The sequence below is a fragment of the Hypanus sabinus genome, chromosome 7, assembly GCF_030144855.1.
Source record: "Hypanus sabinus isolate sHypSab1 chromosome 7, sHypSab1.hap1, whole genome shotgun sequence".
Taxonomy (NCBI): Eukaryota; Metazoa; Chordata; class Chondrichthyes; order Myliobatiformes; family Dasyatidae; genus Hypanus; species Hypanus sabinus.
In genome coordinates this window covers 156,306,547-156,538,985 of record NC_082712.1, presented here as the reverse complement: position 1 = coordinate 156,538,985, position 232,439 = coordinate 156,306,547, and the positions used below count along the sequence as shown (strand labels likewise).

The 232,439-nt window shown below is 40.5% G+C and overlaps 2 protein-coding genes across 3 annotated transcripts; both read right to left on the bottom strand.

Annotated features, from left to right (window-relative positions):
- Positions 1–31,013: 31,013 nt before the first annotated feature.
- On the bottom strand, positions 31,014–185,937 carry bbox1 (butyrobetaine (gamma), 2-oxoglutarate dioxygenase (gamma-butyrobetaine hydroxylase) 1). 2 transcript variants are annotated; one of them, XM_059975987.1, is made up of 9 exons: positions 185,835–185,937; positions 184,699–184,834; positions 178,934–179,406; positions 173,737–173,851; positions 111,557–111,755; positions 80,109–80,214; positions 54,095–54,291; positions 33,901–34,067; positions 31,014–31,770 (listed from the first exon to the last, which is right to left on the bottom strand). In XM_059975987.1, the coding sequence occupies exons 3-9, from the start codon at positions 179,309–179,311 to the stop codon at positions 31,610–31,612; spliced, it is 1,323 nt and encodes a 440-aa protein (XP_059831970.1). In that variant the 5' UTR covers positions 179,312–179,406; positions 184,699–184,834; positions 185,835–185,937; the 3' UTR covers positions 31,014–31,609. The 2 variants fall into 2 exon arrangements, with proteins under 2 accessions (XP_059831970.1, XP_059831969.1); XM_059975986.1 differs by lacking the exon at positions 185,835–185,937 and adding an exon at positions 185,654–185,808.
- Positions 185,938–208,793: 22,856 nt separating this feature from the next.
- Positions 208,794–211,108, bottom strand: fibinb (fin bud initiation factor b). The gene has a single exon (XM_059975985.1). The coding sequence runs from the start codon at positions 209,864–209,866 to the stop codon at positions 209,183–209,185; it is 684 nt and encodes a 227-aa protein (XP_059831968.1). The 5' UTR covers positions 209,867–211,108; the 3' UTR covers positions 208,794–209,182.
- Between the last annotated feature and the right edge of the window lie 21,331 nt (positions 211,109–232,439).

Here is a 232,439-nt window from a genome sequence, read left to right as displayed (position 1 = left end):
AGCGAGGCATGCGCGTATCACATGGTAGTGTGATGATGTATGCAATTCACTTATTTATACACATAACCCATAATGTATTATTTAAACAAACAAGGTGTAGTGGCATCAGCACTGGACTTCAAGGTGGATGGTTCTGAGTTCTAATCCGGCTGGGATCCAATCTGGGCAGCAGCAGTATCTGCTCTGAAGAAAGGCCTGGCAATCTACTTCCATATCGTGCCACAAAAACTCGATGGACAACTACACCACCCATAGGGTCACCAGGAGTTGACAGCGACTTGGCGGCACTCAACAACAACAACAACATATATACACTGAAGATTACTCAAATATAGCTGAAACATTAAATACACACAGGATATTCCGCAGTGCAATGGAGATCCCAACGATCATGATGAAGCACTATCTGATGTATAAGCGCCTCAGAAGAAAGTATTGCAGGAAAAGCCAAGCTCCTGGTCGGAGAGAATGTGGCAAGATGTCATTCAGCATCATCACAGCTGGCATGGGCCTCTGCCTGGCTGGAAGCTATTGTTGTGGATCGGTTTGGAAATGTTACACGCTGCAGATTGAATTGAAGTACTGTGTCTATTCTACCTCTAAGCTTAATGAGACAAATTATGCTACAACCTTCACTACATGACTGTGCAAAATCATAATTTGCCTTGAAAAAGTTAACTACTGGAGATCTAGTAAACAGGTCCTTAGAAGACTATCTAAAACTATTGTTCCACACCAACTAGCACACACCAATCTCCCTCCAGTGTGAATGGGCTACTGACTTGTCGTTCCTCGCAATGATTGGAAGCAAGAACATTCTCAGGCCAATTACCTCTACCATCAATCAGTAACCCTTAATCCTATCTTCAGAATACATATGATAGACATGTTTGCATTAATGATATATCATAATATACTGTGCTTAAATGAAACCTTATGGCTGCTGTATTTGATTGGAGATCCCTGAAATTACCACATGACCTCCTGTGCCACCTTGCTGCCCTCCGATCAGTTGGGGATAAACTGACTGTTTACTCATTCAGAGAATATTTGAACAGGACCTCTGTGTGGGTAATGATTAACTCAGCATTCTCTGGCCTGGAGCAGCGAGTTGTGTCAACTCTGTGCCATGCAAGTAAGCAAAAACAATTCATCCTCACAGTGACTTCTGTGTGCGATAATGAACTACAGAAACAAGCTGCCAATGGTACATTTCAAATGGATCTATAAATGGCCAAATTAGTTTGGCAAAATGAACAAAATATGGGCCCGAAGGAATGGTTAAATCAGGATAGATGTGACAGCAATTCATGCAAAGCCAATTGGAAAGATTTGTTAAGTCCTGCAGTTTTATTGGAGCTGGGGTTTTGCTATGACTTTTGCTATTTATTTTGGACACATGAATGAAATTGATAGTACTTACAAATCTCATTTGACTGTTTGCAAGTTTATTGGAGCACTTAATCCATTGGAAATTTCTCCTTTATCTTGATTTTGCACGCCAGTAGTTTTAAATGAAAACTACATTCCTTAAATGCAGTTTGTATTGCTTCGACTTACAATGAGATTAGAGATTGGATTGATTTGCTTCAAATAATAAATTAAACTATGCAACTGTTTTGTGTTCTTTCTGTTTGGGTAAATAGTTACATGTTGGTGACTGTGGCCCTTGTAAATTCAAAGCACTAAACCACAGGAGGTAAGTCAATGCAATCTCTGCTTTGTTATGTAATGAACTATATTTCAATAAAATGATTGGTCAGAGGAGTGGTTAAATCAAACTGTACTTTATTTAAAGTGTTGTGCAATATTTGTGATTCTGGAGCTGAAATGAGTAGCACATTTCGTCCAAACTAAACTGAACTTCAGTTAAATTTTACTGGTATGGGTATAAACGACCATGGTTAGATTAGCTGCTCTGCTTTATGCCTCTATTAATGTAGGCCCACATTTAGCACAACTTTAATACACAAGCAGCAAGTTTATAGAGAAAAAAAACTATCATTTGGTTTCCTGGACAATTGCTAAAATTTATTTTAACATTTTATATTTAATTAAAAAACTCCTGAACACAACGATGGGCCAGTTCAATCCTGAGGAGGGTGGGCTAACGTCACAGTAGCTTTGGCCTGCAGGATGACAATCTGTTGGAGGCTTGGTGCTGGGAAGGGGAGCCGAGATTTCAAAGGAAATTGTGGTGTGAAAGAACTTGGGGAAGTAACATGAGGAGATGAGTTTTGTAAGATGTCGGGGTATTAGGGAAATAATTTGTTCTTGGGACTACTGACGGATGTCAGGCTCTCAGAGGAAAACAAGGGAGCTGGGAGTTGGAAAATTAGTTTCTAATTTTGGAAGATTGGTAGGAGTATTTAACTTGGCAAGCATGAAACCATGAATTGAGAAAGATAGCATCAAGATGAAAGTGTTGGTGTAGGGTTTAGATTTCCAGGTGTGATATTTGGATGCGGGATGTAGGTTTACCTGTGGGGAGGGAACATTCAGTGATTAGATGCATTGCTTCACTTCCAGCTTTTTGAATACTTTTAGAGTACAATTTCTGGACAGCTGATTTATTAGTATTCCTCAGGAAAGGCAATTTTGTTTTATCCCAAGTAAGTAGGACTACGTGTGACTCCAGACCCAACAATATGATTCATTTTTAACTGGGATTGAGAAATACTTAACGACATTTGGAATTGTCAACATTCTGCAGAAGAAAGCATTGAAAAAACCCAACCTGTAGGTGATTTACAGTAGATAATAAAAAGCCAGATCTCAGTAATTTGATTATAATATACGATGGCAACCTAGGTGCATAGGGTGGTGAAGAAGGCATTTGGTATGCTTCCCTTCAACAGCCAGGGCACTCAATATGAAGTTTTGGAATTCATTTTGCAGCTGTATAAAAGTTTGGTTAGACCATATATGGAGTACAGTGGATACCAGTTAATAGGGTCATCGGTTAATTGGGGTAGGCTTGGGACAACACTTAAAGATCAAAAGCTAATTGAGAAAATTGGGCCATTTATTTGGGACATTATGGTCCTTAATTGGGACAAGAGACTGTTGCTGAACAGTTTCTAACTAGCATCAGCTGTGTGCACTTATGTGGCGTTAGACACTACACCATGCTTTGAGAGAATGGTTTTTAAATAGTGTCATTTGCCTGTGTTTGTGTTCAAAAAGCAGTGATTTTTGTTCACTGATAGTTGGCAAGAAATAAGCAGTAAGAAAATTCTGAACTGTTTTGCTCACTGTAGTTTCAAGGGTTCAGACTTGGAGATGGCAGAAACAGCCGGGAGTGAAAATGAAACGATTTCTCTACTTTAACAAGTTCGAAACTACAAAGAATTCGAAGTTATTGACAATCATCTCGAATGTTAAAAAATGAAAATAAAGATTTGGAGGATGCAATCATCGAAAGAAATGCATGAAGGCAGTTCTTTATCAGAATTAGGTACCTGCACTGATTTTGTTCAGTTAGTCAGTCGAAAGAATACACAGTGTTCGATAACTATTAGGAATGAATACACAGTTTTATAGCACTGTTATAATATTGGCAGTATACTCATCTGTTCTGTAATACATAATTTACTCAGTTAAACAGTAGTTCATCATTTTAATAACTTTTTAACTATTTCCATGAAACTTCAGCTAATTGGGGCAACTGCTTAATTGAGCTAAGATGTACTGGTCCCACTGAGTCCCAATTAACCAGAATCCACTGTATTTTGTGCAGTCTGGTCACCACACTGTAGGAACAATGTGGAGGCTTTGAAGACAGTTCAGAACATATTCACCAGGATGTTACCTGGATTGGAATATATTATCTATAAGGAGAGATGGACAAATGTGGATTGTTTTCTCAGAGCTTTGGAGACTAAAGGTGCAAACTGAAAAAAGTTAACAAAATTAAGTGAGGCATAGATAGGGTGGATAGAGTCTTATTCTCCAGGCTAGAAATGTCAATTTCTTGATGGCATAAGTGTGAGGTAAGAGGAAGAAGGTTTTTGAGGAGATTTGTGCAGCTTCTTTTTTTAACACCAGTGCCAGGACCATGCTGTCAGGCGAAGCAGATGCAATAGCACATTTAAGAGGCAATTAGTTAGTCACCTGATCAGTGATGGAATATAGAGGCCTACTGAGCATGTATGGGTAGCTGGAAGTCAGTGTGGACCTAATGGACCCATTTGTCTATGTTTCGGCAGGAAGAAATTAGTAAGGAGGAATTTCTTCATAATATGTCTCTAATAGCATGTCTCAGGACGAGTCAACTCATTAGGCATTTTTTAATGATTGGAATTTTATTATTTTAACTTCAGCATGCAATTTTGCTGGAGTCTAAAATTCTGGCTCAATTACACAGTATATTCTAAACCAGTTAAGAATCCTCACATAATTAAAGATTCCTGACACCTGGTGGTCATTCTGTGCTACTGCAGGTAATGTTACATTTCACCCCTTTGTCCTCGTGGTTGTCATCCTTCAAAGTTCTCTGGGCTCCTTGATGATTTGCTTCCTCTCCTGTTCCATGCATTCTGAAGTAGCTGATGAGGCAAAATGGTGACCTGCACCTTCTACTACTGGTAAGGAGGGAGATGCTTAAATGCAGCTGGGTGGGTGAATACTTGCTGTTGTTTACACAGGGTGTCTACACTCATGACTGCTTTGTTATCTGCACCTTCACACCTGCATGTTAATGCAAGTATCTAATCAGCCAATCTTGTTGTAGCAACTTAATGCATAAAAGCATGCAGACATGGTCAAGAAGTTCAGTTGTTTAAAGCAAACATCAGAATGGGGAAGAGATCTGATCTAAGTGACTTAGACTGGGGAATGATTGTTACTACCAGATGAGAGATCTCAGAAACTGCTGATGCCCTGAGATTTTCATGCACAACAGTCTCTAGAGTTTTCAGAGAATGGTGCAAAAAAACCCAAAGAACATCCAGTGAGCATAGATTCTGTGGGCAAAAATACCTTGTTAAAGCGACAGGTCAGAGGAGGATGGTTCCAGTTGGCAGTGTGAAAGTAACTCAAATAACCGCCTGTTGCAACAGTAGTGTACAGAAGGGCATCTCTGAATGCATGACCTTGAAGTGGACTGGCTACAGCAGCAGAAGATCACAAACGTACAATCAGTGGCCTCTTTATTAGGTACAGGAAGTACCTAATACAGTGGCCACCAAGTGTATGGGCTCTCATCAAGTAGACTGTATGTTCTTGGGTTCTCGGAGCCTGGGTGCTCGTTCGCTTAGAAAGGTTGTGGGTCATGGACTCTGACAAGTCACTTGGAATGCTACGTTTTCAAAGAGCCTTTGGGAACATTGATTTTATTCACCCAGTAACCTTTTGCTATGACTGGACTGAAATCGGATGCCCTATTCTGTGTCTTGGATTGCAAGTGGTCTGCCACCTACTAGAGATGATTGGATGCCACTAGACCCCAATGATGGGGCAGTCAGTCTGGGAAAGATGCTGATCTTGCTTCACTTCCCATCCACTGGCTTTAGAAGATTTTGTGGAGATGGTTTTGGTGGTATCCATACACACCCCTTCCGGAAGGTTCTTCTCTCTGACATGGGAGATATGGTTGTAAATTTGTTATTGAAATGCCTATCTGTTGATGCTAAAATTTCAATTACTTTGCCCTGTTTTTCAACTGACTTCATTTTACAACTTTTAAACTTATTGTTGGGTAGTGGATAGTTTACTGTAGGATGGAGTCACAGGTAGTTAAAAGATTCCTGGATACATACATGGAGCTTAGAAAAATAGAAGGCTATGAGTAACCCTAGGTAATTTCTAAAGGAAATACATGTTTGGCACAGCATTGTGGGCTGAAGGACCTGTATTGTGCTGTTGGTTTTCTATGTTTCTATGTACTCCTGTCAAGGTCAGATTCTGGCTTGAGAAGTTTTTGCAGGTTGCTCCTTCCAACAGGTACTAACTGCTTTTCTGTTCTTTAAGTTTGGAAGTCAGTTTCGTGGGCCATTTAGGTGACTGGGTTGTAGACAGCCCCCAAGCCCACCATGGTTACCAGTAGATACAAGAGGCCTCTGTTCTGTTCACCGTATTACACACTCAGAGGCCACATTATTAGGTACCTCTGCTTGTTAATGTAAGTATTAAATCAGCTAATCATGTGGCAGTAACTCAATGCATAAAAGCATGCAAACATGGGAAATGGTTCAATTGTTGTTCAGGCCAAACACCAGAGTGTTGAAGAGGCAGAAGAAAGGAAATTATAGGCCAGTTAGTCTGACCTCAGTGGTTGGGAAGAAGTTGAATTTGATTGCTAAGGATGTGGTATTGGAGTACTTGGAGGCACATGATAAAATAGGCCAAAGTAAACATGGTTTCCTCAAGAGAAAATCTTGCCCGACAAATCTAGTGGAATTTTTTGAAGAAATAACAAGCAGAATACGCAAAATGAGAATCATTGGATGCTGTTTACTTGGATTTTTAGAAAGCCTTTGACAGGTGCCACACATGAGGCTGCTGAACCAGTTAAGGGTCCCTGGTATTACAGGAAAGATACTAACATGGATAGAGCATTGGCTAATTGGCAGGAGGGAAAGAGTGGGAATAAAGGAGACTTTTGTGGTTGGCTGTTGGTAACAAGTGGTTTTCCATAGGGGTCTATGTTGGGACTAATTCTTTTTACGTTTCATGTCAATAATTTGGATGATGGAAATGATTGCTTTGTGGCCAAGTTTGCAGGTGCTACAAGAATAGGTGGAGGGGCAGGTAGTGTTGAGAAAGCAGAGAGGCTGAAGAATGGGCAAAGAAGTGGCAGATGGAATACAGTGTTGGGAAGTGTATGGTCATGCACTTTGGTAGAAGAAACAAAATCATAGACTATTTTCTGAATGAAGAAAAAATTCAAAATGCTGAGATGTGAAGTGACCTGGGAGTCCTTGTGCAGGGTTTCCTAAAGGTTAATTTGCAGGTTGAGTCTGTGATGAGGAAGGTAAATGCAATGTTGGCATTCATTTCAAGAGGTCTAGAATATAAAAGCAAGAATGCAATATTGAGGCTTTATAAGGCAGTGGTGAGATCTTAGTTGGATTCGATTCAAGAAGATCATGACTGATCTGTCTGTAAACTTGGCTCCATCTACATGCCTTTTCCCTACAACCCTTAATTTCCCTACTATGTAAAAATCTATCTAACTGTATCTTAAATATATTTAGTGAAGAAGCTTCAACTGCTTCCCTGGGCAGAGAATTCCGCGGATTCACCACTCTCCGGAAAAAACAGTTTCTCATCTTTGTCCTAAATCTTCTCCCCTGAATCTTGAGGCAATGTCCCCTAGTTCTAGTCTCAAATTTTAAGCCCCTTAACTAAGAAGGCATGTGCTGACATTGCAGAGACTTCAAAGGAAGCTCATAAAATGATTCCAGAACTGAATGCATTGTCTTATGAGGAGTGTTTGATGACTCTGGGCCTGTACTCACTGGAATTCGGAAGAATGGGATAGTGGTCACTTTGAAACCTATCGAATGTTGAAAGCCCTCAAGAGTGGATGTGGAGAGGATTCCAGCATGGGTGAGTCTAGGACCAGAGGGCAGCCTCGGGATAGAGGGATGTCCATTTGGAACAGAGACGAAGAGGAATTTTTTTAACCAGAGAGTGAAGAATCTGGGGAATTCATTGTCCAGATGGCTGTGGAGACCAAGCCTTTGGATATATTTAAAGCAGAGGTTGATAGACTCTTGATTCATCTGGGCATGAAAGGTTACACGGAGAAGTTCGGAGATTGGGGCTGAGAGGGAGATGGATCAGCTATGATGACGTGGAGGAGCTAACTTGATGAGCCAAATAGCCTAATTCTGCTCCTATATCTTATGGTCCTATATGTAAAGGAGGAATGATGGGCGCACTCATCTGGGCAGACTCCTGGAAATTTCTGGAAGAAATCTCTCTGAACTCCAAAGCAGCATACCTTTAAGACAGTATTAAGGGATGACCCACAAGGGCTACAGAAACAGCCCCCCAAAAATTGACAGAACACATACTTAAAAACCATTTATTAAGCAGCAAGATAGCCAGACTGGCCATCTCCTTGATCTGATCCTGTGGGTGTTATGTTGTCTATTTAACATGCATATTTATTTGCACTTTCCCCTGAGTAATTAAGCGCAGCAAACCCCAGGATGTCCCATACTCTACAATGACACTGAAACAGTTTGAAGAATGGTTTTATTTGTATTATGGGTTGCGACCGCCCCATTAACTCCTGATTTATGTTGCTTCCCCCCACCCCACACAACAGTGTTTTCCTCCAGTTCCTTGTGTTTCTTCCCACATTTTCTTTGTAATGGCACTTTCGTGCTGGACCCAGGACAAATCCTCTGAAATGATAACGCCGAGCAATTTAACGTTGCTGACCCTCTCCACCTCTAATTATAAGTATGTGTTCTGTCAGTATTTTTTGGGGGTGGTGGGCTGTTTCTGTAGTCCTTGTGAGTCATTACAAAGAAAACAAGGTATATCTTGCGACTAAGATGATGAGAGGCATTGATCATGTGGATAGCCAGAGGCTTTTCCCCAGGGCTGAAATGGCTAACACGAGAGGGCATAGTTTTAAGGTGCTTGGAAGTAGGTACAGAGGAGAAGTCAGGGATAAGTTTTTTACACAGAGAGTGGTAAGTGCGTGGAATGGGCTGCTGGCAATGGTGGTGGAGGCGGATAAGAGACTCTTGGATAGGTACATTACCATCATGGATGACCCAATCAGGATTTAAGCATCACACTTGAGATTTCAGGAACTCAAAATCCTCTCCATGACAACAAGGTGATGATCCTCATAGAAGGATCCGGAACACCTGTGGGGCTAAACCATTGTATGTAATCCTAACAAATACACAAGGAAAATGAGGGTCATAGCAGTTTAATTTTTAAAAGGCAAAGTATTTTGATGTACTAAATTCAGCCTGACTTGTACATTTATACTTCGTTGTGGTTGCATTAACACAGCGGTGTCTAACATTTTTGAATGAAACCCAATGATATAGACATGGTTTCCCATATCCAACCTCATTTGCAAGCTACTCATTTTTGAGAAACTGGGGCGGACCGGTGGACTGCTAATAGGCAATGATCTCTTCCTTAAAAAAAATGAACTCTCCTTTTGATGTTGGGATTAATTACGTAGGGACCCAGATTATTGCTTCTGGTTGGGACTGATCACATAAAATGAAAATACTTATTAAATAATCTGCCCAGGCTGCAAATCTGAAATAGAAACAGAGAATGCTGAGAAACTTAGCAAGTCAGACCACATCTATAGAAAGGGAACTGGTTAATGTTTCAAGTCCAGTACCTTTGTCAGGCCTGGGAATGAGAAAATAAATCAGATGGGAAGAAAGGGTTAGATTGACCTTACAATACGTTAAAAGTTTGGCACAACACCATATACTCTGCTGTAGTGTTCTAAGTCTTGTTCTCAGTGGGGTAGTTGGTGGAGGAGGGAGGGTGAAATGGACAGAACAAGATGAATAACTTTGTTAGGAAAAATTCTTTGCTGTTCTGGCTACTTCTGTCTGACATCCTTTTGACTCAATTTGTCTTATTCTAGTCTGCTAGGCACATCCCACAGTCTTGCTGTTACCCAGTCAGAATCATCACGTGCTTTGCCACAGCAAACATTCACATTATCATAGATGATTCCTTTGTTTTATTCACTTCCCCACCCTTCCTACTGAAACTTGTTTTTGTTTTATCTTTATACTGTAAGGTCGGACTAGACTTGAAGCTGAAATGGATGTTGTAACCTTGAATAACTGGAGCAGATTCAGAGGTGGATTAATATAAGTCAAACTGATTCTGACTGAGGCATGATCATTCATTCTGAAAGTGCCCACAGGCACCAAATCTAATGTGCATATATAAATGGTTAATTCGCTAATGTGTCTGAGGGTGGAGCTACTTAATATCTTTAAAATGATTTTAATGTAACGTGGCATCAAAGGATTTATGGTGCTGGATCTTTTCCACTGGAGATTTGTGATTTTCCACCAGAGATTGGTGCATTTTGCATGTTTTTAAAAGCTCTGTTAAAGCTGCCAATACAGTTTAACTGTTAAAGGGGCTGAATGGGTGTTAACTCTCAGATGATATTTTAATATTTGGGCATACAGTAGAGTGCACACCAAGCTGAGAGCAATGTGCTCTCCTTCCCCTGCCCTTTATCTCTTTTACCTAACAACTTTCCATCTCTTTACTTCACCCCTTCCCCCCTCCCAGTTTCACCTATCACCTTGTACTTTTTCCTCCCTTCCCCCCGCCTTATTGCCCTGGCTTCTTTTTTCCAGTCCTATTGGAGGGTCTCGGCCGGAAATTCGACTGCATAATTCTTTTCCATAGATATTGCCTGGCCTGCTGAGTTCCTCCAGCATTTTTGCTTGGATTTCCAGTATCTGCAGAATTTCTCATGTGAGAGCAATGTGCTTTCTTGCTTGTGCTGACAAGCAAGCTGTTTTTCTCTCTAGAAGGCCCCTGAGGGAAATAACTCCTCCTCTTCAATTATAAAGCACCTTTGAGCATCACAGGAGAAGAGAGAGCAGCAGGGCAAGTCTGTAACAGGGTATGGAAGCATGTGTCAAGACTCCTTAAACTGTGGCTTTGTAATCAGACAAAACAGGGTGGCACTGAGGAGGTCAACCTTGTTGTTTATTCAAATCTGCACAAATATCCTCCTCCACCCATGTTATTCAGTGGCTAACCCTGGACTCAGCAAGCTAGATTGGCTGCTGTCCAAACATTGCGGCAGTTTGAAGTTCTCATTTACTAGTTTATAAATCAAACTCTTCATTATCTTGCTTCTCTTTTGTTTGTCACCTCTGTCCAAGTGCTGGCATTCCTCCAATAGACTTTCCAATGCCATCTCCTCCAACCCTAGATAACTCTCAGCTTATCTACAACATGCCTCCTTTGAACATGTCTGCCCATTCTCCTTTTATACGATTCCAATTAAAAGATACCTGACTGGGCAAGTAACAGTATACAAGTGCTGGTGGCAACAAGGCATGTACCAATATTTTAATGGAACTTAGATAGGAAAAGACAATGTTACAGAAACACAAGAGATTCTGCAGATGCTAGAAATCCAGAATAAGGAACTCAGCTGATCAGGAAGCCTCTATGAAAAGGAACAAAGAGTCAATATTTTGGCCGAGACCCTTCATCAGGACTGGGAAGAAAAGGGGAAGAAGCCAGGATGAGATGGTGGGAGGGGAAGAGAAGGTGTACAGACTAGAAGAAGATAGGTGAAGCCATGTGAGGAGAAAGGTAGGTGGGTGGGGGAGGGAATGAAGTGAGAAGCTGAGAGGTGATAGGAGGAAATGGTAAAGGACTGAAGAAGAAGGAATCTGATAGGAGAGGAGAGTGGATCACGGCAGAAAGAGAAGGAGGGACACCAGAGGAAGGTGGTAGGCAGATAAGAAGAGAAGAGGTGAGAGGAGAACCAGAAGGAGGAATGTAAGGGGGGGGGGAAGAAATTACTGGAAGTTAGAGAAATCCATGTTCATGCCATCAGGTTAGAGGCTACTCCTCCAATGTTGCTCCTCCATTCTTAGAGTGGCCTCAGAGGAGGAAGTCCTTGGGAACCTGTAAAAAATTGATTCTGGGTCAAAGGTAGACATCCTGATTTAGCATGAGGTGGTAACCTAAGAAAGCTGATAAAGTTAATGGGTTCAGGCACGGATTGAAGATGAGCACTTCTTTATTCCAAAGTTTAAATTATGAAGACTTTATTTCTTCTGAGACAGCATGATCCATTGTTCAGATAGAACTAGGTATCAAAGATGGTTTTGGATGTGGTTGCTGTGGATCTGAGCCTGTATCAATCCTTTGGATGTCTCCCATTTACAACCGAGTGGGAAATAAAGACCATGCAACGTACCAATTACAATCTGATGCACTGGTGGAGGCAGAATTGAATTGACTTTATTACTTACATCCTCCATATACATGAGGGGTAAAAATTTTTATGTTACATCTCTGCCTAAATGTGCCATGTGCAATTATAGTAATGTATAATAAATATTATGTATTATATACAACAGGATAGTCAGTATAACATAGAAATACAGTTGTGTCAGCATGAGTTAAGCAGTCTGATGGCCTGGTGGAAGAAGCTGTCCCGGAGCCTGTTGGTCCTGGCTTTTATGCTGTGGTACCGTTTCCCAGATGGCAGCAGCTGGAACAGTTTGTGGTTGGGATGACTTGGGCCCTTTTAACACACCTGTCTTTACACACCTGCAATTGAGGGAAGTACAGTTCCCGTACCAGACAGTGATGTCGCCAGTCGAGATGCTCTCAATTGTGCCCCTTTAGAAAGTTCTTAAAATTGCTGGGAGGGGGGGCATGCCAAGCTTCTTCAATCATCAGAGGTGAAAGAGGCGCTGTTGTGCCTTTTTCACCACACAGACCTTGTGAGATCCTCAGTGATGTTTATGCTGAGGAATTTAAAACCGTTCACCCTCTCAACCCCAGATCCATTGATGTCAATAGGGGTTAGCCTGTCTCCATTCCTCCTGTAGTCCACAAGCAGCTCTTTTGTTTTTGTGACATTGAGGGAGAGGTTGTTTTCTTGACACCACTGTGTCAGGGTGATGACTTCCTCTCTGTAGGCAGCCTCGTTATTATTTGAGATTAGACATATCAGTGTAGTGTCATCAGCAAATTTAATTAGCAGATTGGAGCTGTGGGCGGTGACACAGTCATGGGTATACAGAGAGTAAAGGAGGGGGCTTAGAACACAGCCCTGAGGGGCACCTGTGTTGAGGGTCAGAGGGGCAGGGATGAGGGATCCCACTCTTACCTGCTGGTGATCTGACAGGAAGTTTAGGATCCAGTTACACAGGCAGGGTGCATTGGAGTGAAATAATAGTAATCGAACATTTAATTCTTTAAAGCTACATTGTGGAACAGTCCTGTCCAGCCAACAGGTTGCATCGCCCCCTAGCTCACTGACTTAACTCGACTAATCAGTGGACAGTTTGCAATGGCCAATTAACCTACCAATTAACTGGTATGTCTTTGGACTGTGAGAGGAAATCCAGGCGGTCATGGGAGTACGTACAAACTCCGGTGGCACCAGAACTGTGGCATTCAAGTCTGGCGACACAGCTCTGTACAAGAAAACCAGGTACGACTTGCAGAGGGCTATTTCAGGAACTAAGGATCTATTCCAAGCAAGATTGGAGGCAACATCAGATGCACGTCAACTCTGGCAGGGTTTGCTTCCTACAGAGCGAAACCCAACATTATGAATAGCTGACGAGCTCAATGCCTTTTATGCTCACTTTGAAAGGGATAATAAAACTATATCTATGAGGATCTCTGCAGCACCTGGTGACTCTGTGATAACTGTTTAGGAGGCTGGCGTCAGCCTGTCTTTCAAGAGGGTGAACCCTCGCAAGGCGACAGGGCCCGATGGTCTACCTGGTAAGGCTCTGAAAACCTGTGCCAACTAAATGGTGGGAGTGTTCAAAGACATTTTCAATATCTCCTGCTTCAAAAGGGCAACAATTATACCAGTGCCCAAGAAGAACATGGTGAGCTGCCTTTAACGACAATGCCCAGCAGCACTCACATCAACTTGCTTTGAGAATCAACTCCTGTCTCGGCAAGAACTGGACCCACTACAATTATCCTACCACCACAATAGATCTATGCCAATGTCATTTGTTCTCTTGTACAAATATAAATACCTACTGTACATCAGGATGCTGTTTATTGACTACAGCTCAGCGCTAACATGATCATTCCTACAGTTTTGATCAAAAATCTCCAGAACCTGGACCACTTTACCTCCCTCTGCAATGGATCCTTGACTTCCTAACCAGAAGACCACAATCTGTCTGGATTGGAATTAATATATCTCCACCTTGCTGTCAACCAACACAGGCGCACCTCAGGGATGTGTGTTTAGCCCACTGCTCTACTCTCTCTACACCTATATCTGTGTACAGCTCAAATGCCATCTATAAATTTGCTGATGATACAACCATTATTTGCACTATCTCAGATGGAGATGAGAGGGTGTACAGGAGTGAGATATACCAACTAGTTGAGTGCTATCGCAGCAACAAACTTGCAATGTCAGTAGGACCAAAAAACTGATTGTGGACTTCAGAAAGGGTAAGAAAAGGGTGCACACAACAATTCTGTTAGAGGAATCAGAAGTAGAAAGAGTGAGAATTTTCAAGTTCCTAATGGTAAATATCTTTGATCCAACATATCGATGCAGTTACAACAGCAGCTATACCATTAGGAGTTTGAGGAGATTTGGTTTGTCACCAAAAGCTCCCGAGAACTTCAACAGATATACTGTGGAGAGCATTCTGACTGGCTGCATCACCGTCTGGTAATGTGGGGGTGGGGGAGGGGCCTACTGCACAGGATCGAAGTAAACTACAGAGAGTTATAAACTTAGTCAGCTCCATCATGGGCACTAGGTTCTGTGGTATCCAGGACATCTTCAAGGAGCAATACATCAATACCTCAAAAAGGTGGCCCCCAGGTCCCCCCAACACCTACGATGAGCTCTCTTCTCACTGCTACCATCAGGAAGCAGGTACAGAGGGTTGAAGGCACACACTCAATAATTCAGGAACAGCTTTTTCCCCTCTACCATCCAACTTCTGAATGGACATTGAACCCATAAACACTACCTCACTACTTTTTTTGTTTTTATTTTTTGCACTACTTATTTAATTTAACCATTTAATATATATATATATATATATTTACTGTAATTCAGTTTTTTTCTTCTATTATTAGGTATTGCATTAGGGAACTGCTGCCTCTAAGTTAATAAATTTCACGACACATCCCAGTGATATTAAACCTGTTTCTGATTCTGATTTGGACTCCAAACTCGACTCTGTAATAACGTTGTGCTAACCATTACGCTACGACGGCAACCTCACAGTGGGTCACATTTTCTTCCAGGACCAAAGCTTGTAACTTAAGTCTCTTAATGACTAGTCAGGAGCCCTAAACGTCTGGGTTTAAATCCTACTCCAGAAACGTACACACAAAATTCAGGCTGATGCTCCAGTCAAATACTTGGTGATCCTGCCTTTCAAAGGAAACATTCTGCAGCAAGTTGTCATCTGTTCTCTCCATTAGATGTCAGCATTTCAAAGAAAAACTGAAGTGCTTATCCCTAGCTGATATTTATCCCTCAGTTACGAAAACAAAAGGGCAGGCTGCCTGCTGACGATCAGCTTCAAGATTCAAGATTGATTATCGTCTTTCTTCAGTACATGAATGTGAAGGAGAACGAAGTGATTGTTACTCAAGGTCTGATGCAGCATAAAAAACACAATTAGCACAAAAACATCAAAAACACATTAAGTATGAATATAAAGGCTAACCTATAAAACAAAGTGTATAAGTAACTGATATATAGATAGACTGATTGTATGTACATAAAGTAGTACTAGCTGATGTGTACTGTATGTGGTGGTTGGGAGGTTTATGGGTGGAGGTGTTGATCAGCCTGATAGTTTGGGGTAAGTAACTGTTCTAGAGTTTAGTATTCCTGGAGTGAATGCTGTGTAGCCTCTTCCCTAATGGGAGCGGGACAAACAGCCCAGAAGCAGGTTAGATAGGATCCATCATGAAACCGCTGGCCTTTTCCCAGCACCTTTCTGTATATATGCTATTTATTACTGTTGGTTATCATTATTATCAATTTTATATGTATTACAATTATTTGTTATGTTTGTAGCATGCTGTTTGTTGTAAATTGGAAGTTTTATTTGGAATGGAACAATATTAGAGACTGATAATGGCTGTACGAGGGGTGATTGATAAGTTTGTGGCCTAAGATAGAAGGAGATGAGTTATACAGCTCTCGTTACATGCACATGCAGTTCAATGCTTTGAGTGATTGTGCAGAAAGTTTGAAGTTAATAACTCATCTCCTTCTACCTTAGGCCACAAACTTATCAATCACCCCTGATGAATCATTAACTTAAAACTTTCTGTATAATCACTCAAAGAGTTGAACTTAAAACAATCACCCCTCGTAAAATGCACTGAGATGTCTGATGGTTGTGAAAATCACTTATGAATTTTCTTTCAGTTGGCAAACGGAGCAGTTTGAAGGATAGCATAGTCAGACAAGTTGTTGAACTTGGATAGTGTGAATGGTCACACTTGCAGTTCAATTATAGATAAGTTATGGTGATTATTGATTTAAATGATCATCAGCATGGATCAAGTGAGTGGTAAACTATACATATGTGAGAAACGTACTGCAGATTGAAGATATGCCCTAAGATCTGAAAGTGATGGAGAAATGGCGCGGTGATTGTGGCACTGTAAAGGAATGATAAGCAGGTTTCCAGGATTCAGATCAATGCAGGAGAAGGAGCACTCTAAAGGTGATGCAGGGTATATTATTAGAGTATAATAAGTGATAAGGAAAACAAAACATACGGATATAGAAACATTCAGTCTAAAACAATGTGTAAAATAATTGATAAAAGAACAAGCCCTACGTCCATCTACTAAGTGATGCAAAGGATTAACAAAACAACAAGTCTAAAACAGATTACAGAATGATTAATACAGTAGCAAGACTCTTGCCTTTCTGCCACCGAAGACTCTGATTTACGATGACTGGCCTGGAGGCTCTGAGATGTCCTCAGCACCGATCACAAATCCGGTCTGAGGACAGAAATCTTGCTCACTGCTCACACTTACATAATCATGAAAACTCACACTCCTTCTCTAACCTATGCATACCAGTCAGCTACAATTCTAAAATTAATTATTTCTTAATGATGGATGTATAGGAAGGATTTGATGTTTTTACTGAACTAGTCTCGCTTGTTTCCAAAAGTCTTATCAGTTAAACTTTACTTTGCCTACTGACATGGTCTTGCTTATCTTTGAAAAGGAAAACAAGTTATCACATTCCCTTAATGGCATACATTTGTATGGTTTATGAATCATGACTTTATGCTTTACTTATCTTTCTAACAACCAGGCTTGCTCATTATGAGTACTGTGACTGGACAACTCCAGTCCAAGTAAAATGATCTGTTTTTACCCCTCTCATTACAGGTATTCAACCCAAACTGCAACACAGAAAAATGGTAAACATAGAACATAGAACAGTACAGCACAGGGACAGGCCATTTAGCCCACAATATTGTACTGAACCGGCTAAAAAGCAAATCAAAAACACCCAAACACTAATCCTTTCTACAAAACACAACATCCATGTCCCTCCATCTTCTTTACATCCATGTGCCTATCCAAATGCCTCTTAATAGCCTTGAATATATTTGCTTCTATCACCATACCAGGCAGCACATTCCAGGCATCCACAAAACTTACCCCTCACACCCCCTTTCACCTTCAATGCATGCCCTCTGGCATTAGATATCTCAACCCTGAGAAACAGATACTCTCTGTCCACTCTATCTAGCCTCTCATAATTGTATAAATCTCTATCAGATCTCCCCTCATCCTCTGGCACTCCAGAGAAAACAACCCAAGTTTAACCAGCCTCTCGTGATAACACATGTCCTCTAAACCAGGCAGCATCTTGGTAATCATCATCTGCATCCTTTCCAAAACCTTCCTATAGTGGGGCAGCCAGAACTATATGCAATAATCCAGATGTGACCTAATTAGAGTTTTATAAAGTTGCAACACAACCTCTTGAGTTTGGAACTCAATGCCTTGACTAATAAAAACAAGGATTCTATGAGCCTTCTCAACCACCTTATTGACCTGTGTAGTTGTTTTCAAGGAACTATAAACTTAGATCCCAAGATCTCTCTGCTGAGCAACACTGTTAAGGAACTTGTCCCTAAGAGTGCACTGTCTCCCTGCAGTTGCCTCACCAAGGTACAATACCTCACATTTATCTGGGTTAAACTCCATCTGCCATTTCTCTGCCCATATCTGCAACTGATCTATATTATGCTGTATTCTTTGCCAGTCTTCTACACTCTCCACAACTCCACCAATCTGGTATCACCTGCATACTTAATAGTGCACCCATCTACATTTTCATCCAGGTCATTTATGCACATCACAAACATCAGAGGTCCCAGCACAGATCCCAGTGGAACGCCACTAATCCCAGACCTCCAGCCAGAGCAAGTCCCTTCTACAACCGATCTCTGTTTTCTATGCACAGGCCAGTTCTGAATCCAAACAGGCAAATTGCCCATGTATCTTTATCTTCTGGGTTAGCTTCCCATTGTGGACTTTGTCAAATCCATGAAGCCAACATCCACTGCCCTATCCTCATCAATCTTGAAGTTCCTTAAAACTTGCAAGTATGTCTAAAAAGTAGAATTGTAATGGTTTTTCATTTTAGTCTGGTTCCAATAGAGCCATATTCTCCACAACAGAGCTAATGTCCAGCATTTCCTGAATGGTTACTCCATGGTGACAAATGACTTTTGCTAAATTATCTGTTAATGGCAAAATACTGCAAACTATGATGAAGTCATTTTGAACATATTTAATGCAGGAAAATATGAGGGAGAAACAAGTCTCTACATAAATTTATCTACTTTTCTAGCTTCTAAGTTATTACATGGTGGTGTATTTGCATAGTGTTCAATTTACAGCAAACATTTAAAGAGTGACAGTATGAAAATTGGCACTTCAAGCCATCAAGTCCACACCAGCCATCAAACCACTCATTTTAAACTAATGCTATATTAATCCTAATTTTAAATTCTCCAGACATTCTCTTCCGGTTTCAAATTCGACTAGTCACCAACACCAGAGACAGCGTAAGAGTGGTAAATCAACCTACCAACTTTCATATTTTGGAAACCTACATGTTCATGGGCAGAAATATGCAGACTCTGCAGAGAGAGCTCCTGAGGTCAGGATTGAAACCAGGAATCTGTTGTTGACAAGCAGCAGTTCCACTAATTGTGCAATTGTGCTGCCCTTGATTTGTTTGTCTCAAACAAGCTAATGTTTAAATATTGTCAAACTAAAGACATGAAAAGCAGACCTAGGGTAAATTGGTCAGCATGTTTCCTTCAGGAGCTTAAATAGAACTAGAATTAAAATCTCCATTCTCTCCATTATTATCAAGTTTCATTTATCACAGCTCACATTAGGTACATCTTGGAGAAAGAACACATCTTAAAATGGTGAGTACCTATTCCTAAAAGTAATTTCCGTATTTTAAAATTTAGGGATGGGTATAAATTCATATTTGATCTGTTTAACTCTTTTAGGGATTTTCATAACCAAATACAAGTGCTCATCGAAGGATCTTGTGGGAAGAGGAGGTGATATAATGACCATCAAAGAATGTTCCTAATACAAATCCAAATACAAAGAGAAGTTTTCAACGTGCAAACATCATGTGCAAATAATATAAACTCAAAATGCCCTTAGTGCTTATTTTGTGTTACTTAGGCAACGTTGCTAAGTTCACAAAAAGAATACCAGATGGCTGTTTTTGCAAAATATCCTAAACTTTATATACACTAGTTCAAGGCAGACCTTGCTGTGAAGGGGACCCAGGCTGAGTTGTACTTGAGTATATTAATTGTACAGACTGTCCGAATTAATGGACATCTATACATACCAATAAGATCCCACTGAATTCAAAAGCCTGCCTATGTTTGTATCTATAGAATTAGTTTCCTTCACACACTGGGTGATTGAGAAGACTTGATGGCAACACAACTCAAGCCTCCCACACAAACTCCAATCACCTTCAGAGTGCCACATTGGACCGTGGTGCTTGTGATGCTTTACAAACACTGTATCATTCCCAAGAGTATTTTGCCATCACTGTGCCTCAGGAAAGCAAAAGAAAAATGCATGTGATGGTAGTACATCTCAGGAAAGGAAAACAATTACAATGAGATTTAAAATGGATATAATTAAGCTCTGAATAGGAAGGTAATGCCATCAAAAACTGGCAGTGTGAGATTTTAGTCAGTCAATCGTTTGCACCATCATACATTTTTGAGCATGCTAATCAATAAGCTCCAATACAGGCTACTACCATTACGAAGCAGGAAATTTGACCACTGAGATGAAAAAAAATGTTGGTAATTTAGCTTCAAGTTGAAAGTTAATGCTACATACCTTTTAGCCTGATGATGGTAACCTCGTTGAAACCTATCAAATGGGGGAGTGCAGCGTAGGTTCATGAGGTTGATTCCCAGGATGCGGGACTGTCATATGTTGAAAGATTGGAGTGACTAGGCTTGTACACACTGGAATTTAGAAGGATGAGAGGGGATCTGATTGAGACATAAGATTATTAAGGGATTGGACACATTAGAGGCAGGAAACATGTTCCCAGTGTTGGGGGAGTCCAGAACCAGAGGCCACAGTTTAAGAATAAGGGGTTAGGTCATTTAGAGGAGAGTTGAGGAAAAACTTTTTCACTCAGAGTTGTGGATCATATGAATGGCACTACGAAGGTAGTAATGGGGGAGAAAGAAATGGAGGACAAACTTGGTAAGTATTTTGTGTCAGTTTTCACTGTGGAATACACCAGCACTATGCCAGGAACTTGAGAGAGTTAGGAGGTAGAATTGAGTGTAGTTATTATTACTAAGGAGATGGTGCTTGGGAAGCTGAAAGGTTTGAAAGTAGATATGTCACCTGGGCCAGATGGAGAGGTAGCTTAAGTGACTGTTCTGAAGAGGTAGCTGAAGAGATTGTTGGGGCATTAGTATTGATCTTCAGAGAATCACTATACTCTGGAATGGTTCCAGAGGACTGTAAAATTGCAAATGCCCACTCTTTAAGAAGTGTTGGAGGTAAAAAGGCAGGAAATGATAGGTCATTTGACCTGACTTTGATGGTTGGCAAGCTGCTAGAGTCCATTATTAAGGGTAGAGTTTTAGGGTACTTGGAAGCACAATAAAATAGGCTGAAGTCAGCATAATTTCCTTAAGGGAAAATCTTGCCTGATAGATCTGTTGGATTTCTTTGAGGAAATAACAGGTAGGCTAGACAACAGTGGCGAAATGGATTTTACTTGGATTTGCAGAAGGTCTGTAACAAACTCCCACATATGATACTGCTAAATAAGATAAGAGCCCATGGTATTATGTGATGGCACTGGGTTTGCTGACTGTAAAGGTTCTAAACTCAAACAAGTATCTAAACCTTATCAGATATAAACAGCCATGAATACTCTCACTAAAGGGAGATCTTCAAAGACTTGTTTTCTTCCCTGTTTATTCTCTGCGGTGAGTTTAGCTGCCAATACCCACTGTTTGAATGGTGGGTCCCCTCTCCCCCACCAAGGAGAAGATACTTTCATCTAAAAAGTAGTTTTAAACACAGTTCATTTATTTACAGTGGAACTCAATTGAATCCAAACATTCTTAAAACACATTTAAAGCAGCTCACAGAGGATTTATATCTTAAACATTTATTTCCCAATTACAAACAGTTTATAAATCACAATGCATTTTTAACCTCAAAGGATTTCCAAAAACACAGGTCCAATTCCTATAAACTAAAAAAAAACATGATGTGGATGAGCAAATTGTCCATAAAAAGCATTTTGGACACATAATTCTTCAGCTATCTACCACTAATGCTGTAAAGTTGTGAAGCTAAATTCCTTGAGCATATAAAACCTTTCAACTGTAAACAAATCATATTTATTGACATGCTAAATAATATTATCCATCTGTTCTGCAAGCTTCCTTCAACCAAGTAACTTAAGAGTCAGCTTGTCTGTTTGAAACATTCCAAATTAAACAACTGCATCTTAAGCAGTAATAAAGCAGGTGTAGTGAGTTAAACCTTATAAATCCAAGAGAGGACATCTACTATCCACAAAGCTTGTTTGCAAAGCTTGTTTTTAGTCATTACTTGTTTTAACTTCAAGGTGATTAGTGCCTGCCATTTACATTTCAAGAACTGAAGACTGACATCATTTTACAACCAGAAGTCCACCAACCATTGTTGGAAGTTTACTTACTTCTGTTTGTGATTTTACAAGCAACACGAGCTGTGTTTAGAAAGCAAGATTAGCAAACAACCAAGAAAAAGAAATGGCTCACTGGCCAAGAAGTGAATATCCATCACAATTACAGGAAAGGTACTAGCATGGAAAAAAGATTGGCTGACTGGAAGGAGGCAAAGAATAAAAGGAGGCCTTTTTTGGTGGCTGCAAGTGACTACTGATGTTTTGCAGATGTCAGTGTTGGGGCTGCTTCTTTCCACGTTAAATGTCAGTGATTTGGATGATGGAATTGATGGCTTTGTGGCCATATTTTCAGAGAATGCAAAGATAGACTGAGGGGTAAGGAGTGTTGAGGAAGCAGCGAGTCTTCAGAAGGACTACAGAATAAAAGAATGGGAAAAGAAGTGGCAGATGGAATATAGTGTAGGGAAGTGTATCATTGTACACTTTGGTAGAGGGAATAAAGGCTTTGACTATTTCATAAATGAAGAGAAAATTCAGAAATCAGAGGTGCAAAGGGACTTCAAAGCCCTTGTGCAGGATCCCCTAAGGGTTAACTTACAAGTTGAGTCAGTGGTAAGGAAGGCAAATGCAATGTTGACATCCATTGCGAGGGGACTAGAATATAAAAGCAAGGATGTAATGCTGAGGCTTTATAAAGCGATGGCCAGTCCACATTTGAGGTACTGTGAGCAGCTTTTACTACTTCATCTAAGAAAAGTTGTGCTGGCATTGCAGAGAGTCCTGAGGAGGTTCACAGAAAATGATAACAGGAATGAGTACATTTGATGGATCTGGGCCTGTACCCACTGAAGTATTGAAGAATGAGAATGGATCTCATTGAAACCTGCTGAAAACTGAATGGCCTAGATACAGTGGATATGCAGAGGATGTTTCTAATAGTGAGGGAGTCTAGGTAAGAGAGGGAACAGCCTCTCAGAATACAATGGCATCCTTTTAGAACAGAGATAAGGACTTTCTTTAGCTAGAGGGTGGTAAATCTGTGGAATTCATTGCCACAGATGGCTGTGAAGGACAAGTCATTAAGTATATTTAAAGTGGAGTATGTAAGGTTCTTGATTAATAACAGCATCAAAGGTTATGGAAGGAAGCCAGGAGAATAGGGTTCAGAGGGATAATATATTGGCCAAGATTGAATGGTGGAACTGACTCAATGGGCTGAGCAGCCTAATTCTGGTCCACTGTCTTATACTCCTCAGCCTTTTCTTGCTTATCTATTTCAGAGACCTTGGGCTCTGAAGGAAGTTCAGAAGGCATCTATTCCAGTCATCTGGAGGTTAAAAAAAATGTTTGAGTGAGATTGGTCCATTTTGAAGACTGGCTTATAATCCATTATGTCTCTGAGGTGGAGAGCTACTTCCAAGAATTTGTCATTCAAATTTTTATTAATTCTAGATAATGTCCCTGCAACCTGCATTTTTGAAGGGATTTTCACTGTATACTTGCCACCAAACACAACAGTATTCTCCATCAATAGGTATTGATAGGTATATGGACAGGAAAGGATTGGAGGGTTATGGGCTGAGTGCGGGTAGGTGGGACTAGGTGAGATTAAGAGTTCGGCACGGACTAGGAGGGCCGAGATGGCTTGTTTCCGTGCTGTGATTGTTATATGGTTATATATGGTTATCAAACGGGTCAGGATGTAAGTGCCTCTTTTAAAGAATACTACCTCTGAAAGACACTTCCTCAAACTATTAAAGTAACTGATGTTGCAGAAAGAGACAAAGAGAATTTTGGAAGTCATACAACATCTATAATGCAGTGAAGAATATTACAGATGGTTGGACTGAGGTAAAACAAATAAATATGAATGGTGTATGGAAGAAACTTGGCCCTAACTTTGTTCATGACTTCCAGGGTTTTTTTCAAAACAATAGAAGATATGAGGGAATAAGTGGTGGCTCCTGGTAATCAACTTCAGATTAAGATTAATGAGGATGATGTCACTGACTTGCTTGACTCCACAGAAAAGCCATGCAGATAACTTATGGAACTAGAAAACAGCTGTTAGAAGAGGAAAAATAACAAAGGTGAAAGCCCAAAGCCAGAAAATAGATTAATACAGAAGGATCAGTGGCAATTTTTGAAGTTTTAAGGCTTGCCAGTGGTAGTAGAGCCAGGACTCTATCTGGCCAAAGTACACAGAGGGCTGTACGGGTGTCAACAGAAGTATTTGTGCTATAAAGAGATTTTGGTACAAAGGAAAAATGCAACAGTTCAATCTTCATTTGGTATGCTTTTTTAAAACTCTGAAAGGAAATTGGAACCACTTTGGCAGTACCTCTAGAACCAGCCACATCTATCTCAATACGGTGGAAATTCAACGTGTGTGTGTGGTGGTGGGGGGTGGGGGGTGGGGGGGGGGGGCTTCCGTCGGTCATGGTCGACCATGGGTACTGCGCCTCTGGTAGTCACTGGTTTGTCAAACAGTGTCGACTGTGGCTACTGAGGCCGATCCTGGAATGGCAGGCTCTGCCACAGTTGCTGCATGTGTAGGGTGTCGGCGAATTGTTGTCCGCTGTGCTCTCTGATCAGCTCTCCACTCCTCAAGCTGACTCAGGATCACTCTTTCGCCTTGCTCTAGTGTTGCTGAAGAGTACCTCGCCATTTGTTGCCATCATCTGCTGTATCCTCCCAGCAGTCTGTTTGATTTTTAAGGCTTTCATGTCACGCTTGCAGAGGTCCTTGAAGCGAAGCTGGGGTCAACCTATTGCCTGTTGCTAGTTCACCATAGAGGATGTCCTTTGGCAGTCTATCATCCTTCATACGACAGAGGGGTCCAGCCAGCGCAGTCTGCGTTCTCTTAAAAGCGTGAATGTTGTGGGAAGTCCAGCATGGGAGAGGACCTCAGAGTTTGGGACCTTGTCTCTCCAGGTGATGCCGAGGATGCAGCAAAGGCTGTGCAGGTGAGAACTATTGAGTTTCCTCTCCTACTTGGAGTAGGTGGTCCAAGTCTCGCTACCATACAGGAAGGTGCAGATTTGATCTTTGTAGCGAGTTTCGGATTCTCCCAGACCCACGAGGAGAGTCGAGCAAGGATCGATGTTGCTTTGCCAATACGCCTATTGATTTCAGCATCGAGGGTGAGAGCGTCACTAATGGCCGACTTCAAGTATGTGAACTCGTGGACCGTTTCTAGATCGTAATTGTTGATGGTAATGACTGGTGTCTCCACTACATTCTGGGTAAGGACATTCGTTTTCTTTAGGCTGATGGTCAGCCCGAAGTCCTTGCATGCCTTAGAGAAGCGGTCCATGAGAGTTTGTAGTTGCTGTTTGGTGTGCGAGGTTATAGCAGTGTCATTGGCAAAGAGCATATTAAGATATGCTTAATCACATATTAAGATCTTTCGCACCTTTTTTCCTGCTCTCAGGTGTGCAGGGTTGAACAGCCGCCCATCAGTCCTGGTGTGCATGTAGATGCCTTCTGTCGACGTCCCAAACGCGTGCTTCAATAGCAGAGAGAAGAAGATGCCGAATAATGTTGGGGCCAACATGCATCTTTGTTTGACTCCACTATGAATAGCGAAGGGTTCTGATGAGCTGCCATCGTACTGAACAGTAGCCCTCATGTCATCATGGAGTGACTTGATGATACTTTGGAGTTTCGGGGGACAGCTGATCTTGAGGAGAATCTGAAAGAGCCCATCCCTGCTGACATGGTCGAATGCCTTGGTCAAGTCAATGAAAGCAACATAGAGGGGTTTCTGTTGTTCCCTGCACTTCTCCTGGAGTTGACAGAGTAAGAAAATTATGTCAACAGTTGACCTCCTTGTGTGAAAACCACATTGGGACTCAGGGTGGACTTGTTCTGCCAGAGTTACACGAGCAAAGACTTTGCCGACAATACTCAGCAGGGAGATACCCCTGTAGTTGGTGCAGTCGCTCCTATCACCCTTGTTCTTGTACAAAGTGACGATTTGGGAGTCACACGTATCCTATGGTATGGCTCCTTCCTTCCAGCACTGATGGAGGACCTCATGTAAAGATTGGAGGAGTGCGCTCTTGCAGAGTTTGATCAGGTCTGGAGGAATCCCATCATTGCCAGGAGCTTTCCCTGGGGCCAGACTGTCAATTGCCTTCTGAGGTCCTCAGTGGTTGGTTCGGAGTCGAGTTCATCCATGACTGGTAGACAATCGATGGCATCAATGGCTGAGCTAACAACAACATTTTCCCTCAAGTAGAGCTCAGAGTAGTGTTCTACCCAGTGTTCCATTTGCTTGCTTTTATCAGTGATTATTTCACTGCTGGATGACTTCAGGGTTGCTGTCTTGCCCTGCAATGGGCCAAAGGCCTTCTTGATACCATCATACATCAATCTGATGTTGCCTGTCACAGCTGCTGTCTGAATGTCCTCACTGAGCTGGAGCCAGTACTTATTTCTGCACTGCCTTGCAGTCTGGTGCACTTTGCTTCTAGCAGCTCGAAGAGCCTGGAGTGTTTGGTCAGATGGTGAGCGCTTGTACTCTGTGAGAGCCGCACGCTTGGCTTCGATGACAGGAGTCAGGATGTTGGACTTTGCCTCAAACCAGTCACTGCTCTTTGTGGACTTTCTTCCAAAGATCGAGAGTGCTGATTCGTGGATGACGTCACAAAGGTATGACCATTGTTCTGTTGCAGTGTCTCCTTATGAGGAGGTAGTCATAGCACCCTGTACTGACTTGGCAAACTGATCAACCTTTTCTGACTGTTTCATCTCTGTTCTGTTCATGTGAGGTTTTCCAGTTTGTTTGGAGTTGTGGATTTTCTTCAAATCTCGCAGCATCCTAAAACATGATCCATATCACCGTCTGCACTGTGGTATGACTGGGTGATTAGTACAGAGTTGATGAAAGAGCACCTGGTGATGATCATGTCTAGTTGGTGCCAGTACTTAGACTGTGGATGTCACCATGAGACCTTGTACTGTGACTTTGTCTGAAAGTAGGAGTTAGTTACACACAGGCTGTGATAGGAGCAGAACTCCAGGAGACGTTGTCCATTGTCATTTATTTTGCCAATTCCAAAGTGGCCAAGACAAGACTGCCAGGAATCGTTATTGGTTCCCAATCTGGCATTGAAGTCACCAGGGAGAATGAGGTGATCATCACTGGGAATATTCCTGACCACAGCTTCTAATTTGTCATAGAACATGTCTTTTGCCTCAGCGGTGGGGTTCAAGGTAGCGGCATACACACTGATGAGAGATACTGGGCCGTGACTGGTGTGTGGGTGGAGAGTTATAAGTCGTTCTGATCCATTTTCTGGTGGCTCCATCATTTGCGACAAGGAGTTCCTAATGGCAAAACCCGCTCCATGCTCACGGGGCTCACCTTGGTTCTTACCCTGCCTTAAAAAAGTGTAGTCCCTTTCCTTTAGTGTACCTGAATCCGCCAAATGTGTTTCTTGTAGGGTAGCTATATCTACCGTGAGCTTAGTAGCCCATTGTTAATGACCGCTGTTTTTCGTGCATCTTCAATATCCTTGAGGTTTTGGTCAAGTCCAGTTTAGGATTGTGCGGACATTCCAACATCCCAGCTTGAGGGGTGTTGTCTTATTTGATTTGTTTTCTTTCTTGTCTGGTGCAGTAGTTGCAGTCAGCTCTTCATGGAATAACCCATTATCCCCATGCACCCAATGAGGCAGGCTGGCTCCAAGGGTACTCATAGCCGAAGGGTGGTAGTGGGGACGAGCTGCCACTGCTAAACAAATGCTCTTCATGGCGTGCATCTCAAACAGCCTCTGACAACCCAGTCCAACTCCTGGCCTTCACGTGTGGCATAGTTCTAATGCCCGGGGTAGCTGTTCTCACTGACAGGAGAAGGGGCAAAGGTGTGCCACTGGCACCTTAAAACCAGTTGCTTTGGGCAGATAGGGCTTGTTAACCACGGATGGTAGCTCATCTAGGAGAGGAAAAACTCCGATTTCAAACATCTGGTGCCTTGCGGCTATACCCGCTCATGGGAAAGGCTTTGGGAGTAAACCCTGAGGAAAAATTTGGATTTGGAGTCCTGAAGACAGCTGACCGCCGTACCCAGCAGCGGCACGGCAACTCCTGCGGTGCTGCTGGCACCGAACTGTACCGACGGGGGTCCCACTGCACGGGCAACAGACGGATCTCCATATCAACTCTGCCCTGGCTTACACCCAGGAGAGGCCACTCCAGCTTTGCTTTAAGCATTAGACAAACACAGGAAGCAGCATTTATGGGTTATACGTCACAATGCTTGACTGGTGTAGAGCGTGGCGCCAGGTGCTGCTTCCAATAGTGGGAGAGACCATCGTGTTTCACTGTATAGCTACCGCCCGCCTCAAGCTGGGCAGCCCCCAGCCAATAAGGTGATGCCCACCACAGTCAAGGAGATACAGTAATATCAATCAAATGTATTTGTTTATACACTGCATGAACTTATTTTCAAAGTTATGGATATCTGTAAAAGCAGAATTTGCTTGTAACCAGGGATCAGTGTGTATTGGGAGAAGACTAATTTGAATCTCTAATTTGGTCAAATGATGCCACTGAAAGTACTTAGATTACTGATCATACAGTCAGGGAAAAGAGATCCCAGGATTAAAAAAAATCCCAGAGCCATGAGAAGGGCTAGAAGTTTCTGAAGTGGAAACTGCCATTACTGAAAGTACTGTAGAAAGTCCAATCACTGTCCCAGAGTGTGGTAATATTTATGAGTTTTAAAAAGTTGGTGGCTGGTAAAAACAAGCACAAAATCCCACTCAGCAATAAACAGTTCAGTGCTGTTGCTAATAAAGCACTATTTTCTACCTTTCCATCCGGATTTGCTGAGAACATTGTGTAGTGACAGTCTTTTCATAGCAACTATCATTACTAGAACACGTCATTCCTGATCATTTGATCATTGCTGCTACTTGGACTGAACAAGAACAGTACTGATCTGATAGGTGGAAGATTTACTGCTCCAAGATTACTTCCCTTTAAGCATTAGCTGTCTTGTCCCAGAGTGCTACCGGTTTATGTATTCCACTTTGTTCTGACTCAACAGAAATGTGCTATCACTGAAAGCAAAAGTCTAAATGTGATCGTAAAACAAGATACTGGAAATCCAGAGTAACACACACAAAATACTGAAGGAACTTAGCAGGTCAGGCAGCATCAATGGAAAGGAATAAAGAGTTGATGATTTGAGCTGCGACCTGATGAAGGGTCTTGGCTCAAAACGTCAACAGCTACTGTCTGACCTGCTGAGCTCCTGTAGTTTGTGTGTGTTACTCTGTGACGGTGTACCTTTTACAGCAAGGTGAAAGAGTTGGCAGCTGTCAGCAGTACTGTAGTCATTTTCATATTTGTACATAGGCCCCAACATAAACGTGAGTTGTGGCCTTGAACACTTGCAGTCCGTTTCCTTCAGCCACCCCCCCCCCCCCACCCTTTGGTCTCAGCATGAAACTGCATTATGTTTCTAAATCAGGATATAAGCAACTTTCTCAATCTTTTTACGCCATGGACAAATACTGTACCATTAGGCAAGGGGTGTGTGGACCCCAGGTTGGGAACTGCATGAGTGTGGTGTTTCATTATGCCTGTTGTCTCTGTCTGTGCTGGCAGAAAGCAGGGGCTTGAGAACTGCTGATCTGGTAGTTTTGGCAAGGAATGCATGTGCATTTTGCGGATGATCCAGATTACAGCTGCATAGTGCTAGGGAAGGAAATGAACATTTAAGGCAATGTGCGAGGTACTAATCAAGCTGAATGCTTTCCCTTGTATGGTGTGGTTGAAATGACAATGATCCAAGCATCTGCAGATGATTCGCATGATTGAGCCTTGCAGATTGTAGTAAGGCTTCGGCAGATTACGAAGTGTGACACTCAATGGAGGATAAGCAAACCATTATTTGCTCTTGTAGTCACAGTATTTGTTTAGCTACCTGGCTAAGAATTGGGTTAAAACAGGGGTTCCCAACTTAGTTTATGATATGGACTACGACCATTAACCAAGGGGACCATGGACCCCAGGTTGGAAACCACTGGATTAAAAACACTTAAAGTCTCTTGCAATTATGATTATAATGCCACTGTATATAATGGGAGGTAGTTAGTCTCTGTTGGAAATGGTAATAATTGGACCAAATATACTGAAATTGTTGCTAAGATATGCAACAAAGTCAGTCTAAACTATATAAAGTATAAACCCATTATTCCAAATTCAGAAATACATTGCAGCTTTTAATTTCAAGGGCACAAATGTACTAAAGGATGTACTGTATATCTGTAAAACCCAGGTTAATTTTGGTCTTAACTGCTGATTGCCATAAACTGAATTCAGTCAGTGGTATTAAAACAAATACTTGCTGGTTAAATTAGATAGAATTATTTTGTTTTCATGTGATCCTTTACTTAATTTCATTGAATGGCTGAAGTGTGTTATTTGATTTACAATGACAGTTTCTGGGATTAATCAATTTATTACCAGTTATCCAGAATTTTCATTTGATTGAATTGGCAACTAGGTTTCTCAAACTATAAATTTGACTTCTGCGGTGGGTTTGGAATAGAGCTGTTTTTCAGTTGGATTGTACTGCATATTATCATTTGCTATAAGTGATTTTCTTTGCTAGTTTTAATCAACACAGTGCCTTGACATTTCTTCAGACTGAATTGCTGAATTTTTGTTATGATCTTTTTTACCTTTATAGAGTATTACCACTATGCAAACAATATTTTCAAAGCTAATAGAAATACTTTAATTTATATTGTTCTTTAGTTACATAATGTCCTAAATCACTTCCCCAATGAAACCCCCTGAAAGGGCCTATATTTGAACAAAGTACTACAATGCATAGTGAGGGGGGAATTAAGGATTATGGGGAAAAGGCAGGAAGGTAGAGGTGAGTCCATGGTCAGATCAGCCATGATCTTATTGAATGACGGAGCAGGCTCGACGGGTCAGATGGCCTACTCCTGCTCCTATTTCTTAAGTTCTTATGTTAACGCTCTTATTTCTAGAAGCAAGTTATTGTGAAGTACTTTGAACATACTCTTTGGTAGTATCAAATTTTAAAGAAATCAGTAATGTACAAAAATAATAACAACAACTTTATTAATATAGCACCTTTCAAACGTTAGGATGCAGGCTCAAAGAATTTTACATAGATTGTAAAGACAAATCAATATAGTCATAAAAATAAGAGACAAAATGAAAAATCACAAGACAAACATTAAATAGAATAAAATGTAATCAAATCTACCAAATTATATAAATGTAATCAACATCAATAGGTATTAAGTAATCCAGTAAGTAAAGCAAATTAAAAACTAGGCTCTTAGAGGTGTTTTGAAATATTCCACAGTACAAGCCTGGCATATCTCGGTTGGTAGAGTATACAAGATTTTTGTCGCATAAGAACAAAAGGCCACATTACCAGTTCTTATATGTATGGCTCTAGAAACCTGAAGCAAACCAGTATTTGTGGATCTAAAATTATGATTAGGGATATAGGGGAAAGACACTCCAAAATATATGGAAGAGCTAGATTATTCACAGCCTTACATACAATTAAGAGCATTTAAAAATTGATCCTAAAGGACAGAGGCAGCCAGTGTAATAATGTATGAATTGATCATATTAAGATCAATATGTATTAAAATCAGACATATTAAAATCTTCATTTTTAAGTATTTATATGTCACCATACAGTGCCTGCTTCAGGCAGCGGAGCCGTGATAGAACTTCGTCCCAATCCAGGTATGCTCCTTCTAGACGTCGATGATGAACATCAGAAGAGTGATAACTTCGTCGGCCGTGCAGTATTCTCCAGTTATCAAAGGTTAGAACATCCCCTGGAATTAAATAAAACCAAGTATTTCTTAATGTATTTTCATTAAGTACAATTCCATATATCAGATTCCGCCCGTCATCTATTCAAGTTGTGTAAATGAACATTCCTTTCACGTCCATGCACGGTATCTTGATCGTTCTTTGCAGAAGTGCTTGACAAAAACAAAAAGAAATAAACATTGTGGGAGAGAATAAAGCTAATAGGAAACTATTTTGTTAATGCTTTAGGATTAAATAGATTTAGACCTAGGGGAGGTAACTGGACTATTGTATTAAAAAAACTATGATGAAAGGGCAACGGAAACGGTTGTGCTATTATGTTAAGGTACAAAGTAGGAATTGTAAAAAGTAAATGATGGTATAGTATCCAAGGTAAGTGAAGTGAAGTAACATGAGAAGCAGCATGATGTTAATAATATGAGAGTATCAACAACATGGATATAAAATGCAAATGCAATCTTAGCATTCATTCTGAGAGGACTAGAATATAAAATCAAGGATGTAACACTGAGGCTTTATTGGTCAGACTGCACTTAGGGTTTTGTGAGCAATTTTGGGCCTCTTGTCTAAGAAAGGATGTGCTGGCATTGGAGAGGGCCTACAGAAGGTTCAGAAGAATGATCCTGGGAATGGAAGGGTTAATGTATGACAAGCATTTGATGGCTCTGAGCCTGTACTCGCTGGAGTTTAGAAGAATTGGGGGGGGGGTGTTTATTGAAACCTATTGAATACTGAAAAGCCAAGAAAGAGTGGATGTGGAGAGGCAGTTTCCTATAATAGGGGAGTCTAGGACCAGAGGGCACAGCATCAGAATAGGAGGACGTCCCTTTAGAACAGAGATGAGAAGGAATTTCTTTAGCCAGAGGGTGGGTAAATTTGTAGAATTCAATGCCACAGATGGCTGCGGTGGGCACAACATTGTGTGTATTTAGTGGAGGTTGATAGGTTCTTGATTAGTAAGGTTGTTAAAGGTTCCAGGGAGTAGACAGGAGAATGGGGTTGAGAGCGATAATAAATGATAGAATGGCGGAGCAGAGTTAATAGGTTGATTAGCCTAATTTTCCTCCTATGTCTTATGGTCTTGGAATGTATGGGGTGTCCCGGGGTGGGTGTGCCACCACTGGTGAAGGGGCTAGTCATGTCCATTCCAGGGCAGCTCACTCACCTTTGGTCCCCACCAGACACTCATCTGTGGCTTTAAGTAGCTGTTTGTATGTGACAGCAGCCACACCCCCACACTCTGCTTTGACAGGCAGGCTAAACCAGTTGAGGGTAAGCCAATGGCCTCATACCACCGAGATCGGGACATGCCTGTCCTGGCATGCAAAGTCAGCTCCGGCAAACTGGGCGGGTGAGATCTACAATGAGATCCAATGGCCAGGAAGGTGATATTACAACTCTCAGTGGAGAGCAATGGGCATGGCGAGGCACAGAAGGTGTCATGATCATTCACTACAACCACGGAAGACCCCAGTTTGTGTCGCTTGTTTGTATCACTGAACCACTGCGAAGTTGAGAGTGTTTAAATGTCCCAATGCAATGGCTTTTCCACTTCCAGCACAGATTTCCTGTCATCAGCAGACAAGATGGGCAACCATGACTTATGGAAGTGGAAGAGGTTCAAACACACAGAATTTTGAAAGAGTGAAATATATATTTTCTAAAACTTGCACCAACACCTGCACCAAAGACAGCTTATGCCATCCAGGACTGGATAATTACAGTATGTCTAAGGAGAGAGTGACCTAGGTGTTTTTTAAGAAATCATTCTGAATAATGTTCATATTAATAAAATAAAGAGAAGGGACCTATTTCTCTAGCAGATAAGCCAGTAAGTGAAGAGGAACTGATTCAAGTTTAGTTGTTGAAGGAGTGCCCTGTTTTATAAAAGTACTCATCTGAGTTTTTGGACGGCCATAGCTACCTGAACCCTGGACAAAGCAGTGTAAGCACACTGTAGGTTTCACAAATCAATGACATTTATTTCTTTTTTGTCAGGTTTCCAAGCAAATGGGGAGACCCTGTGATTTGAAGACTTGCTGCAAGATTTAAAAAAGTGGATCGCTAAAGATAAATGCATTTTGGTATTTACAGTAAAAGGCTTTTCTGATACCATCAGTAGTGTTACTTACCTGGCTCCATTTTGAAGGTGACCAAGTTTTCTGGCTTGTACATGAGAAGTACGTAGTTCTTGAGAGCAGCAAGGAATGGCTGTACTTGCTCTGCAGGCAAATTGAGGACTGAGTCCCGTGTAGCATTGTTAAAATTAATCTGAGCAACATTTCCATCATGGTCCAAGCTGCACAGAAGAAAAAGGACTTCTTAAGAATTGTATTGGAAAGTCTTTAAATAGAATAATTTTTGCATTAGCTGCGTCAAAAAAAAATTAAACCTCCAAAAGGATCACAGCCTTGTTGTGTTATGGAGACTTGCACGCCTCAATGACCCAGACAGCTATGCTGGCTGGAGTCAGGGCTTTTTGCTTTGACTCTTGGTAGGGTCACCCATGTCAAACAGGTCAAAGGGTAGAGACCAGACTAAGAGTGGTCCACAGCGCTCTTCCAGGTTTGGGGGTTCAGCTCAGGGCTAACAACCCTGACTAATCAAATGATACTGTTACAGAACAACAATGAGGAATATTTCTACATCTGTGTGCAACGGTAGAGATGGCCAAGTTCAGACACAGATGGAGGACGTAGGCCAGCAGGCATAATGGGCAGTGAGCAAGTTTGTAAAATAAAACCTTGGAGTCTATTGGAATTATTAGTAGCAAAGCCTGGTATTATTTGTCCAGTTGTACATCTTTATGATCAAGTATGATAATTTGGAAATAAAACTATATTTGTCATGACAAATTTAAACAACAGTGTTTACTGATGATTGCATGATGATACATGAAACCTCAGACTGAATGTTTAAAAGATGCTTTAAGTTTGTTGAGGCAGCAAATATATTTCTCAACAAATAGCTTTCAAATATTTTGCAGGGTCACTAAATTCTATCCTTCTGTCTCTGGAATGAAATTCTACTGTCAATCTCCTTTCATCTGCTTTTCCCCTGTTTTAATCTCTAAGGCCACATCTGCCTTCACTAGGCTTTTACTATTTTTAAGACTCTCTCTGTTCTTGTAATGTTCGCCACCTTTGTTGCTGCACAAAACACCTTTCACTTGTTATTGCTTCCTCAAGTCAGGGTAAGGAGGTGGGCAGGAGGAGGAAGAAACACAAGGTAGTAGTTGATAGGTGAAACTGGGAAGGGGGGAGGGGTGAAGTAAAGAGCAGGGAAGTCGATTGGTGGAAGGGCTGGAGAAGAGGGAATCTTATAGGAGTGGTCAGAGGCCTTGGAAGAAAGACTGGGGGGGGGGGACACTAAAGGGAGGTGATAGGCACTGCAGGAGATAAAGTGAGAAATAGAAATGGGAATGAGGAATGGCAGTGGTGGTGGGGGAGGGGTACTGGAAGTTCTCTCCTATCAGATTCCCTCTTCTCCAGCCCTTTATCTCTTTCACCAATCAACTTCGCAGCTCTTTAATTCACTCCTTCCCCTCTCCCAGTTTCACCTATTACCTACTACCTTGTATTTCTTCCTCACCTCCCCCACCTTCTTCCTGTGCCTTCTCATCCTTTTTCTCCAGTCCTGATTAAGGGTCTCGGCTCAAAATCTTGACTGTTTACTCTTTTCCATAGATGCTGCCTGGCCTGAGTTTCTCCAGCATTTTATGTGTGTTGCTTGGATTTCGAGCATCTGCAGACTTTCTTTTATTTGTGACTGAAAAATAACATCCCTATTATTATTGATAACTCTGGGCCCATACTCGTTGGAGTTTGGAATAATAGAGGGGAAACTCATTTAAGTCCAGAGAATATTGAAAGGCCTGGATTAAGTAGACATGGAGATGTTTTCGATATTGGGGTGTCTAGAACCAGAGGGCATATTCTCAGAATACAAGGACATCCATTTAGAGTAGAGATGAGGAGGGATTTGTTTAAACAGAGGGTGGTGAATCAGTGGAATTCATTGCTACAGAGAGCTACGAGGTCAGCTCATTGGATATATTTAAAATAGAGCTTGATTGCATCTTGGTTAGTAAGGACATCTTACTACAAGAAGGAGGCGGCTGAATGGGGTTGAGAGGGATAAAAAAAATCAGCTATGACGGAGTGTTGGAGCAGAATGCATGGGCCAAATGGCCTGACTGTTCCAATGTCTTATGGTCTTACTATCCTTCAAGTTAATTACAATAGTCTTGTTTCATGGCGTACTTCTCAAAATAACACACATAAATGTTGGAGGAACTCAGCGGGTCAGGCAGCATCTCAGATTTAGATTCAGTTTATTGTCATTTAGAAACCACAAATGCAATGCAGTTAAAAAATGAGACAATGTTCCTCCAGAATGATATCACAAAAGCATATGACAAAACAGACTACACCAGAAAATTCACATAACGTTTGGCAATCCCCAATCCAGAGTCCGGAGAGGCTGCTGCGTATTAATATCGTGCTACCGTCTTAGCGTGTTCCCCAGAAAGGAGCTCCAAATCCACCAAACAAGACCAAAAACTAAAGCTACAAGACCTGCACAAAACCACATAGTCACAACATATATATACAACAGTGCAAACAATAGCATAATTGATAAAAAAAAAAAGACCATGGGCACATTAAAAATAGTCCAAAGATGTTAAAAGACTATAAGTTCAAAAGAAATCACCACACAGTTTCCACAAGTCCCCAGGGCCCCGACAGACTTTCCATCCCACGCTGGCGGCAGAAGTTCCTGCTAGGAACTTCCACGGCGCCGCCCGACTCAGCCTCGCAGATGCAGCAGACAATGAAAGCTCCGTCCAAACCAGCCTCGCAGACGCAGCACACACCGAAAGCGACCTGACCGCAGCGGACTCCGAGTCCGTCGAACCTCTGAGCCGACGACCATCCCTTCCGGCACAGCTTCTCCGAGCACCATCCTCTGCCGAGCGTATTAAGACGGTCCCACCAACGGCCATCGGCAACGCGACCCTGAGGACTGGGGGCCTGTTCTTCCCAGCAGAGTCCCGGACCTCACAGCAGCAGCAGCAATGAAGGAGGTCTTCCTGGAGATTTCCAGATGTTCCTCCGTGCTCCGACGTCTGTTTTCAATCGATTATGATTGTGCACGGCACCCCACTTCACAAATAACAGATAATCAGCTCCGGAGTGGCCGCTGCAAGCTGCGTCGTGCCGCCATCTTGGATCAAATCTATGGAAAGGAATAAAGTGTCGTAATTTCAGGCCAAGACCCTTCATCAGGTCTCAGCCCAAAATGCTGATCCTTTATCTTTTTTCTAGAGATGCTGCCTGACCGGAGAGGTCCTCGGTCATTTTGTATGAGTTGCTCAAGGTTGTCAGCATTTGCAGAATCTCTTGTATCTCTGATACGAGGTGTGTCAGAACTCCCAGTAGGTTATGGGGCCAAAATGGACATTGAACCTGTAGCTCACCAAATGTGTTCAATGACAATAAGCTCAACTTGGTTTGATGTGTGGGAGTTTGGGTTGGACTGACCAGTACCTTCCCTGCTTTTGTGTTACTGGTATGGATGTCTGGGTTCCTGAAAAGCTCTCATTCTTCAGTTAGGTCCAGTCCAATGATTTAAAAACCAGGTACCATTTTCAGATAGCAAAAAGCAAACAGCTTGAAAGTCGGTCAGCAGGGGGAAAAATACACCTGAGACATGTTGTGGGTAATCATTAAGATGTGGAGCCTGTTATGAATATTGTATGTGTTCACCTGGATAGTCACTTAACAGCGAATCAGTGCAGATGTTCTGCGAAAATCCTGGATCTTTACAAAATGTTATTTGTAAACAAAAATTAGGGCAGCAATGTGCAGATCATTCAGGGGAAAAAAGAAAACTTGATCCAGGGATGTGACTATTGACTTGGCAACAGCATTAACAAATCCGTGTCTAACAAAAATAGTGTTGCTATGGTAACAGGAACACAAAATGCATTTTGAAGGCAGCAAAAGCTTTTCACTTAATGGGATGTGCACCTGAGTTTGACAGCCCCCGTGCACATTGACAGCTGGGAGAGACAATTCAACTGTTTAACAGTCCAATGTAAATTACATATTAATACAAAATTACAAAGAGCACCAAACAGTGTCTGAGTACTTCTACTTCTTGTTGGGATATCACGTGGCATGACCCCAGATCGAGAGGTGTTGCACTTAAAACTCACGTGCCTTTGTCCACAGTGTACTCAGAGGGAACGCACGCTTTGGTGAATGATTTGATGATGTGTTGCAATTCTGAGCATTCATAAATGTATGTGTTGCTTGCATAATTGCAAAGGTTTTGGTGACTCTGTTTCAAGAGTGTAGGCGATGGAATGTTGAACAGTTTCCCATCATTTCTGAAGATTGGCTCCAGTCCCTGTAGAAAATGTGTTGGAAAAATGCAGCAAGGAAATTTGGGAATTACTGGGACAAAGATGCAGCCTTGTTTAACACTAGTCTTCATTGAGGTTGGTACTGTTGGAGACCTGCTCTGGCTTGCATTAGTAGTGGAAGTTAAGTCTTCTCTGGTCAACTCAATTTTAGATGTTCTACTGTCACTACCAGGTGATTGAGTCAAAGTGTAGCTTTCCTTTTGTAAATATTGCACAGTGAAGATCATATTCACTGTTTCTCTTTGTGGATGGAATGGACACTGAGACAGAGGGAAGCTACTCTTTGGCTGAGTGCTTAGATTGTTGAGGAAGACCCTGGCAGTGGATCCCTATGTAGAAGGTAGTGAACCTTCTCAGCAGCTACTATTGACGTATTCATTAGTGTTACAGCATCTCTAAGCACCAAATGTGGACAACGAAACTGTGGATTTCTGACTTGTCACTACTGAGTTTTGAAATTCAGGGCATTACCATCTGCTTCTTTGTTATTTTTCAGTTTAGGTAGGGCATTCTTGACAACTTGTTGATCAAGATGGTGGTGGGACTGGCTTAAGTATTTGGTGTGGATGCAATCCAGAGCAACAGTTGAGAAGGCCTTTTGAAGTATTCTTTCCAGTGGCTATTGACTGCCCCTGATGAGTTCTTATCTTTTGTCTCCTTTTGGAAATGTATTTTCCAAGATAGGAGCACAAGTCTTCCTTGGTCTCATCTGAAATTTCATGGTTGCAGCTATGTACTCATGACCTTATAGTGTGAGGTGCAGAGTTACTAAGTCCTCTGTTAATTCATTAGGGGCAGTTGATAAGTTGCTGGATAAGTTCATTTATCTTTGCCACTTCTTAATTTCCTTTCAATATTCCTGTTGAACTTGACCATGTCCCTTATTCTTTGTGACCCTATGTACACAACCTCAGACTTGATACTTTGAGGCATTTTTGGCTCCTTGGTAATAAGGTCACACAACATTACTGTGAAAGGACATAGGCTTTAACTTCAAGTACAAGGCACAATAAAATGACAGCAACCAGGCCAGAGATAAAATTAACTTTTTGAAGCACTACTATGTAATCAATATAATTTATCCTAGCATTCCCTCCAAGAAGTGGCAATGAGATTGGTGATATTTGTAATAATACAGTCTATCAGTAGATGGCAGCAACTTTGAATCCTTGAAGTTCCACAATAGTTGATGATGGATATTGCTACTAAGCAACTATGGAGAAGTTGTTTAATACAGAATGTTATGTAAGGAATACACAATAAATAACCAGCAGAGCTCACTCATCAAGCCAATGAGATGTTTCCCAATAGACTGGCACTAAACTTTCAGCATGGCAGTTCAGGCTGGGTAGACAGGTGTGTCTACTGTTCTAATTGTGGAGAATTTAGTTCTGCTGTGATATTTTGGCTGGTTAAACTTCAGTAGCAGCCACAGACACTTTCGATGGCAATGTCTCTGTCAATTTGTAGACAAACCTGTTAGACTGCACAAAGAACATCAGGCTGCAATAAAAGATAACAACAGAAGCACTCAGAAAGGCAAGTAGATTTTGAGGAAAGATAGAAAATAATGAACATTTCAGTTTGATAAGAGGGTCCTTACCAGCAGTGTTAACTCTGCTTTTCTTTCCAATGGTGCTGTTAGATTTGTTTTTCAGCATTTTTGTTAAGTTTATCACTCTCAGAGCTATTTTCTTTACTGCTACAATATTCTAAATGAGCTTTGGGGAGGGGGGAGATGTGGAGAGGGGAGATTCTGGAATTCTCTGCCTTAAAGTGGATGTTTGATAGTACACTCCTACATTACATTTAAAACATGTGGATGTGTACTTGAAGAGTTATGTTCTGCAGGGCTGTGGTTATATGTAAGAAACAAAAGAAAAACTAGGCATTTTGGCCTCTTGTACCTGCATTCCCATTCATTAAGATCATGGTTATTTTGAAAGGCAATGCTCCTTTCCTGTAATACCCTCAAATCACTTAATGTCTAAAATCTAACAATCTCTTGAATACACTCTATGGCTTAGCTTTCAAATCTCACTTGAGTAGGGAATTCTAAAATTGGAATTCAGTCGGGGAAAGTGTGAAGTGATTCACTTAGGAAGGTCAAATTTGAAGGCAGAGTATAGGGTAATGACAGGATTCTTAGCAGTGTGGAGGGTCCTTGTCCATGGATCCTTCAACATTGCTGCGCAAACTGATATGGTTGTTAAGAAGGCGTATGGTGTGTTGGCCATCACTAGATGGGGAATTAAGATGTCATGTTGCATCTTTATGAAACTCTGGTTATACCACACTTGGAATATTGTGTTCAGTTCTGGTTGCCTCATTAAAAGAAGGATGTGGAGGCTTGAGAGAGTGTGCAGAGGACATCTACAAGGGTGCTGCCTGGATTAAAGAGCATGCCTTTTGAGGAAAGGTTGAGTGAATTAGGGCTTTTCACTTTGGAGTGAAAGAGGATGAGAGGTGACTTGAACGCATTGCCAGGGTTGGAGGCAGAGGTAGTCACAATAGGGGTATATGGGAACATGGATAATTGAAAAATAGAGGGCAATGTTGGAGGGAAGCATTAAAAAGTCAGTACAACATTGTGGCCGAATGCCTGTAATGTGCTGTTATGTTCTAATGTGTTTTGAATCATTAATCCCTTATTTTGAAACTGACCATTAGTTAGCATTATAGAGAAATGCAGTGTAGGCCTTGAGCCCACTGTGTTCACACAAACCATCGGGCATCTGGTTATAGTAATCCAATTTCCCATCTTATTCTCCCTACCTTCCCATCAAATTCCCTGAGACCTACCAGTCACCAACAAGTAGGGGAGAAATCAACCATTCTGTTCACTTTTCAGAGGAAACCTAGTATGTGAGGAAGCCCTGGATTGGGCCAGAGTCACCATAGTGGAGAGGTAGCAACCTTACTATCTGCCACTATACCATTTTCTTTGAATTTCTGGCATCTGCCCAGTATTTTGGATTGTAGAATTACCTGTCATCACCACAGCTTTCAGTGTAGTCTACCTGTAAACAAATACTGTAAGTGCAGATTTTTGTCAGCATCCTGTCTTACAAACTCCTTAAGATGACAATGATCTCATTATGATCCAATTAGTGGAATATAAAGCACCAATTGATAATCCACATTTTAAATACAGATTTTTTAATGTCTGATAGCAATTTGAATATAAACCAAATAGTTCATAAACATTCACAATTGTACCTTATGAAATTAAGGTTATCAGTATTTGGTTACAAGGTAGTAAAATCAAACTACATCCCACAAGTGTGATACGCAGAAACAATTCAGTGTCCCCACAGAAATGTCAAGCATCACTGGCAAGTTGCTTTGCTTGAGTTCTGATTATATTGGGAAAATCAAGTAATGTTGAACCCAAGGCTCATTAACATACTCAATTGTTCTGCAGAGGAAATCACAATTTGATTTGATAATTTTGCATGGGCACATCACTACTTTTTGCCACTCAATGGCCATTGAAATGTTGGCTGTTTCAAAACTGGATCACTTGGGGTTGCAGGCACAATTCTTTATTAGGTACACTTCCTCGATAATGCAAATATCTAATCAGCCAATCCTGTGACAGCAACTCAATGCATAAAAGCAAGCAAGACATCATCGAGAGGTTCATTTGTTGTTTGGGCTAAACACCAGAATGGGGAAGAAATGTGATCTAAGTGACGTTGACTGTTGGTGCCAGATGGGGTAGTTTGAATATTTCAGAAATTGCTGATCTCCTGAGATTTTCACATACAGCAGACTCAAAAAAAAAAAAATCCAGTAAACGGTGGTTCTGTGGATGAAAATGCCTTGTTAATGAGAGGAGCCAGAGGAGAATGGCCAGAATGGTTCAAGCTGACAGGAAGGTCACAGTAACTCAAATAATCATGTTACAAAAATGGTATATGGAAGAGCATTTCCGAATGCACAACATGTCGAACATTGAAGTGGATGGGCTATGAACATACTACTCATGGTCGTTTTATTAGTTACAGAAAGTACTCAATAAACCTGGCGACTGAGTGTACTTGCTAGATTCTTAAATGTGTGTCATTTTCATACAAAATGAGACTATTGTGTTAATTGATGTATCTTTACTTCAATAGCATACAAAATTCAAGCATTTCCATTTTAATGAATGTATTGTTTGAAGTGAGTAAATCTTGGGTTTAATAGAGTCAGCTTTCACAGAGTGGTTGCATTGTTCCAAATACAGTGGATTTTGGTTAAATTGGCCATCAGTTAATCGGAGAAGCTGCAGGACGCCTCTTAAAGAAGAAAAAGAAATCAAGATAATTTCCTGGATTCTCTTTGTTCATTTGGGACACTATGCCACTAAATTGGGGTAGGAGACTGTTAGTCAACAATTACTTACAAAAAATGCATGCACTTCTGAGGATGTTAGATACTACACCAAGCTTAGAGTGGAGTTTTTAAAAATCATCAATTTTGTGTGCTTATGTTCAAAAAGCAGTGATTTTTGTCACTGATAACTGATAAGAAATATGTAGCAGTACAACTCAGAACAGCTTTGCTCACTGCAGTTTCAAGCATTCAGGCTTGGAGATGTCAGAAATGTCCAGCAGTGAAAACAAAACGATTTCACTACTTCAACAAGGTAGGACCTTCAAAGACTTTGAAAGTATTGATACTCATCTTCAATGTTACAATGAAAATGAAGATTTAGGGGTGCAATCGTCGAAAATTGTATGACAGGAGTCCATTATGTACACTAGGTTGTCTGTTCTGATTTTGTTAACTTATAGCCAATCAGAACACACAGCACGTACACTGGATGAATTCCTCCATCTATAACTATTAGGAACTATTACACAACTTTATAATGCTGTAGTAGTATTGATAATATTCTAATTTGTTCTGAATTTCATTTAACTACTCAATTTTTTACCCAGTTAAAGGGTAGCTTTTTTTTATATACCTTTTTAGCAATGTCCATGAAACTTCTGCTAATTCAGGTAGCTGGTTAATTGGGCCAAAATTTACTGGTTCTGATGTGTCCTGATTAACCAGAAACCACCGTATTATATTAAGAGGTTTTTTATATAGTTGCCTGTTTTCAATCCTTATTATGGTAACAATTACATGGCAATTAATTTTGAAATACTCTGCCACAAGGCAATTTTTCAAACTTGTGTCCGTGAATGGGAAGTTCAATTGCCATCAACATGTAGCTTCCCAGAATTTTGCAGCAACTCCTAAATTTTTCATACCAGTCGACTTTGGAAAAAGATGTTCTGTTGCTTATTCATATGTATTCATTGTTTTCATATTAATAAAATATAACAGAGACAGAATGGAAATAAATGTAACATTTTAGAAAACATGTTCAAAAATTATTGATATTAATCTTTTAAAAAGACCATTGAAAAGGAACTATTTCTCAATAGCATTGTTATTGTACCTTATAACATGAGAAATGTGAATGTGAAATTATAAATTTTGTATATTCATAAAAATTCAGGGGAAGGAAAATAAATAATTTGAAACTTTTGCTGCTACACTAACAATGATAAATCTTTTACAGCTGGCTTATATTTGATTGTACCGACAGCTATGATTCAAGCTATATAGGACCCTGGTCAGACCCCACTTGGAGTACTGTGCTCACAACAGGAAGGATGTGAAAGCCATAGAAAGGGTGCAGAGGAGATTTACAAGGATGTTGCCTGGATTGGGGAGCATGCCTTATGAGAATAGGTTGAGTGAAATCGGCCTTTTCTCCTTGGAGCGACAGAGGATGACAGGTGACCTCAAGAGGTTTATAAGATGATGAGAGGCATTGATTGTGTGGATAGTCAGAGGCTTTTTCTCGGGGCTGAAACAGTTGCCACAAGAGGGCACATGTTTAAGGTGCTGGGGAGTAGGTACAGAGGAGATGTCAGGGGTAAGTTTTTTACTCAGAGAGTGGTGAGTGCGTGGAGTGGGCTACCGGCAATGGCGGTGGAGGCGGATACTGTAGGGTCTTTTAAGAGACTTTTGGATAGGTACATGGAGCTTAGAAAAATATAAGTCTATAGGTAAACTTAGTAATTTCTAAGGTAGGGGCATATTCGACACAACTTTGTGGGCCGAAGGGCCTGTATTGTGCTGTAGGTTTTCCATGTTTCTCGGTTTAAGTCTACTCAGACTTGACCAAGTTCGTCATTGAAAAAAATGACTCACATAAATAGTCATGGTGACTGCAATACATTCAGTATTGGCTGTTTATAAGAGTGAATATTCAGTGCTCACTCACAAACAAGCTAAGTAAAACATACAGTACTGTGCAAAAGTCTTAGGCACATCTGTACAGCTAAGATGCCCAAGACTTTTGCACAGTACTGTATTTGTCAACATGGAGTGGACAGCGAGTTTGGAAATCTGTTAGGGAACAAAGGATGTTGGGTATGATGAGGGTGAAGTGCCACAGGAGGGTGTGAGATGGGTGGCAGAGAAGGACTGCCAGGGCAGGGTTGGTGCGGGTACAGACACACCAAACCCTGAGATACCAGGCAAGGTCATTTGATTCTAAACAATTGGTTTATTGATCACTACAGAAAGTCTATCTGGTGCTTCCTGCTCCCTGCGCTCTCCCTTCCCCTTTTCCCAACCATGATTCCCCTCTCCCTGCCCCCTTCCCACTCTCAGTCCACAAGAGAGACCCATATAAGAATTAGGTTTATCATCACTCCCATATGTCATGACATTTTGTGTGGTAGAAGTAGAGTGTAATACATAAAATTACTACAGTACTGCGCAAAAGTCTTAGGTACCAGAGCTATATATATACCTGTATATGCCTAAGACTTTGGCACAGTACTGTATATGCAGAAAAAAGACATTGCCAACTGGCCCAATCATTATTACACCAATAATGAAGGGCATACCATGTCTGTGAGGATTTCAAAACTTATTACTTAATTGCATATGTTCTCATAATAGTCTAGCTGGCACCAAAGCTGGGAAAGCATCTCACTACTTTTGGGTTGTAAAAAAATATGCTCTGCTTCATTTGGCAGTAAAGATAATCATTATGCATCTTTTATTATTGATGGTGATTTGAAGAATTGAAGGGCGGCACTGCATGTCACACGCCAACAAAATTTTTGTCTGTGCCATAGGTTTGCCATGCCTGCCTTAGATTAAATGCTCAACCTTTTGTCCTTGGTATTGGAAATGCAAATTTTTATGGACATTCAAAGTTAAGTCTGTGAACAGCTAAAACAAACACCCTCCTTCACAAAGCAGTTTCCCCTTGCTAACTTTGTAAGCCCTGCCATTGCGATTGGCTTCTCAATGTGTGGGTATAACTTATCAGAGTGAATTTGCTAAATTAGTAAAAGGAGGGCTAAACAACACAAAGTACAGCAACACAACCCATCTGGTCAATGATCTTCAATATAGACACAAACTTCACTTCTTTGAGATATCCTCACTTCACAGCTTCCAACCTTGTCATGCTTCAGGCCTACACGGCCTGCTGCTGTCATCTACCCCAGATCTACAAGCACCTGTATAGGCAAACCCATTGTTCTCAGCCGCTCGTGTTCCAATGAACAGATTTCTTCCGACCTCAATTCCATCATTCTCCCCGGCCAAGTTTCTTCCCACTTTAATTTGAGTCAATTTGGAGGCCTTCAGCAGTTTCCAATTTCCTGGTCCCAACTGGTTCATTTTCACCAAAGACATACAATCCCAGTACATCTCCATAGCACAATGGGTGAGTTTGGAAGAACTCTGTTTCTTCCAGTCAGATGCCTAACGGATTGCCCTCCACCAGCACACTTCTTTTCCTGGCTGAACTTGTCCTCCAACTCCACTCACTTTTTCCTGATCAAAGGTGCAGTTTTGGTACTCATATGGGGCCCTGCCTACATCTTTAGCCTTCTGAGCTCAACATTTTCACCAACTTTGGATAATTTACTCTTTATTACAGCATCTTGTCAAAGGCCTTCTGAAATTTCAAGTAAACAACACTCACTGACGCTCCTTTCTCCACTCTGCTTGTTTTGTATTTCCTCAAAGAATTCCAACAGTTTTGTCAGGCAAACTTCCCCCTTAAGCAAACCATGCTGACTTCAGCCTACTTTATCATGTGTCTCCAGGGTAAATACAAGCAGGCTTTTTCCACTGAGGTTGTGTGACACTACAAATAGAGGTCATGGGTTAAGGGTGATAGGAGAAATGATTAAGGGGAACACAGAGGAAAATTCTTCACTCAGGGTGGTGAGAGTGTGAATGAGGAACTTGGAAAGGTACATAGATAGGAGGCGTATGCAGGGCTATGGTCAGGTGCAGGTTGATGGGACTAGGCAGATTAATGATTTGGCATGGACTGTTTCTGTGCAGTAGAGTTCTATGACTTCATGACTCTATAACCACTGGAGCCAGGCTAACTGGCCTATAATTTCCTTTTATCTAGGTCCCTCTTTTCTTAAAGAGTGGAGTGACATTTGTAGTTGTCTAGTTCGCTAGAGCCATTGCAGAATCTAGTGATTCTTGTAAGATCATTATTAATGCCTGCATAATCACCTCAGCTACCTCTTTCAGATCGGTCAAGGTGACTTATCTATGTACTTTAAGACCTTTCAGCTTCCCAAGCACCTTCTCCTTTGTAATAACAACTACACTCGCGTCTGCCCTGACACTCGAATTTCTGGCATACAGCTTGTGTTTTCATACAGTGGAGAATGAAGCAAAATACATATTAAGTTCATTTGTCATTAATTTGGCCACCATCACTACCTTTCCAGCAGGCCAATATCTACTCTTGCTTCTCTTTTACTCTTTATATATCTGAAAAAAACTTTTAGATATCGTCTTTTATATTATTGGCTCTTTTACCTTCATATTTGATCTTTTCTTTCATTATGGCTTTTTTAGTTGACTTCAGCTGGTTTTAAAAGCTTCCCAATCCTCTACCTTCCCACTAATTTTTGCTATGTTATATGCCCCATTCTTTGCTTTCATGTTGTCTCTGACTTATCTTGTCAGCCTTAGTTGCCTTACCTCCCTCTTTAATACTTCATTATCTTTGGTATGTATCTATTCTGTGCCTTCTGAATTGCTCCCAGAAATCCAGCCATTGCTCTTCTACCATCATCTTCTACTGTCCCAAACAGCTCCAACCAGCTCCTGTCTCATGACTCTGTAAACCCCTGTTCTCCACTATTAATACTGATACATCTGACTTTAGCTTCTCCCTCTCAAACAGCAGGGTGAATTCAATCATATTATGATCCCTACATCCTAATGGTTCCTTTACCTTAAGCTCCCTAATCAAATCTGGTTCATTAAGTGACACCCAATTCAGAAATGCCTTTCCCCTAGTGGGCTCAACCTCAAGTTGCTTTAAAAAAGCATCTCATTGGCAAGTCCCCTCTCTTAAAAGAAAGCGCCAATCTAATTTTCCCAATCTTCCTGCATATTCAAATTCCCATGATTAATTTTTTTACATGCCTTTCCTGTCCCCTGTTGTAATTTTGTACCCCACATCCTGACTACTGTTTGGAGGTCTGTATATAATTCCCTTCAGGGTCTTTTTAGCCTTACAATTTCTTAAGTCTGCCCACATGGATCCTACAACTTCTGATCCTATGTCACCTCAGCTTATCATTTCATTTTTACCAACAGAGCAACCCCACCCTCTCTGCTGACTTGCTTGTTCTTATGACACAATGTGTATCCTTGGATGTTAAATTTCCAACTATGCTCTTCTTTCAGCCATGATTCAGTAATGCCCACAAGGTTGACCTGTCAATCTCTAACTGCTCCACAAGATCATTTACCTTATTCTATATACTGCATGTATTCAAATTTAAAACCTTCAGTGCTGTATTCATCATCCTTTTTGCTTTAGTCCCCATGTTACATTTTATCTCATCCCACTGACTGCAATTTTGCCCTATTATCTGCCTGTCCTTCCTTCACAGTCTCACTACTGTTACATACCCCGTGGGTATCTTTTGACTGTCTTATGACCATGATGTAATTGAGTATCTAGTGAGCATGATGTAATGGTCTTGTGATGGTGGGGTAATGTAATTTCCCTCCAGTGTGAGGTCACATGATGTAATTTTCCCACCAGTCATGTGATGGAATGTTCCAACAGGTATAAAACGAGAAAGCCTTGCTGTGACGCAGGTTAGTTAATTGTTTAATTCGTCAGTTACTCCGTTATGCTGCACATTTGTCTCATGATGCAGTTTTGTTTTAAAGTGGAGTTTTACTTTCTACTGTAAGTTGTGCTGGCAGTTTTTCAAATCACTACTAGTTATGTTTGATGTATCTTTGATTTAATTTTAAAGTCTTATTGAAGAGTGAAGATTTACCGAAGTACGGGAACCAGAAGGATCGAGTAAAGCTGGTGTCGTCAGCAGTAATACGGGATCAACCTTATTGTATCTTCGTTCAAAGACATAGTAACCTGCATCGGCAATAATCCCTGCTGTAAGAGCAGAAAGAGTTGGGCGCAGTGTTACTCGCCAAGGAAAAGGTCAGTTCCTTTAAGCCGTTTTTATTTCCTTCATCGTAAATCCTTCGGGCAAGGCATGTTTTGGTTGGGATCAGCAATAATGTCACGTCATCGAGGAATTTGTTACTTCAAGGAAGTCTCTCCTAATTAACTGTATAAATCATTTGGACTTTTGCAATTGCCACTTTAAGAACTGTTTTCACATTTATCGCTTTAAGAACTGTGATATCACAAATCAATATGTTGTGAAAAAAGATCACTCCCTCTTGTCACTCCCTACTTGAACATAGTTCTTTCCTTTTGCTTGTTTTTTCTTTCCACTCTTTTCTATAAGTGTATACCTCAGATAAATACTTTGTGGAGATTTGTGATATATATGATTATATGATATATATGTACAATGTCTGAAATACATCTTATGGAGATGTTTGTTTAATGATGAACTTCAATAAAAAAAAGTAAATTACAAAAAAAACTGTGTTCGCATTTATCGCTTTAAGAACTGTTCAAGTTGCCGTATAGCAGTTAACTTCCGGTTAAGTTAGTCGTTTGTTTACTTTTCATTTTTCTTGAGCAGTGTTTACTAAATGTTTATTTGTTTATAAAACTGGATTCAATTCTATATTCATTGTTGCCATATTGTAACACTAACACTGCATCTACTTGTCTATGAACTGTCCCATTCCCATCCCTATGCCAAATTAGCTTAAACCCTCCCCAACAGCTCTAGGAAACCTGCCTACAAGGATATTGGTCCCTCTTGGGTTTTAGGTGTAACCCACCCTTTTCGTGCAGGTGACACCTTCCCCAAAAGAGATCTCAATGATCCAGAAATCTGAAATCTTGCCCCCTGCACTAACTGCTCAGCCGCACATGCATCGGCCAAATCATCCTATTGCTATCCTCACTGGCTTGTGACACAGGCAGTCTCAATACACAATGCATCTACTTGTATATAAGCTGCCCCATCTTCACTCTGGTTCCCATCCCCATTCTTCCGGACTTAATAAATGCCTGTATAGAGTCCTGATGAGGGGTTTCAGCCTTAAACGTCAACTGTTTATTCCTTTGCATAGATGCTGCCTGACCTGCTGTGTTTCTCCAGCATTTTGTATGTGTTACATGTATTGAGTTGCTGAGAATAGAAGAAACACAGATCACATATGCCAGGCAAAGTGAAACAGAGAAGTGGGGTGAGATCTATGGAACCTGTGAGGAAAAGATATTTCCTGAAATGATTAAGCTCTCTACTTTGGCTTGAGGCCTGCAACAGAACAAAGCACAACATGAAGAGCAATAGCTGTATCTTTGGAACCCAAAGATAGAAGGCAAAGAAAGAGTGAGATGGAGAATTAAAGCAACAGCTAACTAGAGGCAGTGGGTTGACCTTGTGGACTATATGACAATTTCTCCAAGGAAGAAGAGAGCATGCCGAAAGCACTGGATGCCACAGACTAGAAGAAATGTAAGTTAATTGCTGCTTCTGTTTATTTCAACATCCAGCGGAAAAAAATCTACTTCTGTTCTACTTATTTATCCAGTCTCTTGAGATTGAGGACTTGCCTCCATTCCTGGTCTGTTGGTTCTGAGGCTGATAACGAGGCCATCCTTGAACTATGATTGTGGGTCCTGACTCTTCAGCCAAAAAAACGTGTGGGTGGAAATGGTATGTTTTTTTTGTATTATGGGATAGCTGATAACTACCAACTATAATGTGGGCTTCACAGAGGAAAGTTATGAAGGAAGTACATGAGAGACAAAGTGGAATAGAAGCAGACAATTTAAAAAAAACATTTAATTGGGGTGGGGGAAATGTGATGCTATTAGGCAGAAACTTGGGAGCATAAATTGGGATCAGATGTTCTCAGGGAAATGCATGGCAGAAATGTGGCAAATGTTTAGGGAATATTTGCATGGTGTTCTGCATAGGTACGTTTCATTGAGGCAGGGAAAGGATGGTAGAGTAAAAGAACCATGGCTTACAAAGGATGTAGTAAATCTAGTTAAGAAGAAAAGCTCATGACCGGTTCAAGAAACTGGGTACTGTTAGAGCTGTAGAAAATGATAAGGTTGCTAGGATGGAGCTGAAGAATGAAATTATCAGAGCAGAAGGGGCCATGAGAAGGCCTTGGTGAGCAGGATTAAGGAATTCCCCAAGGCATTCTACAAGTATGTGAAATGCAAGAGGATGAGCCATGTGAGAATAGAACCAATCAGGTGTGATAGTGGAAAAGTGTGCAGAGTCGGAGGAAATTAGGGAGGTACTTATTGAATACTTTGCTTCATTATTCACTAGAGACAAGGGCATTGGCAATTGTGGGAATGACTTACAGCAGACTGTAATGCTTGAGCATATAGACATTAAGAAAGAGGATGTACTGGAACTTTAAGAGATAATTTGCCTGGTCAGCATCAGAATCAGGTTTATTATCACTGGCATGTGATGTGAAATTTGTTAACTTAGCAGCGGCAGTTCAATGCAATACACAATCTAGCAGAGAGAGAAAAAAAAATAAAACATAATAAATAAACAAGTAAATCAATTATATATATTGAGTAGATTATTAAAAAATGCACAAAAATAGAAATACTGTATATTAAAAAAGTGAAGTAGTGTCCAAGGGTTCAATGTCCATTTAGGAATCGGACAGCAGAGGGGAAGAAGCTGTTCCTGAATCACTAAGTGTGTGCCTGCAGGCTTCTGTACCTCCTACCTGATGGTAACAGTGAGAAAAGGGCATGCCCTGGGTGCTGGAGGTCTTTAATAATGGACGCTGCCTTTCTGAGACACCGCTTCCTAAAGGTGTCCTGGGCACTTTGTAGGTTAGTGCCCAAGATGGACCTGACTAGATTTACAACCTTCTGTAGTTTCTTTTGGTCCTGTGCAGTAGCCCCTCCATACCAGACAGTGATGCAGCCTGTCAGAATGCTCTCCATGGTGCAACTATAGAAGTTTTTGAGCGTATTTGTTGACATGCCAAATCGCTTCAAACTCCTAATATAGTATAGCAGCTGTCTTGCCTTCTTTATGACTACATCGATATGTTGGGACCAGGTTAAATCCTCAGAGATCTTGACACCCAGGAACCTGAAGCTGCTCACTCTCTCCACTTCTGATCCCTCTATGAGGATTGGTATGTGTTCCTTTGTCTTACTCTTCCTGAAGTCCACAATCAGCTCTTTTGTCTTACTGACGTTGAGTGCCAGGTTGTTACTGCAGCACCATTCCACTAATTGGCGTATCTCACTCCTGTATGCCCTCTCGTCACCACCTGAGATTCTACCAACAATGGTTGGGTTGTATCATCAGCAAATTTATAGATGGTGTTTGAGCTATGCCTAGCCACACAGTCATGTGTAAACAGAGAGTAGAGCAATGGGCTAAGCACACACCCGAGGTGTGCCAGTGTTGTCAGCGAACAGGATGAAGTCAAGGATCCAATTACCGAGGGAGGTACAGAGGCCCAGGTTCTGCAACTTCTCAATCAGGATTGTGGGAAAGATTATATTAAATACTGAGCTATAATCGATGAACAGCATCCTGACGTAGGTGATTGTGTTGTCCAGGTGGTCTAAGGCTGTGTGAAGAGCCATGGAGATTGTGTCTGCCGTTGACCTATTGTGATGATGGGCAAATTGTAATGGGATATACCGCAGGCTACTGTGGGAGGCGAGGGAAGAGATTGCTGAGCATCTGCATCATCAATAGGGAGAAGTACCAGAGGACTGGAGGGTTGCAAATGTTGTTCTTTTGTTCAAGGAAGGGAGCAGAGATAATCCAGGAAATTATACACCAGTGAATCTGGAGAGACATAATCTGATTAGGGATAGTCAGCATGGCTTTGTCAAGAGCAGGTCATGCCTTACGAGCCTGATTGAATTCTTTGAGGATGAAACAAAACATGCTGATGAAGGTAGAGCAGTGGATGTAATGTATATGGATTTCAGCAAGGCATTTGATAAGGTTCCCCATGCAAGTCTCATTCAGAAAGTAAGGAGGCATAGGATCCAAGGAGACCTTGCTTAGTGGATCCAGAATTGGCTTGCCCATAGAATGCAAAGGGTGGCTATAGATGGTTCATATTCTGCGCAGAGGTTGGTGACCAGTGGTGTTCTGCAGGGATTTGTTCTGTGACCACTCATATTTGTGATTTTTATAAATGACCTGGATGATGAAATAGAAGGGTGGGTTAGGAAGTTTGCTGATGACACAAAAGTTGGAGAGTTGTGGATAGTCTGGAAGGTTGTCAGAGGTTACAGTGGGACATCGATAGGATGCAGAACTAGGCTGAGAAGTGGCAGATGGAGTTCAACCCAGATAAGTGTGAAGTGGTTCATTTTGTTAGGTCAAATTTAAAGACAATATAGTATTACTGGTAAGAGTCTTGGCAGTGTGGAGGATCAGAGAGATCTTAGGACACTCAAAGCTGCTGCACAGGTTCACAGTGTTGTTAAGAAGGCATATGGTGTGTTGGCTTTCATCAACCATTGAATTGAGTTCAAGAGCTGTGAGATAATGTTACAGCTATATAAGTCAGACCCGACTATATAGTCAGACCCGACTTGGAGTATGTGTTCATTTCTGGTCACCTCACTACAGGAAAAGATGTGGATACTACAGAGAGAGTGCAGAGGAGATTTATAAGGATGGTGACTGGATTGGACAGCGTGCCTTACTTTTCTGCTTGAAGCAACGGGGGATGAGAGGTGACCTGATAGAGGTGTATGAGATGATGAGAGGCATTGATCATGTGGATAGCCAGAGGCTTTTTCCCATGGCTGAAATAGAGGGGGCACAGCTTTAAGGTGCTTGGAAGTAGGTACAGGGAGGATGTCAGTGATAAGTTTTTAACACAGAGTGTGGTGGGTGTGTGGAATACACTGGCCCGCAATGGTGGTAGAGGCAGATACAACTGGGTATTTTAAGAGACTCTTAGGATAGGTACACAGAGCTTAGAAAAACAGAGGGCTATACAGTAGGGAAACTCTAGGCAGACTCTAGAGTAGGTTACATGGTCGGCACAAAATTGTGGGCCAAAGGGCCTGTAATATACTGTAGATTTTTATATTCTATAAAGAGTGCAACTGTGAAATACTTCAGTACTCGAGGAACCATTCACCAGCCTGCCTGTGCTGTGGGGGACAGATTAATTAAATGCATTTCATTTGGTAAATAGGCCTTAAACTAAATGAAAGGAGGGAGATGCAGGAAATGTTCTTCCATCTATTAAAATGACAGGTCACAATTGTACAATCAGCAACATAAGAAACTGATGCCAATTTGGCAGTGAACTGGCAGAGAGGTGAAAGCCAAGTAATTTTCTAGGACATAACATTTGCTTTAAAAAACCACTGGTTCACAAGAGATTTTGATTAAATTATCTCACCCACTTGTTTCTGTACTTACTCAATAATTTTGTGCTTAGACTGAAGAGAGAAATCACAGTAATCTACTCCAATGTCTGTAAAGTCAACAAAAACAGAGGTAAGGATTTCGAAAGCCTCAGGATTCAGCCGTCTAAGTTGATTGGCAACATGGAATCCATCTACAATCACTGTTTCACCTCCAGCAACTGCCTTTTTTATGCAATGAAGGAACTGGACCTGGGCCAAAACAGAAGGGCATGATAACAGTCACAGAATATTTAAGGCACATCTTACTAATGTTACACTTTATGCAGGTGCTTGTAATTTTATCGCACGTTATTTCTACAAGTTCTCTGTAGTCAATGGACAAATTACTTCCAAAATGTACAATTAAGATTATTATAATAATTTATATGTAAATTTCTATGAAACAACAGATTACCAAATATCTGGAAAAACAAACTGATGTCTTTGCCAAAGATACAAGAGAGTGCAGATTCTGGAATCTGGAGTAACACAAGGACAGCGGGCCAAGCAGCAGCTTGAGAGGAAAAGGAATTGCTGATGTTTCCGGTTGAAACCATGCGTGAGGACTGAGAGGAGAGAAAGGAGCCAGTGGAGGGGTGAAGATGGAGGGGCAGGTTTAACTAGAACAGGGTACAATTGGGAGATGGAGTGGAGACAAACTAGGAGATGCAGATGGATCAAGCCGGGGAGAGGAGAGTGAAGGTGGATACAGCCTCTGGAATGTGATTAGCAGGAACACCATGTTACCAGTGATGCAAAAATAAAACATCCTAAATGTCATTACTCAAAATCATGGTGCACATTTTTGAATAGGTGCCATAGATTTCTTCCATCTTAGCTCCAAGAATATCAGTGACTTTCTGAAAAAACACTGCACTCCTAGTCACATAACTCACAACTACCATAGTGTCTTTTTTAGCTTCACAGCCGGCTACAGTTTCAAAGGCACAAATACAAATTCTTCAAAGTTGAAAATAAATGTATTATCAAAGTACATATATGTCACCATATACTACCCTGAGATTCATTTTCATGCAGCCATTCACAGTAAATACAAAGAAACACAATAGAATCAATGTAAAAACACACACAGCAAAGATGGGCAACCAGTGTGCAAGTACAATAAATATCAATAACATGAGTTATAGGGTCCTTGAAAATGAGTCAATAGGTTGTTTAATCAGTTCAGTGTTGGGATGGGTGAAGACGTTCCCCTCTGGTTCAAGAGCCTGATGGTTGAAGGGAAATAACTGTTTCTAAACCTGGTGATGTGAATGCTGAGGCTCCTGTAGCTCCTTGCTGATGGCAGCAGTGAGAACAGAGCATGGCCCGGGCGGTGGGGGTCCTTGATGATGGATGATACTTTCCTGAGACAATGCTCCTTGTGCTAGGTGGTGGGTGGGGCTTTACCCGAAATGGACCGGGGCTGTGTCCATTACTTTTTGTAGTTTTTTTTCATTTGGGGAATTGGTGTTTCCATACCAGGCCATGATGTAACCAGTTGATATATTCTCCACCGTGCATCTATAGAAGTTTGTCAAAGTTTTAAATGACATGCCAAATCTTCACAAACTTCTAAGAATATAGAAACAGTGCTGCAGATTCTTTGTCAGATTCAGAACCAAGTTTAATATCACTGGCATGTGTGATGAAATTTGTTGTTCTATGGCAGCAGTACTTTTTCATACATAACTGTAAATTACAGTAAATATATAAATAAAGTTAAATTAATTAAGTAGTACAAAAAAAGAAAAGAATTGTGAGGTAGTGTTCATGGCTTCAATGTCCATTCAGAAATCTGGTGGCAGGGGAGAGGAAGCTATTCCTGAATTGTTGTGTGTGCCTTCAGGCTCCTGGGTTTCCTCCCCAATGGTACCACTGAGAAGAAGGTGTGCCCTGGTCCTAAATGATGGATGCCGCCTTTTCGAGGCATCGCTCCCTGAAAATGTCTTGGATGCTGGAGAGGCTAGCGCCCATGAGGAGCTGACTGAATTCACAACTTTCTGCAGTTTCTTCGAATCCTGTGCAGTACTGATCCCAAAACAGACAGAGATGCTTTGTAATGGCAGTTGTGCACTGACTCAGGACAGACCACCTGAAGTAATAATGCAATGGAATTGGAAATTGCTGACTCTCTCCACTTCTGCTCCCCTGATGAGGACTGGCTCATGGACCTCTGATTTCCTCCTCCTGTAGTCAATGATCAGCTTTTTGGTTTTGCTGACATTGAGTGAGAGGTTCTTGTGGCATCATTCAGCCAGATTGTCAATCTCTCTGCTAACACGCTGATTCATCGCTCCTTTGATTCAACCAACAACAGCGAGGCCAACAACAAACTTAAGTATTACAGTGAAGCTGTACTTGGCCTCAGTGCCATATGTATAAAGCGAGTAGAGCAGGGGCTAAGAACACAGCCTTATTCTGTATGAAACCTGACTGCTTTTCTGATATGCACTGAATCACCAGTGTGACTTTCAAACTTATGCCCAGAAAAGGAGAAGGAATACAAACATAATACAGTCATTGACAAATGGAATCCAGCAAGGGTCAGGGCAAGCACTAATGGTTTGCAATGTACTACAGTGGTTCATTCAAGCTCGTTCAGAAGCCTTCCAATTTCCGGTCCTATTCTCAAAGCTCAAGCCGAGAAGTTTGACAAGCAGATCAACAGAGAAACCTCACAGTTCAAAGCTAGCAATGGATGGTTAGACCGGTTTAAATGCCGTCACAGGATTTCTCAAGTGTTAGTGTCAACTATAACTATAGCACCGGCGGAGGCAAGTGTACTGGTTCTCGAGCCACAAGAAGATGATACAGTAATGAAGAGCCTCCACCCCCACCACCACCCCTAAAAGTGTCTGAAGCCATTGAACACCTCGAGGCAGCCTCCATTGTCTGGAGACCCAGGAGGTGGACCACATAAAAACCCTCCAACTCAGAAGCATTCTAGATTTCGCTTGCAGCCAGCGACATGCTACATTCAAGCAAGGAACACTCGATCACTTTTTTAAGAAATAAACTGTAAGTTGTTTACAATATATATTAATGATTTAGACGAGGGAATTAAAGGCAGCATCTCCAAGTTTGCGGATGACACGAAGCTGGGCGGTGGTGTTAGCTGTGAGGAGGATGCTAAGAGGATGCAGGGTGACTTGGATAGGTTTCGTGAGTGGGCAAATTCATGGCAGATGCAATTTAATGTGGATAAATGTGAGGTTATCCACTTTGGTTGCAAGAACAGGAAAACAGATTATTATCTGAACGGTGGCCGATTAGGAAAAGGGGAGGTGCAACGAGACCTGGGTGACATTGTACACCAGTCACTGAAGGTGGGCATGCAGGTACAGCAGGCGGTGAAAAAGGCAAATGGTATGTTGGCATTCATAGCAAAAGGATTTGAGTACAGGAGCAGGGAGGTTCTACTGCAGTTGTACAAGGCCTTGGTGAGACTGCACCTAGAGTATTGTGTGCAGTTTTGGTCCCCTAATCTGAGGAAAGACATTCTTGCCATAGAGGGAGTACAGAGAAGTTTCACCAGATTGATTCCTGGGATGGCAGGACTTTCATATGAAGAAAGACTGGATCAACTAGGCTTATTCTCGTTGGAATTTAGAAGATTGAGGGGAGGATCTTATTGTAACGTCTAAAATTCTAAAGGGATTAGACAGGCTAGATGCAGGAAGATTGTTTCTGATGTTGGGGAAGTCCAGAACGAGGGGTCACAGTTAAAGGATAAAGGGGAAGCCTTTTAGGACCGAGATGAGGAAAAACTTCTTCACAAAGGGAGTGGTGAATCTGTGGAATTCTCTGCCACAGGAAACAGTTGAGGCCGGTTCATTGGCTATATTTAAGAGGAAGTTGGATATGGCCCTTGTGGTTAAAGGGATCAGGGGGTATGGAGGGAAAGCAGGTACAGGGTTCTGAGTTGGATGATCAGCCATGATCATACTGAATGGTGGTGCAGGCTTGAAGGGCTGAATGGCCTACTCCTGCACCTATTTTCTATGTTTCTATGATGATTGCTAAGATTCTTGAATGGTTTTATTTATTGTTTTGTGTATTAAAAAGCTTTACTAAAAATTAATTTGTGTTCTAATTTCTACAGTAACGACAATGATTTATTTGCGGAATTCTTTAATTCAAAGGTAATCTACTTGCCAGAAGGTAAATGTGCAAAAAAAAAACAGGTCAAATAGGGCGAAAATAGGGGTGTTTTAGGATGTTACGTCAACATTGGGTCAATTTGAATGCTGATTTTCTTGTATCCTGATTTAGTGCGACCCCGCTTTTATTGCGATGGCATTTTATGGACTGAAACGATCACATTATAATGGGGTTTCACTGTATATTACAGTACTATGCAGAAGTCTTAGGCACATATATATAGCTAGAGTGCCTAAGATCTTTACACAGTACTGTAGTAAATTTATGTATTGCATTGTATTGCTGCCACAAAAATAAAATCATGGCATGTATGAGTGATGATAAACTGATTCTGATATGGGTCTCTATTGTGGACTAAGAGTGGGAAACGTACAGGGAGAGGGGAATCATGATTGGGAAATAGGGAAGGGAGAGAGGGAATGAATGGGAAGTATCTGAAAGATATTCTGTGACTATCAATAATCCAATTGTTTGGAATCAAATGATCTTGTCTGATGTCTCAGGCTTGGGTGTGTCTGTACCGGTGCCACACCGGCTCTGGCATTCCTTCTTTGCCACCTGTCCCACACCCTCCATGTGGGGCTCTATTTTTTGCTTTACCAGATTTACAAACGCATTCTCCACTCCATCCATCACATTTTGTACATATTCTATGTAGATGGCACATTAATGCTAATAATGTTACCATGGTAGCCCGAGGGATTAGCACGACAGAATTGCAGTTGTTACTTATTGACAGACTGTCTCCACAAATATCAACTACAGCTGAGTGTCAATAAATCATGATCATCATATTTTCATCCATAAAAAAGGCCAAAATGAACAGAGATACGAGATTCTGTAGATACTGGAAATCGTGTGTGAGTCACAAAAAATGCTGAAGGAACTCAACAGGTCAGGCAGCAACTATGGAGGGAAATGAACAGTTGACCTATTGGACTGAGATTCCTCACCAGGAAAGGATGAATCCTGATGAGGTGGCTCAGTCCAAAATATCGACTGTTCATTTCCCTCCACAGATGCTGCTTGACCTGCTGAATTACTTCAGCAATTTGTGTTTGGTGCCACCATGGACTTAGGAATGGGGCATCATTTTCTTCTCTGAGAATTATAATAGATTGCTTGCTAACAAATGCACTTTACATTCAGAAAGGCACTAACAAATTTGGATTTGCTTGAAGGTACCTCACTAGCATCAGAGGCTTTGAATTCAATGTACGAGAAGGAACACTTGCCAATGGATGTGCCTTGCAGAATACTGTGCTCCCATCTCGGCCAGACATTGTTACTCTAATCAACGTGGCTTGTACAAAACAGGATGTTGACATTCAACAAATTATACAACTTACCCATGTCCTAATGTACTTGGGCATTAAACTAAGAAGCATGTAAGATTTCAGTGCAGCTACTAGCAACAAAATAAAGCAAATGAGTCAAAACATCAATTGATAAGAGAGGTTCCATCCAAGATGTCTCAGGCATTTGTAAGTCAAACAAGATACACTCAGCTCTACAAAGTTCACTAAAATCATCGTATTCACCATTAATAATTAACAACACAGAGGCTGAGTGCTATTTAAAGAACAATCTGTGCATCATCTTTCCCCAAATGAGGACATTTATACATAAGACATCGGAGCAGAATTCAGCCATATATTCGTCCATTGAGTCTGCTTCGCCATTTGATCACGGCTGATTTATTTACCCAACCCCATTATCCTGTTTTCTTCCCGTAACCTTTGACACCCTTACTAATCAAAAACATATCAACCTCCACTTTAAATGTCATGACTTCCACAGCTGTCTGTGGCAATAAATTCCAGATTCACCACCCTTAGGCTAAAGAAATTGCCCCATCCTCCTGCCACCCCACTAGGGGCCCTTTGGCCTCACCTACCACCCACCAGCCTCTGAGTCCAACATATAATTCTCCATAACTTCTGCCACCTCCAACAGGATCCAACCACCAAGCACATCTTTCCCTCCCCCGCTTTCTGCTTTCCGCAGGGACTGCTCCCTACGTGACTCCCTTGTCAATTTGTCACCCCATCCCTTCTCACCAAACTCCCTCCCGGCACTTACCCTTGTAAGTGGAACAAGTGCTACACCTGCCCTTACACTTACTCCCTCACCACCATTCAGGGCCCCAGACAATCCTTCCAGGTGAGGCGACACTTCACCTGTGAGTCGGCTGGTGTGGTATACTGTGTCCAGTGCTCCCGGTGTGGCCTCTTATATATTGGTGAGACCTGACGCAGACTGGGAGACCGTTTCGCTGAACACCTACGCTCTGTCCGCCAGAGAAAGCAGGATCTCCCAGTGGTCACACATTTTAATTCCACGTCCCATTCCCATTCTGATATGTCTATCCACGGCCTCATCTACTGTCAAGATGAAGCCACACTCAGGTTGGAGGAACAACACCTTATATACCGGCTGGGTAGCCTCCAATCTGATGGCATGAACATAGATTTCTCTAACTTCCAATAATGCCCCTCCTCCCCTTCTTACCCCATCCCTTATTTATTTATTTGTTTATTTATTATTTTTTCCCTTTTTTTCCTCTTCTCTGTCCCTCTCACAATCACACCTTGCCTGCTCTCCATCTTCCTCTGGTGCTCCCCTCCCTCTTTCTTTCTCCATAGGCCTCCGGTCCCATGATCCTCTCCCTTCTCCAGCTCTATCCCTTTTGCCAATCAACCTTCTAGCTTTTAGCTTCATCCCTCCCCCTCCTCTCCCACTTTCAAATCTCTTACTATTTCTTCTTTTAGTTAATCCCGACGATGGGTCTCCGCCTGAAACGTCGACAGTGCTTCTTCCTTAGATGCTGCCTGGCCTGCTGTGTTCCACCAGCATTTTGTGTGTGTTGCCCTTCACTATTCAGCAGGTTTCAATGAGATCCCCTTCATTCTTCTAAGCTCCAGTGAGTACAGGCCCAGTGACGTCAAAAACTCCTCTGTCGTTAACCCTTTCATCCCCAGGATAATTTCTGTAAACCTCCTCTGGACCCTCTTCAATACCAGAACGTCCTTTCTTAGAAAAGAGACACTAAACTGCTTACAGTACTCCAAATGTGGTTGGACCAATGCCTTATAAAGCCTCAGCATTATGCCTCTGCTTTTATATAATAGCTCTCTTGAAATGAAAGCTAACATTGCATTTGCCTTCCTTACTACAAATGGATCCATCTGTAGTAAAGAAAGCATGGTCTATCTGCAAATGCAGAAGCATACCCCTTAAATTCAAATATTAATAAGGTATCAAGCACGTAACAAATTTCACAAGAGACTTCTCCTGTCTTTATATTCTGTCAAAATTTTGAGCTTCACCAGAAATGAAAGTGTTCATATCAAGGTCTTGAACAACATCCAACCATGGGTTTCTTAGTTACAGAATGGGCTGAGGAGTTGAAACTATTTGCCATTGAGAAATGAAGAGGAAATGACTGAGTAGTTTCATAATTTCCAGCTGGTCAAGTTAGTCTTCAGATTACTTAATTTCCTCAAGAGATTTGAGAATATTTTTCTTAAAATTTAATCACAAATTCTTTATCCTATAGAGATCCACAGTTTACAAATGCCAGTGGATTTTGTCACAATGGTAATCATGAATAATGCTGGCTTAAAAAAATCCTCATGTAAAACAAAGATTTTGGTTACTGGTATTGTTTTGATAATTGTAAGAAGAAAATTACTTTCAGTTATGCAAAAGGTGGGCATTTAGTTGTTCGCACAGAGGGAACTTCGAGCACAGGGGAAATAGGATATGTTTATGAAAATGAATTGAAATTTGAATCTTTTACACATTCAAAGTGTATTATTGAGCACTCCTCCTAAGCCATATATCTGTCTGGTAAGTGGAATTAAATTATTCTCTCTTACAAATCAATGGCTTTTTTTGCACTTGATACCGATCCAGTTACAGTTTATATATTTCTTCCATCTGAAGAAAAACTGATTTTTAAGCTCACTATAGAATGATTTCAAGCCCATTAAAATCTGATTTATCAATTATTTAAAATATTTCAACCTGTAGTGCACAAATATTGGCTTGTTAGGCATAGTTATTTCAATGGTCATCCTTGGGTGGCAATGAGCTAAGTAAATGAACTTAAGTTATTTCAATACAAAGGTTATATATGAAAAGGTGACATCTGTTACAATAGATTGATGTTTTTTTCCATTATTCAGATTTCTCTTTTGTACTCCTAACAAGCTTAAAACTTCATTCACAAAGTTGGAGAAACTTAGCAAGTCAGGCAGCATCTATGGAGGGGAATAAGCAGTCAACGTTTTGGGCCAAGACCTTTCATGAGGACTGAAAAGAAACGGGATAGAAGCCAGAAATAGAAAGTGAGGGAGCGGGAGGAGTACAAACTAGTAGGTGATAGGTGAGACCAGGTGAGGGGGGAAATGGGTGGATGGAATTTCATAAGTAGCTTGGAGGGTATAGGTGGAAGAAGTAAGGGGCTGAAGATGGAATCTAAAAGAAGACAACAGTGGACCATGTAAGAAAGGAAAAGAGGAGGTAGCTATGAGCAACCCCATACAGATTGAGGAACTACTTTGTTGAGCACCTTCGTTCCATCTGCTGCAAACGGCTGGATTTCTGGTGGCCACCCTTTTCAATTTGATTTTTCATTTCCCTTCTGACGTGTCCGTCCACGGCCTCCTCTACTGCCACAATGAAGCTATATTCAGGTTGGAGGAGCAACACCTCATATTCCGTTCAATCTGTCAACATGAACATCGATGTTTCTAACTTCTGGTAATTACTTCCCCCCTCCCCTTCTCTCTTTAGCTACTCCCCCATTCTGGTTACCCTCCCAATCCTTCTCTTCTCCTCACCTGCCCATCACTTCCCTCTGAGTCCCCTCTTCCCTCCCTTTATAGTACGACCTATTGTCCTCTCATTTTCAATCCCTTTGCCTTAAGCCCTTTTCTTCTTCCACCTATCCCCTCCCAAGTTCTCACTTCATCCCTATCCCGCACCCAAACTTCTACCCCCTACACCTGGTCTCACCGATCACCTGCCAGACTATGCTGCTTTCTTACCCCCCCCCCACCAAATTCGATAACTGACTTCAGTCCTGTTCCTTTCCAGTCCCGATGAAGAGTCTCAGCCAAAACATTGACTGTTTATTCCTCTCTATAAATGCTTCCTGACCTCCTGAGTTCCTCCAGCATCTTGTGTGTTGCTCTTAATTTAGCATGCATTGCTTTGTCGCATTGGTGCAACTACACAAATGGAAGTATTTTAATATAGCTGGTTAGTTTTCAAGTTTTAATGCCAACAGATCAAATGAGTTGGATGAGGAAGTGGAGGGATGGGTTTGTAAATTTGCTGATGACACAAAGGTTGGGTGTGTTGTGGATAGTGTGGAGGGCTGTCAGAGGTTACAGTGGGACATCGATAGGATGCAGAACTAGGCTGAGAAGTGGCAGATGGAGTTCAACCAAGATAAGTGTGAGGTGGTTCTTTTTCGTAGGTCAAATATGATGGCAGAATATAGTATTAACGGTAAGACTCTTGGCAGTGTGGAGGATCAGAGAGATCTTAGGGTCTGAGCCCAAAGGACACTCAAAGTGTGGTTAATAAGGCAGACAGTGCATTGGCCTTCATCAACCATGGGATTGAGTTTCAGAGCCGAGAGGTAATGTTGCAGCTATAGAGGACCCTGGTCAGACCCCACTTGGGAGTACTGTGCTCAGTACTGGTCACCTAACTACAGGAAGGATGTGGGAACTATAGAAAGAGTGCAGAGGAGATTTACAGGGATGTTGCCTGGATTGGGAAGCATGCCTTATGAGAATAGGTTAAGGGAACTCGGCCTTTATCTCCTTGGAGTGGTGGAGGATGAGAGGTGACCTAATAGAGGTGTATAAGATGATGAGAGGCATTGATCATGTGGATAGTCAGAGGCTTTTTCCCAGGGTTGAAAGGGCTAACATGAGAAGGCACAGTTTTAAGGTGCATGGAAGCAGGTACAGAGGAGATGTCAGGGGTAAGTTTTTTACACAGAGAGTGGTGAGTGCGTGGAGTGGGCTGCTGGTGGTGATGGTGACGGCGGAAGCGAAAGAGTCTTTTAAGAGACTCCTGGATAGGTACATGGAGCTTAGAAAAATAGAGGGCTATGGGTAACCCTAGGTAATTCCTAAATTAAGTACATGTTCGGAACAGCATTGTGGGCTGAAGGGCCTGTACTGTGCTGTAGGTTTTCTATGTTTCTATCATTTGTAGCACTACATCTTTGCTTAATTCCGTAACTCTTTATGGTGCCACAATCCATTAAAAATAATCAGATTCATCTGAACAATGTATAGTTAAATAAAAGTTTGTGCTAATCAAAAACTTAAATTGTAGTAATTTACTTTTTACTACTAACTTTGAGGCTACATTTTTTTTAATCTTCCAGATGATCTGGCTTATGTCATGAAACATAGAATAATACCGCACAGCTATGTTGTTTTAATTTTCCGATTCCAGCCTGAAACCTGGATTTCTTCACATACAACTGCAGAATTAAGGGAATTCAGGACTGTCACACAAGTTGAAGTGCCGTTTTTGGGTAGCAGGGTGTGGCTGTCACCCTAACGTCATTTTGCTTTGAGAGGCGATGTGCATCACCTCCCAATGAGATCACCGCGCAGCAAGTGGTGCCCTGTTTACCATGGAGTCGGCCTGCTTTCAGCTGGCTCGAAGCTGATTGCCAAGAGGCATACTTTGCAGCTGTAACTGGTCCATGAATGATGGGTGGATGTCTCCAGCCCTTTCATGAAATCTGAATCCTCAGGAGCCCAAAAGCAGCTGAGGCATTACAAGTAGGAGTATAAGTTTCCCTTCTATTCTTAACACAGAGCGTAGACTCCAGATGTGATGGTATTGGGTTTGCTGCCCAAGAAGTTCGGAATTCAAAAGAAAATCTTAAGCCCTATTTGATATACATAACTGCAGGTACCTTCACTAAACAAAGGTTATACTGTAGTCACCTACAAAAGCTGTACACTCTTTAAAGGCTAGATCACGTCTCTGAAGATTATACAATCCTACAAAGCTGAATCAGTTCCCTATTTATAGTGCACGGCGAGTTTAGCTGCCAATACCCACTATTCAAGCGGTGTGTCTCCCCCCCCCCCCCCCCCACCTACTGAGGAGGAGGTACTTCATAGAAACCCTACAGCACAATATAGGCCCTTTGGTCCACAATGGTGTGCCGAACGTGTCGTTACCTTAGAAATTACCTAGGGTTACCCATAACCCTCTATTTTTCTAAGCTCCACGTACCTATCCAGGAGTCTCTTAAAAGACCCTATTGTATCCGCCTCCACCACCATCGCCGGCAGCCCATTCCACACACTCATCGCACTCTGGGAGGGCAAAAGCCTCTGACTATCTACACGATCAATGCCTCTCCTCATCTTGTACACCTCTATCAGGTTACCTCTCATCCTGCATCGCTCCAAGGAGAAAAGGCCAAGTTCACTCAACCTATTCCCATAAGGCATGCTCCCCATCCAAGCAACATCCTTGTAAATCTCCTCTGCACCCTTCTGATGGTTTCCACATCCTTCCTGTAGTGAGGCAACCAGAACTGAGCACAGTACTCCAAGTGGGGTCTGACCAGGGTCCTATATAGCTGCAACATTACCTCTCGGCTCTTAAACTCAATCCCACGATTGATGAAGGCCAATGCACTGTCTGCCTTCTTAACCACAGAGTCAACCTACGCAGCAGCTTTGAGTATCCTATGGACTCGGACCCCAAGATCCCTCTGATCCTCCACACTGCCAAGAGTCTTATCATTAATACTATATTCTGCTGTCATATTTGACCTACCAAAATGAACTACCTCACACTTATCTGGGTTAAACTCCATCTGCCACTTCTCAGACTAGTTTTGCATCCTATCAATATCCCACTGTAACCTCTGACAACCCTCCGCACTATCCACAACACCTCCAACCTTTGTGTTCCAGCTAACAAAGTAGTTTAAACACAGTTTATTTATTTTTAGTGATACACATTTAAATTTAGATAAAATTCTTGAAACACATTTAAATCTCTTATAAAAGATTACAAATTATTTCTAAAACTCTAACATATAGGATGTGTTTTGCAACCTTTTTTTATGCCATGGACCCCCAACTATTGATAGATTGGCTATTTGATGTGTTAAGTGATAGAATCAGTCTGGTCTGCAAACTTCCTTGAACTAAATAACTTAGCCAGTGTTGTCTAGTTTGATGCAATAAATAACATAACCCATTGTCTTACACTGCATTTCTTGAGTAGTCAGTATCATGCTGTGGCTGGTTGGCCGTGCTCTATAGAAAGTGCTGTTTGTTTGCAAAGCCGTTCTTTTAACTTCTGACTGACTATTGCTTGCAATTTATATTAACTAGTGCAGACTAGTTCTTGTTTATGACAGGAAGCTGAACCCAAAATATTCGTTAGGAGTTTAACTTACTCAAAAACAATTAATTGATCCCTGTAAACATCAACTGCTGCGTTAGAAAGCTGAGTTTGGCAAAAAGCACGCCCCCCCCCCCCCACCCCCCAGCCCTGGGTAGTGAATAGTAGTGAATATCCATCACACAGCATCATCACTGATCTTTTAAAGACTTGCATTTATCAAACTCCTTTTACAACTCTGGGATATCACAAAGCACTTCATGGTCATTAAAGTATTTCAGAGAGGCAGCCACTGTATTGTAAGAAACAAACACTTCTGTACCTACCCACAAACAGCAACTACAAACGTTTGTAGTTACCTTTCACCAAATGCAAAAATAAATAGAAAATTTGTCGGAGTTTGGTAACTACTTTGGAAGCCTTCAGTATTGAAGTACTGCATCGTTAATTACAAACGTTTGTATCTAACAAGTCAATGATACCAGGTATCTCTCATTTTTCATAATTATTACAGCCTTCTGAGAGCTTTATGTATGTTCATTTTCTTGAATTACTTCGATGTCACAGGTAAGAAGGCTCACTGATGTCTCTCCATCCTTGGAAGGTTGAAGAAATTCAGCATGTCATCGTTGACTCTTGCCAATTTTTATTGATGCACCATAGAAAGTATTTTGTCTGGATGTATAATGGCTTGGTATAGCAATTGCTCTGCATGTCACAAGAGCATTTTGGAGACAGCTCAGCACCCCTCTTGCACTTCTCACTGCCTCAGTAAAGCAGCCAGCATAATCGAAGACCCTCCCCCCCACCAGGGCATTCTCACTTCTCCTCTCTCCCATCAGAGAGAGTAGAAGATACAAATGCCTGAAAGCACATGCCTCTAGGCTCAAGGACAGCTTCCATCCCATTATCAGATTCATTAAAGGACCTCTTGTACAGTAAGATAGACTCTTGGCCTCACAATCTACTTCACTAAGATCTTGCACTTCATCGTTTATCTGCTCTGCACTTTTTCTGTAGCTTTACACTTTATTCTGCATTGTTATTATTTTACCTAATTCCAGCTCAATCCATTCACATGGGTTCTCAACCCTTTTTATGCCAAGAAACAATGCCATTAAGCCCATGGACCCTGGGCTGGGAACCCAATGACTTGAACTTGTATAAACAGTATGCAAGGCAAGGTTTTCACTGCATCTTGGTACATGTGACAATAATAAACAAATCTAATTATGCCTAATATATTTTTTCTGTGAATCAGAAACAACAATCTTCATTTGGAGATTTTTGATAACACTGTTATTAGATACAAAGTTGGTGATCTAATAATAAAAAATGCAACCAAAGATCTGGGAATAAATTAATCAGCCATTTTCCTTTAGCCTTTAAAATACTCGTAATTGATCATAGACAATCTTGTTACATAATAATTTTTAAATAGTTAGATGAAAAGACAAAAAACCCTGAATAAAGATGAATTCTAACCATGAAATTTGATCTTCATCCTGGGTACCACATTACAGGAAAGACGAAATTGCAGTGGAGTAAGTACATGGGAGATTCATAAAGATGCTGATGACGTCTGGAAAATGGGAGTGGGAAATGAAGCCATTGAGCAGTCAGAAAAAACTGGATAAGCAATGGTCATTGTTTTTGGAATCGAGGAAGGTAAATGGAGACTTCATTGTGGTATATGCAACAGGAAGTATCTGATTCTAATAGAAGAGGGATCAAAAGCCACACAGGACAGATTGAAAACTGTTGGTAAGAGAGATTAAGATCTTACTTTTCACTCAGACTGAGAGACGTCTGGGGCTTACTGCCTGTGAGGATGATAGATTATTAGTACACTCAGAAAATATTTGGGTTCGTACTTAAACAGCCACGCCTTTGGGTTACAAGTACTGGAAATGGAATGTGGAGATTAATTCTTCTTTAACCAACACAGACATGATGGACTAAATGGTCCCTTTCTATCTTGTACATTTTCTATGATTCCTATCAATAGCTTAAAACTGATCAAGGGTTCTGTGCAATGCCTCTCTTCTATGTGTACCCAGTGAACCCAAAATGAAGTTATAGCATTGTATTAAGCAAAACTACTTGGAAATATAGGATTGCAAATTGGCAAACCTTGCTTGACAGAAACTTTAGCAGCAATAAGTGCATAGAGGAAAGCAGTAACTCTGACCTTAACGATGCTGGAGTTTACTTAATTTGCTTATCCACCAGTGCATAATCTGTGTTGGCATATGCTCACATTTAAAATAGAGTAATAGAGCACTCCAGCATAGAACCAGGTCCTTCAGCACACCCATCTAGTTCAAGCTGCTTGTCCCCAGACTATAGCCCTCCATACCTCTCTCACAAATCCACATCCAAACTTCTCTTAAATTTACAACAGAACTGGCAGCTTGTTCCACACTTGCACTGCCCTCTGAGTGAAAAAGTTTCCCCTCAGATTACTCTTAAATATTAAACACCACAGATTCTGCCGATGCTGGAAATTGAGAGTAACACACAGACAAAAAAAAAAATCTGGAGGAACACAGCTGATCAGGAAGCAACTATGGAGAGGAATATACTGTCCTGAAGAAGAGTCTTGGCCCAAAATGGCCACTTTATTCCTCTCCATAGATGCTGCCTGACTTCCTGAGTTCCTTTAGCATTTTTTATGTGTGCTTCCCTCAAATATTTCACCTTTCACCCTAAACCTATAACCTCTAATTCTAGTCTCACCCACCCTGGGGGGGGGGGGGGGGGGGGGAAACGCCTGCAACTTTATGCCCCTCATAATTTTATGTACCTTCATAAGATCTCCTCCCCTCACTGTAGCTAGGTGACCAGAACTGCACATAAAATTCCAAACTCAGCCTCACCAATATCTTATACAATGCAACAAATTGGAACCACCTCAAGCACATAGTTCCAACTCATACTATGATTTTTCAAAATTTCTAATAAATTGCCTATAATGGAGCTTGAAATCAGTGGATAAATTTAAAACAAGCTGATATGGTGATGAGAGAAATACTTCAAAAACTTACTTTGTAGATCCAACCAATTACATAGTATCATGGTAGCTGAAACAGCAAAACTAAGTAGCAATTGTTGAGAGAATTAAGACATTTTTATAATGATCTGACAAATTATTGTAATAGTAATATATGTGCTAATTCCTACACAACACATAATATATAATTTTAAGACATCAAATATCCAGAACAGTCTTAAACATGTTTTTTCACAAGATGACATTAGCAATACACGGTGGGCTGTTCACAAAACTTCTAGATATACCTCTTCTGAACTACTACTACTACTACAATCTTCAGCCTGTGACTTCCCATTAGTAACGTACTTTTAAACAGACTTAACTAACTAGAGATTTCAAGGTACCCTGAAGGATTTTGCAGACTCAACTCTCAGGAATGTAGGTACGGCACCCTTAGCGAACGAAGGTATATTGCCGTGGCCAGAGCAGAGGAAGGAGGGGAGGATTCTAGACTGAAATGGCAGGGTGCAGAACTTCCTCTACCCAGTATCATGTTAGCAAATGTGCAGTCACTGGAGAACAAAATAGAGGACCGAAGGACAAGATTGCTATGTTGAGGGAAATGAGGGATGGCTGAGTTCTCTGTTTCATGGCTCAACTCGGATAGGCTGGAATTGGCAAACAGACCTAAGGAGTTCTCCATCCACTGGATGGACCGGACTGCAAATTTGAAGAGGACAGAAGGCGGGGGTCTCTGCTTCATGATAAGCTCTTTACGGTGCTCAGACGTATTGGTCTGGATGTACTCTTGTTCACCCAACTTGAAACATCTAATGATTAAGTGCTGTCCATTCTACTTACAGACAGAGTTCTCCTCCAGGATCCCGACCACAGTTCAAATCACTGAAGGGGACTTCAATCAAGCTTGCCTGAAGAAATCTTCGCCCATTTATCATCGATGTAAACACATACAGCACCAGGGTCCCAACATACTCACCCACCTCGACACCACCAGAAGGAATGACTACTGTTCCATGCATAGACTGTGTTTTGAGAAATCTGATCATCTGGCTGTTCACCCCCAACCTGCATACAGGCAGAGGCTACAGAGCAAGACTCCATGAGTAAGGATAATGAAGAGGTCACCAAGGCAATGGAGCAGCTACAGGATTGCTTTGAGTCGGTGAACTGTGTCATATTCAAGGACCCATCAGAGGATCTAAATGAATACCCCATGATTGCCGTGGACTTTATAAAGTCAGTCATGGATGAGTGAGTTCCCACAAAGTCATTTCGATCTTCCAGAGCCTTGGATGAACCAAGAGATCAAGGATCTGCTGAGGGCCAGATCAGTGACATTCAGGTCTGGCAACCAAATAAAATACGAGAGGTCCAGCTATGACCTTTGGAAGGCCATCTCATGTGCAAAGTGGCAATTCTGGACCAAACTGGAAACACAGAAAGATACACAACAGTTGTGGCACAACTTGAACACTATCACCTTCTACAAAATAAAACCAAGCAACATATGTGACAGCAAATGCTGGGAGTCTGTGGATAGTCAGGAGGGTTGTCAGAGTTTACAGCGTGGCACTACTGGGCTGAGAAGTGGCAGATGGAGATCAACCCAAATAAGTGTGAAGTGGTTCATTGAGGTCAAATTTAAAGACAGAATATAGTATTACTGTTAAAATTTTGGCAGTGTGGAGGATCAGAGAGATCTTGGGCTCCATGCCCTTAGGACACTCAAAGCTGTTGCGCAGGTTAACAGTGTTGTTAAGAAGGCGTATGGTGTGTTGGCCTTCATCAACCGTGAGATTGAGTTCAAGAGGTTTACTGTGAATGCCCACAAGAAAATAAATCTCAGAGTAGTATATGTTGACACACGTCAAAAATTAGACAGTAAATTTACATTCAACTTGAACTGATTTTTGCTTAATAAGATTGACTTTTGTTGAACAGCCATGAAAATGTACTTTATCAGAAATTATATCATAATTTGTCTTAAAATGATTTAATTAAGCTTTAATTATGCTCTTCTGGTATTCTGACAGAAGTTCCTGTGTTGATGATTTTGTTTGAAGCTTTAAAAAAATCTAAAAGCAACACTGTGATGCATCCTTTTGTGTAGTTTTATTTTGTGTAGTTTTACTTGAAATATTACAGATTTTTAAATTTTAAATATCCTCTTCTTTTTTGACATTCCTCCAATGTAATGCTGGATGTTGTGCTTTGTACAGTGCTCACAGCAAAATAAAAACATGTTATCCACTTCTCAGTATGACAACTGTGTTCAGAATGGATGTTTTCATTAGATGGAAGACTGGAGTTCAATAAAGAACAAGGAATGTATTAGAAATGTATATGGAGATTGAATTTCAATGGTATTTTTGTAATCTTAGGAACACTTGTATAGATACACAAGGATAGTACACACTGGCAGAAAAGGTCTTTCAGGAAATAAGGTTTTATATACTTCTACAAATGTAAAGGGTTGGTTTTTAATTTATTTTTAACACTTTTTAATGACCTGTCATATTATTTTTAATTGCCAGTTTGCCGCCAGGCTTCCTCCCCTTTAAACTGGGAGCATGAGGCTGTCTAAACCACAAGGTTTTCAGACTCCTTTCCCTGCGGTCCTGCAGTGCAACGGTTTACTTTAGGTGCCAGGCAAGTAGGGACAAACAGAGATACAGATTAATTTATTTACCTCACGTACATACAGTGAAGTGCTTCGTTTACGTTAACAACCAACACATCCGAAGCATGGGATTGGGCCAGCCCGCGGGAGTCGCCACACATTACGAGACCAACACAACATGCCCGCAATGTTCGGCAGAACAACTCAAAACGTAACAGGCAACAAGGCAACAGCAAAACAAGCCCATTTCCTCCATCCCACCCTCCTACACAAACAGACGGTCTTCCAATTCAAGATCAGGTGTCCAACCATTAGGCTTTGACTTTATGCTTTCCGAATGACCTTCAGTATCGAATCCCGGATGAGCAGATAGGGCCCCAAACCCCAGACCTCAAACTCTGGGCTTGCTGTTTGGGCTTTGTGGCTTCTGCTCACACAGACATTCGACCCTGAGACCCATGGATGTCCTAGACTCCATTTGTCCATATCGCTGGCCTTTGATCACAGAGGGTAGGCTGTCCTTTGTTATCCATCCATGTCGCTGGCCTTCAAACGCTGAGCGGAGGCATGGACTCCAGAGGTTCTTTGGCACACATCCACACTGTTGGCCTTCGAGCACGGGGCAGAGACTAGCCTCCTTTATCACACGTCCATATCATTGGCCGTCATAAGCAGAGCTGAGGCCGTCCAGCCAGACAACTAACTCTCCCTCATCTCTGTCCCTAATCTCCAACTTGATCCCTAACCCCCCTCTCTGTCCTCAAAACCATCCCTATGAAGTTGAAAAATAACTCAATCTGATCCATGATCTCCATGGAGACTGTAGGTCAGTGCCATCTTGCCTAGAAGACTTACCACATTTAAAACTTTAAATCAAATTACGTAGAAATCCACAAGTAGATTTCTGCTTTTCTAATAGAAGTGGCCAACTAACCAGAGCAGTAACTGAGAACCTAAAATAAATCAGATTCTGAAAACCTGAAATAAACCAGAAACTGCTAGAAACACTTAAAGGGGTCAGTGAGCATCAGTTTTCACTTTTCACGTCTGAGATCCATTCATTAGTACTCAGAAAGTGAAAACAAGGTAGTTTTCAGTTAGAGAAAAGTCAAGGAGGCATGGATGACAAAGGAATATCTCTGATAGGGTGAGACCAAATGTTACACATATTTGTTTGCTAAGTACCCCTTATCCGAAAATCCAAAATAGGCAAACCGTCTCCTGCTATTCCACTGAAAATTGACTTATTTTCTCCCTTTCCCAGTTCTGTTGAAGGACCTTGAACCTAAACGTTAACTCTGTGTCTCATCCCACTGATGCTCTCTGACCTACTGAGTATTGTCAGTCTTATTTCTAATCATAACAGTTCAGACGACTAAAAAATATGCATTGAACCAAGGTTCTCTATCACTTTACATTAACTACTTATTAATGTTATCCCCTTATGCAATTGGAGCCTGGATTTGCTCATTTATAGACCACAGTCAGTTCAAATTGGCAAAAACATCCCCTCCACAATCTCCATCAGCACAGGAATACCACCAGGTTGTGTACTTAACCCCCTGCTCTACCTACTTTATGGCTATGACTGTGTGGCTAAGTACACCTCCAAAACCATTTACAAGTTTGCTGAAGGCTGTTGTAGGCTGCATCAATCAGCATGCAGGAGGGAGACTGAAAACTTGGCTGAATGATGTAATAACAACAACTTCTCACTCAATGTTAATAAAGACCAAGGAGCTGAGGGAAACGAGAGGTCCATGAGCCAGTAATCATCAGAGGATCAGAGGTAAAGAAGATCAGTAACTTTAAATTCCTGAGGGTCACTATTTCAGAGGGGCCTGTTCTGGATCTGTCATATAAATAATATTGCAAGAAAAGCACAACAGGGCTTCTACTTGCTCAGGAATCTGTGGAGGTTTGGCATGTCATTGGCAAACTTCCATAGATGTGTGGTGGAAAGTGCACTGACTGGCTGCATTACGACCTGGTATGGGACCACCAATGCCTTTACTGAGTGGAAAATCCTACAAAAGGTAGTAGATTCAGCCCAGTACATCACGGATAAAACCCTCCCAACCATTGAGCATGCCTACATGAAACGTTGGCGAAGAAAAGAAGCATCAAAGATCCTCACCACCCAGGCCATGCTCTTTTCTCAGTGCTGCCATCAGGGAGAAGGTACATGTGCCTGAGGACTCACACCATCAGGTTCAAGAACAGTTACTATCCCTCAACCATCAGGCGCTTGAACAAAAGGGGATAGCTACACTCATTTAAGGACTCTGTTATATTGCTATTTCATGCTTGTAACTTATTGCTATTTATTTATATCTGTATTTGCAGTTTGTTCACAGTTAACAGTTCCTGATGTTTACAGTTTACAGTTACTGCTCTATAGATTTGCTAAGTATGCTCACAGAAAAAGAATCTCAGAGTTGTATGTGGTGACATGTTTGTACTCTGGTAATAAATTTTACTTTGAACTTCGAACTTCAAAAAAGAACCTTGATGGCTTATTTGGTTGTATATAATGCGATCAGCCAGAACTTCTAGTTTTACAGAATTATCTCTCCGTACCTCTGAAATCTTTTGTTATACCAGCAATTTAACAGCTTCTTTTTCCAAGAAAAATCTCATACATTACTCACATCAAAATGACTGTCTATATTGAAGTTAATGTGCCAAATACACGTCCATTGTCAGAATCAGAATCTGACTCACTATTGACTTCGATGACATGAAATTTGTTCTCATGTTTATAAAATTTGCAGTTTTACATTGAGTCTGAACTAAATATGTTTTTGTTCAAGTTCAGGACAGGTATGTGTGCATGGAATTTTGCAAATCAGCACAATTTGATGTTGCTCATTCCCATGTAAACCTCGAGGATTAGTTCCAATACTCAATTACAGCTGGAAAGACTTATGGAAAGCTTACCATTTGATTTCTGACAACTGAATGACAAGTATAGAGAGATTCAGAAGCCTAGATGTCATTATGAAACACAAACCACTGACGGGTACATTCAACTGCTTTGAAGTGGCTCTGCTCATTTTTAGTGGAAAATGGCACTTGCTTTGGAATTTGTTTCAGACTTTCTGAGCTTTCAGCACAGCCTTGTGAATAATCAACTGGCTATAGAGACGGGCAGCTCTGAATCAGCCTCCATGTTGGTCTGAAATTCCAAAGTCAATGAGTTCCTTATGGATAGATACAGACCATTTCACTGGGCTGAAACACAGCAGCTACTTGGAGAAGTCCTGATCCTTTCACCTGTCAGCTTGTATGCCCTCCCCCACCTCTTTATTCTGGCTTCTTCCCCTTTCCTTTCCGGTCCTGAAGAAGGGTCTCGACCAGAAGTGTTGGATTTTCACTCCTTTCCACAGACCTGCTGAGTTCCTCCAGCATTTTGTATACGTTACTTAGAAAAGAGGTACAGGCGGATGCCATGCCTGCACAAGCTTCAGCAATCTGCTCTGATGAAGAACTTACAAAATATTCATCAAAGTGCCAAGAGAAAAAGCTACGGAAGAGGGTAGGACTGCACTTTGAAGTGATGAAAAGGCTTGCTGCTTTATGTGATCAAGGACTCTGTGGGCAGGAGAATAGCTCACAGTCAAATCACTAAAGTTACAGTATAATTCCAGATAAATTAAATAGTAGCTTAGTAACCCAGAAGGCAGAATAAAACTAATTGATTTGCCATGTAAAAATATTCATATAACTTAATGAGAGAAAAGCTGTTGCAGTCTTGAAAATGTAAATAGTTAATTGTGAAAACATAATCTGGTTGATACTCTCAGGCCTTGCGTCTGTTGGTCTAGAGATAGACATTGCATACGGAAAAGTCCACTGCTGAATATGGTATGTTAAGAGTGCAGATTCACAGACACAAACTCTCTTAAAGTGCAGAGTTTTAAAAAACATACTCCATTTAGTGTTCACTGTTATAGATGCACCATAGAAAGCATCCTATTTGGATTCCTCACAACATCAAACACAAAATGCAGGAGGAAATCAGCAGGCCAGGCAGCATCTATGGAAAAGAGTACAGTCGACATTTCAGACTGAGACCTTTCATCAGGTCCAGCTGAAGGATCTCAGCCCGAAATGTCGACTGTACTCCTTTCCCTAGATGCTGCCTGGCCTGCCGAGTTCCTCCAGCGTTCTGTGTATGCTGCTTAGACTTCCAGCATCTGCAGATTTTCTCCCGTTTGTGATCGGATGCATCACAGCTCAGTAAGGCAACTAAATGGTCTCAAACCACAAGAATCTGCAGAAAGTTATGGACGCAGCTCAGCACATCATTGAAACCTGCCCTCCCTCCATGGACTCTGTCTACACCTCTCACTGCTTCAGTAAAGCAGCCAACATCATCAACGATCCCATCCACCGTACACACGTTCTCTTTGGCCTGTCTCCCATTTGACAGAAGATTCAAAAGTCTGAAAGCACATACCACCAGGTTCAAGGCCAGCTTCTATCTCACTGTTATAATACTATTGAACAGTACCATATGAGGGACTTTTGACCTTACAACCTACCTCATCATAGACTTGTACCTCATTGTTTGTCTGCACTATACTCCCTCTATAACTGTAATATAGTTGTCGGTAGTTGTCATCTGCCTGTCTCGAAGGACAAAGGGTGGCGATGATCATCACCAACCTTGGCGGAAGGTTTGCAGATTCTGAGATGCCCAGTTGTCAAGATCCTCTTCGTTGTTTCACCAGTGTAGTCCAAAGGAAAGCTTATGAAGCAATATATTTGGCACCAGCTTGGCTACAGGAGAGGCCGGAAGGATGTTAAATGACGTCCAGCCACGTTAGGGGCCCCACTCTAGATTTGCTAACTGGGTTTACTTCCGTAGCTTTTGTTTCTCCCAAGGCTGCCCACAAAGCAGTGGGGCTATTTTACCCATAGCTGGGGATAAGCAACAGGGCATGTCCACACACCGGTGGGCCTGCATGCTACATGTGCAGGGGCCAGACCTCCTCTCTGTCCTCTATACTATAATCAACTCTGGTTAATTGGTCCATCAGTGAATCGGAGCAGCCATTTATTTGGAATGCTCTTAAAGGACAAAAACAAACAGAGAAAATAGCCAAGGTTCCCTTCATCTATTTAGGACACTATGCCGTTTAATTGCAGAAAGACACTGTTGTTGAACAGTTCCTAATTAGTGTCAGATGCATGCACTTGTATGGACGTTAGACACTACACTGTGCTTAGAGTGTGCAATTTTTAAAAGCATCATTTGCACGAGCAAATGCATGTTCAAAAAACTAATTTTTATCACTGGTAGTTGGTGAGAAATAAGTAGTGAGATAATTCAGGACTATCTTGTTCACTGCAGTTTCAAGCATTCAGGTTTGGAGATACTGGGATGGCCGGGAGTGAAAATGTAACAACTGCACTACCTCAACCAGTGAGAAGCTATGCAGAATCTGAATGTATCAACAATAATCCTGAATGGTACAACGAGGATGCAATTATCGATAGTATTGTTTGAAGGTAGTCCATTATCTACACTAGGTTTCTGTGTTGATCTTGTTCATTTACAGTCAATCAAAAGCAGGCAGCTGTGTACACTGAATGCCTCTGTTGATAGCTATTCAGAACTAATACGCAGTTTTATAGCATTGTAGTAGTATAGAGAGTGTTCAAATTTGAGCTGTATTTCATATGTACATAATTTGTTACTTATTTAAACGGTAGTTTGTCTTTTTTTATACTTTTTTAATTGGGCCAAAATGTATTTGTCCCGAGGTGCCCCAATTAACTGGAATCCACTGCATTTCATTCTGAATGTTATTGTTTTCCCTGCTACTATCTCAATGAGAGGAAACAATATGCTATAAGAACCACTGACTGTGGATTCAGCAAAAGAACGATAAGCAGTTGCTTAGTTAGGAGAGCTGCTAGAGGGAAATAGAAAGCAAATTTGTACAGAAACTTATGAAAAGTGAAAATACATTGTGGCTTTAATAGTCGGAAATTTCAATTACTCCAATATTAACTGTATTGAATTTATGAATTGTATGCAGGAGAGCTTTATCAGTATGTAACAAACTGAACAAGAAGAGATGCAGAATAGGTTAGGACTGGCAACAGGGTTCTGGATTAAGTTTCAGAGACTGAAGTTGGGCAGATGGAAGGAATATCAGTGAGGGAGTATTCTCGGGAAATGATCAGAAATCAACCAGATTAGTGTAGTTTTGGAAAAGAACAAAGATAGAACAGGAATAAAGATTTCAAACTGCGATAAAGCCCATTAGATTAGCCTGAAAAGCGACTTGCAAAAGTTGACTGTTAAGTAAATGAATTTCAAAGCAATTGGAAACATTCAAGGAGGACAGTATAAATCTATATTTAGAAAAGCATAGATTATTTGCTTATGGGTCCAGCATGTAAATGCAATTATAAAGAAGACATGGCAGTGCCTCTACTTCCTTAGGAGTTGGTGAAGATTTAGCATGTCATCTGAAACTTTACCAAACTTTTATAGATGTGTTGTGGAGGGTATCTTGACTGGCTGCATTAGAGCCTGGTATAATAACACCAATGACCTTGAATGAAAAATCCTTCAAAAAGTAGTGGATATGGCCAAGTCCATCACAAGTAAAGCCCTCCCCACCATTGAGCACCATTGAGCCTTGTCACAGGAAAGTAGCATTCATCATCAGTGACCCCCATCACCCAGATCATACTCTTTTCTCACTGCTACCATCAGGTAGAAGATACAGGAGCCTCAGGACTCTGGAACAGTTGTTACCCCTCACACAACAGGCTCGTGAAGTAAAGGGGATAACTTCAATCAACTTCACTTGCCCCAGTCACTGAAAGGTCCTACAACCTATGGACTCAGTTTCAATATTTCTTCAGGTTTCCATCTGTAATCCTTCTGATTTCCTGGAGATCAACAATTTCCTGAGCATTTCTGTTTGATGTTTCAGAAAGGATATACTCGAATAAAATGCTCTTTTGATAAAATGACAAGGTTTCATTACTTTCACTAAATATTATGATCATTATTGAGAATAAAAATAGAAACGCTGCAAATGTGAAATAAAGGTGAAGTTAACTGAAATGCTCACTCTGTTCCTCTTTTCACATATGCTGCCTGGCCTGGTAATTATTTCCAGCATTTACTATTTTTATACCTGTTTTAATATAAAGCCTTCTGTTGCTTGTAACCAAAAGTACACAAATATACCAGTGTCTCTGTATACCTGCAAAAAAAATTATCTTTTCCCTACAAATTTTAAAGTCGATAAAGCTATACTCACAATACTTTGCTATTAGAACCAAATCATATGCCTTTCAATTACTTCTTTTCTTTAAAATAATGCTCCTTGAGACAAAGATCTGTGCTCTCTGCAAAACAGTTGCATATTGATGTGCTGCAGAAGCAATGCCAGACAGGTAAACACTACACAAAGTGCTAGAGGAACTAAACAGGTCACGTAGTGTCTATGGAGGAGAATAAACTGTATGTTTTGGGCTGAGATCCTTGATCGGGACTGCACTGACGAAGGGTTTTGTTCCAAAACGTCAAATATTTATTCCTCTCCATAGATGCCACCTGGCCTGCTGAGTTCCTCCGGAATTTTTTGTGCGTCACTATGGATTTCCAGCATCTGCAGAATTTCTTGTGTTTGTAATACTTGACACGCATTTTCACTCAATTAAAGAGCAGGCATGGATTCAAACCACTATGTAATTTTCACTGTTGCACATTTTTTTTTGTAATTAATATTCTTTATCAAAAGCAGATGAAAGGAGTTTGGCCAATATTCCAAGCAGTCTTACCCCAGGAGGATGGTGCAGTGCTGGATAATCAGTGTGCAGACTCAATTCTCCAGATGTATATGCTACGTTGTTAGCATTAGCTTTATCCTCCACTTGCCAGAAATCCCTTAAAAAAAAACAAGGATATATGAAGAAGGACAAACAGTAATATGTAGTCCAAAACATGGTTACTTAATATAACCAAAAGAAATCTAATTTCTTGTTTTTAATATTCTACTTGATTAAGGGTAGAAACATATCAGCATTGTGTAAACCATTGAATAAAAGGATCAGGAGTGTATTGTGAAGTCCTTTAAGTCTGTTCACTCTTCAATGAGATCTTAGCTTTTCGTGCTACCTCTCTTTACATGACTTCTTTTCTTAATCTGAACCATAGAACCACAGAACATTACAGCTCAGAAACAGGCCCTTCAGCCTATCTTGGCTGTGCTGAATCATTTTTCTGCCTAGTCCCACTAACCTGTACCTGGACCATATCCCTCCATACCCGTCTCATCCATGTACCCATCCAAGTTTTTCTTAAATGTTAAAAGTGAGCCCGCAATTTCCTCTTCATTTGGCAGCTCATTCCACACTCCCACCACTCTCCGTGTGAAGAAGCTCCCCCCCCCCAATGTTCCCTTTAAACTTTTCCCCCTTCACCCCTAACCAACGTATACTTGGATAACAAAAATTGATTTGTCTTAGATTTATAATTACCATTCCTGAAGAAGAGTTTCAAACTTCCATCACTCTTTTCATATAGATTTTTTTCCTAACATCCCTCGTAGATGACCTGACTCTAGTCAATGCCCTTCGCCCTGGAGTCTTCAAGTGGCAGATGTACTTCTTTGCTTTTCTCCAACTTATTAGTCTCCCTCAAATGGGGCATATTTGGAAACTGTCTACTGTCTCCTAGTAATTGAAGTGTAAAGGTGGGATATGAACTAAGTTATTCCCTGCACCTATGCTGGGAGAGTTTGCCTGTTCAACCTGCACCAAATTAGATATGGCAAACCATCAGCAAATATATTCACCACAAAGGCGATGAGAGACAATTAATTGTTTAACAAAATGCTTGTTTTTAAAGTCTTATGTCTTCAGTATGAATTATTTTTCTTTCAAAATGTTTAATTAAAAAAATTAAATAGATTTTAATTGTCTTCCAATGTCAGAGGCATTCATAATTGATGGATTTCACGCCTGTCTTGGTTTGTGTGACTTCTCCTTATAATTTATACTTTAATTTGGGAAATCTAGAGTAATCTCCAAAACTAGTTATCTTCCTTATGAGTAGTGGTCACAATTTTCCTGATGTCATCTAACCAAAGTTTCATGTAGCTTTCTCATAACTCCTCTCAATGCATCAGTCAGCAGCTTTTTATATTCTATACTTATTCACAACCCGAGAAATTGAGAGCCAGAGAAATTTCATTTGATTGGAGGCACACTGGTAAAGATTAGGTCACACTGAATTAATTGACTTATTTTTTGAGCAGGTAACTTAAGTAATTGTGGAACATCTGTGGATATTCAGAGGCATCCACTAAAATTTCACATTAAACACCAACAACCAACATGAAGATTCACTGAACTGAAGACAAACTGATAATTTGATGGAGCAGTAGTAAACAGATAGTAGGGTTAACGTACTCTAAAAGGAGCAAGTGACAAGGAATCCTTTACGGATTTGTGCTGGGATCTCAAATATTTACTCTTTTTATGTTATCTGAAAACGTAATAGAGGCATTTGTTCTCACATACTAAGGGCACAAAGGGACGCAATTTGGCAAACTGGGCTATACTCACCGATATTTAGAAGAATGAGGTGACGGATTGATATGTGGAGGACCAAAGGCTTTGTCCTCTGACTGTAAAGTCTCAGGATAAGGGAATGGCCATTTAGCAATGAGATAAAGAGAAATTTCTTTATGCAGAGGACTGTGTCTTTGAAAGTCTCTCTACAGAGAGCTGTAGATGCTCAGTCATTAAGTTTATTGACCATGGGGTATTTTACCTACTCCTTCTGTTTCTAATGTTTTTCATAAGTTGAAGTACCTTTAATGGTGAAAAGAAGGGAACAACAAAGGCAGCATAGGATTCTAATAATCAAATATAAACAATTACCAACAATATCAAACAAAATTTTCAATTTAATGCAAAACAGTGTTGTTCAGTTTCTAATTGTGCAAAAATTATGTACTGTTCTAAGAATGTTAACTATATGCAAAGAATGGCATAGACTAAATATACAAGAGGAATTATAGTTCTTTCACAGCATCAGCAAATCTTTAAAACTGAAACACTTTCATTCAATCTCTTTTGGGAGACTCCACTTACAAATCATGACCTTTTAAGTGTTGTTGGAAAGAGCATTTGCCACTGCTCAATAGTACAATTCACTTCTGAGACGGAAGGCCACCGGTTTAGCCCCATTCCAAAACTGAGAGCATAATCTGAGTTGACAGGGCCCTATTACTGAGGAGCAATTGTGAAGTCAGAAAAACCAAAATTCATGATTCCATGATAACATCAAAGGAGTCCAGATACAGTATATTCATCCAATGTCCAAGGAAACAATTATGATTCAACTACCATGTTAGGACAAGATAACTGGATCATTTCTCCCATTGCAGCTGTGAGCAAATTGAATGCTATTTAGAGCAGAAACCACAATTCAAAAGTACTTGAAGGCTCAGAAGTGCTTTCCAAGTGCTATGAAAATTCTGTTCATTTCATTCTCCACAACAAAACTGTATCTATATCAGGAATTCAGAGGGAGATTACCTCTTGTACGATCTATGGTGATTCATGGCTTCAAATAACCAGACTGTTTTATCCTTTCTGCAGTTATCAAGACAACACATAATTCTAAATTATATCAAAGTATCAGCATGTTTCCTGAACTTTAGTACTATGGTAAAGAATATTAGATTTTACCCCCCCCCCCAATTATCATCACCCTTAGCATACCTGCTGTATTGCATATGTAGGCATTGTTGTTAAGAGTGCAAAAGGCCCTATTTTTATGTCCTAATCTGGAAAGGATGCATTCTTGTGGCAATCCCTTTTCACTTCCTTGTACAAGGATTTTTTTGTTGTCATCCAATCAATTAACATTTTATCTAAAATGCAGCAGTAATCACAATTCTCAAATTCTTTTCTTGCATAAAATTATGAGGTCAACAGTCCAATGGTGGTCCGTGACATTTTCGATGTAGAGCCTGGAACATATTATTCACCATTCACACAATTTTATTTAACCAAAGAAATTACATGGGTGGAAGAGGAGGAAAACTAACAAAAAATTTAACCCATTGAAAAGCTTCATTTTTTCATGTAAAATCATGTTGTTAATATTTAAAGCTCTCAAGAAAGGATATTGTTTATAAAGAGCAGGTTATAATCCAGACAACTAAGAGGAACATTGGCACTCCTTTAGAAATAAAAATGATTAATGCTTTTCATCTATTTATGACATGAGATTCAATGTTTAAAATGAATTGTACTGAACAAATTGTTTAAATAACTAGAGGGTCATAGTCATAATGGTATGAATGAATAAAATTAACATGGTGAAAACAATACTGATGAGTCCTGATGAAAGGTCTTAACCTAATCAACTGCTATTCCTCTGCATTGATGCAGCGTGACCTACTGAGTTCCTCCAGCATTTTGTCTGTGTTAATACTAATATTGTGTCAGGTTCTGCACTTACAATGGCATTACAGCTTCTTTCACCCCCGTTTACAATGGAAACAGTCCAACATCTCAGCATTGGCATGGAAGTGTTTGGACCATTTTTATGTCTCCTAATCCTCATCACAATTTCTACATTCCTCCTTTAACTCCATCCACATCATTTTGCTCACGATGATCCCCATTTCCCTCCCACTGTTCCTCCTAGTCATCCTCCCAATCTTCTTTCCTCTCCCTCCTCCAAGCTCATTTTTCCAGTTGAGGCCACATCACTGGTTTCAATACCAATCTTCTCCCACCTTACTTCTGTATCATCAGTAGTTCCAATGCTTTTGTCCAACCCCATCTTCGTAAATTTCATTTCAATCAATTCAACTTCTTCCAAAATGTCAAACTCTGATGCTTTGTCTCCTCTATTTCTGGGCACACCATAGACGCATTAAGGCCTATTGCTGCCAACTCCCCTATAATCAACAGAGGTATCAAAAAGCAACTCACAGTCTGTTCTGCTGAAGATCCAAATGAAGTTTTAGGGAAGAGTCAATGATTTAAGCAGCTGTTTGAGCTCATCTCCATGCTCGACTGGTAGATCTTTTAGGTAAATAAGCTTAAGTGGATTGCAGAAAAGGTTCTCAATGTTATATCTGATGCAGACTAATTTGCATAGGTTGGTCAGTATAACTTCAAAATGGAAGCCAAGCCTTGTGAATTCAACAACTACTTTTAAATTCCTTGGGGTAAATATATGTCAGATAATTTGTCCTGAATCAGCGTGTGTCATTACAAAGATGGCAGTAAATGCCTCTACTTTTTTTGAAGGTTCTATTGACTTTGCAAATCACCAAAGCCTTTGACAAGCTTCCATAAATACACAGTGGAGAGTCTAATTATCCATTCATGACCTAGTATGAAAGACCAATGCCCAGGAACAGAAAGGGCTACAGGAAATGGTGGATACAGTCCAGTCCATCGCAGAAAAAGCCCTCCCCACCATTGAGTACACTTACATGGAACACAGGCACAAGACAGCAGCATCTATCATCAAGGACCCCACCATCTAAACTATGCCCTCTTCTATACCATTGGGCAGAAGGTACACAAGCCTTAGGTCCCACACTACCAGGTTTGAGAACAGGTATTACCCTATAACCACCAGTCTCCTAATCCAGCATGGACAACTTCCTTCACCATGACTCTGAATTGATTCTACAAACTCGGACTCACTTTTGAGGACTCTTTACAAACTCAAGTTCTCAGTACCATTTTTATTTGCAGAGTCTGTCTCCTATCACACAATGGTGTTTGCCATTCTTTGTCTGTTTATGCATAGTTTTTCATAAAATTCTATCATATTTCTTTTTTTCTGTTAATGCCTGCAAGAAAATGAATGTCAGGGTAGTATATGGTAACATACTTTTGGTATGTGCTGCGTCTGCGAGGCTGGGTTCGACGGTGCTCTCATTGTGTGCTGCGTCTGCGAGGCTGAGTCGGGAGGCACCGTTGAAGTCCCTAGCGGGGGTATTCCCTTCTGCCGCCAGCGTGGGATGGAAAGTCTGTCGGGACCCTGGGGACTTGTGGAAACTGTGTGGTGATTTCTTTTGAACTTATGGTCCTTTAACATCTTTGGACTATTTTTACTGTGCCCATGGTCTGTTTTTTTTAAATCAATTATGTTATTGTTTGCACTGTTGTAACTATATGTTGTAACTCTGTGGTTTTGTGAAGGTCTTGTAGCTTTAGTTTTTGGTCTTCTTTTGTCTGGTGGATTTGGAGCTCCTTTCTGGGGAACACGCTAAGACGGTAGCGCGATATTAATACACAGCAGCCTCTCCGGACTCTGGACTGGAGATTGCCAAACGTTATGTGGATTTTCTGGTGTAGTCTGTTTTGCCATATACTTTTGTGATATCATTCTGGAGGAATGTTGTCTCATTTTTTAACTGCATTGCATTTGTGGTTTCTAAATGACAATAAACTGAATCTGAATCTGAAATAAATTTACTTTGCACTTTGATACAGCACATCAGATCATTCACTGCTGTATGTTTGGTAGTCTTATATAGGACAGAGAGCTTGCCTGCAGGATAAATTAATAAATGGATTTAGCAGGAAAAAAAGGAAATCTGAAGAGTGATGAAGAATTAAAGCAGTGTAAGCGATTAATAGTTAAAGGAATTAAAGTTTGGAAATATGAGATTGTGGTATATGTCACAGCAAAGGTGAATAATTACATTGCTGCTGCTACATACCCAGTAGTGTAAGAACGTTGTGAGTAATTTCTACACCAGAGTAGTAGGAATCCATAGAGATTTTAGAACCATGATTTGGATCTGTGGCTGCAGCAGAAAAAGATGTAATGTTGGGTGTGAATAGTCCACGGGAAAAGGCAAGTAAATAATGAATGTGCTCCTGGTGTGGCCTCCTGTATATCAGTGAGAGCTGGTGTAGCGAGGGAGACCGCTTCGCCAAGCATCTACACTCCGTCCACCAGAACAATTGGGATCTCCCAGTGGCCGCCCATTTTAATTCCACTTCCCATTCCCATTCCAATATGTCCATCCATGGCCTCCTCCTCTGTCGGGATAAGGCCACACTTGGGTTGGAGGAATAACACCTTATATTCAATTTGGATGGCATGAACATCAATTTCTGAAACTTCCAGTAATGCCTCCACACACTCCACCCCCCTTCACCATTTCCCATCCCCTTGTCCCTCTCTCATGTTATCCCCTTGCCCGCCCATCACTTCCCTCTGATGTTCCTCCCCACCTTTTTCTTCTTTCTTCCATGGCCTTCTGTCTCTTTCACCAACCAACTTCCTAGCTCTTTGCTTCATCCCTCCCCCTCCAAGTTTCTCTCTCCCTTCCCCCCACCTTTCAAATCTAATCCTCAGCTTTTTTCTCCAGTCCTGCCCAAGGGTTTTGGGCTGAAACGTCGACTGTACTTTTTTCCATAGATGCTGCTTGGCCTGCTGAGTTCCTCCAGCATTTTGTGTGTCTTGCTTAAATAATGAATGTTTCCATTTTGTCCCTTCTTAAGAATCACAGACAGCCTGCCTGGATACTGTTATGTCCGCAGCCCCCTCCTTTGTGAGAATCGCAAGAGCACTAGTTGGGGGGGGGGGGGGTCAGTAGACCCAGGAAATGAGAGAGAGAGAGAGAGACGTGCCGAATACCTCGTTCCGCCGCGATGCAAAATAAGGTGACATTGACCATTGTCTCGTGGAGACCACGTGAAAAGCCCTCGGGCAAAGTGGGCCGGTTGAGAGAGAGATTGCATCATCCCAACCTGATTGACATCTGAGACCCCGTGAGGAAGTATAAAGGAAGGTCTGGGGGGGAACACCCTCTTCAGATGCACCAGAAGACACGCTAACGATCCTATAGTAGCGGTAAGCCATTTGAAGGAAGCCACGTGCGTTGGATTCCGGGCCTGGAGTCTGTGGCTGGAATCACGGAAAACCGCTTTTAGCTAACAACGGGGAAGCCCGCTCCCCTGATTCAACGGATTTGCTTCATAAAGACCCGGGCAAGTTTTCTTTTCTCACCAATCTCTCTCTCTCTCTCCAACAAGTGAAAACCCAGCGGTCCCCCCCCCCCCCCCCCGAAAGCCAGCGGCCTGCAGGAATTTGAGTGACTTTTATATTTTCATCGGACAATATATTATCCCCTAGACAAACGATCGAGCTGTTTTTTATTGATGGTTATTATTAGACCCACACTTTAGATTGAGTAGTGACTACGTATATTATCTGAATGTTTGTATTAATCTTATTTTTGTGCCCCTTTCATAAATAAAGACTTTTAAAAAATAGTACCATCAGACTTTAACGGACCTCTCTATCTTTGCTGGTAAGTGATCCAGTTACAGGATTTCGTAACAATACAGAGTACCTATGTTTACTTCTTTTCAAGATTTATCAGTCTCACTGGTACTCCAGTGATTTTAGTCGTTAGTGGGCATTACATCTATAGGCGTATTTATTGTATTAAATGCAACAAGACACATTACCAACTTCAATCACTTGTGACCTGATGAGATGCACATGCAATTTCTTCCAAAACAGATTAAGACTTAGGACATGACATGTATCATTTACAGGATAAACTCGTATTTATCTAATGTTTTTCAATAACCCATGGTAGATTGTGGTATTACCTGTTCCTTTATTTTCCCACAAGCAGAATCAATTGCAGTCTAGGTCACATATATACAGCTAGGGTGTCTAAGACTTTTGCACGGTAATTATTTGTCAATGTGGAGTGGAGAGCGAGTTTGTCAACCTGGTGGGAACAAAGGATGTTGGGAATTGAAGGCAAGGGCAGAGCACCGTGGGGGGGGGGGGGGGGGGGTTCTGGGAGCAGTTGACAGAGAGGAAGTGCTAGGGGCGGGTGGGGGAAGGGAGTGCAGACACACCCAGCCTTAAGATATCAGGCAATTCCAAACAATTGGTTTATTGATTACAGAAAGTCTCTCTGGTGCTTCCCGCTTCCTCCCTTGCCCCCTCCCCTTTTCCCAAACATAATTCCCCTCTCCCCGCCCCCCATTCCCACTCCCAGTCCATAATAGACACCCATATGAGAATCAGGTTTATCATCACTCACACATGCCATGAAATTTGTTTCTTGCAGAAATTTGTTTCTTTTGCAGTAGCACAAGTACAGTGCAGTACATAAAATCACTGTAATACTGCAAAAGTCTCTGGCTCCCCAGCCATATATACATGCCTAAGAATTTTGCACAATACTGTATTTTCATTACTAAGTCTTATAAGAGATGTTGCTACTCAAAAACATCAGTTTTTATTTATTATTCGCTCATGTGATTTTACTAGATAAAATATTGCTGCATTTCCTGTACCCGTTTATAATTTCTGTCAGCTTTTCAGCTAAAATCATTTTAACTGAACAAACTATTATTTTCCACTGCAGTATTAATATATCTTCTCATCAGTAATAATAGTAATAAAGTTCACTCTTTTATTAAAGTGTAAATCCGAGTGTAACTTTCAGAGACTATACATACATATATCACACACACACACACACACACACACACACACACACACACACACACACACACGTGGATGTTGTACTACCTCAACATAAAGGATTATCCGTGTCTACAGAAATGCATTTTAAACAGTGGGATGTCTTAATTATTGTCAATCACATTTGACAATAAAAATTTAATTCAACAAGCAGAAAAGTCTTCAAATTCTAACCTTTGGACACAAGGTGAATATTTTCAAGTAGTTTGCTCAGCTCCCTATGTCATAGTGTAAACTTTCTATACCTTTCTTTTTCAGTTTCCGTACCTAATTTGACATGGAAATTTAACATATTCTGGTAGTTCTTAAACCACATGTTTTTCAGTTTTAAAACAATTCATCCATCTGACTGGTTAAGGAGACACAGATGCCTGCCCTGCTCGCACAATACACCAGCTGCTGTATCTTGAGAACAGCTGGCTGACTGGTACTTTGAATGAAAAATTGCCCCAAGTGAGCTCATGGATGAGAGCAAGTGATGAAAGGCTGCTGCTGTCTGACAAACGGCTAAAGCTCTGCATTTGTCCTTTCCTCCAAAATTGGACTTAAAGTTTCCATATTTATAACCAAGATACAGTTTCACCTAAGTTGCTCAGAAAATACCAATGTCTGGACACGGTTCAGCAATTCCTGCCCAATTATCAGAAAATATTTCAAAATTATATTGTGTAAGACAAGTTAATTTGGTGAGTGGCATGATGGAACGAGTTAGTGCTACCGTTGTATAGCTCCAGAGTTCCATGTTTGGTACCGATCTCAGGAGCTGTCACATGTTCTCTCTGAATAATACTTCTTCCCAAAGGTTCCAAAGATGACCTGATCTGTTAATTATTTACCATAAAATACCAAATGTATATGAATAAAAAGAAACAGACTTATTTAGAGTCAATGGAATCCGTGAGGGAAAATAAGTTCTTAAGGAAAATAGAGGAAGAGTTTTGATTTATTATTGCCACATATAGCAAGACACAGTGAAAAGCTTCACGTGCATACTGTTTATACAGATCACAGCATTACACAGTGCATTCAGCTAGAATAAGGGAAAGCATTAACAATGTAGAATAAAATTTAAAAGCTACCAAAAAAGTGCAGTTTTGGTAAAATTAAAGTGCAAGATCATAACGAGGTAGATTGTGAAGCTAAGGGTCTATTTTACTATACAAGAAGTCCTTCCAAGTGTCATCACAGTGGGATAGAAACTGTTCTCGGGCCTGGTGGTACGTGCCTTTAGGCTTTTGTTCACTCAGCCCGATGGGAGAGGGGAGAAGAGGGAAAGTTTGTGATGGGCGGGGTCTTTGATAGACAGAGTCCATGAGGGGAGGTCAGTTTCTGTGATATGATGAGCTGTATCCACAACTCACTGCAGTTTCTTGTGGTCAGGGGGAATGCGGTTGCTCTTCTGGGAGTTTGCATGAACCCACCAAGAGAAAATGTCTTTCTATGTCATTATAAATATCAGGATAGAAATTCCACAAGTGGTACTTCTTTTTAAAGGAATATTTGCAGAACAAAATCCTAAACCTATGGATTCTCTTTCAATGACAACTCACGTTCTCAATATTATTTATTAATTATTATTTTTTTATATTTGCATGTTTTGTTGTCTTTTGCACATTAGTTGTTTATCCATCTTTGTGTGCAGTTCTTCATTGCTTCTATTGTGTATCTTTGTATTTACTGTGAATGCCTGCAAGAAAATAAATCTCAGGGCAGTAAATGATGACTTATTTGTACTTTGATAATAAATTTACTTTGAAGTCTTTGAAGTTAATTTCAATCAGCTTTTCCCACAAACAAAAATCTCCAGGTCAGTGCTTCAATTAAAACAGAAATATAAAATTATAGAAACTTGGTTAAGATACCAGTGTCATGCATAACATAGATATGAATATTAATTACTGTATTGTAAAATATATATATCTGCCACATGACAGCAAATTTTTCATGCAATTACTTTGACTTCTCCAACCTCCTTGTGAGATGCTATTTTTTTTGTATGAGGTATAAAGATATAGTTCCATTATGTGGTCTGAACAAAGTAAGAGTTGATTGCATTGGGGGTAGGTGTATAATCTTGATACAGAATTGGCTGAACTAGCAGAAAGTAGACAATGGGATTAAGTTCAAAGTGTGGGCAGAAGTTTAGCAATTCAAGAGATTCAGGGTAAATGTCTTCCCACAAACTGGAGAAAAGACTGCTAAATCTCAACCTCCCCTATAATGACAAGCTTTATAAAGACAGGATAAGATAAGCACCCATTAGAGTGTTTTATAGTTAACTCTCCTTCTCCTAAACTCGCAACTGTTTAATCTTACCTCACAGGACAAGCCCTCCGAACCAGGGACCACCCTACTGAAGCTTCTCTGAACTCCATCCAATGAAATAGTATTTTTCCTTAAGAATCACATTGTTCAAAGTACTCTAAATATGGTCTTACCAGTGCCATGAAGTTACAGTAGGACTCCTCCACTCTTGAACTGCAGCCTCCTTAAAATAAGGGCCAACATTCCATAGCCTCCCCAATTACTAGTTGCATTTGAGTGGCAGCTCTTTGTCTATCATGTACAAGGCCCCCCAAAATCCCTTCGTACTGCAGTGTCCTACAATTGCTCTTCATTTAAACAGTATATTTTTCTACTTATCTTTTATTCCATCTAATGTTTCCCTCATCATCTTTGCTTGGCAAAATAACTGTTTACTTTTACCTGAGTTCTTCACATTTCCATCATATCCATGAAATCACTTCTTGTAAAATAATGTTTTGTGAAATCCAAATAAAATATACTGACTTGTTTCTTTCACCTTCAAGGAGTGATGCTTCAAAAAGGCAGCATCCATCATCAAGGACCCCCATTATGCAGGACATGCCACTACTCATTGCTACGATCAGGGAGGATGTACTGGAGCTTGAAGGCACACAATCACTGATTCAGAAATACCTTCTTCCCATCTGCCATCAGATTTCTGAATGGGCATTGAACCCAAGAATGCTACCTCACAACTTTTCCCCACTTTAGCACTATATAATTTTTTTTACTGTAATTTACAGTTGTTTATTATGTAATGCAATGTATTGATGCCACATAACAACAAATGTCATAACAAATGCTGGTGATAGTAAAGCTGATTCTGATCTACTCTGGTCCAGCGAGTACAGTGTCAGAGCCAACAAATGCTCCTAATACGTTAACCTATTCATTCTTGGGATCATCCTCATGACATTTTCTGGACCCTCTCCAATGCCACCACATCCTTTCTTAGGTAAGGGCCCAAAAATGCATACAACACTCCAAGTGCTGTCTGAGCCATGCCTTATAAAACTTCAGCATTACATCCTTGCTTTTATATTCTAGTCCTCTAGAAATGAATGCCAACATTGCATTTGCCTTCCTTACTACTGGCTCAACCTGCAAGTTAACCTCTGAGAATCCTTCAGTAAAGCTCACAAGTCCCTTTTCACTACTGATATTTTAATTTTCTCCCCAATTAGAAAATGGTCTGCGCCTTTTCCTTCAACCAAGGTGCATCACCATACACTTCCCGACACAATATTCCATCTACCACTTCTTTGCCCATTCTACTAATCTATCTAAGTCCTTCTCAGGCTCCATGCTTCCTCAACACTACCTGCCCCTCCAATATTCATTGTATCATCCTCAAACTTTGCAACAAAGCCATCAGTGCTGTCATTCAAGTCATTGACAAATAGAGTACAAATATGTGGTCCCAATACAGACTCCCGTGGAACACCTCTAGTCACCAGCAGCCAGTCAGAAAAGGCTCCCATTATTCCCACTCTTTGCCACCTGCCAATCAGCCACTGCTTTATCCATGCTACAATCTTTCCTGTACTGCCATGAGCACATAGCTTGTTAAGCAGCCTCATGTTTGGCACCTTTTCAGGGAGCTTCTGAAAATCCAAGTACACAACATCAACTAATTCTCCTTTGTCTATCCTGCTTAGTATTTCTTCAAAGAATTCCAACAGATTTGTCAAGCAAGATTTTCCCTTCAGGAACCTATGCTGACTATGTCCTATTTTATCATGTGCCTCCAAGTACCCTGAAGCCACATCTTTTAACAATCAATTCCAGAACCTTCCCAACCACTGAGGTCAGGCTAACTAGCCTATAATTTCCTTTATTCTGCCTCTCATGCTTCATGAACAGTGGAGTGATATTTGCAATTATCCGGTCTTTTGGAACCATTCCAAAATCTAGTAGTTCTCAAAAGATCAATACTAATTCCTCCATGTTCTCTTCAGCCACACCTCCTTCAGAACCCTGGGGTGTCCACCATCTTACCTACCTTCAGACCTTTCAATTTCCCAAGAAACTTCTCTCTGACCCAACACTCTGGAACTTCCACCATACTGCTAGTGTCTTCCACAGTGAAGACTGATGCAAAGTACATATTCAGTTCATTCTCCATTTCCTTGTTCGCATTACCACCTCTCCAGCAATGTTTACATTTTATATATCTGAATAAACTTCCCGTATCCTCTTTAACATTTTATTCTCTAGATTACTTTTGTATTCCATCTTTTCCTTCTTAATGACTTTCTTGTTGCATTCTGTTGGTTTTTAAAAACTTCCCAATCCTCTAATTTCCCACTAATTTATGCTCTATTATGTGTCTATTTTATGCTTTGGCCAGCTCCTCTCTCACGCCTCTGTAATTCCCTTTACTCCACTACAACGCTGATAGATCTGACATTAGCTTCTGCTTCTCAAATCTCAGGCCAAAGGGTTGTTTTATCTTCAGCTCTCTAATCAATTCTGATTCATTGCACAACACCCAGTCGAGAATAGTTGATCCCCTAGAGGGCTTAACCACAAGCGGCTCTATGAAGCCATCCCATAGGCAGTCTAGAAAACCCCCTCCTGGAGTCCAGCACCAATCTGATTTTTCCAATCTTTCTGCACCCATTGAAGTCCTGCATGATTATTGTAACACTGCCCATTCGGCATGCATTTTCTACCTCGCACTGCAATTTGTAGACCACATCCTTACTACTGTTTGGAGGTCTGGTGTACAACCCCCATCAGGGTTGTTTTAACTTTGCAGTTCCTTAGCTCTATCCACAATGATTCTATATCTTCCAACCCTACGAGGGGTGATTGATAAGTTCGTGGCCTAAGCTAGACTGAGATGAGCTATACAGATCTCGTTACATGCACATGCAGGTCAACTATTTGAGTGATTATGCAGAAAGTTTAAAGTTAATAACTCATCAGAGGTGATTGATAGGTTCAAACTTTCTGCATAATCACTCAAAGAGTTGAACTGCATTTGCGTGTAATGAGAGCTGTATAACTCATCTCCTTCTACCTTAGGCCACGAACTTATCAATCACTGATCTGTGGACACTTCCTGGAGGTCCAAGATCCGTATGCTCCACGACTGCTGGACTAAGTATGTAAATACAGGAGGGGACTATTTTGAAAAATAAATGTGGTAGGTTTTCCAAAGTTGACTCCTTCTACCTTAGGCCTCGAACTTAACAATCACCCCTCATATATCACCCCTTCTTAATGATTTGATTTCATTTTTTGCTAACAGAGCCACACCAGTTCCTCTGCCTACCTGCCTGTCCTTTCGATACAACTTGTCCTTGGACATTAAGCTCCTAGCTATAATCTTCTTTAAGCCATGATTCACTGTGCCTACAACATCATATATGCAAATCTGTAATCGTGCCACTAGTTCATGTCTTATTTTGTACACTGCACGCATTCAATTATAACACCTTCAGGCCTGTATTCACCCTTCTCGATTTTGCTTGCCTTTTACATTGCAACTCATCCTATTGGCTGTAATTTTGCTCTATCATCAGCCCCTCCTTGCTAGGAGTCTCACTACACAATGCCTTTGTTTGTAAACCAACTACCTCATTCTCAGCACTATCACTCCAGTTCGCATCCCCCTGCAAAATTTGTTTAAAGCCTCCTGAAGATCTCTAGCAAACACCTGCCTGCAAGGATATTGGACCCCCTTCGGGTTCAGGTGTTACCCGTCCCTTTTGTACAGCGTGTACAGAAGAGATTCCAATGTTCCACAGGTCTGAAATTCTACCCCCTGTGCAAGGTCCTCAGCCATGAATTCACCTGCCCAATCATCCTATTCTTATTATCACTGTAAGAATAGTGGCACAGGCAGCAATCCAGAGATAACTACCTTGGTGGTCCTGATTTTCTACCTAGCTCCCTAAAATCTCTCCTCAGGACCTCCTCACCTTGTGCACCTATGTCACTGGTGCCAATATGCACAAAGGCTTCTGGTTGCTCACCCTTGCCCTTGAGAATGCCATGGACCTAATCAGAGACATCCTTGATGCTGGCCCCAGGGAGGCAACATACCATCCCAATGTCTCGATTACGCCCACAGAATCCCATCTATCTTAACAACGGCAGTGTTCTGAAAATTCTTTATTTGTTCAGTACTGCTTTTTCATTTGATAGTTCAGGGAGAGAACATCTAATGCTTTGAAGGATAAATGATCATATTACGAACACTAGACTGGACAGAGAAAACTGCTACATGATAAAAATTGACTTTCTCCATCATTGGAAAATTGTGGTCAAACCGTGAAGCTTCAAGAACATTACCAAGATGCTCCTTGACTAGATTAAAGGGGTCCCTATTCATGCCAGCTATATATATTAAATTGTGCATCATTGCAAAACATCTACACAAAGCCAGTGGCATGTTCACACAGTCTTGAAATTTGCTTAAGACAGCATTATTATTTTGAACTTTGCCCATCGTTTACAGAGTTCTATGTACATTTAGCCAGCATTCACTGAATTAGGGTAGCTATATCATCAAAAAGACATGAAAAGGCCTGACTGCTGCAAATTTAATAAGAATTCCCAAGTATTGCTAGCAACTATGTAAATCAATTTCATTAGAGATCTGGCATGACACAGATGTATCCTTAATGTGTAGTTGATTGCATTTTGTTCAGTTAAATGTATTGCTTTTGTGTGTGTTTCTAAATATTTTAATTTTCTTAGGAATTCATTAAATATTTGTTTTTTAATAGTTCTGAGAGGTTTTTAAATTCTACTTTTAGTTACAGTGTGATAGGTGAGGAGTCAGGGGCAAACCCTTAGCCTTTCAAACTTACTCAAAGCTTGTCAGTCACACTGCGAGAAGTCCTGCAAGGCAGGCATCTGCTGGAAGATGACATTCAGGCCCGTATGGAAAGAAACAACAAGCTCTAAGCGCAAACAGCTGTTGATCTGAGAATCAGCAGATTTGCTCAGTGAGTCACAATTTTCTGACAAAATAACCAGAAGGCTAAGAGAACTCCATTCTTTAGAATTCATACTTTGGTCATACAACTAAAAGATATAGGAGCAGAATTAGGTCATTTGGCCCATTGAGTCTGCTCTGCCATTTCATCATGGCTGATCCAATTTTCCTCTCGGCCCCAATCTCCTGTCTTCTCCCTGTATCCCGTCATGCCCTGACCAACCAAGAATCAATCAAACTCTGCCTTAAATATACACAAAGACTTGGCCTCCACAGCTGCCCATGGCAAACAATTCCACAGATTCACCGCTCTCTGGCTAAAGAAATTCCACCTCATCTCCATTCTAAAAGGATGCCCCTCTGTTCTGAAGCTGTGTCCTCTGGCCTAGATTCTACCACCAGAGGGAACATCCTCTCTATATTCTATCAGGGCTTTCACCATTTGATAGGTTTCAATGAGGTCACCCCTCATTCTTCTGAATTCCAGGGTGTCAATAAAAAAATACACTTGTAGTAATCAACTGGGTTGCAAAGAGTTTTGGATTTTTTTTTTGCAAGGGTTGTGAAACATTTATGGAAAGTTTCAATAGTAACACACTAGATATAAACTCTCTAGCTAATATAAGACCAGTGAGTGGACCTCTTGCATGATAAGATGGCCTCTTGACTCACAATCTACCTCTCAAGTCTCTGCACCTATTGTCTGTTTGCACTGCACTTCCTCTGTAACTGCTAGACTTGGTCTGCATTCTTACTGTTTCACACTGTTCTGCCACAGGGCTTTGTTTGATGACTTTACCTGTATGAAGAGCGTGCAGGACAACCATTTCACTGTTCCTCAGCACACATGACAATAATAAACCAATTTCTGTTACAGAGAATGTGCAGGTTAAAATATACGAGGTCATAATGAGATAGATCGAGAGGTCAGGAGTCCATCTTATCGTATTAGAGAACAATTTAATCATAGAAGCTGTCTTTGACCTTGCTGATTCATGCTTTCAGGCTTTTTAGCTTCTGCCCAATGGAAGAGGGAAGAGAGAATGCCTGGTTTCAGCAGGATCTTTTGTGCTGGCTACTTTACTAAGCCAGTGGGAAGTACAGACCGCGACTATAAGGGGAGACTGGTTTTTGTGATGTGCTGACTATGTCCATAACTCTCTGTCAACAGTAATCTTGTGCAAAGCAATTCCCATACCAAGCTAAGATGAATCTAGATCCTATGGTTTCTATGGTGCATTGATAAAATTTGTTGAAGGTTGACAGGGATAAGGCCAATTTTTTTAGTCTCCTGAGGAAATACACGCACCATTGAGCTTTCTTGGCCATGGCTGGGTCAGGATAAGCTATTCACTGCTAGGAACTTGAAACTCTCAACCTCAACACTGATGTACACAGGATCATGTGCACCACTCTCTTCCTGAAGTTCAATGACCAGCTCTTTTATTTTGCTGACATTGAGGGACAGGTTGTTGTCATGAAACCAACGTTACTGAATTTTCTATCTCGTTCATGTACTCCAACTCATCATTATTTGAGATACAGCCCACTATGGTGATATCATCCGCAAACTTGTAGATGAGTCTGGCCCTGCAGTCCAGAGAGTACAGGAACTAGAGGAGGGGGCTGAGAACATATCCTTGTGAGCACCAGTTTTTTTGGAATAATCACAGCAGAGGTGCTGCTGTCTGTCGTAACTGACTGCAGTCTGTTGGTCAGGAAGATAAGGATCATTAAAACACAACACTTATTTCTGCAGTTTTTCAGTTTTTCCCTTGCACCTCCCAAAATGCATGGTAATAATAAGCTAATTATTCTCTATTTCAAAAATGTGATGTTAATTGTCAGCTTCAAAGACACTGACAATTAAATATTCCAAGTGTGCAGTTATGTTCCCTCATATTTTAATTATTTTAGATTTAAAGCCAGAAAGCTGTCCTTGATTACTGGTGGTATAAGACAGAAATTGCGTATTGAACTCCAGTATTAATTCCATTGACTTCATTGAGTGAGTTTCTGCACTGTAAAGTTTAAGCTTGTCTCTTTAAATTTATTCCTTTGCCTTCTTTCTACTTAACTCATCATTCATTCTGCTTTCTGTACTTCATAAATTCACTCACTGCCACTTTGTGCTGGGGAAGTGGAGAGCCTGGGAGGCTGGGGTTCACATAACAACAAGATGCCAGCCATAAAGCAGAGGATATGCCCTTAAATCTCCTGACTGGATGTCACAGCTGGCAAAGATGGGGACAAATCTTTGTTGGCATTGGTACCTGTAAGGAAATTTAAACATTTGAAACATCCAAAGACATTTCAAAATTATTATTTATTTTAGGTAAAAAAAACATAGTTTAAAAAGGCAGCTAATGGAAACACAGCAAACATAATTAAAAGTTTTAAGTCAATAATTAAAAACAAAACTTTCCTTTGAATCTCAGTCTGCAGAACTAGAATATTTTAGTCATTGAGGTCTTGGATGCAGGTCTCACCCATTGCGGTTTCAGAGTGGAAATTTCCCAACAGTATTGCTGACAGGGTTCCAGCAAGTCTTCTTTCCATTGCCATGGAATCCAGCAAAGAAATGCAGTGACAGGAGAGACACCATCTGTCATTCAGTTAGTCCTGTGCTTGAAAGCATATGTAGGACTTTGTACAAATGTCTGAGTGCTGCTGGTTTTCAAAGTTCAAAGTAAATTTATTATCAAAGTACATATATGTCACCAAATACAGTGCTGAGATTCATTTTCTTGTGGGCGTACTCAATAAATCCATTACAGAATAATAACCGTAATGGAATCAATGAAAGACCAACCAACTTGGGTGTTCAACCAATGTGGAAAAAAAACAACAAACTGTGCAAGTACAGTTTTAATATGATTTTAAATATAGCTTTAAATATGGTTTTGACAGTAATTGTGGACAGAACCGCAATGCATACCTTAAAGCAATGACTTCAATTTAAGAAGGCAACATCTATCATTAAGATCCCTACCATTCAGACCATGGGATTTTCTCACAGCTATAATCGGGCAGGAGATAAAGAAGCTTGAATTCCCACATCAGGAGTTTCAAGAAAAGCTTCTTGAACGAATCTGAATAACATAGTCACTGCTTCAGTACAGCAACACCAAGACCACTTTGATCACTCTGCACTACAGTTGATCTTGTTTCTTTCTGTTCCAATTCTGTTCAGGTCTTGTACAGGTTGTGTCTCGTTTATGTTTAATTTACACATTTTACTCCTGTGAATGCAGTCCATCTGATTCTATGGTGCAGTTCTATTTCATTGTACGTATGCTTATTACAATAAGCTCAGCTTTCTAAAGTATTTCATTATGTGCAGGAACATTTTAAGGAGGAAGTGAAATTTAAATGCTAATGTTTTTCTTTTCCTTTAATTTACTGTTCGTGCTCAGTACATGCCTTAATAATTAAGTAATCCTTCCTCCAAGTTCATAAACATCTCAAGTATATTGCTTTCTTCACTGCAATATTTCTGATTCAATAGTTTCAACAAGTTGACCTTCAAAATTAAAAAAAATTAAATACACAATAACAGCAAACGTGATTCCATGTCTTGCCTTTGCGAGCCATGGTCTATCACTGCCAACAGAACTCTGCCCTGGGAAGAGCCTCTAGACGTGATTTATACAGTGTTCATCTGTAAAATAGACAGTGTAATAAAGAAACAAAGTTTCATATTGCAGGTGATATCCCTTTGGAAAGACACAAAGCAACAATTTCCTTCCAGAGTTCTGTAAAAATCGTCTTGAAATTGTTTGAGAGATGATGAAGTGTGAAATGAAATCATTTTTAATAATTATTCCCTCTAGATTTCTATAGTGGACATGGATTGTGTTAACCATGTCATCTGTTCTCTACATAATTATGTGCTTATGTTGGAATACCTATTAACCTACTGCAGAATTTTTTTCTAATATTTGGTCAAAAAGGGTGGTTATGATTTATTGTTAAACTCTTTTGAACTGTTTTATGTTATGCACTGCATCTAAAGGCTATGTAGGAAGTCCAATGAAGTTGAAAGTGGTAAGTTACACCCGTATACAAACGTACTGCCATGATGCATTTTTAGACCCAAACTTTCTTTTTGCTTCACCTCCAAAATGTAGAACAGTTAATAATCTGGTCAAGGAATAAGCCACTTCACACCATTACCTGGAATTTCCAGATGTTTAAAACTGATGAATCAATGTGCAGTATTTAGGGTAACACACACATAAAATGCAGGAGGGGTTCAGCAGATCAGGCAGCATCTACGGAGAGGAATAAAGAGTTGGCATTTCCAGCCGAGCCCCTTCATCAGGACTAGAATGAAAGGGGGAAGGAACCAGAATAAGGTGGGGGAAGGGGAAGGAGTACAAGCTATAAGTGATAGGTGAGGAGAGGTAGGTGGGGAAGAGGGGGTTGAAGTAAGAAGCTGGGAGGTGATAGACGGAAAAGGCAAAGGGTTGAAGAAGGAGGAATGTGATAGGACAGGAAAGTGGAAAATGGGAGAAAGGGCACCTGAGGGGGGTGATAGGCAAGTATGCAGAAGAAAAGAAGCAAGAGTAGGGAAAGGAAGAAAGAAAGGGAGAGGGGAGAAATCGATGGTAAAATATTAACAAATTTCAAACAGATTCCATCCAATTCAACTGTGCTTCTGTGCTAGTATTAACAACTAGCTTGTCCTGAATGGAAAATCAGCAACTACCCACCCTCCATCAAATTAACTGCCATGCAAGTTTCTGCTGCCCAATTCCGTACGTGGAAAATTAGCTTAATTTTAAGGAGGCTCTTGCAATTTAGCTGATTTTAAACATAAGAGCTCAAATAGCTGTTTTCTAAATACCTAAATGTAATAATTTTTAAAATGTAAATTTATTGGGAAATGGAGATGCAGATTGCGGTAGGAAAAGCCCATGTGGAGAGCTTCTACTCTCCGGGCTTGAAGTTTCGAGGTAAATTTTCCAGATTCAGTTGCGAATCTTTGGAATTTTCTACTTCTGAATGATGTGTAGGCAAAAAAAAACATTTAAACCCAAGACTTGAAGGATGTCAAAGTCTAGCTTTTGTGGAATAGACAATTTCACAAGTGCAGTTGAGGTCAAGCTCCCATCCCCTGTGATCTTATTGACTGGCAGAGCAGATTCAGGGAACTGTGGAGTCTTTATTTTATCTTCTAATGCAAAGCAGGATAAGCTACCTCTCAATAAAAGCTCTGTGGCAATCTTGGTCAGCTGTATGGCAGTCATTGCAGAATCCTAGGGCAATAGTTTTCAAGATCAAGCTACTGAAAAATGCACCAAGGTTTTCTGCTTGCTGACTTTGAACTCTTTATGTTTTGTTTTAAATGCGCTGTCAAACATTACCTTCCCTAATCCAACACGCAAACTTCTGGGAGACCAGGACAAATGATTTTAAAGGTCCCCTAAGTCAGAAGTTCCCAAACTTTCTTATGCCATGATTCCTACCATTAACCAAAGGGTCCATGGACCCCAGCTTGGGAACTCCTGCTCAAAGTGTGTACTAGAATGCTGATAGAGTTTTTGCATATTATCATTTGCCATTCTAAACCACCAGCCATATGTTCTGGCACTACAGAGCCCTGTAAACTTCTCATTGCAGCATCATAAGCTTGAGCAAGACCCCGGTAAATTAGTAATAGTATCTGACAAATGATATGGCCCATGTAACAGATAACTCAATCAGTAACAAAAGTCGAATTCAGTGGCATTTTATCACCTATGAGCTATCTCAAACCTTTGTCTAAGGAGTACAATGTAGGACTGCTATGTCCTTCACTTCTGACAGGGTGATTATATCTTCAGCTTCTTAAATGGGATTTGCTTCCTTCAGTTCTAGAAAAAAATTGAAATTCTCTCACTATTACTCCCCATAATCTCAACACTTCTTTCCTTGATAGCTGGGGGCTCTTGTAACATCTGGAATAACGTTTTTCTTTAAATAATGCCTTTCCATTCAATATTTATATGATTTTATATTCAAGTGAAATATTTTTCTCTGAGGTATGAACATCTCTTTCCTTTTCCAGAGAATGTTTGCGCCTTTGAAAATCTTTATGGCAAATTAGAGATACAGTTGATTCCAGTTAATTGGGACATATTGGGACCAGTACATTTTGGCCCAATTAGCTCAAGTTTTATGGAAATAATTGAAAAGGTATAAAAAAGGCAGACTACGTAATCAATGATGTATTCAAATGAAATACAGAACAAGTTAGAACACTACTGATGCTACTACAGAACTGTAAGATCATAACAGGGTAAGCTGCCAAGCACTGGGTGGCAAGGGAGGGGTAGCCTCTCTGGTGAAGGGCTTGTTCTATCTATTCTGGGACAGTTCACTCACCTTTGACCTCACTGGACAGTCAGCTCTCACCTGTGGCTCCAAGTAGCTGCTTGCACATGAGTGACAGGAACCACACCCAGGGTAAATTGTTTCAACAAGCGAGCTAAAGCAGGTGAGGGTAGAGGGTGGGCTTCATAACCCAGTGAAACAGGGACATACCTGTCCTAGCATGTGATGTCAGCTCCAGCAGATTGGGCAGATTAAATCAACTATGAAATCCAATGGTCAAGGAGACCTTGTGGAGAGCAAAGGGCATGATAAGGCATAGAAGAAGTCATGGTTATCCACTATAACCAAGGAAGACCCCAGCTTGTGATGTCCATTCATACTACTAGACCCAAACTTCAGAGGTCAAGAGAGTGGTACTGCCCCAGAGCAAAGGCTTTTCCACTGTAAAGACTCACTCACAGAGGTTTCGCTGTCATCATCTGATACGATGGATAACCAACACGCTGTTGTGTTCTTTTGATTGAACATAAATAAAATTTAGCAGGCACCTAGTGCAGATAATGGACTGCTTTCAATGATTGCATCCTCCAAATCTTCATTTTTATTAGAACATTCAACACGATTGTCAATACCTTTCAATTCATCATAGTTCCTAACTTTCTGAAGTGCAGAAATTGTTTCCTTTACACCCCAAGCCATTTCTGGCAGCTCTAAGTCTGAATGCTTGAAACTGCAATGAGCAAAACATTTCTGCTCATTTTTCGCCAACTACAAGTGACAAAAATCACTGCTTTTTGAAGACAAATTGATACAACTATTTAAAAACTGTTTGCTCTAAGCCCAGTGTAGTGTCTAACGGCCATAGAAGTTCAGGTGACCAATGTTAGTTAGAAACTGTTTAGCAACGGTTCTCTATCCCAATTAAGCGGCATGGCGTCCCAAATAAAACAAAGGGAATCTGGGATATTTTCTTGATATGTTTTTCTTCCTTAAGAATTACCCCAAATAAGTGGCTGCTCCAATTATTCGACAGACCTATTATCTGTAATCCACTGTATTCCCTATTAGCAAAGGAAAGAGATAACTGCAAATAGATAGGAGCACAGATCAGATGTCAGATCATTCATGATAATATCAAATGGAGATGAACGTTCAGAGGGTCAAGTAGCCTTTTCCTGATCTTAATTTGTATCTTCTCTACAACTTCTTTTGGCACTACAACCAACCCAGCAAACACAGATCTAAGCTTCAGCACCCTATAATTCAAACTGACTACATCACACTTACTTGCTGCACCCTATCCCTCACTATTACAGCCTAATGCTCAAGGATTACTGGAAAATTCAGTGTTTTCTTCTGTATCAAACAGTCCTGCTGATCTGTCAAACAAATGCCATTTTGAAGTATTGCAATTTATCATTTCCTCAGCTGTCAAACCAGGTGATTTATTATAAGAGGGCAATGGCTACTTTGACTAAATTGCATTTTACCCATCAAGTATAGGAGAATGAGGGGAGATTTGATGGTGGTATACAAAATTATGAGGAGTAGAGATAGGGAAAATGCAAGCAGGCTGTCTCCACCGAGGTTGGGTGAAACTTGAACTAGAAGTTGTGGGTTAAGGGCGAAAGGTGAAATATTTAAAGGGAACTGGGGGGGGGGGGGGGGGAAATCTCTTCTTCACTCGGAGGATGGTGAAAGAGTGGACTGAGCCGCCAGTGGAAGTGGTTGATGTGTGTTCAACTTCAAAATTTAAGCCTTACATACTGTTCATATTCTATACTTTCACAGTATGGTCCAGGTTAATTTTGACCTGGCCCCTGAATCCCCTCATAAATACCAAGTTTTGAACTACAGATCTATTTAGAATGTATAAATAGCATAACTGACATTAATAAATGGGTGATTAATCCTTAATTAATGTTTCAGAGATCTAAAATCTATTTCAATAGATATAGGTCAAATTGGACCCGGAGCAGTCTTGATGCACAAAATTTTGTAGCACCTGTACAAAAGTACAAAATATTAAAATATTTTCATTTTTGCGCATTTTGGGTCACTTTAGGAAGAAGTCATCAAATTTTGGCTATAAAAAAAGGTGTTTAGGGTGTTTTTACTGCAGTCAAACGTCAAAATGGGTCAAAGTTGACCCGAACAGTATGTAAGGGTTAAAAGAAATTTGGATGGGACGGGTATGGATGGCTGCAGTCTAGGTACAAGTCAATGGGACTAGGCAGATTAATAGTTTGGCATGGACTAGATGGCCCAAAGGGCTTGTTTCTGTGCTGTAGTCTTCTCTGATTCTAAGATTGGAAGGAAAGATCACTTCGTTCTTGCTTCAGTCTAGAATGGACATCCAGGTCACTCCAGCAAGAGTGCCTGAAGCAATCTGGCAAAGGTACTTACAGCACCTTTTGGTTTTGGTTCAGATTTAATAAGCTAATAAGGAGAATTTACTTCTTTTTATGTATAATATCTCAATATCCTCATAGACATAGGAAAACTCTGTCAAAAATTATGCTAAAGCCAAAGAAAGAGCCAAACGTTGATCAAGATGAGGAGAGAGGTGTGGAAAGGATCAGGGAAGAAGCAGTTCATGAACTGTGGATGGAGTGAGTGGGAGGGAGGAGGTCCAAAGAGCCCAGCATTTGGTGAATTCACAGTTCTTAGAAGGCTGGACAGGAAATAGCCAGAGTCGGGGAAGATCAAGGCCTTGTCCTGAAGAGAAATAAAAATTTATGCACTGGTGGACAAGGACACAATGCAAGTCAGCAAAAGCAGATCTGATGGGTAAAGGGAAAGTGGCAAGGATCAGTATGTGAACAGTAAATCTGCAGGTAGAGCTATGTTTACGGAAAGTAGAAGATGAGGACACTGTATAGACGAACAGGTCTTGAGACACCAAAAGCTTGGATGAGGGTCTGTAACAGGGTAGAGATTTGTGATGCCATGGTGGCAGAAGTGGTTTATCTTTGTAATCATGATCGAGAGCATGAGTTAAAGACATAAGAAGCTGTTTTTGTCATGCATTTATGTGGTCTTTAGAGCTATGCTAACATTTATCATTTCTGACCCTTCAGGACTCCGGATTGAGCTAAACTTGTGTTGTTGTTTGTACACACTGATAACCCAGCTGTAACAACATCTTTTTATTTGGGCAGAATGAGTTCAAAGCCATTATAAACTATTTACATCTTGTCAAAAAAACAATATTCTGAAGGAAAACTAGAATCCTCTGCAGGATTCAGGCACTGATTATATTGGATAAGGCAATGCTAAGTGGTACAAAGACAAATTATATTTTATTATCTACTTTGCTCAAAATGCTTAGCTGAGAAAAAAAGATCAGCAATTAACCACCTTTCATAACAGCTTCAGAACTCTGGAGTTTAGAGAGTCCTCTTTTGGATGGGCATTTATTTTACGAGCACTTATCTTTTCTCAAGCCTCAAACAGCGATTACTGCAACTGAATTTTGCCTTATTTCAATAAAGTAGCTGATCTAACTTTATGTCTCCTAAAATAAGACTTGGGAAAATTATGGGCCTACAGGTTTGCTCCATCAATCGATATGCTGCTCTATCTTCAGCCTTATTCATTTTCTTGACTGCTTCCAAAAGCACCTGCATTCCTCAGAATCCAAAAATCAATCAAACTCAGTGATAATATCCTCAATAAGTTAACTTTCATAGATTTTTGCAGTAAAGAATTACACAATTTCACAATCCCCCAAATGAAGAAGTTGCTCCACATTTTACTCTTTAGTTGATCCCTTATCCTGAAACTAAGCTTTCTAATTCTGGATTCTCCAGCCAAAAGAAACACCTCAGAATCGTATTTGTCAAACCCCAACAAACTATTGAACAGTTCATTGAGATTACTTTTCATTCCCACTTTTATTTTTTTCTCATTTCAATTCCATTTTCATGTGGCCATTAGAACTAAACCACTTAAGTGTTATGTTTGTAGAACTTCGTAAAAAAGTACTTTTAAACATTAACACATTCAGAAGTTTTCATCGCCAATTAATAACTGAGCAAGCTATGCACAAAGGAGCCAGTAAAGACTGGTGCTAAATGCAAATAACTTGGAACAAAAGTGCTTGCTCTTTAAAAGGTATAGCCTGTGAGAGAGCACAAGAGGGGAAGAGAGGGGGACGGGAGAGAGAGGGAGAATGAATGAGATGGTCTTAAATCAGCTGTATGTATTCCTAATATTGCTTGTTTCAATTAATTCTGTAAAATGGCTCCATCAATCACTAATATATCAGTCATTGCTGCTCTACCCAACGACTGTCAGTATTATTGTAAGCAAATTAGTTATTTACCATCCCATACAGTCATCAATTGGTAGAAAAGCTTTATGATACTTTGCCTTAAGGGGCAACTTTCTCCATTATTCTTTCTAAATCATTTGAGAATGAGAACGACTCGGTATTTAATTTCTCTTATAACCAACCATCCAGACTTTGTCTTATTCTCTCTCCGTCCAACTCTCATCCTCATTTTTTTTAATGTACTAGTCTATAAATCTTTTTGTTTCAAAATCAAGACCACATGTATACTTTCTGATATCTGTACAGAGTAATTAAGGCCATAAGATACTGGACCAAAATTAGGCCATGTAGCCCACTGAATCCGTTCCATCATTCAATCATGGCTGTTCTGTTTCTAACCCTATTCACCCGCATTCTCCCCATAACTCTTAATCCCCCGAATAATCAATGGAGGGCTATCCAATAACTTTTCCTCCACATTCTCTCTGGTAACAAATTCAACATATTCACAATCCTCCAAAGAAATTCTTCATCTCAGTTTTACAGGCCTTTATTCTGAGACTGTGCCCTTGGAACCTAATGGCAGGACCCCAAGGATCACTGATGGTAAGAGGGATTCTATGGTGCAAGTTCATAGCTCTCTGAAAGTGGCAACGTGTGGACAGCACGATAAAAATGAAATATGTCATACACTGAGAATAAAAATCAACAAGTCATGCTGCAACTGTGTATAACTTTTGTTTGACCATATTTGACAAATGATGTGCAATTCTGCCACTGCATTACAGGGAAGATGTAGAGACTTTTGAGAGAGTGCAGATGTTGTTCATCAGGATGTCGTTGGATTGGAGGCTATTAGCTAGAAAGTGAGAGTGGACAAACTTGGATTATTTCCTTTGAAGTACCGAGGCTGAGAGGTGTCCTAATAGAAGTGCATACAATTATGAGAGCCACAGATAGGTTAGTTAATCATTCTTTCTCCCAGGATGGAAATGTCAAATACTGGAGGGCAAGAACTGGAAACAGGAAGAACAGTAGAATAGAAGAAACTGAATCGTATAGATGAACTCACAGAAGAGGTGAAATCTAAAAGTGGGAAAATGATAAAGGAACTGCTAAAATTATGGTACATATTTAGAAAAGTGATGAAATACAATATAAAACTGTGCAGCTCAGGAAAAGGCCTTTCAGCCCATCACTTATCAAACCCACTTCTATCACTTCCTCTGGCAGTGCCTTCCAGGCATCCTCTACATTTTGTACTCACATATCTCCTCTAAACTTCCCCTACATGGTTTAAGTGCATTCCCCCTCATGCTCGGCATTTCTTTCCTTGGTAACAGATACTTACTGTCAAAGACTCTTATAATTTTATAAACTTCTGGCATCCACCAACACTTCAGAGAAAACAACACAACCTTTCCTTATAGTTCATACTCTCCAATCCAAGTAGCATTTTACTAAACTTTTTCTGCACCTTTTAAAAAGCCCGCACATTCTTCTTGTAATGGGGGATGACCAGAAATGCACACAATACTCCAAGTGTGACTGAACCAACGCTTTATATATTTTCAACATGACTTCCTAACTCATATTTAATGCTCCAACAAATGAAGGCGAGTAAACCATACGCCTTCATTACCACCCTCTCTACTTACAAGTTCCAAGTAAATTTATTATCGAAGTACAAATCCTGAGATTTGTTTTCTTGTAGGCATCAACAATGAATCCAAAAGCATAATAGAATCAATGAAAGATCGCTCCTAACTTGGCAGACTCTCAAGGCGCTGAGGACTTGGACTCCACTGACCCCCACCCTGCCAAGATCCCTCCATACATCAATGCTCTTAAGGATCCTACCATTAACTATGTACTTTCCTGTTACCTTTGACCTCTCTTTGACGTGCATCTGATTTACATTTGATTAATCTTGAAATGCTACTCTTTGCACATTTCAACTTAAAATATGATCCCAATACATCCTCTGAAAACGCCATCTTTACCTTATTTTCTTTATACATTGGTCACTTTAATTACCTCCAGCTGTTGACTGTAGAAAACATATTTTACTTCCATGTCCTGATTAGTTTGCTTGCCCAAAAGGCTGTTCCCTGTGGGTCATAACTTGTCTGAAGATGCCTTGTGTAGGTTCAAGAACAAGTGTAGGTTGTGTAGGTTGAACAAGTTAGGTCTCTATTCATTGGAGCGTAGAAGGTTGAGGGGGGATTTGATCGAGGTATTTAAAATTTTGAGAGGGATAGATAGAGTTGACGTGAACAGGCTGTTTCCATTGAGAGTAGGGGAGATTCAAACTAGAGGACATGATTTGAGAGTTAGGGGGCAGAAGTTTAAGGGAAACACGAGTGGGTATTTCTTTACTCAAAAAGTGATAGCTGTGTGGAATGAGCTTCCTGTAGAAGTAGTAGAGGCCAGTTCAGTTGTGTCATTTAAGGTAAAATTGGATAGGTATATGGACAGGAAGGGAGTGGAGGGTTATGGGCTGAGTGCGGGTAGGTGGGACTAGGTGAGATTAAGGGTTCGGCACGGACTAGGAGGGCCAAGATGGCCTGTTTCCGTGTTGTGATTGTTATATGTTATATAAGAAGTCCTGCTAATCTGTTTATGCTTATTAACTAACTGATTTCAATCCAAAATTTGTGTTCTTTGTTTAAAATCTATCTATAGATTTGTGATGCTTCACCTCTACAATGCCCTCCAATTAATCCATCATGATTTGCATACCCCTACCCATCTAATTTGTGGAAGTCTTTTCTCATTTGTTCACTTTCTATGCTTTAACTAGCTGTCTTTTTCATAAAGCCTTTGAGTGCACTCGCAAATTACTTCCATGGAGTCAATATTTGTTTTCATAATGTATTTTTAGAAATTTCATTACTGGGCAAAAGTCTTCGGCACCATAGATTTCTTTATACAAATTTTGTTTTAGGTGCTTATTTTTTTCTTCTACATTAGTATGTCAGTAGAAAGGAGCAAATTTTAGATTTCCCAGCATTCACTTTCCAAAAAATTAAATGCTACAGGGAAATGTTTGTATTTCATTAAAGAAAGTAACATATTAAAAGTAAATAGTCCAGTGCATGATTAAACAAAGATAACAAACAGGATGATCAAAGACATGAAGAGCTGAATGAACTAAACTGGACGACTGAAACAGAAATGGATATAGAAGCAATCAAATGGGGTGAACGACAATCAAACTAAAAGGTGAAGGGCAGCAGCTGTAACAGCTTAGCCTTCAATTCTTACACCATGGCAAAAATGAGCACAGCAACTAGACAAGCTAGTCACCCTGCAACAGCAAGGTCTCTCCCAAACAGAAACTTCATGGCAGACAGGAGTTTCAAGATGTGCCATCCAAGCTCTCCTGAAGAACCACAAAGAAAAAATTGCAAAGCTGCGGACCAGAAATGCAATGGTCGGCCATGGAAACTGGGTGTAGCGGTTGAGAGGTACTGTAAATCAAACTGATGTCCCTTCTAAACAGGAAGAAGTATAGCACTCCATCAGTTCTGAACTCAGAGAAACCACTGGAACCCAAGTATACCCCTCTTTAGACCAGAGAAGTCTTGTCTGAAGTGGTCATCGTGGAAGAGTTGCTGACAAAAAGCCAAGTGGAAAGAAAGCCATGAGACCTACCTATGAACATGAACATAAGGACTAGCGTGCTGAACAACTGATCAAGTGAAAATTAGGAATTTTTGACTCAAGCAGGAGGCAGTTGTAGTAGATCTGGACAGTACTACATGGATGAGTGTCTAGCCAACAGTGAAGCATGTAGAAATTCCCAGAATGTTTCAGGCTGCAATTCTGCAAATCAAGTTGGTGATTTGGTCAGAATTAATGGGATCTTCAATGCTGAGAAGTACATCTCATCCATCATGCAATACCTTTAGGGAAGTGTCTGATTGGTCCCATCTTCATTCTGCAGCAAGACAGTGACCCCAAACACACAAACAAGGTCATAAAGGACAACCTCCAGTGAAAAGAAGAACAAGGAGTTCTACAACAGATGGTGTGACCTCCACAGAGCCCTGATTTCAACATCATCGAGGCTGTCTGGGATTACCTGGAGAGACAGAAGCAAGCAAGACAGCCAAAGTCTGCATAACTGTGACAAGTTCTCCAGGATGCTTGGAACAATCTAGCAGCCGATTGTCATATAAAACTGCATGAAAGAATTGATGCAGGTTTAAAGGCAAAATGTGGTTACATCAGATATTGATTTAGTTTTTTTAAGACTGCTTACTGCTCTTTATAGTAATTTTTTGATACTTAGAAACTTCTCATTTCATTATTTTTGAAAACATCTTTGCTTTACAGATTTTTTTACATGTGCCTTAGATTTTTGCAAAGTACTGTACTTTCAGTGATCTTTACTTCAAATAAAATTTTTGCATGAACATAATCTTCTGATTCAATTTAATCTCTGTTATACAGTCCTGATGAAGGGTGTCGGCCCGAAACATTGACAGTGCTTCTCCCTGTCGATGCTGCCTGGCCTGCTGTGTTCTACCAGCATTTTGTGTGTGTTGTTGTTTGAATTTCCAGCATCTGCAGATTTCCTCGTGTTTGCTGTTATACAGTACAGTGCACAAATCGTAGGTACTTTTAAGACTGTTTATTTATGGAGATAAATACACAATCTGCTAACACAGTCCATGGTTTCCAATTTTAAAACAAATAGATGATTTAGAAAATCTTTTCTGTGAACATTAAAATAGATAAACTGTGTATTGGTTGAGGTAAGGTATCTCATGGGGAGGTGTTACAGCCATGGTAGATGATCAGCAGATAACTGTATTTTGTTGTAGCATATTATCAGCTTTAGAATTATATTTCTCACCTACCCATAAAAGGTCAGTCTTACGTAGCCAATCCTTTTTCCCAGTCTGGCCAGTTGCCCTTCTTCCACAGGAGCGTTCTTCAGTTGCACAAGTCCAATCCTACGCAGATTGCACAGCCATTCATAGGCAACTTCATCGTTAGTCAACACTTCATCAAAGCTGGCGGTGGGAATCTTGAGCTCTGAACCCCAATGCTGTCGATCTGATTTAAAGCAAATTATAATTCTTGTTCAGAGCTGCCTCCAATTCATGATTTCCAACAGTTGTATTGAAAGGAGACAATGGGCATTCAAATAACATTGGAAAGGTTGCAATAATATCACACTTCATGAGTACGTTCCAAAGCACTTCAATTACAATGCAATTTTTTTTGTTAGATGTACTACTATAAAAGTTACTGTTACCATTGCAATCAAACATAACAATCAATTTGCATGCAGCATGGTCAAGAACAGTGGGTAAAACAAATCAGAAGTTAATTTTTTCATGCGGTATGTTGATGGAGGAACATCACTGAGGAAATCAAACTGATATTGAAGTGCCCTGCTGATCAGAATAGAAGCTGATAGTTGACAGTTGATTCTGCCACAAGCAGTTTGAACCTACTAGTGTACCACAGGGACTGCTGCTACTTTGTGATCTAGATGAGTTACAGGAAATATTAAATAGTAAGTTCACAGATGATTTGAAAATTGACAGTTTTACTGTTGCAGACGGTAGTCTTTGGTTACTGAATGATGTTGATGAGTTCATAGGTTAAGCAGGAAAACTAGGTGGAACTTAATTCCGAAAAAGCTACAAGGTAACGCAATTTGGAAAAGCCAAGAAGGCTAGGAATGCATATTGAATGGTTACACTCTAGGACACATGAGAAGAACTAACTATCAGGCTCTTGAACCAAAGGGGATATCCTCACTCACCTTCACTTGCCCATCATTGAAATGTTCCCACAACCAATGGACTCACTTTCAAGGACTCTTCATCTCACGTTCTTGATATTCATTACTTATATATTTATTGCTATTATTTCATTCTTTATGTATTGGTACAGTTTGTTGACTTTTGTACACTGGTTTTGCACAAGTTGGGTGGTCTTTCATTGATTCTGTTATGGTTATTATTCTATGGTTCCTTAAGGTTGTTAGAGACAGGGAATGGTAATGGGAACGAGCTCCCACCACCCATTAAATACTCCCAATGGCAGGCGCCTCAAATAGCCTCTGACAACAAAGTCCAACGCCTGACTTCACGTGTGGTTTAAGATAATAAGCCCGACGAAACTGTTTCTACTCGCAGGAGAAGGGCTAAGGTGGGCTACTGCTGCTTTAAAACCAGTCACTTCAGGCGGATGGGGGTCATCAGAGGTAGTTGGCAGCTCATCCAAGATAAGGAAAACTCTAATCTCAAACCTCCGCTGCCTTGTGGCTATACCCATTTATGGGGAAGGCTTCAAGTGTAAAACACCATGGGAAAAATCCAGAGCTGGAGTCCCTATGGCAGTCTTAAGCTGAGTTTAATGCTGATTGGCAACTCCTGTGACGCTAATCGTGCCAAACAGTATCGGCCTCTGCTATTTCTTTGGGTTCATCAGGTGCATGGAGAGAGGGAGCTTCCTACGTTGGCAACAGCTTGCTAGTCCTTTTGTAGTACCCAGACTTGCTTATCTAGACAGCTAGGACACAACATCCATGGTCAACTCTGACCGACAAAGGCCTCAGACTATTACTCTATAGATTTATTGAGTATGCCTGCAAGAAAATTAATCTCAGGGCTGTAGATGATGACATATATGTAGTTTGATAGTAAACTTACTTTGAACTTTTGAATAAGGAACTACATGTATGTGACCTAGGATCCCTGAAGGCAGTAGTGCAGGTCGATAAGGTGGTTCAGTCAGCATAGGAAATACTCACCTTTATTCACTCGATATGGAATTCAAGAGCAGGGGGTTTTGTGGTACAACTATGTAAAATATTGGGTTTGGCATAGCTGGAGTATTTAATTAATTCTACTCACCACACTAAAACAAAAACGTCATCGCACTGGAACATGGTGCAGAGGTGATTCACCAAGAGTTTCCTTTGACTGGTGTGTTTGGCTATGAGCAGAAACTGGACTTGTTTTCCTTGGAGTACAAAAAACTGAGGAAGATATCTGACTAAAATTAAAATTACGAGAGGCACAGCTGGGGTAGAGAATAAGCTTACTCTCTAAACCAACTTTCCTCATTAGCGTAAGAGTACACTTTCAGAGAGTTTGATTTAAGTTAAGGAGTTGGTGATTTTGAAGGCACTTGAGGAAGAAGTCTCCCCCCACCCCTCCACCCCAGACATACAAACACACCACGGAAATGGCTGGCAACTGGAAAATCTTCGCTGAAAAATACACACAAAATGCTGGAGGAACCCAGCAGACGACGTTTCAGGCTGAGACCCTTCTCAGTCCTGATGAAGGGTGTTGACCCAAAATGTTAACTGTTTGTTCTTTTCCATAGTTCCTCCAGCATTTCATGTGTGCTGCTTGGATTTCCAGCATATGCATATTTTCGTGTGTTTGTCAGAACCTTCTCTGAGAAGTTGGAGGAGTTGGATACTTGCACAATATTTGAGAAGACTTCTTCCCCCTTCCTTTTCAGTCCTGAAGAGTCTCAGCCCACAACATTAACTGTTTACTCCTCTCCATGGATGCTGCCCTAGCTGCTGAGTTCCTCCACCATATTGTATGTTGATTTGAGCTTTTAAATGAGGACTTGGAATAAACAAGGAATGGATGGTTGCTGATCGAGTGTGAGAAACTGAGGGTAATTTAGTTAAGTACTTGATGGTTGGCAAAGACATGGTAAGTTGGAAAGCCCGATTCTGTGTTGTGTAACCGTGATTAACTTCAATCATGTGCCAAAATGCTGAATGGAATTTGAAGTTTTCAGATTCAGAAGTTAAATTGCACGTAAATGATTAAACTCTTCCAAAACAAAGAAAAAGTATTCCACATATTACCACTGTACTGAGATTCTTTAAAAATTAAACTATGATTAATAAAAGAGCAATTCAGCAGAGAGGATGGATCGCAGTTTGAGTCACCACATCACACTGCACTGGAGTGAGTGTAGATGAAAATATGACAATGCTGGTAAAATGTAGATAGGAGCAAAGACTGGCTCTTCGATTCATGGGAGGCTAAGGACAGATTTAATTGACAGGTATAAAAGGGCTTGGAATAAACAGTAATGATCCATTTGCCTTACTATAATGATGTTCTAATTGAGTGATATTTCTTTTCCATCCAGGGAGTGAATGTGTTCTGGAATTCACAGCTTGAGAGGGTGGTGGACGTAGAAATGAACATCGTTTTAAAATACATTTGAATTTGTACCTGCAGGGTAATGATACAGAGGAAACTAAAGGAAGAGTATGCATTTTGATCCATTTTGCCAGCACTGCCATTCAGTAAGATCTTGGCTGTTGTGTGTGTGTGGGTGGGGGGGGGGGGGGGAGTGAGCAGTTGACATCTTCTTTAAATGTCTTCAAAATCTCCTACTCCTTAATATACTCTTATGCTCAGGAGAAACGTTAGTTTAGAAAGTAAGTTTCTTATTCTCCACCCCATCTATGCCTCTCATAATTTTATGACCTTAGTCAGATATCCTCCTCAGTCTTCTGTACTCCAGGAAAACAAATCCAGTCTCTGCTCATAGCAAACCACTCCATCCACAGGAAACTTCTGGTGAATCACCTCTGCACCATTTTCCAGTGCAATGATGTTCTTGTTATAATGTGGTGCCCAGAGCTACATACTATACTCTAGCTGTGCCAAACTTAATGTTTTACATAGTTGTACCACAAAACCCCCTGCTCTTATATTCCATATCGAGTGAATGAAGGAGAGTATTTCCTATGCTGCCTGAACCACCTTATCTACCTCGACTACTACCTTCAGGGATCCTAGGTCATATACATCTAGTTCCTTGTCCTCCCCATACTTCCAAGGTCCAGCCATTCAATGTTTATGCCCTAGCCTTATTGGCTTTTCCAAAATGCATCGCCTTATTTTCTTTCCAGTATTAAATTCTATCTAGTTTTCTGTACAACCTATCAACTCATGAACATCATTCTGTAGCGGAAGGCTGCTGTCTACAACAGTATATCTGTCAATATTCAATACCACTTTCCTGTTCTTTCTTGAATATACTCTGGTACATAGCCTCTAAATTCATCTGTGATAGAAAATCCCAAAAATCTGCCATCCTCTGAGTATACACGTTTCTCGTCTCTGACTTGAACAGCCGATTACTAACATTGACATAGTAGCCTTTGGTTCAAATCGGAGAAATCCATCACTGAGTCCGGCTCTTTGACTCACTGAGTCTACACTGAAAATCAGCCACTCAATTATGATAATCCCGTAAGTTCTACATAGTTGGGTCAATTTACGGTGGCAGAGACTAAATGCAATTTCCATAGATTGAGTGCAGACATCACAAACAAGGAAATATTAACACTGCACTCAACCATCCAGCCTCAGACCAGTACAGACACAATGGGTCAAACAGCCTCCCTTTAATTACAGATCTATGATGAAATTAAACTTAAAGTTCATTCACATGGAGTTATTGAATCTGTGCTTCAATTATGAGAATGTTTTGATCACAAGGGATCTGTTTACAGAAAGAAGGTAGTCCACAAACGAAACATCTGGTGTCTCCAAGCTTGAAGCCTGGGAACAGCGGGAACCAAACATAAAAGGTTAATTTTTGAAAGTGCTTTGTTTTAACAAATTCATTATTAGAAGCCTCTAGAGCGCGCTGATGTTTTTCATTCTATGAAAGCTCACAATATCCAAATTGAAAGCCTCGAAAATTTGGAAGACGCAGTAAACTCCTATTCTTTACTCTGCTCAGTACTTCTTAAAGCAAGGTAAAATGTAAACTTTATGAGATTCTGTCAAGACCAGACAGTTCCCACTTCCCTTGTGAATCACAGAGCCAAAATGAACATTTGGTCTGTAACCTAATCTAAATATTATAAATAGAATTCAGCTGTTGTCTTAGATTGGCTTCTGCATAAAAGTTGCAGTTTGTTTTTCCTCATGCAACTGGCCATAAATGTGTTCTGAAACAGGGTCCCGTCCAGATCCACAGCAAACCTGGGCTGAAAATCCTTCCTCTGCAGCATTTTTTCTCACCATTGAACCACTGCCCCGCTCACCATCAAAAGTTGTTTAATAGTTTGCTTCTTAAATATTTATCAGAAAATTACAAATAATAGTCAGCAACATCTTGTCATTCACACTCTATTAACACAGCACAAATGGAGGTCTGCTACTCGGTTCTAACAATTACTGGCAATGATTGAAAAAGTTCAAAGATTCATCTATTATCGAAGTATAAGTATTATTATACAGTATACAACTCTGAGATTCAACTTCTCCAGATAGCCACAAAAAAATTACTTCCATGGCAAAGAAAACCATGTAAGTCATTCAAAGTAAAACATCAACCCCACTCTGTGCAAAAAAAAACAAATCTTGCAAACCTCAAACCCCCCCCCCTTGCACAAAAAGCCACTAACAGATCACACCAAATGAATTCAATTGAATTGACTTTATTTCTTACATCCTTAACATACATGAGGAGTAAAATTCTTTACGTTATATCTCCTTCTAAATTTGCAATGTGCAATTTATAGTAATTTGTATTAAATAGTATGTACAACAGGACAGTCAATATAGCATAGAAATACAAATGTATCAGCGTGAATTAATCAGTCTGATGGCCTGGTGGAAGAAGCTGTCCCAGAGCCTGTTGGTCCTGGCTTTAATACTGTGGTACCGTTTCCCAGATGGTAGCAGCTAGAACAGTTTGAGGTTGGGCTGACTTGATAATCCTTCAAGCCCTTTTTACATAACTGTGTAAATTTTTGAATAGTGTGAGTTCATATCTACAGTTGTGCTGGGCTGTCCACACCACCCTCTGCAGAGTCCTGCGATTGAAGTACAGTTCCCATACCAGGCAGTGAAGCAGCCAGTCAAGATGCTCTCAATTGTGCCCCTGTAGAAAGTCCTCATGATTTGGACTCATGCCAGACTTCTTCAACCACCTGGGGTGAAAGAGGCACTGTTGTGCTTTTTTCAACACACAGCCAGTATGTCCAGACCACGTGAGATCCTCGGTGATGTTAATGGCAAGGAACTTAAAGCTGTTCACCCTCTTGACCCCCAATTCATTGATGTCTATAGTGGTTAGTCTGTCTCCATTCCTTCTGTAGGCCACAACCAGCTCCTTTGTTTTTGCAACGTTGAGGGACAGGTTGTTTTCTTGACACCACTGTATCAGGGTGATGACCTCTTCTCTGTAGGCTGCCTCATTATTATTTGAGATTAGGCTAATTAAAGTAGTATCATCAGCAAATTTAATTAGCAGATTGGAGCTGTGGGTGGCGACATAGTCATGGGTATACAGAGAGTAAAGGGGCTTAGTACACAACCCTGAGGGGCTCCTGTGTTGAGGGTCAGAGGGGTAGAGGTGGGGGATCCACTCTTATCCACTCTTCCTGCCAGCAATCTGACAGGAAGTTCAGGATCCAGCTGCACAAGGTAGGGTCAAGGCCAAGGTCTCTGAGCTTCTTGTCGAGCCTGGAGGGAATTATGTTGTTGAATGTTGAGCTGTAGTCCAAGAACAGCATTCTCATATAAGTATCCTTCTTCTCCAGACGTGTAAAATTGATGCACAGAGCTGTGGCTATTGCGTCATCTGTTGGTTGGTTGTGTTGGTAGGCAAATTGTAGGGGGTCCAGTGTGGGTGATAGCATGCTGCAGATGTAGTCCTTGACCAGCCTCTCAAAGCATTTGCTTATTATTGAGGTGACTGACAGGACGTCAGTTGTTCAGGCATGTTACCTTGGTCTTTTTAGGTACGGCAACAATGGTGGCTGTTTTGAAGCAGAAGGCACTCTACGTTAGGAGAGGGAGAGATTAAAAACATCTATAAACACACCTGCCAGTTGTGCCATGCACATTCTGAGTTCCTGCCCTGGGATGCCGTCCGGTTCCGCAGCCTTGCGAATGTCCACTCGTTGGAAACACCTACGTACTTCGGCCTCAGGGATGACCAAGGTGCAGGTCACTTTGGTGGCTGCCCTCAGGGGCTCAGTGTTGGTGATATCGAAAACCCTCAATAGAAAGAGTAGCTACAAGACAATACATCAGCCCAGAAAAATACATCCTCCAAATATTGTGTACTAGATTTGTCTGTTCATAAGCTGCCAGATTCATCCAGCTAACAAGAACTAAAGCATGAAGTAATTTAAATTACTTGAGCTGTTTTAAGGTAAAAGGTGCTGCACAAATATACTGAGCCAGAGGAAATAGACAAACTAGTAAACAAATACTTTGCATCAGGATTCACCAAGAAGGACACATAAGATAGGGGTATGCAGATATTCTTGGACAGGGGTTCCCAACCTGGAGTCCATGGGCCTGTTGGTTAATGGTAAGGGCCATGCCGTTGCATATAAACGGTTGGGAACCCCTGGTCTGGAGCAACCTGATATCAAGAAGGTGATAGTGTTGGGTTCTTTTTAAAAACATTAGGCTGAATAAGCCCTCAGGGTCTGACTGGATCCATACCACGTTAATGAGAGAGGCCAGAAAGGAGATTGCTGGGGCCTTGACAGAGATCTTTGTCGCCACAGGCAAGATCCCAGAGGATTAAAAAGTAGCCCTCTGTTTAAGCTGGGCGATCAAGACAAACCAGGAAATTATAGACCTTGCACTAGTGGCAAGGAAACTATTGGAGAAGATCTACTTACATCCAGGCAAGTTTAGACTTTATTCAGCACGGTTTTGTGCAAGGGGTGTCATGTCTTACAAACCTGATTTGATTTTTTGGGGTGATGGTGGAGTAGAGTCGATGGGCCAAATGGTCTAGTTCTGTTCTTATGTTTTGTGGCCTCACGAAGGTAATCGATGAGAGGCAGCCAGTGAATGTTTCATTTGGGGCCTTTAGTAAAGCTAACAATTCATGGTTGCCATTGTAAGAAACTTGCTTAAACAAAAAATTGCTCATTGCTTGTTTGCTACCAAGCACTTGGGACGGACTAGTAAGATATTCTAATAAAGCAATGTGAAAAAGTTAAAGTGAAAATTATATAGTGATGGCGGCTCTCTCACAACCTTGCAGTTTGTTCAGCACACTTCAAATTAGTCATCTGGGAATAGTATGAACTTTAACACTGATATAAAAAGCAGCTTCCTTAATGTTCCACTAATGCGTGCCATAGGTGCTTTCTTTTTAAACTGCAATTGGACAAAGTCCATTTCTTCTTGGGTACTTGGAGTCCAGCAACGGAATCTTTTGAATGGTTGCTTCATTGAAGGGGCTTTCCCAAGATCTGTAACTCTAACTAGTTGCAACATCTGTCCAGAATGGGTTGTGCCCTGTCAATTGCTCCACTGGAGTGTGGTTACCCTGGAATTTAGATGAAAATCAGCTGTTGGTAAAGCTGTTACTATGCATTTGATACATCATGGAGTCATCTTCAAGCAAGCTGACAGCCAAGGCAGAGGTTTTTCACATTCTAGAAGCTATTCAACTGGCAATAATGACATCCTTAATAATGCATATATTGTTGTCGAGTACAGAACAACTATCTGAGCAATTGAAGCAAAATGCCTTGAGTTAACCTGTGCTTTTGTCAGTGAATAATTGCTTACTGGAAATAAGTAGCAATTTTGAAAGTAGTAGCAGCATCATAAGAGAACAGTGTAACACAGGAACCAGCCCTTCAGCCAACTATGTCTGTGTGACCATGGTAGCATTTAACCAATCCCATTTGCCTGCCAATAGTTCATATCCTGCATCTTTCTGTCTGCTCACATATCTGTCCAAATGCTGTTTAAATATCACTATCATACTTGCTTCTACACGTGGCAGTGCACCCACCACTCCGTGTGTAAAAAAAACTTTTCTCACACATGTCCTTTAAACTTTCCACCTGTCTACTGAAACTTATGCCATCCAGTTTTTGATTCTCCTTCCCTGCAGAAAATGACTGTCAGCATTCACCTGTCTATGCGTCTCATAATTTTATACATCTCTTCAATCTCCTACTCTCCAAGGAATAAAGTCCAAGCTGGCCTATAATGTAGGCCTTTGAGTCCTTGTAACGTTCTCATAAATTTATTTTCAAACTGGGAATAAAACTCTGACTGTCAAATGCAAATGAGTCTTTGATATGAGATTATAAGATAATAAGACCATAAGATACAAGAGCAGAAATAGGCCATTCAGCCCATTGAGTATGCTCCGCCATTCAATCATGGGCTGATCCAATTCTTCCAGTTGTCCCCACTCCCCTGCTTTCACCCCATACCCTTTGATGCCCTGGCTAATCAGGAACCTATCTATCTCTGCCTTAAATACATCCAATGACTTGGCTTCCACAGCCACTCATGGCAACACATTCCACAGATTTACCACCTTCTGACTACAGTAATTTCTCCAGTTCTCAGTTCTAAAAGAACGTCCTCCAATCCTGAAGTTGTGCCCTCTTGTCCTAGATTCTCCTACCATGGGAAGTGACTTTGCCATATCTAATTTGTTCAGGCCTCTCAACATTTGGAATGTTTCTATGAGATCCCCCTCATTCTCCTGAACTCCAGGGAATACAGCACAGGAGTGGCCAGGTGTTCCTCATACGGTTACCCTTTCATTCCTGGAGTCATTCTCGTGATACAATATTATATATTGTACTTCTTGCAAGATAGTCATCAACCTCCTAAGCTCCAGAGAACACAATCCAAGTTTGTCCAAATTCTCGATATATATCTAATACAATACAATCCAAAACATTCTAGTGAACATGTTCTGTATCCTCTCCAAAGCCTCCATGCCCCTCCTATACTGTGGCAACCAAAAATGCTACAACCACAGTAGCACAGCAGTTAGCGCGACAGTGTTACACCTCAGGGCATCAGAGTTTGGAGTTCAATTCAGGCCTCGGCTGAACGGAGTTTGTACGTACACCCCATGACCGCATGGAATTCCTCCAGGTGCTCCAGTTTCCTCCCACAGTCCAAAGGTGTACCAGTTAGTAGATTAATTAGTCAGTATAAATTGTCCTGTGATTAGGTTGGTGTTAAATAGGTGGGTTACTGAGTGGCATGGGTGGGCAGGGCCTGGTCCATGCTGTATCTCTAAATAAATAAATACATCCGATAGATTGACAAATAAGTAAGTGTCCTGACCAATGCATTAAGTTGACTTGCCAACTTTTATTTTTGATGCTCCAACTAATGAAGACAAACATACCATATGCCTTCTTTACAATCCTACATGTTGGTGTTACTTTCAATGAGCTAGGGACATACAATCTAAGATCCTGTGTATATCAATGCTACCAAAGGCCCTGTCATTTATGGTATACTTTCCTTTTGCATCTGAATCCCCAAAACTAAAAATCTCAGGATTAAACTCTATGCTCACAATCCCAATGGTCAATATTCTGTCACTACCTTCCTCACTACGCACACCTCAGTCAACATTCATGGCATATGCACATTTACTAATCAGACTACTCGCATTTTAATCCACATCATTTAAATACATATCAAATAACTGAAGTCCCAGTATGGATCGTTGTGGAACGCTTTTGGTAACAGACATCCAATTAGTAAAATTCCCTCCACCACTACCCACAGTCTTTTCTGACCATACCAGATTTTTTTACTCGATTTATCATCTAACCATCAAGTATAAAGAACATATTTCAGCTTTTGTGCTTTTTTTTGATAAAGATGCTTTCAATCAAAAACTACATACTGTGCACAATACAAATCGGCTGTTTTTTTTAACATATCATATTTTATTAGAACTGTAATTGTTCCGTAAAACTTCTTTAAAATTTACTGATGCCAGGAAATCAAAACGAGACTCGAGCTAGGGTATGCAAAATAACAGGGGCTCCAGACAAAATTTACAGTCATGGTGACTCAGTGGCCCTGAAGCGCCTTTCCACAGTTAGCCCTATGTTGACTTCACTGTCCTTCTGGATGGCTTTGGTTTACAAATAAAGAGCATGATATCATTCACCTTAGGGCTTATTGAACGGTTTCAACTTTGAACATGAGGAGCTTGGCTCCAGGGAAGTATTCACTGTTTTGGTGCCAATAAAGCCATGATTTGTTTAGCCCTTGGAGCCAAAGAAAATGTTAGCTGGAACCAAGGTTGACTCGACAACTCCAGCTTGTTCACCCAGAACATATGCTCGCCACATTCAGCACATTAGGTAAAAATGGATTCTATTAATTGCAAAAAAAAAAAAATGCAATGTGACTGGCAGTAGAATAAACAAGGATTATTTATTGCCTTGTTCAGTTGAGCAGAAAATCCAAGATGTGAGTTTCTTATTTGTGCTGCACTTACATTCCCCAGACATTATTTTGAGCCAAAATACATAATCTCAGTCGAAAGTTGCATATGTAAGAAAAGAAACAGGAGGCGACCAATTCACTTCCTTGATTCGATTCTATCCATTCAATTAGCTAATGAGTGATCTGTACCTCAACCTCACTTACTTGCGGAGAAGTTGGTTTCTTTGCTTAAGAAAATTCATTACTTTCTTCAAAGCTTCATTGGAAAACTTCCAGATTCCTAGAGTGACACACACACAAAAAAAACTGGAAGATGCATAGGGGTAGAACAGCTGACATTTCAGGCCAAAACCCTTCATCAGGTCTCTGCCTGAAACGTCAACGCTTCATTCCTTTTCATAGATGCTGCCAGACATGATGAGCTCCCCCAGCTTTACTTATGTGTTACTCTGGATTTCAGGTATCTGTAGAATTACTTGTGTTCCAATTTTCTACTTTCCTAGAAATGACAGGAACATATGCGGACATGTCTAAGTTCTAAATTTAAATTGATACAAAGTCTACGTACAGCGCAGAAGAAGGCACTTCAGTCCACCACATCTGTGCTGATGGCAAGAATCCACTTTCACAGATCCTACGTTAGTACTATTTTTTCAACTTCCTGTCAACTCCCCCTAGATTCCATCACCTACACAGAAAAAGGGCAACTCACAGCAGGCAATCAAACTACCAACCTGCACGTCTCTGGGGCGTTGGAGGAAACTGAAGCGCCCTGCAGAAATCCACCTGGCGACAGAGAGAACATGGGAACTTCATACCACTGCGCATGAGGCCAGGACGGAACCCCGGTTTCCAGCACCGCAAGGAAGCACTTCTACCAGCTGTGCCACTGTTCTGCCCCTATGCATCTTCATCAGATACCATGTGCTGCCCATATGCATGTCCATCAGATACGCTGTTTTCTTACTTAATTACTTTGAACATCCTGATAAGAAAACAATTCAATCTGATGGACTTGAGGGAATCCAGACTGTTTTGCAAATTCTTACTCATTTAAATACTTGAAACCACAACTAATAGAGTGACTTGATATAGCAACCCTTCCAAAGCCAATATATTCTTTCTGACTGCATTGCCAAAAACAGATTCCAGCTCTCCAGATGGGGTCAGAGCAAAGCTCTGTAAAACTGAAGTATTAACTTCCCTTGCAATTGATCCTTTGCACTAGACTCTCTGGAGGTAAAGGCTGACATTCCATTAGATTTTTTTAAAATTTCCATTTGCAATGGTACTCTAGTTTTTAGTATTTTTAAAAATTTGGATATACAATTTCTCTCTGCTCCCTCACTGTTCCTAAAATTATAAGCTGTTTTTCCCCCCAGAAAGGATGAATTGTTTTAACTATGTGTATGCTACACACGCCCTTATCGTTCAATCTTTACAGGGGAACATTTGTACAACACAAAAATGCTGACATAAAGTACAACGTCATACAACATAAAACCCAGTTGCACAGTTGTGTATTGCGACCAATGGGTAGGACTTCTTTCACCATGTTTGTGGCACAATAGCGTTGAATGCCGAACTTAAATCTAAAAACAGCATTTTACCACGTGTCCTTATTTTCGAGGGTGTGTCAGAGCCAGCTGCATGACAGATGCTATGGTATCTGACGTAGAGCAGTTTGGTCGATAAGCATATTGGTGCGTGTCCAAGATGGCAGGAATGGTTTTTTTAAATATATGCCATTACCAGCCAAAAGCACTTCATGATGATGGTGTCACTATCACCGGACAGAGGTCATTTAGTTCTGAATGTGTAGAGTTCTTTGGTATATGGATGATGGTGGCTGATTTGAACCATATGGGTACGGCAACCTGGATGAGTGAAGTGTTGAAGACATCCATGAAGACTTCAATGAGCAGGTGTGTACACTCCGAGTACTTGGCCTGGGATGTTGTCAGGCTCGGCTGCTTTCTGGGGGCTTGACTCTCTGTAGAGTCCTTCTCATGTCTGCTCACCTGGAGGGGTTTAGCTTTTGAGGCCAGTGTTGTGTTGCATGCCTGCATAAAGCTGTTAATAGTGTCAGGGAAGGAGGCATCACTTTTACAGTCTGTGCCGCTTTGCCTTGCAAAGTCTGTAATGCCATTGATGCTCAGCCACGTAGGCTGGGGTTGGGAACCGGACAAGCATTCCTAAATTTGTGTGCATAGGCAGTCTTTGCCCTCTTTGTGCCGAAGATCAAGTGTCTCCTGGCTGCTCTGTCACCAGACTTGAATGCAGCATTCCTTTTGGTAGGGAGCACGCCTCTGTGTTCAGCCAGGGATTCTGGTTGGGCTGTGAGATGAGGTGCCAACATATTTTAAAATCAACGTATATTGACCTTCAATCACACTTAAGAGGTTTGTTCTTTCCAGCAAGTAATGGTAAAGCATTTTCTTCTTTTGCTTTTCAGATCACTAATTTTCTTAAAATACTGCTGGCAATGTGGAGCCTTAGAAATTGCCACTGCCATTGACCGTTCTTTCCATATTGCATAAGGCACAGTGATTTCTGGCTTCTCATTCAAAAAGAAAAACACTGGTGCATTTCAATTTGGAGAAGCATCAAAACACTTCTGATGATATTTACTGATGCAGTATTCAGTTTCTTCTTCATTGTCTCCATCAACATTTTATTAAATTACACTTCCATTGAACATTGTCATGAACTGTCCCTAGCCCAGCTGCAAAAGGAGGAGGGCTGGATATGGGGCTAGCAACCCCAACCTGCAAAAACCCAGTGCTACAGAAACACCAGCAGATGCTTCAAAGACCTCATCCCCAGGAGAGAGGAAGGATCTGCAAAAAAATGGACTATATCTGGGGTTAACTTGAAAGACTGGCCTACGCCCCCGTGGGGGTGATGAGTTTAAGAAGATTACACTTCCATTAAGATCATCTTGGTTTTAAAAGGTATAGTTTTACCCATCTTTTATGTTCTGACCTCTCTTTCACCAATTTAAAAAGCTGCTTTTAGCTTCTTGTTGATAAAACTCCAACATTATGGTCAATAGCGGACACTTGGATGTCTAAGGGACCAGTTTCTGCATTATTTCTACCATGCAACTACACCACTAACAGTTTAGTACATAGTACTTAGCATTTATAATTGAAGTTCTCTAAGATACTTCTAAAATATTTTCTTATTTTCATACTGTACAAACTGGACAACATAGTTTAGAACAAAGATCTATATAGTCTACTTTGAGGCAAATATAGGTAGCTTCAATACAATCTGTGTTGTGCAAGGTGAGGTTACTTCACTAAAGCTATGAGACTGCATTACAGGTTTATTATTTATGCAAAGTAAACGTTGGTACTGTTCCTGGGTAGTCAAGACAAATATTGGATACCTGAGAATCAGAAGTCTGCAGACCCTGAGATTGTGAAGAAAGAGTAGAAAATGTTGAAAACAACTCATTCGGTTAATAGAAAGAGAAATAGAGTTAATGTTTCATTTGAAGACCCTTCATCAGAAAGAGAAAAAAAAACAAATTCTAGTTTTAAGTTGAAAAGAAAGTGGGAAAAGGATTAAGGGCAAGGCGAGGGTTGTGATGGGGAAGCGAGATGACAACCACCATGAGGGGCTTGGATAAGACGGACAACAATTGTCTTTTCCCCAGGGATTCAGGAATCTGACACTGGTGGGCACAAATACAAGCGATTTAAAAGAAACCTGAGAAGTAAATTCTTTGCACAAGTGGTCGAGGCGGGTACAATTGCAGCATTACAGAGGAATCTGGATAGGTACATGGAAGGGAGGAGCTCGGAAGCTTATGGACCAAATGTGGGCAACTGTGACTAGCAGGGAAGCTGTGGCTGGCGTGGACCCAGCTGGGCTGAAGGGCTGTAACTCTGCAGTAATAACATGGCTCTGTGTTGTAGAGGTTACCTGCTGATGGGAGAAGTCAGAGTGAGAAAATAATGGAACAAAAATAAGAGTGTGAGACAGAGACAAAACAAACTGAAAAGCTGCAAACGGCTGGGTTATAGGAGGTGCTCCATAAATTAGACTGTGCCAAAGCTGAACACTTTGTTACTTCACTTGGAAGGACCTTTGGGTTCCTGGCCCTTGGGGAGTAATTAAGTTGAAGGACAGGTGGCCATTTCCTGTGGTTGAGTGAGCAGTTTCCAGAAAAAGGGCGGGGACTTCTCAGGTATAGAAGAGCAGACCTATCATGAAGGGAATGGTTTCCTTCAAAATCCTGAAAGGGGAGGGGAGGGCAGGAGAAGATGTATTTGCTAATGGAATATTTTTATGCTGTCAACTTGGAAAAGGCATGGATGGAATTCCACTAGCCCTCACTTTCCAACCCACCAGCCTTCACATCCACCAAATCCTTTTGTTTGCAATCACTGCTGGTTTCAACCAAATTCCACTACAAAGCACATCTCCTCCCTGCAATCAGTGTTCACTATGTGGCCTCTTCTATGATGAAGAATCCAAATGCAGATTGCATGACTGCTTTGCAGATAAATTCTGTTCAGTCTGCCAGGGCAACTCATAGCGCCCAGCTGCCTGCTACTTCAAATTTCCATCCCATTCCCACAGGGACCTGCCTGTGGTGTCCTGTTGTAAGAAAGATCAATTTAAACTTGAGGAAAAACCTCCCTCTGGGCATACTGCAGCTTTTTGGTGTCAATATTGACTGTCACAGCTTTACCCATGTTGATTTATTGATCATAACATTCTGCTGCACATCTTCTGTCCAATCTGGCTGATGTCATTATAAATATGTTCGGCAAGCACAGTCTCAATATTTCCACAATGACATCAACCATGTTGATGTATAAATCTGCAGATTTCATAAAAGCCCTTCTCTTTGAATTTAGACACTAGGGAATATTATAAGAGCAGTATGCTTTACTGACATCCACATAACCCTGACAATACCTTTTCAGAGTAAATACACACTGTGAAATGATAGAAAATGGGCACGGACAGCACGGTAGAGCAGCATTTAGCACAATTGCTTTGCAGTGCTGGCAATCAACATTCCGGGTTCAATTCCGGCCGCTGTCTGTAAGGAGTTGGTACATTTCTCTCTGTGGCCATGTGAAATTCCTGTGGGTGCACCAGTTTCCTCCTATATTGGAAAGGTGTGTGAGCTACGGTTAGTAAGTTGTGGGCATGCTACACTTGGGTATTCCCCAGCACAATCAACGCTGATTTGATTTGACACAAACAATGCATTTCAATGTATGGTCTGAAATGCATGTGACAAATAAAGCTAATCTTTTTTAAAAATCAAAATAGAAGAACAAATCCTTACATAAGTAAGAAAAAAATCTGCAGATACTGCAAATCCAAGCAACACACACAATATGCTAGAGGAAACCAGCAGGCTAGGCAGCATCTCTGAAGAAGGGTAAACGGTCGGCATTTCGGGTCGAGACCCTTCATCAGGAAAATTGCTTATGCTTTTACCAGAATCAGAATCAAAATCAGGTTTAATATCACTGGGCTTTGTTGTGAAATTTATCGTTTTGCAGCACAGTACATTGCAATACATAAGAATAAAAAATATAAATTACAGTAAGTATATGTATAAAATTAAATAAGTAGTGTTAAAAAAAGAGGAAAAAGAAATAATGAGATAGTGCACATGGGTTCATTGTCCATTCCAAGATCTGATGGCAGAACGGAAGAAGTTGTTCCTGAAACATTGAGTGTGAGTCTTCAGGGTCCTGCACCTCCTCCTGGATGGTAACAGTTAGAAGTGGGCATGTTCTAGGTCAGGGGTCGGCAAAGTTTACCACTAAAAGAGCCAATATGGACCCATTTCCCACAGAAAAGAAAACACGGGGAGCCACAAAATGAAATAACACTGCATACAACGGGTTTTTTTTTGCCTTTATGCTATGTATAAACAAACTATAATGTGTTGCATTTTTGAAATTGATGAACTCCTGCAGAGAAAACGAAATTACATTTCTGCATGCAACAAAAACATTTTGAACTCCGAAAAAAAGACGTTGGGTTGAAGGTTACTACATAGTTAGCCTACCTTGGATCGAAGAATTAAAAGAATGCGCGCACTGGCGGGTGTCAGGCATTGGCAGTTGTGATGTATATTAATAGCGATAAAAAACACGTTGTAGCGGTGTAGCGCTACACGCAGCGCTAAAATAAAGACTGCAGTCAAAGGTAACTTTATTCGAACTAAACAGCCTTGCTTTAAAGCCTCGCTCAACCCGTCCCCGTGGGCGCGGATGCTCCAAAAGACACGTACTCACAAACCCCCGTAGGCTATCTCCCTTAGTCGGAACGGTGGCTAATTGTGAGCCGGATCGGATGTGCCAGGAAACGGTGTCTCCGCAAAGTTTTCATATTGTACAAGATCACCATAATCTTCAAATTTCGAATTACATTTCAAAAGCTAACAAACCACGGGAAGCCGCATCAAAGAGATCAAAGAGCCACATGTGGCTCTGGAGCTGCAGGTTGCCGACCTCTGTTCTAGGTGATGGATCCTTAAAGATGGAGGCCACCTTCTTGAGGCATCGCTTTCTGAAGGTGTTCTGGACGCTGGGGAGGCGAGTGCCCACGATGGAGCTGGCTGAGTTCACAACTTCCTGCAGCTTTTTCTGATCCTGTGCAGTGATCCCTCCAAAGCAGATGGTGATGCAACCAGTTAAAATGCTCTTCACAGTATGTCTGTAGAAATTTGCATGTGTCTTTGATGACATACCAATTCTCCTCAAACTCCTAATGAAGGTACAGCCACTGTCATGTCCTCTTAGTAATTGCATCAATACGTTGGACCCAGGACACAGTAGATCTTCAGGGACTTTGACATCCAGGAACTTGAAACTGCTCACCCTTTCCAATTCAGATCTCTCAATGAAGACCACTGGGTGTTTGGGCTGAAACAAGGTGGCAGGGACCAGGCCTTTGAATGGGGAATAAGCCAATATTTGGCCATTACTGGAACAGACTTGGACGTGATTCAATGCAGCAGAACTGAGGTGAGCCAGAGTTGAGGTGGCAGGGCAATTCATGGTTGTCAGTAACTTACTAAATCTCCTGCCTCTATGCATCTACCCACTAGCCTTTAGCTTGCAAGTTTTCATATGGACCTTTACTTTCGAGTGCTGTAGAGCTGTTTCCTTTTAACCCTTGGCAAACGGAGAAACTGACAAGCCAGGACTGCCATATGTTTGCTGTGATTCCATTCCTCTAACTCTTTCTCATTCCTATCAAATCAATCCTGGTTTTCAGAAGAGGAAGCAAGATCTTCTTTGCATCTGCCAATTATGGCAGATATGAATGTAGCCCAAAAAGTGTGCACTCAAGTCTGCCATCACTGGCACATTCCTGTAACAAGTAGGCACCTTTGTGGAATCCTTGAGAACTTCAACAATGATGCTGATATTTTATGGTCAGAGGAAGACTGTTGGCATGGACAAGTAGATAACAGATTGTTATTTCCTATGGCAAGTATTTTTCTCATCACACTTCTAATTGTTTTTTGTCAAAGCCACTCCTCCAGCATGGCTTGATGCAAGTGTGGCCCAGGAGGTGCAGACGTGAGTCTGTCCATTTGGGAAGCAGGGTTGAATCTACCTTCATCTGGCATCTCATCACAGCTGTTTCAACATGGGTGGCCCTTATCATCTGATGGAGTCCTTGAAGCACGCGAGCCTCCACACAATGTCAACGTGTTGAACCAGGTCCTTATTAATCTGCTTTCTGTATCCTCTACATTCTTGAGCTGTCGATCTTCAACTACTTCGTCAGAAGGCTGAAGGCTGTGCTGGTGTACCACTAGATGTTGAACTTCATCACCTATGGAATGAGCTAGCAGATACGGTTGAGGCAGGTACAACTGCATAATTTATGTAACAATTGGATGATATGGGGCATAATGGGTCAGATGATGGAAATTGGGACCAACTTGCTGGGTATTGTGGTCAGCATGAACTTGATGGGCCAATCGTATCTGTGCTGTATTGCACTATGTTTTCATGTCTATATCCATTCAGAGGTGGCTTGAGATATGGAGAGTGATCTTTTGCTTCTCAGAGCCTTGTATGGTCCTTTATTGTTAGAAGTGAGTGGTGCATAGTGGTAGACTGGTATCAGAGTTAAAATGTGCAAAACTATGATCCAAAACCAATTTTTCACACACCTCACTTAAAATGTTGGCAATGACTGAAATAATGTCTTTAACTGGCCAAAATGCATACTATGATTTAGGCTCCAACGCTCTAGTAGTGATGATCTGTGTTACAACTGTAACACTTACCCCAACAGGCTGGTATATGTCTAGGGGAAAAGGAGATCCAGCCACTCACCAACCCCACCTCCCGTACACGCAGGTGCTATGAGAATCAAGTTTATGCCACGCGTACCACACAATATCAAACTCACACCAGATGCCGTTACAGAATACACTTTAAACATTTTACTAAAACTAGAAGAGTACTATGCAATACAATATATATGAAGGAAAAGAAAATGAAGCAAAAGGCGCCAACTGATCAAAGTTCAGTCAGTTTAGTGCACATCGTTGGAGCTCAACCATCGAACTATTCGACCCCTTGTCGCTTGCCTCTGACCTCCACGTCCTCACACCTGGGACCACCCCGGTGGTCGACCCAGCAGTGCAGCACACGTCCACCTTCCTTGGCGTCTCCTTCCCGCCTCTTCTGAAAAGACCGCGAAACCCCCCAAGCTCCCAGCCCCACAAGACAAAATAACATTCCCCATTGGTTAACAAATGAATAAAATCCCCATATCAGCAAGTCCAAAGCTAAACAACTGCGAGAAAAAAAACACTTATCAGACATAAAAGCATTCCTACTCTAGCAAACCAAAGAAGCCATTTTGATTACATACACAGTACATTGCACACAACAATGAGCAAGAAGATCTCAGAGATGCACGACCTCCTTTTCTTGATTTGGGAGATGAGTTAAGGCAAGGAAGCAGGCCCATTGCCTCAACTGCTCCATGCTGACCGTGACTATCATCCAAGTAGTACCATTTGCTCTCATTTGGGCCATACAGTCTGATTGTACAATGTCATTCCTAGACTTTCCTTTGCCTTTTAATAATTAGTTAAGCCAATGAATGAACTCAGTTTGATCCATCTTCATGACACAATTCTTTTCTCATGGTCTCAACCATTCATTGGTGTTCATTAAATTTTGAATGTACAAAAAGTAGATAAAATCAGTAACACATTATGTTATTTTTGTGCACAGACAACAGGTTAATTATATAACATCCCCGGTAACCCAGAATGTTGTCAAAGTGGATCCTATAGATGGCACCAAGACAAATAAGACTGGGTACTGGCTGACCTCTGCTAAACTGGGATAGAGGCAACCCCTACATCATTGCAATTCTGATAATGGAAATACCCACTTAGAGAATTCACAAATATCTGAGATATGGAATAACAATTTACAACAAGCTAATAAAGAAATACATTCTTTAAAATTCACATTTCTTGGCTCATGCAGTTGTAAACCACCTTTTGGGAATGCGATCCTCAGCCCCACACATAACATAGGGTCACCTGTACTTTTATCCCAATCTCCAAAACAGGCACAGTGCATACCAAGCTCCATCTCTATTTACTTAAATAATTTAATCAAACAGCAAAACTGTCAACTTCAGCTGAAACTTTTAACAAAATGTTAATGAGTGTTCTGCACTTGGAATCTGTGCCCTTCAGTTCATCTTCTCAAATAAATTTATAAAATTGATGAAGTCTGTTTTTCCAAGTCAGGATTTAATCAAGACATCAAAATGCTTTCTTCAACTGGTCAAGTTCACATCTCCATAAATGCCAACTTAAGTCACCCTGAAGTTCCATCGCTGATTTATGCTGTTCGTCTCACTAAATCGGGAAATGCCAGCGTGGTGACAAGTATTGTGATAGACTGAATGGCACTCATTGTACAGCGTGCCTAAACAGGGCTATATTTTGTGCTTCGTGACCTTGGTTATGTAAATTAAGCATACCATGCTCCATAAAGAGAACAGAATTGAGTAAAGTACAACAGAGAAATGGTTATAAAATATCTGAAAATCTTAAGGGGGTATAAATGCTCAAGGTTGTAATATTCTACTGAGTACTTAATTGCTGAGAATGTGTTCCAGATGTTCTTGCTCTTCTGTTTGGAGCAGTCCTGCCTCTGGAAATGCCAAGATTCCTCTGAATAATTGGCTTTTGCTTGCATTGCTGTTTGGACCTGTGCCCTTTGAACACATCCAAATGTTGCTACTGAAGGAAGTGGCTGCCCCCTTTTCTGACCATGGGTAGACTGAATCTACCCACAATAGTCAATGTAGGACGAGCTAATTGGTTTCATCATCACCTGGATTTCTTTCAACCTCTGAAATCCAGCTGGAGCTGATCTCAGACCATCTCCTTCAGTCAACTGAGAATCAGCGTATTGTGTAAAATGACTACTGTTTTATTCTAACAATTCAATTAAACACATTTGTTATATATTTCTGATATTCTACACATTGTCAAACAGTCCATTGCTGCACCAATAATACAATTAAGGCAATTGTTTTCTAAAAATCTTTCCAGGTATAAACCTAGATTTTCTGAGTGTTTATATATTTGTGAACTGCTAGTATTTCATTTTACAAAATGTATAATAATATTTTCTGTATACTCTGACTCATATTTCCATACAAAATAAGGTGAGGCCATTCACCCCAGTGATCTTGGGCTAAAAATCAGAGCATTTTCATCAGTCGTATTCCCTCAGTTATTTCTTGTAACCTGTTCTCTTCCATATGCCCATTAACTGCCTTCAATTATTTTATAACCATTAACAGGAGGATTAATTCATAGTACCAATTAACCTAACAATCAGAATGTCTTGGCGACATGGAAAGAAACCTTAACACATGGAGAAAACTCACACCAAAGTAGTCAGCATAGGAAGTCAGGATCACACACAAGCCACTAGCACTGGGAAGTAGTAACATTGCACAGATCCAAATCAAGATGCTTGTTATGCAAATAACATTAAGTAATAGTATTTCATATTGAACTATCTTCGGATAAAGCATGAGTTATGAAAACCAAAAGTTCATTTTGAAAACCAACTTTAAAAAATAACAGAATTTCTAAGCTCAAGATTACCTAAAAAAGCTGCGAAAAGCCATTAGATATTATCGCTACATGCCAGATCTGATACTGTGACAAAGTTAATATAAACAAGCCAAAGTCCCTACGAGGCTTGCCAAGTTTACATGCTCAAGTAATTCAGCCAAAGGCAAAAGTTCTTATAACCACAAAATGACTGGTTCATTCATCCCCTCACTTGGCTAAAGAACAACAGCAATGGAAACTAATCTTGATTTGCAATTGTCAACATTAAAAAAATTTAATGAAGATACTTTTGAAAAAAGTGGCCCCGGACATTAAAATTGTGACAGATGTTCAAATATCCAAGGGAATGTTCATTGTTTAAGAATAAAAACTGCTTAATATTTATGTCTCGTATCTCTTTCCAATGTTAAAAGAAAGTATTGATATAACAGGTAACCAACAAAGGGCAATGGTTAGAGGATATGGGGCTGTGAGGAGATAAAAAAACAGACAATAAATTTGTAAGAGAAAGAAACTAGCAAGACAAAAGGGACGAATGAAGACAAAAATAAAGGATTTTTGGACTGTTTTCACAGCATCAAACAAGAGCAAGCCCATAGTGTACCTGACAACTCCATGCAAAAAGCTCCAGTTAAGCAAATTCTATTTTTTTTGTAATCGTGATGCATTTTCCTTTCAAAAGCTTATATCAAATTCCCATTTGAAAGTTATTTCTGCATCTGTCCATTGTCTGTCTATTCAGGAACTCCTTCCAAATAGTTATCACATACAAGCTAAAATATCTTCATTTTCCTTTGTACTATATGTTCTTTGCCAGTATGGCCCATTGTCAATGGTAACAGTATTTTCCCCCTATCAAGATCCTTCAAAAATTTTGAATGGTGTGTTACATGTATCCTTAATGTTATTTAATCTAAGAATAATAATCTTAGTTTCTACTTACTTTTTATTTTATTTATAGATTAGGTGCAGAACAGGCCAAATAAGCTACTATTGTAGCGGTATGCTACACGCAGTGCTGAAATAACAACATGGAGTCTGTGAACTGCAGTTGCAAAAAGAGATTTATTCAAACTTCTCAGCCTCGCTTTAAAGCTTTCCTGATCCCGCCCTCCCCGGGCAGAAACGCTGGAGGGGGCGCGTATTCAGTCCCGTCCCACGCACGGGCTTTTCCCCTTGCTGGTGAAGCAGACTTGGCGCCCTCTTTGGGACCGGCCTCAATGCCGGCGCGCGCCGCTTTGTGAGCCGGTTCGAGTGCGCTGGGAAGTGGGTCGCCACACTATCTGGGAGTTGGACTGGTAGGAGGAAGCTGGAGCAGCTGGAGGAAACCCACACTGAACAAACTCTGACAAGAAGCAGCAGAGTTGAATTCTGAACTTCAGAACACCCCCAGATGTTATAGTGTTGTGTTAACCTCCACACTACTGTGGCGTGACTAGCTTCTCTAGTCTCGCTACATAACTAAACTATCTGGTGCCATTCTGGTAAATCCTCTTTGAACCTTTTTAATGCTTTGAGATCCATTCCCATGAGTAATTCTATTATGATTTACTGAAAGTATATGTATCATTAGCCAACATTTATTGGCCATCCCTAAATATCCTTGAAAAAATATTGTCATTTTCTTCCATTATTGCAACTAGCCATCTTTTTGGCAGGGTGCTCTCAAACTTTCTAAATCAGGAGGGTATGTGATGTGAATGTGAACGTGCAATTGATGACATTTCTATCTACCTAGTTTCTTAGTGCCTCTTGGCAATGTACAGAAGTTTCAAGATTGGGAGGTACTGTGCAAGTCCAAGACATCTACCATGAATGACAGAGCCAAATCTTTAGAAACAAATAGACTTTGGTGCACAAGATTTCCAAAGCTGGCAGCACTGTGGACAGAGTGCAGAATACTACAAATGAGATGCTGTCTTCATCAGGCCAGACTAAGGGTATAAGTTCACAAAGACCTTGATACCAATTTATAAAAGATTACTTAGACCACATTCCCATGCACCATCAATCTTCAACCCATGACCCTTAGAGACTTGAGCTTATATTATTTGTGACTCTGCATGCTTTCGTAACTATATGTGCTGTGTGTGACTTTTGTACCTTGGCCCCAGAGAAAAGATGCTTCATTTAGCTGTATACATTTATGGTTAAATGACAGTTAAAATTGAGCTGAAACTTCCAGTTTAAGATGACGCTGGAGAATCTCTGCGACTTCTGACTGGTAACATACTCAAAATGATGGCGGAGATCAGCAGGCCAAGCAGCCTCGACAGAAAAGAGTAAACAGTCGATGTTTCGGGCCCAGACCCTTCATTACGACTCTTCTTCAGGATCAGAGCTTTTCCTTCCTGAGTGCTGATGAAGGTGTTGCCCAAAACATTGACTGTTCACTCTTTTGCATAGAAGCTGCCTGGCCTGCTGAGTTCCTCCAGTACTTTGTGCGTGCTGCTTTGGATTTCCAGCATCTGCCTATTTTCTTGTGCTTGTGACTTCTGGCTGGTGGCAAAGGAAACAAGGAAAACAACTAAATACTTTGTGAATCACTCCTTTTCTGGTAAACGATCATCGTAAGCAATATTCTGCAACTTCCCTTTGGACTTGGAGGGAATTTGATGTAACAGAGCTGAGGCAAGGTAGTAGGCTCGTTGCCGAGAGCAAGGAAGTGCCAGGTTGAATGGGAAAGGTTGGGTCCAGGCCCCGAAGTATATGAAGCAACTGAACCCGATATTTGGACGAAGGCTTAAGGGCCGAATAGGAAAGATCAAATTGAGGCGGCTACGTCCAGGCCCCACAGCATATCATTGCAACTGAACCTGTCTGGATGATGAGTTAGATGCTAGGTCAGATTGAAAAGGTCAGGCTGTCAGGGCCCGAGGTGAAGGTCGGGCCAGTTCAATTTGCTGCTCGACTCTGCACTAAGGAGTCTAGGAGTCTAAGGGTCTACAGACAAACTCTCTTTCTGGATTTCAGTTCAGAACGTTATTTGCTGGCCTTTGTTGTTTGCATGATTTGTGTTTTTTTCCCCTCTGCACTTTGGGTGCACGACGGTCTTCTCTAAATTTGTTTTGGGTTTCTTTGTTTCACAGCTGCCTGTTAGGGGACAAATCTCAGGGTTACAAAATGCATACATACTTTGATAATAAATGTATTTTGAACTTTGGTGGGAGATGACTTCAAAGGAGAGGATGAGGAGGAGATTCACCAGAATTTGCCCTGTATAGAAGTTTTTTAGTTATGAGGTTGGACTGAATAGGCTGGGTTTGCTTTCCTTGGACTAATGGAGGCTGAGGATAGGCTTACTAGAGATGGACAAAATTCTGAGAGGCATAGGAAGGAAACGGCAAGAAGCCTTTTCACATACACTGTTACTTGATAGTCAGCTTGGACGTTCTGAGCCAAATGCCCTATTTCTGTGCTGTATGGCTGTAACTTTGTAAACTACAATTCCATTTCATTTGTAAATGACGTCCAACTTAAATAACAAAATTAAATCAAGTCGTGCAAGAGGGAAAAAGGAGGATCACACCACAAAGAATCAGAATCAGGTTTATTATCACCAGCATGTGACTTGGAAAAAGTGCCATTTTGGAAGAAATGCCGTATATTATCTGTAGTAAACAGCTCTGAATTGTGAAAGGGCCAGCAAATTGTTCAAAGTATTCAAAAGGAGTGGTTGGAATGAGACAAAAATATTACTTCATGTTCTTAGGAATAAGCAATTATCATCAATAAATTAACAAACAGACTGACTACAAATTCATTGCCAGCTGGAATGTATCTGTGTGGAAACATATTTTGTAAAGGTCCATTTTTGCGGATTCTATTGCACATAATACAAGTTGGTGTGTACAACGGGACATTTATTGTGGGTTTCACATGCTTAAAAGCCTAACCTTACACTTTCAGAGGTATTCTCTTTGTACTGTCAATCTCCCCCTCCCCCATCTAGTACCATACCCCGTAGTACTTACAACTACCTTGCTTTATCCCCTTTCCCACAAATGACGGAGTTTGTTTGATCCAAACTGTTGACCTTGTTTCCCTTTCCATCGTTGCTGTTAGATTGGTCAGAAGTTGCGGAGAAGAGGTAGCTTCTGGTGAGGGTTATGACTGGCTGCTGGTGGACATGTCATGTCTCTTTTTGGGAATGGGCTGATGGAGGTGGCTAGGACCTTCAGGAACAACTGGAACAAATTATTTTAATGTAAGGCATCCCTAAGTAGGGCATAAGACATAGCAGAAGGATTGGGTTATTTGGCCCTTCGAGTCTGCTCTATCACTTCATCAAGGCTGATTTCAAACCCATTCTCCTGCCTTCTCTCCACAACCTTTGACACCCTTACTAATCAAGAGACTATCAACCCCCAGAATCAGAATCAAGCTTTATTATCACTGACAAGACTTATGAAATTTGTTGTTTTGTGGTATCAATGCAGTGCAATATATAAATTATACCATAAGTTATGATAAGAATGACATATAATAAAATTAAACAAGCAATGCAAAAATAGTGAGGTTGAGCTCATGGGTTCATTGTCTGTTCAGCCATCTGATGATGGAGGGGAAGAAGCTGCTCCTAATTCACTGAGTGCGTGCGTGTCTTCAGGCTCCTGCACTTCCTCCTTGATGGTACAAATGAGGAGAGGACAAGCCCTGGGTGATGAGGTCCTTTATGATGGATACCACCATCTTGATACATCACCTTTCTACAGATTCACTGCCATCTGGCTTTTGTTTTACCCCAACTCCAGACATAAGTAAACAAAAAAACTTTTTGTTTTGCAAAAGGGATGCTGCAGTCCTACTAAGGACGACTAATGATGCCCATAAAATCCCTGACTGTGGCATTCCGAGTAAAAGGTTTGCCCTCTTGGTGATCAATTTTATTCAGTGTTATATAAATGACAGTAATTTGCACATTGTTAAAGTCTAATGCCGGCATCAAGTGGGTCTGCTAGGATGAATCGCCAGGTCTTAATTTATTAGACATAACACTTCTAGAGCTGATCAAGTCAAAGTGACACTGAACTGAAATTTACTGACCCCAGCCCCAGCTTTCACCTAGAACTGACTGAGTGGAGTTTGGATATATTGTACTGGATTATTTTTCAACCCACTAATCTCATGCACAATGCATAATTTGCAGTGGCATGTTGTTCATAATTAGAAATGGAAATTTGAACAAAAAGTCTCTCCTAGTAATAATAGTTACATACGATTTCTGGAACAGCAAGGTAGGACGGAATGTTCAAAACATGTTTTGCCACAAAAATGAATTTTGGTGCTATTATGTCAAACTATTAATAAATCGCTTCATCCACCATGGTGTTATTTTTTGGAAACAGAAAGCTGGAGAATCTTAGTAATACATCAAAATGCATTATGTGTCTTGGCTGATCTACACAATCAATCATCATATGAATTTACAATCTCAGAATCCAACTCAGGTTTATTAACACTGACGTATGTGGTGAAATTTGCAGTTTTGTGGGAGCACAGTGCAATACATTCTGTAAAAAATTACCAGAAGTTACAAAAAGAAATATTAAAAATAAGTAGTGAAAAGAAGCAAAATGGTGTTGAAGGACATTCAAGGAGATTCAGAAATCAGATGTCAGATGGGAAGAAGCTGTTCCTAAAATGTTGAGTGTTTGGCTTCAGGCTTCAATCTCCTCCCTGAAAGCGGTACAGTAATGAGAACAGGGTGTGTGACAGATGGGAAGGGTACTTAACGATGGACGCTTCCATCTTGAGACATTGCCTTTTGAAGGTGCTGTCGATGGTAGGGAGGCTGGTGCACATGATGGAGCTGGCTGAATTTACAATTTTCTCAGCTTTTTCCAATCCTGAGCATTGGCGCTGCCACCAGCTAGAATTCTCTCCATTCTACATCAGTAGAAGTTCACTAGAACCTTATCTGACAAAACAAATTACCTCAAACTGAATGAAGTAGAGCAATTTTGACCACCTCTCGGAAACTCACAAAATTTAAATCATTTCTCTTAAGACTAAAAAGTATATAATCCAGGAAAGATTCATGTAAACCGGATGAATTTGCTCAGGTAACTGAAAACCAGTATGTGCTGTAGGCTCAGTAAGAGAGAGGGAGGGTAAGTTGTAAAATTAGGCTTTATTACCAGAGGAATTAGATGCTTCACTGCACATATGCGACCTATGGTACTGCATGGTGTTTTAGTTTTTGAAACTAAGAAAAATATATATGTACCAATCAGGAAATGTAGTAAAGGTTCACTAGATTGATTCCTGGAATGAACGGGTTTGTCATAGGAGGAGAGATCGAGTTGACAGGGCCTTTAATCTTCATAGTTGAAAAGAAGGATAGCAGATCTCAAAAAAATTAACAGGGCTTGACAGACCAGCTGAGTCTAGAACCAGTGGATGGGGGCTTAGAAGAAGGGCTAGGTCAGACATGATTGAAATGGAAAGAAATTTCATCGTGGAGAGGGGATGAATGAAGGAATTGTTTAATCCAAAGGAAATCTATGCATGCTGCTGAGTTCATTCAAATCATAGATCAAAAGAATTCAGAAATGTAAATCAGGGTGTATGGGAGTTGTGCAGGAAAATCGCATTGAGGAAGAAGATGAGCCATGACTCTGATGAATGGCAGAGCAGGCTCACAGGACCAAATTGAGGACTTCTGCTTTTCCAATGTTCTTATCCCTTGAAAGTGGATAAGAAATTTGGAGGAAGGCAATAACGTGCATAGTATAGTCCACTTAGGTGACTAGATTCAAACCGATGTGGTTTGTGTTTTACTTGTGTTTTCATTTCCACAATGCAGCTTAAAATATATTAATATACCATCTGAATAGTTCCAAAAATTTTCCATGTCTACAGCAGGTGTTAAAACATTTTATTTGTAACTGACTCTTTTCCTCTAAACAAGTGCTATTAGACAAATACACTCTCCAACCATTTTTGCCATTAATTATTGTGATATGTGTCCAGGCAATCGAAAAGGTAACTACCAATATTAACGTATATGTTTCCATTACATCAGCCAGAAGCAATGCTTCCACTGGCATTTATCATGTAACTGTAAACATCAAAAGGCTGTTTCTTTTCCTTTCACGGGATATATAAAGGAAATAATTTTCCACGAACTACATGCTGCAATGCCAGTCATATCCAAATGACAGTTGGGAAAATTCCTATCACTAGTGCATACGTACACAAATCCATCTGTACTCTGCAACCAATTAAGCAATTCTGTTGCCCAAACAATGGACAATACAAAAACTAATTCTGAGACTCACATTTTTACAACAGAGCGAAATCCAACTGCCTGTACCACATCCCTTGTCAGCATTTTACAGAGACAATTCACTTTTCGATGCACTGATTCCCACCAACCAACCCCTTTCTCATGACACTTTTCCAGATGTGCAACACTTACCCTTTCACCTTTCCCTTCCAAACATGACCTTTGACTCATAGGGAAGAATAAGGAGGTGATAGATAGGAGCTACAGAGAGGTAGTCATCCTAAAGTCGCAAGAGGCAAGATCCCTGCTGACTGTCAGGAAAGGGAAAATGCAGAGGCAGTTAATGCAGAGTACCCCTGTGGCTGTTTCCCTCATCAATAAGTATACCCCTTTGGATACTGTTGAGGGGATAATCTCCCAGTTGGAAGCTGCAATGACCAGGTCTCTGGCTCTGTGGCTCAGTAGGGAAGGTGGGAGAATAGGAGTGCAGTAGTGTTTGGGGATTCCATAATTAGTGAAGCAGAAAGCAGTTTCTGTGGATGTGAAAGAGCCGCTGCTTCTCCAAGTGGCAGGGTTAGGGATGTCTCGGATCAGGTACACGGCATTCTAAAGATGGAGGGTGAACAATCGGAAGTCGTGGTACATACTGGTACCAACAACATAGATAGGAAAAAGGAGGTGATCCTGGAGAGAATATAAGGAGTTAGGCAGAAAGCTGAAAAGCAGGACCTCCAGGGCAGAAATCTCTGGATTACTGCCTGTGCCACGTGCCAGTGAGGTTAACATCAGGATGATTTGGTAGATGAATGCATGGCTGAAGAATTAGTGCAGAAGGTAGGGTTTCAGATTTCTGGACAATCTGTACAAAAAGGACAGGCGATACCTGAACTCGACGGAGATCAATATTCTTGCAGGCAAGTTTGCTAGGGCTGTTAGAGAGGGTTTAAACTCATTTGGCAGGGGGATGGGAACTAGATTGACAGAGCTGAAGTTGGGCAGTTGGCATACAAGTACATGCAGCGTGCACTGAGACCGTGAGGAAGGACAGGCGGATATAGGGCAAAATTGCAATTAGTGAGATGAGTTAAAGTGTAATGGGGATAAAATCAAAAAGGGTGATGAATGCAGGACTGAAATTGTTATATTTCAATGCACGCAGTATAAGACTTAAGGTAGATGATCTTGTAGTACAGTTAGAAATTAGCAGCCATGATGTTGTGGGGATCACCTAGTTGTGGCTGAAAGAAAATCATAGTTGGGAGCTTAACATCCAAGATGATGAGAGGCATTGATTGTGTGGATAGTCAGAGGCTTTTTTTCCCAGCACTGAAATGGCTAGCATGAGAGGGCACAGTTTTAAGATGCTTAGAAGTAGGCACGGAGGAGATGTCAGGGTTTAGTTGTTTTTTTTTACGCAGAGTGTGGTGAGTGCGTGGAATGGGCTGCCGGCGACGGTGGTGGAGGTGGATACGATAGGGTCTTTCAAGAGACTCCTGGACAGGTATATGGAGCTCAGAAAAATAGAGGGCTATGGGTAACCCTAGCTAATTTCTCAGGTGAGGACATGTTCAGCACAGCTTTGTGGGCCAAAGGGCCTGTAATGTGCTATAGGTTTTCTATGTTTCTATATCTATGCTACACATTGTATCAAAAGGATAGGCAAAGGGGGTAGGGTGGCTCCAATGGTTAGAAAGTGAAATCAAATCCGAGAGGAAGGCTGGTAAAAAGGCTCTTACCAGGAAATAGTTATCACAGGAGAGCCCAACTTTAAATGTATGAATGGAAATTACAATGGACATTAACAAAATGGAGAAGATAACAGCATCTGTTAATCATAAGTTGGAACAATTTGATTTATACTGGAAAAAATGGTTTAACTACATAACTCCCCATAGGCCTGATTTTATTCTCACAAGTCAATGAATACGTTATAAAAAAAAGATCACTCCCTACTTGTACATAGTTTTCCTATTTTGACTGTTCTTTCTCTTCTCTCCTTTCTATGAGTGTATGCCTCAGATAAATATTCTGTGGAGATTTGTGACAAATATGATTATATGACATATATGCACAGTATCTGAAATACATCTTACGGAAATGTTTGTTTGATGATAAACTTCAATGAAAAATAAATTACAAAAAAAAGAAAGAGTTAAATTAGGATCAGAAGATGTAAAATCCTAAGGGTAGAGTTAAGAAACTGCAAGGGTAAAAAGGCCCTGATGGGAATAATATACAGGCCTCCAAACAGAAGCCAGGGCGTGGGCTACAAATTATGACAGGAAATAGAAAAAGTATGTAAAAAGTGCAATGTTGTGAGGATTTCGATATGCAGATACATTGGGAAAATCCAGTTGGTGCTGGATCCCGAGAGAGAGAATTTGTAGAATGCTTATGAGATGGCTTTTTAGAGTAGCTTGTCATTGAGCCCGCTAGGAAAGTGGCAAATCTGGAGTGGGTGTTATGTAATGATCCAGATTTGATTAGAAAGCTTTAAGGTAAAGGAACCTATAGGAGGCAATGATCATTATATGATAGAATTCACCCCGCAGTTTGAGAAGGAGGAGTTAAAATCAGATCTATCAGTATTTACAGTGAAGTAAAGGGAATTACAGGGGATTGGAGAGAAGTGGGCCAAAGTTGATTGAAAGGGGACACTAGCAAGGATGACAGCAGAACACCTAAAGGAAATTTGGAAGGTGCCGGAATTATACAACCTCAAAATGAAAAAGTATTCTAAAAGTGGATGAGATAACCATGGCTGACAATGGAAGTTAAAGACAGCATAAAAGCAAAAAAGAGGAGATAGAACTTAGCAAAAATTAGTGGAAAGGTACAGGATCAGGAAGCTATCAGGTAGTTACTTTATAAATCATCAGACGGCAAGTAAAAAAGCCATAAAGAGAGAATAGATGAAATATTTCTGTTTTTGTACTACTTATCTTAACTATTTAATATGCATATTACTGTAATTCAGACTTCTTTCTATATTTATCATGTATTGCATTGTACTGCTGCCACAAAGTTAACAACTTTCACGACATATGCTGCTGACATTAAACCTGATTCTAATTCTGAAAGCAAGCTAGGCAATAATATGGAATAGGTTACAAAAAGTTTTCTCAGATATATAAAGCATAAAAGAGAGATGAGAGTGGATATCATACCACTGGAAAATAACACTGGAGAGGTAGTAATGGGGAACAAAGAAATGGCAGTTGAACTTAATAAGCATTTTGTGTCAGTCTTCAATGTGGGAGATGCTAACAGGATGCCAGAAATGCAAGAGTGCCGGGGGCCGATGTGAGTATCGTTGCTATTACTAAGGAGAAGGTGCTTAGGAAGCTGAAAGATCTGAAAGTAGATAAATCACCTAGACCAGATGGACTACACACCAGGGTTCTGGAAGTGGTAGCTGAAGAGATTGTGGAGGCATTAGTAATGATCCTTCAAGAATCACTGTATTCTGGAATGATTCCAGAGGGTTGATAAATTGTAAAATGTCACTCTACTCTTTAAGAAGGGAGGAACATGAAGAAAGGAAAGTATAAGCCGGTTAGGCTGCCTTCAGTGGTTGGAAAGGTGTTGGAGTTGATTATTAAGGATGTGGTCTGGGCGTACCTGGAGAAACATGGTAAAATAGGCCAAAGTCAGCATGGTTTTCTCAAGGGGAAACTTGGACTGACAAATCTGTTAGAGTTCTTTGAGGAAATAACAGACAGGATAGACATAGGAGAGTCAGTGGATGTTGTTTATTTTGGACTTTCAGAAGCCCTGACAAGGTACTGGACATGAGGCTACTTAACAAAGTAAGACCCCACGATATTAAAGAGAAAGGTACTAGAATCAGTAGAAGATTAGCTAACTGGCAGGAGGCAAAGAGTGGGAATGAAGAGGGCCTATTCTGGTTGGGTGCCAGTTACTAGAGATATGCCACAGGGGTCTATTGGGTCTGCTTCTTTTCAAGCTTTATATCAATGATTTGGATGAAGGAATTGATGGCTTTGTGGCCAAGTTAGTGGATGATACAAAGATAGGTGAAAAGGCAGGTAGTGTTGAGGAAACAGGGTGTCTGCAGAAGGTCTTAGGGAGATTGGGCAAAGAATTGGCTGATGAAATATAATGTAGGGAAGTGCATGGTCAGGCATTTGGCAGAAGGAATAAAGGAGTGTGGGCAATTTTGTAAATAGGAAGAAAAATCAAAAAATCAGAGATGCAGAGGGACTTGGGAGTCCACATGCAGGATTCCCTAAAGATTAACTTACAGAATCTCCTGGACCTGATGGGTTCCCTGTAGAATTTTATAAATCATTCTCTTCTCTTCTTTCTCCTCAGTTACTTTCAGTATTATCTGACTCGTTTAATTACGGCAAATTGCCACCCTCTTTCAGTGAGGCATCTATTATTCTTCTTTTAAAAAAGGGCAAAGACCCAACAGAGTGTTCCTCGTATAGGCCGATCTCTCTGCTCAATGTTGATGTAAAGATCTTAGCTAAAGTTTTGGCTCATAGATTAGAAACCATCATTCCCTCCATTATCTCTGATGACCAAACAGGCTTTATTAAAAACCGTTTCCCTTTTTTTAACATTCGGCGTTTATTTAATATCTTATACTCACCTCCAACTGGGATTCCTGAATGTGTTATTTCCCTCGATGCGGAGAAAGCATTTGATTGTATAGAGTGGAACTACCTTTTTGCAGTTTTAGAAAAATTTGACCTTGGCCAAAGTTTCATCTCTTGGATCCAATTGCTGTACCTGTGTCCTACTGCCTCTGTTTTAACCAATTTTCAGAAATCCCAAGTATTTAATCTCAAACGTGACACCCGCCAGGGATGCCCCTTAAGTCCCTTTCTCTTTGATTTGGCTATGGAACCTCTGGCGATAGCATTTCGAAACTGCCTGAATTGACTGGGATTTGGAGAGGGGGTGTTGAGCATAAAGTTTCTCTCTATGCTGATGACTTATTACTCTTTTTCTCAAATCCGTCTACATCCTTACCTCTAATGTTTTCACTTCATGACCAGTTTAGCCAGATCTCTGGCTATAAACTTAATTTACATAAGAGTGAACTTCTCCCAATTAATAAAGAAGCACAAGAACTAACATTTCATGATCTCCCTTTTAACGTAGTCCATAATCAATTTACTTATCTTGGAATTACAGTCACAAGGAAGTTTAAAGATCTCTTTCGTGAAAACTTTGCCAATCTTTCATATGCTATAAAACAGAGTCTGGTACAATGATCACCTCTATCTATGTCTTTGGTAGGTCGTATTAATGTTGTTAAAATGTATGTTCTCCCCAAATTTTTATACCTATTTCAATCTATCCCAATTTTTATTCCTAAATCATTTTTTGATTCCTTAGACTCTATTATTTTGTCATATCTGTGGCAGAATAAGCACTCTAGAATTAATAAAATCCATCTCCAAAAATCTAAAAAAGAGGGTGGCATGGCTTTACCTAACTTTCGTTTATATTATTGGGCAGCTAATATACGTTGTTTCTTCCTTCTGGTCTTTCTTCCATGGCCAACCTGAGTGCCCTAACTGGGTGGCGATGGAGCTGAGCTCCACCAAAGAATTATCTATCACTGCACTTCTTGGCTCTGCACTCCCTAGTAGTCTGCCCAGATCAATAGCTAATCCTCTTGTTAGACACACTTTGCGTATATGGGCTCAGATCAAGAAATGCTATGGTTTCCAGGGGTTTTCCGTTTCCAGCCCTATTGCTCATAATCACCTTTTTTTACCTACTACATACGATTCAGCATTCCAGGTTTGGTATAGGAAGGGCATTAGACATTTTGAAGATCTTTTCATTGATAATCGCTTCGCTTCTTTTCAACAGCTCTCTGTTAAGTTCAATCTGCCCAATGCTCATTTTTTCAGATATCTCCAAATCTGACACTTTATTGCTCCTTTAATTCCTAACTTTCCTGAAATGCCTGCAAAAAATGCTATGGACCTATTTCTTTCCATGAATCCACTAGGTAAAGGCTTAATATCAATCATCCGAGATAAACTAGCAGCCTTACGACGGGCCCCCATGGATAAAATCAAAATGGCCTGGGAGCAGGATTTAAATATCTCCTTATCTGAGGAGAGCTGGGACTCAGTTCTCAAATCGGTTAACTCAACCTCTCGTTGTGCTCGCCACTGCCTTTTACAGTTTAAAATTGTTCATAGAGCCCATTTGTCTAAATCTAAACTATCTCGATTCTACCCTAGCGTTAGTCCGCTCTGTGATAAATGCAAGAGGGGCGTGGCCTCTCTCATCCACATGTACTGGTTCTGTCCTAGCTTGGAGAAATTCTGGAAAGATGTCTTCACTACGTTATCGTGTATTCTGAATCAGCACCTAGAACCAAACCCCTTAATTGCTCTGTTCGGTTTTTGGGGCGAGACAGATTTATGTCTGGGTCCGACCAAATGCCGAATATTATCCTTTGCCTCTCTCCTGGCTAGATGCTTGATCCTCCTCAGATGGAGAGATGTTGCCCCGCCCACTCATGCTCAATGGCTTAACGACATCATGGCCTGTTTGGACCTCGAAAAAATTCATTATTCAGTTCTCAATTCGGATCTAAAGTTCCATAAGGTCTGGGGACCTTTTATCGACTACTTTCATAACCTTCCTCTTGACTGGGGTTTTTTTTTTCTTTTCGGTCCCTTGCTTTCAGCTCCTTTTTTTTCTGGTAGAAGGCATTACTATTCTCTGTTGCTGAGTGTATTCACAGTCTGGGAGTTTGATTGTCCTGACTTATACTCTCTATATTGTGTTGTGGTTGGTCTGGAGTTGCTGTTGTTTTTTCTTGTGTTGTGGGGCTTGGGGAGGACACTAAGCTTACTTGTCTTTAATTTAGGTGCTTTTTTTTTGCTAAATTCTCTTCCTTTGTAGCATATTGTTATTGTATGCTTAATTTTGCACTGTTTTAATGTTCCTCATTGGGATTTGGGGTTTTTAATTTGTAAAATGTTTTGAAAAACTAATAAAAAAAAATTTAAAAAAAGATTAACTTACAGGCTGAGTCAGTGGTGAGGAAGGCAAATGCAATATTGTCATTCATTTTCAGAGGACTAGAATACAAATGCAAGGATGTAATGCTAGGGCTTTATAAGGCATTGGTCAGACTGCACTTGGAGTACTGTGTGCAGTTTTGGGCCCCTTGTCTAAGAAAGGATGTGCTGGCATTGAAGAGAGTCCAAGGAGGTTCACAAGAATAATCCCAGGAATGAATGAATATGAGGACTATTTGATAGTCATGGGCCTGAACTTGCTGGAGTTTAAAAGAATAGGTGAGGACCTCACTGAAACCTAATGAACATTGAAAGGTCTTGATAGAGTGAACCTGGAGAGGATACTTCCTGTAGTGGGGGAATCTAGGATCAGAGGCCACGGCCTCAGAATTGAGGTACATCCACTTAGAACAGGAAAAATTTCTTTCGCCAGAGGGTGGTGAATCTGTGGAATTCTTTGACACAGATAGCTGTACATGTCAAGTCGTTGGGTATATTTAAGGCAGAGTTTGATAGGTTCTTGATTAATCAGGGCATCAAAGGTTATAAGGAGAAGACAGGAGAATGGGGTTGAGAGGGATAATAAATTAGACATGAAGGAATGGCTGAGCAGATTCGATGGGCCAAACGGCTTAATTCTGCTCCCAGATCTTATGGTTCTAACACAAGGTGCACTACAGATGCTGTGGTCAAATCAAGATGTACAAAAAAGCTGTAGAGGTGGAACATCAACTTCTGGTAATTCCCTCCCTCTCCATTCCCCATCCCACCTCTACTCTGTCTCCTCTTCTAGCGGCCTATCACCTCTCATGACTGCCTTCTTCATAGTGCTTTCCCCTTAGATTCCTTCTTCACCTCTCCTGCCTATCACCTCCCTGCATCCCCTTCCGCACCCCTTGATCTTTCCTCTGATTGATTTTCCACCCTCTCCCCACCTTCTTTATAGGACCCCTGCCCCTCCTTCTTTAGTCCTGACAAAGGGTTTCAACCCGAAACGTTTGACTGCTGCGCGACCTGCTGAGTTCATCCAGCTTTTATGGTTCTAACATCTGTGCATGCAAAGAATCTATCCAGGTGAAGCTGCAATTCACCTGCCCTTCTCCCGATCTAGTACACTGCAGTCTTTGCTCGATGGAGCACCTGTATTCTGTCCGCATGGGCGACCCCAAGCTTCCTGATGACTCCCACTTTAATTCTTGGTTTGCTTTTCACTCAGACTTATTCGTCTGTGGCCTCAGTTCCATTACAAAAAAGCCCAATGCAAGTTTGAGAGCCATCTTCTCTTTGGGCACACTGCAACTTTCTACTAAACTCCGCAACTTTACATGTCTGTATCTGGTTTTATAGGTTGGTGGGGGTGGGAGGGGGAGAGTAGAGGATATTCTCAGTGACCAGATAAGCTTTCCCATGATCATCATGGTTTGACTGTATTAGAGACAGATCTCCTCCACTACTATCCTGGGGCTTCCAAGCTTTATTGTCCTCAGTTCTGATGAAGCATCTTTAATCTGAAACATTAGCTCTATTTCAATAGCCAATAGGTGCAGGAGTAGGCCATTCGACCCTTCAAGCCAGCACCACCATTCAATGTGATCATGGCTGATCATCCACAATCAATACCCCGTTCCTGCCTTCTCCCCATATCCCTTGACCCCGCTATCTTTAAGAGCTCTATCTAACTCTTCCTTGAAAGCATCCAGAGAATTGGCCTCTGCTGCCTTCTGAGGCAGAGTATTCCTTAGATCCACAACTCTCTGGGTGAAAAAGTTTTTCCTGAACTCAGTTCTAAATGGCCTACCCCTTATTCTTAAACTGTGGCCTCTGGTTCTGGACTCTCCCAACATCGGGAACATGGTTCCTGCCTCTAGTGTGTCCAATCCCTTAATAATCTTATATGTTTCAATCAGATCCCCTCTCATCCTTCTCAATTCCAGTGTTTACAAGCCCAGTCGCTCCAATCTTTCAACATATGACAGTCCTGCCATCCCAAGTATCGACCTCGTGAACCTACGCTGCACTCCCTCAATAGGAAGAATGTCTTTCCTCAGATTTGGAGACCAAAACTGAACACAATATTCCAGGTAAATACTCAATTTCCCTTTCTACAGATGCACCCTGCCTTCTTTTTCACTTATACGACACATTAGGTCCACTGTACCGACTGATTTATTGATTTTATTTATATTTTTTAGATCTTGCATGTTTCTTTCAGCAATAAAAATCAACATCAATAAACATTTTAACACAAGAATTTTCTAGATATTCAAACCATTAAGCACTGACTAAGTAGCTGAGGGATTCAATGTATTAGATATAAATAATGCAAGTTCTCTGTACGGCTAGAAGTGAGCAGGAAAGGCGTAGGCCCATGTTGCTCTGGGTCATCAGGCCCTGTTGTCCAGCTCAGCCTGACCTATATTCCAGAAGATCACGTTGGCTTCCTTTATTGGTCATGAGTTAGTGAGCTCCTGTGGATTAGTCATTTTGTACAAAGCTAATCTGTCCCACAAAATGAATGGGATTACTTGCCAACAATAAATTTGCAGGTTTTATTTCTCCTATTTCCTTGAATGGAGTTATAATTTACACAGCCTCTGTAATCTTATAGCAAAAATAACAACTGGTATGATTTTGATTGTAAAAGACTGCAAAAACAAATTCACTGAAAATTGTGCATTCTTTGTTTTCCTTTTGAATTGTTTCTTTTTTCCTGTTCTAGGCCCATCTTTTAAATTACCTTCCTGCCATCGTGTGGGGTGGTGGTTCAAAAGTAAACAAAAAAAATCTATTGCTAATCCAATTTGAATTATATTGAGCTATAAATTTTTTTATGAAATTCTCAAAGAAACTTGAAAATAAAGAACGAGAACTGTGTTGTAGTTTAATAACTTTTAATCATATTCTCGTATTTATTTTTCTAAACTATGCAAATCTAAAGAAGTTGACTTCTATGATAACAGTGAGATTTCAATTATACAGATAAAACCATTGATGAAAGAAAGAAATCTACCACATTTTAGCATGAATGCCCCACAAATAATTAGTTTTCATCATCTTAGGGCTAAAGGTTCAGGTGAAGACAGAGATTATAATATGAGCACTTAAAGACTTCAATCATGTTAACCTGCAGGATATTCTACCCAGATTCCACCGACACATCACCATGGCCACTAAAGCTGGACCACGTTTATACAAATAGGCGTGGTACTTGCAAAGCCACCCCGTGCCCGCATCTTGGCCTCTCTGACCACATTGCCATGATGTTAATTCCAGGATACCATCCACTGCTGAAAATGAGAAATCAATCAAGAGGAACATCACATTATGGCCTAATGAGGCAATATCTCTATGCTTCACAACTGTTTTGAATGGTCTAACTGGCAGATGTTCAAGGAACCCACCACAAACGGAAATACAGAACTCAAGGAATATGCCTCAGATGTCACTAGCTACAGCTTTACATGTGTAGACAATGTTTGTACCTCAGAAAGGGTCATCTTGTATCCCAACCAGAAGCCCTGGCTGATCACAGAGTGGCCCTCCCTAATAAAGGACTGGAATGCTGCCTTCAGCTGTGGAAACAGGACAGCACTCAGAGCAGCCAGCAGAAACTTCATCTTGGGCATCAAGAGGGCAAGGAACACACACACACAAACAAAAAAAAAAATCATGAATACCTGTCCAGTAATGATCCCCAGCAAGTGTGTCTGGATATCAAGGGTTTTACTGACTATGCAAGCCATAGCATCTGTCGTGCACCTGAGGACACCCATGTTGTTTCTGGATTTCAGATCGGCATTCCCTGTTGTCCAAAAGACCTTGGTGAGCAAACTCCTTCTCCTTGGTCTAAGTACACCACTGTGCACCTGGGTGTAGGACTTCCTAAGGAACAGACCTCAGATAGTGAGCATGCACAACCGTTCCTCCCTCCCCATCATCCTCAACACAGGAGCTTCCCCCCACCCCTCCCCAGGGCTGTGTGCTGAGCCCACTGCTGTGTCCAAACACCCAAGTAATCACATTGTCAAGTTCACTGATGACATGACAGTGGTGGGGCTCATCACCAACAATGATCAGATGGCCGAAAGAGAGGAGGTGGAAGATCTCAAGGCCTGATGCCAGGCAAATGACCTCTTAATGTAATCAAAACAAAGGAGATGGTTATCAACTTCGGGAGAACTTGCACTCCTCACACTCCTCTGTACACTGGCGGCACAGCAGTGGAAACTGTGAGCAGTTTCAAACTCCTGGGAGAGTACATCTTGCACACCCTCTCATGGTCCCAGAACACATTATGCACCATCAGGAGAGCTCATCCACGCCTCTACTTCCTAAGGAGGCTGAAAAGAGCTGAAATTCACATCAATACTCACAACTTCCTTCAAATACACAGTAGAGAGCATTCCACCATGCTGAGTCACTAAATGGAACGGAAAATGCACTGCTGCAGACAGGAAGGCTTGCAAAGGGTCATCAGATCTGTCCAGTGCATCATCGGCTCCAGACTACCTGCCTTCAAGGACAGATATACAGAAAGGTGCTGGGAAAGGGGCAGCAATTTCATGAGGGATCCCACCCGCCCTGCTCATGGACTGTTTGCCCCACTCCCATCAGGGAGGAGGCCACATAGTATACACACCAGCACCACCAGATACAAAAACAGTTACCTTCCCAAAGCAGCAAGGCTGATCAACACCTCCACCCACTAGCCCACCTCTCACCGCCACTACTTTATCATTTCCAGTCAGAGACACTCCTGTACCTAACATCACCTTATGGACGTATAACCAATCTATGTACGTAAGCTATCTTATTGTACTTATATTCACTGTTTTTTTATCATTGTGTTCTTTATGTTAGTCTAAACATGAGGAAGTCTGCAGACGCTGGAAATCAAAAGTAAAATACACACAGTGCTGGAGGAGCTCAGCAGCTTAGGCAGCTTCAGTCAGGACCCTGAGAGAGATGTCAGTGTGCTGCATCGGAGCCGGAGTAAGAATTATTTCATTCTCCTTTACAGAGAATGTACTATGTAATTACGTAATGTAATTTCTATGTACTAGAAATTACACTAATTCTGAATTTGATTTGAAATATAAAGATATTAAAACATTAATAAGGCACCATCTCTTTCCAATAAACGTGCTTTGTATCATAGCTGGTAAAATGATGCATTCTAAAAGAAAGTCATTCTTCTTCTTAAATAAGAATTGTATTTATAAAAGATGCTTATGCTTAAAACACGGACTTGCCTCCCCTTCCTATGTCCCCATCTGTAGTGTACCAAAAGACTAATACCATGAGCTGTAGATAAAGTGGCAAATGTGGTTAAGATCAGAATATAAAGTAAAGCTTGGCAGTGGAAGGAATTTGCATTCTTCCACCTTTTTTCATTTATGGGATTGGAAGACCTGCTCTGTTTTAACTACATACTGTTTTCATTTACAACCTCATGCATCCCGCAGGATATCATTCTCACTTACTCCCGTGTCTTCTCTTTTTTCCTGGCTCAGAGGTGTTTTCCCTAACCTTACTAAAATGCTTACTTGTGTTTTCAGTGTTTAGATTCAATTTGAATTTATTTCTACATGTGCTCCATTATTATTATACATTTGCAAAATGTTCTGGGGAATTGTGGTACTATGGTGAACCTATCCACAAAACAAAACACGAAAGCAATTGAAAAGACCACAAACAACATTGCTGTTTATCCTAGCTATTATAATGCTTCATTTCTTTATATTGTTCATCTTCTTCAACACGCTTGTTTAAAATTAGGAGTTAGTTCTCATGAGAGAGATTAGAAGTTTTGCATTCAGACAATAATCTGTGGCTTTGACATTTATTTCTTGAGCACATCTTTTTTCCGATAATACTTCCAATTTTAACTGGGAGTTTCTTCTGTAAGTTTGAGTTAGGTTCATAAAAATTGCTACTCCAGTTATTTTTTTACTTAATTATTCCAAGAATAATACAGACTTTCTATGAATTTAAACCTGGCGCAAAGCAAAACTTGACATGCTCATACTATGCTCTGAACCATATGGTTGTTTCCCCTGTCATCAATTAAAATTTCTAGATAGAAATACAAATGATAAAAACAAGAAATCCAGTTTAGTCTATGAAGGGCATACTTCTGAAAGCTGTTCTGCATTCCAGATCTTCAACAATTTTGCAACATTTATTTTCTCACCTTTTTCATTAAACTCCATTACCCAGATCTTGCAATAAGAATAGTGAAGGAACTTAGAATTTACTGATATTTAACAGTAAAATTGACTGAAATGTCTAAACCTGTATTTCTGAGGTTAAACACAGAAATCAAGCTGCCGCTATTTTGGTTCCTCTGCTGATCTACATGCTTTGCTGTAACAATACCTCGAGAAGCATGACACACATAGTCAGGGATGGGCTACACATCCTCCAGCTTTTTACTACAGGCTGGAGTAAGTTTCAGTTTGTTCATACGATTCTGATTTTATTTTCTGCATATTGAAAATAATGATTTCATTCTCACCTGCTAATTTCATCTCCCTAAATCCCAGTTCCTCTCCCCTGTGTTTCATGCACATGAACCTGATTTAGACTTTACCAGACTTAGTAAGGATTCTTCAGCCTGATTGAAGGGAGACACACCTGCTCTGCCGACACATATTCAGGTCCTCTGCAGCAACTGACACGGCTTTGCTTTTCTAAATGCTCAAGTAAAAGGGAATCAAAAACCATGGCCTTAGAAGAACCTTGTGTGACCACTTCCTCTGGAACACTGACTTTAGATATGCACACTCAACTCTACCTCACCTTGCAAACCGTGTGCAAAGAAAATCTGCCCTTTGCAACGTGATACCCTTTAATGGATGAAACCATACACTGCTTATTTTACACAGTCTGACAGAATTGTCTTTGGAAACAATGCAAATCTAGCCTTATTTTTTCCCCCACAGGAATTCTTGGGCATCTTAATTAGAAAACACTTCTTTAAAAAAAAGTTCTTGAAAGCATAAATACACCCTCTTCCAAACTAATGTTAAAATTTTACCATTTGAAAATGAAGCCCTTTGTCAGAGTATATGGAGCACCAAAGTACAATTTATAAACTACAGTACAATTCAGCTGGTTGAACTTTGTACTTTCCACTAATCCCTCATAGATTAGTAGGGCACTAATAAGATTTTAAAATAATGTAACACAGAAGATCAACTTATCCAGTGAAACGCAAAGCAAAGGAACAATAAATAATAATTATATCATTACTTCTGTTGGGATATATCATTATATCCCAACAGAAACAAACCAAAGATCTAATATAGAGAGAGTCAGTATTTACACAAAACAAATTCAGAACTGGTACTTATAGGCAATAGTCTCAAGGAAATAGAATATTTAGAGCCCAATCGAGGCCATATATTGAATAAAGCCAGATGTCAAGATTGTTGCACGAGTATTAGCACATTATACAGGAATGTTTATGTGAAGCATGAGGCTATTAAGTGACAATCTGTAACATTTTTTATTAACATTTATCAGATATTTGACTAATAGGTCAAAGCAATAAATCAAAATACTTTGAAAGGAGGAGTAAACAAAAGGGTCATATGTTGGTGCACAGAAATATCTCTTGTGTATATCAAATATTAATTACACCCTTTGCAATAATAGCACAAAGTGGGGGCAACAATTAACTGACTTGGTCATTTATATTATTCATCATTTTATTGGTTATCTGGACAATATCATCATAAATAAAAGTTATTAGAAGATGAATCATCCCTCATCTGACTTTTCTCATGCCTCTACGGATACACAAAGTAAATTGATTTATCAATTGTCAGTACGTCTGTAGGCTGCAAATTTATTGTGTAAATGGTTAAACTATTTACTTGATTTTTAAATTGAAAATAAATAACTCTTCTTTATAGGAGAAAATGTACAAGAGTTCCTTTCATGAAAAGATGGGGGAGGGGTATCCTTACCTAAAGCTATAATGCTGCCACAACATGAGAGATGTTTCAAAGATAGTGCTTTAGCCTAGTATCTCATTTTGGGGTTCTGGAATCCTTATCCACATTTTAAAAAAAGTTGTGTGTGATTTTCTTTTAATGCTAGTTCACAAAGTCTAAGTTCACTTCTGGGGTCCTAAATGATGTGTACTCATGCAGCGGCCTCTGAGTGAAATCAGTAGTTCTGGAAAACTTCAACACCACTTTTTTTTTTGCATCTGGTATTTGCACACTGTGTCCCAATTGCTCAAGGCAGGCGAGACACAGTCAGTTTCCTCTGTAGTATTCACGGCACTAAATCAGTCTCGTATGTTCTGACAAGGGAAGCTGAACAAAACTTTCCACAGAAGTAAGCTGAAGTCATTTGATTAATCAAAAGTTTCAGCTAAGGCTGTTCATTAAATACACTAAGTGCTTTGGCACATGATGCACCATATTATTTTCAGCTGTTTGGTACAGTTTAGCTGTAATTTCATTTGATATATTACATAGGGTTAATGCATTAAAATTCTTAAGGGCCTAACAACTTTAACATGAAACAGACCAAAATTCAGGAATCAATTACCTTGTCTAAGTAGGTACATGTGTGACCCTTGATGGTGAAGCTCCTTTGGATTCACAGGTAAGACCCATCTAAACTTCTTCCAAACATGAACAGCTCCAGGAGAGATAAGCTGGATTCAGATCAGGAATAGAAAACTGCAGAGTTTTCTACTCTATCATCATTTGTGAGAGTGTATTTATAATTGGTTTAATGCCTGCAATGCATGTTTCCTGCATTTGGTGCCAATGGAGTGGAAGGAGACTCTTTGAAGATCTGCCAGTCATAAAATATTTCAAAACAAACTTAAGAAATTCCTGCTTTGGTTATATTAAATGCAGGTGTCCGCATATGTACAGGTTAAACTTCTCTTACCCAGCGCATGTCAATTCCTTATTTTAGTTACAATAGAAAGATGAGAAAAGATCTACAATGGAAGGTACTTCGATCATGGATTTGTCTTAAGATTAAACTAGAAAATAAAAGTAAGGATGCAATGTTGCTTTATAAAGCAGCGGTGTGACCTCACTTGGAGTCTTGTGAGCAGTTTTGGGTCCCTTATCTTAGAAAAGACATGCTGAAACTGGAGAGGGTTCAAAAGGAGGTTCATGCAAATGATTCCAGGATTGAACAGCTTGTCATATGAAGAGCATTTGATGGCTCTGGGCCTGTATTCACTAGCAGTCAGAAGAATGAGAGATGATCTCATTGAAACCTATCAAATAGTGAAAAGTTTTGATAGAGTGGATGTGATGAGGATGTTTCCTATGGTGTGAGAGTCTAAGACCGGAGGACACAGTCTCAGAATAAAGGGGCATCCTTTTAGAACAGAGATGAAGAGAAATTTCTTTAGACAGAAAGAGGTGAATCTGTGGAACTCATTGCCACAGGCAGCTGTGGAGGCCATGTACGTTTAAGGGAGAGGTTGACAGATTCTGGATTGCTCAGGGCATGAAGAGGTATGGGGGGGGGGGGGGGGGAGGGAAGAGAAGGCAGGAGATTGGGACTGAGAGGAAAAATGTATCAGCCATGATGAAATGGTGGAAAAGACTCAATGGGCCAAATGGCCTTATTCTGCTCCTATACCTTATGGTCTTATAATTTATTTTTCCTAGGAAGGTGTGATCCTGTCAAGGTGTAGCAAACGTTGCATTTATATCACACTTAGGTCAAGGAGACGGAGCAAATCATCTCATTTTGCTCTCATAATGCTTGAAATGCTTACTTTCAATAACAACAATGAGAAATGATTATGCATAACCTCACTTTAATCAGAAGGCACAGATAGAGAAAGAAGAAAGAAGGGGCTCTACCACTGCAGGACCAAGTCTATTTTTAAAGGTACAGTACCACAAAATCTTTATTACTTATTTTAAAAGTGTAATCACAACTGAACATAAGATCTCAAATCAATTGACCTTTTAACCTCATGCCATCCCTGGTTCTTTTACAAATCAGTCTCTGTTAATTATCATTGAAAATAACTTCCTTTCATTACTCTGTATAAAACTTACATAAAATTTTAAACAACCAATTATCTCTTAAAATGTTCTGCTCTTTAAAAAACAACCTCATTTTCTCAAATCTCTTCACATATGGGTGTGGGAGTTTTCCAGACGTTCTGATCAACATCTTTGAAAGAGATTATTACATAGTTGCAAGTTGGGAAACCTCATTGTGTGCTGTTAGCTTTGCCTGTGCCTAGGAAACAAGAGTGGATCCACTTCAAAAGAGTTCAGTTGATATGAAACAATTTGGAATGTCTTGTAGATATCCAACTTACTTGTTTTTACATTCTCCATAACTATGGTTTCTTTGTTGTTACTCTTTGTTAGAAATACATTCAGTGTCAAATACTTTAGATTGTAATTTAGAAAGAACACTTAGAATTTTAGTCCTGTGACTCAAATGAGACCTGTTTTGCTGCTTCTCAATTCTACTAATTCTGCTTTGATAATCCAAATTAACACCCATTCAATCTTATATGAACTGTTTTTTGGCATGTGATGTTTGGCATCCATCTTTCTCAAAGGACAGTGGGTGATGATTATCATCACAAGCCTGGGCGGAAGGTATGGAGATCCTGAGATGCCCAGTTGTCAAGATCCCCCTCTCAGCCTCACCAGTGTAGTCTAAAGGAAAGCTTATGAAGCAATACATTTGGCACCAGCTTGGCTACAGGACCTACCAGAAGGATATTCAATGACATGTAGACTCTTTAGGGGCTCCACTCCAGATTTGTTGTCTGTGTTTACTCCCGTAGACTTCATCTCTCCCGAGGCTGCCCGCAAGGCAGTGGGACTATTTACCCATAGCCAGGGATCTGGTTCACAAGCGTGTCCACACACTGTTAGGCCTGAGTGCTATATATGCAGGGGCCAGACCTCCTCCCTATCCTCCGTAGTTCAGCCTGAGTCTGAAAGGAGATCAGTTTCCATGTGTCGCCAGTGATGACGCACTACATGAGGCTTGCTTTTGGAGAGCTCATGTAATACACTATTCATCATCTTTAGTCTTGACCATATTTATTTATAGCCAGCTGGTGGTGCAGTGGCACTCATACCCAACTTCGAAGCGAGTGGTCCCAAGTTTAAATCCGGCTGGCTCCATGCATGCTTTCCATCCACGCTGGGTTGAGCGTTGAGCTAGCAACTCGACCTCATGAAAAACAGACAAATGCTAAAGGAGAAGCAAGGTTGTCATATGATGCACCACAGGGCATGGAGAGGATAAAATATATATATATATTTTATACTAAAATAACCAGAGATTTGTTTTGATCTTTATCGAAGTAGTAAGGGGAATGACTCTTAGTACTGATGTTCTTTTATAAAACAACGTACTTACTGTTAGTTATGATACTCAGAACATACACAATACTTACAAATCTTACCAATAATTTGTATGAAATCAGAATACTGATGTCCTTTTTATATAATTGAATACATTTTTATGATGAAAATTTTCACTTTCACCGGCAACATTTAACAAGAATTAATGATAACGACTATGGTTTCCACTATTTTATAATTTTTACTTTTTGTAGTTTGTTCCATGTTCTTTCTTCCATTATGGACAGCCTTATATATTGTATATTAAAATCCATCTGTCATTTATTAAGTCATTTAAGTAATTCTGCACAATTTTGTTTGAAGGTTCTTAATTACATTAAATCAACAAAGAGGAACCATAAACTGTGCTTTACAGTTTTTATAAAAGCACATTTAGTAAAACGGTTCTTTGTTACGTAATTAAATATTGTTAGTCATTGTTTGGTTTCATTACCCATTTACAGGGAGACACATATACACATTGATATAATGTGACAAGAAAATTGGAAAGTTTATAAATGCACAACTTTGTTTCCTCGAGTCCTTTCAAAACCTTGAGTCTTTTCGAAAATTTGCATTACCCACTATTTCCTCAATTGCGCTTTCATTACTGGAAATTCCAGCAAAATGTCATGACATAACATTCAGCAGGTTTGCAACACATTATCTGGGAAACTGTAAGCATTCAAATGTCACTTGGCACATGTTAAAGAGCCATTTATTCACAACAATTTTGTACAATTCCTTTGAAAAAAAGTTAAAAAGCCTTAATTTCAAAAATGACCTGATCCATTCAATATTTGACTGCCAGATGCAAATCATTAGCTTTATAATACACAAATCTACAAAACTTTGATAATCAGAATAAGGTTTATTACCACTCATACATGTTGTGAAATGTGTTGTCTAGTGGCAGCAGTACAGTATAAAGACAAAAACAATTACTTAATGGAACTTCTACAAGCAAAATTATAGTGATGTGGTGGTAAGAAATGAAAGTCAACTGTAAGTAGCAAGTAGTGGACAACGTTGTGGCATTGTGTGTATTTGATGGTTTATTTAAGGTGTTAACTCCTTTATCATAGCTGAGGGAGGGGCTAGGGTCAGGAACTTAAGTGTTCACAGACTAAAATAAAGAAAGAAACTGACATACATCATCTTCCTCACCTTTCAAGTATTTACTTTGTGTTGCTGTTAATTTTGTGCTCATTTCCTCCAATTCTGTGAGGCAGTCCAAGTTAAATAACCTGCTACATTTTTCCATTTCATCCTGTTTCCATGATATGAATGTGCAAAACCACAACCTTCCTGGCAAATTTGACTTTTGGGTTATTGAGTTAACTTGACTCTGTGCAAGTTTAAAATTGCAGTTTATGTGCAGTGCTGTGCAAAAGTTATATATATATATAAAGATTTATCTATCTTAAAAAATAAAGATAGATCTATCTATCTATCTCTAGGATACCCAAGACTTTTGCACAGTACTATATTTACTATATTTGTCAAAGCGGAGCAGAGAGAGAGGTTGTAAATCTTGCGGGAACAAAGGACATTGGGAATGATGAGGGTGGAGTGCCACACCACGGGTGTGGGACAGGTGACAGAGAAGGAGTGCCAGGGGCTGAGGGAGGTGCAGGAGCAGACACTCCCAACCCCGAGACACCAGGCAAGGTCATTTGATACCAAACAATTGGCTTATTGATCATTACTGTATGTCTCTCTAGTACATCCTGCTCCCTTCTCTCACCCTTCCCCTTTTCCTAACCCTGATTCTCTCACCCTGCCACCTTCCTACTCTCAGTCCACAATAAATACCTATATCAGAATCAGTTTTGTCATCACTCATGTCATGAAATTTATATATATATATACATACACCCAAGACTGTTGCACAGTACTGTACATGTAAATTTACCAAATAAATTAAGTATTTTAAATTATTTTCATATTGGTTGAAATTAAGTTTTCCATCAAATGTTTAGTTTAATTCCCATGTTGCTCAAATTCAAGGCATCCTCTACATTGATCTTAATGATGGTAAAAATATGCCAAACTAATGTCATTTCAAATTTACAGCAAAATTCAGGATGTTTTGTTGTGTGGTGGAAATCCTGTCTCACTACTTAGATTTGAGTTTTTTTGAAAAGGTAACTCAGAAGTTTGATGAATGCAAGACTGTGGGTGCCAGTAGTGCAGGTGGACAATAAGGTGAGAGGTCAAATGAGCTGACTTTGGAGGTCAAGAGTCCATCTTCTCATACTCGGGAAGCAGTCAATGATGTTTAAGCAGCACAACAGAAACTGCCCTTGAGCCTAGTGGTATGTTTTTTTTTCCAGGTTCTTTCTGTTCTGCCTGATGCAATGGGGGTAAAGTGATGACATCCAGTTTTCTCCTCAATAACGCACTATTGTATTAGTAGATGTAATGCAAGCTTTATGCTCTTAGATTTATCCAACTGAATATGGGACCGACAATGTGCATTTACAACTCAACTTTAACATACTAAAACTTCCAAGGTATTCAGTAAGAACAGAAAGGAAAGGTTGTATTTGTCTAAACTTGCAATGAACTGAATTCTCAACTAACACCCATATCTGATGGATTGTGTAATGGATGAAGAGCAGAAATAAAATAAATGACCTGCTTGACAAAATGCTTTTATTATTTTATACAAAAGAATGCTGGAACACAAGAGTGAGCAGTTTTAAATTCCTGGGTGTAAACATCTCTAAGGATCTATCCTACACTCAACATGCCGATGCAATTACAAAGCAGGCACAACAGTGGCTACATTTCATTAGTTTGAGGAGACTTGGTACATCTAGCAAGTTCCTACAAATGTACGGTGAAGAGCATTCTAACTGGTTGCATCACTGTCCGGTATGGAGAGGTCAGTGCACAGGACTGGAAAAAGCTGCAGAACATTGCAAACCCAGTCAGCTCCATCATGAGCACTGTCCTCCCCAACTCTTCAAAAGGCAATGCCTCACAAAGGCTGCATCAATCATCAAGGACCACCATCACTCGGTATGCACCCTCTTCTCATTTCTACCATAAAGGGTGTGGTACAGGAGCCTGAAGACACACACTCAACATTTTAGAAGCAGCTTCTTCCCTTTCACCATCAGATTTCGGAATTTACAATGAACGCCTGCACACTACTTCACTCAGTTTCTTTTTTTTTACTCCCTGCTTATTTAACTTTTTAATATATCTTATTGTAATTTAGTTTATGATTATGTATTGCACTGTACTGCTGTCGGAAAGCAACAGTGTTCATGACATACTGTATGCTAATGATATTAAACCCAATTTTGATTCTGACATCCACTGGCACTCAATGGCTACTGCACCTTTACACCTGCTCATTAATATGAATATCATGTGGCAGCAGCTAAATGCATTAAGTCATGCAGACATGGTCAGGAGGTTCAGTTGCTGTTCAGACCAAGCATCAGAACAAGGGAGGAATGTGATGTAAGTGACTTGAACTGTGGAATGAACGTTGATGTCAGATGGAGTGGTTTGAGTATCTCAGGAACTGAACTGCTAGGATTTTCAGACACAACAGTCTCTACAGCTTACACAGAATGGTGCATAAAACAAAAAAATATCCAGAGAGCAGCAGTTCTGTAGGTGGAAAAAGTTTTGTTAATGAGAGTGCTCAGAGGAGAATTTCCAGACTGGTTTAAGCTGACGGGAAGGTGACAGTAACTCAAATAAACTCGCATTGCAACAGTGGTGCACAGAAGAGCATTTCTGAATGCACAGCTTGCCAAACCTTGAAGTGTATCGGCTATAGCGGCAGAAGGCAAGCCTGCACTCAGTGGCCACTTTATTAGGTACAGGATGTAGCTGGTAAACAAGTCAGTGTGTATTACAGCTGCAATTTGTTCCTGAATAAATGTAGTTTGTGGTATGAACAGTAATTTTAAGACTCCTGAACCTCTCAATTTCAGAGATTAATTGATGCTGTGCGCTTCCTACATATACTACATATAAATGTATAATATGACATACAGGTCTTTTTCATAGATTACTACAAGACAGTTATCATTTTAAAGACCACCTCGATTGGATTTTTAATACAAGCAGACTGTTTTAGTACATTTGGAGATTGAACCTAGCTGGCAATAATGGTACAAAGAAAATAAAGCTCACAAGTTTGACCTTAGCAACTGGATTTAGAATCAGACAATTAGACTTCTTTTAAAAAAAAGAAAACACTCCAGACCTATTGCAATTGTGGTGGACAAAGTTGCATCATAATTCCACCTAAAGACGCAGAGGATAATTTCACACTGTCAGTGGGGGCAGAGAGCAGTGACTGCATTGTTATTTCAACTCTGACCGAATTCCCTGTGCAGATAGCTCTTTGGAGAGAGCAAATAATTAGCTAATAATTACGTAACACTGGGATAAAATTCCACAGACAAAGGAAGTAATGGAGAAGATTTATTGCACAGCCTTTTGGATTGCTATCGAAACCCAAGATGCAAAGGTATGACAACTTGGCTGTGTTTCCCAAATGATGTAGCGCGGTTGATTTTCCATGAAGTGCCTCATTTTGATCAGATTGGCTGGTGAGCCTGGTTTCCAACCAAAACTAATACATATTCTCTTTGCTTGTCTGCTAAATAGAACTCAGCTTATTCCAGAATGGGCACTCACAAACTTGGTGGACCATTGACAGCATTCACTGTCACAAATTTCTTAAGAAATCCCAATCTGTGACCAGCTTTTCCATTCATCTGCATCAGATCACTGCACTGCCTAGATATGCAGTACAGAACACCATTCTCACTCATCTGACTGCATAGCTTTTTGCCTTCACTTACCAGGTGTCTGCAGTGATTTGTTGATTTGGTTCAGTGAGGAACTCCTCATAGAAACATAGAAAATAGGTGCAGGAGTAGGCCATTCAGCCCTTCGAGCCTGCACCGCCATTCAGTATGATCATGGCTGATCATCCAACTCATGTTCATTTTTTTGTACCAATTACAAATTTATAAGTTGGTTGCCCTTCTAAATTCTATTGTTGAACCAAATCATCTCTAAATAGATCCACAACATTAAGGACAATGCCTAAAATTACTTATATTCCCAGTTATTGCCCATCACCTAGAACTGATGACAACATTTGTTTGCTCTCTCTCCAGTTTTGTAGTTATCTCTCTCTCCTTTTGCTTGATAAGTCCATCCATCAATGGAATGAGGGTTATTGCAAACTTTTTGAAAAGTTGACCAGCAAGATACTCTTTGATACTAATCCCATCTTTTTCTGGCACTTGGTCCATCGCTATGCCTAGGTGATTAAAGTCTTCTTCAAGACATTTAAATGTTGTCAATAACTTTGCTTCCCCTGCTTCCTCAGCGCTCACCAGCCAATGAAAAAGTCCCTTTTAAGATCCCTTTCGGCCCCTTACTCTAAATCAATGCTTTTCAGTTTTATCCATCTCTGTCATGGGTAAGAAAATTTGTCTGTCTGCACTCACTGGCTACTTTATTAGGAACACTTGTACACCTGCTCATTAATGCAAATATCTAATCAGCCAATCATAAATAACTTAATAAACTCAATAAATAAAAGCATGCAGATATGCTCAAGTAGCCTGAATGCTGTTCAGATCAAACATCAGGATGGGGAAGGAATGTGGTCTAAGTGACTTTGACCGTGGGATGATTGCTGGTGTCAGATCGGGTCGTTTGCGCGTCTCAGAAACTGCTGATCTCCTGGAATTCACATGCGCAACAGTCAAAGATTTTACAGAGAATGGAGAAAACATCCAGTGAGTGACAGCTTGTGAACAAAGATGCCTTGCTACTGAGAGAGATCAGAGGAGAACGGTCAGACTGGTTCAAGCTAACAGGAAGGTGACAGTAACTCAAAAGAACCACACTTTTCAACAGTGGTGTGCAGAATTGTGTCTCTAAATGCACAGCACATCCAATCTTGAAGTGGATGGGCTACAGCAGCAGAAGACAACAGTTTTCACTAGTGTGCCTAATAAAGTGGCCAGTGTCTGTATGTCCTGACCTGTGCAGTCCTACTGCTAATAGGCACATTGGCTACGGGGGTTGGATTAGAAACATATATTTTCCACATGCTATGGAATTTAAATTCTTTTAATTTACCGTCAATAACTTAAATTACTTTAGAGCATCAAGTCTTAACTCATGAGTAGTGTGTTAAAATTCAGGATCACAACTTCGGCTGGCAATTTCCTGGTAAAGCAACTGATATGCTGTATTTGGCAGGAGATGACAAGTTGCTCAAAGGGTGGTGGCTGATTAAATTGGCCACTGCAACAGAGGATGAAGCACTTAATCTAAGCAAACTTTAACACATTAGTACAAGAGGCATGAGTTGCTCCATAAAATTGAAATGAAGATGAGACAACTTAAGGGAAAGGATGCAGTAGAACTCCACCTTGATAAAATGCTTAAAATGCTGCCATTTTGTGAGGCTGTTAAGTGCAAGGTGCGAGAACAATGTCCCTGATCCAGCCTCCAGAAACACCTACATTATGTTGCTGGCTAAGTGAGGAATAATGATGCCTGTATCACTTGTGCCACGACAACACACATGATCGTATGACTGGCCACTGCATAATCTATTCTGTTATCTCCATCAGCCTGGCCCCAACAGATCAATGTTGAACAGCTCAAAGCCTCCTCGAATAAAAAAAACACTTTTCTCATAGAGTGCCTTGAGAACAGCCTAATCAAAAGGAGCTTCAGAATGTCCATAGTCTTGACTGCCCTGATCATTGACATTCATGTAGAAACTCACGGAGTGTGTATCAGAAAATACCAAAACTATCAACGACGAGGACTTTTAAATCCAGAAGTTAATTAACTGTATTGTGTTTATGGATGGGAACATGCAGCATGTGCCAAGAGGGTGGAAACGGCTCAGCAGGCTCAAAGACTGGTCCAATAGAAAACCTGTGACCTAAAGAACAGATGCTATATAGAAACAGAGAGGGAGATTTGGCAACCATAACACCAGCAGGTGATATCTATAACACTACTACCCAAGACCACAGCTCTGTGACAAGAATAGCGGGCAGCTCATCAAGAACAGACATAGTAAGTACCTCCTGTAACCATCTTCAAGAAAGGCAGCCAGACTGATTTCCAGTACTTAGAGGGATCTCTCTGCTATCTGTCACAGGGAAATTCATTGCAAAACTCTGCCTGAGTGGTGGAAGGGTTGCTCCATAAATTGCAACGTGAATTTTATCTGAATAGTGGAATGATGGATGTAATCTTTCCAACTCCAAAGGAAGTACTGAGCTCAGAATCAACAACACTACATGGCTGTTTTAACTTGATAAAAGCGTTTGACTCCAAGAACTGAGAGGAACTGTGCTATACGTTCTCTTCAAAAGTGGTTGCCCACAGAAATTCATTTCCTCCCTAGATCTACTACACAATGGTATTCTAGCTGTGATTTTAATCAACAGGACCACAACAGCCGTAACCTCAGAGATGTTAAGCATGGCAGTTTCATTGCCAGAAACTTCTGTCAAGCTTTCCAATTGCAGCAACCCATTTCACCTCCAACAAGCTTCCTCAGCTAACTTGGAGGACAAACTTGAAAGCTTCTTAATGTATGCCAGGTTCACTGCTGTTAAGAGAAAGAATTGCTACACCACAGGACCTGGCCTGTTTGATAGAAAAGCTACAATTCCCCATTATGGAACCAGCGGGAACATGGGAGATGTTGAACAAAACTGCATAAAATGTTACTGACGGATTTTACTGTACATTTTCTCAAATCCTAGTCATTTCTGCGCACCTTTAGTTCTGATGTAATTCCTTAGCAGTTGTCTGTTCTCCCTTGTGCTAATTTTCCTTCAAAGGAATGGCTGAGCCAGCACATATCAGATCCTCCAGAGAACCTGCAGGAAGCTGCTCACCTGGCATTTTGCCTTGACCCCATGATATGGTTTATACTGGCCAATTAAATCGGTCCACAGGGATATCTGTGAATAAAAACCAGTGAAGAACAGGAGGGATCATTCAGGGTAGGAGAAGGAGGCCCCTTGTCATAGATTGAAAGCATTTTCTCCTGCAGCTGCTCCAGTAAACAGGCTTTCATCACCTGGTAAGGTTTTAAACAAATGTTATTCGAGCACAGTGAATCCAACAGCTTTGACAGCATGCACTAATGTGGAGGAGCCATCGCCCCCCATCATGGGTAAAGCCCTCCCCAAAATTGAGCACATCTATGCAGTGCGCTGTCACAGAAAAGCAGGAGCTAACATCAGAGACCCACAATGTCCAGGCCAAACACTCACCCTGCTGCTGCCATCAGGAAGCAAGCACAGGAGCTGCAGGACTCACACCACCAGTTTCAGTAATGGTTATTACCCTCTCAACCATCAGGCTCTTGAACCGGAGGGATAACTTCACTCGCCACATCACTGAACTGTTCCCACAACCTATAGACTCACTTTCAAGGACTCGTCATCTCCTGTTCTCAATATTTATTGCTGATTTATCTATTTCTTCTCTCTTTCATATCTGCACTGTTGGACAGTCCATCCTATTAGGTGCGGTCTTTCATTAATTCTGTTGTGTTTCTTGGATTTACTGTGTATGCCCAAAAGAAAACAAATCTCAGAGTTGTATATGGTGACATTTATGTAGTTTGATAACAACTTTACTTTCCTACTCTTCAGTTAGCTAACATTTCCATATGCAATGCAACTTCTCAAGAGAGAATGCTTGCTACCAAGGATTCAGTCATCAGCTCCTCACTGACCTAATGATTTGAGCACAGCTAATGCTGATCACTGCTCTGCTATCAGCCATCGAGCTGGGCTGAGGAGTGGCAGATGACGTTCAACCCAGAAAAGTGTAAAGGTCATTGAAGGCAGAATACAGGGCCAGTGGCAGGATTCTTGTCAGCGTGGAAACATTTGTAGGTTGTTGGAAGCTAGAAAAAAAAAACAAAGGATTATAAAGAAGCCAGAAAAGAACTCAAGAAGGGATTATGAAATTAATAGACAGTCGAGGTTTTGGGCCAAGACTCTTCTTCAGGACTGGAGTGGAAGAGAGAAAGATGACAGAATGAAAAGGTTGTGGGGATGGGGGGGGAGAGAAGGATGACTAGCATGAAGATGATAGGTGAAGCCAGGTAGGTGGAAAAGGAAAAGGACTAGTTTAAACTATCCCAAGTAGCACTGGTGAACCTCCCGGCCAGGATATTGGTTCCCCTGCAGTTTAGGGGAAACAAATCCCTCTTGTCCAGGTCATTCTGGCCCCAGAAGAGATTCCAATTATCCAGGAAGTTGAAACCCTGACCCCTGCACCAGTTTCTCAGCCACACATTCATCTGTGCTATCATCCTATTCCAGCCCTGTCTAGCACATAGCACCAGGAGTAATCCAGATATAACCACCTCAGTGGTTCTACTCTTCAGCCTCTTTCTTAACTCCCTATACTCCCTGCACGGAATCTCTTCCCCCTTTTTTTTAAAAACACATGTCATTGTTGCCAATGTGCACCATGACCTCTGAACTCACTCTCCCTCTTGAGAACCTAACGCAGCCACTCAGAGACGTCCTGGCCCCTAGCACCTGGGAGGCAACACAACATCCTACGATGTTTCTTGTGGCCACAGAATCTCCCGTCCATCCCCCTAAATATCCAGTTTCTTATCACTATCGCTCTGCGTGACTTTATCCTTCCCTACCAGCCCTCACAGCCGGCCTCAGTGCCATTGGCCTGACTGCTGCTGCTGATGTGCCTAAATAGGTCAGCCTACTCCCAGCAGCATCTGCAGGGGTATGCATAGTTATTACTGAGGGGAATGCCCACCGGGGAACCCTGCACTGACCGTCTATGCCCTTTACTTCTCCCTGTGGTCACCCAACCACAATCTGAAGCCGGCACTCTGGGTGCGACCACCTCAGTGAAAGCTCCATCAATGAGGTTGTCAGCCTCCCAGATGGAGCCTCCTCAGTGGATCCAGCTCCAGCTCCGTAACCTTGTCCGTCAGGATTTGAAGTTGGGTGCACTTCATGCAGATGCTGTCCTCAGAGCAACTGTCAGGTACCCTGAAATCCCATATCTCACAGGAGCAGCATTCCATCACATTAACCAAGAACTACGAATTTACAGGCTATTTGGGGCCTTCACTGTGCTGTGCTGTTCCATGATACATTCTATGTGTTCTAAAAATGAGCAACTTCCCAATACTTCCGCCCTCTCTAATCTGCTTATTGAGATTCTGCGTCCTATCTTGCACCAGTCACACTCAACCCCAGTGATACCAAACCTTCACCTCATCTGCAGTAACCAGATGAGAAATCACTGACATCCACATGACAACCTTATCCAACCCTTGAGATCCAGGGACTGGCACCCCAAAATGCAGAGTTTTAAGCTTTGTGTAGTACTGAACTTTGCAGACATGGGCTCTCAAATACCAATGTGTTGGCCCTTTGTGCCCCTTATTGACATCCACCTTTTTTTTAAAAAAAAAGCAACACCCAGTTTTTAATGTGGCTACCATGCACATAACACATGATCATCAGAAAAAAAATGGAAAATGGTCTTGTATTCCCACGATGGGATTCCTTGTAGAGTAGCAATCCCAGTATGAATAGTTGTCTTTACATGGATGGCATTTCCAAACAACTATTTACATTTAAGTAAATATCCTTCATGGCTATACTTTGCTTAACATTTACATTTTAACCAATTCGGATGTCAGAACTATCAACATGCATTCTCGCCTTTTAACAGTGTATCATGTAAACAACTGGCAGTCATTCTGTGATCAGAATTACAGTCTGCATACTGTAACTCCTTTTGTGCATTTCTACCGTTTCAAAAAATATCTTTTACTTCTTTCTCATTGATAGATCCTAAATGACAAATTTAAACTTTCTGGACTCTTCTTGGCTCAGCACATTTTTCCTTTGAGCTCAATAAGGCAGATGGTGTTGGAGAAAAATAAAAAAATTCCCTTGAGGGTATCTGCCACTGCTGCTGTAGGGCTTGCTCCAAAACCCTGTGGCAGGAAGCAGACTATACAATTTACCATTCAGCATCTCCATCCTCAGCATTATTTAAGTAATTTTGCTTCGTGTTTTACCTTCTGTCAACAGTGATCAGTTATGGCTCCACAGTGCACCACACCCCACCCCCCAGCAACTTGTATAAACTCGCATCTCCTCCATGGCAATCATGATGCCTACTAACACTAATCCCGTTTGACTGCATTAGATTCCTATTCTCCTATGCCTTCCCGGTCTAAAACATAAATGAGTTTTGTAGCTATTTTATTTTGGACTTTGTTTTAGTTGTCTTCTGCTAAATATCATGGCCAATATATGCCAATCAGATCAATTATGTTTTGGATAATGATTATGAAAAATAAAATGAGACACAAAATAAGACGCAAAAGGTAGGAAACAAACACAACATCAAAAAAATCTGAAGTTGGATGAGAGACTCTGTCATTACATTCAAGTGACAAAGGATAAAGTCAAAAAAACATTAAAGCATGCCTTCGTGCTCCGGTACTCTGAAATGTAGGTGATCATCTTAACCTCTGAAAGTGCACCTTTTTAATTGGGGCGTGTGGTGTGGGGGTGCGGCTTACTTGCTAGTCGAAAGATGCTTCTGCTGTTTCAGTTGTGATTGGTGCGTTTGAAAACTGCAGCAGCTCTTCCTATTGGTTGGCTTGAGTGCCGCTGCACCTAGTGTCCAGCTTCAAACGAGCCGTGTATAAAGAACAGCATGTGTGAGGGGATTGGTTCTCTACCCTGAGCCTCTAAAGCACACTTCACAGGGGGAAGGTACGCTCCGCACACACTTTTAACTAAGTATCTGTTTGTTGAATGTTTAGTTCTGCTCTTTATGTAGCTTGGGGGAAACTCAAGTGTTTGGTCAATTTTTTTTACTGTTTGTGAATAAATGATTGATGCACCGATTTGTATGCAGAGTTTTCTGTCTCACTCGCCAAACCCGCGAACCTGCTTCAATGGGAGTTAAAAGTGTAAAGATTTTCAAGCGTAAACCCAAGCCATTTCAAAGCCACCGGATTTCCCTTCAGGTGGAGTAGCTTATCACAGTGAGTTCCTCTTCCAGTGGGGCTGCAACTATTTTTAAACACGATCGTACCAGGCTTCCAGAACTTCAGAATACCCGGCTATTTAAGACAGACCAAGAACAATAGGCACCTTCTACTGGTGTCCTAGGACTTTCCAGTGCATCCTATTAATTTCCCGGACAACTTTCAAGTCCACAAGGAAAATGTCAAAATGATTCAGACACCCCTGTATAAATTTCATTGAACAGTTACTGAGGTTTGGATCACATAGCTGTGTATGTTCAGTTGTCAGGACAACAGGGGTCAATTCAGAGATTGTTCTGGAGTGTTTTGTCTGTATTATTTGTTACCAATACCTTTTCGTGTCAGCAAATCACACTTCCCGTAGAATTATTTAAAATATATGAAATAATGAGATGGCAAAAAGTGGTTTGACATTTCAAATATAAATGGCAAATGAAATATTAATTCAAAGATTTGAATTAAGTTTTAAATCAAGTGACAAAATAGTTCTCTGAATATTCATTACAATTTTAAACCTATTTGCATTTAATTGTAATGTTTCCACTGTTCTATTGAGCATCCTCTGTGTGGAACAACCTGGACTGCCTCTACCCTTTCTCTAGATATTTCTCTGTTTAACAATTATGCCCCAATTAGAGTTACTGTGAAAATCAGGCTACCATGTGCCCATTATCCCCTCTGTCTTTCAGCTCTTCTAGTTCTCTACATTTTGTCTTCTGCTCGCCATGTTTCCGTAGCCAGCACCCCCACCCTTGATCCTACACAACACAAAGCATTCTTAGGCACTTGATATGGTGCTATCTGACTGGAAGTTAATGCAAAAGGACCTGAGAAACCAGTGCAGTCATATGTGCAATTGATTGTAATAACAGCCGTCTATTACATCAACTTCAAGCTTTCTGCATAATCACTCAAAGAGTTGGCCTGCATGTGCATGTAAAGTTAATAACTCATCTCCTTCTACCTTAGGCCATGAACTTATTGATCACCCCGATGAGTTATTAACTTCATATCTGGGAGCCTGATGGAAGAGACATTCCGATGATCCTTTCACAAGGAATCTAGAAGTATAGAAGAATTGGGAAGTGTATTTACAGAATAAAGTTTGCCCATTTAAGACTAAGGTAAGATTTAACATTCATCAGCCCATCTAAAATGAGCCTTTGCAGGCACCCACTTAGCTGCGTTTTGATGATCTCCATGTCACTGCTGCAGGAATGCCAATCAAGGGCAGAGATGTGTGCTGGTCTCCCAGTATGGCAGTACAGGGAGTTATGTACCTCTGTCAGTTTGGACTCCAGACAAGAGCCCAATGAAGAATTTAGCATTCTGTGTGGTACCAGTGTAGCTACATTTGCTTTAGCAAAAAAAAAACTGATCCCAGTAAGCATAATCCTAAAACTGTGAATTTGTCTTTAAAAATGTGGTTCACCAATGTCCTCATCTGGTCTACGTACAACTCCAGTCACGCCGTCCTGAGTGCAGCTTAACTGCTCAATTATCAGAGACAGTTAGAGATGGACAACCAATGTCAACATTGCCAATAACATCAACATCCCACAGGTAGAAAATGGAAGTAATAAAGTTGGTTTTCATTAATAGGAATAAATAACAAAATATTGGATATGGTTATTCAATACATTTTGTTAATAAGGTGTTAACAATGCTTGTCTACGGTTTGATTTAAATATTTCACAATATAGTAATACATCATGACTGTATCATAAAACTAAAATTATTTTTGTCACTGCCTCAATCTTCTTTCTCCATGAAGTACTGTAGCACAAAATTCCTGTTTTATACTTAACAGACGTATTTGCCAAATATTTAAAAAATCTACATCAGATGCTAACTCTATACTATTAATAGTTATGGATGCACCATATGTTTAAAAAAAAAGATATTTGTGTATGATTCAAGCCTCATTATCGGGTATCTCTGCAGGTACAAAGGTAAATATTCTCACCTTTGAAGAAATGTTGTTTTTGCTTCTCTTCTCTTGCTGATTGGTGGAAACACCTTGTTTTCAACCAATTTGCATCAAATTCACTTATGTGCTGGTCAGGCCATACCACTGAAATCTAGAGCAAAACGGTGATGATTTAAAAACAGAAATTCGTAACCATAGTCCACAGTTTTTGTGTTATTAGATTATGAACCATACTAGTGGCATCAATTATTTGGACTACTGCACGGGTAAAATTGACAGCTTTAATATTGTGGAGTGGTTATGTGCATATACACACAAACAACTTTAAATGACTTTATTGCATCTTTTGCATGATGATAGATAGGGCTCTGTGCAATGGGATTCATCTACTCTATCTTTGCAGCAATTTGCTCTGCTCAACTGAACACTGAGGATTTGGGTCTGCTCTGGGCTGCTCCAGGGCTTTGGATCTAATGATTCAATTTGGTTCAGAATACTGTTGTTGTGGCTGCTCACTTCTATTGTTTGCATGATTTGTTTGCCCCCTCCCTTTCCCTGGGTGCTTTGGGAGTTGGTCTTTTTTTTAAATTGGGTTCATTCTGGTTCCTTGTTTTGCAATTGCCTGTAAGCAAACAAATCCCAAAGTTGTATAATCATGCATTCTTTGATGAAATGTACTATCTTTGAATCTTTATGCATGTGCAGGCTGCTTTGAGAAAAAAAAATTAAAAATATGTAAATTATGGTTTGATCCATTGCTGGAAAATTCTGCTATTTCTCACACAATTGCAGTTGGATACATGACTGAATGGGCATTATAGTGCCAGTCCACAAAACCCCACCCCCTGGAAGTTTTCATGTTTTTTTTACATTGAATCACAGTAGATTAGACTTTTTTGACACTGATCAACAGAAAAGACTTTTGTGTTAAAGTGAAGATAAATTTCTAAAATTTGGTCTAAATTTATTACTATTATTAAACACAAAATAATAGATTGCATAATTACTCACCCCCTTCAAGTCAGTATTTGGTAGATGCACCTTTGGCATCAATTGCAGCCTAGGGTCTGTGTGGATAAGTCTCTATCAGCTTTGCACATCTGGACACTACAGTTCTTCCCCATTCTGCTTTACAAAACTGCTCAAGCTCTGTCAGATTGCATGGGGACCATGAGGGAATAGTCTTTTTCAAAATCAGCCACAAATTCTCAATTGGATTGAGGTCTGGATTCTGACTTGGCCACTTCTGGGCATTAATTCGATTGTTTTTAAGCCATTCATGTGTAGATTTGGCTTTAGGCTTGGCGTCATTGTCTTGCAAGAAAACAAATTTCCCGAGTCACAGTTCTCTCGCAGACTGCATCAGGTTTTCCTCCAGGATTTCCCTGGATTTTGCTGCATTCATTTTAGCCTCTACCATCACAAGCCTTCCAGGGCCTGCTGCAGTGAAGCATTCCCACAGAATCAGGCAGCCACCACAATGCTTCACGTTAGGGATGGTGCGTTTTTGACGATGTGCGGTATTTGGCTTACACCAAACATAGCATTTAGTCTGATGGGCAAAAGACTCAATCTTGGTTTCATCAGAACTTAGAACCTCCTTCCAACTGACTTCAGAATCTCCCACGTGCCTTCTGGCACACCCCTCCCGAGATTTCATGAGTTTTTGTTCAACAGTGGGTTTCTTTTTGCCACTGTTACGAACCCCGTAACTGGGTCACTTACCAGCAAAGACAGAGAGGTCAGTTGAAGTCTGATGGTACTATTTTTAACTGTATTTATTGATAAAGACACACAAAAATAATATCAATGCCAACATACAGATAATATACGTCGTCAATACTAAATCTAAAAGCGCGGGTTTAATAATAAGCAATAAGAAATAGCTCTATCGTTGTCTAGGGGATAATGTATTGTCCAATGGAAATATAAAAGTCACTGTTAGTTCGTTCAAGCTGCAGCGTTTTGTGTTAAGAGAAAGACTGGTTAAACTTGCCCAGTCCTTTTATGATGCCAATCCTTCGAGAGTCTTTGGGAGTTGGTTTCCCCGTTGTTAGCTAAAAGCCGTTCTTCCGTGGTAAAAGCCACCGGTTCCAGGGCAAAATGGAACCGAACGCTCCTCCCATCGGCTTCCACTATTACGGGATCGCTAGCGTTTCTTCTGGTGCGTCTGAAGGGGCTGTTCCCACAGACCCTCTTTTATCCTGACTCACAGGGTCTCAGATGTCAATCAGGTTGGGGGTGATGCAATTCCTCCCTCAACCAGCCCACTTTGCCTGAGGGCTTCCACGTAGCACAGTATTATAATACACAAGTCCGTCTCCAAGAGACAATGGCCGTTTCCCGTAGCCTTATATTGCTTATATTGCCGGGGGGGGGGGGGAGGGGTCAAGACATTCCGCACATCTCTCTCTCATTTCCTGGGTCTCCTGACCCAAATCAATAGTGATCTTGCGATTCTCACAAAGGAGGGGGCTACCCCACATCCTTCGGCCCCTCAGAGCTGTGGTACATTCATAACACCACTCTCCCATAAAGCTGTAACTGGTGAAGCACCTGGGCAACAGTTGCTCTGTGTGCAGTCTCTCCCATCTCAGCTACTGAAGCCTGTAACTCCTCCAGAGTTGTCACAGGTCTTTTGGTAACCTCCCTCACTAGTCCACTTCTTGCATGGTCACTCAGTTTTTGGGGATGGCCTGCTCTAGGCAGATTTACAGCTGTGCCGTATTCTTTTAAAATTTCTTGATGATTCACTTAACTGTACTCCATGGGATATTCCGTGACTTGGAAATTTTCTTGTAACGATCTCCTGACTAATGCTTTTCAATAACCTTTTCACGGATTTGCTTGGAGTGTTCTTTGACCTTTCTAGTGTAAATTTTGCCAGGACACTGTCTCACCAGCAGATGGACGTTCCTGATCCAGGTGTATTTTTACTACAATCAATTGAAACACCCTGACTGCACACAGGTCTCCATTTAACTAATTACATGACTTCTAAAACCAGAAAGCTGCACCAGTGATGACTTTGTGTGTCATATTAAAGGGGACGAATAATTAATTTAGATCAATTTGTAGAGATCTGTTTTCACTTTGACACAAAAATGGTCTTTTTCTGTTGACAATAGACAATAGGTGCAGAAGTAGACCATTCGGCCCCTCGAGTCTGCACCGCCATTCTGAGATCATGGCTGATCATTCATTATCAATACCCAGTCCCTGCCTTGTTCCCATATCCCTTGATTCCCCTATCCATCAGATATCTATCTAGCTCCTTCTTGAAAGCATCCAGAGAATTGGCCTCCACCGTCTTCCGAGGCAGTGCATTCCACACCTCCACAACTCTCTGGGAGAAGAAGCTCTTCCTCAACTCTGTTTTAAATAACTGACCTCTTATTCTCAATCCATGCCCTCTGGTACTGGACTCTCCCAACATCTGGAACATATTTCCTGCCTCAATCCTATCAAATCATTTAATTATCTTAAACGTTTCAATCAGATCCCCTCTCAATCTCCTCAATTCCAGCGTGTACAAGCCCAATCTCTCCAATCTCTCTGCGTAAGACAGCCCTGCCATCCCAGGAATCAACCTAGTGAATCTACGCTGCACTTCCTCAATTGCCAGAATGTCCTTCCTTAAACCTGGAGACCAAAACTGTACACAATATTCCAGGTGTGGTCTCACCAGGACACTGTTGATCAGTGTCAAAAAAGCCAAATTAAATGCCTTCCAAGCCATTTTCCCCAGTCCCACAAGAAGTTGCCTGTCATTGATGATCTGTTTGATTAATGGATGAACAAAATCACCTTCCCTAATCTTGGCATCAGTTAATCTGCGGAAGACCTGTCTCAAATATCAAAATCCTTCACCTTCCTTGTTCATTGCTTTCACAAAATTTTTCATAAGCCCCAGTTTTACATGAAGAGGGAGCAAAAAGTATTTTTCTTGAGTCTACAACTGGTTTATGTGCCACACTTTTCTGCCCTGGAACCAATTGCTTAAGGAGTGGCGAATCCTTTTTAAAGTAATGAGATTCTATAGTACGTTTGTCCCATTCGCAAATGAAACAATATTACTTGGGTTACATTCCTACTAGCAATGCTACTACTCTTAAATCACCACAGGTGTTCCAGATGTAGTTGCTGTACTGTTTGTGTTTCAACAAGACAAAGTTCTGTAGCTTTATTTCATGTGTACTGCACAGCCGAGTGGTACTGAAGGATGGATACTGCCCTTGTATAACAGCACAACTGACCCATATTCAAGATTAGTGTTTACTCATGCTCATTTGTAGGCAAAAAAAATCTGCATTTTTGGGATATCCAATACCTGCTTACAATCGATTTAAAAGATGAATAAGAGGTATAGATACAGAAATTTTAGTGTATACAAATATGTTCATTTCCTACTGCACAGTGGCCAAAAGGTGCAGTACAAAATTAACTGTGCTAAATGTAGCAAAGAACAAGACAACATGGTCTATCAATGGAGTGCTGCACAAGGAATCAAATGCAAAATAAATAAATAAATTGCTTTGTAGATGCAATGGTGGATCACAATTACATTTTCTAGAGCTATATTATCTCACTTTTCTTATCTCACAGTTTTGCCCTGTAATTACATACAATACTATGCTTACTAGCTGGCATAAATATGATTATGTTGGGAAAAGTAGAACTGATCTTATTTTTACATTTAAACTTAATGCATCACCCTAAGTCCCGATACAACTGAGCAACTCAATCAATCATTATCAAAAAAAGTGAAAATTAATTATTGAGGGGAAAGTCATTTGGGGACAATTACCACAGGCTGTGGCAATACGTCATTATCTGTTTACAGAATCAACTAAAATACAGAATTCTATTTCTAATAATATACACACAATGAAATCCCCTTGTGAGTGGTATGTATCTTTGTGGTAGTATCGCAAGAATACTTAAATCTATCATACTTTTTAAATGCAAGAACTTAATTTATTCCCTTGTTTTAGATAGGATAAAACTGATCATGTATCACCAAATTATGTATTTGGCATTCCTTATATGTTTTCAAGTCAAAGTACTCCTAAACAATGCATATTCTTAACATTTCATTGATATGTTAATTAGAGATTCACAATAAAAAGATAGGTATAATTTAATCTTTTGCTGTGGTTCTAATTTGTAGATTAATGGCTTAATTATGCAGCAATATTGACAATGCATGAAGAATTCTTTAATCTAATAATACCTTTGAGTCGGTCAAGGTGATTTTCTCTGGAGAAATGTTCACATCCAAATCTTTTATGCCAAGAACTCTTGCTTTAGCTGAAGCAAGGAAGCACTGGGAACATTGGCAGTTATCTCTTAACCATGCATAAGGATACAGGCTATGGTTTCCTTCCTCCCAGTGGACAATTAACCATCGCTGTTGATCAGAGGTCTCTACTTTTTGGATGGAAGAAACTGGCATATTTATTTTAAAAGCTGAAGGGCTGTGTAGTCTGCAGCCTTGATTAAGAACATTGTGTACAGGTTGATGTCGTGTGTTCCGTGCAGGCACCAATTTTTGCAATCCACTTTGATATGTTCTGTTACTGAAAACATATTTTACAGCTGAACGCCACATTTTGGAATTTTGCACTCTCCAAGAAGTGCCCTTGACTGCGCTTTCACTCTGTTGAACCAAGATTCTAACAGTCCACTTCAAGCTCTATTGAGTTCCTGTAAATCCAAACACAGCAAAGCAAAGCATAAATACAAATTTAGTTTAGCAACAACTTGGCCATAGATAATCAATTGCCACTTACTCAGCTAAAATATTCCAAATACAAATACACCTGGAGGAAAGTAATTATAAAAGTCAGTATTATTGGTTATCATTAACTTGCACGACAAATCTATATTAAAAAGAAATTTCTAGGGGGTCACCAACAATGTTAACTTTCCATCTACGTCCTTCCATTTGAGCCAATTCCCAGCTTCTCAGAACTATTTGAACACAGGACTTTGCAGAATATCTCTGTGGACTCCATTCCATTTGCAGCCAAATATGTGAAGATGAGCAAATTCAGCATGAAAAGTTGAAGACAAACCTCTCCCAATCTCAGATATTGTGACTTGAAAGGAAACATGCATTCTATTCAAGAATAATACCTTTTCCATAACATTCCTATTCTCAGAACATTGTACTGTGCTTAACTTACTTTAAAAAAATTAAGTGAGATATTGTTCAAAGTTCAAAGTAAAATTTATTATCAGAATACAAACATGTCACCACATACAACCATGAGATTCTTTTTCTATGGGCATAATTAGATCTATAGAGCAGTAACTAAACTGTAAGTATCAGGAACTGTTAATTGTAAAGAAATTGTGCAAATACAGATATAAATAAATAGCAATAGATAAAAAGCATGAAATAACAGGATAAAAGCTATCCCCTTTTGTTCTTGAACCTGGTGGTGCGAGTCCGGAGGCATTTGTACCTTCTATCTGATGGCAGCAGTGAGAAAAGAGTGTGTCCTGAGTGGTGAAGATCTTTGATGATTGATGCTGCTTTTCTACAGCAACATTTCATGTCGATGTGTTCACGGTTGATTGGTTTTTACCCACGATGTACTGGGCCAAATCCACTGCCTTGAGTCCTGACTAAGGGTCTCGGCCTGAAACGTCAACTGTACTTCTCCCTATAGATGCTGCCTGGCCTGCTGCCTTCCACCAGCATTTTGTGTGTGTTGTTGTTCGAATTTCCAGCAGCTGCAGATTTCCTCATGCTTCCACTAACTTTTGTAGGATTTTCCACCCATACCAGGCCGTAATGCATGCCAGTCAGCACACTTTCCACCACACATCTTATGAAGTTTTCCAAGGTTTTCGACGATATGCTGAACCTCTGCGGACTCCTGCGAAAGTAGAGGTGCTGACGTGCTTTCTTCGCAATATATGACGGGTCCAGGACAAGTCTTCTGAGATGGTGACACCCAGGAATTTAAAGTTACTGATTCTCTCCACCTTTGACCCTCCAATGATTACTGGCTCTCGGACAATAAACACAAAATGCTGGTGGAACGCAGCAGGCCAGGCAGCATCTATAGGGAGAAGCACTGTCGATGTTTCGGCTGAAACCCTGTAGTCCAGCATTTTGTGTGTGTTCCTTGAACTTCCAGCTTCAGCAGATTTCCTCGTGTTGGCTCTCGGACCTCTGGTTTCCCTCTCCTGAAGTCCACAATCAGCTCCTTGGTCTTACTGATATTGAATGGGAGATTGTTGTTATTACACCACTCAGCCACATTTTCAATCTCTTTTCTGTATGCTTATTTATCACCATCTTTGATACAGCCCACAATTCAAAAGTTAACAGCATTTGGATCAGCAATGCCAGTTCTCACCATAGGCTATAATTTAGTGAGCAACTTGGAAGCAAATTTGTGCCAAAACAACCAAGAGTTGTTTTGGCACAAATCTATATGAATAAGATTTCATCACTTCATATAGATGATCACTTCAGGATTCCTTCCATAAACCCTACAATAAGAAAATTTCTGCAAACCCTAATCACAGGTAACAAGTGCAGGGAATAATGGGTATTGAGACACAGAGGGTTAGATAATGAGAAAAGGGGAACGATACATCAGGTGTGGTGGACTAAAGATAGTATGCAGATCAAGGGTATAAAAAGTAAAGGAAGGAACACTAAATAGGAAGGATAAGAGGGATCACAATATAACACTAGCAGGCATTATTAAGATAAATTCAAAGGAAAGTTACAAGTATATTGAAGATAAAATTACAACCAGGGAAAGAGTAGAAGCCACTTGGAGAAAGTGTGCATGGAACTGGAAGGTGAGGTATTAAATGAACACATTTCAGTGGTATTCTCAAAGGAAATGGATGTAGTAGACAGAGAATTTAGCAAAGGGAAGGATGAAATCCTAGTGCAAGTCTCCATGAATATTGAAGTTTTAGCATGATTAAAGGAGATAAAAACCTACTGGAAGTAGTTATAGGAATCAAGGGAAGGGATCACTGGAGCTCTGAATGAGTTTCTTAAATCTTCACTGGCCATAATTGAGAAACCAGACAGCAGGATGACAACAAGTTTTGTTCACCTTTTTGAGAAAAGCAGCTGGTGAAAAGCCAGGTGACTCTAGCAATCATTTTTATTAAAAATAAAATATCTGATGTAGATAGGAATAATGATCACTTGGAAAAGCAGGGACTAAATCAGAGGGAGCCAGCAAGGCTTTGTCGAGGACAAATCGATCTGAATGAATCTTTGAAGAGGTAACAAAGTGAATTGATGACTGTAGTGTAGCAGGTGTGGTTTACATGGAATTCAGCAAGGCCGTTGACATTGTTTTCAAAGAGAATCTGATCCAAATTGGATCCATGGAATCTAGGACAATTTGTTTGACAAGACGAGTGAAATTAAAAGGCTATTTTTTTATGATCGGATGCCAAAGATTAGTAGTGTCCCACAGGGTTTGGTGCTGGGACCAATGCTGTTTGTAATATACATGCGTGGGTTGGATGCGATGTAGGGGGTATAATCAGCAACTTTGCAGATGACATTGGTAGAGGGAAACTTTGGCTGAAGGGTGATTGGTAAGACGAGTTGAGAAATAGCGGATGACATGTAACCTGAATCAATGTGAGGTGATGCAATTTGGGTGTACTAATGAGGCTAGAACATGCACAATGGATGATAGGGTCCCAGGGGATATTGAGAAACAGAAGGAATTGGTGTACATGTCCAAAGATCTTTGGTGACAGTTCAAGTAAATAATATAGTTAGGAAGACAGATGGGATGCTGGCTTTCATTAGTCTGGGCACTGAATACAACAGCTGGGAGGCTATGCTCCAACTTTATAAAACATTTGTTAGAGCTCAACTGGAGTACAGCATGCAATTCTGATCACCACACTTTAGGAAAGATGTAAGAGTTCTGGAGAGGAGATTTACCAATTTGTTGCATAGGAAGGAGTGTTTCAATGAAGAGGAGACATGGGGTTTGTTTTTGCTGGAGTGGAGGTGGTTAGGAGGGGAGATAACTGAGGGATACAAAATTATGAAGGCAGACTGCAGGAAATTATTAACTATATCAGAGACAGGCAAAGCTAGAGGACATAGATTTATGGTAAAATAAAGAGATTTAGAGGGGATCCAAGGGGGACTTTTTTTTAAAACCAAGAATGTGATGAGTACCTGGAATACACTGTCAGAAAGAGTACATGAAGTAGAGTTAATGAAAGCATTTCAGAAATGTCTAGATAACATCCTATCTTCCAGCACTGAACTGCCCATAGGAAAGCCTATGGGCCAGTTGCTGAGAGGTGAGATTAGTTCAGACGGAGGCTCACTCCTTGGCGTAGATAGAGTGGGCCAAACTGATTTGTTTACATATTGTACCACTTCATGATTCTAACTATGACTCTATTTGGATACAAAATGTGATACAAGGCAATGAATGCTGTAGTGCAATAATGTACCTGCAAACTACAATAAAGCAGGCTCTTTGTGATGCTTGTAGCAGCTACCACTGGATTCTCCTGATTACTGGGATATGTAACGACTGGCTAACCAAGTTCACTCTCCAGGTAATGGTTCTAAAAGAATGGACCATGTTTGCCTCCTTGTTCTCTAGTGTGCTTTACACCAGAGAATCCGGCAGGGACAACCAGAGAAGGAATGCAAATATTTCACAAAAGAATACGATGGTGATACGTTAAGAAAGACCTCTCTTATTTGAAAATATTGATTAAGGGGGAGGCCTGTATCTTTTTTCCAAACTAGTCATGGGCCTCTAGCCAGAATAAGTCCCATTGACCACTACTCTGTTTTAAATGGGCAAAAGTTACTTCTGAAACACATGGCCAAATCACCATGGGTCTCATGCACCTTAATTTTCTGGATGAGCCTACCACGAGGTACCTTGTCAAATATCCATGTAGACAACATTGACCGCTCTGTCTACATCGTCACCTTCTTAAAAAATTCAATGGCTCATACAGCACAGTCTTGCTGACTGTCCATAATTAAGTCAAAATTTTCTTATAAAATCCTACCCCTACAAATCCTCTCTAATAACTCCCTACCATTGACCCAAGGCTCACTGATCTAAAGTTTCCAGGATTATCCCCGTTTGCCTTCTTGAACAATGCTACCTTACTGCTCTGATGAACTTTTGTTAAAACCATTCATGAAGTAGCAAGCAGCTTGAAGATTTTTTTAAATTATTCAGTACTTCAAGAAAGACGACTCATTTTACTAAGTGTAACTTGGAAAATTTACATGAATTGATGAGATATCAATGCACAATGTATTAAAAGAATTGCTTAAAAACAAGTTAGAAGATTCAGAGAAGTAAAAGACCTTTGGAATCAATAAAAAGTAGAACGAGGAATACTATTGAGGAATAAATCATTTAAAACTAACAAAGATAGCAAAGAAAAACGGATCAAATCTGAAATCACTAATGAAGCTATTTAATTCCACATTTTTTATTAGTCAAAAAACGTCTGTCCAAGTTTAATAACAAGACAGTGTAGATGGATGTATAGTACAAAGACTCATCCCAAAGTATTACTGCAAGAAGCCTTGTTATTAAACTTGGCCAGAACTTAGAAATAAAATAGAATTGTTATGGAATTCTGGTTTACAGAGTCATAGCCTCATAGCCATACAGCATAGAAGTAGGGTGTTTGGACCAGCATGTCCAAGCTGACCAGCAGGTAACAATCTCTGCAGAATTCCCTTCCCTTAAAATTAAAGCAAAATAATTATGTAACTTAATCCTAATTAGTTAGAGCCAATGGTATCAGAAAGAATCTTCAGATTTTTAAATAGACTAAATGGATGTTACCAATGTAGACTGGTTGTGCTTCATTCCAGTCTGTTGTCTGGAAACCTAACCAGTTCCCTTCCATTAACTCACTCCTCCATCTGGCAGAACTGGATGTCACACTTAACAATTTCTTTCAGCTCCTCACACTTTCTCCAAACCCAAGACGCACCTGCTTGGGCCCCAGCTGCCTTTTTGCTGGCTACATAGGACAGACCATGTTCCAAGCCTTCACTGGTAATGCCCCCAGCTCTTTCTGCACAACATTGACCACTGCAGTTAGGAGAGGTTAGGAGTCAATTATATTCCTGTAAAAGAGAAGGAAACCTTATTTCATTTTTAAACTAATGAACAAAATAGTGAATTTCTAAATAATCATGCTGAATATCAAGTTATCTATTAAATAGAAATAATGCCCTATACAAAGAAATATTTCCATAAACAATTCAGAGATATTCTCAGGAATCAGACTATCTTCTAACCAAGGTTCCTGCCAAATGCTTTAACTTATTGAAGGTTTAACACCAGATTTAAGTAAATGCTTTAAATGTTTTAACTGCATTATTACAATATAGTCTTACTAAACTACTTAAGTTATTCTAACATTTCTAGCACCTCCACAGTTTGCACACAATATCCTATTTGCATATTTATTAGACTGATTCCCCAAAACGTTGTTGAAATGAAGACAGACTCCAATATTAAGTGATTACTTTTCAGAATTTAGTAAGAATACACTTGTTTGAAAAAAAACTTAATGACATAAGCAATGCAATAAACAAAGGTCAGGTACACCTCATATCCCGTCTATGTTAGCCTTCAGCTCGATGACATGAAAATGAATGTCCCCTTCCGGTAAAATTTTACCTCTCCCTTCCCTCTGCTTTTATTCCCCACTCTGGGCTCGGATATCTTCTCTTCACTGCCCATCACCTCCCGCTGGTACCCTTTCTTCTTCTCTCTCTCCCATAGTCCACTCTCCTCTCCTATCAAATTGCTCCTTCTCCTAGTCCGTCCCCTTTCCCACCACCCTTTTTATTCTGGCCTCTTCCCCCTTCCTTTCTAATCCTGAAGAAGGGTCTCGACCCGAAATGTTGACTGCCCCATTTCCGTAGATGCTGCCTGACCTGCTGAGTTCCTCCAGCATTTTGGGTGTTTTGCTCTGGATTTCCAGCATCTGCAGATTCTCGTGTTTGTATTGTTATTTTGACCTAGGTTCTGTAAAACCCTTCGCGAACGGCCTCGCCACCCCACCCACTGTGCTTATCACATTGAAGTCCGGCTCACCCAGCCGGCTACCGCTCATACCTAGAGGAGACTCGACTGAACTTGCTGAGTCTCTGGGAAGTAGCAACATGCACGTCCAGTCGTTACATCGGGCCAAGTGTCACGTCATCCCGGCGAACCCAATACGGCCCCGCCCCGCCCCGCCCCCGCCAGCGTTTCGGCGCCGACTGACCAATCGCAGGCAAGGGAGGGCCTCAAGCATGAGCCAATGACAGACAGGTCGAAAGGCCTTGCAAACGCTGAGTGCTTTTGCCTTTCAAATATCAACTGGCTGAGAAATAGATATGTGTGTGTGTGTCTTCCTTTTAAAATGGAAGTTTGTTTGATTCATTGGGTGCAAGTGTGCTGCCGGCTATAAACTGGCGTTGCCTGGAATTCGGTTTGCAAAGGGGAGTTAATGCCCGGCTCAGGAATCATCCACCTGACTGAGGCAAACAACTGACCGACTGTCCTCAATCTCACTTGTGCTGCGGCCCCCTTACCTGCACCGAACTGCTCCCTTCATTGTGCAGCTAAAGCAGTTAAGGGGTGTGCTTAGGTCTTTAAAAGTACCCTAACAACGAGATCGTCAGCGATTGTTGCGGGGATGAAGAAATGTGATGGGGGGGTGGGGGGAGGATATCATTATCCCGGAGCGTTCGGGACCTTAAAAGAATGACGTGATGTGGCATGTGGGACAGGCCAAAATCCGATGAAAGGTTAAACCGGCAGTGTATCTGGATTTTATTTTTAAACTTGCTTACTTTCCTTGGGTAAAGTGCATCTACTACAGGCATTCAGCTGACAAACACAGGCTGGGGAGATCTCCTAGTGTACGGCTGGATATTTTTTTATAAAACATACATAATCTTTTTTAAAAATTCTCAGTTTTATAAAAAAATTCTTATTTGTTTTTACCTCCAATAATAAGCATTATATCAAATTCCATGGTAGTTATAACAAAATATATGATGATGTATTTTCACATTAAACCAAATCACAGAATAATAAATCATTGCAGCACAAGACACGGTTCAGCCATCATGACTAGACTGTTCAATCTGTCATTCCGATTCCTTGGTACTTCTGCCTGCATTTATTATTCAATCAGTTTTTGAAAACTATGTTTGAATCTCTGTCCATTGTAATTCTGGGTAGTGGGCACAAAGTGTAATGAAACTTTTTCTTTTACACACAACCTTCATGTTAAATATTTGGATTCCAGTCCTTGAGACTGATAATAAATGGAATAAATTCTTCTGTTTACTCTGTGAAGTGGAACTCTTTAGCCGGAGTGTGGTGAATCTGTTGAATTCATTGCCACAGAGGGCCAAGTCATTGAGTATAAATTGCGGAGGTTGCTACATTTTTGATCAGTAAGCGCAGCAAAGATGGCCGGTGGGGTGGGGGGGGGGGGGAGAAGATCCCAAGAGGAACGTGGTAAACTGGCTCAGTGACTACCCTAATGCACTTACATCCACTGTGATGAAGTGTTTTGAGATGTTGGACAGGAAGCATTTCAATTCCTGCCTGAGAGGTGACCTGGATTCATTCCAATTTGCCCACCCTCACAACAGGTCAACAGCAGAAGCCATTTTGTTCACTCTTCACTCAGGTGTGGAACATCAGGACAGTGAACATGCATATACCAGGATGATCTTCATTGATTACAGCTCAGCACTCAACACAATTATCCCCTTAAAACTTGCCACTAATCTCCATGGTCTGGGCCTCGATGCCTCCCTGAGCAAATGGATCCTTGATTTCCTCACTTGCAGACCCCAGTTAGTATAGATTGGCAACAGTATCTCCACAATCACCATCACCACAGGGCTGTGGTGCATTCTTTTTATACCTATGATTGTGAGGCTAAGTACAGCTCCAATGCCATATTTAAGTTTGCTGCTGACATCACTGTTTTTGGGCTGAATCAAAGGTGGTAAAGAATTGGCATATCAGAGGGAGATTGAAAATCTGGTTGAATGATGAGACAGCAACAGCACCTCACTCAATGGCAGCAAACCAAAGAGATGATTAAGGACCTGGAGTTTCATGAGCCCCCGGCACAGATCTGGTTGGATTGGTGTTGGTCATGTTGTTTTTAATCCAGTTTCCCTAAAGGAAGCAATATCACTCTGCCCTCTACCAGAGGACTTTAGGTTCAGACCAAGGGAATAATTGTCAAACACAATTTACCTAAGATCACATGCAGTTTATTAGCAGGCTTGCGTCTCAGTTGATACTGCAGAGCTGACGCTCACACAGCCTGGAAAATCTGTAATCAAGTGAGTCCTGAGCACTGTCTGGGGCCATGTGTTAAACATTCGTTATCACATAGTACTCTGATTGTTGCCAGGCATCCTTGATTAGTGGTTACATAAACCAGCTTTCTCATGCAACAAGCACTCCTTTGTTTCTTAGCTATCTTGCAACATTATTGCAAGTACTTATTAAATAATGCAACATTATTGCAAGTAATTATTAAATAATACAACATTATTCTCACAGCATGACTAACCAAGCTGTAAATAAGTCAGTTAGGTCTTAGCCTTTTTAATTCTGTATATAATTCCTAGTAAGACAGTTAAATAACGTGGTTAGGAGAGCAAATAGAGAACTCGCCTTTTTTGGTTGAACACAAGAAAGGAGAAGTTATGCTGCAACTAATATCTACCATTCGGCTTGCAAGTATATTCTGTCTCTTCTTCATAGTCCGTTTCTTAGGATTGAGGATGACTGCTCAGTTTGTTTTTCTGGATTCTGAGATGATAAATGAGGTTAATGTGGAAATATCAGACTCTTCCATAAACAGGGCACAGGATGAAGCAGGTGGGTGAGTGGTTTGTAATGTGGTGCATTCCTTTCGTCATATATGCAGGGCTCTGTGTGCTCCCAGTGTGTGGACTCAAAGTTCTCCATACTGCCCCGGCTGCTCCTTCTTCATGTTGATTTGTGAATCAGCAATACCCAACAGTCAATGAAGATGTTGCAACATTTTTAAAAAGTTTTGAGCATATCCTTTTCTCAACCATGATTCCCCTCTCCCTGTACCCTTCCCACTCTCAGTCCTCAAGAGAGACCCATATCAGAATCAGGTTAATCATCACTCACCTATGTCATTTTTGTGTGTGTGTGTGTGTGTGTGTGTGCGCCAAAGACTTTTGCACAGCACTGAATGTACTTTGATAACAAACTTAATTTGAACTTCAACATAACATCCCAATTCCTGTCCTCAATATTTTGATTTAAGAAAGCCAATGTGCCGAAAGCTTTCTTTGCCACCCTATCTACCTGTGACACCACTTTCAAAGAATTATGGATCTGAGGTTCTCAGGTCTTTCTTCTCTACCATACTCCTCATTGTGCTACCACTCACCGTGTAGGTCCTGCCCTGGTTTGCGCTCCAAAAGTGCAACACTGGTGCAATCTCTGCAAGAGCCTCCTGTTTCACTCGAGGGATGAAGAAAACAAAGTCAGTGCATTCTCCCAGGCCCACATTCATGACTTTGTGGTTATTGATGCACTCATTCAGTTTGGGCAAGTCTGACAACAGACTCCTGAGGCAAACAATCTATTCAGAGCTCTGTCACAGGAAGGGCCAGCATGGTAGTGTAGCATTTGGTGTAGTGGTTCACATAAGTCTATTATAGTGCCCGTGTGCTAGGTTCATTTCCACAGCTTTAGGTAGGAAGTTTGTCATTATCCCCATGACCTTGTGGGTTTCCTCAGCACTCTGGATTTCTCCCACATTCCAACCATGTATTATAGGTTAATTGGTAATTGAGAGCATGCATTGTTGAGTCCTTGAAAATGAGCACATAGGTTGTGGAATCAGTTTAGCATTGAGGTGAGAGGGGAGTTATCCACTCCAGTTCAGGAGCTTGATGCTTGAGGGGAAATAACTGTTCCTGAACCTGGTGGTGTTGGACCTGAGGCTCCTGTACCTCCACCTTCATGGCAGCAGTGAGAAGAGAATGTGGCCTGGATGGTTGGGGTTCTTGATGACGAATGCTGCTTTCCTGTGACAGGCCACCTTGTAGATGTGTGCAATGGTCGGGCAGGCTTTACCTCTGACAGATGGGCTGTATCCGCTATTTTTCGTAGGCTTTTCTGATTCAGTGCATTGGTGTTTCCATACCAGGCCATGATACAACCAGTTAGTTTACTCTCCACCATGCATCTTTAGAAGTTTGTCAAAATGCCAAATCTTATTGATTAATTTTGAGGAGTGATAGTGTTGAATGTAGAGCTGTATTGAAGTTATGTAAGATATTGCTGAGGTCTAATTTGGAGTATTGTGTGGAGTTATGGTCAGCTACCTACAACATGTCAAGGAAAGATATCAATAGGATTGAATGAGTGCAGAGAAAATTTACAAGAAAGTTACTGGGACTTGAGTCATAGAAAAAGGTTGAATAGGTTAGGACCTTATTCCCCAGCATTTAGGAGAATGGGTGGAGATCTGTTAGAGGTATACAAAATTATGAGGGGTATAGATATGGTAAATGCAGGCAGGTGTTCTCCATTGAGAGATGGTGAGACTAGAACTAGAGGTCATGGCTTCTCTCTTCATTCAGAAAGAAAGTGATGAGAGTGTGGAACAAGCTGCCAGTGGGTCTAATTGTTTGATTAACATTTAAGAGAAATTTGCATAGTTACATGCATGACAGGGAAATGGAGACCTGCAGATCAATGAGTCAAGGCAGAATAATAGTTCTAAGTCTGGTGATATTTTCTCCGTCATTATATTTCTGAACTCTCCATGAACCATTTAACACTACCTCATTCGACCTCTTTTGCACTATTTATTTAGTTATAGTTATTTTCATGTCTTGCTCCATACAGCTGACACAAAACAACAAATTTCATGATGCACACTCAGTGACCACTTTGTTAGATACAACTGTACATCTGCTCGTTAATGCAACTAACTAATCAGCCAATCATGTGGCAGCAACTCAATGCATAAACACATGTGGACTTAGACAAGAGGTTCAGTTGTTGTTCAGACCAAACATCAAAATGGGGAAGAAATGTGATCTAAGTGACTTTGACCGCGGAATGACCATGGAGCCAGACAGGGTGGTTTGAGTAGCTCAGAAAATGCTGATCTTCTTAGATTTTTCGGATACAACAGTCTCTAGAGTTACATAGAATATTGCAGAAAAACAACTATTGTGTGGTGAAGAGTATATTTACTGGCGGCATCATGGGTTGGTATGGAAACATCAATGCCCTTGAAATGAAAAGCCTACAAAGAGCAGTAGATACAGCCCAATCCATCACAGATAAAGCCCTCCCATCAATGACCACATTCTCATGGAGTGCTGTCGCAGGAAAGCAGCATCCATCTTCGAGGACCCCTACCATCCAGGCCATGCTCTCTTCTCACTGCTGCCATCAGGAAGTAGGCTGAGGAGCCTTAGGACCTACATCACCAAGTTCAAGGACAGTTATTACTTCTCAACCATCAGGCTCTTGAAACAATGGGAATAACTTCCTCCAATTATCCTCTTCCTATCACCGAGCTGATCCTACAACCGATGGATTCACTTTTAAGGACTTTTCATTTCATGTTCTCATTATTTATTGCTTATTTATTTATTATTAATATTTTTCTTTCTTTTTCTATTTGCACAGTTTGTTGTCTTTTGCTCATTGATTGTTTGTGTGGCCTGTTGGGTGCAGTCTTTCATTGATTTTCAATCCATGCCAAACCATTTAAACTGCCTTCTCCCATCGACCTGTACCCAGATCATAGTCCTCCATAGCCCTGTCATCCATGTACCTATCTAAACTTCTCTTAAACATTGAAATCAAGCTCGCATGCACCAATTGCACTGACATCACATTGCACTGGCATCAATGGCCTTCTGAGTGAAGAAGTTTCCCCTCATGTTCCCCTTAAACTTTCACCTTTCACCCTTAACCCATGACCTCTTTTTGCAGTCCCACCCAACTTCAGTGGAAAAAGCCTGCTTGCATTTACCCTATCTATACCCCTCATAATTTTGTATGCCTCTATCAAATCTCCTCTCAATCTTCAATGTTCCAATGAATGAAGTCCTAACCTATTCAATCTTTCCATATAACTCAAGTCCTCCAGTCCTGGCAACATCCTTATAAATTTTCTCTGTGCTCTTTCAAATTATTACTATTTACTATGAAAGTCTGCAAGAAAATTAACCTCGGGATTATATATGATGACTCATAGGCACTTTGGTAATAAATTTACTTTGAACTTTTTGACCTTTCTAATAGGCAGGACTTAACTTTAGGACTCTCAAATGGGTACACTCAATATCATAACAATTAAATCTTGCACAATGGGTGGTAGGTGCACTTTCACTTTACTTTGGACTTGGAAATTGCAGTTTTATCTCGTATAATAAGCTGGTAATGATACTACACAGAGTGCCAGAGTCACCCCTAGGATCTTATGGTGTGAACATTGGCTGCCATTTCCATAATTTGCATCTGTAATTGCATTTCAAAGATATGGCATTAGACTTGAATTCTTAGATTTTAAAAGGTATAATTAAATGTACTTAGTGGGTGTCCTATTAATTTTTTTTTCCAGGAGCCTTTCACAACTAATTGATTGTGAATTAAATTTCTGATGTCCTGGATGGATGACCAGTAATGAAAAAAAAACATTAAATATTCATAGAACATAAAACTATACAGCACAGGAAAAGGCCTTTCGGCCCACTATGTCTGTGCTGACCATGACATCGAATTAAAATAATCCCATCTGCCTGCTCATAATCCATATTCCTTCATCATCTGCATGCTTATGTGCCTCTCTAATGCTTCATAAACAACACCATGAGTCTCTGACCAAACTGATCTGCTTACTGTGAGCCCTATTCTCCACAAACATTTATTCAGCAGACAGTGACTGCAGTATGCGCCATGTACAAATTCTATTCAATTCAAGTTTAATTCTCATTCAACCATACATGAATACTTCTGAATACAGCCAAACGAGACAGCGTTACTCCAGGGTCAAGGTGCAAAACACTGTATCATGAGTCACACACATGAAGCACACATGGTATGTACACGGTAGAAAGATACAGCCACCCAATAAAAGAGGTCAAACTCAAGTCATCCAACGCTGCCAAAATCTGCAGATGGCCACAACAAAGATTGTCTTCTGCCGTGCAAGCTCTGGGGTGGGGGGGAGCACCGACTCCGTGCCACACCACCCCTGGTGGAGTGCACGGACTCCGGCACCCCTCTCTGGCAGTTGTAAACAGGCGACACCGCAGCTTGAGACTTAGTAGTCGCACACATGAGATAGCAATCACATGTAGTACTTCAGTAAAATACAACCACGCAAAATATATATGTATGTTGCATTGCAGATTGGAAGCTCAGATGAATGCAAATTGAGCTTGGAAGGCAGTTTGAAAAAGTGCTTCTGCAGGGTTTGTAAGAATGATATTTGAATGATATTTTATTGAGTTGCGTGATGAATCTTAATTTGAGAAGCAATGACATATTTTCTTAGGGCAGGGAGGGGAACAGCTTAAACAGGACTGTGTACAGCAGAAAATGTCACAAAATGATAGAAGAGGAGAGATATTTATTGGATTGTGTTTATTTCTCACATCCTTCACATACACGAGGAGTAAAAATCTTTATGTTGTGCCTCCGTCCGAATGTGCAATGTACAAATTATAATAAATAGTATGTACAGTAAGATATACAACAAAACAGTCAATATAGCTTAGAAATACAATTGTGCCAGTGTGAATTGATCAGTCTGATGGCCTGGTGGAAGAAGTTGTCCCGGAGCCTGATGGTCCTGGCTTGTAAGCTTTTGTGCAGCTGGAGCTGTTTGTAGTTGGGGTGACTCAGATCCCCAATGATCCTTTCAGGCCCTTTTTACATACCTGTCTCTGTAAATATTCTGGATAATGGGAAGTTCACATCTACAGGTGCGCTGGGCTGTCCACACCACTCTCTGCAGAGTCCTGCGATTGAGGGAAGTACAGTTCCCATACCAGGCAGTGACATAGCCTGTCAGGATGCTCTCAATTGTGCCCCTGTAGGAAGTCGTTAGGATCTGGGTACTCATGCCAGACTTCTTCAACCATCTGAGGTGAAAGAGGCACTGTTGTGCCTTTTTTACCACAAACCCGGTATGCACAGATCACGTGAGATCCTCGGTGATGTTCATGCTGAGGAACTTAAAGCTGTTCACCCTCTCTACCCCCAATCCAATTATGTCAATAGTGGTTGGCCCATCCACAACCAGCTCTTTTGTTTTTGTGACATGATCCTTTGGACCATGTTTATGCACCTGTCACTGTAATTTCATAATAGCGGTGCTGGAAGGCTGGTATTTAAGAGAGTGCATATGGTAAAAGGTTATTCGGTTAAGGTTACAGTGAGAGTAATGAATGAATGGGCATGATGGTGAAAGGTTTAATTTAATTTTTTTTATTTAGAGATACCACACAGTAACAGCCCCTTCTGTCCCAAAGAGCCCAAGCCACCCAATTATACCCATGTGACCAATTGACCTACTAATCTATATGTCCTTGAAATACGGGAGGAAAATGGAGCACCCAGAGGAAACCCATGTAGTCATGGGTTGAACGTATAAACTTTTCACAGACAGCAGTGATATTTGAACCCAGGTTGCTGACACTGGAGTTACATTATGCTGACCTCCACATTGCCAAGTTGCCCCAAATCAGGTTCGTGGGAAGAGTAAAAGTCTGGTGCTTCAGCATGGATGAAGTTGAATACTAAAAAGCATTCAAGGTGCAGGAAACTGAGGGCAAGCAGAATCTGCCGAATATGCTCACCAAATCAGGTATCATCTGTGGAGAAAGAAATACGGTTAACATTTAAGTTTAAGTTGCTTCTTCACAGCTGGATGTGCGGAATGAAGGGATCTGTGAGAGACTACGGATGTCTAGATGTCACAGTGCTTTTGGTGCTGTACAATTAATCACAGCTGACCTGTTCGCAGGAGTGTCAATGAAGAAGGAGAAGAGCAAGACAGATGGAAAAATGACGTGCTAGAACTGTGAGATGCAGAACATAGCAACTGCTGCAAATCGGAAAGATAGAAACAATGTGCAAAAGCTTAGCAGAGCAGGTCACATCTGTGGAGGCGGTAAAGCTGAGTTAATGCTATTGAGCCCTAAGAGTTGCAGTATGCACTAGGTGCAGCGACTCATAGAAACAAAGAAACCCTACAACACAATGTAGGCCTTTCAGCCCACAATGCTATACCAAACATGTACTTACACATTTGTACTTTAGAAATTACCTAACGTTACCCATAGCCCTCTATTTTTCGAAGCTCCATGTACCATCTTATCTTCTAATAAATGGCAGTCCTTAGGATCAGTTTTGAATTAAATTTCTGTTTATATTAGAATTGGCCATTTTTGTTCTAATGTCATCTATCTGCAATATTATTTCAGTTTTATCTCACGTGCTTATGTCTTCTTATTGGAGATGATATTTTGGTAACCCAGGTGCACAAAACAGGAAATTTTGTGGGTAAGATGAGAACATTTGCTGGAAATCCAAACACCACACACAAAATGCTGGAGGAACTCAGCAGCCCAGGCAGCATCTATGGAAGAGTAAGTAGTCGATGATTTGGGGCGTTGACCCTTCATCTGGACTGGAAAAAAAGATGAGGTTAGAGCAAGAAGGTGTGAGGAGGCTGAGGAAGAAGTACAAGGTGGTAGGTGATGGGTGGAACCAGGAGAGGGAGCCGGGAAGCTGAATTCTGTGATTAGTACACACTGTAGCCACTGTGCCCTTGAGATGAGGAAATAAATATCAAGGATGGTTGATAAGGTGTCATTAAAGCAGTCTTCTTTGTCCTTGATAGCGTCATTGAGAAGCAAGTGTTTAAAATTAGATTTCCTCTTGTTGGGAATAATCATTGTCTAGAATTTCAGTGACATGTACGACATGTGCTCTGTAACAGTCCATGCCTGAATGTTAACTAAGCCTTGCCACATTAGGGCATGGACTGCTTCATTCACTGATGAGTTGTGATTGGAAGTCAATATGGTGCACTCATCAGCAGACATCCTCACTTATGATATTATGATGAATGCAAGGTCATTAATGAAGCAGCCACAGATAGTTGGACCTTGATATCTGCACTGCAGTGATGATCTGGTGCTGGGATGATTGACTTCCCTTTGCACAACCAACTTCATTTGTGCTAACTTTGATTCAAACCACAGCAGTGTTCAGTGATAATAAACGCAAGAGATTCTGAAAATGCTGGAAATACAGAGCAACACACACAAAATGCTGAAGGTTGTTCAGTAATAATAAACCTGATTCTAATGCTGTTTCCTTTTGGCTTCAGGTTTGCCAGGGCACCTTGATGCTAGCAATTAATTGCTACCTCATGTCCAGGCAGCATTCTCATTTCACTTCTGGAATTCAGCTCTTTCGTGCATTCTTAGACGAAGGCTGTAAGAAAATCTAGATCCATTCAGGTGGCAAAACACAGACTGGGCACCAATAAGAAGGGTACAGAGAAGAGCTACAAGTGGTGCTGGATAACACTGTTGATAACAGCTTTCATTGCTTTGCTGATAATGGAATGTACACAGAATCACTGACGTTTAGCTGATGAATTCAGATTTCATCTGCTCAACCTCTCATAGGCCATAGGACCATAAAACTTTCAGCCCATCATGTCTGCTTTGCCATTTGATGTCTTCTGATTTATTTTCCCTCTCAATCCCATTCGCCTGCCTTCTCCCCATTACGTCTGATACCCTCACTAATGAAGAATCTGTCAACCTCTGCTTTCAATATACCAAATGATTTGGCCTCCACCACCATCAATGACAATGAATTCCATAAATTCACCACCCATGAAGTCAATGTGAACCCACTGCAAGCAGGGTTCGTAAGATAATTTCTCCATACTCTAATTATCCAGGTTCTCTGAACTACCGCCAATGAGAAATCTAGAATAGAACAACTCTGCACTATTTTATGTGTGGCCTCACTTGGGCCACAGATATCCTTTTGCCTCCTTTCTTACCTCTTGCACACATATGAATACTTCATGTAATAGTCAGTGTTGTCATTCTATCTTCACAATTTCCCACATTATATTGCATTTGCCAACTGGATGTCTACTCATATAAACTATAAATATATTATATCTTGGTAAACTGCTTAAATCCTCCTTATAGCCTGCCTTCTCGCTCTTTTTGCAGTGTCTTTCAAGTATGTCTATACTACATTTGCTTCCTTCCCCCAAATCATGTACATATATGTGTTTTAAACTGTCCCAGCACTGATCCCTGTGATAACCTCATTGATTAGAGGTTGTCATACTGAAAATGTGTCGTTTATCCCTACTCACTACCTTCTCTATCTGCAGATAATATATCTAATATATAGACAGAGCTTTTTCCAAATTATCTTTCATTTGGCAGTTGTCAATGCCTTTTGAGAATCTAACTATATTACACCTACTGGTTCCCCCTCCACCACTGCTCTAAAAATATTTCAATGAAGAATTATCATTAATTTGTCAGATGTTGCCCAGTTCATCACAGGTAAATCCTAAAGACTACTGAGTACATCCACAGGAAGTGTTGTTATAGGGAAGTAGCATCCATCATCGTGGATCCCCCACCCCCCAAGTGATGCTCTCTTCTCACTGTTGCAATCAGGAAGAAGGACTCACAGCAGCACCTTCAGGACCAGTTATTACCCCTCTAACATCAGGCCCTTGAACCAAAGGGGATAACTTCACTCAACTTAACTTACCCCATCATTGAAGTGTTCCTACAACCTATGGACTTACTTTCAATGACGTTATCTCATGTTCTCAATATTTATTGCTTATTTATTATTATTATTATTTGTTTTTGTATATGTACAGTTTGCTATCTCTTGCACACTGGTTTAATACCCAGTTGGCCCAAGTTCTTTGGAACCACATTGATTCCATTGTGGTTATTATTCGACTTATTTTATTGAGTATGCTTGCAAGAAAATGAATCTCAGGGTTGTATATGGTGACATATATGTTTGTTCCTCTCCGCACCTTGGGCAGCAACCTTGCTATTTCTTTAGCATTCATCTGTTTTTTTACAAGGCCAAGTTGCTAGCTTTACACTTAACTCAGCGACCAAAGAGGTGGCCGGATTCGAACCCAGGACCATTTGCCTCAAAGTCCAGTGTGGATGCACTATACCACCAGCTGGCTTTACATATAGGTACTTTGATACTAAATTTACTTTGAACTTTTAACTTTCTCCATGAAGTAATTCTGATCGGTCCAATTCTGATTTTTCTAAGGTTCTGCTCTTATCTGAATAATTTATTCCAACACCTTTTCAATCATTTATATTTGACTGCTTATCCAAAAGAGGCATAAAAGGGTGACAACTAAATTGGTTGCTTTGGCCTGGAAGATATTGAACTTCTTGAGCATGTGCGCCTTTGGCCATTCAAACATGTGCAGAGTATTCCATTGAACTTCTAATGTGACGTTAATTAGTAGATAGGCAGTGGGGTCACTTTCTGCAGAATGCCCATCCTTTGGCTATTTTTTTCACCCAAAGTAATTACATGGCAGGATTATCTGAGATTCTTGTAAAGGATCATTTCATCAAGAATCTAATATGCAACTTCGATAGATGGAAGCTATCTAGTGCAAATGTTTGTTTATTGTTACAAAAGATTTCAAATCCTATTGCTATAAATGTTGAATGATTTATGAATTCTTATAAGCATGAACTTGAATAAAAGACTCTTTCAGAAGAACTGCAGTCTGATTATTCTGTGAACCTCAGCTGTAGTAGGAGGTCATATTTGTCAGATTTGTGGTTAAAATTTTTGGGAACATTTTGTTCAACTGAGTGCTTTTAATTGGATTCATCATTCTACCACAAACAGAAAGCCAAAGATTTTGCAATCCCAAGATACACTGCAGTATGTACTTTAAATATTGGGATTTTTTAAAACCTAGATGTTTGGAAAAAAAGAAGCATTGTGGTTGAATTTATACTGAAAAACTTTGTCTGAGAAACTGATGATAAATGATAGCTAACTAGAGGTTGCCTTAGTTTTAGCATGGCAGAAAATTTGAGGTCACATTATTGTAATAACTTGCTCAGCATGATATCATTTTACTGATTAAATATAAAACATTATGAAGTCTTGTGTCAAGGTCAAATAAAGAAGTATTGCGGCTTTTGGCCAATGAATTTGGTACCAGTGCTAATTCTACAACCAGAGAGAATCTTTTTATACAGTTTTATATCCCACCTTTTAAAAGTTGTTCTTACTGACTTTGTCATTGATATGCCCTCTGATTCAGCAGTGCTTTCGGTAATAAATTTCAAATCTCAATAAATTACAGCATAAAAACATGTAATGTTTACCTAAATATTCTAATTATATCTGTGTTTTGCCACACTGTTACTGATTGCCCCCTAAAATCTTCCTCAGTTTTGAAAAAAACTGTGTAAGTTCTCCTCTTAATCTCGTCTAGGAAATTATTGGATTGTGACTTGCAGCTGTATTCTTGCTATCATTCCAACTGAATATTAGTTCTGATCTTTCCTTTAGTGTCTGGCTGGTTTCCTTGCTTTCTATTCATAGTTGTTGTCTGTTCCAGTTATAATTTTAAGAGTCCCTGTTAGTTCACAGCTGTTATGAATAAGAACATGGAATATTTCATTTTACAAAAAGTATCGCATATTTCTTTCCTGTATTATGCTATATCTGCTATCTTTCAGCAATAGCATGTTGGTGCTCCTGCAATCGTAGTCAATAAGACAATGTTTGCAATTATATTAATAAATCAGTGCAAATAGAGAGCAAGAGAACAAAAATAGACAAAAAGTATAGTGAGGTAGTGAGTGTATTTGGGTTCATTGTCCATTCAGAAATCTGGTGGCAGTGGAGATGAAGTGGGGATGAGAGTGTGTCTTCAGGCTCTGGTACCCCCTCATTGGTTGTAACAATTAGAAGAGGACATGTGGATGATTGGAACCCTTAATGATGGATGCAACCATTTTGAGGCAATGGCTTTTGAAGATGTCCTCGATGCTGAGGAGGCCAGTGCCCATGATGGATCTGGCTAGGTTCGCAACTTCCTGCAGCTTTTTCCAATCCTGTGCAGTGGTCCCTCTGCACCAGACGATGATGCAAACAGTTAGAATGCTCTCCACAGAAGATCTGTAGAAATTTTCTGGAATCTTCGGTGTCATACCAAGCTCCCTCAAACTCCTAATGAAATATAGCCCCTGCATGCCTACCTCCCTTCTTAAAGCGAGAGTGACATTTGCAATTTTCCAGTCCTCTGAAAACATTCCAGAATCTTGTGATTCTTGAAAGATCACTACTGATGCTTCCACAATCTCTTCAGATGCCTACTTTAGAACCATGAGGTGTAGTCTATCTGGTCTGGTTTAGGTGACTTATCAATCTTCAGACCTTTCAGCTTTTCAAGCAGCATCTCCTTACTAATAACAATGACTCACTTTGTTGCACTTTATATATCTGAAATAAACTTCTTCTATCCTCTTCTAGATTATTGACCAGCCTGCCATTGGTTCCCCTCGAGTTCAGGAGTAATCCGTGCTTTTTGTACATCATGCCTTCCCTAGAAGAGATCCCAATGATCCAGAAAACGGAAACTCTGCCCATGCACCAATTCCTCAGCCACACATTCATCTGCCAAATTATCCTATTCTTACCCTAACTGGCACATGGCACAGACAGCAATCCAGAGAATACTATCGTTGAAGTCCTGCTTTTCAGCTTTCTTCCTAACTTACTATAATCTGTCTTTAAGACCTCATCCTTTTCCCTACCTGTGACATTGGTACCAATATATGCCACAACTTCCAGCTGTTCATCCTCCCCTTTTACAATGCTTGGAACCCATTCCCATAGCTCCCTGACCCTGCTACCTGGAAGGCAGCATATCATCTGAGTTTCTCTTTCATGTACACAGAATTTGCTGTCTGCTCCACTAACTAGGGAATCTTCTGTCACTACTGCACTTCCCTTCTCCACCCTTCCCTTCTGAGCCACAGAACCACATTCAGTTGCTGAAGATCCCCCTAATAAGTAGTTTTCCTCAAGGTTATCCAAAGTTGTATAGATATTTCAGAGGGGAATGGCCACAGGGTTTTTTTTTTTTGCACCAGCTGCAAGTTAGGGGCAAGTATCTCCATGTATCTCCTTTTCTCCCATATGAGCCAAAGGTCATCCAACTGTAGATCCAGTTCCTTAACACAGTCTCTAAGCAGCCGCAGCTTGATGCACTTCATGCAGATGTATTATCAGGGTGATGGGGGAGGGGGTCTCCCAGCATTCCCACATCTCAGACAAAGAACATACCACTAACCCTGGATCCATTCTTAATGCTCTAGCTATGTGCTAGTTCCTACTGTAACTATGGCCCACTCACACATTGGCCATTCAGCTTATATCTTGTTTCTTTTTATTAGCCCTTCTTGCATAGTTACTAATAACCCAAGTAATCTCCCACTCTGCAGCCATGACCCAATAGGCCTCACTCACTTTTAAACTTGGGCACATATACTCCACAAGAAACTGTCTCCAACTCTCTCTGTGATCTCCTGCTCCAACAGGTCCTGCTTCCTTATCATTGTCTACATAAATGAAATGTGACCTCTGAGGCAAGAGGTAGTGAATACAACACTCTCACCATCTTTTGGACAAAGAATTTTCCTTCTGAATTCTCTTTTAGATTCTTTGGTGACCATCTATTCTATTTGATGCTGTTCAGTTGTGTTGTTACCACACAAATCAAATCATTCTCTCTGTATCAACAAAAACCTTCATAAGTTTAAAGATCTCTGGCTCACCCATCGGCTTCTCGGTTTCAATGGAAAAACAATCCTGTTAATTTCCCATTCCTGATATGGTTACGGGTACCACTCGATTTACAAATTTTCAGGAAAACAGTATTGAATATTTGCAGATCTGAGTTAAAAAGCTTTTTTCTACTATGATACAACCATGTTGAAAACCTCTTATTTTTGTTTCTAGATATTCTTCTTCTCTCTGCTTTTATAAGAATTCCATTATATTTCTGTCTACCAATGACAAACTGGCTGTTATTTAACTGGGCATACTCTAGTCTCCTTAAATATGGGTACTGTATTATCTATCTGCCAATCCTCTGCTACAATATTTTGCTCTAACAAATTATTAAATACATGAGCAATTACTTTGCTGTATCTCTGCAAAATCCTTTGCAATGCTTAGAAGCAATCTAGCAGGATAATAAGTTTTATCACATTTTTCTGTTTGAATAGAGTATTTATTATATTTCCTTTTCTATTTTATTCATATCTCATTAGGCATCCATCATCCAATCCTATTTCAATATGTTATATCTTCCTGATAAATATAAGGCAATGTATACTTCTGGCACCTCCCTCATTCCCTGTTTGTGGCTCTAAACCCACACTAAACATCCTCTTCCTATTGAGGTGATTCTTTAATATACAGAAAAATGTATCAGTCTGTTTTTCTGATGATCATGATGACTGAGCTTCCACAGATCTCCATAGTACAAAATTCCAAAGATTAACCATCTTCTGAGTGAAGAAATAATTCTTTAGAGAAGCCTTAAATGATCTCCTTGTTTTCAAACTGTGCTACCAAGTCCTAGACTCCTCGGCCAGAGGAAACACCTTCTCTTTATCTTGCTTATCAAGCCCTTTATGAATTCTGTATGTTTTGATGAAATCTCCTCATTCTTCCAAATTCTATACAGTGTACTCCAGTCTACTCAATCACTTACCACCCAATTTAGTAAAATGTTACTGCATTCCCTCTAAGGAGACCAAAACAGGACTCAACAAGGCCCTATAAAACCAGTGCTATCTAATTACTCAACAAAAATACTCCTTTCTGTTATGCTCACCAAAGTAGCTTATCTAAAATTCTTCAATATTGTGTTCAATCTGTGATGTTCTTACCCATTCACTTACCTCATTCATATTCCCTTCAAGCTCTCCATCTCATCCAGTTTAGTATTATCAGCAAACTTAGAAATGTAATATTTGAACATTTTAACAACACCCAGTGGCCACTTCATTGGGTACAGCTGCTCACTAATGCAAATATCTAATCAGCCAATCATGTGGCAGCAACTCAGTGCATAACATCATGCGGAGACAGTTAAGAGGCCTAGTGGCTGCTCAAACCACACATCAGAATGGGGAAGAAATGGGATCGAGGTGACTGACCATGGAATGATTGAGGTGTTTTGCCTATCTCAGAAGCTTTCCGATCTCCCGGTGTTTCCAGATACAACGGTCCCTAGAATTTACAGAGAATGGTGCAAAAAAAAACAAAGCACGTCCATTGAGCAGCAGTTCCGTGGTTCTGTTCTAACCTTGTTAATGAGAGAAGTCAGAGGGAAATGGCCTGACTGCTTCAATCTCAGGGGAAAGTTACAGTAACTCAAATGTCCATGTGTTGCAACAGTAAGAGCATCTCTGAACACACAACTTGTCAAACCTTGAAGTGGTGGTTGCTGCAGCAGAAAACCACAAACATACACTTAGTGGCTACTTTATTAGGTATGGGAGGTACCTAATAAAGTGGCCACTGATCGTATATCTGTTGCCCTAAACACCAGCAGGGTAACGGAGTGTACTTCCAATTCTATGTGTTCTTGTCTTGTTAATTAGCTTTCTATGTGGAAATATTGAAATCTTATTGAAATCTTTCACAAAATGCAAATAGACTACATTTACTGGTTCCCGCTTAACTATTCTAGCCGACACATCCTCAATGAACTCTAGCAGATCACTCAGATATGATTTTCCTTTTATTAATCAGTGTTGACTCTACTCAATCCTACCATCTTTACAAAAGATTCTGTTATTCCAATCTTCATAATAGATTCCAGCATTTCCCTTCCACGTTGTTAGATCGACCGTTCAGTAGTTCCATACTTTCTCTTACCCACCATTTGTAAAAAAGTGGAATCACAGTTGCTTACCCTTCAATCCACAGGAACATTTGCAGAATCTGGAGAAATGTGGAAGATAACTACAGCCGCAACCATCTCTAAAAGCTTTTTCAATAATCTTGGGTGTAAATCATCTGTCCTTGGGAAGTAGCTGATTTCGAGATTACCTCCAGTAATATTTTTTAACTAAATAGTTCATTCAGTTCTTCATTCCCGCTAAACCCTTGATCCTCTGCTATATCTTCCAGGAAGCTACGTCAGTAGGCTTTTTAACTTCGACTTTGTCATAGCCAAAGCGACAGGACCCGTTTGTTTTTCCAAGAGTATTTATTGCATAGCGGTTCGGGGAGAATGCTACTGATTTCCTCTTTCTCTGTAAGATGCTAGAAGTATTCAAATGCCTTAATATTACATTCAAGGTTCTTGATGCCCCCTTCTTTAATTCGGTTTAAATTTGTGAACTATTTACTGCAGCGACATTGAATGTTACATCGCAAATTAAAGTTGCTTGCTCTTAATTTTTGCTGGGTTGGTGGGCTATTGGATAATAAGGAATATACTTTTTATATAGAATCTTACATCTCTATTTGTCAAAGGATCGTTTGGCGTCACGGTTAAACTACAGTGATTATACTATTTAAGTATAATCACCATTGTTTGAAGTTATTTTGTACAATACAATCACAGTAACTACACTGAGCTAAATGATTTGGGTTCATCTGTGTCGGTGAATGCTAGTTAAACAGTGAATGTAGGCAAAACACTTTCCGCACTATGTTGTTTATTATTTATTGATAACGCACAAGGTTATTCGATTCATTGAGTGTTTATCTGAACCCAGCAACGCAATCCCATCAGACCTTTTAGCACTTGGCCACTACTTTGGTTTTGCTGTTTTGTGAGCAGGGACTGAATTATTCCTACTTTGGCGTTGAAATTAGTGCGTTTCTCACCAGATGACCAGCAGCAGAGCAGGGGTGACAAGTAGATCTTTCCCCTCTTGCGTAAATTTTAATATATTGATATAACTTTTCCGAACCAACGGAAAAGTGACGTTTTCTACAAAGGTAAAGAAAAGAACTCGAACAGAATAACATTGGTGAACTTTACCATCGTTATCCTGCCATGGCGTTCAGTCTAACACTAGTTGCATTAGACTTTCACCCGAAGGACTGATTCCTCTGTTCCAATGGCCGGCGGCGCCAATTACAATTATTTGAAGCTCTGTTCAATCTGTTTTAGGTTTGAATACGCCCAATATAGTTCCTAAAATATTCTTCTGCAACAAAAGAAGATAACAGATGCATGTAACATGTAATTGGGTGAATGTGAAAACCAGAGTCGTAGAAATTAACCAAACCATAAATGGCACCGGACCATTATATTTGGCGGCATTGAATACAAACATACATACAACGGTTACTGTATCATTATAGTGTTTACATACGTCGTTTAAAAAAAAACCCGTTCGCTATTGTTTCATATTGATTCCAAACTTGGAACACGTTACGTGAGATAATGCTTTCCAAGGAAAAGATATGGGCCAAGCTTGAACAAGGAAACAGATGTTTTTCGTCAGCCCTGAAATCAAGACGGTTCGGAAGGTCTGAAGTACGGGTGCATGTTAGGAGTAATTTCCGTAAAGCTTTTGAGGAGACAATAAATTCAACAGCGATGTTCTCTGAGAAAAGAATTCTGCCTCATTGCCATCGGTTTTTGCTAATTGGCAAAGAATGGATAACGGTAGTTTCCCGATTGATCTAGATCTTAACGAGAAGTTACTTTAAACTTCGAGTTAATCTCCATGTCAAATACTTGAAATGTTTTAGACATAGTTTGCTAACATATGAAAATGTACGTAACTACCCCATTACCCCACTGCTATATTGTCGTCTGCAACTGTCCAGCGTGGAAGCATTTAGTAGATATATCTGAGGCATTAGTGGCAAACGTAGGATTTGGACAGGTATTACTGGTAAATATATCCTTGCAACCTTCTTTAGAAATTGGAGCGCAGGTATTTTTTTCTGTAGTCATTTTAGGGACTATTATACCTTAAGATATATTTTTCCGCATTTCCCAGGCATTTCCCATCTCTATAACTATAATAACGCCTATGCTGAACTATTATAATCATATAGTCTGTTTGTGCTATTCTTAAAATATAGTCAATGTAAGGATTTTGTTAACTAGGTTCATATTTGGACTATAAATTAATTAGAAAGTTTCCTTTTCCATACCGTGAACAGGAAACCACAAAAGCTTCATTAACCTAATGATGCAGAACATGTCGGATTTATCTTGCTGAAGACATTCCCGTGGATTCGGGCCCGTGAGAAATCACCAGGGCCTCCTCTTCCTCGTGCTATTTTTTTCCAACAAAAAAAATTGAAAAGTACATATCAAAACTTGGAGCTGGTTCAAATTCTTCTCCCTTTGTCGAGTTCTTTTGCCAATATGTACCAGGGAATATGCCGCGACTTTCATCGTGGTTATTCTGAAATTGTATGGATGTGGTCTAATTTACTTGAGGAAAATTAATCACACGGTGAAGAGATTTAAACACACATTATGGTTGAAGGAATGCCGGCAACCCGAGGACGGGCATCTGATAGAGGAGAGATTACCACCAATTAGAAGGAAGCGGGTGCCATTAGCGGCGGTTGCATTGGACCGTCATTTTGTTGCCATTAAGATTACAACGAACTCGATTACATTTAGGAATAAACCGACGGATGAACATGACCATCGACATGAGGCCATCTAATGCCAATTTTACACAGACGCAGAATATGTTTTGGAAGCCCATTCACGACAGAGTGAATGTCAGAGCAATAAGCTCCATTCGAACTCCAAAATACACATTATTTAATGGAAAATCGCGTGAAGCCCTTTTCGGGAGGATGTGGGCACTGAAATCGGCCCTGCGACGGCGAACTAATTTCGCGAACTTCTATTATTGCGGTTAGTATTTTATTGTCCATGTTATTAGAGAAAACAGTGGTAGACACGAAGAATACCTGATGAGACCTGGCCTTCACAGGCAGTTCGATGCTGGGAAACGTGCATCGCAGCGGAATGAACGCAGCAGGGAAAGTCAACTACCTGGTAGCAATCAACCCCTACCATTGTTGATTTAAGTACAATATGATTGTCAACTCTTGCTCCTTCAAAATAACCAATATAATGACTATGTAGCTACCAAGTTACTGACTGGGATTATACTCGACTTGAAACAAACTTAAGCGACTCGAGATAGCCTCTTGTAAGAACGTTAGTGTCGTTTAGCACCGAAACTGTGTTAGCACGATCTTAATGGACTGGAAAGAAAGGCGAACCAAAGACAGTGTCTTCTCCTAAACCAATATCTCTGGCACTTGGGTTCAATTGACGCTAAGCATGCAGCGTCATCTAGGCCATGTCAGTTGCCATGTTTCACATCGGACAATCAGGATACTCTATTCCAAGCTGTGACATGGTTAAAGATTAACAAAGGGACGGAGGAGATTAAAAATAATAAAGCATAAACTCAAAGTCTCCTTGGATCAATTCCCTCGTTCCACCTCACATTCAATCTCTGTTCCCATTCCTTTCAAAGTGGAGAAGGAGCAATCGGGGTGCGATTGAGAACGTGTAGAAGGAACGGAACTTCTGCCTCACCTGTGGACGAGTCTACAATTTCAAGATTGTTCTCATTATGTAAGAACCCAGAAAATCAGAGTGAAAGCAAGATGTTTGTTGATTCTTGATTAGTCGGGGCATAAAGGGTTACGGGGAGAAGGCAGGAGATTGAGGTTGAGTAGGAAATGAAATGGCGAAGCAGACTCGATTGACTAGCTGGCCTAATTTTATCGTTGCGGCCATCCTTGATCTGGAAGGAATGCCGAAGAGTGGCGAAGAATTTAGATTAAAACTAGATTTATATTATTTGTACTGAGATCACCATAAACTATTTCATATGTTGCTATATTCGTACTTTTAACTGTAGGTTTCCTGCAATTGACTATTTATTGGTGTAAGAAAAGTTGAAGTATCCTTTACTAACGTTTAAGCCTCAGTAAAAAATGCTATTAATTCTACCAATAAACGGGTTTCCCCAGACGGAACCTTAATTAAGATCCTGCAACAAAGAAAAATGGTTTACCATCCAGCAATATTTTTTAAAGTTTAAAAGCCAAAGCGACACTAACTCAGAATAAACAGTAATCGTTACTTGCTCAATATCTCACCGCTAGGCCTGTTTTATAATCCCATTTATTTTCCTTGCGTTAAATATTAGTGTACCGTATGTGTTAAATTTTACCATGTAATTAAATAAAAATATTTAATGTGTAGAAATCCTCTTTAAAATCGATTTTGAAACAAGGAGCAGAATTTAACTTAAAATGGTCCCTTGAACCTGGCTGTTTTCCGTTATAATGTTATTGCTCTAAACTGAAGTCAGCAGAAGAGCCAGCACTTTCATAGAGTCGACGGTCACAGCGCCGCCTGCGGCTAACAGCAGGATTCAGTCACGTCAGGCGGTGTTGGGACTCGGGATCCAACATATTGCTAAATTCCGTCTTCTGAATCATTGAAAAGAGCACGCTTTTCAACTTTTGTTCATAAATTTAAACTTTAAATCTGCAACCCCCTCCTCCAAAATATCTTTAAACTTCAAAAGCTCCAACCACAAGACTCGCTCAGAAAACAAACATTAACTCGATATGGGCTTGGTGTGTTTCACCTCTTGAGTGTAGAGCGGAAATTGTTGGCAAATCCAGACTTTAAAGCATATCATCAATCAAACCTGTCAGATTGTTGTAATCGAGTAGTGGAATATATATTCATTTTTATGACCTGTTCAAACCCCTCAGATGGCAGCTAAAATGAAGGTTGCTAATGTCTCAAATTTGTTCTAATTTAAAAAAAAATCCATCGATATTGGGGTTCAGGAACCAAAAAGGACTCATTGTATTTCTCTTAGACTCACTTAAAACGACACGGTTGACGGTTACCCTAAGCAATGCTGCGGTAAAAAAAACACTTTTATTTTTTTTGTATTAAAATACTTGTACCTGCCTGCGGTGTTTGAAATGACACATAGGTATATATTTAAAGGCGGCAAACATACGTAGCAATGAACGTTCAACAAACACTGAAAAAAATCGACAGAATAACAGGATCACGTTTATGAACCTCCTCGCTTTAAATAGCCACGCTGGTCGCAAACCGACTTGATATGCTGTATTAGTTTATATGCAATATTAAGTTGGGGGAGGGGATCATTTACACATGTTGCCCGTCAGATCTCACATTACGACAATATATTTTGATAAATATGCTGCAGAAGTAATGAAATGTTATTACTAGAGAACGGGAGAACGGGTGAAGATATTCCATTGTGGTCAAACGGATCTCAGCCTCTCATAAAATCATTCTTCAGTCTGCTCAGCCTTGTCCCATGACTTCTGACGATTAGGGTGAGAAGTTCGTGTTTATCTTTTAACCCAGACGAGATCTCTCGCGTCTCCCTCAAAATCTCTCTGGTGTGATACAGCATGTTCACCACTTCGTCGTTAATCTTGTTCACTTCCCTCACCTCGTTTTCTTGACTCTGTCGGAATTTCACCTCCAGCTCGACCAGAGAGCGGTCCGAATGCGAGAAAGCTTCTCCGATCTGCGCGGCTTCCCGGCGAAGGTAGTTTACATAACTGTCTTCCCCGTCCAGATCATAGGCGATATTTTTCCCAACTCCTTCCAAGACTCGCGCCGCGTCTTCCACTTGTCTTTTGATGGTGGTCATCTCCTCTTTGAGAAAAGTTTCCAGATCGGCTTCAATCCCGCAGCTACGATCGTCGGACACCTGGAAAAGCATCTGGCATTTTTCAGGGTCGTCGTTTTCTTCGTAGTCCCCATCCGGTACAAAGTAATGATGAAAAGTGCCGTTGGACATCTCTGGGTGCAGAGGTCCCCTGTAAAAAGCTTGCGACAGGGAGCATAGGAGGCTGATGTAGATCACGTTAAGACGCAGCATCTTTAATCCAGTACGCAGTTCAGAAGGAAAGACGGTTGAGGCTTTTCGGAAACAATTTTTTTCCATTGTAGGACCCCCCAGTGGAAATCCCCGTCAACTCTCCGCTCCCGTCTCCGACCAATGATTCCTCGGCGATCCTGCCATAAGGTGTAATTTGAGTTGAGCGTTATTTTTTTAAATCCCCTTCTCTCCGCGTCTCTTTTTGCAGCATGTTTCTGATCAGTCGTCAGTACAGATGAGGAAATATATGAACATTACAGATGACGTGCTCTGCGTCTATCAATCTCTCTGAGGAGTCCAGCATCTGGATTGCGAGGGCTGTTTGGCAGCAGCACCACATCTCCGTTTTATGGTCCCTCGGGAGACGGCGCAGGCATTTTTGCTGTCACCTCTCCGCGGGGATCATGGTGACTTATATTTTAAATGAGAAGTCGCTAAGTCTTTTTGTTGCGACTGTGCTTTTTCAGACTGAGTTCACAGGGTAAGCACCGAAACCAGTGACTGTTACCGTGGAATTGACCTATCATACAGGAACAGGGAGATTTAAAACGCAATGAACAAAACAATTTCTTTTCGGACATTTCCGAATCAGCTTAGTCCTCAACGCCATGACTAGCGCGGTCAGTTATTAAAACTCTACAGCTACCGAATGGAGAAAATACGGCACAGTCATGATTCCTGCACGGTGAAATCCAGACATTTTTTGCCAATTTATTTAATCTTTTTTTTTCCAGCACGCGATATCAAACCGCGTTTCTGTAGGCGATAAAAAAGTTTGCTACTCTGTATGAATAGGGACATAGACCGATTTTTACTTCACAAGCGCAACCGTGGGGATCACGTATACCCATCCAGACAACACCGGTGCGAGAAAAGGATCTCATTTCATTTCTCTTGCTAATTATTCCAAATAAAAGTAAGCTTGTCAAATAATTTAAGATTTGTAAAGAGGAATCAAAAACTGGATTATGGCTTCGAATGGAACCACATTTGCTATATAACAATATTCCCGTTTGACGTACACCCACTGATAGCTGCCCCTTTATTCGCTATAGACCCCGACAACTCTGCTATATATCTAAAAAAATATTTAAAATGCTGAACACGCTTAGCAGGTCAGTCAGTGTCTGTGGAAACAAAAGCAGACAAATTGAAGGCTCTATTTGAACTGTTCTGCCCTAAACCGAATAAACCTAATTAAATTCTCAGTGATGATTCTCTGAAAGAAGTGTTGAAATCTAATCCCGCGTTTCCTTTCCACGTATCAACATGTTGCAGAATATGATCATGACTTTTATAATTCCTAACTTTTTTCTCCTATGCAAAATAATTTCCGAATGATTTGATAGTAACTTATATGAAATAAACCAGAAGTTGGAAAGCAGATCTTTGTTCTTTTGTGATAATAATTTCAATTCTATCAAAGCAATGTCATTACTTTTGGTGAAATGACAGGTATGAAAAAGGTTTCAGAAACCCGGTTCACCTCAGGTCCACCAGGAATATTTAGTCCCAGGGCACTTGGACACATGTGTCACATGTCTCAGGTGTCAGAAAGATGATTTTGACATAATGTAACAGCAAGTAGGCTTTGCTTGCTGAAGTGGGCATCAACGGGTAAACTCTCTGAGGGAGTTCCAATGCATAACAACGAAAATTCCTCAGGAATTCAATAAATGAGCATGTATATTGCTTATTTACTTGTTATTATGTCTTTATTTTGTATTTGCGAAGTTTGTTGTCTTTTGCACAGAGGTTGATCACCTAAGTTGGTGCAGTTTTTTTCTTAATTCTATTATGGTTATCATTTTGTTATGGACTTATTGAGCATGCCCACAAGAAAATGAATCTCAGGGTTGTATATGGTGACATATATGTACTTGGGTAATAAAATTGCTTCGAAGTTTGAAGATCCAAGTATATGCAGTTTCTACATCAACACATTTTCATCCACCAAAAACTGCATTGCTGGGTGAAGACTGCTCTTTAAACCCATTCACACTTCCTTCGAAAATGAAGCAGTAAATGTTCCTGTCAAGAAAGACCTGGATATCAGACATAAAAATGCAAGCAACATTCATGCATATGAATAGCAGTCAAATGGTTTTTTCAAGCAAGAAAGAATTTCATTATCTATCGAAAGAAGTGACATTCAGAACAGAACACTGGAGGAACTCTGCAAGTCAAACAACATTTGCACAGGCAGAAGGTGCAGGCTGATGTTTGGAGCTGAGACCCTGCGTCAGGACAGGAATCAAGAAAGACTGTCAGTGTATAGCAGTGCATGAGGGATGGGGGCGGGCTAAGAAGTTAGTATCAGATTGGTGGAACCAGATGGGGAGGAAATGATGGGCATGTGGAACCAGCTGGGGGAGGGGTGAGGTGACAGAGGCTGGAAGGTGAAAGGTGGAGCAAAATGAGGAGAGACATAATGGGCAGACAGTGGGGGGCAGGGGAGAAAAGATCAAGAAAACCAGGTGGGCAGGCCTAATATGTGAGAAGAGAGCATATTAGTGAAATTGTGCAGATCAACTCACCGTTTTGTGGAGTAACTCTCTGCACAATGGCCATATTGAGCTTCCAATTGAATGCTATTTTAATTCCCCTTCCCTTGCTCACACCAACTTGTTTGTCCTTGGACTTTTCACTTGGTACAGAGATGCCAAAAACAAATTGGAGGCACGACTTTTCATGGGTACCTTACATGCAATAACAGTATTTTCCGATTTCAGGTAGCCCATGTCCTGGTGCTGTCCTCCTGAACACATTCGCCCATTCACCTAGTTTCTGATCCCTTTCTTCCTCCCTCCTGTGCCCTCCATCCATCTGGTTCTAACTGTTTATCACCGCTCTCCACCTGGTTCCATCTGCCCATCAACCTCTTGCCATCTTGTTCTAAATATCACATACCAGCATTTATCCTACTACACTACGTACCTTTACATACCAGCCATCCCCAGATTATAATTGTTCAATTTATGGACACCTGTACATGTGAACAAGCTCCAATAATGTTATTAAATTCAGAAGTCTGATGTACATACTCTCTTACAAATAGATTATAGAACAGTTCAGCATGTGAATAGGCCCTTTAGCCCATGATGTCTATGCCAAATATTATGCAAAATTAAAGTAATTCCATTTCCCTGCTCATGAATCTTGCCCCTCCATTCCCTGCATGTTCATATGCTATCTAAGTGTCTTTTGAACACCACTATCGTATATGCTTTCACCACCACCTGTTGCAATACATTCTTCAATCTGTGTGAAAGAAAACTTTGCCTGTACCTCTGCTTTAAATTTACCCCCTTTCACCATAAAACCATGCCCTCGTCTCTTTGACATTTCAACCCTGGGAAAAATATTCTGATTGTCTACCTTATCTCATAATTTTATAAACTTCTTTCAGTTCTTACCTCATTCATTGTCACTTCAGAGGTAACATTCCAGGTTTGTCTACATGCGCTCATATCCTTAATCCAGGTAGTATCCCGATAAATGTCTCTGCTTCCTCTCCAAGGCCTCCTCATCCTATTTGTAATAAGGTGACCAGAAGTGCACATATGTGTGGCCTAACCTAACCAAACTTTTATACAGCTGGCAAATCTAGTTTCCTCTGTTTTCAATTAGAATGGCAAAATTAGTTTCCTGTCTCTTCCCACTTTTAGTAGTTCTTATTTCTTAATAACCTTGTGTGTTTTAATGCCACTCCTTAAAATACTGTAGAGGAATGCTACCACATCAACTGATTTTTTTTTTATGTAGCATCTGACTTATGAACAAAGTCAACTTAAGGACACCTGTAAAAATGGAACCCATTTGATACCCAGGGACAGACTGTGCCGGCAATTTTTCCTGTTCCCTCTCAGTCCAGATATGAGTCTCACAGTTGAAACACCAGTTCACACCTTCTGCTTCCATGGCTGTCGCTTGACTGCTGAGTATCTTATAGTGTTCTTTTTTTTTGTTCTAGATTCCAGCATCTGGAATTTCTTTAGGTGATGAAGATTAATAATAAACCGCAATTCAGCTGAATTAGCCTCAGAAGGGCTGTGGTTACCAGAGCAAGACAAAAGCTGAGTATTCAATTGTGCATTGCTCGCTTCATGATTACTCATGATTAATCATGTTACTCATGATTACTTTTGCCCATAAAGCCCAAATCAGCAGACGGAAGAAATTTAACACATTTGTCTTTGTGAACGCAATTGAAGCAGAAATCAAATCTGATTCCAGGAAAAAGCCATCTGTTTTATCTGAATTTCACCATAAGCTCAAATATTTGCCAGTTTCATCATCAACAATATCTACAGGATATCTACAGCAATTGACTAAGGCCTCCATCACCCAGAGGACAAAGGGCATACTGTAAGTGAATGGAAAGTTCTTTATCTCTAACTTTTCTTCTTAGTTCTATGTCATTTTGCTGGGCATATATCACCTACCTTCATCATTTTGGTATAAACACCTTTGGATTTCCAACCATTTGTAATTTTAGAGTACCTTTACCTCACAACGTTTGGGGCTGTTTAAAACAAAAGCCTCTCATCACTGTTTAAAAACAGCTAGAGGTAAACAATGATGTTCAGTTTAAAAGAATTTATTTTTTAAAATATTTATGTTCTCATCCATTTATTATATCTAGGTGTTTTTATGCAGACCTTGACTTGTGAACTGCTATTGGGACATTTAATTTCCTGAAGATGACGAATAAAAGAGGGATGTCATTATGAGCTATATTTTCTATTGGAACTCATGGAATATTTAAGAAGTTTTGCCATCAATAATAAATCTACTTACACTGTATAGTGGTGTATTCTAGTGCCATGTTAATAAAGCAGAGTACCAATAAAGATATGCCTGAGGCTTATTTATCCTTTCTATTTCTTCTGCATGTACGTCTCCTTGTGGTTATACTGCAACTTGATCATTGTATGATGTTACTTCTACTTAGCAACCACACTCCAAATGGACTATAAATCCAGTGTATTTGCCCAAAGAATCTAGAGTGGAGTATTGTTAGAGTTCTTGAAGCGGGAAATTTCACAACACTTTGATCTGATACTCAATGGAGTCAAATTTTAGGTGGTTTCAAAATTGGTTTAGCAGCTCTTGGGCTTCTAAATCTTGACCAAATAGGAATTAAATTCTTAGTGAGTACAAACTCCCTGCCTACTGTCCTTATGCATATTATTTAGCCATTAGATGTGCTTTTATTCTCCAGAGAAAGCAAGCAGGAGTTAGTAACATATAAATATGTATTGCTTGGCCGAATGTAGGCAAAACAATTGTTTAACACATTTTTTTCCTCATACACCTAAGTGTTTTACTATATATCTCAATAGTGAAATAGGGAAAATGCAGTGAATACATTTAGAACTTGATATATTGCAAAGGCATATACACAGCAAAGTGCTGAATATGCTTTCATAACTTTGTGAATACACAAATAAACTGAATGCTTCTTTCATTCCAGAATCACAGGGCTTTTTAAATAGGAGAAGTTGATATTTTAATTCTATATCAAATTATTTCAACACATGTTTTAAAGATCTTAATTAGAACACAGTTTGCTATTGCAGCTATTATATTATCTAGATAAGCATTATATTTTAATTTCACTGACCAATGAATGGTTCATTAAGGCTCATGTGCCAACAACAACAGATAACAGAGAGAACTAGATAAATGTTTTCAGTGAGGGAAGTACAAACCTCTGGTTTGATTTGCATGATTGAACAAAATTTATGTGCACAATGAGATTGAAGAATGGTGAAAGACTGATGAACAATGAAATAAAATTAATTGCTTCTCTTAACAATTTATGGAAGAAAGCAGAATACTAGATGACTTTCCAAAGATGGGAATCGGTGGTCCCAAAAGCTAATGTTTGTCATTGAACACCATTCTTTCCACACCTGAGTGGTCTGAAACTTTTCATTTCTCTAAACATAGACCCAGCCAGCTGCCTGTCACTACCACTCACCTTTGCCTGGCTGAATTCACTTAACATTACACAACTTCTCTTTAAACTTCACTAACTTTCAAGTCAAAGGTGTAGCCACAGAAGCTCATATGGACCCAAGCTATGCCTGCCTCTTCTCTGGATATGTGAGGCAGTCACAGAATCATAGAATAATACAGCACCAATATGGACCCTGCTCCTGAACAACTGTGGTTTCTCTCCCTGGTATTCATTAAAAATCCCACCCAAAACCCACGACTCAAAACTTGGGCAGCCCTGCTGATTTCTAAAAGTAGCCCTGCTACTTTCTTCTAAGCCACTCCTTTACTCATACTATAGGTATAGAACATCTTGGGATTTTCCTTAACGTTACCTGTTGGATCCATCTCATAACCCTTCTTTGCCCTCCTGATTACTAAGAGTAATATTAATCTTTTAATAGTCATCAAGGAATTCACTCAATCCCAACCTTCTAAACCCAGTGTATGGCTCCTTCTTTCTCTTGACCAGAGCCTCAATATCTCTGCCAAATTTCCTTAAACTTGTCAGGTTTACCCTTCACCCTAACAGTAGCATGCTACTCCTGGACACTTGCTATCACAATCTTAAAAGCCTCCCACATGTTATTCATTCCTTTCCCTTCTAACAGGCTCACCCAGTTGACCTCTACTAGTTACAGTCTAATTCCCCCAGAATTAGCCCTGTTCCAGTTTAGGATCCTTACCTGTCATTACTATGTCAAAACGAGTAGAATTATGATCACAAGAGCCAAAGTGCTCCATGGCTGCCACTTCAGTTACTTGTGCTATCTCATTCCCCAAGAGGAGGTCCAGTACTGCACCCTCGTAAGTACGACCCTCAATATACAGTGGATTCTGGTTAATTAGGCCATTGGTTAACCAGGGCAGCTGCTTATTTGGCACAACTCTAAAAGAACAGGAACTAATTTAAAAAATAGCTCATATTCCTTTTGTTTATTTGGGCCACTATGCCGCTTAATTGAGACAGGAGACGGTCGCCAAACAGTTTCCAATTGGCATCAGTTGTGTGCACTTGTGCTGTCATTTGACACTATATCGTGCTTACAGCAAACGGTTTTTGAATAGTGTCCCTTGCATGTGTTTGTTCAAAAGCGGTGATTTTTTTTCACTGATAGTTGGCAAGAAATAAGCAGCAAGATAATTCAGGAAGTGTTTTGATCTTTGCAGTTTCAAGCAGTCGGACTTGGAGATGCCAGAAACGGCTGGAAGTGAAAATGAAACAATTTCACTACTTCACCAAGTTAGGAACTACAAACAATTTGAAGGTTTCAACAGTTACCTTGAATGTTCAAATGAAAATAAAGATTTGGAGGATGCAATTGTTGAAAGCATTGTATGAAAGTAGTCCATGATCTGCACTAGGTATCTGCTCTGATTTGGTTCATTTACAGCCAATCAAAAAAAAACACTGCTACATGCACTGAATGAATTCCTCCATTAATAACTATATAGAACTAATACAGTTTTATAGGATTGTTGTATTATTGGTAGTGTCTGTATATCGTTTAAATGCACGATTTGTTTCTCAGTTAAATGGTAGTTTGTCTTTTTTTATATTTTGTTAACTATTTCCATGAAACTGCAGCTAATTAGGGAAGCTGCTTAATTGGGCCAAAATGTACTGGTCCCAATGTGACCTATTTGACTGAAATGCAGTGTATTGACTCTTTGTTTTAGCCCTACATATGACTCCTTCCTCTAAACTCTAGAGTCTGAATTATTATATTTCTGCTGCTTCCTGCACTTTCATCACTTGTGGCTGCCTGGTATTGCTGCCTGCTCTCACTTTCACATGGTCTATTTCTTAACATTTCGCTACATTTCTTGACATCTCAATCTCAGATAGGGGGCCTAAAACTGCTCACAATACTCCAAGTGTGGTCTGATGAATGCCTTATAAAGCCTCGGCATTACATCCTTGCTTTTATTTTCAAATTATGTCCTTGATTTTATATTCTCATAATGGGACATTCCAAACCACTGCCTTTAAGATAGCTTTCTTTTGCCTCTTGTTATTGTTGTTGACAGAGCTCTTAAATTAATCTCCTCTGTTTCCTGCACTTTGTTTTCAAATCCTCCTTTCGCAGCCAGATTGGGGTTCCCCACATCCTCAGCATTCACCTTCCCAGCTTCTACATTCAATGAACCTAACCTTAATGGAATTTGGAAGAGCAAGTGGCCTGGTATGGCAAATGGGGAAGAAAGTTCCTGATACAATAAATGTAAATGACTTCAATTGGCAATGTTACTGATGTGAGCAATGTGGCTGAATCAGCAAGACATTACTTTCACTCCTTACAGGATTTCACCATCAAACATACACTCCAATGTTCTCCCTTTCAGCATCCCTCTGAGACTCCCTGTTTCACTGCACCACCATCAGCCACTGATCTCCTTTTGGAACTTTCTTGTGCAAACGTAGGATTTGGTTTTCTCATGCAATTTTACTTCTTCCCTTTCCACTGGACAGTGACCCTAAATGGTCCTTTCAGGTGAGGCAACAATTCACTGCATTTAGTGTATTGCATTTTGTTCTCAGAATGTGGAGAAACCAACTGCAGTAATCTGCAGTAGTGACCGTAGCTTTGAGCTGTAAGTCACTTTATTCTCTGTACTACTCCCACTCTGTCTGATTAGTGTTTAGCTTCCAACGTACATTACAGATTCACAATGTAGGCTCATTTATGCCATCTGTGCAAGAAGCAGCCCTCAACACCCATTAAATTTAACAATTTCACATAAACACTTCTTTTTCATTCCTTCCACTGATGTGGCTTTGTAATTTCTTTTCTGTTTTCAAGCTCTTTGTTTCATATTCTGGTTATTAAAGTAACTGTTACATTGGCAACTTTCCCTTTGACTCTTCTTACATGAAAAATTGTTTTCCCACTTTTCTTAGTCTGATGAAGAGTATATCTCAAAGAAAGGGAGTGAGATGGAAAGGCTTTGAATGAAGTGGGGGCAGCAGAAGGCATTACCATTGGAAGGCAGCCAGTGATGTGATTAAAATCAGAGATGAATAAGAAGCCAGAATTAAATGAGTGCCAATTGGACAGCCATTTTAGCTTGCATATTGCTTTGAAAATTAGTGTCCATTTCCCTTTTCAAAATGTTAATTTTATTATTTATCTTTATTCCAAATCCTCTCAATTATATACAAAATATGGTTAAAGAGAATATTTCCACCATTGATTTTTTTTGGCAGGCAGAAAAGTTGAAATATTCAGTTGTTCATAATTAAATTATAATATATTGTACAAAATTACTTCTAATTCATGAACTGGCCAGTTAAACTATTAAAAAAAATTCCTTTAAACTAAGTTACCTGGAAGTGGGTATTAATACAGAGTATCTAGCACATAAATCTTAGTCAAATCTAAGCACATTGAACATGGTAATACTGCCTTTAGATTACCAGAGGGCAGTATTTTGGACATCTTTGTTCTTGTATTACACTTTCTATAGACAGGAACAAAGTTCTGAAACAGTGGCAGTGAAGAGCAAGAAGAGCAGATTCAGCATTTGTTAAATACTTATCTGTTCACTCCTCAGACAAACCCATTGAGACTTCAATGGTCTCCTCTGAAGAAAGGCAAGCAAAGTGCTGTCTGCCAAAAAGCTGCAATGCCTTTGACTGAGAATAGTTTGACATTGCCAGATATTCTAAAGAAAACACTTGACTTCAGCAAAAAAGAATTTGCAGGAATCAGTGCCAACAACTTATCAGTTCAGGGGGAAAAAAAACTCATGATTGTCAGAATAAAGCTGAGATTTTTACTTGTTCTCTGGCATTACAAATAAAATGGGGCTTTCAAACTGGCTATCCTGGATTTGAAGGTCCATGAAGACTTATCAGGAAACAATAGATAGTCAGTTACGTTATCATATAATATTGCGATGCTGAATCCACAGACAAAAACATTTTATGAAAGAATGGCATTTTGATCAGCTGATATACTTATAGTTAAATTTTTCATCTTTGCATCAAATCCTTTAGTGGCCTCTCACCTCTCTACCTCTGAAACCTTCTCAGAGTTCTGTGCTTCTCCAATTCTGGATTCTTATTTATCCCTGATTCTAATTAGACCACAAGTTTCAAATGCCATACACTCCCTCATTTCCTCTCAAGGCCCCTTCAGTTCATCCTCTTCCTTTGAGAACTTTCTTAAAATCTACTCCTTTGATTAAACTTTTCATCATTTGCCCTTATGCAGCTGAGGTTAAATACAGAGACTTAGGAACTAGAAACATGTCAGCAAATGTAGAGGCTTGACCCAAACACAGAGCAGCAGAGACAATTAAGCAGTGAGCAATAACTTTAATAATAAACTTTAAAATAACAAGCCTAGAGGGGCCTTAAAGCAAGAGAGACCAGACACTTAACACAAGGTAGCTGAAGACTAGGCGCAACTAGTTGTGGCTGGCTGGTTTGTATGAGTGAACAAGGATTGTGGAGGGGAGCTGGGTTTAAATAGGCTGCAGATGAAGATTTGGAAATAAGTGGCCAGTCTATTAGCTGGTGGAGACTAGGAGGCACCTGCCTGCGCAGGCCTGACAGAACTCTTCCCCGTCCTACGGCCAACCCAAGGTATTCCGCATGGATCTGGTGGAACTCTTCAACGAATGACGGATCCAAGATGAAAATGGATGGCACCCAAGCCTCTCCTCTGGGCTGCACCCTTCCCAGTCGACCACGTACTGCACACCCCATCAATGACGACATGAACCCACGGATTTGTGAGCCATGTACACTGGACCAGCTTCCATCTTCCTGGGTTTCGTAGGTCCAAGCTCAGGAGGGCTGCTGTTTGAGGGAGCACAGTCGGGGCCATTCAATGACTGTCCACATTTCTTCTGGGGTGAAAGAAATGACTGGGGTGTGGAACTGGCATTTTTAAAACTTAGTTTCCCAGGAGATGCTGAAGGACTGAATGAACATAGCAGACGTGATCTTTGGGGGAAGTTAAGGATTTTGTCAAAGTAGACGTACACATACCGATGCAGCATTTCTTGGAGGATCTCTTTGATGAAAGCTTGCAAAACAGCTGGTCTGTTAGAAAGTCTGTAAGGCTTCACCAGGTATTTTTAGTGGCCGGTGGGTGTTAAGGACACCTGTCTTCCACTCATACTCCTGGCAGATGTGGAGCAGATTGTACATGCTCCATAGATCCAGTTTGGTGAAGATCTGGGTTTTGAAAGCACTATCCATCAAAGGGAGAGAGTAGCAGTTCTTAATAGTCAGCACGTGTGCTCAGGCCACGTACATGCTCTGACCGCCCCAGACCCCAGTGGACATCCAATAATAACTGTGTTGCAGAAGGGGTGAAAGATGGGGTCAGTGGGGACTCCAGACTGCCCACACAGAATCTAATCCAGGACATTGCCTGCTGCACCAGAATCTACCTAAGTCTTCCGCGTAGAGTTGTTGGGGTGTGGAGGAGGAGAGAGAGTGAGTCAGGTTATGGGTCTAGAATGAGAGACTGGTGGGAAGCGGGTAGAAGGTCCCTTGTCCCTACCTGGTGGTTCCATTTAACTGTACGCAGTGGGCATTTGGTGGATGAATAATTGGCAGCTCTGCAGTAAGCCACAAGTTTCATTTCCATTGATGCTAATGCTCTTGGGTGTGAGGGCTGGTTAAGGAAGCTCTCCCTAACTGCTTGGGCTCTGGAGGTGTCAATGATGAGGGTCCTGCAGCTGGAAAGGGTTCTGGAATGGAACCTCGGTTCTGGCTGGACGGTTGTTCCATAAGACGAATATTAATTCGGAGGGCCAGAGTGATGAGGCTTTTGCGGTCGGTGGCCATCTCCCGGGTAGACAGCTTATCTTTCAAGTGCTGCAAGAGGTTGTGAAGGTAATGGTCCAGCTGTGCTCCACTGTGTGAGTCCTGAATTACAGTGTAATCCAGCATCAACCGTGAACCATGACACCGGTGAAGTATCCAATCCACTGCCTCCCATTGCTTCCTGGATGTCGAAAACCCGGCGCATCTCAGTGGTAAAATCTTCCTATTGCAGACGGTAGTTTTATTGACCCAGTTAGTGGCAACTCAGGTCAGAGCTTGCCCAGTCAGGAGAGAGATGATAAAGTCAATCTTGGCTAGGTCTGTAAAATACAGAGATGCCTGGAGCTTGAAGTGGGACAAGAAACTGCAGCGTCGGATTGGGGATCCATCTGAGTGTTTGGGTGCTAAATTCCAGGGCTCCAAGGGGAGAGACTGACTGGAGCATGGTTGCTGTCTCAAGACGGAGAGTGGGTTGAGAGCATTCAGCAGACGGTTAATAGTTTTCCGCTGCTTTGTGTGCTCCTGTCATCAGATGACTTCCTTTAGGTGACCATACTTTGCTGATCAACCATTGTTTCACTCGTCCTGTCAGGAAATGTAGAGGAGGTTTGACCCAAACAGAGCAGTGGAAACAATGAAGCGGTGAGCGATAACGTTAATGATAAACTGCAAGAAAACAAGCCATGAGACAAAACAAGCCATAAACCAAGAGGGACCAGATACTCAACACGACAATTCAAAGTTCACATGTTCAAAGTTCAAATTTGTTTTATTATTAAAATACATATATGCCAACATATACAACCCTCAGACCTGTTTACTTGTGGGGATACTCAGTAAATCCAAGAAGCATAACAGAATAAATTAAAGACCACACCCAAAGGACAGACGAACAACCACTGTGCAAAAGACAACAAACTGTGCAAATACACAAGAAAACAAAAATTATAAATAAGCAACAAATATCAAGAACTTGAGGTGACGAGATGTTGAAAGTGAGTCTATAGGTTGTGGAACAGTTCAGTGATCTTGAGTGAAGTTATCCCCTCTGGTTAAAGAGCTTAATGATTGAAGGTTAATAGCTGTTCCTGAACCTAGTGGTGAGGGTTCTGAGGCTCTTTTACCTTTTCCAGATGGCAGCAACAAGAAGAAAACATGGCCTGGGTGGTGGGGGTCCTTGATGATGGATGCTGCTTTCTTGCAACAGTGCTCCGTGTGGATGTACTCAGTGGCAGGGAGGGCTTTACCAGTGATGGACTGGGCCATATCCACTACTTTTTGCATGACTATCTATTCAAGGGCATTGGTGTTACCATACCAGGCCATAATGCAACCTGTCAATATACTCTGCACCACACATCTATTGTAGTTTGTCAAAGTTTTAGATGTTTTAGCCAATCTTCACAAACTTCTAAGGCAGTAGAGCTGCTGTCGTGATTTCTTCATAATTGCACTTGGGTGCTGGGTCCTCTGAAATGATAATACTGAGGAATTTAAAATTGTTCCCTCTCTCTACCACTGGTCCCCCGATGATAACTGGCTCATGGGCCTCCGATTTTCTCATCCTGAAGTCAATAATCAGCTCCATGGTCTTGCTGACATTGAGTGAGAGGTTATTGTTGTGACAGCACTCAGCCAGATTGTCAATCTCTGTTCTATATGCTGATTCATCATCACCTTTAATCTGACCAACGACAGTGGTGTTCTCGGCAACCTTAAATATGGCGTTGGAGCCATGTTTATTCTGAAAGTCACTGGTATAAAGCAGGGGCTAAGCACACAGCCTTGTGGCACACGTGATGATGGAGATCATGGAGGAGATGTTGCCAATCCAAAATGACCGGGGTATAAAGCAACAAGGAAATTCGAGGCTAGTCGATTCATATGAGCAAACACAGGATTGTGGATGAGAACTGGGCTTAAATAGGGTGCAGGTGATGCAATGAGTGGCAGGTGACTCCTGTTAGTTGTGTGGGGACTGGAAAGTGCCTCTTTGTACGGGTTTGACAGAGAAAGCCTCTTGGCCTCTTGATCCTGCACTGTCCTTTAATAAAATGGTGACTTATCTGATTGTACTTTCAAGTTTGAATTCCCATCTCTCTTTTTTGGTTCAGATTTCCACCATTAGTAGTTATTTTTGCTCCAATCAGTAGGTTTGTGATAAGCAAAGGGGTGAAAAGTTAATGCTGGTAGATAGGAATTCAGTATTGAGATTACATTCTGATCAGCATTCTTATGTGATGTATGTGGAGTTAGCAGCTCAAGTCATGGGGAAAAATGAGAGAATAACTTTTTTTTTAAAAGAAGGGGTGAGAGGCTGAGAACAGAGAGATTGCCTGTGACAGAATGCAGGCCGTCATTGTCAAGGCTGTTATGTGAGATTGTTAAATTCAATTCCCAACAGCTGCAGATGAGCTATGGTTCCCTCACCATATGTTGAGCATTGCTGGAACATAGAAGGCTGAAGACAGAGAGGTCAGAGTGGGAATGGAGCAGAGAATTAAGGTGACAGGTAACTGAAAGTTCAGGATCTGTGATACTCAGTTACAAAGTGCTAATTCCAATGTGTATTTTGACTCTTCAATATATAGAATGATCCATTGGACTGTGTATGACTTGATCTTTTCATCATTCAAGCCCAGGTTGCAACCAAGTGATTTATATGTGTTTTTTTAACCACTATGTGGTTTGCTAGGTTATATTAGAGGGCATTTTGGATTTTGTTCAAATGGACAGAGTGTTAATAGATGCTTGATTTTCTTCTCTGAAAGGCATTGGTGAACCTATTGAATTTCTGTGACAATCCAATGGCTTCATACTCACAATTACTCAAACCAGCTTTACTCAATTCTAGTTAAAGATTAATAGATTTAAAGCAGATTTGTTAACAAACTGCCAGAATAGATTGTTTGGATTATTAAGCCAAGCTTCTAGGTCACCATCCCCATAATATACTGTATTTATTAGGTAAAGTAGCTTGGCTCATTCTCAGATATCGTTTCTAAACCAGAAGGTCCCATGAGTTCATCTGGTTTGCTGCAAACCACAGTGCAAATTTTATTCTGACATGTTCGTGTAGAATGAGGAAGTGCCGCACCATTGAATAAGGTGGTTATCTCATGGTCTGTTCATTCGTTCTGATGGACATAAAAATTCTTCATGGACTAAGGGCCTGGACTAAGGCACCGGTGCTCCCAGAGCCTCGCTTTGTGTGATTAGCTCTCAGGTTTTTCTTTATTACAATTCTCTCCTTGCCTCAAAAGTATTTCCTTGATTGGAAAAACTTTAAGGTGCCCTGGTACATTTTATGATCATGTTAATAAATAAAAGTTCATTGCATAAAAAGTGTAAAGAGAGGTGTAACATGAATTTCTTTAGAAAAAGTTATTAGCTAGTTTATTTAAAGCAATCCAGTGAGTGGTTGATCTTCACACTGAATATCACATTCCTGTATTAACAAGTGGGGTAATTAGTATAATTATTTATGTATTTGATAGTGTACTATTATTATTATAAATGGTGTATTCTGGTTAAATTGTCAAATATATTTTAAAGTGTTGAATGATTATAATTCTTTGGAGCATGTGACAAATGAGAACCCTTAAAACTTCAAACAGTGATTCATAAAACATAAATCTCAACAGGTGTTAATAGTTTTGCTGCACACCAAAGTCTCTGGGCATCAGTTGTGATACTAGGTGATTAAGAGTCAAATATCATTTGTAAGAGGCTATTCACCAGATGTCACAGAGTTAAAAATGAAACAATCAACATCACGTTTTTTCAGCCAGAAAAGCAATTATGTCAATTAGAAAACTGGTAACTGGTGATTGAAGTTTTGCTGTCAAATACATTTTTACTTTCCCTTCAAGTTTGTTCTCTGTAGTTCCCTCTTTGAAGCAATGAGTCTTGCTTATATAAGGTTCTATGATTTCCAGCAGCCATTTACTCTCTCACTCACTCAACATTTGTGAGACAGAAGAATAATAAAGATCTTATCAGTGTACAGAAATGTTGCAGAACATTTTGAAATAAAAGAACTTCGTTCAGTAGGCATAACATGCTGCCAATTAGGCATAACAAGATCACACAACAATGAATATCAAAGGGTTATCAAGGAAATCAAAGCCAAAAGCAAGGGCAGACATCAACCTATTTATTTCTCCAATGGAGGCATTGTGTATTGACCAACAGTTCAGAATTATTATTATAAAACTAATAAACTTTGAACCTTTTCATCTAAGAGGAACACAACTTTGTCATTGGGTTTGGAGGTTTGCGTGCCTCCATTACTGGAGACTTATGCTGGCTGGAGTTAGGGTCTTGTGCATTGATTCTTGGTAGAACAGGTCAAAGTGTAGGGGCCAGACTACGAGTAGTCCACGGGCCCTCCAGATTCGGGGGTTCAACTCAGAGCTAACAACCCTGACTGGACAAAATAAAATTGTTAGGAAGCAGCAATAAAGAGTCCTTCTATATCTGTGTGTGATGCTACAAACAGAGATGGAAGACCTTCATTGCAGCCCTGAACGTCAGCAGAGTAACAGGCAGTAACTGACTAACGTTGAAGTTGTTATCAGAGTAGTTATACAATGTATTAGGTGCTGCACTAAGAGCCACATATAATTATATCAGTTTGCCTTCAGCTCCAACGTACTTACAATGGTGGTGATTTTGTTTTCCAGTTAAGGAACAAGCTGAAACTCAACATGAATGCCAATTTTCCCCATAAATCTACATCTTGGAGCTTTAAAGACACTTGTAACATTCAAATAGTTAGGAAGCACAGCTTTTCACCTTGGTAATGTTAAACCACGGGGTGGCTGAGCAGAGATACATCTCTACCAAATGAGGTGTAAGGTGCTCCTTCCCTCTGCCAGCTTGCAGGTCCCCTTTGGGCAAGGTGTAGCACCTGTCTAGCCCCACGATCAGTGTCAGCTGAGGCCATGGGAGCAGCTGATGGATGGTTGTATGAGCAGACGGTGCAAATCGCAAGTCCCGGTTAAGTGACTGCTGACGCCAGGCACACAATCTCTGAAAAGTATTTATGATGACTGGGATCACGCATCTTGTAAAAGACACTGCCCAGAAGAAGACAATGGCAAACCACTTCTGTGGAAAAGTAGCCAACAACTGAAAAAAAGATGAGGAATAGAGTTAAAATGTGGGATCTCCCTCCCCCCCCCCCCCCCCACCTTTTAACTCTACTCTGCATCTTTTTTTCTCCAGTTCTGGCAAAGGGTTTCGGCCTGAAACGTCAACTGTACTCTTTTCCATAGATGCTGCCTGACCTGCTGAGTCCCTCCAGGATTTTGTGTGTGCTGCTTGGATTTCCAGCATCTGCAGGTCTTCTCGTTTGTGAGGAGACTAAAGGTGTTTTTTATACTGCAGGGAGGGTGGCCGAGGGAGAGGGGAATGGGTTTGATTGGGTAAAGCTGGGGAAACCCTGGAGATAATCTGTAAACAAGGTCGATGTAGTTAGAGTTCAGAGGTTCATTTGTTATTGAAGTACGTATGTATGCAATATACAACTCCAGGATTCTTTTCCAGTGAGCCACAAAACAAAGAAAATCATGAATGCAGTTCAAAGAGAAAATGCAAACCCATCCCAACCTCACAAAAATAGAATGGCAACACAATCATCAACCACCCGCCCACACAAAATGCAACAAGAACATCGACCACTAAGCCCTCTCCCCTGCATAAAAAAAGCAAGAAAGAATGGATGACAACACAGAATATAAAAACCACAAGACTGAAGAAGTTCACGGACCATAATCCAAACCCATATACGCGGAACCTTGAAAGAGAGAGGACAAGCTTGAGTGCAGAGGCCTACCCTCTAGGCCACACAGGATCCTTCTCTGGTTCTCCAGCAGCAGAGCCATCAAAAGGCAAGTAATCAATGCTGAACCCATACTGTGGTAAACCATGTATATCTGTCTGGATACACCCCCCTGCTGACTGCTCCTGTGGCTCCTCCCACAAACCCCTGGATAAAGGTGATTGTGTTTCTGCTCCTCCCACAGTCATCCAGCATGGACATGCTCCCTTTTACTGCTAATAAAAGCCTTTCCGTATTTACTCTACTTCCAGTCTTTTGGAGTTATTGATAGTGCATCACATACCCAGCTTCTGCATTCGTTTCAATGTTTCAATCTTCCTCATCACTTTAATTGACAAATAATGTAAGCTTTAATTGGCGAAATGGAGTCAAACACTGGCACGCGCCTTGTCCACAAGGTTCACGTTTGTTTCCTGTAATCTTATCGGAGACAGCAAAGCGCTCGGTCACACAATTGATCTCCAAACTGTAAATCACAGGCTCTAACAGTTCCAGAAACACGTTTAATATGAAAAACAGGTGTAAAAGAAATTAAATAAGCAGTTGCTCGATATATCCAGAAGATATCGACCGAGCGTGTGTTGTACCTAGGTTCCATCTTGACCAGAGAGTGAGAACATAGACAGAAGAACATCGATGAAAGAATGTATGAGTGTGAAATTAAGGCTGGAAGACATACCACCTGCTAAGACTTAACTTCCTTCGTAGTTCAATTGTTGAAAGAATGTTGGAGTGTGAAATTAAGGTGGGAAAGCATGTCACCTGCTAATATATATTGAGTTCTTGATCCCATCAAAATTTTAGACCATATAATGGGGATGGCACAAATGAATGCTGGTGGGGAGCAGCGAGGGCCTCAGTTCATTAAGGGATTGGAGTCAATCAGAGGCTCAGGTTGTGGGGAGAGTAAAAAGCTGGGAAATCAGGAGTCCAGAAAGAGTTAGAAAATATTGTGTCTCAGGCTGAACGGTGGGTAGATCGGATCCCAGGAGCGTGGAGGGGTGGCCTGAGGATAAAATGTATGCAGCAAACTTAATTTACTTTGTTTTCAGGTGCTGCCTTGTAACACTCTAGCTGTGCTGAGATACCCAACAAAAGTAGTCCAATATTCAGTTTCTTGACTCTTCTTTTTTGAGCATTTGATTTACTGCTGGGAATATTACCAGTGGAAAGCCAATTAATTCTGTATCACAGCTGTGGAATGAGTTATTTGATCGCTTAATGAGCATTCCATTGATTCTGCTGTGAATCAGGAAGTAAATGGTGGGAAAGGAAGTCACTAGATTTTAGGAGGATAAGAGGAGGGCTATTGAAAGGAAGCATTAAAGTAATCAATTTCTGCAAATATGCAAGAACCTCATACGCCCTGTGTAATAAATCTATGAACCACAATGAAGAAAAATAGGAGTACTTTGAAATCAAACTTATTTAGGATTTATTTTTGTATTTCTGATTACTCTGTTCCTACTAGATTTTTCAAAAATATGAGTTGAAATGGCACCCGGCACTATTTTGCATGTTGAGTATATGAAATATCCAGAGTACAGTTATAAGCTGACAGTTGTCATTTTGACTTAAACAACAAACGTTTTTATGTTGAAACAACCATCTGAAGAAAATTGCTAAGAAGCATGTAAATAAAAGTAAAAACATAGGTGAGAAAGCATTTTGAAGCTTGACGAGAATGATTCCAAAGAGTGGCTGTTTTCGGCACTGAAATCAAGAAAACGCTGGGGAGAAATTAATTTCTAAGGTGCTTTAGTAGGCAAAAGGTGTCAAGTCACTACATTAACGTCCACATAAAATAAATGAATAGTAAAGAACAAAATTACACCTTCCAATAGGCAGTGTATAGTTTGCATTAGCATTGGTGTCGCCTGGAGTTATTTATTTATTGATTTTACGCTTCAGGAAGTCACTCTTGCCACCAGACATTTGTAACAATACAACAACCCAGATGAAGATCAGACTGCATTGTATAGAGTTTTACTGCAAATAGAATGGAAAAGAAGGTTTAAGCATTTAAAATGCTAAAATGCAGTTGGCGTTTATAGCATCAGTGTCAAATGCAAGATGTCTCAAGTAACTTTACAGCCAGTACAGTGCTTTCAAATTTAATCATTGTGTTAAGATAGGAAATGTAGTAGCATGCTTGTACATGGTAAGATCACAAATTGTTCAGCTTCATGATGACAACAAAATCATTTATTGACAGATAAATTATGCCCAAGGATGAATCATTCCACTTCTTCAAACAAAGCAATTGGATTCTCTACATCCACCCATAAGGCATAAGTGCCCATAGTTGAACATCGTATCTGAAGTTCAGAACTTGCATCCACAATCTTTTGACTTGGGAATGAATGGACAACAGCTGATAATATTGATACATCAACGTATTTGCTGGGGGCTTCAATCACATTAACTTGAAGAAATCTCTGTCTAACTACTACCAGCACATCATATGCAGCACAAAGGGATCCACCACAGTGAGCCTCTGCTGCCCCATCATCAAAAATGCTTCATCACATTTCAGGAAATCTGATTACCTAGCTAATTACCTGGCCTCCTCCTACCTGCATACAGGCCAAGTCTAAAGAGCAAAACATCAGAGGAAGATATGGTCTTGGGAGGCAGTGAAGTGGCCTTGGGACTGCCTTGAATTGGTGGATTGGCCATTTTCAAGGACTCATCAGTGGACCTGAATGGTACACCATGGTTGTTATTGATCTTATAAAGACCCAAGTGGATGAGTGAATCCTCAAAAATTCATTCAGCGTCATCTCCAACCAGGATCCCCGGATGAACCAAGGAATTCACTATTTGCTAAATGCTAGATTGGTGGCATTAAGGACTGGCAATCTGGAGAGTAGAAGATGTCCAGGTAGATCCTCAAAAAGGTCATCTGTAAAGTGGCAATTACAGACTAAACTTGAATCTCCGAGGGGCGTTTGACTATTGTGACAGGGCTTAAATGCCATCACCTTCTACAAAGCAAAACCAAACCACATAAATAGCAACAAGATTTCTTTCCCAGGTGTGCTCCATGCCTTCATTTCTCACTTTGTCAACCAGGACATGGAAGCAATTTCACCAACCCCCACTGACTTTGATGACCTTGTGATCTCGGTCTTGGATGTGTGACGTCCTTCAGGAGAATCCCTGGATGAACCAAGGAATTCACTATTTGGTAAGCGCTAGATTGGTGACATTAAGGACTGCCAATCAAGAAAGAAGAAGGTATCCGGGTATGGACCAGATGTGGAACCTGGCTGAGTACTGAAGACCCTGTGGTAATCAACTGGCTGGAGTGTCAATGGTCATCTTTAACCTCTTGCTTCAAGAATTTGAAGTACCCACCTGCCTCAAGAGGCATCTATTATACCAGTGCCCAAGAAGAATGTGGTAACTTGCCTCAATGACTATCATCTAGCAGTACGTACATCCACTATGATGAAGCAACGATGATGAAATGGCATACAGGGAGGAGGTAGAGCAGCTTCTGGACTGGTGTAAACGTAACAACCTGAGTCAGTGTGGACAAGACTAAATAGAGGATTGTGGATTTCGGGATGGTACAGGCAGACCACTCCCTACTGCACATCAAACCTCAATAAATTAGCAAAGTAGCAGACAGTCCTGCAGAATTAACTTGCAGTCCCATTAAGTTTTTAATTAGCCTCTTTAACCCTCCCCCCAGTATGTTGCTGGTGGGGGCTTGGTGATGCTCAAATCATTGAACGTAAAATAGGTAGCTGGAGTTGGTGATTGCTTGCACTTTTGTTAAACAAATATTACTTTCCCATTATCGGTCTATGATTGAACATTGCCTAGGCAGTGCTGCATATGGGGCATGGAAGCTGATTGGACTAAGGGCATTATCCTGACAAATTTGCATAGCAATGCACTGGGACTGGGGTTACTGACCTCCAAAAACTCATATTCATTTTCCTTTGATAAGGCTTGACTCAAGCCATTGGAATATCTTCCACTCAACACACATCAACTTTAGTTTTTTACCAGGGCTCTTGATTATAGGCCACATTAGATCCAATATTGCCTTAATAGCAAGGATAGTTACTCTTATTTCACTTCTGCAATTTGCTTTTTGGTGCATGTGTAAATCAAAGCCATAATGATATTAGGTGCCAAGTGGACCTCAGTGAATAGGCAATTAATATTTTAAGTGGTCTATCTACAGAATGCTTGCGCTTGGCAAAGTCAAAGCAGAGTAAGTACAGAAAATGTTTTTTTGTTATAGCTGGACCTGTAACCTGTCTCATATCTGCACATTGTCCGAGTAAATTATCAGCATGCCTAGTTCAGAGATGCATGTTTGCATCACCACACTCAAAACACTAGCATTACTAACATGCATTGATTTTCCTTCACAACTTCTTTGTGATACAGTTCTGATGTACTTATGATGCCAGCATAAGTGAAGCTTAGAGTGCAGATTTTTTATGTTAGTTGCAAAGTAGAAGTCAGATCAGTGACTCAAACAAAGTCTGTGCGAATTACATTCCGTTTAGAAATCCCACAAGCATAAGAGAAATTCAATTTCCAGATCCACATAGTTTTACCATTTCCTCAACTACACAGATACCGTAAACCTTTTAATGCTAAGCAGATGTTTAACATGAAATGACCAATATGACCATGGAAAATTTTACATTACAATGTAACCTTGTTTCATTTTCTGTTGTTATTCCTTGAATATCAATTTTGTCTTTATTTTAAACCTCAGATCTATAGCTATCATTCCTATGTAAAAACAAGTTTGATCTACAAATTAACAACAGATAATGGTAAAACTGTTCTTATCCTGACAGCTATGACTAGACATAAATATTAAAATGTTACAAATGGATTTCAATAGAGTTAAAGTTTGTTTTTTGCTTCCAGATTCTTAATTTTCCTGGCTAAAATATGCATATGTTTGAAGTTCAACAGTTGAGCATAAAACAAATAGCTTGCAGAGATTCTTGAATTATCTTAGCATTTAT

Bases quoted from the DNA above. Each gene is read 5' to 3' on its own strand.
- fibinb (XM_059975985.1), bottom strand. From the start codon at position 209,866: ATGGAAAAAAATTGTTTCCGAAAAGCCTCAACCGTCTTTCCTTCTGAA.
- bbox1 (XM_059975987.1), bottom strand. From the start codon at position 179,311: ATGTGGCGTTCAGCTGTAAAATATGTTTTCAGTAACAGAACATATCAA. The intron at 80,215-111,556 runs GTAGGTGAGAAA...TTTTTTTTTAAG, and splicing joins GTAAGACTGACCTTTTATGG to GGATTTCTGGCAAGTGGAGG. The intron at 54,292-80,108 runs GTAAGACTGCTT...GTTTTGGCCCAG, and splicing joins CACTGCACCATCCTCCTGGG to GTCCAGTTCCTTCATTGCAT.